This window comes from Oryx dammah, unplaced genomic scaffold (assembly GCF_014754425.2).
Source record: "Oryx dammah isolate SB20612 unplaced genomic scaffold, SCBI_Odam_1.1 HiC_scaffold_8, whole genome shotgun sequence".
Lineage (NCBI taxonomy): Eukaryota > Metazoa > Chordata > Mammalia > Artiodactyla > Bovidae > Oryx > Oryx dammah.
This window is the reverse complement of record NW_024070192.1, coordinates 7100555-7371164: the sequence shown is the minus strand read 5'-3', so window position 1 is coordinate 7371164 and position 270610 is coordinate 7100555. Positions and strand designations below refer to the sequence as shown.

Below are 270610 nucleotides of genomic sequence, written 5' to 3'. Positions count from 1 at the left end.
TTTTTGCCTCGCTCCCCAGATTGAGTCTTCATCCCACCACTTGTCGCCTGAGGAGGTAAGAATCAGGGTGTTTCCGGGGTACAGAGGGGCGCTAGGAAGCGGGCCAGCATCCTCCCAAACAGCCCCCTGCCCCCTGCCAAGGCTGGGTCTCAACCCTCTCCCTTCCTTGTGCGTTCAGACACCTGGTCCCGCTTCGGGCATGTGCCCTGGGTGCCAGGGTGGCTGGTGGCGCTCAGACTTTGTGGTGGTGGGTGGACGGGGCATCTCGCGGTGACCCTGCCATGTCTCAGCGGGCCCTGCTCTACGAGGAAGCTCTCTACACCGTCCTGTACCGGCTGGGGCAGCCGGAGCCCAACCATGTGGGGGAGTCCTCCGAGCTGCTGCGGTACCTGCAGGAGGTGAGCCCAGCCCCCTCCTGCCCACCTCCCTGCAGCCTGGCCATCCCCACCCCGTGCCCCCAGCTTCCCACACTCCTGCCCCACCAGGCCTTCTGCATGGAGCCCGAGGAGCATCAGCAGATGCTAAAGCGTGTCCAGCAGCTGGAGGTAACCCGCCAGGGCCACCCTGGGCCATCAGGGGGGCTGGGAGGGCCAGCTCCCTCGGGGACTCAGCCCCCACCTCCTGTCACTCCAGAAACCAGTCTTTTGCCTGAAAGCAACGGTGAAACAAGCCAAGGGTATCCTGGGCAAGGATGTCAGCGGTTAGTAGGCGATGGGGACCCGGGGCCTTCTTCCTGGCTCCTTCCTCTCCCCGTCACAGCCTGTCCCAGAGTTCCCATCCCCCAAACGTCCCCTGGGGCTCAGCTGGGGGCTGCTGGCCCCTGGCCCTTGGAGTCTGGGATGGGGAGAGGGTGATAAGGACTCTCCCTGGGAGCCTAGCCAACACCCTGACTGCCTCCTCCACCCGCTCCTCCCCAGGGTTCAGTGACCCCTACTGCCTGCTGGGCATCGAGCAGGGGATGACGGTGTCCGGGGGCAGCCCAGGGCTCCGGCGCCGGCAGAAGGCCGTGGTGAGGCACACTATCCCCGAAGAGCAGACGCACCGCACCCAGGTCATCACCCAGACCCTCAACCCCGTGTGGGACGAGACATTCATCCTGTACGTGGCCCTGCCCCAACTCCCACCCGCTCTGGTCGCCAGGAGCTACTCGGCTGTGGGGTGGTGCCCCCCATCAGTGAGATCAGCGGGACTTCCTGGCTTGGGGGAGAGAGCGTGGCTTGACCAGAGGTGGAGGCTGCTCCCAAGGCAGGGAAGACAGACCGGAGGCCAGATAGGGCAGGGCAGTGGCATAAATGCCATGTGCTGGGGGAGGGGGGGTCAGGCACGGGTGGGTTAATGGGGATGCAGAAGGGGGCGATGCATTTGAGAAGGAGGAGTTTGCAGGCAAGGGCTAAGACTTGAGGATGGGTAGCTTTGAGGACATGGGTAAACTCTGGGAGTTGGTGATGGACAGGGAGGCCTGGCGTGCTGTAGCCCATGGGGTCTCAAAGAGTTGGACATGACTGAGCGACTGAACTGAACTGAACTGACTTTGAGGATGGCAGGCTTGGGCCTGGGGTCCAGTGGCCTGGTCAGGAGGCCTAGCTATCCAAGCCCCTCAGCCATGCTCTTTTCTCACTACAGAGAGTTTGAGGACATAAGCAACGCCAGCTTTCATCTGGACATGTGGTGAGGGGCGGGCCCCAACCCCGCCCACTGGGGTGGGGAAGAGAAGGGGCTGGGGGCTCCCAGGACACCCTGTCCACTTCCCGCTGAAGCCTCTGCCCACACCAGGGACATGGACGCCGTGGAGTCGGTCAGACAGAAGCTCGGGGAGCTCACAGACCTGCATGGGCTGCGAAGGTGAGTGCCGTGGGGTCCTCCCTGGGGAAGGAATCGGGGCTCCTTCTGCCCGCACTCCCCCCCCTGCAACGTGTACCCCAGTGGCTGGGCTGCAGGCTCTGGCTGCGCCCAGGTGGCCAGAGGGAGGGAGCAGATCCCAGCCTGACCTGGCCAGGCTCTCGGCCCCTCTCCCTGGGACAGGATATTTAAGGAGGCCCGGAAGGAAAAAGGCCAGGACGACTTCCTGGGGAACGTGGTTCTCAGACTACAGGTGAGTGGAGTGGGGGTGACGAGGGGTCCAAGGGAGGGGTTCCAGGTCTGCACTGGGTGGAGCCTGGGGTCTGCCTCCCATCACCTTCCTGGCCCCCAAGCGTGAGCAGCTCCAGCGGCTCAAGGGCGTGGGCACCTCTTGCCTGCCCGGCCCGCCAGGACCTGCGCTGCCGGGAGGATCACTGGTACCCCCTGGAGCCCTGCACGGACACCTACCCGGACCGCGGCCAGTGTCACCTCCAGTTCCAGTTTATCCACAAGCGGGTAGGCGGCCCGGCTGGGCAGGGAGGAGGGGCTGGCCCGGGCGTGGGGTCCTCTGCTTACAGCCATGCTGGGCCGCTGCCGCCCCCGCCCGCCCACAGAGAGCCACCAAGGCCAGCCGTTCCCAGCCCAGCTACACAGTCCACCTCCACCTCCTGCAGCAGCTGGTGTCCCATGAGGTCACCCAGCACCAGGTACTGCCCTGCTAGGGCCAGGCGGGGCCAGGGCCTGCCTGCCAGGTCCTGACACCCCTCCACCTGCCTCCTCAGGCTGGCAGCACCTCCTGGGACGGGTCATTGAGCTCCCAGGCGGCCACCATTCTCTTCCTTCATGCCACACAGAAGGACCTGTCGGACTTCCACCGGTCCCTGGCGTGAGTGCCCAGCCCAGCCAGAGCACCCAAAGGCTGTCTGCACTGCGCCACCCGCTCCCTCCCTGCTTGCCCTCCTTCAGGCTGGCAGCCCCAAGTCTAACCCTCCAGAGATTTGTTTGGGGCCCATACTGTGTATTTTAAGTTTTGAGTCAGTTGCCAACTGACTCAACTTTCTTTGTTTTTCGCTACGCTGGGTCCTTGTCGCTGTCTGCGGGCTTGTCTCTAGTTGCGGCGAGCAGAGCAGCTACTTTTTAGTTGTCAAGTGTGAGCTTCTCACTGCAGTGGCGCCTCTTGTTGCGGAGCAGGGCTCCAGGGCGTGCAGGCTTCAGTAGCTGTAGCAACATGGGCTTAGTTGCATGGGGCATCTTCCCAGACCAGGGATCAAACCTGTGTCCCCTGCATCGGCAGGTGGGTTCTTAACCATTGGACCACTAGGGAAGTCCAGTCGCCAGCTTTTAAAATCTGGAGATTTCCCGTGCAGATTCACATCTCCGGCTTCCCATGAAAGATCCGTGCTGAAGCTGCAGGGCTGTTGCCTTCCTGGGCGGCAGGGGGTCAGGGCAGGGAAGCCTAGCTTCCCCTGTCCATCGTCCATCGTGGCTGCCTTCTGGACACTTCAGTCCCTGACATCACCCGAGTCCTTCTGGGCAGTTGAGTCTGCCCCAGCAAGACTGCTGGTGGCACCGTGTGCCCGGATGGCGGAGGCCTGTCCAGCGCAGCTGTGCTGCCCCAGCCTCCTTCAGCCTCCCGCTTGTTTCCGCTCGGCCCCCTCTGTGAAGTCTCCCCTCAGCTCTCTAAAGGGATGTTCTGGCTGACTTGGACTTGGACTTGAAGGCTCAAGTCTCCAAATCTGATTTTTTGAAAGCAAGAAGTCCTGAATTTTAAAATCACAAATATTCTAATTTAAGAGACGGGGCAATTCATTTACATGTTTTGAAAAGCCCTTATGGGAACAAGGCTTCCCTGGTGGCTAAGACTGTAGAGAATTTGCCAGCAATTCGGGAGACCCAGGTTCGATCCCTGGGTTGGGAAGATCCCCCGGCAAAGGGAATGGCTGTCCACTCCAGTATTCTGGCCTGGAGAATTCCATGGACCGTATAGTCCGTGGGGTCGCAAAGAGTCGGACATGACTGAGCATTTTCACTATGGGAACAAAAGCAATCCCATGGGTTACTTTCAGTCACTGGTTTTCAGCCTCTATAGGCTGATGAGAAACCCTGGGAGGTTTTGGGGTGGAGCAGAGCTGGAGAGGTTTGGGCACTGTCCACCCCTGACCCCCTCCCCCAGGCCAGGCAAGCCATGGGAAAGGAGGTCCCCAGCTGGCTGAGGGCTTCCTGTCCGCCGCAGGCAGTGGCTGGCCTACAGCCGTCTCTACCAGAGCTTGGAGTTCCCTAGCAGCTGCCTCCTGTTCCCCATCACCAGCATCGAGTACCAGTGGATCCAGGGCCGGCTCAAGGCTGAGCAGGTGGGCTGGGGGGAGCTGCGGGGGGAGGTGTTGGGCGGGCAAGGCTCAGGGAATGGCTTCGGCCCCCTAAAGCAGCCCCTGCCTCACGGAACCTTCCGGGCCTTGCAGCTGGAGGAGCTGGCCACCTCGTTCAGCTCCCTGCTGGCCTATGGCCTCTCCCTCATCCGGAGGTTCCGGTCTGTCTTCCCCCTCTCGGTGCCTGACTCCCCAGCCCGGCTGCAGTCCCTTCTCAGGTCGGTGGTGACTCCCGCCCCCGTTTGGGGGCACCTCTGGGCGGGGTGGCAGTCTCCAGGAGGAATGAGGGGGGCCATAGGGCAGCGGCATCTTGGACATGGCTCTCCATCCCCACAGGGTCCTGGCACAGATGTGCAAGATGAAGGCCTTTGGGGAACTGTGCCCGGACAGCACTCCCCTGCCCAGCCTGGTGACTGAGGCACTGCGGGTACGGGGCCTGTCCTGGGGGTGGGGAGGGCGTGTGCCTGGGTCTGGCACCCCTCCCTGCTCATGGCCTCTCTGCCCCCAGGCTGGCACCGTGGGATGGTTCCACCTGAAGCAGCAGCACCATCAGCCCATGGTCCAGGTGAGGGGCTCATGCCAGGTGGTAGGTGGTGGGACCGGATGCCCACCGCTTGAAGCCCTGCCTGGCTCATTTCTGTTCCTGCCAGGGGCTGCTGGAGATGGGCAAGGCGTTACTGAGCCTGGTACAGGACATCATTGGGGACCTGCACCAGTGCCAGCGCACATGGAACAAGATCTTCCAGAAGTGAGCGGGTGGGGGGGCGGGGGCGGTGCATGCGGGCTCGCACGGGGTCCAGAGGGACCCGGCTGTGTGCCGCCAGGTCACGCCTGCTGCCTTTCCTCCAGCGTGCTCAAGATCGACCTCTTCTCCATGGCTTTCCTGGAGCTGCAGTGGCTGGTGAGGCTCCCCGTGTCCCGCGGCCGCGCCTCCCGCGCCTGTCTCTGGAGCTCCGCCCACCACGCCTTCCCTCCGCAGGTGGCTAAGCGGGTGCAAGACTACATCGCGGTGGTGGGCGGCTCGGTGACCCCGGAGGTAGGCGAGAGCCTGTTCCAGCTCTACGTCAGCCTCAAGGAGCTCTACCAGCTGGGCCCGCACCCCTCGGAGAGGTGGGTAGTCGACTGGCTGCCGGGCGAGGAGGGCTCGCAGCTCCCCAGGCTGACCCCCGCTCTCCCCAGGGATGGCGTCCTGGCCCTGGAAGGCTTCCACCGCTGGTTCCAGCCGGCCATCCCGTCCTGGCTGCAGAAAACCTACAGTGTAGCCCTGGCGCGCGTGCAGCGCGCGGTACAGATGGACCAGGTAGGGGTGGGGCCTGCTAGGGGCGGAGTCCCAGATTTGGGGGTGTGGCTTTCAGCTCTGCCGGGACCTTGCAGCAGGTGCGGAAGCGGCTAACCAGCTTTGAGCGCTGCTTTTGAGGCCTGTTCAGGTGTGAAACGCTGTCTCCTGTAATACTCCGGGGTAAACCATGGCTTCCCATAAAGGCTCATCCTGGCAGCTTGCGGGCTCTGAGCGGAGCCCTGCTTGTGCGCCTTGCAGCCCCCTGCCCAGCTCTGAGCTTGCTGGCTGTATGAACTCTGGATACTTGCAGATGCAAGCAGGGAGGAAGGGGCATGGATTTGGCAAGCCTTGAACTCTCCTTTCTACACACTCCCCCATCTCCTAGCTGGTGCCCCTGGGGGAACTGACCAAGCATAGCACCTCCGCTGTGGATCTGTCTACCTGCTTCGCCCAGATCAGCCACACGGCCCGGCAGCTGGACTGGCCTGACCCGGAGGAGGCCTTCATGATCACTGTCAAGTTTGTGGAGGTGCAGCCTCATTCCCACCCCACCGTTTCTCCCAAGTTCTCACCCAAGTTCTCATCTGGTTCCCTGAGCAGGGATTGGACCTGAGCCCCTGCATTGGGAGAACAGAGTCTTAGCCACTGCTTTCTTTATTTTAGTTGCTAAGTCGTGTCCAACTCTTTGTGACCCCATGGACTTTAGCCTACCAGGCTCCTCCGTCCCTGGGATTTCCCAGGCAAGAATGCTGGAGTGGGATTGAAGTACTAGGAGGAAAAAAAAGTAATGCTAGAATGGATTGCCATTTTCTTCTCCAGGGGAAGGGCTTGCCTGATAGCTCAGCTGGTAAAGAATCTGCCCCCAATGAGGGAGACCTGGGTTGAATCCCTGGGTTGGAAAGATCCCTTGGAGAAGGGATAGGCCCCTCACTCCAGTATTCTGGCCTGGAAAATTCCATGGACTGTATAGTCCGCAGGGTTGCAAAGAATTGGACATGACTGAGTGACTTTCACTTCACTTTTCTCCAAGGGAATCGTCCCACCCCAGGGATCAAACATATGTCTCCTGCATTGGCAGGTGGCTGCTTTACCATTGAGCTACCTGGGAAGTCCCAGTTCTCACCCTAGCCGCATCCAGAACACTCCACCTTAAATTCCCCAGGACACTGAGGTTCCTGTGCCTCTGCTACCTGCCACTCCTGGCACCCTCCCCCACCAAACTGATCATCCCCTCCTCACCCCAGGACACCTGTCGGCTGGCCCTGGTGTACTGCAGCCTTATAAAGGCCCGTGCCCAGGAGCTCTCTGCAGGCCAGAAGGACCAAGGCCAGGCGGCTAACATGGTAAGGGCCGGAGCTGGGGGCTGGCCTGGGCTGGGGGCGGGGCCAGCCAGTGCTGATACTATTCAGTAAAGCCTGTCTCCTTGTGCCCCTGCCCTCCTGCAGCTGTGCGTGGTGGTGAATGACATGGAGCAGCTGCGGCTGGTGATCGGCAAGCTGCCCACCCAGCTGGCATGGGAGGCGCTGGAGCAGCGGGTGGGGGCTGTGCTGGAGCAAGAGCAGCTGCAGAACACGCTGCATGCCCAGCTGCAGGGCGCCCTGGCTGGGCTGGGCCATGAGATCCGAACCGGCGTCCGCACCTTGGCCAAGCAGGTAGTTTGCTAGACCCACAGTGACCCCGCCCCACCCAACAGCAGCCTGAAGTCCTCTCCCAGCAGGACTGGGGTCAGTGCCCCTCCTTCTCCTCTTCCTGAACCTAAACGCAGGCCCCAAGCAACCTCTCCTGACCGCCACCTGCCCCCGCCCCGACTCATGCCCTTGGCCTCCCTCTTTCCATTTTGTGTCTCTAGCTGGAGGCGGGCATTGCCAAGCACATCCAGAAGCTCGTGGGCATCAGGGAGTCCGTCCTGCCTGAAGACGTGAGTGGCCCGCCCTGCTCACTGACCTTTGCCAGCAGCATGGGTCAGGGATTGCCAAGGGGCTTAGGGTGGGCAGGGGGCTGAAGGCTGTGAGGTGTCAGAGTTAAGCTCCCCAGACCTGGGCAAGGAATGTTCCCTCCTGGCTTCAGTTTCCTCCTTGGATGCTAAGAGGGTGGGGCTGGGTCATCCCACAGGCTCTCCTAGCACTGACAGTGTGGGGGGTGCAGTAGGGGAGGGCTTAGACTTTGCAGCCAGATACCCCTGCATCCTTCTCAACTGCCTAGTCACATGACTGTCCTGGTTACTCAGGGCAGCTGACCTGAGGTTCCACATCTGCAATCAGGGATAGTAATGTACACCTGTGACTGTTTGGGAGCATAGTGAAAGTCGCTGAGTCTTGTCTGACTCTTAGTGACCCCATGGATTATACAGTCCATGGAATTCTCCAGGCCAGAATACTAGAGTGGGTAGCCTTTTGCTTCTCCAGGGGATCTTCCCGACCCAGGAACAGAACCAAGGTCTCCTTTGTAGGTCTCCACATTGCAGGCGGATTCTTTACCAACTGAACTATCAGGGTTTGGGAGAATGTTACTTATTAATTCATCAACTATTTAAGCACCCACTTTGTCCCAGGTATTGATTTAGACACTGGGGATATACATCAGTGGACACCATGATAAGAATCCCTGCCTTCCTAGAGTTTGCATTCTAGTAAGCGAGGTTAAAAAAGAGCTAAGTATAAACTGTCACTCTAGCCATTATTGGAACTATACATGCGTGTGTGTATAAATGTATATATGTCTATGCATGCATGCCTGCTAAGTCGCTTCAGTCATGTCTGACTCCATGCGACCCCATGGACTGTAGCCTACCAGGCTCCTCTGTCCATGGGATTCTCCAGGCAAGAATACTGGAGTGGGTTGCAGTGCCCGCATCCAGGGGATCTTCCTGACCCAGGGATCGAACCCTCATCTGTTACGTCTAACCTGCATTGGCAGGCAGGTTCTTTACCACTAGCACCACCTGGGAAGCTCATATGTATTAGATAATGATAAACTCTCTAGAGAAAAAACAAAGGAATGGAAAGGATCAAAGGATTGCTTTTTTTTTTTTTTTTTTGCTGCACCATGTGACTTGTGGGATCTTAGTTCCCTGACCAATATGGAAACCAAACCCCCTGCAGTAGAAGTATGGAGTCTTAACCACTGGACCACCAGGGAAGTCCCTGAGGACTGTAGTTTTAGATAGTGGCCAGAGAAGGCCTTACTCAGAGGGTAACAGCTGAGTCAAGACCTCAAGGAAGCAAGAGAAGGAGCCATGAGGATTTCTGTGGGAGGGAATAGCATGGACAAAAGCAGGACCAGGCCCTTGGCAGGTTCAAGGGCTATAGAGGAGGCCAGCGTGGCTGGAGCCCACTGGGGCCAGGGTCAGCTCTGCAGACATTCCACTGATGGGCAGGAAAGCTCCTGGCCCTGTTTTCTTTCCGGGCCAGGGCAAGGGGACGGAGGTGGGACCCAACTGGGCCAGAGCCAGACATACAGCTACCCTCCCCAGGCCATTCTGCCTCTGATGAAGTTCCTGGAGGTGAAGCTCTGCTACATGAACACCAACTTGGTGCAGGAGAACTTCAGCAGGTCAGTAGCAGCCGCCTGCCCCGCCGTGTCCCACCACTTCCTCCTCTCCTGCCCCTCCTTCCCGGCCTCAGCATCCATCCTCGGGGGAGAATGCAGCCGGTTTCTTAAAATGCTCGCTGCCCGGGTCAGAGTGCTCAGGACTGCACAAGCCCGTCCACTTCACCTCCGGCTGAGCTGAAACCTGCCGGTCGCCCTCCCTTGGCCCTGGGCTGCATCTTCTGGGGGCTGCAGCTCTGGCCTTCCTAATATTCCTGGAAGCTGGTGTTCCTCTCCCATGTTCCAGGAGAGCTTCCCATTATGGTCTCTCGGAGCAGGGCCCTGCACACAGGCAGCAGGGGGTAGAGGTCAAGGGTGTGGGCTCTGGATGACCCGGATTCAGACTCCAGCTTCACTGCTGCTTGGTAGATGGCCTTGAGCAGATCACCAAGTTTTCTGTGCAGTTGATCATAGTTCTGGCCTCTGTAGAGGACTAAATGAGTCACGTGAGGTGTTGAGAGCAGAGCTTGCAACAAAGGAAGTGGTCGGTGACTGAGCCGCCGTGACGACGGTGACAATGATGCCAACTGGTCCCCCACATGGGGCCGCTGGCCCCCGGAGGCCTGCTTCTCTCCCGCTGGGGCAGCACAGCTTTGGGAGCCCATCTGAGGGCTCTTTAGTTGCTGTGTGTGGGCTCTTAGTTCCCTGGGACTAAACCCAGACCCCCTGCATTGGGAGCAGAGAGTCTTAATCACTGGACCACCAGGGAAGCCCCTAGACCTCCCCCATTCTTAAGCACACACTTTTTGTGTGTGTTTCTCTGCCTGACTCTACTTTGACAAGTCAGTTACTTCAGGTCATTATTAGGATGGACTGTGGCTTGGTTTGCTATTTTTTTTCTCCCTGCAAGTAGTACCTGCTGATCCATAAGATCTTATTCATATTGGTTACTCGCATCTTCACTCAAGATTCTGTCATTGGGGGACCACCCCTCCCCCCCTTGTTTATTGGGGTTTGATAATCCCACGAGGATTCTTCACTGGCTTGGAGATAGGACTGGGCCTGACTGCCCCCTTACCCCCTCTTCCCTCAGGAGACCAGCCGTCCCTCCCTACCCTGCCTGTGCCCCAGGTCCCAGTCCCACCAGTAAAGTCCCACCAGGTGGAGGGTGGGGGCGGGGCAGACCTGGGCACAAGCCCGGGGGGCCCCGAGGCCTCCCCTTTCTCAAGAGCATCTCGGCTCCCTTCTCTGTCCTCCTGTCCTGCGTCCCTCTGCACGTCCCCCCAGCCTCCTGAGTCTGCTCTGGACACACACGCTCTCGGTGCTGGCGGAGGTGGCTGCCTCCCAGCGGAGCTGCCCCCTGGCCTGTAGCAGGCTGAAGTTTGCACTACAGGTAACACCAGTGACAACAATGATGACCCTGCTGGGACGAGTGCCTGGAGGGGCTCATCTCTCACCTCTCGCCCCCTCTAGAACCTGGAGATCTGCTTCTACGCAGAGGGCTGTGGCCTGCCGCCGGAGGCCCTGCACACCGCCACCTTTCAGGTAGGGCCTTTGGGTGAGCTGGCGGCACTGGGGAGCCTGCCTTCCTGTGCTCGCCTGTGTCCACGGCCTGCTGCATAATTTACAGGGCTCAGCACAAAATGAAATATGGGCCCTTTCTTAAGAAAAAAAAAAAATTGAAAAATGTAAGACAGCAACAGCAGAACCTTAAACCCAGCGTGAGGTTCTTCTAAAGCCGGTTGGGGCAGGGCGGCTGAGACACACCTGCGGAGCCTGCCGCGTCGGTGCCTCTGGCTGTCGCAGGGCCAACCCTGGCTTGTGGTCCCAGGGCGCCAGGGCAGCCCTGGGCTGCGGTTGGGGGTGACGGTTCAGGGTGTGTCCCCTCCTCAGGCTCTGCAGAGGGACCTGGAGCTGCAGGCGGCCTCCAGTCGGGAGCTCGTCAGCAAGTACTTCTGCAGCCGCCTCGAGCAGCAGGTGAGGCCCCGCGCTCCGCCGCGGTCACCGCGCACCTGGAGCCCCGCCCCGCCCCGCCCGCTCGGCCCCCGCTGACCCCGCCCCTGCGCCCCGCCCCCAGGCAGCAACCACCTCCGAGGAGCTCGGGGCCGTCACCGTCAAGGCCTCCTACCGCCCCTCCGAGCAGAAGCTGCGTGTGGAGCTGCTCAGCGCCTCCAACTTGCTGCCCCTGGACTCCAATGGTGAGTGGAGGCTGCCCCGGCCGCTCTCCGTGTCTGCGCTCGGGTCCCCCAGAGTTCCTGGCGCTAGGTGCGTTTCCCCTGGACCACCACGAGGGGGCAGTGCTAGCGGGCAGGGCACCGTTGCTGGGGTGCGGACGGCACTCAGGGCTTGGGTATCATCCTTGGCAACGTCTCCTCCCGGGCCACTTGTCAGGCTCCAGCGACCCCTTTGTCCAGCTGACCTTGGAACCCAGGCATGAGTTCCCTGAGCTGGCCCCCCGGGAGACCCAAAAGCACAAGAAGGAACTTCACCCACTGTTTGATGAGACCTTTGAATTGTGAGTGGTGCCTACACTGGCTGCATTCCCCAACCCTAGACCACCTCAGGCCTGCTCCTCCCAGTTGGGACCCAGGGGCTCCCCTCAGATGACCCGGTGTGAGTCCCCAGGGAGGGGGCAGTGGGGACAAGTGTTTGCTGGCACATGCCTCAAGCCTGCACCCCTGTAGGTGGAGTTAAGGGGCACTGTTGGGGAGACGCCTCCCACATGTTGGACTGAGAGGCTTGCTTTCAGGGAAGGGTCGTGTCTCTGAGGTCCTCTGTTCCACAAGACAGGGGGTGCCTGGGTACACAGGGGCCCCTGGTTGAAAGCATCAGCCCACAGTCAGAGCGAGCATGACAGCATGTGCCCCAAGCTGAGAGCTGACGTGATCCTAATCCCCACCAGTTTGGGCCGGCCCGTGTGCGGGGGTGGGTGGCCATGGCACTGCGCTGGGCAGGCAGCTGAGCTGACTCTGTCTCCCCACCCAGCCTGGTGCCTGCTGAGCCGTGCCAGAAGGACGGGGCGTGCCTCCTGCTCACGGTGCTGGACCACGACAGGCTGGGGACTGATGACCTGGAGGGGGAGGCCTTCCTGCCGCTGCGCTCCGTGCCCGGCCTGACAGGGATGGAGGAACCTGGCGAAGTGCCTCAGACCCGCCTGCCCCTCACCTACCCTGCACCCAATGGTAGGCCTGAGCCCTTGGGCAGGGCAGAGGCTGCGAGTGCGGGCCCTGGCCCAGCACGGGGATGCAGGGCAGGTGCTGCCAGGCTCTGGAGCCCCCCGAGAGGCGGCGACGTGGGGATCAGCAACACCTCCCTGGAGGCGGAAGCCTGTGGAGCCAGAGTGGTGCTTGTGTTGCTGAGATCTTAGGTCTGATCAAGGACCCGTAGTCTAAACTAGGCTGGGTGTGCATGCCTCTCCCTGGTGGGATAAGGTCACCGGGTTTTGCTTGGGGAGAGGAGCCATCTCTCTGCCCAGGGGGCATGTTTCTACAGAGCAGCCCCAGACCTTGATGAGAGGAGAAAGAATTTTGTCTGAGCACTTGTGATGAGCCCGTTCTAAGCCCTGGCTACATTAACCCTCATACCACTCCCTTACGACCACCCAGCGAGGCAGCTGTTGCTGTTCTCCTGATGAGCAAACCGAGGCACACAATGGTTAACTGGCCCCAGGTTTTCGTATGAAAAGGTCACGGTCATCACCTGAGGCACATCAGTCTCTTGCGCTGCAGCTGGGCTGAGAGTTCAGGCAGGCGCCGCTGCCAGGCTGTCCTGTGAGCGTGGCTGGGTGGGCCAATCCCTAGGCTCGGGAGGACGGGGCGGGACCACAGCCCTGGCCACTAGCCAGGCAGGCGCTGCATCTCCCAAGTCTGACCCCCAAACACCTCTCTTCGCAGGGGATCCGATCCTGCAGCTGCTGGAGAGCCGGAAGGGTGACCGCGAGGCCCAGGCGTTTGTGCGGCTGAGGCGGCAGCGAGCCAAGCAGGCCTCCCACCAGCACAGCCCTCGGCCGGGGTGGTAGCGGTAGTGGTAGTGGCTCAGTCCCTGGGCGGGGGCGGGGGGGCAGTCTGAGTTCTCCCGCCACAGGGCAGCCCTCCCACAGGGCAGCCCTCCCGCCTGGCCTAACACCCCAAAGGGCCCTTCGGGTCTGCGGAGCCCCAGCGTGTGGGGGCTCCTGCTGCCAGAGCCGGGCGCCCACAGTGATGGGAGCCCGGATCACAGTATTTATACTCCCTCCCGCCTCCTCAGCATTCCGTGCAAGCCCCGTCCCAGGGGTGGGGGGACAGCGGTCTGCTTCCCTCACCCCTGCCCCGCTCTTGGGGAGAAGTTACTCTGGCAGAGCAGGGTCTCAGCCCCCGTGTCCTGTTCTAGCCGCTGGGGTGGGGGCCAGGCTCCTGGGGCCTGTTCTTCAGCACCTGTGATGGAGGGAACCTGGGTCCCCTCCTGAGGGGCCTGCCAGCACCCAGGCTGAGAAGCCGGGAGCCAGGGACCTTCTGGGTCAGAAGGGTGAGAACTGGCAGGCCATGGGGATGGTTTGGCATGTCTGCTGAGGACCACTCTGCTGAGGACAGTGCCTACTATCTAGAAACTGATTAGCAAAAATAAAACTAACAATCTGCTGTCCTCTCACGAAACATGAAGTAGTGTTGGCCTGCAGTGGGGCCCAGGTATAGTCAGGCTATGCAAATTCCCTCCTCAGCCCTCAGGAGACCTTGAGCTGCCCCGATTCTGGACCCCGGCCCACCCCTCACTCCCCTGTGTTACAGAGCAGCGAGGCGGGCGTGGAGGTAACTGATGCCGTGGCAGGGACTGGGTATTTTGGTGGAAGGCTTTGAAGAAACCACCCACCAGACATACCAGGCTCTGTGGCCGGTGCCAGCACGGGAACCTGGCACTCTCGTGAGAGCACCTGGAGTAGGGGGCCTACCCCAGCGCAGGCTGAGCCCGAGGCGCCGCTCTAGACAGCAGGGCTCAGAGGAATGGCACCCCAGACCTGCCTAGGGGAGTGGCCCACAGGCTGGGAGTCAGAGCCTGGGGCTCACTGTCATTCACTTGACTGTGGTTGAGTCACTTAACCTCTGAGTCACTTAACCTCTCGGAGTCTGCACAGGGGTGATCAGATAAGGTCATCTCTAAGGCTCCGGGCAGCTCTGTTCCCCTGAGGCAGGGGGAGGGAGGTGGCCCGAAGGCTCCCTCAAGGGGCAGGCCCACCCTTCTTTTGATGCTTTTATGAGCAGGCACTGTCTGTTCCTGAGAAACTACTCGGGGCCTTGTCTATTGGAAGACAGTTAGGTACACCAGTTGCCACTGATGACAGAGCTCTGAAGAGTTCTCAGGCCTGGGCGGTCTCTGGGTCTAGGATTAAAGGCCCCAGCAGGCCTGCGGCAGAGAAGACACCTTCTGGGAGCCTGGAGCAGCCCTTGGGCCTGGGTGGGACAGCCAGCTGGGTGCCAGGCCAGCGCACAGTCGAGAGGCCCTCATTTAGGGCCCCACTCTCCCGCACTCCCATGTAAACAAGCTGCCATCACAAGTTCATATTTTATTTCCAATATGTCTGGAGCTTTGATTTTTGCATTTTTGTAAAAAAGTTTTCACTTGATTCATTGAAAGCCCTTTCGTGCTAAGCCCAAGCTGGGGCCTGGGCCAGGCCAGACCCTCGGCGGCCCTCTCGCTCCCACCCCGGAACCCTGTGTGGGGAGCGGGGTGGCCTCCCTCTGCCCACTCTGCCCTCCCACCCCTGCCGCATCTCTCTGTACAGAACAATGTTTAAAATGGAAGCTAAGACACAACATACATCAGACAGGCACGCACACACATGCACACGGGCGCCTGCTCCCCACCGGGGCAGGACGTCAGCTGCACTCAGAGAGCACCACGGAATGCATACGGAGCCCTGCCTGGCCAGGAGGGCAGAGCCGGGCCCTGCCTTGGTCCTCACGGTCCGCAGCTCCTCCCCGCCCACTGCCCTGCTAGCTGCCAGGGGGAGGGCTGTGCTGGGCTGGGGGGCAGCCGAGGGCCGCGGGGGGGTGGAAAGGGCAGTGGCAGCCTCTCTAGGTGCCCCAGGGCCAGGGAGGCCGCTCCAGGAGCCCAGGGCTGGGGGAAGGGCTGGGGAAGACCCCGGCCTCAGGTACCTGAGGGGTAGAACGCCTGGGCTTTGCCCCTCGAGGAGCGTCAAGGGCCCAGGGTCGGGAGTGGGGCTGGCCCCACAGCTTTGGCCTGCCAGCCCAGACTAAATACACATTTGGTAAACCTAGGAGCTCGGCGGGCATGGACCCCCTCTCAGCCTCACAGCTGGGAACCAGGGTTGCCCCTGGGTCCTCCACAGTCTGGCGGTTGCCCTGGCCTGGGGAGGCGGGATGAACAGGGCCTGCCCTGAAGGCTTGTCCCCTCCCCTTGGCCACCTCGAGCTTCCCACCCTGACCTGCTCAGGCCCCAGGAAAAAGTTAAAAATAGTTAGTTCCTACATAAAAAAGAGACAGAAACAAATTCCCTGCCAGAAGGCTGGTGGGAGAAGAGGGGACTTTGTCTCTGCAGCAGGAAAGGTAGGGAACGGGCAGGGGGAGAACTGCAAAATAGTTTTTTTCTTTTAAAAAGTGCTTGGTAAGTCTGTTTTAAAGTGTGTGTCTATATCTATGTACAGATATACACACACTGTTCACACGCGGGCCACCCACGCATACCTACACACATACAGAAATGTATACATATACATAATCATATACATACATACATACATACATACATATATATATATATATATATACTTTAAAAAGTCCTAGGTGAGAAGATCTGAGCCAGGCCGGGGCCGGACCTGCAGGGTCACGACTGGAGGGAATGGGCCCGGCCCGGCTGGCAGACGGGGCACTCACTGCCCTCGGCACAGAGCTCACACAGCACGGCGTGTTGGCACGGCAGCACTGCTCGGTTCTGCTCCTGACACTTAAGGCATTTCACCGACTGCATGTGGAATACGGCCTGCGGAGGAAAGGACACCAGTCACTGGCCTGGCCCCTCATAGGACAAGGAGCTCCCTCAACTCTCTCAGCCCCTTCGGGTGAGGAAACTGGGGCACAGAGCTCTAGAGCCTGCTCACAGCCCCCAAGAGGGCAGGGTCAGAGGCCAGGCTCATCCCCTTGAGGCACCCTATCTCTGCCTTCAGCTGCCAGTGGGCCCAGCGGGGCCTGGTGGGGTGCGGGAAGACCAGGGCTGCTCTGCAGCTCCCACGGGGTCAGGGCTTTCCTCGCACCAAGGCTTCCTGTCTTGTCTTATTAGATCTTGTAGTGACCCTCGATCCCCCGTGAGAACTCTGGGGTCTGGAGAGGGTACCAATGGGCCTGAGGTGACAGGGCCACACGTGGGGCCTGGCTGCCAAGTCCAGTCAAGGGAAGAAAGCTCTTCCCTGCTAGGTCGTGCTCCTAGGACCCAGCAGGGCACTGAGGAATGCAGACAAAAGCCCCAGGGCCCTAATATTCTGGAACATCTGCTGGCGTGCAGAGAGCTCCCAGGAAGGGAAGTGGTCAGGAGGAAGTCTAGGACGCATGCGCACTACCGCAGCTCCTTTCAGGCCTGCCCTCCAAAGAGCAGGCTGGGCCCTGGCATCCCTACCTCCACTCTCCCCTCCCCAGTGCGGGCGTCCCTGGTTCAGCTCACCTGAGGCAGAAGCTCTCAGGAGGAGGGTAGCCCACCCCGAGAAGCAGGGACCCATCTGAGTCCCAGCACTGGCCGAGGCCACTATGCAGCCTCACCCATGCTCCCCAGGGTGCTGACCTTATCCACTTGCTCCAGGTGAGCCCGCAGCCGCTTCTGGAGAGAGTGGAGGGTGGAGAGTGAGAGGGCCTCCAGGCCGGGGAAGGCGGGCAGGGCCTGCGGGTCGGGGCCCGAGTGCAGCCGCTCCAGCTCCTCCTGTAGCTTCTTCACCTGTACCTCCAGGGCATCCCGCTGCTCCCGGGCCAGCTCGCACTCTGCGCCCGCCGCGCTGGCCCGCTCCCCGGCCTCCTCTGCCTCCTTCTTCCAGGCATCACAAGCCTGTGGGCCCAACACGCAGCACCTTGTCACGATGGCCCGCTACCCTTCTCCCCTGCCCGAGAGTGCGTCTCTGGGGGCCCGTGGGGGCCACCACGGCCGAGGGGCCTGCTGGGAGCTGGGGCAGGTGTCTGGGAAGGGGGGCAGGGAGGAGGGCTGATGCTGCCTGCAGAAAAGAGAAGTTTCAGGACCTGCGAGACCTTCTGTGGGCAGGGCAGGGGGCCAAGCCCAGCGGAGCAGGGGAGCGCCAGGCAGAGCTGGCCAGCACCTCGAGGGGCAAGCAGGCTGTGGCCCATCTCAGAACCTAGAACCCTGGACCCAGAGCTCAGGAGTCAGGACTTCTGGGGAGAAGCACGCGATACTATTGAGACCAGACCAAATGAACAGCTTAGAGAGGGGATTCCAGGCCTGTGATACCAAATACCCCATGGTCCCAACTGACAAGGCAAGTTTTTCCATGGGGGAAGAGAATAAACAGCCGCGTTTCTGCCCTGCTCTCCGGGACCCCTGGCTCCCCCAGCCCCTGGACCCACTCCATGTAAGACAGGCTCCGGCTGAATGCCCTGGGCCCTGGGGAAGGCGGGTGGGCCTGGGAGCTCAGTACCTGCTTGGCCTGCTTCCAGGACTCCTCCCACCGCTTGATGGTGCCGTTGGCTTCATCCAGCTCCTGCCGAAGCCGGGCCAGCTCGGCAGCCCCCGGCCCTGACAGGAAGGCAGGGGAAGTGCCCGGGGAGAAGCTTCCAGAGGCAAAGTGCTCCCAGATGCTGCTGTTCATCCCATTCAGACCTGCCCCGGGAAGGGGAGGGCCATCAGCGCTCTGAAGGGCTTTGGGCCCGGGCCCTGTCAGCCATGCCTGGGGGCTCCCAGGGGCTGTCTGTGCCAGGCTCCAGCAATGCCAGGCTGGGAACTTCACAGGGATGTGTAAGCACCACCTGTTACTTCTGCGTCTCAGCATCCCTGTCTGTAAAGCAGGGTTCCCCTCACTTGCCTCCTAAGGTGATTCAGGGGACTGGGGAGAGCAGCCGGAGAGCGTGGTGATTTGTGATCCCAACTTCCAGGCTAGAGAAAGGGGAGCCTTCTTGTGATGTGAGGGCCCAGGAGGAGATTCAGGAAAGCAAGACATGGGTCAGAGCCTCAGATGATGGCAGAGCTGGAGCAAGAAGAGCTCAGGGAGCCCTGGGCCCAGCCCCCTTGTTTTACAAGGAAAATGGAAATAAAACGTGTGGCCAAGAATCACAGAACAGTAAGCAGGAGGGCCAGTACAGTCAGGACATCTGGCTGCAAAGGGCTGCGCTCTGCGACAGGCTAAGCCATGTGCTTACCCAGCGCCCTCACCTGCTCAGCCCTCACCTGGCCATTTGGCAGGTGTCTGCTTAAACAGACTGGTTCCAAATTGGGAGAGGACTATGTCAGAGCTATATATTGTCACCCTGCTTATTTAACTTCTATGCAGAGTACATCATGAGAAACGCTGGGCTGGATGAAGGACAAGCTGGAATCAAGACTGCCAGGAGAAATATCAATAACCTCAGATATGTAGATACTACCCCCCTTATGGCAGAAAATGAAGAGGAACTAAAGAGCCCCTTGATGAAAGAGGAGAGTGAAAAAGTTGGCTTAAAACTCAACATTCAGAAAACTAAGATCATGGCATCCAGTCCCATCATTTCATAGCAAATAGATGGGGAAACAGTAGAAACAGTGACAGACTTTATTTTGGGGGGCTCCAAAATCACTGCAGATGGTGACTGCAGCCATGAAATTAAAAGATGTGTGTTCCTTGAAAGAAAAGCTATGACCAACCTAGACAGCATATTAAAAAGCAGAGACATTACTTTGCCAACAAAGGTCCATCTAGTCAAAGCTATGGTTTTTCCAGTAGTGATGTGTGGACATGAGAGTTGGACTATAAAGAAAGCTGAGCGCCAAAGAACTGATGCTTTTGAACTGTGTTGTTGTTGAAGACTCTTGAGAGTCCCTTGGACTGCAAGGAGATCCAACTAGTCCATCCTAAAGGAAATCAGTCCTGAATATTCATTGGAAGGACTGATGCTGAAGCTGAAACTCTAATACTCTGACCACCTGATGTGAAGAACTGACTCATGTGAAAAGACCCTGATGCTGGAAAAGATTGAGGGCAGGAGGAGAAGGGGGCGACAGAGGATGAGATGGCTGGATGGCATCACGGACTCAATGGACATGAGTTTGAGTGGATTCCGGGAGTTGGTGATGGATGGGGAGGCCTGGCGTGCTGTGGTCCATGGGGTTGCAGTCGGACATGCCTGAGCTGAGCTGAGCTGAGCTGCGGTCCGTGGGGTTGCAGAGAGTCAGACGCGCCTGAGCTGAGCTGAGCTGAGCTGCAGTCTGTGGGGTCGCAGAGTCGGATGCGCCTGAGCTGAGCTGACGTCCATGGGGTCACAGAGAGTCGGACACACCTGAGCTGAGCTGACCTGAGCTGCGGTCCATGGGGTTGCAAAGAGTCAGACACGCCTCAGCTGAGCTGACCTGAGCTGCGGTCCGTGGGGTAGCAGAGTCGGACGCACCTGAGCTGAGCTGAGCTGCGGTCCGTGGGGTGCAGAGTCGGACGCGCCTGAGCTGAGCTGAGCTGCGGTCCGTGGGGCTGCAGAGAGTCGGACGTGCCTGGGCTGAGCTGAGCTGAGCTGCGGTCCGTGGGGTGCAGTCGGACACGCTTGAGCTGAGCTGAGCTGAGCTGCGGTCCGTGGGGTTGCAGAGTCAGACGCGCCTGAGCTGCTAATACTGTGAGCCCCTGCTCTGTGGTCCCTAAGGTGCCCTGCCTTCCGAGGGAGACCTATACCCACTTCTGGCCGCATTCTGCCCACATGCATCACTTTAATGACTTCTTTCTTGCTCCTTTTCCCACTAATCCAGCCAGGATTTTCCAGAACCAAACGGATTTAAGAAACTCTTGTCTTCCAAGCAACACAAGCACAGCCATGTGACCAGTGTCATCCCGTGTGGAGACTCACGGCCCTCGGCCCCGTCCTGGAGGCAAGGCCATCCACCGTACCTGTCCTCTCACTCGGGTGGTGTTTCCTCCAGGTTAGGTCCCCCCGTTATTTTGAGTCACAGAGCCGGCCCTTTGCCTCCACACGAGTGAGGGTCTCTAAGTACGCTCTCATGGCTTGGCGCCTGTGCCTCCCCCAGCAGACCATGGCACCATGCCAGCAGGGATGCCTGAGCCCACACTGTATCCATATAGTTGCTCCGTTAACTACGCGGGGAAGGAATGAATGAATGCGTGGCCAGTACAGTCAAGATGTCTCCAGAATGTGTGAGGCAAGTCAGAAAGACATAGCTCTAAGCCTCTGAAGCTGACGGCTCAACATCATTCCTAAGTGTCTCCAGAGAGATCAGGGTAGAACCCACACCAGGTCGGAAAGTCAAAGCGCACCTCAGAGGCTCAAGCTCAGTGTGACCAGGACGGCCAGCACCCTCAGGGGCCCCAGGGTGGGGGGTGTTTCTGGTCTCTGGGAACAGCTGCTGGAGGGGGAGTCAGAGCAGTGGTTGCTGGTGACCGAGAAGCGGGCTGGGCGTCGCGGGTTTGCGTCTGTTCCGCAGTGAACGCTCACCAGGCCCTGCTCATACACGCAGGTCCCCTCCTTGCCTTTCTAGCCCCTCTGCTCTGACCTGCCTTCCAGAGCCCCGGTCCTCACAGTTCCAATGGTGGGTTTGGCAAACAGCCTTTGGAGTTAGAGCTGCGTCTCCCTGGCGCTTCTGCCAGCCAGGAAGGCCGCCCTGCGCTGGGGGTGAGCCTGTTCAACCTCTCCCTTGGCCTCCAGGAGCTCTGGGTGATGGGCAGAGCAACCACACTGGCACAAAGAACAGACGGACACCCTGGCAACTCTGAGGCCATGCTTCTCACTGTGTACTGGTCTGGCACCTGGCACTTCACTTGCGTCATTCAAGCCTCAGCACCAGCTTACGAAGTGGGACTGCCATCATGCCCACATGAGAGAGGAAACTAAGGTAGAGAGGTTAAGTCACTTGTCCAGGTTCACACGGCTCAGAGCACTGTGGATCAGGGGCCTGACTCACCTCTGAGCCCAGATCCCCAGCTCTCGCCTCCACTCTGTACTGCCTCCAGCCAGGACAGAATGCCCAAAGGCACTTTCCAAAAGCCCAGATTCCCACCCCAGGCCTTAGGGAGCCATACTGGCTCTTACCCAAAGATCCATGGGATGCTGAGGTCCCCAAAAATGTGTTCTCTGACTGGCTCAGGTGGCCCTGCGGCTGCTGCAGGAAATGAGAGGAGAGGCTGACAGGAGGGGACGGGGACGCAGAGTGGAACGAAGCAGAGCTGCCCAAGGAGCCGGGGATGTTCACGGGCGCGGAGCTCTGCAGTAGACTGCCGCCTGCAACAGAGGCCAGGAGGGGGGCCGAGTGAGGGCTGGGTGGGCCATGTGGGGCCAGGCTGGACCCCGGGAGCTGCCCCAACCCCTGCCCCCCACTGCCCAGTACCCATGGTGATGCTGCCTGGATGGGACACTGTGCTGTTGTCGAAGGTCTTCTCTAGGGCAGCCACCCCAAACTCGTTCAGGTCGAGGTCATCCAGCGCGGACTCTGGAGGTAGAGTGAGAAGCGTATGAGCCGGCTGGCCTCCTGAGGGGCCACACAGTCCCCAGGTTCCAGGCCCCGCCATCTGGACCCACCTGCCCTTAACTGCCTCTTCTCCTGCCCCTGCCTCATCTCAAGGCTCCATAGTGCCTGGGCTGCTCCTCCGCCCAGACCGACCCCTGGCCAAGTCTAGCTCCAATGACTCTCCATTCTGAAGCCGCCTTTGCTGGCCCCAGGGGGAAACGAGTCCCTGCTGGCAGGCCTCCTCCCGAGCTCCCTGAGGGCGGGCAGGTCTCTGGACCCTCAGTGGCTAGTGCCTAGAAGTTGCCCAGCACCCGTCCACTGGGCTCTGCGGAGCAAGATGGGGAGCGCAGGAAGGGCCTGTCTCATCTGTCACCCCAGTGCCTGTGAGGACCGGGCACCAAGCCTCACCCACACGTGCCTGCTAAGGAGAAGGTAGGAGCATCTAATGACCAGGTGCTCTGAGGACAGCTGGCAGGCTGTTCACAAGGACACCTGGTTGGGGCTGACTGACACCTGCGGTGGAATAAGACTGCACACCCCCACGGGGAGAGGCCCCTCTTCCAACCTGTACAGAAGAGCACATGGAAGGGCTCACGTGCTTGAAAGCCATCTCGGCCCCGCACCGTGGACGCACGTTCCATCCAGGTCAAAGGACTCACAGCGCCCACCTTCTGATCTCCCAAGACTGATGTCTGAAGCGACCAGCCTCACTCCAGAGACCCAGTATCCCTGACTACAGACCTGCTCCTAGACTCGCAACAGAAGTGGCCCAATTACCTATGACCGACTCTACCGTGTCGCTGGTGGGGTAGAAGGGCAGAGCATTTGCATTCATGCCAGGGGTGCTGCTGGTGCCAGCGGGGCTAGGAGGAGTGGCTGCTAGGCTGGAGGTGATGCTGGAAGAGATGCTGGAGGTGAGGGGGCTACCCACGGGGAGGATGCCCAGCATGTCCTGCAACGAGAGTGAGGAGAAGATGGAGTTGGACATCCGCGGAGGCCACGGCCAGGAGCTGGCGGCAGGGGCTGGCTGGGCAGATGGGAAGGGTGCCTCCCAGCTCTTGGCTTGTTCCCTCAACACCCTCCTGGGGGGCTGGAGAGAGGGAGACGTGTGGCCTGAAGACTGCAGGCCCCCTCGCCCCTAAAACCCTGAAGTAGGGAAGGGGGAAGCGAGTTCAGTGCCAGTGGCTCAATGAGTTTTTTGACTAATGAATGAGTCCAGTTGGTGAGGGGCTCCAGGGCCTGACCCCCTCCACGCCCTCTGGATTTGGGGCTCCACCTTAATCTTGCCCTCAGTCTGTAGAGAAAGTGGTGCCCGGAGTTCCCTGAAGAAGCCTCCTGGGGTTCTGGGCCTGTCCTGTCTGCAGAAGGTGCCAGAAGGGGAAGGCGGGGGCTGAGGGCTCTATACCTGTTTGGGCTGAAGCAGAGGCTGCTCTTGACTCCTGGGCTCTAGTGAGTGGGGTTTTAACTTGGCCTGAGAGAAAAGTCAGGGAGCAGGAGATGAATGTGGTGCTAGGAAACCTCCTGAGCCCAAGAGTCCTCCCAAGCATCAGCTTGCGGAGGCTGCAGGGACCGGGGCAAGGAGGCGTTAGGCACTGTTGTGTGGTCCCCCTTCACGCACACGCACTCTCCTTCCCTCCCCTGGGGACCAAGGGGCGTTGCTCCTCTCCTCCCTGGTGACTCCAAGTTACAGAGAAGCCCAGTTCCGGACCCCTCTTGTCCTGTTCCGCAAGGCCCTACTGTTCCATCAAGGCAGCACGGGGCAGAGCAGAGATTGGATGCAGGGTCGGAAGACCGCGGTGGGAACCCCTAGCCCTCAGTCGATGGTTCTGATGCTGGGTGAGGTGCCTGCCTCTAACCTGCCTGTCTTCATCTGTAAGATGGGATGGCCTCACCCACTCTCTTAGTCTTCGAGAGGCTGGGATCAGGGACTTTCTAATTCTGGGTCACGCTCCCCGTAGCTGGGCCAGGACAACCCTCCAGGGCTTCTCTGGCCACAGGCAGAATGTGGCTAAACTCACTGGGCTGCCCCCGTATCCCTTACCTGGCATTTCAAATTTTTCAGGTACTCAGCTCCCACCTGGTCTTCCCTCTCGAAGCCAGGAGCCTTCTTATAGCTGCTGGGGGCAAGGCCAGACTCCCCAGGAAAGACAATGCCTTCCAGATTGGAAGGCTTCCGGATGGAGCCCGGTGGGGAGCCACAGAGGTTAGACGGGCTGCCGAGGCTGCTGTTTCTACAGAGGAGCTGCAGCGAAGGAAGAAAGTGGGCCGATAAGCAGGATGCAGGTGGGGGCATGGCTACCCTCCGTCCCCTTGTCAGAGGGAGTCTCCAGCAAGAGGCTCAGTTCCATTTTCATTTGCCAGGGAGAGCAACCAGCACCCAGAACTCAGAACCTCATGAGGTGCTCTGTCTCTTCTACAGCTCTACCCAGGCTGATCGTAGGCTCTGGGGATACCACCCCAGCCACGATCAGCTTGTGACAGAACTCTGGAGCTTAAAGGGCAGAACCCCCTGGGCAGAGGCCATCTCCCCAAGCACAGGGCAAGAGAGGCAGATGCTGGCTCTGGGCAGGAATCGTGCCCCCACCCTCACCCCCAGACAGGCACGTACAGCGCTGAGGTCAGGGGCGTGTGGGCTGGAGGGGCTCACGGGCACTGAGTCTCCAGCAGCAGACGGCATGTACAAGACGGGGCCTGGCTGGGTGGGGCTGGACACAGCTGAGGAAGGCTGCAGGTCGTCACTGAGGGGGGGCTCTGCAAGAGACGAGGCAGGGTGTCAGCCGGCCCCTGAGCCAGCTCCAGCCCTCCAGAACCGCATCCAGGTCCCTTTAAAGGAGACCACACAGCCCCGTGTGTGAAGGGAAGGCGCCTCCTTGTTTCTCTCATCACACACCGCACTGTGCACTTACTACGTGCCAGGCAATCTGCATGATTCGTGAATCTTCACAATGACTGGAAGGTAGGAGTAATATCCTGGTCTCCATTTTACAGGTAAGGAAACAGACTCAGAGTGGTTAGGTAAATCTCTCAAGGTGGCTGAGCTGGAAACAGAAGAACTGGGATTTGAACCCCAATCCACACGACGCCAAAGCTTGGGCCATTCATCAGCTCTCCGTGCTGCCTTAGCCAGGCCCACCTCTGAGCCAAGTGTATGCTTCCCCCTTACTGGGCCTGCAATTTCTTCTTCACTCTAATCCGTGAGACAAGGCCTAAGGCTAGGAAGGGGTTAAGAACAGCCAGCAGTGGTCTGGGGTGGACAAGGGTAGTAACTCAAGCCTGTCTCTGGGATGGGCAAGGAGGTGTGGAGCTGCACTGAGCAATACGGCAGCCTAGAACCACAGGCCGCGGCGGAGACCAGAACGTGGCTGCTCTGGACTGGACTGTGCTGCAGCTATTCAAGTGCACACCGGCTTTCAAAGACTTGGTTTGGGGAAAAAAAAAAACACCTTGATTTTATATTGATTATATTTTAAATTATTTTATGTTGGGTTAAATAAAAATATACTAAAAACTAATTTAAAACTATTTCTTTTTTTAGGTGAGGTTACTTGAAAACCTGTGATGATGCAGTGGGGCTGCATTAGGTTTCCCTTGGACAGCTCTGCTCTCAGCAGGGCGGAGCGCCATGTTCCATCAGTGGTGTCCGCCAACGGGAGAGGCACAGTGGCCAGGGCTCTGCCTGGGACTCTGAGCGCACCATCAGGGGCACAGTCCCTGCGGTCTCACCACCCTGGAAGCTCTGGGTTTCGAGCCAGCTCCAGAGAGGTGGGGTGGGGCGGTGGGGGAATGGAACTCCCAGTGTGGGCAGGGCCCACTGCTGGCTGACAGACTGAGCTTTGGGGAAGGGGAGCGGGGCGAGGAGGTGGGCCCTGCCCCAGGGCAGCGAGAAGAGCGTACGTTCTACATGGGCGAAGGCGCAGAAGGGTCCTCGGGGACAGCTGCCCGACTGCTGCATGTCGTTGCACTTGGTGGATTTATAGATCTGGAGGGCAGAGCAGAAGAGAGGCAGGTCAGGCCTGGGCAGAGAGGGACGGCAGCCGGGGTGGCTTCAGCAGGGCTGGGTTAGCTTAGAAGTCTCTTCTTTCTCCTCCCGACTCGAGGCCACTTCCCTAAGTCTCTCCCTAGCAATTCCTCGCCCAAGACAGAGTGAGCAGACACGGCCACCCCCCACGCCGGGGACCACCTCCCTTCCTGGGTCACACATCCAACCAGCCCCGACCCAGCTCTCACAGAGGGATCTTCCCCACTCATGATCTTGGTCAGGGCTATGACTTTCCCACGTGCCTCTGGGCATTAAGGGAGCCACGTTCACAGGACAACCGCCCCTCAAAGGATTCCCGGCTCCAAGGCCCACCTCGGGGTGGAACTGCTGCTCCGTGCGTGTGTGGCAGTACTGGCAAGAGTCTCCGTTCTCACACTTGCCGGGGTCTCCCCACTCATCCCCGTGCTTTACGTTCGGACATGGAGATGACCTGGTTCAGTAACAGGGTGCGTCAGAAGGATGCAGACTGGACCTGGGGAATGCTAACGAGATCGCAGCTCAGGGCCCGTTAGGTCTCCCGGCTTTGCAAAGCCAGGCTCAGAAACAGGGAAGATCACTGTAGAGTGAGCGCCTTACTCGGGCCAGAAGCCAGGCTTTGCTTTGCTGCCCAGCCTGGCTACATCACCAGAAGGACACTGTTTTCTTCCCTTCAGCCAAGTCCTCCCCTCCCCCCAGCACTGTGCCGCAAAAGGAGAGCCAGGCTACAGCCACATCCTGGCTTGGCCCTGAAGACACCCTTCTGGGTCAGAACTAGAGGGGTTTCTAGTGAAAAGATCCTCATTTCACGCCAAAGGATCATTCAGCTCTCCTAACCATTCCCTTCCCCTGTAGAGGGGTCCTGCGACCCCCGGGGCTGGCCTCCCTGCCCCCACCCCGGGAGCACAGTGGAAGCAGCCTTGGCCCTGATCTGTCACCTGCCACCCTCCTCCCACGGCTGGCCTGCTGGGGCCAAAGGACCTGTATTTGTGTTTCCGGGGGCTCCGCCGCCGGTCCTTGCTGTTGTGGTAGTAGGGGCAGGCGTAACCCTGACGGCACAGCCGCGGGGGCTTCTTACACGGCTCCGTCTTATAGTTCCCCAGCACGTAAGCGGTCTCTGCACGGGGGGCAGAGGCAGGGGTCAGGTGGGCAGGGTGGAGGCAGGGAAAGGAGAAGCTATGGGGAAAGGTCCAGGAGCCAAGATTTTGGTGACAGGAATGAGCAAGGCCCCCTCCTTGTGGGCCAACACCAAGTCTGCGACCCAGGAGAGAGGTAAAGAGGACACCACCATCCCTCACTAAAGAAGCTCACAGGTCAGAGTAAACAGGGAGTCCTCGGCAGGGCTGAGAATACACCTACTCATGTACATGCTCAGCCAACGTGTGTGTGAAAGCCCCTGAAGGTAGTTAGAGAGCACCAGGCTCCTCTGTCCATGGAATTCTCTAGGCAACAATACTGGGGTGGGTTGCCATTCCCTTCTCCAGGGGATCTTGCTGACCCAGGATCTCCCTGAGCCAGGTCTCCTGCATTGTAGGCAGTTTCTTTACCATCTGAACCACCAGGGAAACCCCTAACACTTTGGGATGACAGGACCAGGGTCAGGGGTGGCCCTGCAGGACTGGGCTGCAGGTGGCTGGTGTGAGGTGGGGGGAGGGGGCATAGGCCTCCCAGGAGAGGTGGTGGTTTGGGGAGAAGGCCGTGGGTGGTGCTCAGGGAGGCTATGGGGAGGACAGGGGAGAGGACAGGCAGCTGGTGGCAGGGGCGTGGCCAGCCGTGTGGCCACCCTTACCTTGCCACCGCGGCTCCTCACTGAGGATTTTTTCTATCATGGCGTGGCTTGCGGCCCCAGCCGACTGGCCTTCCATGCTGCCCTCTACTGTGGTCTGGCCGTTCTGCAAGGCCTCCATTGCCTGGAGCTCCCTGCGGGGAGAGCAGCGGAGGAGAGACAGAGCAGGGAGGGAGCATGAGGAGGAAGGCAGTGGAGTGTCAGCTCTGCACTCCAGCTGCGGTCCTGCCCAGGGCCCTCAGCCCGGCATGGCCTTCAGCCCACCTGATGTCGTAGACAGGGGAGCGGAGGTCATGGGGCCCGTGAGCAAAAGCGCAGTGCAGGCCGTTTCTGGCGCAGTTGCCCTTCGCGTCGGTCTCGTGGATGCAGATCCCCGTCTTGTAGTAGCGGAGGTGGTAGCGGCGCTCCGTGTCCCCCGTGGTCCTGTGCAGGAACGGGCACCTGGGACACAGCGGGGCTGCGCGTCACTCCGCTCCCCCCGCCGCAGCGGGCTCCCAGCCCCGCCCTCTCCTTGCCCGTGGAAGGCTCTTCATGACCCGGAGGAGGCACTGATGTGGGTTGAGCAAACAAGCAAGCGACAAGTCCTGCTGTGGAACAGAGCCACCCTCCCACTGCTAGTGGGGGCCGCAGCCCCAAGTGGCGCCTCATGAGGCCTGGCGTTCCACGTCAACTTCTCAAAGGCTACTCAGTTGGGGCCCTGGGCTGTCCTGAAAAGAAGCTTCCCGGGGGCACTCTTGGGAGAACACATGCTGCCCAGGGTCAGCGGTCTTCAGAGAAGCAAACCGCCTTGAGCTCTGGGTGCTGCATTAGGCTGGGGGTGGGATGAGCAAGCCTCTGACCCCTGAGAGAATGGGGAGGGCTGGTGCGAGATGGCCAGTGAGGCGCACCCACAAAACCCCCAGGTTGGCCCCCACTGCCACCTCTCATGGGGGAAGCACTCTTTAGGCCGGATCACAACACGTGCCCTGAGGCCTTCCCAGGTTTGCCACCTCCTTATGCTTGTCGTCTGTTGTCCCGTCTCTTCGCAGAGCTCTGTGGCAGAATATTTTGTTGTTCTTTTAGTCGCTCAGTCATGTCCGACTCTTTGCAATCCCATGGACTGCAGCCAGGCTCCTCTGTCCATGGGATTTCCCAGGCAAGAATACTGGAGTGGGTAGCCACTTCCTTCTCCAGTGGATCTTCCTGACCCAGGGATCGAACCCACATCTCCTGGATTGCAGGCAGATTCTTTACCACTGAGCTACTGGAGGAAGCCCTGGCAAAATATTCAGAGTTAGCAAAAAGGGGAACTGGAGAGGCTCTGTGTAAACGGCTGTGGTGGGAACTGCGCAGGCTGAGGACAGGGTCCTGTGAGCTGCAAGGGAGCAGAACAGGAGGCCCAGGAAGCCACTTGGCTCAGGCATGGCCTTCAGGGTTAGGAGAAGAAAGGCCTACGCAGGGCCTCCCAAAAGTGGGGAAAGGAAAAGGGGCTTCCCCTGGGGGACGGCAGGCTCTGAGCCCAGGTCCAGTTCACAGGAAAGTGGGCCAGGTTGCAGCAGTCCCCCGAAGGCAGCCTTTGGCCCAGGAGACGGGCTCCTCAGAGGGCGGGCGGCCGGCACTCACTCGTCGCCTTCCGGGCAGAGGCCCGTGGCCTCGTCGTACTTGGTGCAGTAGACGTCGGGGCTGTAGTTGAAGGTGCCGTCCCGACGGCGGATGGACCGGCGGCGGCGCTGGTTCACGAAATGCCAGTGGAAGCAGGTGTAGGGCCGGTGCTGAGTGCATTTGTGCTGCACAAAGAGTGGGCACTGCTCAGTGCGAAACTCCTTCAGGTACCTGCAGAGGGAGCCCCCGGTGAGCAGGCCAGGAGCGCGGTTGCGGCCCTTGCTTCCCAGCAAGACATGGGCCACCCAGTCCCCCAAGGGCCCTACTCTGCGGGGCCGGTTCCACTGAGACACCAGAGAAGACCAGGCTGAAGACAGGACCTTAGCGTGAGGATCCTTCCTGACACACAGGTCCCTCGCCAGCCTGCAGGGCAGAACCACAGATGCCCTCCCCGGTCAGCTGCCTCCCATGGTGACCAGGGGAGGGCTTCCTCAGTGGCCGAGTACACCCGAGGTTTCCTAGGCCAAACCACTGACCGCAGGGGAAAGGCTGCAAACAGGAGCTTGAGGGCCCTCTCTGCAATGTCCTGCAGGGTCTCTGCTGTCTAGATCTGCCTGCCAGGCAGGAGGCCTCGCTCATTCCAGGAGCAGGGATGGGCACCGGGCTGAGCACCAGGAAGGCTGCTGCTTTGGGGCTGAAAACCTAGGTCACCAGGTGTCCCTTCAGACCCGTCCCAGGTAGCCACTGTCCTCTCTGCCAAGCTCTTCCCATAGACGTTTCCTAAAGCATCACCCAAACGTCTGTGGAGCTCATGTCGGACGCATCTGAAGCCACTCCCTCTTGGCCATGCCTCAGGAACGACCACCTGCAGGACTGAGGTATTCTATTTCCATCCTGACTCACCCCGGCTTGGGGGCTGTCCTTCTGGCCTCGTTCCACCCCGCGTCTCTCCTTTGCTCTGCATCTAATAACCAAGACAACTCCAAGCCCCACCTGCCATCACCACCAGCGCAGGGCCCGACCCCCTTACAGAACCGTACCACCCGTCTGTGTTTCGTTCACTTTGTGTCCTGGTGAAGTGTTTCTTCGATTCATCCCCCTACCCCCACCCAGCAAACACACTGGGGGACAGGCAGGCAGGCCAGTTCTCATTCAAGTCCTAACAACGCCGGTGACAAATGGCTTGATAGAGGGCGTTTGATGCCACTGAGGATGGTTCTAGAAGGTACAAAAGGTTGTGGGCAGAAGGGAGCAGGGGGGCCAACTGACCTGGAGCCTCTGTCCAGACTACAAGCTCCACCTGGAGCTGGGAGGCCTGGGACACAGGGAAGCAGGCCCAGCCCTTGTCTGGTTCATGCCAGGGTGCTCAGGGCCCTGCCAGCCTGGGCACACTGAAGGTGTGAGGACAGGGCCGAGACCTTCCAGACAGGTTTTCTTGGATGCTAATTAAAGTGCTGAAAAATCCCCCCAGTCAAGGGGAATTCCCTGGCGCTCCAGCAGTTGGGACTGCGCAGGGCCTGGGTTCAATGCCTGGTTGGGGAACTGAGATCCTGGAAGCCATGTAACGTGGCCAAAAAAAAAAAAATCCTCCCAGCCCTGAAGTGTGGAGAAGTGTCCAGGCTTCTGCGCTGGGCAGGGGGAAAGCTAGAGGTGGGTGCGACCTAAAGATCACAGAGAGGTGTTTAAGGGGCAGTAACGCTTTCAAATAGTGTCCTATTCAGTCAGCATCTGTTTGCTGAGCACCTACCAGGTACAGGTGCAGCAGTGAGCGCTGAGGAACTGAGGTAGCAGGTCCTTACCCCCAGGAAACCTGCATCACCATAGAGACACACCAGTGACAGGTGCAGTCAACTGTGGCAAAGGCTGTAAGGACGGCTTGCTGTCGGTTCCTCGAGAACCCAGAAGAAGGATCCTTGACCCAGGTTGGCAGAGAGAAATGGGAAAGGGAAGGAGAGGACCTTGTGGGTGAAGAATGTAGGAAGGGTGTTTTAGGCAAAGGAAACAGTTTGAGCTTAGAAACAGCTGTTGTTCAATTGCTCTGTCGTGTCCGACTCTTCGTGACCCCATGACTGCAGCATGCCCGGCTTCCCTGTCCTTCATCATCTCCCGGAGTTTGCTCAAACTCATGTCCATTGAGTCAGTGAGTAGCATCCAACCATCTCATCCTCTGTTATCCCCTTCTCCTCCTGCCTTCAATCTTTCCCGGCATCTGGGTCTTTTCTAATGAGTTGGCTCTTCACATCAGATGGCTTAAAGTATTGGAGATTCAGCATTAGCATCAATCCTTGCAATGAATATTCAGGGTTCATTTCCTTTAGCACTGACTGGTTTGATCTCCTTGCAGTCCAAGGGACTCTCAAGAGTCTTCTTCAACACCACAGTTCAAAAGCATCAGTTCTTCGGTGCTCAGCCCTCTTAGAAACAGTATGTGGAGGTGAAAAGCTCCAAGTGCCTTTGTGGAATGTGAGTAGGGTAGAACTTCAAAAGGAAAGTGATGAGGAAGTGAGGTGTGAGAGGGGCTAAATTTTAGAGATGGTATCTCCAGGCTGCAGGTATATTCTGAGACACCAGGCTGAACCCTGCAAGGCTCCCTAGGGCCTCTCTCACCCTCTTTGGCACTGGAACTCAAGGTGTTTCTCCCCGTCTGATTATAGACAGAACTCTGCCCTGTACTGTACACAGGGACCAAACCCTGGCACTGAGCTGGGACACTAACCCCTCAAACAGCTGGACTGACCTCTCTCAGGCAGCACATACTCTACCTGACTCCCGGCCCACAGAAGACTCATTCAGGAGATAACAGGTAGGGAATAGGGGTGGAGGAAACTGAACCCAGGGCCAGAGAAGGGTGAGAAGTAGTCAGGATTGGCAGATTAACTACAGAACATCCAGTTACACTGGAATTTGATAAATCAAATACTTCATGGGACATGCTTGTACTAAAAAATGTTCCATTATCTGAAATTTCAATCTATCGGGCATCCTGTATTTTTCTCTGCTAAATCTAGCGACCCTAAGAGTGGCACCTATCTGCTTAGTATCGGTGCCTCAGTAGAAACCCAAGGAGGCTGTCCAGAGAGCTGCCTGTCCTTTTGAAGAAAGAGGTCCTGGCAAGCCTGCTTCCGTGGGGCAGCATGTCCACAGTGCTGCGTGCAGATGCTGGGGCTCCAAAGGGCTCCAGCTGGCAGGGATGCCCCGGAGAACACACGTGGAGGCAGCAGATTACCTCATCTGACGCTTCTTCATCTCCATCACCACTGCCGTGGGGCAGACACTCAAGACCTTTTAATAAAAGGGCCCCTTGCATCTGGCCTCCCGTGTCCAGGGGATGCTGCACTGCACCCATCATTCCTCCCAGAGCCTAAACAGGATTACTTTCTTAAAAGCCTTTAGCTTCCACCAGTAGCCACTGATAAAGACCAACTATTTAGCCTGGCATTTCAAGCCCTACACATCTGGCCCAGTGTACTTTTCCAGCTTCATTTCTCTTGATTCCAGTAACTCTGGAGTCCTTGGTGTCTTGCAAAGAGATCTTTAATGCCTTTGCACCTATCCCCTCCCTCACCTGGAAAAATCTTTTAAGGCTGAATTTAAAGGTAATGAACCTTCTGATGCCATTACCTCCACGAAGTTTTCCTTCACCTCTACCTACCCTCCCCCTCATGCCCTTGTCCCCAATTAAGTTTTCATCTCTAAGTTTTTATGGCACTTTCTCTAGACATTTCTTACAGTCCTTATCCTGCATTGCATATTAATAATGTGTACATTTTCCTCTGTTACTAGATTATAAAGTCCTTGATAGCAAGCATGTAAGAACTCACTACAGTAACAAAGTTTGTTGAATGAATATAACAAGAAATAAAAAGTCGCACAAGGGGCAAAGTCCACAAAGTAATACCAAGAGTTTTATGATGCCTCCAGCAGGCAGATACTGAGAGCTACAAGCCCCTGTGCAAAGGATCACAGTGCAGGAAATTTGTAACTCAGGGGATAGGGCAGACTGTCCTGCATAAAAGCCTCTTGTGAGAAAAGGGGCCAAATGATCAAATCCAGGCAGGCAGAGTACCCACTGTCAACCAACAATAATTAACGAGAAAAATTTCTAACCTTCTGCTAACAGAACTGTACCATCCACCACCTGGGAACCAAACTGTTTAGTGAGAACTTCCCGGCTCCCCTCCAACATTGTGCTAACCGGCAATGCAGTGTCCAGACAGCAGAGAGAAACTCACTCAGAAGTCACTCTTTCATGGATTGAAATGAAACAAATTTTCAGAAGAAATCCACAATTTTCTCTTTTAAGCTCCAACCTATCTTGGCCACAGAGCTCAATTCTTCCCACACCACCTCCTGGGAGCACCCCGCTCAAGGATAAACGTCAATGAACACAGACTAGCTGCAAACTGCTAGGCCTCGGTGACCCACTGTGGCCAGGATGAGTTGAGAAACCACCAAGGAAAAAGAAAAAAAAAGAAACCACCCAGGCCCTGAGTAAATAGGAGCTGATGGAGACAGCCACAGCTTCGCCCAGCAGAAGCATCAAGCAAGGTTAGAGGACACCACAGCCGCCAGGGGCTCGCCTTGACCAAGGAGCAGTGCCACCACGCGTGCTCCGCTAGGGGCTGACTGTCCATCAAAGCCATTGCTCATTCCTGTTTAGGGTATCATATTAGTTATCCTCTAAATGGTTTACTTATAAAAGTAAAAGATCATTGTGAAAGTAACATGTCCACTTACAAATTTTAAATGCAGAAAAGGGCAAAATTATCCTAAGTTCCACCACAAATGCTAGACTTCTGGTAAATTTTCTCCCAGTATTTTTACACAAATATAATCATAGGTATCAAAGTACTAAATTGCTTTATAAAACTAATACCTTTCCCTAAAAACTTTAAAGATCAAATACATGCAAATATCTTGTTTTTAAAAATTCAAATAATACTTTTAATATTTACTGGATTATTTTTATTTTCCAAAGTTCTAAAAAAAAAAAATGACAAAAATCTGCCTACTTGATATCTAAATTCACTCACTTGGCCTATTAACCCAACAGTGATAACACAGAGGGGATTAACAATAAATTCAGTAAATTATATCACTCTTAAGTAGGTGTGAAAAGAAGTGCTAACTGCTACCAGCTCAATTTCCAGCTAAACTTTTTATTAATTTATTATTTTTGGTCACACGGTGCAGCTTGCGGGATCTCAGCTCCAAGGACCAGGGATGAAACCCGCACCCTTGGCAGTGCTTTAAAGCAGAGTCCTACCGCCAGGAATTCCAACTAAATCGAATTTCAAACTCTCTCATCCATTTAGGTTTTTCACTCTTCTGGGGAGGAGTGTGAGAAGAATCTGGATAAACAGAAAAGTACTAGAGATGACTGTTAGAAAAACTATGTAAATTTGGAGGGAACAGGCGAGCAGCAGCTGGTGTCTCAATCCATATCTAGCTCCCCACTGCTCCAAGAAGAGCATTTGCCATGGCCTCACTCTGCCAACCCTGCAGCCAGGGACCCACTCCCCCCACCAGCAGGCTGACCTCCACGGCAGGGTCAGCAAACTCTTCTGCCAAGGACCATACAGTAAGTAGTTTAGACTCTGAGGGCTAAGAGCTGAAACTGAGGATATTATGTAGGTACTTACATAACAAGAGAAAAAACAAATTTCCACAAATTTTTATTGTTGAAAATAAATAACTGGCCACAATTTTTGGTAATACAGGTCTACTAATAAGAACGGGCTTGGGGAACAAGTATAACATTTGCAAAGTTGGGGGTACCCTGCATCCAAACTTGGTTACAAATATTCATCTGTTAATACTGACTCTGTAACAGGATTTGATCAATTTCACTTTTGGAAATGTCTGTTCAAATAGACAGGTCCTGCCAAATGCTGTTATCATTCTACAAGCATGACTTTAACTGAGCATATATTAGCTTTGGAAGACATTTATAGAATTGTATTAGTGTCCTGATAGTTTTAATCACTTTCATCTGAAGGTTTGGTGTAAACTCCTTATTTGCAAATATTTTGAAATATGGAGATTTCCTTTGTATTCCTATCGAGATGCAAAGTCACTGCTCAAACGGTAGTTTGTGTTCAACAATTATATCCATGGTAAATCTGTGTAGGAATAGAGGTCTCACCTTTAACTTTTAGCAGCAGAGAAAGTGTATAAGGCAGCTTGACTTACGATTCAAATGTTAGTTGTCAAAACGACTTTCAGCTCAGTTCAGTTGCTCAGTCGTGTCCGACTCTTAAAGTTTGCATATGTGATGTTTTCCCTTGTAATTTTAGAATGAATTAGGAAAAATCATCAAGTCTGCAGCAAAAGCTAATTTCCAAAGCCATTCAGCGTTTAGTAATAGTGGCTGAAAATGGTTGCTCTTTCAGAAAATCTTCAATCTTGGCCCTTAATTCAAAAAACAAGAGAATTTTACCACTGCTAAGCTATCAAATGGTTGTGTAGTAGGGCATGTCAGAATATTCAGCTTTTATTTCTGATAAAAATTCATGGAACTGAGGATGGTTAAATCCCACAAGAGGGAGTGAAGTTCATCACTGATCCTAGCATTTCAATAGCTCATGACAGATTAAATCATTTTCTGCTCTGCACATATTCCAACCATCATTTGTTGTGACAGATATTAACAGATTATACTTCAGGTTGTACTGAATTAGTATTTTCTTGTCTTTTTTGAAAATATTCTCAGCTGGAGCTGTTTTAAGTAGACTATTCAAAGAGGCTAATTCTTCAGTCACTTCACACATGGCATTGACTCCATGAATAAAACAACTAAACAGCTTCTGTTGACTCATCAAGAGCCAAGAAAAACTACACAAAATCATTTGCCTTGTTTTTAATTGACTATTGATGTAGCTCCATTGACCTCAGCATTCTGAGAAAGTGTTCTTGCTGAACGGCTAACGCTCTTTTAAACAAATGCTCTGGACATATTTCTTCAGTTCCTGCATCAAATGCAATTTAATTAATTCAATATCAGTATGGCTTCCCTTGCCTGGTTAACAAATGAGGCCTCATTTTCAGTTGTAACCTCATTTTCATTTTTGTGAAGAAATTCCGCTGTAACAAAACAGTCTCTTTAAAATTTTAATTTTTCTGACAGTTGCCTTCCTATGAATTGGGCATATTGTGACAACTGTGTAGTCTGGGAATGCTGATGGACTCTTTCAGCACAGCTTTTTAATTACAGATAGCTCGGCCAACTAATTCAGGGACAAGAAAATCCACTCCTCTGTGCCCTAAAAACACGGTATTTCAAGCCCATTTTCCTCCTCCTCGCGTTCTGACATGATAGGCACCGGTGATAAAGAATAAAACACAACACTGTGGCGCTAGAAACACTCTCAAGTTGTAACCGAGTCACCGTGATTTGTAGCGCACCGCACAGCAATTCAGAGCCGTTTCCACCACATGCGTGAATGCAGAGCAACCGCCTGGTCTCCATTAGAACTACTGAACTCTTTGGTTAAACTGCAAACGTGGCCATAAACGATATGTAAGCCAATGAGTGCAGGTTCCAATAAAGCTTTATTTATGGATGCTGAATATTAAATTTCATGTAATTTTCATGTGTCATAAGATATTATTCTTTTTCAACCATTAAAAATGTAAAACCTGCTCTTGGCTCACCCGTCGCACACAAACAGGCAGCCGAGTGGGTCTGGCCCACAGCCGCAGGTCGCTGCCCGCCATCTGGCGGGGGGTGCTCCGCAGCACACCGCAGCCTCCCCTCACCGTTCATCTCCATGCTTTTGGCCTCCATGCTTTTGGCCGTGCTGCTCCTGCCTCCAGATCCCCTCTGTGCTGTGCCTTGCTCTGCAGGAAAGCTTCCTGCCCTGCCCAGGGGTCTTAACGGCCTCCTCCTCTGCGCTTCCACCACACTGTTTGAACGCAGCTGGTATGGCCCCACCGTAGAGAATTTCAACTGCTCTGTACACAGCCTGGTTTGCTCATCTTTGTACCCTTGCACAAAGCCAGCTTGCAGCAGGTGTTCAAGACACGTTTGTCCAAGAAAAAGCAAAAACATTAAAGCATCCCAAGTGGTATAAGCCTGGTCCACAGCAGCTGTGCACTAACCCAGCGAAACACTGAGAGGCAACTTAGATGTTTCTCCCGGTGATTAAGAAACCAGTAACTTCTCTAGCTACCTTCCCCACAATGTCTGCACGGCCTTGCTCCTCACACTCAACGCTAAATTTAAGATCTTCAGCCTTACAAGCAGACTAGAAAAGCAACCAGTGGGATGGCTTGCTCTGAGTTGTTGCTGGGAATGTGCAAAGATAAACAAAGATACATTAAGTGAGAGAAAAAAATATATAAATATAACCAGACAACTAGCTGTAACAACTATATACAGAAAGAAAAACTGGAAAAGAAAAATACATCCAGTATTAATAGTTGATTTTAGTGGTTATCATGACTTTTCTTTACTGTAACTTAACGTTTAAGATAAAGAAAACTTGTTAGGAAAGAAGTCTACAATTTTACTGACAACTTGACAGGGAATCCTATCTGATCCAAAATTAAATAAAAGATATATGTTGCTAATAAGTCTGAAGAGTTAAGTGAAAAGTCAACTGTGGTAAACTTTTTTATAAAACGAATGACTCCTAAAATGTCATCCTGCTTCTGATATGTAGTCTGAGTGGATTCACATGTACAATGGTCAGATCTGAACAAAAAGGCACATGGGCAAGACAATGATGGCCTCTGGAGAAGCAACAGGAAGAGATGGTGCAGCAACACTAGGCGGGCTCAGGACTCCCAACGTGCACAATGAACAGCAACCTATGAGCCCAATAAAAAGGAGACTGAGCCAACAGAAGCAGCCCACCCTGGACGCCTCGCAGCCTGAAGGTCGCAGCCCTGCTCCTGGGAGCCCGGCTGTTCTCCTAGCCAGTCAGAGGTCACTGCTCCTGAGCCTCCCACGGGGCCACAGAGATCTGGCAACATGACAGATGTACCCATGACCCTTATAAGTCACCACTGTTCATCTTTATTACAGCGAATCTTATAAAATCTGACTTTTGTCTGTTTCAGGCAATATACAAGCTTTAAAGAAATCTTAAAATGCAAGAAACAAACCTGTTCTTAAATACTCCCTGTTGAGACCTAGCCATAACGTTGACAGGATTCTGAAACTAGCAAAAGGAAAAACAAACAAGCACCCTCCCCCACAAAAAAAAACTCATTATTGTAGTGTCCAAAGGTTCAAATGACACTTATCTACTAATATAATCTACTGTTTTCCATATTCATATTAACCTTACTGGCTACTTTTTTTTTCTCCCATATATAACTCCTATAAAGAAATTTGATCACAGAGCTCATACTTCATGGCTTACCAAAGATTCTTCCTTTTTAAGTTTGAGAATAAAATCCTTAATTTCAAGATTATAAGAGCAGATAAGCAGTACATTAAGAATCCTAAATTATTTATCTGTGTGTGTGTGTGTGTATGTGTATGTAACAGTAAGTATTTCTTACAATTTGTGAAGAAATCTTTCCTCATTTTTGAAAAATGTGAGGTAAACTATTAGCGTTCTAGATTCAATGTTTATAAAGATCTACAAACACATTCTGTTTCACACCCAACATAATCCAGAAACCATACATTATAACAATAACACCAGGAGGATCTGCCACCCCCTCACCAAAAAAAAAAAGGTTTTTTAAAAAACCGCACCAGGGACTTCCCTGGTAGTCCAATGGTTAAGAAACTACCTTCCAAAGCAGGGGACACAGGTTCGATCCTGGTCAGGAAACTAAGATTCCACATGCCAATGGGACAATTAAGCCTACATGCCACAGCTATTGAGCCTGTGGGCCACAATGAAAACCCAGAGCAGCCAAAATTAAAAAAGAAAAAAAAAAAAAATAGAGCTAAAATTCGTAACTGGTAAATATTTGGATAAAGCGCTGATAAATTCTGGTAAAGTGCTATCTTCTGACGTGATCCTGGTTTAGAACATTCTTTCTGGCAGAAAAAGCAAGTTCAAAGAGTATTCTTCAGGCAAACAAAATAAGCATCTAGTGAATTTCTGTGTATGTCTAAATCTTTAAGACAGGCTTTGATTCTATAACTAGGTTTTAGCCAAAGACCTTAGGGCCAGTAGCAACCTCCGAGATATAGTGAAACTATCCTAACACAGATACACACAGAGAGACCCACAGTACAACAGGCATTTTAGCAAGCAAAAATTTAAGGTGGGGAGTCACGCACTGCAAAAGAATTCAGCCCATTCTTCACTGGGAAAGAGCTGACACCTGTGAACTGTCCCAGCCCCAAGAATGAACATGAACCATGAACAGTACCAGATGGTATACCTGGTTCCCTCTTTCTATTCTATAACTGTCTCCTTGGCCTAAGGATCGTGCAACGGGTAAAACTGAAGCAAGTTCATGTAATCAGTGACTCATATCATTGATTCTGGAGAATGTGTGAGGACTATTGAATACTCTGGTTTATTCTTCTCTAAATTAGATAACACCTTGTTTTGATTCAAAGTCTTCTTGTATACAACCGGGCTGAAAAGCTTCCAATTTGATGAGCATTTTAGTACAAAGTCTGAACTGATGTGTTATTTTGAACACTGTTTTCTGTACAACAAAGTCTGTATCCCCGAAAGAGTAGATCTGTTTCGAACTAATTCATCATGTAAGATATAACAAGGCTGACGAAGGCTGTAAGAACTGCGACTGAAGTGAAATTCCAATGGTACAGAAGAGAGGAGTATGCTCTGAAGATAACACAGGCTCAAGCTGTTGAAGGAGACAGCAATGCTACTGGAAAGCAGTAACCTGGGTATTGTTCAGATACTGAGTAAGAACAGTATTTTCATGTGCCAAATGCCAGGCATGGTTTTCAGCACTTTATATACATTAACTCACTGAATCCTCATAACAACCCCTTGGCAGAGGTACTGTCAGTATCGTCAGGAAACTGGCACACTAGGGAAGTCACTCGCCCAAGATCCCACAGCTGTAAGTGGTAGAGCGATCTTGCAACTCAAGACAGGCTGGTCCTGGCGTCCCTACTCTTCAACACCAGGTGGACTGTTAACTATGCTTTTCTTCACTGAGTTACAGGAAAAACAACAGCAGCAACAAGTAAGTATAAGCGACTCTCCAGAAGCTGTTGAAAACAAGTCAGGGAGTTTTTGACAGGCCATAATTACAATACCATAAAATAAAAACAAAAACAGAAGCGTTAACTTCAACATACTCTACTGGGTATATGATATTCATCTTGCGTATTCATTATAAAGTACTTAGTTCAATAGTAAATATCTGTTTGATTTGGTTTTAACTAAGAAAACCCATAAAAACCCAAGTGTGTGCTTCTAATTTATGTGGGTTTTTTGTTGTTTTGTCTGTTGGCTGTACCATGCGGCACATGGAATCTTAGTTCCCCAACCAGGGACTGAACCCACACCCGCTTCGTTAAAAACATGGAGTCTTAATCACTGGACCACCAGAGAAGTCTAATTTATGTTATGTTTGACTTAACACAAATCCTGAACCACCAGATGCTTGGCACTTCTTAGCAGTAAAAGTAAAACAAAAAGAGTAATGCTCTTACCAAAATGAATACAAGCTTTTAGATATAAAAACCACTGCTTAAAACCTTTCAAGTCATAACACACCATGCCAAAGTTTTATCAACCTCTTCCTTCCGAAAGCATTAACTCTCTCTCTTCAATGGCAGTAGTTTTATGAATAGACCAAAATTTGATAGGTTAAGTGGGACACCCATCGGCTTCTCACAAGAAGTCATTCTGTTAGGACTCATGGTGGCCCTAAGATGTTTCAAATACTAACGGGAAACAAATGAGTCAACTTATGAACACAAAAAGCAAACTGTGATATAAAGAATAAGGAAAGGGAGGGAATATTTCAATAAGTTCAGATATGACATGACAATACTATCACAGGCCTTAATAGCTTTCTTTCCTAAATAAATTGAGCCACCAACAGGAAAAAGGTCACCTCACAGAAAACGCTATGAGATTTTTAAGTTGCTAGACTCCTTTCCATCTTCTCTTCCTCATCAGCTCTTGAAACTGCTGTCAAATTCTACACACTGGCAAAGAAAAAAGGGGTGAAAGTTGAGGGATTTTATAAAGAAATTAAAAGTTGTGATTATTTGAACTAAAAATATTATAGCCACTGATATCATTTTAAATGCCTGAAACACACGACCTGTCCTTACAGAAATGCCCATGTGATCATTAAAACAATTATCACAACACCTGATGAACAGAATTAGTTCATTTTAGCAGAACAGCAACCTCTTCTACCTCCCACCCACCCTACTAAATAAACACAATTCATTTTACGAAGCTATTGGGGAAAGTATGCTTGTTCTATATAATGGTTATCAATTCAGAGACAATTTAAAGTACAACTACTAACAACTAGAATCCCAAACTTGCTGAGTATTCACTTCTTAAAAGAATCTCCATAGACTTACAACATGGGGGCATTCACCTAGAATGGATATATGGAGATGAAGCCATTGAGAAGGCTGGGAGAAGGGTGCCAAGGAGCTTTTTGAGAACTGTGGGCTCTCCCATGCTGAATGATACTACCAAGCCCTGAAAGGCCATGTGTCTAAGGTTTCTTGAGTAGGAGGGACTCATACTGATTTTAACAATCCTTTTTTTTTTTTCCCAAAAAAAAACTGAGAAGTAACTTATACACCATAAAAAGTCACCATTTTAAAGTGTACATTTCAGTGGTTTTTAGAATAACCATCAACATGGTCTGATTCCAGAACACTCCCACCCCCCACCCCAAATAAACCCTATATACCTATGTTCATAAGCACTGACTTTACCCAAACTTTCACCACAGATCTCTCTGTTGCCATGCAGGTATTTAAGGTGGCTGGCTGGGGTAACTCTACAAAGAATCTATATGGTAAGAAAACAAGAAAACTACATTGTCCAGAAGGATACTGATCACAAATCCTTGACATTTTTAGCAGTCAGACTAACTGTAATTTTCATATATTGACTGAGAATAACAAGAAACTTACATTCAACATCCATCTTCACATAACACATTAGTGTGCCCCAAAATTCATCCAAGATGTTAAAAGAAGGGAAGACAATCTACTAGGATTAGCCATAACTGTCCACAGTTGTAAATGCAAAATACAGAAGATGCGTATGTGGGAAAACCTCCTTTAGTATCAAGCACAGCTGGATCAAAAACAAAATAAAACAAAATGAAAAACTTAATCATTAAGCAAATATCATCCCCATTTGGGAAAATAATCTCTAGACCAGTCCTCTAATTAAAGTAAAGCAGCTTTAAATGCAACCTGACTTTTACCAGGCTTCTGACCTAGCATCTTTCCTAAGGAGAAAAACAACCTTTAGACAAAGGTCTGGCAGGAAAGCCTTCAGGTGAGTGGTGCTCAGGCTGTTGCAGGATTCTCATTACCTAAGTGAGCTAATAGCTTCTAAGACACACAGGAAGGAGACCTCACCTTCAGGCATCAATATGTTGAAAGCGGGAGGAAGTAGGTCCACGAGGATGTCTTGCTTTTGGGCACTTATCTGGGGTGCTATTTCCAGAGAAGGAGCTCAAGATGGATTTCTCTAAGTTGCTCTCAGAGTTGTCCAGCTGCCCTCACCAATAAGCCACAGTCTTTGTAGGTTGAGAGAAACCACCAGTCAAAGCAGATGCATATGGATGGTGGGGAAGCCTTCTTTAGTATCTAACATAGTTGGATTAAAACAAAAAAACTTAACCATTAAGCAAATTTTCATTTTAATCATTAATTTAGATGATAGCAAATATCAACTAGATGCTAAATTTAAGGCTACCCTTAGCATGGGCACTTAACACTTAATGGGGATTTTGTAGGCTTGCCTGAAGGCCACAGTGAGCTCTCAATTTTGTCCTGAAAGGAATTAGCTCTCCTTGATCAATGAGCAAACAAGATCCAGAGATGTTTATTGGTAATTTAACTCATTCCTGCTGAGGCTGCTAAGGAATGCTTCCAGTGACTTCCACTGTGCAACAAGTTGTGCTCTAGAGTAATGTATTTACAATGTTACTGCAATTTGCAATAATGACTTAAATACTGTTCATTGCCTGGATTTTCCAAAACACAGTCAGATGCAATCAAGCTAAGCTCATGAGATTTACATAATGCATACACTAACAGATTTCCCTCAAAATCATTTATCTATGGAAGTACTGCTACATTATTGTTTAAAGATACCCAGGAAACAGTCCTCAATTAAAATGACAACTGGCTAGATGAGGCTATAAAGCATTTATCTTCTGTCTTCCTGTAAGAGATCACCCAGTGGTCAGAAAGCTCCAAGAAACCTTTAAGAAACTAGAATTTCACTTTTCTCTAACACAGAGCATTAAGAAGTCTGAGAATCAACTGCCAACTAAAAGAATCCAAAAATGATGTTTTTGAGGTTTATATCCGCTTATGGGATCAAAATAAGGAGGTCAAAAATTGAATTTTTTTTTTTGGCTAAGCTGCAGAATCTTAGTTCCCTGACCAGGGACTGAACCCAGGCCGCAGCAATGAATGTGCCAAGATCTTACCATTGGACTACCAGGGAATTCCCAAAATCAGGGACTTGCCAATCCCAAATGGTAAATTTTTTTGTTGACCTTTCAACTATACTTCCCTGGTGGCTCAGACGGTAAAGCGTCTGTCTACAATGTGAGAGACCTGGGTTCGATCCCTGGGTTGGGAAGATTCCCTGGAGAAGGAAATGGCAACCCACTCCAGTACTCTTGCCATGAAAATCCCATGGACGGAGAAGCTTGGTGCAGGCTACTATCCATGGGGTCGCAAAGAGTCGGGCACGACTGAGCAACTTGACTTTCACTTTGACTTCAACTATACACTTTTAACAATATTAATTATGTAGTAAAAAAGCACAAAGTTAGCTAAATTTGTATTACTCCAAAATTTCCCATTCCTCAATCTCTTCTAAAATGTAAGATGGATTTGTTCTAAATAAAGCTACATTAAATTTAGTCTCTGTGAAAAAAGAAAAATTACCTAGCAAGAGGTCACGTGGTTCTCGTACTGCAGAACTAATACAGGCACATTATCATTTTATTTAGAGCTAATCAGACACATGGAATTGTACAACACAGGAAATTCTGATATAACCACTTTCTAAAAGGGTCGAATTCCTTAGGCCTAGCACAAGCGCCCAATACACCAATTTTCTGAAAGGATTACTTTTTGTTTCTCTTAAAGTAAGATTATTCAAGAGCTTAAAAAAACACCCAACAAAATAATTATCTTTCAAACTGTTATGATAATCCTCTTGGTTTAGAAAAAGGAGGGCTCAAACTCTAGGACTTCGGCTGTGGGATAAGAATAAAGGGCAAGAACCAAGCCAACAGGAAGGCCATTTTTACTTTTGACAGTTCAAAAGCATTTGCCAATACTGCCATTATGATGTGTGTGCTTAGTTGCTCAGTTGTGTTGGGCTCTTTGTGGCCCCATGGACTGTAGATCAGTGGCATTCAATTTTAATGCAAACCTCCTCTGAATTATTGCAAAATTACTGCTTGTCACATAATCTCAAATAACATCAGGTACAAAAGAAATACACAAAATTAACAATTTATGTATAAGTAAGCTTTAAAAGGCAAAAAAAAAATTGACAGGTAAAAATACAAACATTAAAAAAGAAAGGAGTCTGTATCTTTATTCCATGATGGGATCAGTGCAATCGATAAGGTCATCTTTAGATTGGAATAAATTCTAGAAATTCATGCTATGAAGGAGAATAAAAAAATTGTGGGGCAACTCAAAATTTTATAGCAAATACTGAAATCAAAATGGAAATGTTCCTGTCTTCTAACCCCCAAGGACAACAAATGGGTTCAGAGCCACAAGTATACTGGTGCAGCACTCAGCCTCTTTATGCTTCCTGCTCCTCAGACCCCATGACAAGGGAATGAAGCTTTCCAAATCATCCAGGTTTCTGAAGGCCCATAAATCTATCAAGAAAGAGTTCTATCTCTTTCTACCAACTGAATTCTACCTCTGATTTTTGGAGATAAAAACAAACACACAGATACACATGAATAGATAACAGAAAATAAAGAGCCATAACACCTCCAACCTTCAATCAGACCTGGGCTTTACATCTGCTACTGTCCATTTACTAAGCCACTTGAAGAGCCAAGACTGATTACTCTGTACTTATCCCACAAGAAGCAGAAAGGCAGATTTTAAAAAAATCTCACTTTAACAATGAGCATCAGGGACTTCCCTGGTGGTCCAACGGCTAAGAATCCATGCTCTCAATGTAGAGGGCCTGGGTTCCATCCCTGATCAGGGAACTAGGTCCCACATATCCCAACTAAGACCCAGCGCAGTCAAATAAATAATTTTTAAACAATTAGCATCAAGAAAATAAAGATTTATACTAACATTTACACAACTGTTGATTAGTTTCACCTCTGAATTTCAAAATGGTTAGAAAGCCTTTCTAATACAGATTCCATAGTATACTCAATGACAACATAGAAACACGTTGCTGAAACCAAGATTCATATTACTCAAAATGTTATCCATATTTTACTGAAAAAACGTGATCTGAGCAACCAGAGATTATAAATAAATTTCAATAGGATGAAATTTGCAGATGTCCAAATCTAGACCATGCTGTTGGACCATACCCTTCATCTGATCACTCAATTCTCTAAGACCATGTCACCAAAATCAATGGCCGGATTGCAGAAAGAACTCCAGCAAGAAAGGACCAGCAAAGCAATCGCCACATTAGAAAAGTTATAGTTAACGTGAGTCAGACTGAAGTCAAGAAAAAGTTTCAAATGACTTCAACCAATAACAGAGACTTAAACCAACACACTTCTTAAAATCGATATTCCCTAATCTCAGAAGTTTCCCAATGCGTCTTACTTCCGTGACAAACAACAGCTCTTCCTGTCTTTTAGGTATTTCTACTCCAACAAATGCTTTTTGCACTTGGTTCACCAGGCAGCGTTATCGTGTGCCCCTCAAGGGTTGTTCAACCCCCAGGTTCCAAATCTCTAGCAAGACTGAAGTACACCTGGGGATCTTTCTAGGCTTGTATACGACTTGGGAGCCCAGGGGGGATGTCCGGTACTCAAAGAACATCAGGGAAATGGAAACCAACATTTCACTCGACAGGAGGACCTGCCTCCTTTTCTCACGTTCTCCCAAAGCATCTAGCTCTAGGTAGTTGCTTAGAAGTACCCTGGAGGGAAATAAAGAGAAGACAGGGACCTCCACTTAAGACACAAGCAGATTTTCAGGATGAGGTTTTCCATCTCACTAGACTTGCAGAGTCGGCATTTGGGGCTCCCTCTGAGGCCACATTTGGGTTGGGCCTAAGGCCAACACTCGGACCCCATCACCCAGGCTGGGGCAACTGTTTCTAAGTGAATTCAATCAAGAGTGGCCTCCGTGGACAACATATGGGCCTTGCGGTCACAAAAGGCCTCTAGTTCCTAGTACGTGGGTCTCCTGACAGGACTTGACGCTAACTGTCCATTCATAAGCGGGTCTAAGCTTGGCCGCTTAGGAACTCATCCTGGTCGCGTCTTGGACTTCTTATCGCCCCCCAAAGTGCCTGGGACTGTGGTTTTTACGGTCTGAGGAACAGTTAGGCCTCGAAAGGCTCCGGCCTACAAGGTGTGCACTCCGCATCCCAAGCTCCCGCCTTCCCAACTCGGCGCCGGAGACCGGGTTTCCCGCCCCTCAGCCGGACCAAAGGTTGGTGGCAGTTGTAGGCAGTTGGGACCGGCCCCAGCAGGTTGGAACCGGTCTGGGCCGGGCCGGAGGAGGAAGGGGGGGAGGGAGAGGCCGCCTCGCGCTCTCCCTGCGCGCGTGACTCACGCTGGCCGCTGACGTCAGGCGTGCGCGCGCGGCGGGGGGGGGGGGCTCTACGTACGTGTAGTGCTGCGGTTTCTCGGGCTGTGCCTGCAGCACCTGAGCGGTAGCGGCCGGGGGCGCCGAGGAAGCTGCGGAGCCGCCGGGCCCGGGGCCCTTCGACATGGTCCTGTCTTCCTGCCTCTTCGCCGCTCCCCTTTTATTATTCAGTCTGCGCGGTCCGCGCGGAGGCCCTAGTGCGGCTGCGCCGCGCCACGAGAACGTGAAGACCCCCCGCGCGGCAGCAAGGCTTGCTGGGAGTTGTGGTCCCAGGTTCGGCTGGAATTTTACCGCCGGCAGAGGGTTGCTGCCGAAGGAACGGACCACAATACCCACAGAGCCTTGCGGGCGGTGTCCCGGATGCTGAGAGCCCGCGACGGTTTGTGGGGCTTGCAGTCCAGTTGCGTTACTTCTTAACTGCGTTTCCAGGTTCGTAGGGGAGGCTTTGCCTGCAATTGGAGCCCTTGGGGTCGAAAAGGCCCAGAGTTAGGGAGGGCCTAACGACTGCTGTGAAACCGTTCCAAGTGTAATTTCACTCTCAACAGGATAATGATTACCTCGCCTCCGCACTTAATCCCAGCTTGGGCTCGGTTCTGATGCGGGTCCCTAGCAGTAGGCCTTTGAGCTGCAGGCACCTGAAGTCCGCCAACGTCCTCATTCCTGCGGCGGGACCAAGCGTGAAGGAAAGTCGGCCTGCTGGAAGTCAGCTTGAGAAAGTTTTGCCAACGAAGAGCAATACAACACAATACTCTGTTCCCGCGCCTTTACCGAGGCGCTCCATAAACCTTTACCAGCCCTGAAACCTGGAACTCCACACGACTTGAGTCCCCCAACTAGACACCTGGCCCGACCAACGTGTTTCCAGTACATTAAGGGCCAAGAACGAATTTAATCTCCATCTAGCATAGTCTCAGGTACACTGGCAAGTTGCAGGAGTGTCGAAAAGCATCAGAGGATGGGCCTGGGTTTGAGTAGAGATAGAGTACGATTTATAACCCACTCCACTTTCGTGCTCTGGCTCTCAGCCTTTCTACTGGGGAAAATGTCTCCTCCCCTCTTCCCGCCAGTTGGGCGAAGTTCTTCACAGATATTTTAACACTTTGTTAACAAAGTTAACATTTAACTTTGTTTTCCATATTGAATCTATTCAAAACCCTGTTGTACAGGCTAATTACATTTTATTAGATAGCGTTAAATAATGATAGTCTCATTAAAGAAACATTCGATTAACCTTACGGGTGAAGCACTGAATGGAACTTTTTCATGTTTAAGATTGATACATATCTATTTTATGTTGTTCCGAGTAACTTCATATCAGAAGCCAAACCCAAGGTGAGAAACTGGTATTTCTTAAACAGACCAAATCAATTGTTTAAGCACTAGGGGTGTTTGAAGATGAAAAATTCCGAGAGGACAAAAAAGTTGTGTAAATTATGGTGTACTGCTTTAATCCTATTGTTAAATCCAAGTAATCAATTTATAGGTTATCCTCCAAAATACCCAAATGTGATTTGATTGAAGAAATACAGTTCAGCGTGCTATATTTTAAATGAGTGTATACCATGAGCTTCAGAATAAGTGTGTACTAGTAGAATTGAGAGATGATATCATCCAAACTGCTTAATTTAGAGAAGAGGAAACCGAAACTCAGAGAGGTTAAGAAACTTGTGCAAAGTTACTCAGCAAGTAGGTGACAGAACAGGAATTAGGACAGTAACCTACACGCTGCCTCATATTCTGCATTGTTTTGATTGTATTAGAATTTTCGGTTGTTCCCTATTTTTGTGTTGTTTTTCCTCCTTTGCATTCACTTAGGGTTAGGAAAAAGAAAAACCTAGCGATAAGACTACCAAGTAAGAGGGACAGATTCTTTCCACTAATCATTCTTAAATGGATGCATGTAAATCCATACCTAGTTTCAGTTCAGTTCAGTTGCTCAGTTTCTCTCTGGAGGCAGAGATGGGCGAGGGTGTGGGGTAGGGATGGATCACCACTGTATTCGGTAGAAAGCATGAGACAGGGTTCTGGAATTCCTAGAAAAGCCTTGGAACACAAAAGTGGGTGTTAATTTAGGATCCTTTTCCTTCTCTAGGCCATCTGAGCAGTCAAAAAAAGATGGCAGGGTATTTTTCTGGTTAAATTCAAGGACACTTGACAGTCTTTTACCTGAGGTTATAATCAGTGCCCTGTTTTTCAGCTTTACACAATTTCTGAGAACAGGGCAAGAACCTTCATCTTGGTTTCTCTTCTCAGCCTGGCATGAAATAATGTTTCCTCTACCCTAAACTTTGAGCAGAGGAAAGAAACTAAAGTTGACTGAATTATGATATAAAAGTTTATAGATATATGATAATCAAATACATATTGTGCGTGTTATGATTGAGGGGGCCGAAATAACGAATTTGGAACTAGAGGTTGGGCTAAAGGTGTTTTTGCCATAGCTGCTTTAAATCAAACTGTTCATTTTTTTCCTCTCACTTTTGATGATGAGAGGGGTAACTTGTGACATCAGATGTAAATTTTTGAGGTATTTATGTAGTATAATTCTCTGTTGGAATCTATATATACCTGATTTTTCTGCTTTTTTTAATAATTTAAAATATTTGGTGAATCCAGGGTAAAAACTGTGGAGTAGAATGCCCAAGGCTTTGTTTCAATTTTCTGAACTTTGTTTGGCTGGTCTTAACCTTAAGCCTGCTTTGATATTTTATGTAACTGAATCATCTGAAGAACTAAGTATTAAAATCCACTCAAGACATGTAGACAAAGGAAGGGATTACCATTATTTTTTTACATTTGAATAGAAAATTTATTATTTTCATTTTCCAAGTGTTTTCTTTTTCTATCAGGGAGGAAAAAAAAAATCTTAAGGACAGTTATCACTTGCTGCCAAATTGAGGGTAGTCTTTCTCTGGTGGTTTAGTCTCTTAAGTTGTGTCTGACTTTTGTAACACTATGGACTGTAGCCTGCCAGGCTCCTCTGTCCATGGGATTCTCCAGGCAAGAATGCTGGAGTGGGTTGCCATTTCCATCTCCAGGGATTACCATTTTTATGTTTCTTCAGAAGTAATATATTCCAGGGTAGACCGTTAAATACAAGGGACCATATTTAATTTAGTTGTCTTTTGTTCTTGCCTGGAGAATCCCAGGGACAGGTGGGTTGCCATCTATGGGGTCGCACAGAGTCAGACACGACTGAAGTGACTTAGCAGCAGCAGTCTTTTGTTTATACTTTAGGGACTTGCAAATACTGGTTTAGAATTGACTATTCCCATTCTGGCTGTAGTGATTTCGTTCAGTTGAATTACAGAATTTAAAAAAATATGTTGCCTAGTAAGTTACTCCTTGTTTAACTGTAAGCATATTGAAATCAGTGTTTTGTGGTGGTCTAAGGACGTAAAAAACAGTCCTTATAAATAAAATAATTTATTGACATTTGTTTCTTTGATTTTTATTTGTTATTTACCTCTCCCCACCCCACCAAACAAAAGAACTATATTTTGGTTAAAATGTATATGCCTGATAGATAAAATACTTGATAACATGATTTACTGAATTCTAATTTTCATTTACACTACTACCTATCAAAATGTTCATGAAAAGTCAATAATCGCAGGGAATGCATTTTATTTTACATTGGAAAATATTTACAAAATTTTCATGAAAATACCGTCTCCATGGTATTAGCTTGATGCAAATAACGTTAGGCCCCTTGCCCTCCCGTCTGTCCAGATTAAGGACCAGTCCTGATAAGAACCAGTGCAATTCATTTGCATTGACTTTCTATTGTAGAGCTTTGGAACCAAGGGAAGGATCCAAACATAGCTCCATTTTATCCAATCAGAAGAGCGGCTTGGTGCTAAACTCTGATTCGTCCATTCTTCTTTGCATTCATCCAATCGTTAGGCCACTTTAACAGCCAATCAGTGGTCTAGATGTCCGCCAATCAGGGAACGGGGCCTAAGCACGGCCTTTGTGTCGGGGGATGTCAGCGCGTCGGCGAAAGCGTCAGCCAATAGAAAAAGTCATTGGTGTATGCAAATTAGGGTCCTATGACGCAGAGACGCAGCGTGAAGCGTGGGTATAAAAACCGAGGCATAGGGGGGCTTAGCGCGCAGAGCGGTTTGGTCGTTCGTTGGAAGGAGTTCGTCCCGTGTTTCAGCTACTGCGGCTCTTTGGGCAGCAGCGGCGGCGCGGTGGTCGGAGAAGCGGCCTAAAACTTCGGCATTAGGTAAGTGTTCATGGGTTTTATCTGTGACTTCGGGCTTGGCCAGCCGTTGATATCGCAGGTCGAGGCCGTTGAGAGCCAAGTGCCGACTGGTGAGGGCTACTCTGGCTGTTGGCGCCGGCTGTGGGGGCGGGTAGTTTTCCCTTGGGGTTTCGTTCCGGAACCGCGTCTCCGCCTTTTTCCCGCTGGTGATTCAGAGGTCCCGACGCTGGGTTCCGGGCAGCCGGGCCTCCGCCCGTCGAGGAGGGGAAGTGACTCCTCCCCGCGGCCCACCCCCCCCCGAGGAGGCTATTGCTACTCGCAGCCTGAGTCATTAGGGGAGGGGGAGGAGGCGGCGGCCCTCGGCCATCTGCCGTCCGCCTTGGGGCGCGAGGAGGCGGGAGGGCTGGGGCGCCGAGTGTCCGGGCCGCCGCACCCCGAGAGGCGAGCGTGCCTCGGCCCCGGAGTTACGGGTGTCTTCTACAGGTAAAAGAAAATGGCCCGAACCAAGCAGACTGCTCGTAAGTCAACGGGTGGGAAAGCGCCCCGCAAGCAGCTGGCCACCAAAGCGGCCAGGAAAAGCGCCCCCTCTACCGGCGGGGTGAAAAAACCTCATCGCTACAGGTAGGCAGCGCCACTTAGGGAGACGATGACTCGGCGGCGCTGCGGGCGGGAAGCTTCCCGTGGCTCGCCCGGCGCTGTCGTAACCGGTGTCCCTTTGCGCTTTCCTGCTCGCTCCAGGCCCGGGACTGTTGCGCTTCGAGAAATCCGTCGTTACCAGAAATCAACCGAGCTTCTGATCCGGAAACTACCTTTCCAGAGGTTGGTGAGGGAGATCGCCCAGGATTTCAAAACCGACTTGAGGTTCCAGAGTGCCGCCATCGGCGCGCTGCAGGTGAGCTGGCGGGGCCTGTGTGCGGCCGGGCGGAGGGGAGGGCTGGTGCGCGGCCCCCTCCTCGGAGAGAGTCTAATAGTGTGGCTCTTGTCCTCCACAGGAGGCTAGCGAAGCGTACCTGGTGGGTTTGTTTGAAGATACTAATCTGTGTGCCATCCACGCTAAGAGAGTCACCATCATGCCCAAAGACATCCAGTTGGCTCGCCGGATACGGGGAGAGAGAGCTTAAGTGAAGGCAGTTTTTATGGTGTTTTGTAGTAAATTCTGTAAAATACTTCGGTTTAATTTGTGACTTTTTTTGTAAGAAATTGTTTATAATATGTTGCATTTGTACTTAAGTCATTCCATCTTTCACTCAGGATGAATGCGAAAAGTGACTGTTCACAGACCTCAGTGATGTGAGCACTGTTGCTCAGGAGTGACAAGTTGCTAATATGCAGAAGGGATGGGTGATATTTCTTGCTTCTCATGATGCATGTTTCTGTATGTTAATGACTTGTTGGGTAGCTATTAAGGTACTAGAATTGATAAATGTGTACAGGGTCCTTTTGCAATAAAACTGGTTATGACTTGATCCAAGTGTTTAACAATTGGGGCTGTTAAGTCTAACCATACATCACTGTGATAGAATGTGGGCTTTTTCAAGGGTGAAGATACAAGTCTTAACCACAGTGTAACTTACAGTTTCCTTAAAAAAAAAAAGTAAACCTGGCAGCTATAGAATACACTATGTGCATTTATAATAGCTATTTTATATATTGTAGTGTCAACATTTTTAAATTAAATGTTTTACATTGACATGTGGTGGGGAGTGTTGTCTTTAAGGTGTGTAATTTAGAGTTCGATTGGTTTTCTCCTGAGTAGACTGCACTTGTTTACGTAGTAAAATGCTTTTCGCGTTATACCTTGCATAAGTCCTCATTCTACCACATGTTAAAACTAACCTAGCTGATAATGCAAACACTAACGGGGAGGGGGATTTATTTATAAGGGCTCTAGACTATAATACAAGTTACTCACACCAGCATCATCTGTTACTAATATAGTAGTTAGTGCAGCTTTTCTTTGTGTTGTGATTGGTCTCATAACTAGGTTGAACTTTTCTCTACCAAGGAGGAACAATACTGAACTTTTTTTCCTTGTGGGGTTTGTATTATAATAACTTAGGGTAAACTTGCTGTTGGGGAGGGACACAGCTTCAGCTTATTGAGCCTCTGCCAGTTAAAATGGTGTTCATGTGGCATAGGTTCTGGGAAAATCACTTCATAGAGATGGCTTTCCAAGTGGTTTTAAAATTTATCCTTCTATTGAAGTTTTTAGGTCAATTATGTATGTTGACTAAATTTACAAATAAACTTGTTTATTCAACTAAGTGTCAAAAACCTAAATTGAATGCAAAGCTTTTAAGTTTAGCTGATTTCAAGTCTTACTTGATAGACAAAAGCAGTATTTACAGGAATAATTCTACAAAGCATGTAAACAGTCCTCTAGAAGCTTTTAAAAAGTGCTATGACAACATTTTTGCAGTGTGGGCCTATGACTAAAAGGCGGCTTCCCTGCCTCCCTGTATCTGTCAAGGAAAGGAAATTTAATTAATAGGTTTTTTCCTGAACCTATTTGTGAGGAACGTTTATAGATTTTTTATTTTTTAATTGAAGGATAAGTGCTTTACAGGATTTTGTTTTCTAACATCAATATGAATCAGCCATAGCTGTAGGTGTACATATTTCCCCTCCCAGTATAGACTTTATACAGCGAGTTACAATAAGTGCCCACAGGTGTAGAACTCGGTTTAAGTCTAAGCTGCCTTTTCAGTGTGAAACTAGTGTTCCTAACCAGTGATGGCCACCAGTGAAGTGTTAATATGGACACAAGAACCACGGGAGTCAGACAAACGCATTCTGTATAATTTGAAGTCAGTGGCTATAGAAAGATACTTATACTCTGATACAGTTCAGTGGGATTTAAATTTGTACTAGTTTAAGATATTAAGGGTAAAGAGGTTCCCTTGGAAAGCAGGGAGTTAGATTAGGATTGAGAATTTGATAGTTTTTATGAGGTGCCAAAAGTGGAATCTGATAGAGTATAATAAACGTTTCCTAGAAGGTCCGTCATAACCAGTTCTGACAGTGGATTCATTGTGTTCCTGAAGAATGTTGAAATCCTAGCCAGTGGAATGTGTGGTGGTGGGAACCCTGTCCAGTGGTGGTGAGGCTCCTTGAGAACCACTCAAGTGGTTGATGCTTTTGCCCTTGCCTAAAGTGTGCATCCTGAGGTTGAATTTTATTGGGCAGCTTGGAATCTGCTGCTTAAATAGTAGAGCTTGTGCTTCCAGAGTTTATTTTTAACCCAGAAGGCAGAAGTACTTTCTGGTTTTGGGAAACTTTCCATATGTTTTATCCCTGGGTTTAGGTAGTGTGAAAAAAGCAAACAAAAATAAAAGTTTTTAAAGTTTAGACTTTTCTAGCTTTATGGTCTTCATTTGGATGGTATATGTTTTCACAGACTTTCTCTGGGGAAATGTTCAGAAAGCTTTACCTTCAGCTCTCCCCAATAGTGGTCTGGGGCTCCCCTGTCTGGCCCCTTGTAAGCACTGCTTCTTGCCTAGTGTCAAGTGTTGATGCTGGACCTGTGCTTCAATTGGAGAGCTGGCCCCCTTCTGGCTCACCTTCAAGTAGGGCAGCAGAGAGTAGAGATGGCCCTGTCAGCTGTCTGGATCAGCAGGAAACTGGGCCTGCCCTGAAGTTTGTGCAGGCAAAGGCCACCCTGTACATGGGAGCAATCTGCCTCAGGCTTATGGCCAACCTACCCTTCCATGGAGAAGGGTGAGTTTTCTGCACACTTTCTGTGGCCGTCGTGTCACTGGGTGGTGTGGCCCTCAAGGCACAAGAGCCTTGAGCATCTTTCCTGGGCACAAAATCCTCACCCCTCCTTCCCCTCCCCGCTCCTCCATCCCTCGACTTAAGTCACCTCATGGCAATTACAGGAGTTCCCAGGTGGTGCCAGTGGTGAAGAATTTTGCCTGCCAGTGCAGGAGTGGGTTACATCCCTGGGTCAGGACGATCCCCTGGAGAAGGAAATGGCTGCCCATGCCAGTCAGTATTCTTGCCTGGAGAATTTCATGAACAAAGCAGCTTGACGGGCTACAGCCCATGGGGTCACAAAGAGGTGGCCGCTGAGCGCAGACAGCATCATGGTAGTAACAGCCCGTTTCCTTCAGCCCCACCCCAGGCCCTGATAGAAGAACACAGCTGAGCATAGTAGTGCTCTTTGTGCTCCCTGGCCTCTTGCATCACCCTGTTGGTGGTCCTGCCTGTCTCACCATTCCTCAGGGATGTCACTGGCCCAGACCATCCCATTCAGCTGGGCCTGGCTTCAGGCCAGCAACTCCCACAAACAACCTGCCTTCCTCAGGGTGAGGCTGGAGGAAGAACAGACCCTAGCCCGGGCTGCTGACCCAAATCTTGCAGCACTCCCTGAGTGCTCATGTCCTTGGGCCAGGTGGCCAGCCTTTGGACTCTCTCTTGTCCACAGGTCTAGGGACTGAGTGAGGCTGTGGGCCAAGGTGGGTGGGGGCAGCTGAAACAGCTTCAAGCTTATGCACAGCTGTGCTGTGAGGAGGGGCCAGAGGCTGTTGTCTTCTCTCCTGGGGTGGGGGGAGCGGTGCTCCCCCCTGCTCTCCTTGTGGTCTGGCTGACTGCCCAGCTGTCCCTGGCAGTGAGGGGTCCCACCTTGATACTGTTCGAAGCAGAGTTACGGGACTTCGGTGTGAGGTGTCCCCAGCCTCTCCTTGTGTCCCCACCTGGGCACTACGTGCAGCGTCCAGCAAGGGTGAGGACCATCGCGCATGCCCAGGAGCAGCACGTCTCAGCTTCTGCCCTGAGAGAGGACCCTCCACCCCTATCCCACCTACCCCAATCCCCTTCCTGTGGGAGAAGCGGAAAGGTTGTGCAGTCACCTCTACTGTCACCAAGATGGAGTGGAGGGGTCGCTTCAGTGAGGCTGTGACTCCTGGAGGAGCTGTAAGGCCACAAGTGATGTGCAGAGGAGCGAGGTCGGGCAGCCAGGGTCTGGGGTCCTTTCTCCCACAGCTGCCAGCCCCTGTTTAGGAAGTTGCAGTTGTGGGACCATACACAGTGGAAGGGAGAGTGGGCTGAAAGGGAGGAGGCCATCTTCCAGCCGCCAGTCCCAGTGACAAGAGGGGCTGCTGGCCTGCAAGCTTAGGGCCGGCAGCCTTTGCTGAGACGCGTGGGAGGGACTGCACACATCCCCAGGGAGGTGGTGCCCGAGCTCTTAACCTCTACTCACTTCTGCTGCTGCTGCTAAGTCGCTTCAGTCGTGTCCGACTGTGCGACCCCATAGACGGCAGCCCACCAGGCTCCCCCGTCCCTGGGATTCTCCAGGCAAGAACACTGGAGTGGGTTGCCATTTCCTTCTCCAACCTCTACTCCCTACTCCCTCTCTTGGACACACTGGCCCCCAGGACCATTCCCATAAGCTCTTCACTGCCTTAAGCACTGAGCCAAGAGCACCAGGAGAGGGGACAGGATGGGGTTGGGTCCAAGGCCCAGTCTTCATGCAACCTGAGAGTCCGGCTGAACCCGGGGGCCTCTCCCCACTCGGTGCCCTGTCTATGGCCAGTCTCAGTTCTGCCCACCCACAGTGCCTTGGGGACTGGGCCCACTGCAGTGCCTAGGGCGAGGTACAGGGAGAGTCAGCTGCAGCTGCGTCATTCCCTGCCTGGCCATCAGCAGGGTAATCATCAGCCTAGAGGGCAGGAACTTCAGGGACAGTGGGGTTCACCAAATAAAGACGGGGCCTGCAACTGGCCCCCGCTTAGCAGGGGCACCTGGGGCCAGGGATGGACGAGAAGCTCCCGGCGCTCCAGAGGCAGGGCCTCTGGAGTCATGCCTGGCACACAGCAGAGACTCCAGGCATGTTTGCTGGCCAACCCAATGGCCCTGGCAGCCCCACAGCACAGCTGGTTGGATCTGCTCCCGGCCCAGGTGGCAAAGAATCAGTCAGGTTCCCAAGAGCTCTGTTTACTGGTCGACTTCCAAATTGGGAATGGGGGCTCCAGGGGTCCAGGAGAGCTGCTACCCTTCCTGTTCCTTACCAAGAGGCTGAGTTTGGGATCTTCAGTAAGCGGACGTCACAGCAGGTCAGAGTGCTCCCGGGGACAGGGTGGTTGCTGAGAGAACAATCTCAGGGTCAGACAGGCCCAGGTTCAAGGCCCAGCTGTCCCACTTGGATGAGTTCCTTAATCCATTTGGGATTCTTTCCCTCATCCGTAAAATGGAGATAAAACCAGTGCCTACCTCGTAGGCTTGTAAGGATTTTATAAAACAATCTGTGCAAAGTCTGGTGGCTTTTAAAAGATTTGACAAAAGTCTGGAGCACTGACCATTCAGAACAGGCACTGAACAACCAGTGCTGCCCTATATAAACTGCATCTCAGTCCTGACACCAGGGCCCACCACAAACTCGGTATCAGTATTATCAATACTATAGAAGTTGTCATCATTAATGAAACAGAAGGGCAAAGGGGACCCAAATCAACAACAAAAAAGCCTCCCAGAATCGGTGGGAGGGAGAGCCATCTGCTGAGAGCAAGTATTTTCAGAGACTGTCGGGAGATGTGGACCCAAGCCCCACCAGGAAACCAGTCTTGGGACTTCCTGGGGGTCCAGTGGCTAAGACCCTGCACTCCCCGTGCAGGGGGCCCGGGTTCGATCCTTATTTAGGAAGCTAGATCCCACATGCCACAACTAAAGGTAACCAGTCTTGTCTGTAATTGCAACGGAGGTGCCAGAGCTGCATGAAGCACACAGACATTCACTGCGTGAAGAAAGACCAGGCCTAGCAGGGAGGCCCCAAGGACTAAGAACTGAGCACATGGACAAGCAGAGGACAGAGTTTGGGTGGCAGTGTCTCCTTTAAGGTGCCACCTTCCCCCCGGTCTTGTGACATTTGGCCAGGAAATGGGAGGGACGGTCAAAGGTCAGAGACAGACTTCCTTCTGAACAAATTTTATGTAACATGCTAGACAGCATTCAAACACAGATAGTAAACAGTTCGTGTAGATGAAATCAGTATTTCAGAGTCCAGCGTGAGCCAACAAGAGAACTTGCCCTTGGGTTAAATTAAGGTTTTCCAGGAACAACTGAAACTATACAAAAGATGAAGATAGGTGAAAAGGACATCTTTTCAATCAAAACAATGGAAAAAAAAAAATAAGGGTGTGAGCTGCTTAGTGGTCAGAATTCCTCCTCTCTCTTAGAAAGCTCTTTCCTCCTCTGTTGGGACATTTATCTCAGTGAGGGACGAGGGTCAGATTGAGACTATCCCCTATCAGACAGTGAGAGCCAGAGGCTTTTATCTGGCCCATTGCTTGCAGGAGAGTCCAACAATGTATTAATGGATGACTGATAATAATAGCAAATATTTATTCTGTGCTTACCAAGTGCCAAAGGCTGGGCTGGGCACTCTGTGAAGCTGATCTCATTCACTTCCTACTGAAACAGTCTGTCAGGAAGGAAATACCAGCCCCAGGAGAAACTGAGGCTCAGAGAGGGTAAGTCATCTGACTGAGATACCACAATAGTAAGGGCAGAGATTTGGGCTCAGAGTGGTTGGCCATCAGAGCTGAGGTGGGTAAATGATTCAAAGAGCAACGGATCCTTGCTCCTACAAGGGGTCTTTGCTCCCTACAAGGATGCATCTTCCTTGTAGGGAGGCCTGGTTTGAGTTTACTTCCATTTCAACCAGCCCCAAGAACCACTCATTGTTTATCCTGTTTTGTTTTACCTATGCCAAAAAATGCCTGTGCTTTACTGTCAGTGAGTGAGCGGAAGTCGCTCAGTAGTGTCGGATTCTTTGTGACTTCATGGACTTATAGCCTGCCAGGCTCCTCTGTCCTGGGATTCTCCAGGCAAGGATACTGGAGTGGGTAGCCTATCCCTCCTCCAGGGGATCTTCTCAACCCAGGGATCGAACCCAGGTCTCCTGCACTACAGGCGGATTCTTTTACCATCTGAGCCACCAGGGAAGCTGAGGAGTGCTCAAAAGGAGCAGACTATTAGATGAAATTTGGAATTGCTTTTATTCCTCATTTTTTAAAGAAAACAATTTTATTAGAATACGATGCATAAGGACTTCCCTGGTTGTCCAGCTGCTAAGATTCCAAGCTCCTAATGCAGAGGGCTCAGGTTCAATTCCTGTTCAGGGAACTAGATCCCCATGCTGCAACGAAGATTAAAGGTCCTACGTGTCGCAACTAAGACCCAGAATAGCCAAATAAATTAAAAAAAAAAATGCACATACCATACAATTTACCCATTTAAAGCAGTTTTAGTACATTCACGGATATAGCAACCATCACCACTGTAAATTTTAGAATATTTTCATCACTACAAAGAGAAGTTGGTATTCTTACTTATCACCTCTTATTCTCCCATTTCTCACAGCCTCAAGCAACTGGTAATCTACTTTCTGTCACTTTAGATTTGCCTATTCTGGACATTTTTGATCGATAAAATCATACAATTTGTAGTCTTTTGTAACTGGCTCCCTTCATTTACTATGTTTTCAAGGCTCATCCATGCTGTAGCAGGTATCAGAACTTCATTCTCTTCATAGCTGAATAACATTCCATTGGGACTTCCCTGATGGTGCAGTGGATAAGAATCCGCCTGCCAGTGCAGGGGACCTGGGTTTGATCCCTGGTCCAGGAAGATCCTACATCCCACAGAGCAGTTAAGCTCATGTGCTACAACTACTGAGCCTGAGCTCCAAAGCCCTCCAGCTGCAGTTACTGCTCCCACACGCCCTGGAGCAGGAGAAGCCCCCGCAAAGAGAATCCCAGGCACCGCTACTGAAGAGCAGCCCTCACTCTCTGCGGCTGGAGAACGCCTGTTTGCAGCAACGAAGGCCCAGCACAGCCAAAAATAAATAACTTAAAAAATAATATTCCATTGTATAAGCCACATTTGTTTATCCATCTATCCCTTTTGGATCTCTTCCACTTTGGCTAATGTGAATAGTGCTGCTGTGAACATTAGTATACAAGTTTTTGTGGGGACACATGTTTTCAGTTCTTTTCAGTGTTGGTCATACGATAACTCTACAATTAGCATTTTATGGCACTGCTTGTTTTACATTCCCATCAGCAGTGTATAAGGGTTTTGATTTCACCACATCCTCACCAACACTTGTTATTTTCTGTCTTTTTTAAAAAATTTTTAGTCATCGTAATGAATGTGAAGTAGTATCTCATTGTGGCTTTGATTTGCATTCTCTAAATGACTAATGATGTTAAGCATCTTTTCACATCTTCTTTGGAAGAATGTTCAAATCTTCTGCCCATTTTTTTCTAGCTTTTAAAACTTTTATTGATCCCCAGGACTTATTATTAATCTTTTTCCCCCCTCATTTTAAAGTTATCTTTTTTCCTATCGTAAGATTTTTTTTTTAAGACTCAGCACTTTATTTTTTATTTATTTTTATTTATTTGGCTGTATTGAGTCTTAGTTTTGGCCTGTGGGAACTCCATCACCTCCTGTGGGATTTCTTGCTGTGCTGAGGGCACAGCTTTTGAAAGGATGACATAGCCAGAGGACACAACATAAACCAATTAGAATTAAATGGATCCAAGATGGCAGACAAGTCAACTTGATTTGATTCCCAATCAGCAAGCTAAATGACACACCCAGAGGCTCCAGGATGGTTCCAAGGCCGACCATCAAAAGACCAAAACGTGGGTCATGACCCAGTTCCTGGAAATCTCTATCTCTTCCCCCAAATAGTTGAAATAATACCCCATTCAGCCTATGAAATTACCCAGCCCATAAAAACTAACAATGCCACTTTTTCGCCTTCTGTAATGGCCCATACTCTCGGTTAAGTGTCTTTTTCTCTGATCTGAATAAATCCACTTCTTGCCTATCACTGTCTCTCACTGAATAGCTTGTGTGATGAGAGATCAAGAACCTGAGGTTCATTAGGTCCTGAAACCAGGTCTGTGATCTCAGTTGGAAGACCATGGGTTTTGGCTGAGTTCAAGTTGCAGCCACATGGGTTCAAGTCCCAGGCAGGGTTTTGACTGGGTTTGAGTCCCAGCGCTAAGTCAATTCAGTCATGTCGACCCTTTGTGACCCCATGGACTGTAGCCTGCCAGGCTTCCCTGTCCATGGGATTCTCCAGGCAAGAATACTGGAGTGGGTTGCCATCTCCCTCTCCAGGGTTGAGTCCCAGTACACGGATTTAAGTCCCAATATGAGGTAAACTGTTTCAATTGCAGCACAAGAGCTTATTTTTCCCCCCTTCATGTGGGTTCATTGGAGAAGGAAATGACAACCCCCTTCAGTACTCTTGCCTAGAAAATCCCTTGGACGGAGGAGCCTGGTAGGCTACAGTCCGCGGGTTGCAAAAGAGTCAGACACGACTGAGCGACTTCACTTTCACTTTTCATGTGGGTTCAGACAAGGTGGATTCTTAACCACTGGACCACCAGGGAAGTCCCTTTTATATATTCTTGATACAAGTCCTTTAAATATATGATTTGCAGCTATTTTTTTCCCATTCTGTGAGTTGTATTTTCACTTTTTTGATGGGGTCCTTAGATGCACAAAAGTCTTTTACTTTGATGAAGTAGTTTGCCTATTTTCCTTTTGTTGCTTGTGCTTCTGGAATCATATCTAAACAACCATCGACTAAGCCAACGTCCCAGCGGTTTATCCTTATGTTTACTTCTGCTGCTAAGTCGCTTCAGTCGTGTCCAACTGTGCGACCCCATAGACGGCAGCCCACCAGGCTCCCCTGTCCCTGGGATTCTCCAGGCAAGAACACTGGAGTGGGTTGCCATTTCCTTCTCCAATGTTTACTTCTAGGAGTTTTCAAAGCTCACTTCTGAATGCTCTTGGGGCAACTTCTGAGCAGACCCCTAGCTACAGCCCGGGCCACAGCCCTCCACAAAGCTCCCCTCCCTAATTTCAAACAGTCTGCTTATATTTCAGCCTTTCCCTTCCAAGGTTTCCTATGGGGTGGCCAACTGTGGACAGGCTTGAAGGTTTAGGATGCAGGTTGGTGAGAGAGGAGATGTCACATTCAGAACACCAGACTCTGGGACCAAGGTTCCTGACTGAGGAAGCACTTCCCTTGGCAGTTGGGCCCATCACTGCCCACTAGCATCCTCCTTACTGTTCCATTGCTAGGAGCTGGGACAGCGCGTCCACTCTAGGAAAGGAGCCTATAGAAAGGGACTCCACTAAACTCGGGCAGTCCTTATTTCTATGTTGATTGTCTGGCCACCCTCTTAGAGATTCCTGATCAGGGGTTGGTGACCTCTGCAGGACTTTAGGACCTGGAGAGCCCTTTGGGAGACCCAGGTGTACTGGAGGCCAGCTCTGTAGCTCTGGCCGAGGTAGACGGCTGGATGGGTGTGACACAGAGGCCAAGGAAGGGCAGCTCGGATCTCCCGGTCCGGCCAAGCCCCGCCGCGGTGGGCTCCCAGCGATCCTTCCCGAAGCCCGCCGCCAGCCCGCCCCCTCGCCCGCGGCCGGTGGATTGGGCCGGCGCGGCGGGCGGGGCGGGGCCAGTGCGGGCCGGTTTTGGGCGGTGCGAGCAGCTACTGTGAGCCGACGCCGCGCGGCCTCGCCCCAGCATCCCGCGCCTACCCGACTGCACCCGGCGGAGCCGCCGGGAGAGCGTCATGGCCGCCTCAGAGCAGCCCCAAGCCGGGGAGCTGCTGATCAAGGCCCGGAGAGCCTTCCTGGAGGAGTTCGGAGCTGAGCCCGAGCTAGCCGTGTCGGCCCCGGGCCGCGTCAACCTCATCGGGGAACACACGGACTACAACCGGGGCCTGGTGCTGCCCATGGTGAGGGGCTGGGCGGGAGGCGCACGCGTCCCGCGTGGACCGTTGCGCGGGCCGCTCCGAACTTTCACTCCCGCCGCGTGTGGGGCCCGAGCACGTAGAGAGGCCCTCGGACGGGGCATTTCCCACGTCGGGAGGCAGGAAGGCGGGAATCCTCGAGGAAGTAGGCCGTGTTCTGCTGATCCTCGCCATCTCCCTGGGAGCCTCCTCAAGGTGTGGGGGGATGCGGAAGGAGGGGTCGCAGGGGTAGATCCGGGCGAAGTAAAGCCCTAAGCTACCTGGTCCAGCCCGTTCGATTCGCAGAGGAGGCTCAGAGAGGGCTAGTCATCTGCCCAAGGTCACACAGGGGCGATTGGATTGCCTTAGCCTGGGGCCGTGTTCATCCCTCGGTGTAGCCTGGCAGGTTGAGTGAGTACAGTGCCTCTGCGGTTGCCTCCAAATGGGGAAGCGCCGAAAGGAGTTCTTCTGTTGTTTTTTTTCCCTGTTGAATTCTCTCTCCCTTGGTCACCGCCAGGAGCCCACGCTCAGGGCAGAGTTCAGATCTGCACTCCCAAAGCACTGACTCTTCCTGGGACAGGACTCAAGCCCCCCCTCAAGGCCTGATGAGCTGTTAGGCTCTTCCCTGGGACACTCCACATCCCCTTCACCTGGAGCCGGGAGGTCAGCTGCTCGTCTGTCCCAGGCCCCCTGGTGTTGGGAGTTTTGCATACTTTTGTTTCTTCTGCCAGGCACTGGAGCTTGTGACGGTGCTGGTGGGCAGTCCCCGCGCGGATGGGCTTGTCTCCCTCCTCACTACCTCTGAGGATGCTGACGAGCCCCGGCGGCTGCAGTTTCCCCTGCCCACAAGCCAGCGGCCACTGGAGCCTGGGACCCCTCACTGGGCCAATTATGTCAAGGGAGTGATTCAACACTACCCAGGTATGGGGCCTGGGGCTGGGTCAGATTCCTGCCTCAGCCACAAAGCCCATTAGCTCATCTGATCCACTGTGGCTAGGGGTGCAGAGTAGAGATTCCCCAATGGGCAGATGAGGAGACATGCCCCCAGAGGTTCCAGAACTAGCCCTGGGTTGCCCATCCCACGACTGGAGGAGCCAGGATTCAAACCCCAACGTGTTGGTCTCCAGAGCCCTGGATCCTGAGAACTGGGAGACTGTGTCTCAGGACCCTCAGGGTGGGTGGGTGGAGGGCAGCGGACCCCTTGGCCCAGCAGGTTGGTGACCTCTGACAATTGAGACACATCCCGCAGCAGCAGCTGCCGGGCAGTTGCCTCCCTTTGCACCAGAACGCTTTCCCTTCTAGTGTTCATCCTCCCTGGTGGCCCGTCTTGCCGTCATCCATTCTTTCCCCTGCAGCTGCCCCCCTCCCTGGCTTCAGCGCAGTGGTGGTCAGCTCTGTGCCCCTGGGGGGTGGGCTGTCCAGCTCGGCGTCCCTGGAAGTGGCCACATATACCTTCCTACAGCAGCTCTGCCCAGGTACCTCCCAGCCCCCACCCAGCCCTCCTTCCCCGAGGTCCTGTGATCAGAGCTTCCTACCCCAAACGTGGCCTTGGCGGGGTAGGTGGGGAATCTCCCTGGAACGTCCCTGGAGCTACTGCTGCTCCCACCCGTCGACCCCCTAGTGCCCCCTCCTGGGCCCCAGCCTCCCCACCTCGCCCTGTGCCACAGACTCGGGGACAATAGCTGCCAGGGCCCAGGTGTGTCAGCGGGCCGAGCACAGCTTTGCAGGGGTGCCCTGTGGCATCATGGACCAGCTCATCGCACTGCTGGGGCAGAGAGGCCACGCACTGCTCATTGACTGCAGGTTAGGGGCTCCCCTTGGACCTCCCACCTCATAGGAGCTCCTGGATGGAGCCTGCGCGGCAAGGAGACGCCCAGCCTTGTCATCTCCCCGCTCTCCATCTCCGCCCCAGGTCCCTGGAGACAAGCCTGGTGCCACTGTCGGACCCCAAGCTGGCCGTGCTCATCACCAACTCCAACGTTCGCCACTCACTGGGCTCCAGCGAGTATCCCCTGCGGCGGCACCAGTGTGAAGAGGTGGCCCGGGCGCTGGGCAAGGAGAGCCTTCGGGAGGTACAGCTGGAGGAGCTGGAGGGTGAGTGAAGGGTTGGCTGGGTGCGCTCTGTCCTGGAGACTGCTTGGCACCCCTCGGGGGCTGCTGAGTGGGGGCGGGGCGGGGCGGGGCCTCAGCTGGCTTTGGCCCAGATGTGCTTCCTCTCATCTGTTGGAATCTCTGCCATGCTCTGCCCACACCTGATATGGCTAACGTAGGACTGCTTGATATCTCGATATCATTTTTTATAGTCTAGGAATTAAATATGCACTGTGGAAAATATAGAAAAGGACAAAGGAGAAACTAACAAGCTATAAGATCGCTACCCAGAGACAGCCACTACGCTTTTCTTTCGGCTGCCCTGGGTCTTTGCTGATGTGCGCAGGCTCTCTCTTGCTTGGGTGAGCAGGGGCTACTTCCTTGCTGCGACGCACGGGCTCCTCTTGCGGGGCACGGGCTCCGGGCACCCGGACTCCAGTAGTCGCAGCCCATGGGCTCGTGTGGCGCATAGGCTTGGCGGTTCCCTGGGATGTGAAATCTTCCCGAATCAGGGATAGAACCCGTGTCCCCTGCATCGCCAGGCGGATTCTTAACCACTGGACCACCGGGGAAGTCCTACTATTAGCATTTTAATATATTTCCTTTAATGGTCTTCTGTACTTGTATTTTCTTTTTAAAAAATACTTTAAAAAATTTTATTGAATTATGGTTGATTTACACTGTTGTGTTGGTTTTTCATTATCTGTATTTTCAAAGTTGAGTAAACACAGTGTTGCTATCTGCCCTTTTGTTGCCCTTAACTCTCTCAGAACACTTCCTGTACCATGAAAGGCCGGTCATCAACACAGCTTTCCCCTGACCCCCAAAAGTTTACTCTTAAATGTACAATAGGTTCCAAGATAACACTTCATTGTAGCTATAGGTGGCAACAGATGTTAATGGCAGGGAGTCCAGATGTTTAAACAGGAATGGAACGAAGAATCATCATTGCCTCAGGCACAAGGAATGTTTTTTGGCCAGATTTCTTAATTCCTCCTGTGGGCAGGGGGCCTTTTGGCTTTGGCTTTTAGCTCCCCCTCCTGTTTGTGTTTGAATGCCTTATCTTCCTCATCCCATCTCCTTGGCTTGCTTCTTGGGCTGCATCAGGGGCTGCTTCTTGCCACCTTTGAGGTCTGACATGGTGCCTGCCACCCCTTCCCCAGACCCTGCCACTGGAAGCGATTTTTTTTTGGCTGCCTGGGGGCTTAGTTTCGGCATGTGGAATCTTTGGTTGCCGCATGTGAACTCTTAGTTGCAGCATGTGAGGTCTATTAATAGTTCCCTGGCCAGTGAACATTCCTTGGTTCCAGGCCCCCTGCATTGTGAGCACGGAGTCTTGGCCATTAGACCACCAGGGAAGTCCCCATCAACATGGCTTTTTAAAGCTACTGTAGCATTTCAGCATATAGGTGCCCTTTAATTTACTTAACCAGTTTCTGATAATCACATCTAACACCACAAGGGATATTTTTATACATAATTCTTTCTCTGCGTTTTCCTCCTATTTTCTCAGGATTAGATTGTTTGGAGTAGGATCACAGGATCAAAAGATAACATGTATTTTTAAGTTTCCAGATATACATGGCCAGGAAGATAGTCTGTTGAACAGTTTAAAGGTCATGTAAACATTAACTCATTGGATTCTCTCACAACTCTGTAGGACAGATAATACACTCATCTTTAAAAAGTTTTTATTTATTTATTACTTTTGACCGCCCTGGGTCTTTGTTGCTTTGCATGAGCTTTCTCTAGCTGCGGCGATCCAGGGCTGCTCTTGGTTGCAGTGCTCAGGCTTCTCATTGAGGTGGTTCTAGGCACGAGTGCGTCGGTAGTTGCAGCTCCTGGGCTCTGGAGCTTGGACTCAGTAACTGGTGCACGGGCTCAGTTGCTCCACAGCATGTGGGATGGATGCTCCCAGACCAAGAATCAAACCCTGGCCCCAGCACTGGCAGGTGGAGTCTTATCCGCTGCACCACCAGGGCAGTTCCTCTCATTTTTTTGTGATGGGATGTACAGTGAGTGGCAGGGCTAAGACGATCCCAGGCAGATCAGCTTGTCCTCCTACCTTCGGGGCCAGGCTGCTGGCCTTAGGAGCTGCCCTCCCTGGCAGTGTGGGACCCATTTCAGGGACCATCTTGTCCTTGGAGAACCATCAGCTTTAGGCCTGCCCCACCTGCTCTCTGCAGGTGCCAGTGGTTGAGCTTTTTGCCTTTGAGCACTTGTGCTGTTTCTCCCCTCCTCCTCGGCCCTTCCATTCACCCCTGGCGCCCCAGCCCTGGAGGTTTCCGTCTCCCTCAGGAACCGTGCTTCCTCTCTGCCTGCCTTTCTGTCCTCCGCCTGCCCCCCGCTTTCTGCTTTTAAACATGCCCAGTCTTCTAACATCCTCAAATGGAGTCTCCTTCCTATGCCAGTCCTCTGGGAAGGGTCCCCGATGCTCACAACCCCCATTTTCTCCTCTGTGTGCATGCTGAGTCGCTTCAGTCATGTCCGACTTTGGGACCCCATGGACTGTAGCCCGCCAGGCTCCTCTATCCGTGGGTTTCTCCAGGCAAGAATACTGGAGTGGGTTGCCATTTCCTCCTCAAGGGGACCTTCCAGACCCAGGAATCAAACCCACGTCTCCTGCATTGGCAGGCGGTTTCTTTACCACTCATGTCACCTGGAAAGCCCTTTCTCCTCTCTACTCATTTCTGAATCCTCTGAACCCAGCAGCCGGTCTCCCATGCCACCTGGTATGACAGCTCTCCCAGGGGCTCCCCGCAGAAACCTGGGGGCTGCCCTCTCCGCCCCCTCAGTGCTGGATCTGCTTGGTCAGGGCCCTGTTCCTCCTCCCGGACCTGCCCCAGGCTTTGTCCCCAGTTCAACTCCAGCCACCACTGCCCCACTGAGGACTCAGACGGGAGTCCGACCCCCCATTCCCACCTGAGGTCCTGGAGCCTTCACCTGGCCCTGGTGGAACTCATCCTTCTCCTGGGCACCTCTCCCCTGACTTCGCCTTGTCTGTTATTTCCTCATCCTTGTCACTCCCGTTTGAAACTTCAGAGTCGCCCCTGAGTGCTTCCTGGCCCCCCACCCCCTCGGGTCTCTGACCTCTTTCTCCTCCTCCCCTTCCTTCCCACATCGGGCCCCTCCTGGTCTCTGACGTTTAACAGCCACCAGCTGGACTCCTGTCGCCCACCTCTCCCAGCGGGGCCCCTGCCCAAGGTGGTCACTTTTGTCAACTAGAGCTCAGCTCTGTCCCTCCCCAGAATCTCACTGGCACCCAGAATTAAGTTGCGAAGTCTCCTTGGTGTTCAGGGCTGACTCGGCTGGCTGTGCCCGCTTCAGCGTTAGCCAGTTGGACAGCCTGCTGGTTCCCTGGGGTCTCCCAGGCAGGCCTGCACTGGACCCCAGTTCTGGATTCCTGGCCCTTGGAGGTTTCACTGTTAGTCCAGCAAAAACACCAGCAGGACTTGTGCTTTCTGTTCCGTCTTGGCCTCTGGAAGGCAGCAGTGTCCTATTCGCCAGAGAAGCAGAGTATGGGGCTCAAACAGCTGTTTATTGAGTGCCCACCGTGTGCCAGGCACGCTGGGAGCTCTGCATGTGTCTGCCTCACTAAGTTCTCCCCACATCCCAAATGAGCTGGGTCATGCCCCCTTTTTTGGCCACACTGCCCAGCATGTAGGATCTTAGTTCCCCAACCAGGGACTGAACCCATGCTCCCTACAGTAGAAGCTTCAGGGGAGGTCTTAACCACTAGACCCCCAGGGACGTCCTGGGTACCCCCTTTTATAATCGAGGAGGCGAGGTCTGAAACCTTGCTCCCCAACCCAAGGTTCCACCCACAGCTTTGTCAGAACAAGAGTGGAGATGCCCCGGGGCCAGCGGCCTGGAGTCCACAGGGGCCCAGAGGCTGTGGGTGGCGGGTTGCCTGAGCCCCTTTCCTCCCCAGCTGGCCGGGACCTGATGAGCACGGAGGCCTTCCGGCGGGCACGGCACGTGGTGGGCGAGATCCAGCGCACGGCCCAGGCGGCAGCTGCCCTGCGCCGCGGCGACTACAGAGCCTTTGGCCGCCTCATGGTGGAGAGTCACCACTCGCTCAGGTGAGGCCCCTGGGTGCCTGACCCCCCGCGAGCACACATGTTGCAGCTGGGGCCGGCTCCAGGCTCTGTATTCTCTCTGCAGAGACGACTACGAGGTGAGCTGCCCGGAGCTGGATCAGCTGGTGGAGGCTGCGCTCTCCGCGCCTGGGGTTTACGGCAGCCGTATGACTGGCGGTGGCTTCGGGGGCTGCACAGTGACCCTGCTGGAGGCCTCCGCCGCTCCTCGGGTGATGCAGCACATCCAGGTTGGCAGTGCTGGAGTCGGGGGGAGGGGAGGGCGAGGGAGCAGGAGAGACGGGCTCCCAGGGCCCCCCGAGCTCAGACCCCCCATCCCCCGACAGGAGCAGTACCGTGGGACCGCCACCTTCTACCTCTCCCAGGCGGCTGATGGCGCCAGGGTGCTGCGCTTATGAGGCCCTCGCCGGGACAGCACACGGCGGGCCTCCCCTCCTGTCTGGGTGCTCAATAAACTTGTATCTCTGACTCTGATGCCCACCTGCCTCAAGAGGTGGATGTGTGCTGGGGCATCAGAAAAGGGGCGTGTGAGAACCACTGCTTGTTCTGGACAGGGCCTAGAGACAGGGTCAGGGCAGAGCCGAGCAGTAGCGAAATCATTTATTATAGTGCAGAACAAAGCCAGGCCCTTGCCATGCTGGGTCCAGCTCTTTGGTTACAAAGGGGCTGCGGCCTGGGGCAGGGGGCCAGCCAGAAGGACCTTCCGGGACCTCTGCCCCCTCGATGCCATCCAGAGGACACTGAGCCCCTGCACTGTGGCCAGAGGCAGCGGCCTTGTGATCAGCATGCGGCTGGGCCGGGCCGCCAGGGGTCCAAGGATGGAGTAGCTGAGGCAGCACCTGGGGAGGGGGTAGGGCGGGGTGTGTGTGGGGTGGGGGGAGCTCAGGTCTGGAAGAACTGTTGGTCCACGTGGGTGCTGAGGGTCCCACTGGTGGTCAGCGTCCGGCTCACAAACTCCTGTGTCACATGCCGGGTGAGGGAGCCACTTGCTTCCAGGTGCTGGGAGCCCAGGGTCAGTCCATCTGCAGGGGAAGAAGCGTTGAAGGACCTACCCCTGGGTCCTGACTGCCCCCCGACCCCTTCCTCTGTTAGCTCTGTGTTTCCTGGGGAGAGCCAGGAGCCCCCACCGGACAACTCACCCAGTAGGAAGGGCTCAGTGGTGCTGGAGTGGGTGGTGATGCTGCTGTATTCCCCTGATGCTGGGTGCTGGAAGAGCCCCAAGTGGCTGCCCAGCTGTGGGAAGGGTCCTGGAGATGGTGGGTGGGGGCATAGTTAGAGGATGGTGCCAGGAGGTGTGGCCAGAGAAGGGGTGGGGCTGGGGAAGGGGCAAAGAAGCCTGCCTCCATCCTGGGACTCGATGGTGATGATTCCTTCGCGCTCAGGCCCGAAGCCTTGGGTGGTCTTGGCCTGCACCTTGAACTTGTAGGGCACGTTCTCGCTGAGGCCAGGCACGGTCAGCCGGCTCTCGGGGCTGTCGCCATCAACCAGGAACGTGGTGGCTGGCTCTGGGCAGGGAAGATGCCTTTCAGCCTCTGCGGCTCCCTCTCCACACACCCCCTCCCTGCCCCCCAACCCGGGGTGGGCAGCACCTCCTCCATGGGCCATCTCACACGTCACCAGGTAGCCCAGAATGTCGCCATCTGGCCTGCGGGGCCGCTCCCAGCTCAGCTGCAGTGAGTCGGGGCTCAGGGCAGTGAACACCAGCGGGCCTGGGGCGCTGGGTGTGCTCAAAGTGAAGGCAGAGCCTGGGGGCAGCCGAGGAAGCTTGTCAGGGGACAGGTGGGTACCTGAGGGCCAGGCGGGGGCACCGGTGGGGATGGGGGTGGTAACTCACCCGGCAGGGGGCAGAGCGGGCTCTGCGGGTGCACCTGGGACTCAATGGTGATGACACCCTCACGCTCTGGGCCCCAGCCCTCCTGGCTCTGGGCCCGCACGCGGAACACGTAGGAGTGGTTGGGCAGGAGGTCCTCCACCACCACCGAGGTCTGGCTGGGGCTGGGGATGTTGAGGCGATGCAGCTCACCTGGGTGGGCGCCGGGGGCAGACAGCGGAGCAGCCTCATTCCTCATCCCTAGCCCCTGGCCTGATCCCGCCCCTCCCCTAGGCTGCAGCCCAGACCTGGTCCTCGCCCAGCCAGGACCAGCTGTGGTTGGGGTACAGGTGGGGGCGGCCTTGTGTGGTGTGGTTGGCGGTTCAGGTTGTGCACTAGACAAGGAGTGAGTGGACTCTGAAATCCCATCTGTGTATGATGGCTATTATGGGCCCAGGTCATGCCTGCCCAGAGAAGGGCCACTTCTCATAGGCCCAGCAGAGAGGCCCTGGGTCTCTAAGCAACACCTCACAGGGGAAGTGATACAGAGCAAGGCCCAGGGAGGCGGATGAGGATGCAGCGAAAGAGTGGACACAGTGAAGGGGACAGTGGGGGACTCGGAAGGGCAAGGCCCTCAGAGAGGCAGGGGGTGGCAGCAGGGGCATCGGTGGTCAAGCGGCTCGGCTGGGCTCCGGACAGCCCGAGCCCCTGTGTGTCAGCCTGCCAGCAGCCAGGCCTCACCGCCATTCAGCAGCTGGTACTCCACACTGTAGCCCTGTAGCGCACGCTCACACTGCGGCTCCTGCCAGCTCACTTTCAGAGACGTGGGTCCGAGGGCGGAGAACACCAGGCGGGTGGGCGTGTTGGGCACGCCTGCAGCCAGGCGGGAGCCTGCAGATGAGGGGGGCCGCAGTCAGCCCCCCGGGGGGGGGGTGTCGGCAGGAGTCCCTGGTTCTCAGCCGCACCTCCCTGACTGCTGGCCGGGCAGCCCACTCAGCCCTGCAGCACCCTCTCTAAGCTGCCCAGTGCCTCCCCACCGCACTCAGGGTGGGTGCAGGCTCCGCTTCAGTGGCCGGCCCCCCACCCTCCTCAGCTGGCCCCTCTCCTGCCCTAGCCCCAGCCCAGCACCCCAGGAGGACAGGCCACTTTAGGCACCAGCATGGATGTGGATGGAATGGAGGGTGAGGAGGCGCGGGCAGTGCTGATGGTGAGTGGATGGTGACATGGAGCCGGACGGCCATGGAGACGCAGGACGGCCACCCCTGTACTACCTGGGCCCCACGAGGGCGCTGCTGGCTGCCCAGCCAGGATTATAGAGTCTCTGGAGTCCCCGGAGCGGGGGGCCCCCTTCATCTGAGCCCGACTCCGGGACCCCAGGGCCCAGGACAGCGGAAGCCTGCTCCTCCCGTGTTCCCAGATGGGAGGGAGGCCTAGGGCAGGACAAAACACGAGTGAGCTGGGGCGGGGCGGGTGTGCGTGTTGGGCTGGGGGCAGTGGGGGACAGCAGCCCCTGCCCCGCCTCCAGGAGCTGGAAGAGAGGAAGGATTGGCCGGAGGGCCGGGGAGGAGGCGGCACTCACTCTGGGAGGAGAGGGAGGTGAGGGTGGAGTAGTCCCTGGGCAGCGTGGCCGAGCGCGAGTGCTCCGTGCGTGTCAGCGAGTGGTAGTCCCGCGTGAGTGTGGACGAGGTGCTCAGCACGCGGTGGGACAGCTGCGGGCTCAGGTGGGCGCCGTGGGCGGCGGTGCTCACGGTCATCCTGTGCAGGGAGTTGGCGCTGCCAGGGAAGGCAAAGTCCATTCGCCCGTTCACAAGGTGCTCTGCGGGGACAGGACAGGGTCACTCCCACAGGCCCCGCCGCAGACCCCAGAGCCCCGAGGGGCAGGCTGCTGCAGCCCTGGGAGTTCCGGGGATTACCTACCTACCTACCTACCTACTGGGGGCCCCCTGGCATCAAAACATCCAGCCTCCCTCTGCCCACCAGGGACAGAGGCCCCTGGAGGAGTCCACAGCCCCCCCCAACGCCCGCAGGCTTCTGGAACGCAGGTCCCCTGGCCTGGCAGGAGGCCCCCACGGACCCGACCTCCGCCAGGGCCTCGTAGCCCCAGCAGTCGGCCCCGCCCTGGGGAGAGCCTACACGCCTGCCCTGGGGTCCCCTGGCTCTGGGGTCACCGGGCAAGGCAGCCTGGCCGCGGTGGACTCTGGCTGGAGCCGAGGTGGGTGCGGGTGGGGGCGTGCCAGTCACCTCCCTCCCCGCTGGCGCCCCGCACGCCCCCATCGGCGGTGCCGTCTCCTGGGGGCCCGGAGTCGGAGGAGCGCCGGCTGCCGGCGGACAGGCGCGGGATGAGCTCCGGGGGAAGCCGCCACGTTACGCGCCGCAGGTCCAGCTCCTCCCCCAGCAGGGGCTCGAACTTCCAGCCGCAGCCTTAAGAACAACGAAGGGCCGCGTTGGCACCGCCAGGGGGCGCCAGGGGCGCGGAGAAGAAGCCAGTGGTCCCCCGGCACTGGGATCTGGGTGTGCGGCGGCGGGGGGAGCCCGGCGGCAGGCGGGACCCTCAGCCCGGAGGTGTTAGAGGGCGGCCTGGGCCGCAGCTGGCGAGGGAAGACCCTCTGGACCAGAGCCCTGGCTGTGCCGCGAGCCGTGTGGCCTCTGCTCTGAGCCTGCATCCCGTATGGATGAGGGAGGGAATGATGTCTCCCCGGCCTGCCTCCCAGCGAGTTCCAGCCAGCGGAGTAATCTGTGTGGTGCCGACAAGCTGAGGAACCTGCTTCATACCAGCTGCTCTCTACCCCAGACCCTCAAAACCCTCAACACCCGTGAACCCTAGTTTGACTCCATGGAAGCCTGACATAGGTAAGGAAGGAAAAAAATACAAATCCTGGGGCTTCCCTGGTGGCTCAATTGTAAAGAATCTACCTGCCAATGGGGGAAAAACAGGTTTGATCCCGGGTCTGTGACGGAACCGAACTGAACTGAACTGAACAGGGAAGATCCCACATGCCGCGGAGTAACTGTGCTTTAGAGCCCGGGAGTTGCAACTACTAAGCCCCAGAACCCGTCTTGCTCCACAGTAAGAGAAGCCACCGGGATGAGAAGCCTGCATAGCAATGAAGACCCAGCACAGCCGAAAATAAATTATATAAAAAGGAAATACAAATCCTGGTGGATTTTCACTCAGCCTAGTATGATTGGCATCCCATTTCACAGATCAGAAAGCTGAGGCAGAGAATGTACGTGATTCATCTGAATTCCCACAGTGGTGGTTTAGTCACTAAGTCCTGTCCGACTCTTGCCCCATATACCCCATGGACTGTGGCCTGCCAGGCTCCTCTGTCCATGGGATTCTCCAGGCTAGAATACTGGAGTGGGTTACCATTTCCTTCTCCAGGGGATCTTTCCAACCCAGGAATTGAACCCAGGTCTCCTGCATTGCAGGCAGACTCTTTACCAACTGAGCTACAAGGGAAGCTGTCCCGCAGTGAAGCCAGAGCTAAAATAGACCCCAGGAGTCCCAGTTGAGGGCTCTTTGCATCACACTGTACAGGAATCCAAGAGGGAAGCGGAGCAAGGCCAGTGCAAGGAGCACTGCTCTGGGGGCCCCCAAGCCAGTCGCTATTCTGGGGCTCCCGGACCAGGCTTGCCTCCTCGCCTGTAGCCCTGTTCCTGGGAGGTGTCCTGGGTGTCCTGACTCCATGGCACAGCTGGTGAGTCCTCCACTCTCACAACTGTTTCCAGTCTCTCATGCACGAGCCCGTGAGCACGTGCCCCAAGCCCATGTCTGTCTGTCTGTCCTCACACAGAGACGTGCACACCAGGCCTATGAGCCATGTTGGCTTTGTCCTTTGTACCCAGAGCCAGAATGGTGCCTGTCAAATCGCTGATTGTGCAGAGAGGGGACTTTCAGTCTTGATCTTCATGCCCAGTGGTCACTGGCTCCTTTGCTGTCTCTGGACACCAGCGACAGCCCCACCCTCTCTACTCAGGATCCCCACCATCCTCGCCGGGATCCCCGGCCCACTCACCAGTGTCATCAGAGACGCTGGGCCTCTGGCTGCCGGCCGGAGAGCGGAGCACGTCATCGCTGTACATGAGGAAGCTCTCGTAGTCCTCCCCACTCTGGGCGTCCACGATGGGGATGTCAGGGATGATGGGGACTGCGGGGTGGGGGGCAGGTGAGCCAGGGCCCAGACCTCGGGCCCCTGCCCGCCCCTGTCCACCCTGTGCCTCTCTGCCCCCTGCTCACTGGACATGGGTCGCTTGGGCTGGGTGGCCAGGTTGATGATGGCCTCCCGCTCAGGCCCCCAGCCTGCCCCGTTGCGAGCCTTGACTGTGTAGCGGTACGGCTGGGACTCGCGCAGGTTCTCGATAAGCAGCGTCCGCTTCTTGGGGCTGTCCACCAGCACCTTCTTCATGGGCCCGATGGGTCCTGGGGCAGGGAGAGTGCCTCAGAGGGATCGTCTAGCTTCCGGCCTGGTCCTGGTCTCGGATGCCCCAGGACCGTCGCGTGGCCCCTGAACTGCACCCAGGGGTGGGGGGAACAAGGCAGGGAGCGAGCAACTGTTGATGCCCAGCCACGGGCCAAGCCCTGACGGGTGTGACTGGCTTAGAGAAGTGTCACCAGGGCTCCACAAGGTTCATCGCTAAGTTGAGTGGCAGAGACACACCAGACGCAAGTCAGCCACGTGTCACCTTGACCCGTTGGTGAAGGTCCTGCATTCACGTGCATCTGTGCGAGTCTGGCTCCAGAGCCAAGAGTGCCCTCACCACCTGGGCCTCACCGTCCCCAACCAAACCCCGAATGCTCTGTTGGGAAATCCAAAGTGGAGACATTTGGGGACTTCCTGGTGGTCCAGGGGCTAAGACTTTGCTCTCCCAATGCAGGGGACCCGGGTTCAATCCTTGGTCCAAGAACTAGATCCTACATGTTGTTGCTGAGCAGCGAAGTTGTGTCTAAGCCTTTTGCGACCCCATGGACTGTAGCCCTCGAGGCTCTTCTGTCCATGGGATTTCCCAAGCAAGAACATGGGAATGGGTTGCCATTTCCTCCTCCAGGGGATCTTCCCGACCCAGGGACTGAACCCAGATCTCCCGCATTGGCAGGTGGACTCTCTTCTGCTGAGCTACCAGGGAAGCCCCAGATCCCACAGGCCACAGCTGAAAAGATCCTGCATGCCACGGTAAAGACTGATCATCTTGCATGCCCCCACGAAGACCTGGCACAACCAAAACGATAAATAAAAAATATTTTAAAAGTGGAGACATTCGGGCACTTGCCAAGGCTGCCCTGGCCGCCTGGGCAAGGATGGGAGGAGAAAGGCAGGCCTGATCCTGCAGCGGAGGACAGGCCGAGGCCTGCACGAGCTGAGTGCGCCAGGGGTGGGATGGAGGTTGCACAAGAGTCAGTTAGCCAGGAGCAGAGGTGAGGCAGCTCCCCCACACCCAGAAGGGAGGACACGCAGCCCTGGGAGGGGGAAGGAAGAGACTCCAGGCTGCTCTGAGTGAGTTATGGTGCCTAGGGGCCCCAACCTGACAACATGGAGCTCTCTGGATGATCAGAAGACATCTCAGTGTCCGAGGGGTCCAAAGGAGGGCTCTCAGGGAAAACCCCACTTGCAAAGCTTGATGCTGTCTGATAAGAGAATAGCTGTGCTCCAAGAACTGGCTGATGTTGGACTGTCTGCCTGGGGGAGGCCTCTGAGTGCTGAGGTGGGGTCCACCCTGTCACATCTGTCTGCCAGGGGGAGAAGGGAAGGGGACCACCCCCAAAGGGCTGATGCCCTTGGGTCAGGAGGGCTTCCTCACACGTTTGTGAGGCAAGAGCTAAGACTGTGGGCTGAAATCATCAGTCACGCCTGGTTAAGCTTAAAGACCGGGCCGCAAAAGACTTCCTGACAGTGGTCCAGGGGTGGATCAGGGGTCGCCAGCAGAAGGACCCAAGGTGTGACGCAGGGGCTGAAAAGGTTGTGCTTGGTCGGCCAGGTGAACAGAGCAAGGAGCCTGAGGCCCAGAACAATCCTGCTACCCTCTGCCCTGCTGGGCCTCCTGGGAGTGCTAAGTCTGACCCACTTTAGGGTCCACAGGTCGTATCTGGAGTGGGAAGCTCTCCATCCCTGGGATGGACTGAACACGTGAGGATGCAGAGAGGAGGGCCCTGTACCAGGCAAGAGTGGGGGACTGAGTTCCCCTGAAAAGTTTTCCATCCTGACAAGTGCAGGGGTCATCTCTCCCTTCCAGGACGGGAGAAAAGAAAAGAGTTCTGCCTAGTGCTCTGGCCTAGGGCTGCCAGATAACACGTTGCATGAAATGTACTAGAAAAACTGTTTGAAGTTCAGGGCGTCCTCTGCTTTTTATTTGCTAAATCTCTCTACCCTGACCTGAAGACACCCATGTAGAATTGAGCCACTCTCGTTAACCTGCGTAGGCAGGCACTCTGGACCTGTGACCCCACTGCACACACATAACCTCAGGCCTTCCATCCTCACCTGCCCTGGGAGCTTCTGGGCTCTGCTTTGGGATGCAACTAACTCAGCCCAAACCTGACCACAAACCTAATGATGCCCCCAGGCAACCAGACATGGGGGCTCATCCACTGACCTGGATGCCGTGACCTCCTCCCGGTCTCCGCCCCCTCCCCGCCCTGGAGGCAGAAGGCGAGGGCAGGCCCTTACGGTTGTCCTCATTGACCAGGCCGTAGCAGACCTCATAGGCTGTGATCTCGCCGTTGGTCTCGGCTGGCTCGGCCCAGCTCAGCTGGGTCACAGTGGAGGAGACGACGTTGAAGGCCAGACGCCCGGGCTCGCTGGGCACTGGGTGGGGCAGAGGGGGTGCAGGAAGAGTGCTGTCAACAGCGGACAAGAGGGCAGAGTTCTGGGTGGGGCCAGGGCTGGGCAGGCTGGCATCAGGGTGGCTGGGGATGGATGTGGCGAGGCCTCACCTTCCTGGTGGGTGCGACAGGACACCGGGGAGCTGTAGGGGCCCTCGCCCTGCGCCCCGTAGGCGCACACCTTCATCTCGTAGTCGCAGTATGGGTACAGGTTGGTGAGCTCCACTGAGGGCACCTTGCTGTCAAGCAGGTGGGCTTCAGACTCGGAGTCGCCCTGGATCCAGTACTTCACCTGTGCCCAGGGCAGGGCTGGTCAGCGGGGAGCAGCTGGCAGAGCCCACTGTCCCTCTGCTGAGCCCTGCCCTTACAGTCCCGTGGGCACACAGACGTGGAGGGATTGAGTGCCCTGCCAGGCGCACGCAGCAGGGCTGGCCCAGAGCACAGGTGTTTCTGGGTTCTGGGGGCCACATTTCAGGGACTTCTTCCCCCCTCAGGGGCCGATGGGGGTTCCCCACCCACTAAGGCCAAGCATGCCCTCTCCTCTCCCTAGGGCCCTCTCTGGCCTCGGCGGGCCCACCTCCACAGTGTGTGCCCGGCCTCCCATCCACCTCCCTTGTCGCCCCCCACCTTACCCGGTACCCTGTTGGCTTGCCAGGTGGCGGCAGCCAGTTGAAGTGGATCTTCCGGGACCCGGCAGCCTTGGCATTGGGATTCTGTGGGGCACCCAGGTCGCCCCGGGGCGGTGGGGGTGACGACACAGTCTGGTTCATTACCTTCCGGTCCAGCTCATCTGCAGAGGGTCAAGCCGGGGCAAGGCAGTGAGCAGACTCCTCTCTGGCTTTGAGGGGGCAGAAACCCATCTGCACCACCAGGGGGCACCAGACGCCCAGTTAAACACCAAGACTCCTTCCCCCTCACATCACATCACATCACATGTATGGATGTGAGAGTTGGACTATAAAGAAAGCTGAGGGCCGAAGTATTGACGCTTGTGAACTGTGGTGTTGGAGAAGACTCTTGAGAGTCCCTTGGACTGCAAGGAGATCCAACCAGTCCATTCTAAAGGAGATCAGTCCTGAATGTTCATTGGAAGGACTGATGTTGAAGCTGAAACTCCAATATTTTGGCCACCTGATGCAAAGAACTGACTCATTTGAAAAGACCCTGATGCTGGGAAAGATTGAAGGCGGGAGGAGAAGGGGACAACAGAGGATGAGATGGTTAGATGGCATCACCAACTCAATAGACATGAGTCTGAGTAAACTCCGGGAGTTGGTGATGGACAGGGAGGCCTGGCGTGCCGCGGTCCATGGGGTCACAAAGAGTCTGACACGACTGAGCGACTGAACTGAACCTTCCCCCTGCTCCAGGGGGACCCAGGAGGGTCTCCAGAGGGATGAGGGCTTGCTCTTTTGTCCCTTTGGCAGCCAAGGCGTGACCCACAGGGAACATTTTCTCCTCCAACGCCCTTCCTCTCTCCCCTACCCCAAGACTCCTCCTCCGCCCCCATCCTCTTGGCAAACCTCTCCTCCAGGGTGGGCTCACAGGCCCCACTATACTGGAAGCTAAGGGCACATAAGAAGTGTTTCACCCCTTCTGAAACACTTGCATTTTAGCTTGAACTAAGGCTGAAGTCAAAGGGCTAAGGCTTAATGGTGGGTGGCCACATGACCCCGGTCTCTGATTGAGAGCAGGTTGCCAGATAAACACAAGATGCCTAGTTAAACTGGAATTTCACACAAAGATACTTTTTAAGAATAAGTATATCCCAGATAGCATATGGGATATATTTATACTACAAGTTGAGTTGTTATTTATCTGAGATTCAAATTTAACTGAGCATTCTGTATTTTTACGGCTGAGACTTTCTAGAAGCCCCAGCCCTCCCTTCCCACCTGCTTAACCTGACCCCAGGCTCTGGCTACCTCGCTCCCCAATGATGACAGTGGCAGACTGGGGCTGGCCCAGGCGGGCCCCGAACTTGGGGTTGCTGAGTTGGATGTAGAAGCGGCGGGTCTGAGGGCCCCGCAGGAGGGAGTCCACCTCCTGCAGCTCCAACAGCTCCACCTGCAGCTCCTTCCAGGTCTCTCCAGGTTGGAACAGCAGCTCACCCTCCATGGGGATATAGTCCTAGGAATGGGAAGGGGTCAGAGTTGGAGCAGGCCTGGGAGACGAGCCAAGGCCACATGCTCCACCCCCACCCCACAGCCAATGCAGAGACCCTCACGCACAGACTGTCCCACGTGGACACGCAATGGCTCCTGTTTATACAGCACCTCTTGTGCATCAAGTACTTTACAGATATTAGCTCGTTTCTTCCTCAGGGCAGAGTGAGGTAGAGATATTACCGTCCCCATTTTACAGATCAGGTAACTGAGGCACACAGAGGTAAAGAAAGATGCCCAAGTTCACACAGGTAGTTGTGGTGGAGCTGGGATTTGAACCAAGGCACAGAGAGACAAGGATGCAGATACAGGAGGGTCCCACACAGGCAGGCACTCAGCCAGGGGAGCTGAGATTTGCAGGCCTCACCTAGGAGGGAGGAACTATTCCCCACCCTGGGGCTCTGAAGTCTGAATCCCACCAGTCCCCAGGCCCTGCTTCCTGGGTGGGGTGCTTCTATCACCTCCAGTTTTTATTTTTCAATGCCCTAGAGCTTTTTCCTGAACATCTTGGGATTAAGTCAGAAAACAAAGATCATGGCATCCGGTCCCATCACTTCATGGGAAATAGATGGGGAAACAGTGGAAACAGTGTCAGACTTTATTTTTTTGGGCTCCCAAATCACTGCAGATGGTGACTGCAGCCATGAAATTAAAAGACGCTCACTCCTTGAAAGGAAAGTTATGACCAGCCTAGATAGCATATTGAAAAGCAGAGACATTACTTTGCCAACAAAGGTCCATCTAGTCAAAGCTATGGTTTTCCCAGTGGTCATGTATGGATGTGAGAGTTGGACTGTGAAGAAGGCTGAGTGCCAAAGAATTGATGCTTTTGAACTGTGATGTTGGAGGAGACTCTTGAGAGTCCCTTGGACTCCAAGGAGATCCAACCAGTCCATTCTGAAGGAGATCAGCCCTGGGTTTTCTTTGGAAGGAATGACGCTAAAGCTGAAACTCCAGTACTTTGGCCACCTCATGGGAAGAGTTAGTTGACTCTTTGGAAAAGACTCTGATGCTGGGAGGGATTGGGGGCAGGAGGAGAAGAGGACGACAGAGGATGAGATGGCTGGATGGCATCACTGACTCGATGGACGTTGAATCTGAGTGGACTCCGGGAGTTGATGATGGACAGGGAGGCCTGGCGTGCTGTGATTCATGGGGTCGCGAAGAGTCGGACATGACTGAACTGACCTGACCTGACCTGAACTGATATGGGGCAGACAGATTGCAGTGTGTGTAGGGGGAAGCCTTTTCACATGATTCCACTAGGTGGCACTGTAAACTAACATTCAGATTCTTTGCTAGTAGTCCGGGCCACCAGGGAAGCCCAAAAATGTAAGGATGGAGGTACTGGGGATTGAACCCAGGGCCTCATGCATGCTAAGCATGCGCTCTACCACTGAGCTATACCCCCAGGCATATATCTGTATATACATACATATATACATCTTTATAGAAAGAGAGAAAGCAACTATCAACAATGGGTGAATCTATGTCAAGAGTAAATGGGTGCTAATTTTATTAGTCTTTCCATTCTGCTGTAGGTTTGAAGTTTTTCAAAATAAAAAGTTGAGAAATATTTAAAAATGTTAAAAAACATAGTTCACTACCAAAGGATCTTTATAAAGGGCTTCCCTAGTGGCTCAGATGGTAAAGAATCTGCCTGCAATGCAGGAGACTCAGGTTTGATCCCTGGGTGGGGAAGATCCCCTGGAGAAAGAAAAGAAAGCAATCCACTCCAGTATTCTTGCCTGGAAAAATCCCATGGACAGAGGAGCCTGGTGGGCTGCAGTCCATGGGCCACAAAGAGTCAGACATGACTGAGTGACTTAACACTTTCACTTTTTCACTTTCAGTGAAGTTATGGTTGTACAAATTCCTTTTTGGAATTTTTACTGGGAGCATTAGAGCAGTAATGAGAACTATTCCTACCTATAAAAAGAAATAAAGAATAGGGTGTGTGTGCACACTTGCTCTCATGATTGCCAAGTGGGCCTGCAGGCCAGTGCGACTAACCTTTATTACTTTTGAGTGAAGTTTTGTTTCGTTTTTAATTTTGGTCCACACTCTGTGGCATATGAACTTCCCCAAACCAGGATCAAACCCATGCCCCCTGCAGTGAAAGCGCAGCATCTTAACCACTGGTCTAAGAGGAAAGTCCAGTGAAGTTTTGATATGAATATTTCTAGTTTTAAAATGTTGGTAATAGGTATAAAATAGATAACTAATAAGAACCTATGGTATAGCACAGGGAACTCTACTCAGTACTCTGTAATGACCTATATGGGAACAGAATCTAAAAAAGAGTGGATGTATGTCTATGTTTAACTGATTCACTTAGCTGTACAGCAGAAAGACAATATGGTAAATCAACTGTAGACCAATAAAAATATTAATTTAAAAACATTGGTGATGGTAATAGGGAATTCCCTGGCAGTCCAGTGGTTAGGACTCTTCAATTTCATTGCCAGGTCCCTGGGTCCAGGTTTGATCCCTGGTTGGGGGACTAAGATCCAGCAAGCCACGCAACATGGCCAAAAAAATCAAAATACACAAAACGTTGGTAATTAATTTAGAAAAACAGACATATAAGCCAAACTAAGCATGGACATGGCTGTTGTCTGAGAATGATTCAGTTGCGAAAAAGAAATAAAGTTGACACCAGCCCACCACGAGGCCCTCCCTGCCCTGAAGGACAGAGGGCCTGCCTGGGGACAAGAAGGCCAGAGTCTCTGGGCCATGGCAGAGGGGGCAGTCTATTTCTTTGAAGAGTGTCCGGGTGGGTCCTGGAATGTTGCAAGGGGGACACGGATGGTCTGGACATGATGAGGCCTTATTCAGGGCATCACTGGCCTTTTTAGTTAAAGTGAAAGTGAAATCGCTCAGTCCTGTCCGACTCTTTGCCACCCCCATGGACTATAGCCCACTAGGCTCCTCTGTCTATGGGGTTTTCCAGGCAAGAATAGGAGTAGGTCGCCACTTCCTTCTCCAGGAGATCTTCCTGACTCATTTGAAAAAACCCTGATGCTGGGAAAGACTGTAGGTGGGAGGAGAAGGGGACACAGAGGATGAAATGGCTAGATGGCATCACCGACTCAATGGACACGAGTTTGAGTAAGCTCTGGGAGTTGATGATGGACAGGGTGGTCTGGGGTGCTGCAGTCCATGGGGTCGCAAGGAGTTGGACATGACTGAGCGACTGAACTGAACTGATGCCCCTGCTGCAGGGTGGCAGGGGGAATGTGTCCTTGGGAGGCCAGCCCGTGGCACCACCAGCATCCAGAGACCCAGGATGCTGCTGTGTCCAGCCCGCACTGGGCCCTTGGGATGCGCCTGACCTTGTGGCAAGGACTCACCCGGTTGCCCTTGGCGGTGTTGTCCTGTGTGCGGTAGGAGACCTGCGACTTGCCGCTGTCCAGGATGCGCCGGACCACGGGGATGCGGGCAACGTGCTCCCCGCTGCTGACCAAGTACTCAGGCTGCTCAAAGGACACGATCCCACTGGCTGCAAGGAGCCAGGCGCTGGTCAGGGGTCTTGACCACAGTCCCCCTTTCAGCCCCTGCCCTCCCTCTGGCCCAGCCCAGCCCAGACTTCAGGAGTCTGCTTATCACCCCTCACCCCTCTGCTCTCTGGGGAGGGTGGACAGAGGGGCTAGAAAAGTCTTCCAGGAAAAGTTGACAAGGCTGGAACAGCGTCCAGCTGACATCTTGGAAGGGTTGGGGCAGAGAAGGGAGGCAAGGCAGCGGCAAGGCCAGAGGTGAGGGCTGAGACCAAGGGCCGGGGCAGAGCAGGCCTAAGACCTGCGGCAAGTGGGGAGGAGGGGTCAGCGACCAGAACAGACCCTCTGGACACCGGAAGGACGGTTATCAACAAGTCCGGGTTCCCCGAGGAACTAGCAGGGAAGGCAAGGTAGGTGACGGTGGTGTGATGCCTTGCCCGCCCTCTAGGTAGGCCTGGGCAGAAGAAGCCCCAGGTCCCTTCTTGCTCTGATGTCCTGGCATCCTAGGGACCCATTCAGTCTCAAGTTCAAAGGCCACAGGACAAGGAGAGGGTCGTGGGACGGCTCCAGGAGAACTCAGTACCCTCTGGTGATGATAAGAGAAGCCCCCCACTGCGCACTTATGAGAGAGGTACAGCCACACCCCCCTCACAAGAGCCTGATACCCATTCTGCAGATGGAGAAACCAAGGCTCAGAGGTTGAGTTGCTTGCCTAGGCCACAGGGCCAGGTCCCACTTCCACTTGGACGTGAGGAGAGACAAGGGTCCCAGAGTCCCCTTTGGGTCCCTGGTGGCCCCCATCCTGAACAACCTTGCTCCTTGATGATGGTGATATTGACCAGGCGGCGTCCGAGGGTGGCGGTGCCCACGGGCACGTCAATGGCCTCCACCAGCAGCTGCTTCTCGTCGTCGTCCTCGGGCCGGATAAACAGAGGCACCCGCACGTCCACCAGCTCCACGCCCTCCTGGAACTCCACCATGCCCCGGGCATCTGGTGGGGAGCCATCAGACGGGGGTCAGGGGGCCGCACGGGGGTGGGAGGTGAGAGGGAGGGGCACAGGGAGCCTGCTCACCTACCCTGGTCTGCAGTGAGCGTGTAATAGCCGGGGGCCACCTTGAGCTCATGGAAGGCCCCCTGCTCCACGTGCTTCTCTGTTAACTTCAGCAGGGCTTGCTTGGCTGAGCGGGGAGCCATCAGCACCGTGTCGACAATGGTGTGGTCCTGCCTGGGGGCGGGGTGGGTGGGGGGTGTCAGGCCATCTGGGAGGCTGCCACACGTCCCTGTCCACCCCTCCTACCTGTCCTCTCTGCATCGGGGCACAAGATTGCAGGCAGCAAAAAGCGGTTTTTTCAGAGCCAGACAGATGCAGAGACCTGGCCTGGCCCAGCCACCGCCCTCTGCAGCCTCAGGGTCTTTATCTGTGAGAGGAGCCTCCTCTCCCTGCCCACCTCTCCCAGAGGGGCTGATGATGCACACATGGAGGCGGGGAAGCAAAGATGCCAAGAGGACAGGCCAGACTGCCTGGCTGCAATCCTGGCTCTTCATCTTAAATTTTTTTTTTTTTTAATCCAACCATATGGAAATTGAACCTGGTCCCTGGCAGCGAAAGCCTGAGTCTTAACTGCTGCTCCTGTGTTGAGCTCAGTCGTGTCTGACTCTTTGTGACCCCATGGACCATAGCCCACCTGGTTCCTCCGTCCATGGAATTTTCCATACAAGTATACTGGAGTGGGTTGCCATTCCTACTCCAGGAAATCTTTCAGACCCAGGGACTGAACCGGTGTCTTTTGTCTTTTGCACTGGCAGGTAGGTTCTTTACCACTGAACCACCTGGGAAGCCTTAACTGCTGGACCACCAGGGAATTCTCTTGGTTCTGTCTTAATGGCTAGGTAACCTTGGGTAAGTTACTTAACTTCTCTGATCCTCAGTCTCCTCAGCTATACAATGGGCATAGCAATGATACCCACTTGAGTAAGAACCACACACACAAGTCCTTAGAACAAGGCCTGGCTGGTGGTCAGCACTCAAAGTGCCAGTCTCAATGGTTCTTACTGACAGCGATGTGCCCGGTGAGAGCTAGGTTTTGTCTTCTTGGTATTGAACCCCACCCGACTCTTCCCTGGGGGGTCTGGGACTCGGGGTGGGAACTGGGAAAGAAGTGTGTCACCCACTGGACCATCTGGTTAGTAACCAGCAGTGCCTCCAGGATCAAGGCCTTTGGCCTCAGAGGAGGGCTGGCTCTGGGCACCGGCCATCCCTGGTACTGGGTGGGGGCTATTGCCATGTGAGGCCAGGGACTGGGTTGGCTCGTTTCCCTGTGGGTTCCTTGTCCTCATACAGGGGCTGGCTCTCGGTGAGGGCTTCATACGGGTATGTGTTCAGTGAAGGTCCTACCCCAGGACAGACCTGGACATCCCTCCTCTCCTATGGGGCGGAGATGATGGAGATGGAAGTGGGGATAGTGGAGGTGGGGATGGGGGAGGGGGATTGGGGCTGGTACTGCCCACCGATGTGTCTTCGACTCACTTTTTCCCAGCGTTGGGCTGCTGCCTGTGGGGGACAAAGTGAAGACCGTGAGCCAGAAGGTCCCTAGGGAGCAGGGATTATCTGCTTGGGAGAAATCCCCTGGCGTCACCTATGGGAGCAGCGCCCCACCCCCAACCCCACCCCAGGCGCCCAGGACCCACCGGAACTTTGTCTGCTGGAGGCTGTGAGCGCCTGAGATTTGTCGGTACACCTCGTTCAGCTGCCGGGCAAGGGAGGGCTGTGAGGCTGGGGCCCTGGGGGAGCCCCTGCACCCAGAGGACCTCCTGGGCATGGCTGGGGGCATGGCCATGGGCATGAGTAGTGGCTCTACCCTTCTGGAAGCATTCACAGGGGGCAGATCCCAGGGTGACCCCCAGGCCACACACGTGTCCAAGGAAGCCCTTGTTTCCCACCCGGACACATCTAGGTGCCACGGCGGCTTCCCTCTGCCCTCCTGCCACCCATCTCACACCATCTCCTTACATTCTCCTCCACCTCCTGGCGCAGCTGGTCACACTCTCGCGTGCCAGGCTTTAGCAGGTTCTCGGTGCAGAGGCGGGCGAGCCGCAGGGACAGTCCGTAGGGCACTAGGGCAGGTGAGAAGAGGGGGTCATCAGTCCCGCCATGGTGGGCACTGAAGAAGCCCCCTCTAGAAGCTATGCTCGGACTGGGGGGGACCGGGGGGCACTGGGGGCGTGTACTCCTCAGGAAGGGTAGGAGGTACCAGGCATGTGCCTGCACCTGATACACAGAGAAAAGAGGAATGTTGGATCCCGGAGTGGGGAGCAGTGGTGAACGTGCCCCGGGCCCCAAGGGCAGCGCCAGGAGCTGCGGTGCCCAGCCCCAGCCCTCACCCAGCTCCGAGGGGTTGATGCCAGCAGCATGCGAGGCGAAGCCTGGCCGCTGCACGTTGTTGGTGATCTTCCATCGGACCGTGTCGCGCCCCTTGAGGTTCCCGCTGCGCAGCAAGGGCGTGTCCAGGTGGTCCGAGGCCATCAGGTTCTCTCGAAGCATGTAGTGGTCTTCCTTGAAGCCCACCATGTGACCTGTGGGACCTGGGCCTCAGTACGGGGCTGAGGGGCTGCTTTCTAGACCCTCCCCCACCATACCCCACAGGTGGGACTCCCCCACGGTCCCCGGCCTCTGTCCCAGACTTGGCGCCCTGCTTCCCCTCTACCCCCACTGAAGGAGGAGCTGTCAGAGGCCCACCGCCCCCGCCAAGGCCAGGCCCGTACCTTGGTTGCAGCAAGGGAGAAGGGCCAGGCAGGCCTAGGAGGCAAGGAGGGTGGAGATAAGAGCTGAGATGGCCGCACTGGCCCAGGGAAGTCCCTCTGGCTACCGCCTCCCGCCCACGGCAGTGGTCCAGAGGGGTCAGCAGTGCCTTCCCCAGACATCGGGATATCCAAGCAGTTACAGGGGCCTGGGTGTGGGCACAGAGGCGAACGGGGGCAGAGGGTACCCAAAATGCATGCCATGGGACTCTGGTCCTGCTATCTACTCTGGAAAGTAAAAGGTTCTGTGATCAAACCCCTTTGGGAAGCACTGAATTCCTTCCCTATGTAGTTTCATTATGCAAACAACTAGCTCAAAGGCTCCAAGAAGCCCTGCAGAGGAGAAACCGCTTTCTCACAAGTATTTGATCACAGAATCCTTTTTCCCTGTAACACACATGAGTACAACCCTGGGGGCTGCCTTACGGGTGCCTCTGCCCCCTTCAGTATCCCATGCTGGGCCATACTCTGCACTCTCCTGTCTCTGGTCTTTCCTCCCAGGGAGACGGCCAGCTCCTGGTGGGCAGAGCCCTTCCTTCCTGTTGGCTCTCGTGACCCTTTGCATACGGCTGACCCCCAGGCCAGGGACTCCCAGGAATTCGGCCACTGGTGGCTGGCAGAGGCGAGGGGCTGGGGTGGGGATGGCACCAGAGCTGGGTGGAATGTATGGGTTCACTTGGCCTCTGCCCCCTACAGGGACCCCAGTGGGGTGGGGACCGGGGGAGCCCCCACCTTGCAGCAGGCACAGTACTTCCAGCAGAGCAGCAGCAGCAGGACCGGGAACAGAAGGAGGAAGATGAGCAGGGGGATGAGCCACCAGAAGGTGCCTGGGGGGCATTCTAGGGAGGAAAGAGGAGGAGGAGGGAGCCAGTGCCATCCCCCTGAAGCAGGTCTGACAGGCCACCCAGGCCCATCCCTGCCGGCCCGCCGGCTCACCCTTCCTCCTCTGCACCAGGACGGTGCTGTTGGGCCCGGGGGCGCTGTCACCCTCCACGGTGTAACTGTAGGTACAGTCGTCATCCTCATCCCGGAAGGAGCAGTGCTCCACCACCTCCTCCGCTGCAGACACAGACAGTCAGCAGGGCACCCGACCCCAGCCCAGAGCGCCTCAGGGCCTGGCGAGGGGTCCGCTTCTCACCACGGCCTTGCTCTGGGGCCCACCCCGCCCATCACGGGGTTGGCGTGGAGGGGAGGAAGCCTCTCCCTGGGGAGAATGTGAGTTCCTGGCAGACTGTGCACACGGGGGCGGGGGCGGGGGGTAAAGTGGGGGCTGCTCTGCCCAGGACTGTCAAAGCCTGCAAATCTGTGCCTGTCCTGGGCATCACTCAGGAGCTGGGCCTCCAGAACATTTTTCTGACCAGAGGAAAGGAGGCTGTGTGCCCCAGGGCCCATTTTTGCACCTTTGCTATGTTCATGGCCCCCTCCCCAGGACTGGGTGCCCTGGCCAGACTGTGCGTCCCCTCCCTGGGTCTGTGTGCCTGGTCTGGATTCTGTGACCACTCCCTAGGCCTGGAACCCCTCTTTGTGGACTGCCAGTCCTCACTTTGGACTACGAGCCCCCTACCTAACTCTACAGCCCCGCCCCGATGAGCGACACCCCCACCTCTCAGAGGTCTCCCCTTGGCTAGTTCTCTTGCCTGCCCTGTACCTTTCTTAAGCTCATCCACCATCTTGACCTTGAAGCTGCACTCCTCACACGTGCGCCCCTTCTTTTCACCAGTGCCCCAGGCCTGGCACTGCACACAGGAGCGCAGGTCCTCACAGAGGCCCAGGTGGATCTGGGTGGGCAAGGAGGAGGGGCAGACAGGCACTGTGCTGGGTGGCCCCTGCCAGGCCCGCTCCCGCAACCTCACCCCCTTGGGCAGCTCCCATGGCGATGGGTCCCCGCGCCCACACCCAGCGAGTCTGGCCTCACCGCCGAGTAGTTGATCTCGCAGACGGTGTCCGTGTAGAGCGACTGTTGGTTGCAGTGGCAACGGCCGCACTCGCAGTAGCCACGCCCGTTACAGAGGCCCTGAGGTGAGAGGAGGCCCCCGTGAGCCAGCTGCGCCCCCATCCCTGTCTGAGAGGGGGGCCCCGCCCACCATCCCCCACTGCCTGCCTCATGCCCAGGCCTACCCCGTTACTGTCGATGCAGGTGGCGTTGCTGAGAGGACAGTCACAGCTCAGGCCTGTCCAGCCAGGCTCACACACACACTGGCCCATGGAGCAGCGTCCCCGGTCTGCAAAGAAGGGAAGGCGAGAGAGGAAAGCCACATTTGCACCTGCAGTCCAGGCTGCCCACCTGGTGGAGCTCCCTTGGGAGCTAGGATAGCTCCAGCCACAGGCAGAGTCATCTCTTCCTCTCTTTCCTGGAGTTCCCTTCTCTCCATTTTTCCAGCTCTATTCTGCCCTCTACCTTCCACTCTGCAGATAGAGTGATCACCCTAAAACACAAACCCAGACACATGTCTCCCCTGTTTAACAACCTCTGATGAGTCCTGGCCAATGCAATAAGGTAAGAAAAAGAAATAAAACATACGTACTGGAAAGTCAGAAACAAAAAACTGTCATTATTTGCCAGTATCAGAAATGTCCCCAAATAGCAAGAAGAATCTATAGATAAGTTACTAGGTTTCGTTAGTTGAGCAAGGTGGCTGGATACAAAGTTAACATATAAAGAGAAAATGAAATTAAAACCTCCAATGATTCCCTTTGCCCAAAGGATAAAGTCCAATGTCCTTGATACACTAGGGGTTAACTAACAGCCTGCAGGCCAAATACAGCTCACCACCTGCTTTTGCAAAAGTGTTACTGGAACAGAGGCACACCCGTTTGCTTCCATATTGCTTATAGCTGCTTTCTGCTACAACGGCAGAGCTGAGTAGTAGTGATAGAAATGGTTTGGCTTACAAAACTGAAAACATTTAATGTCTGGCCCTTTAAGAAAAAGTGTGGACTAGACTAAAACTGGATACATCCTGGCCTGGAATCCAAACCCCTCACACTCTGGCCCTGCCTCCTTTCCAGCAGCATCTCCCTCCCTTCCTATCTCATGGCTCCACCTGTGCTAAATACCTGTCTTTCTCCAGACATCCTGGGTTCTCCCTTCATTTTTCTGAGTACACTGTGGGGTAGGCAGTTAAAGAGAAGAGAAGGCAGATAAAAGCAAGAATGAAGGAAAGAGTAGACCCCCAGTGGCAAGTATACAGTTGGGATTTAATAAGTATTTGGTGAGTGGATTTTCATTCAATCTTCTCCATTTACCCAGTCAGTCCTTCCCTGTGGCCCCTGTGGGTTCTGTGGCCCTTGCCCAGTTCCAGAAGCTCTGGCCAGCCTATAGGCTCCTGGCCTGGACCCACACTGTGTTGGGCCCTGTGGGATGCATTACCCCAGGCCCTGCCTGTCAGAGATGTAGCACCTTCCAAGAGAGGAAAGATCACCATGCCTTATAGCACCAATCCCTGAGACCAAGCTGGGTAGTACCCACCTTAGTAGGATGGGAGAGTGGAGAAGAAGGTGGGCATGGACTGGAGGACCTCAGGGGAGCCAGAGTCTTAAACATAAGGGTAATGTCATGCTGGTAGGGGCCTTGAGCATCAAGTTTTTGGAGGAGGAGAGAGGTCCAGGTTGGGGCTGGACTTGGGGGCAGCATTCAGGGAATCTGGAGGCGGGCTAGGCCTGGATGTGGGGATTCTGACTCCTGGTGTGGCTCTCCCTACTTGGGCTCTGATGGGAGAGCCAGTGGGGCAGGGTGTGGGCTGGGCACCCAGGCCACCCCCAAAGCCCCGTGCCACCCCACTCAGGTCAGCAGCTTACCATTGCAGAGGAACCCAGAGGTGCGGGGGCACTGGAAGTTGTCATATTCACAGAACTGACCCTCGTAGCGGCCTTCACCGTAGCACACACAGTGGCCACACTGGCATTCGCCCCGCCCAGAGCACACCTTGTCCTCACCCTCCCGCCGGCAGGGCTGCAGGTCACTCTGGGAGCCGGTGGAGCAGTTACAGGTCTTGCCGCTCCTGCAGGAGGAGCCAGTCACTTCCCCACTGCCCAGCAAGAAGGCTGGGCCTTCACCATCCCATTTTACAGATGAGGAAACTGAGGCTCTAAATGGGTCTAAGTTAAGCAGATAGCAGCGGTTGAACTGAACTCAAACCTCAGTTCCCTGAGACCCTCCCTCTGTCCCCTCAAGTCATGACAAATCTGTTCAGTGTCTTGAAGCTTGAAAAGCCCTTACTGTTACTATCACTCATTCGTGACTCACTTCTGCTCAGGGAATAGGGGCCCATGGCTCAAATGTGCTGTGTTCTCAGTCGTGTCCGACTCTTTGCACCCCCATGGACTGTAGCCCACCAGGCTCCTTTGTCCATGGGATTTTTCCAGGCAAGAGTACTGGAGTGGGTAGCCATTTCCTTCTCCAGGATGGCTCAGATACCAAAGGTTCAAAAGGGATGGAGGGCAACGTCAGCCTCCCCCTCTGCCCGACCCACAAGACCCTGATGGCTACCGTCCTGATTCTTAAATGACTTTCCAGAGATAATCCGATATACCCAGGTATTTTTTCAAGAATTATCCAGGTTTTTGGGGGGTGGTGGTGGGGTGTTGCACTGGATGGCTTGCAGGATCTTAAGTTTCCTGATCAGGGAATGAACCCACAGCTCCAGCCATGAGAACACCAAGTCCTAACCACTGGACCATCGGGGAATTCCCAAACCCATGTTTTTCAAAGTGCTTTGAATTTAATCCACCAACTGGATGTGCCCCTTTCTCAGCCTTTTCTATGCCCGGCTGCCACCCCCTCCTCAGCCTGCCTCCATGGTATGCCCAGCGTCAAGCGCTTGTGGGCCCCTTCACTGGGAGCTGCTGGCATCCTGGGTGCCAGCTTCACCCCCTCCACACTTACCAGCCCTCATGGCACACACAATGTCCGCACATGAAGTCCCCGTGGAAGCTGCAGCGAGATGACCGCTCCTCTTTTTGCTGGAATGAAATCGTGGTGGGGTGGGTGAGGGAAGGGCAGGAGATGCTTGCTGGCACCCTGAAAAGGGAGCTCTGCTTTGTTACTCGGGTCCCCGGGCGGTCAGCTTAGCCTTTCCCTGCCCGTGCCCCCTGGGCAGGGCTGTGTCATACCAGCTCACAGGAGCACACGTCACAGATGACGCCCACATCCATCTGGAGGCCGTTGGAGAAGGATGGCTTCAGATGAATGGTGCCCTTCTGGTCTGCCTCCGGCAGCTGGCACACATGAGCCCCATCCAAGTCCTCGATGGCCCGCAGCTGCACTTGGTATGTGCCCTGCAAGGACCCCGCCTTTAGCCGAGGCAGGCCCAGCTGGACCAGCTGGGATGGCAGTTCTACCTGAAAGCTCTCAGCCCTAAAGCTTCAGAAATGTGTCTGGCCCCTGCCACCCAGCTCCCTGCCTGTCCTTCCTCAGGGCTGCCAACTCGCTTCCTCCAGGCAGAGTCAGGATCACAAGAGCCCGACAGTAAGCAGGGCTGCCTTCGGCCCACTCGTTCAGCTGAGCAACCTGGGCTCCATGCTGACTGATCTCTGCTTTACAGGTGAGCACCAACCAAGGGCGGTGCAGAGCTCAGCCAAGGGCAGTGCAGAGCTCAGCCAAGAGGCTGCTCCAGGGGGCTTCAAACCCAGATCTGTCTGACTCGGGAGGCCACGCTCTGGATCTCTGTTTGGGTAGACCCCACCCGACAGGGTGCTGTCCCCACCCTCCCCTATCTTGGGGCCCCCATGGAGGCATACCACTTCCCCTCGCCGGATGAAAAAGGACCCCGTGTCTGTCTTCTGGAACATCCTAGAGGTGACCTCTGTCCGCAGGCCTCGAGGACTGTCCAGGGCCCGAATGTCCAGGTTGGAGCGGATGCGCTAAAAGGGGGCAGGTTATCAATGACCTGGGAGGTGGGGCCCAGACCCGCCCACTGTGGCCTGGCTGCCTGAGCTGCAGTCTTCCCTGCATGGAGGCCTGGGTGCTGGGGGGTCATGGGAGGAGAGCCTGCAGGAGCCTGGGGCCAGGCCCGGGGGGCTCCTCAGGGGCCGCAGGAGACCCTTCTGCCCTCCCATCCTGTTTCCCAATCCTCTGTCACTCAGCCGTCTCTCCCGCCCACCCCCGCCACCCGCGGACCCTGGAGCCCGCACTGGCCCTCACATTGAAGGCTTCCTGCAGCAGGTCCACAATGTTGGACGAGTCCTCCTGCAGCACCCCCAGTGAAGAGACGGGGAAATACGATGACAGCCTCTGCGGGAGAGAAAGTCGGGCCCGGGGCTCAGCCTCTGACGAGGGTCACCGCTCCGGATCCAGACTGGAGCTTTGGGGCTCACCCACTTTGTGGGTGCGGGACGCTCTCAGCTCCTGCCTGCTGGGGAGGGGGTCAGAGGATGGGCACATGACCGCCTCTTCCCACCAGGGCCCATCTGAAGTTTCCGGAAGGAAGGAAAGGAGGGTAGGGGGTGTGTCTGAGACGTTCCATGGGTCCCTCCCCCAGCCCAGGGAGGCCCAGCCCCGCACCTCGTAGTAGCTATAGGAATAGTTGGTGACGGCGAAGATGGGGATGATGTTGTGCTGGCCGAGCAGGCGCACCAGGGTGGGCACCGACGGGTAGTCCTGCATCTTGTACTGGGTGTAGGTGCCCGTGGGGTCCAGGTGGCACTCCTCATCGTTACGCCTCATGATGCCGGCCAGCACGTTGGCCCCGTCGGCCTCGTAGTGGAAGGCCGACTCGGTGGAGAACACTAGCAAGTGGGTACTGTCAGGGCGCCAGCCGATGTCCCTCTGGGGAGAGCAAGAAGGGGGTGCCCGTGGAGCAGGCAGCCTGCTGATGGCAACGTCACAGCGCCGCGCACCATCACGGCGAAGGCGCGTCGCAACGCGGTGCTCAGCAAGGACTCGGGATTCACAGCCTCTGTGAGCAACGCTCATGACAAATAGCACCGGTAGGATGACCGGGGTGGGGAGGGGGCACAGAAACCAGCCATGGGGAGCGGGAAATGGACGCAGGGATGGTGCCCACAGCGGGCACCACGCAAGATGGGAGCCAGTTTCAGCCAGCTGTCCCCTCAAGGTCTCAATCACTCTGCGAGCATCTCTCAACTGCACAGAAAAACGGACACCACGCCAACGTTCAACAAGAGACTTAAAACAGGGACAGCAGCGCGTGGCCATTTGTTTGAGAAATATATAGGGCAGTTTTGGAAACCATGTTTATAAAAGCAATAGGTGGGAGGGAAAAAGGGCAGAATATAATGTGCACTGATTTCGACTACACAAGGCAACAATACATGCTGGCGGGGTATCAGGCAGCTGGCTCTGTGATGGTGGTGGAATTATGGGCAATTTCTGTTCTTTGTTTCCCAAATTGTCTATAACATCAGCGCATTATTTTTTAAATGAAAAAATTGATGTGCACGTAAAAAGTGCCCTCTTCTAGCACAGCTGGAGATGGGTATTAGCAGGGAGCTTGGACTCGGGGCACTGAAGATTCCAGAACGCCAAGGCTCAGGTCCACCTTGGTGACCAATACAAAACCAGGGTAAGACTACTCAGGCCCCAACACCTCTAAACTTGGATTGGAATTGAGGGTCCCCCAGAGGGTCTGAGCTTATCTGAGAGCATGGGGGCCCCAGCCTGGCACCAGAGCAGGCCAGTGGGCAGCTCTTGACCTTGTAGAGAAACACAGCCCTGGTCTAGGCCGGAAGGAGCCTCCTCGCACTCACGGTGCACACGGCTGTCTGCAGGATGGCATCAAAACCTCCTTCGGGGGCATCCAGGTTGCCTGAGATGCGCTCCCCCTTCAGCTTGTTCCGGAACTCCTCCACGTCTTCCGTCAGGCTGATGACATTCTTGAAGGAGAAGGGGGGATCACTGTTGGGCCAGGGTTCCTTCAGCCTGGGAAGGTGGGAAGGGGAGCGTCAGGGAGAGAGAAAGTCAGGGAAGAAGATCCCCATGCCCCATGCCCACCCTCCTTGCGGACCACCCCCTTGGCTCAGTGTAACCCCAAGATTTTCAAAGTGCCTGGGTGGAAAGGAGGTGGGCCACCTGGCCAGGACCCCCATCCACTTGGTCGATCACTCACTTCTCAGGCCTCATGTCCGTCTGAGGGACGCTGACTTTGTCCACGAACTTGCCAAATCCTATTGTGTAGTCGCTGGTGAGCTGCCTCAGGACCTGAGCTGGGCATCAGTAGGAAAGACAGGGGGCAGCTGTGGGTGGGATTGACGGAGAGTAGCACAGAAGCAGACGTGCTGCCATGTGTAAAATAGTACCCGGGGGATTCGCCGTGTGGCTCAGGGACCTCAGCCCCGGCGGCTCTGGGACAGCCTCGAAGGGTGGAATGGGTGGGATGGGTGGGAGGTGGAGGGGGCTTCAAGAAGGAGGGGGTAATATGTACACCTACGGCTGATTCATGCTGGTGTATGGTGGAAACCAATGCAATATTGTAAAGCAATATCCTTCAATTAAAAATAAATAAACTTTTTAAAAACAAAAAGAAGGGGCAGCTGAGCCCCAAGAACTCCACATCCACGTAGGTGTTGAGGGCTGGTTTGGGAAGGAGGAAGAGGAAGAATAACTTAACAACTTAACGTCAATGCTTTGCATGTTTGGCATCAGTTCGTGCACACGGCAGCCCTGTCATTATTTACAGATGAAGGGAATGGGACTCAGGGGACGCGGAGTCACGCATGCAGCAAGTTGGAGGGGGTGGGTGGGGAGCTGGACCAGCCGTCTGTTGAGCTCAGACTTAACCTCAGCCTCATAAGCAGCTGGGACCCTCCTTGTCAGGACCAGAGGAAGGCATTTCCTGGCGGTCCAATGGCTAGGACTCTGGGTTTCCACTGCAGAGGCACGGGTTTGACCCCTGGTCAGGATATTAAGATCCCACAAGCCACGTGACACGGTCCAGCCAAAAAACCCAAAAAGGACCAGAGGGGGACCGGGGCCCACCCAGTGGGGCCCTCCTCTGTACTGCTGAGTGGTTATTGGGGGTCTGGCCAGGACTCTCCTCTGAGAATGGGGAGGAGTTCTTGGGGTGCTCAGAAGTCCTGTCCTTCCTTGAGGAGTGGGTATAGCTAGCCTGAGCCCTGGCCTCCTGAGCAGCTGGGGGCAGGGGGCACCCTCTCCATGCCCCGCAGTCTTCCTCTCCATACCCAGATCCTGCCCCATCTTCTTGAGGTTGTCCAGATCATCAGACATGGAGTTGGAGAAGTCCATGAGGATATACAGGTCCATGGGGCTCTCCAGGGGCTCAAACACCTGCAGCTCGAAGTGCCGCTCCTCGCCCGGCCGCAGCCGCACCCGCAGTGCCTGGGGGGACACCTGGCTGCGGCGCAGCGTGGTGTCGATCTGCCTTTCCTGTGCCCAAGGGAAGGGGACAGCTGGCTGGAGGGCCTCTCCAGATCTAATGGAGAGACCGCTCAGCCAGGGGACCCCATAACGCCCCATAAGCAGCTGGCCTTGAGCTTGCCTCCCCCTACCCCCGACCCCGGGCACCTCCATGATCTCGTAGCTGCTCTCCATGACCACCACGCTCTGCAGCCGGCAGCCGGCAGCCAGCAGCTCGGCCTGGGTGTTGCAGCGCCGTTCCTTGAACACCTGGCCAGAAGGAGACGGGGTCAGGGGGGCCGTGCCCGTCCCTGCTGCTCTCCTAACCCCGGATTTACGCCCCTCGATTTTCCTGAACCCTTGCCCGTTCTCCCACGCCCGGCTGGCCCGAGGCTGGGACGAGGGTGGGGCAAATGTGGACTCGGCCAGAGCCCAGGGGTGGGTGCGCAGGCTGGGGAGGCGGCCCAGCTGGGCAGCAACACACCTCGTCCGTGCAATAGGCGCAGTCCTTGTCCACGCGGATGCACTCGGTGCAGCTCTTCACCTGGGCCTTCTTGCAGCGGTTCGCTGCGGAGCAGAGCGGGGTGGGTCCACTGAGATGGGTCTCCCCCAGGACCAAGCCCTTCCCTTAAGCATCCTCATTTGAAAGAGGTAGGGACTCTCTCCCGAGGTACAGAGGGGGAAACAGAGGCCAATGGCTACGCGGTTAGCAACCTGCAGAGCCAGGTCTCAAACTGGGATTTTCCACCCAAGTCTGGAGGGAAGGAGGGTAGGGGCTGAGATGGAGGCACTGGCCCATTTGCTGGGGGGGACACCCTAACCAGCCCCCCTGCCTGCTCCTCCGGGATTGTGTTTCTTTTATCAGTGTCCCTAGTGCCGAGCCTATGCCCTGCACATGGTAAGTTTTTAATAAATAAATGAGGTGAAACTTCAGTTTCCCCAAAGGTTGGGATACCGTCTGATTTTGTTCAGTTAAAATCACAGTGAGGACCCGCCCTCACTAGTGGGCGGGGCTCCTGGACTTTCAGGAAAAGGAGTGCTGTCAATGTTTAGCAGTGTCTCCGGTGAGTGCAGGGAAGCCCTGACTTGCAGCATTTACCAATTTCCAAAGTATAAATGTTCCCACCACGGACTGCTTTGAACTGCCAGCCATGGCGTCCACTGACAGGCACTATTCCATCAGTAGCAGCCCTTTGCGGACTGCAGACACTCAGAGAGCCAGTGTCGATCACCTCCCTCTCCTTCAAATTCCCATAAAATCTTTCAACTCCGCTGTCCAGGCCTCAGCACACCCTGCAAGGGCCTGCCTTCTCTGAGTGGATGTCTTTTCCCTCCTTCAGACCAAGTCTCCTTGCGCTTCCCTAAGTGTTTGGGCCACGCGGCTCAGGATCACGGCTCCGCAACCCTTGAAGTGGGTGGTGGCTGTTTGCTGAATGGCTGAGTGAGGGTCTGGGCCAGACACTGATTGAGAGCCTCCCCCCACCCCCCTGCTACCTTAAGGGAACGGCCTTGAAAGCTGAGGCCCCGCCAAGAAGGGTGCTGCAGGGGTGTGTCCGACTCACCCATGTCCCCGGGGAAGCTGACGCTCAGCAGGGCTGCCAGCAGCAGCCTGGTCCACGGGCTGGGATGTGGCCCTGCCATCCTCCTCTTCCTGTAAAACACCCACAATTGACAACACGATGCCTGAGAACCCTGGTCCACGTGTCAGCTCACTGGGTCCTCGTCAGAGCTCTACCGTTCCCATTGCACAGATGTACAAACTGAGGCTCTGAGAATTTTAGTGACATTCCGAGGCCACCTGGCCTACAAGTGGCAGGGCCCAGGACCCCTGATCCCTCTTTTCCTCTGCCCCCTTCCTTGGTATCTCTAGAGTGGCCAGATGCTCTCTAGCCCTACTCCCTGCCAGGGAGGCCCCCACCCTCTCACCACCGAGGACTCTGGGCTCTGAGCTTGTCCCACCACGAGGTCTCTTGTACTGGGCTCCCCGGAGGGCAGACCAGGGATTTTTTTCCACCCTCGCCTTTCAGACCCCACTGGGTTGGGTCAGGCTTGGCAGGGACAGGGCCACCCTAGAGGGTCCTGGCCCGCTTACTTGCCCTCCGGTGATGGGATACAGCCTAGGAAGAGGGGGGCCCTCTGCAGTATTGGGGGCCTGGGGAAGGGAGGACATGATTTTCTACTCAGCTAAGTTCTGTAATGGCTGCCTGGCCCATCAGAGGAGGCGGTCCCCGCACCTGTGCCTGCCCGAGTTGAGTTGGGAGATTCTGAGCAGATCACCCTTTCAAAAGTTAGCCTGGAGGGGGATTAAAAGCCCCTGCAGACCACTCATACACACACACACTGCCAGCCACCCCAGGACACCCCATCTGCCTTTGCGCCACTGTTCTTTTTTAAACGATTTATTTATTCATTGATTTTGGCTGTGCTAGGCCTTCCTTGCTGCGCGGGCTTCTCCTTAGTTGCGGTGCGCAGGGTTCTCCCTGCGGTGGGTTCTCTGCTTGCAGCTCCCGGGCTCTAGGGCACAGGCTCAATGGTGTGGCACACGGGCTTAGCTCCTCCTCGGCGTGTGGGATCTTCCCGGATCAGGGATCGAACCCGTGTCTCCTGCATTGGCAGGCGGATTCTTTTACCACTGACCCAGGGAAGGCCCCTTTGGTTCAACTTTTAAACCATCTCGAGTCACTGGTGACCTTCAGGGCAGGCAGTGACATCCCTGAGAATGTTTCAAGATGGACAGCCTGCTCAAGAGAGGGGCTGGCCAGAGGCGCCTGGCCTGGCAGAGCTGAGGGCAAGAGTGACCGCGAGGCCTCCTTCTCCAGAGCCAGTCACCCAGCAGCCCATGACTAGGCCATGCCAACTGGCCCTCAGCCTTGAGTCCTCGCTCAGGCCTTGGCTTGTGGGGCAGGCACACCCAGGCTCTGGGGAGACCCGAGGGGCTGCAGGAGGGCATGCCTCCGTCTCTCCGAGGCAGCGACCAGGAGCTCCAACTCATCCGCAGGCAGTCAGCTGGGGAGGAGCCCGCCTCTAAGACGGGCCTGGGGTAAGGGTGCCCCAAGCCAGCCAAGGAGGGGTGCTTCTTGGGGGGAAATGGTTTTCCTGCAGCCTTGCGGCACAGGCACCACACCCACAGGCTACACAATACTGGCTGCTTCCCCGGGCCTCCCTGGGGCACCACTACACATGCAGGTACAGGCACTGCCCAACCCGGCTCTTACTCACTCTCCAGTGCCCCCAGGCTGGGCACACAATGGGCAAGTGCCCAGCACGTCACGTACATAATCGCCATTTAATCTGCACAGGAACCAGTGGGGGAATGACTGCCTGCTCCCCTTTGTCCAGATGAGACGAGGCGGTGCAGCAGCAGCACCCCCGCCCCATTTAACCTCCACGTTATATTCAGACTCGAACATAGCAGCGATGCACACAGGGGTGTTGTGTTTGACTCAACTTGTGTTTTTAAGGTTTTTTTTTTCTTCTTTTTTAAGGCTGAATCTTGCAGCATGAGAAATTTTAGATCCCCAACCAGGAAATGAACCTGTGCCCCCTGCATTGGGAGCATGGAGTCTTAACCACTGGGTCACCAGGGAACTGCCTAAAAAGCTTTTTTGTTTTTGGCCACACCGAGTGACTTGTGGGACCTTGGTTCCCTGACCAGGGACTGAACCCAAGCCCAGACAGTGAGAGTACCGATTCCTATCCACTGGACCACCACTGAATGCATGCTCAGGGGTGTCCAACTCTTTGCTACCCCACAGACTGGGGGCCGCCAGGCCCACTGTCTATGGGAGTTTTCCAGGCAAGAATACTGGAGTGGGTTGCTATCTTCTCTTGCAGGGGATCTTCCTGACCCAGGGATCGAACCCGTGTCTCCTGCATTGGCAGGCGGACTTCTTACCACTTTGCCACCTGGGAAGCCCTGGACCACCAAGGGGCCTCCCTAAAAAGTTTTCAAAGTAGTCATTGGTGGGTGAAAAGATGTCACATAAGAGGACTGTGGGCTTCCCGGGAGACGTGACTGTGGCGGCATGGGCAGAGCCCTTGGGACACAAACGCTCCAGGCTACTCTGGCTCCCACCAGGCGTGGGGCCTTTTTATGTAGCAGCCGGTCCCGGAAGTGAGTGCTTGCCACCCACTGTTATCATATAGCGGCACACCCAGTCTGGCAGGCTCAGGGACATACATACTCTTGGACACACGCTATGGCCCACATAATGTGGGCTCAGCGTTCTCCTGATACCTACCCCATGGGACCCCTCCTTGGCACATCCGCACCCGCCCTCCACGGCTCTCTTCCCTCCTGCTTCCTTATCCTCTGGCCCCTCTGCTGCTCTAACACCTGCAGATTCAAGGCCAAGGAGACAGACAGACACCCCTTCCCTGCTGTCCCTCCTGCTCTCCTCAGCCCCCCGGGACAGAGACCTGCAGCCTTCATGAACAGCTGTGGTCTGAGGCAGCCACAACCCCGTCCAGCCTTGGGCTCAGGGTGTGGCCAGGCCACTGGGGAGAAGGAGGAGCCCAGGAGGAGCCATTTAGAGGTTCCCATATACAACTGGACAGGGCCACCCAGGGCTGAGAGGGTGGGGACGGGGGGCTGGCCTTGGAGGAGGTCACAGTGGTGGGCCATGAGGTCAGGAGGGCTTCCTGGAGGAAGGGTATCCTGAGCTGACTTTGGGAGCAAGGCAGGCGTGTGCCCAGCCAGGAGGAGAGGAGAGTCAAGGAGTCCCCAGACCCCAGCTGCACGGTGACACCACCCAGCCAAATCGGAGGGTCTCTGCCTCTAGGTGGCTGCTTCTTTTTGAACCCCAGAAGTGCCCAGCCCAGTAGGCCACCCGCTGGGCCCCTGCCCCCCACTTCTTCCAAGCGCCCACCCGACGCCCAGACCTCTCTCCCTGCTGCCTTCCTCCACCCAGAGGTCTGACAACCAAGCGCCTTCTCCAGCTCTGCCTGTTCCCCTTCCGCCGGGGGTCCCCTGGACACACCCGGGCAGGCTGGGCACCTGCCCTGGGCGGCTGGCCTTTAGGAAAGGAAGAGCTGGGGAAACAAAAGCCGCCGGCCCACCAATCAGCTCCCCGTCGGGCTGCCCGGGGCTGGGGTGCGCACTCCCTTTCCGTTTCTCCCCTCGGAGATCTCCTAGAGCGCGCCCAGCCTCGGCGGCTCGGGGCCCTGGAGGGGCGGGCGGAGTGCGGGGGGATGGCTGGACCTACCTTGGGGCGGACTCGCACCCTCCCCGCGCTGGGCTCCGCTCGGCGGCTCCAGATGCGGCTCGCGGGCGAGCCGGGACGGTGCGGAGGGCGGGCTGCAGGGAGGGCGGGCGGCGGCGGGGAGGAGACCGCTTTATGGGGCGGGCGGCAGGTAGGAAGGAGGCGCTGGTGAGTCAGGCCGGCCGCATTCCTGCGCGCGGCGCGCACCTGTCGGGGCAGGAGCCGGGCGCTGCCGCCTCTAGGCCCGCCCCCCGGAAAGGGCTGCGGCTCCCGCGGCGCCCGGCCCCGCGCCCCGACCCAGGGCGGCGGGGCCGGGGAGGAGCCACTGGCCTCTCTCCGGTCCAGCCCCGGGGGCCGAGCCTCCTCGCCCCTCCGGGCTTCAGGCTCGGGGGCCGGGTTGCCCCCAGCTGGAGGCGGCCCCTCCTAGCCCCGCTTCTGGGACCTCCGTCCCTCTCCTCCAGACCCTGGGCCGGGAGCCATCGCCCCTGCCCTGGGGAGCCATCGGGAGCCCCAGACACACAACACGACAATCATACACCGCGCATCCCCTCTCTGTGTGCCAGCGCCGAGGACGAGCCCTGGGCTGCCCCAGGCGGGGTCTGCCTTCCCAGCATCTTAGCGCACTCACCCCGTGTGCCCAGAGGGAGCTCTGGGCAAGGACTGGTTCTCTGAGTGTCTGCAGGCAAGCTAATTAAACCTTCTTAAAGCGAGAGTAATGCCCCTCAAGAGGCAGCACCCACCTGAGGTGGAGAGGCACTCTAATGGTTACAGCTATTCTTGACAAGCTGCTTCACAAATCTGACCCCCACCCCACCCAGCCCGTCCTCTCTCAAGTGCTGCTGGTTAAGTGGATTCACCTCTCTGGTGTTGCTCCATGACCTCAACTTGGTCTTTTTGTCTGGCCCCACCTTGCACAAAATGCCCTCTCTCCCCCAACCAAGCAGCTTCAAGCCAGCATCCTTTTGCATACAGGGACTGCGGCTCTTTTACACCAGGCTGGTCCCTTTACTTGGGGTCTTCCCACTCTCACCCAGCCTGGTTTATCCTCCTTATCCTTGAGGGCCTTATGCTGATGTCACATGCTCCAAGGAGCCTCCTTGACCTCCTTGAACCCTGGACTGGGTTGTGTACTGGTTGTGGGCATGTTTTTTTTTTTTTTCATTTGCCACACTAGTTTGAAATAATCTGTTTAGGGGTCTCTTCCCTATTGCATGGTGAACCCCAAGGATGGGCACTGTGTAGCACATCTTTTGATCCTCAGGACCTAGCTCAGTGCCGGGCACATAGCAGTTGCTCAATAAACGTGTAGTCGACACAGCCTTTCTGAGCCTCAGCATTCTCATCTGTAAACAGATGCAAACACCGCCAACTCTCAGAGTGGCCCTAGGAACAGCTGGGATTGACTGAGGAGCCGCCAAGGACAGCAAGTGCTCACTGCAACTGCGCGAGCCTCAGGTCACCCCTTTGGCACCTTGCCCAGGCATCTGAGATTTGCTCTGCTTGGGCCAGGGGCTCAGAGGCTGGCTCCTGGAGTCGGGAGCTCTGTGGCAGAAGCCCCAGTTTGGTTGGGGCACCCAGGTCATGCCCAATGGATCTGAGCTACTCCAGCCGTCACCCAGTCCACCCCGGGAAATACAGGCTCAGGGAGCAGCCTGCCGGCACCATCCATCAGGGGGTGTACCCCACAGTGGGGGCTGCTGATGCATCCTCCGAGAGAAGGAGAGCCAGGCCCAGAGGCAGTAATGCCACAGACGCCCCTGAGCCCAGCAACCCCTTCCCCTCCTCATTCCAGACCCTTTAAAAAATGACTAATGGAGGGCTTCCCTGGTGGCTCAGTAGGAAAGAATCTGCCTGCCAATTTAGGAGACACAAGTTCCATCCCTGGTCCTGGAAGATCCCACATGCTGTGGAACAATGAAGCTGGTGTGCCGCAACTAATTGAGCCTGCGCTCTAGAGCCCAGGAGCCGCAGCTACTAATGCCTGAACACCCTAGAATCCGTGGTCCGCAACAGAGGCCACTGAAATGAGAAGCCCTCACACTGCAACTAGAGAGTAGTCCTCACTCGCAGCATCTAGAGAAAAGCCCGCACAACGAAGACCTAGCACGGCCAAAAATAAATAAATAAAATCATATATAAAAAATGACTAGGGGGACTTCCCTGGTGATCCAGTGGTTAAGACGCAAGGGTCCAGTGCTTCAAATGCAAGGGGTGCAGGTTCAATCTCTGGTTGGGAAACTAAGATTCTACATGCTGTACAGCAAAATCCACCCCCCCAAAAAAATAGACTAGGAGAGCAGGAGTTTGGCAGCAGTTGAGAGGTGAGATGTGCTCCCTGAGAGGCCCTCAGAAGACAACCCATGAGGTCCCTTGGGTTTCTTCAAGTCTGGAATTTCATTACCCAGAACCTGAGTATGGACCTGGGTGGCGGGGTGGTCCATGAATCATCTGAGATCACCTGTGAAACTCAAGGTGTATCTGGCACGGGAATGTGGGTTTTCCGGGAAAGGATCCTTTGATTACACTGAATTCCCAAATAGGTACTGGTCCCCAAAGGGTTAAGGAGCTTTGTACTACATATTACTTCTATATAAAAAATAAAATAAAACAAAACCCTCTATTGTCTGATTCTGCAGCCAGAGTGAGTCTGGTATGTAGTGGGGTTTCCTTCTGCAGACTTTGCCAAAGAGCTGAGGTCCCTGAAAGAGAGGTCCAGGAACCTCAGATGCCAGCTCCCACCTACCCACGCTCATTCCACGGCCTCAGGGAGGCCAGACTTGCTCCCTCATTAGTTCAATCATTTATTCACTGACAAGCATTTAATGAGCTCTTATGCCAGGTACTGGGGATCGCAGAGGAATGAGCCACACCACCTGCTTGCTTCACGGAGCTCACAGTTTAAACCACGGGCATCCGAGGTGGACGGTGTATTCTCCAGGGATGCACCACAGGAGGCACTACTTTTTGCTTGACCGTGTACATCAGTTATGGTACCCGTTTCTATAAAGAAACAACTTAAATAATAAATGGACAGTGGATGTGTGACCAGAACAGTCTGGTGACCCGTCTAGAGACCTTGTATTAATCCCCACCACAGTTGACTGTTTAATCTTTCTTACTCCTAAAACAGCCTCTCCCCTCTCTCACCCCCAAACATTGACTTAAAAAAATCATTTTATTTATATATTTTTGGCTGTGCTGGGTGTTTGTTGCTGTTCGGGCTTTTCTCTCGTTGCAGGGAACAGGGGTTACTCTCCAGTGGTTGGGCAAGCGCCCCCATTGTGGTGGTTTCTCCTGTGGAGGGTGAGCGGGCTTAGGTAGTCGTGGCTCCCTGGCTCTAGAGCACAGGCTCAGTAGTTGTGGCAAACGGGCTTAGTTGCTCCTTGGCACGTGGGACCTTCCCGGGCCAGGGATCGAACCTGTCCTTTGCATTGGCAGGTGGATTCTTAACCACTGAGCCACCAGGGAAGCCCTCCACTATTTTTTGCTTGACAATGTATGTCACTTATTGGAAGAGTGGTACCCATTTCTATAAACAGCTTAAATGATAAATGGACAGTGAATGTGTGACCGGAACAGTTTGGTGACCCGTCTAGAGACCTTATCTCAACCCCCACTACAGTTAGTGTTTTTATCTTTCTTACCCCGGAACAGTCTCTCCTCTCCCCCACCCGCAAACATTGACCTTTTAAAGAGATTGGCAAAATAAATAAATAAATAAATAAATAAAGAGATTGGCCAGTTGACCAGAAGAATGTCCTACTCTCTGTATTTGTCTGATTACTTCTTCGTGGTGTTATTTGACTTGATTTTTTCCTCCTGTAAACTGGAAGGTATGTCTAAAAGCCTGATTAGATTTAAAGTTTCTCGGCAAGGATGGTCTTCGGAGGTGCTGTGTTTTATTGGCTGGCACAGGATGTTAGCTGCCTCACCATCTCTCTTAATTGTAAAAATGCATTTTCACTTTATGATTAAGAAGTAATTAAGAGGGCGGTGATGGTGTTTTGTCACCCTGCCTTTTTCCTGACAAACTTTCACTGAACAGTTAGTTCTAGCATCCATTGTTGATCCTTGCTTGAATCAATTATTCTTTGGGGGTTGAAGAGTAGTGACTTTCAGCTTCTATATTTAATAAAAGGTATCCTTCAAATTAAAAAAAAAAGGTTTCCTTCATCAACTGGGAATGAATTATATACCTCCAAAATACAGGGTAAAATCTTTTCAAGTTATAGAACTTTAAACAATTACTATTACATTACAAAACAACCACAAATATTTTTTTAAATTGTAGTAAAAACATAAAAATTACATCATAATCAGTTATTTATTTAGGCTGTACTTCGTGGCTTGAAGAATCTTAGTTCTCTAACCAGGGGGTGAACCCAGACTGGGGCAGCGAAAGCACCTAACCACTGGACTGCCAGGGAATTCCCTTAATCAGTTTAAGTGTATAGATCAACCGTGTTAACTATGTACACATTGCTGGGAAACAGATTTCCAGAACTTTTTCGTCTTGCAAACTGAAACTCTATACCCATTAAATGGCTCCTCACTCCCCACCTCCACCCCTGATTAACTATCATTCTATTTTCTGAATCAGTGATTTTGACCACTCTCAGTTCAGTTCAGTTCAGTCGCTCAGTTGTGTCTGACTCTTTGCGACCCCATGGAGGCTTCCCTGTCCATCACCAACTCCTGGAGCTTGCTCAAACTCATGTCCGTCGCGTCGGTGATGCCCTCCAACCATCTCATCCTCTGTTGTCCCCTTCTTCTGCCTTCAATCTTTCCCAGCATCAGGGTCTTTTCCAGTGAGTCAGCTCTTCGCATCAGGTGGCCAAAGTATTGGAGTTTTAGCTTCAGCATCAGTCTTTCCAATGAATATTCAGGACTGATTTCCTTTAGGATGGACTGGTTGGATCTCCTTGCAGTCCAAGGGACTACTATTACTACTCTAGTGCCTCATGTGATTGGGATCACAGTCTGTCTTTTTGTATTTGGCTTATTCCACTTAGTATAACGCCCACAAGCTTCCTCTCTGTTGTAGCATGTGGCCGGGTTTTCTTCCCTTAAGGCTGAATAATATTTCATTGTATGTATAGACCACATTGTTTTTATCCATTCATCTGTTGATGGGCATTGAGTAGCTTCCACCTCTTGGTTATTGTAAATTAAGCTGCTATGAACACGGGTGTGCAGTCATTATCTTCCAGACCCTGCTTTCAGTTTTATTGGATATAAACCCAGAAGTGATGGACCGCGTGGTAGTCCTATTTTTAATTTTTGAGGCCCACCATACTGTTTTCCATAGCAATTGCATCATTTTATAATCCCATCAGCAGTGCACAAAGGTTAATTCTTTTAATTCTAACTTTCAGAGTATAGAGTGGATATATTCAACTCAAATGGTGGCAAATACATTTTTTCTGTTTTTTCAAATCAAATACCATGCATGAATGGATTTTCACTTATCCAATAGTTTACACTGGTGATGTTCTGATATAATAAGCAAGATATGTTTGGTTTTTGTCTATGGTTCTTGGAAAAGCTCCGGAGCGATGTAAGTGAAAGGAGAGTCTTTGTTATTCATAAGAAGCCCTTTTCAATAACAATAGTTTATGTTAATGAGGTGACTTTTGGAAAGCCACTGAGGTTGGGGGCACTGGTTGCCAGGGGAACCAACTACGTGATTAGAGTTGGAACTTTCAGCCTCAATACTCCCCCACCCTCACCCCAACCCCCAACCTCCAGAGAAGGGGGACGGGTTAGAGATTGACTTTCATCTTCCAAACAATGTCCAATGATTTAATGAATCATGTAATGCAGTGTGTGCGTGCTCAGGTGAGCAGTCATGTCCGACTCTTTGCGACCCCGTGGACTGTAACCTGCCAGGCTCCTCTGTCCATGAAATTCTCCAGGCAAGAATACTGGAGAGGGTTGCCATTTCCTACTCCAGGGGATCTTCCTGACCCAGGGATCAAACCCCCATCTTCTGGGTCTCTTGCATAGGCAGACAGATTCTTTACCACTGTGCCTCCTGGGAAGCCTCTGCCTAGTCATCAGTCTGACATAAAACCATAACCAGAGTGGGTTCCGACACCTCCAGATTGCTGGGTATGTGGAGCGCTGGGAGGGAGGGTGGAGAAACCGGAGGGAGCTCTGCTCCCTCACCCTGTACTGGGTCCTGTGCTTCTCTTCCTTCTGGCCCATCCTGAGATCCTGAGTTGTATCCTTTCACAATAAACCGGTAACTTAGTAAGTAAACTGTTTTCCTGAGTTCTACGAGTCCTTCTAGCAAATTATTGAGCCCAAGGAGGGGTCATGGGAACCCCCAATTTACAGCCAGTCAGTGGGAAGTCGGGGAGGCCAGGACTTGCAATTGGCTTCTGGGCAGCAGACAGTCTTATGGGATGGAGCCCTTTTCACCTGTGGGGTTGGTGCTGACTCTGGGCAGCTGGCATCAGAAATGCTTGGTTGTGAAAAGCCCACGCACTTGGTGTGAGAGCATAGCAGTGTACAGGCAGCAAGGGAGTTTTTCCTTTTTCACAATAATTGGTCAGTGGGAGGTCTTTTCAAACCAGTTCCTTTGACCTTTGAAACCTTCCTTGCAGTCCTCCCTGTTTTCTGGGACACACTGGTGCAGTTCCACTTAGATTTCTGGATTAGCCCTTTCTCTGCGAGCAGCCCTGGTTCCTTTTTGGGAGGGAAGGTTAAGATTCAGGTGCTAAATTTGCTCATTGCTACAATGGGCCAGCTATTGCTTCTGGGTCCTTCTGAAGGACATAGCTGGGACTTTTTCTTATTTTTGAATCATGAGCTCATATTGATATTTCCAATTCAAATTTAAAATGCGTTTTCTGTGTCTTTCCTTTCTATACTTTTGGTTTTGTATTTCCTCCCTGTCTTACCCAAAAGCATATTCCCTGCACTGTTCAGCACCTTGCTCTTTCTCCTGAGGACCATTCCAAATCTGGACACAGAGACCTCTCTTATTCTTTATGGTTCAAAGGAACTTGACTTTTTTTTTTTTTTTATTATAAAGATTTTGTAGTTTTGGTCACAAGGCCTGTGGGATCTTAGTTCCCTGACCAAGGATTGAATCTGCGCCCCCTGCAGTGGAAGTGTGGAATCTGAACACTGGACCACCAGGCAAGTCCCTGGAGATTTTCAACATGCATGAAGGCGTTCCTCCGCATTAGGGAGAACACCCACACCCTTTCTCTGCAGGTGTCTATCTCTGCCGAGCTCCTGTCTTAAATAAACAAACAGTTTCTCTGTATGCACCTCTCACACTCTGATTTAAAAAAAAAGAACAACAAAAAACCCCTCATGCATAAAATTAGAGAGTGCAGGGACTTCCCCGGAAGCCTGATCTAGTGGTTAAGACTCAGTGCTCCCAAGGCAGGGGCCATGGGTTTAACCCTCGCCTATCTGGGAACTAAGATCCTGCATGCTGCATGGTGTGGCCAAAAAACGCCCCCTCCCTCCATCCCTCCCATCACCTGGGCTCTTATCTCCCGCCGGGTACTTGGGACAGATTCTGCAGGCAATAGTGTTATCTAAGATGCAAGAAAGAGTAGGGAGCACCGAGAAAGGAGCAACTAACACCTGGGGGAAATCAGGAAAGGATTAAGACAATCTGACCTGCAATTAAGAAAATCTTGCAAGTGTCGGTGCTGAGGTTGGGAGTGAGAAAGTTGGGAGGAGCCAAGCATGGGGGTGTGGGGGGTGGGGAGGAGGAGGGGGAAGGCTGGAGGGGTGATGAGAATGCTGGTGGCCTTGCCTGCCTGGCTCAAGTGGGCTCTCCCGTGGCCAGCGGGAGACCACGTGACTTCGGAAGAGCTGGGGGGCAGGAAGATGCTGCCCAGACGGGAGCTTGGATGGAAGAGTTCAAGTCAGCAGATGAGGCGGGAGCAATTGGGGGCCGGGGCAGCAGCGACAAAGATGGGGGGGGTTCCTGAAGTGACCCACACGATGTGGGGAGAGCACGGGGGACCAGGGTGCAGGGGCAAGCCCGGGGTAATCCCGATGTCATCACCCAAGATGGGGACCTTGGGGAGAGGGTGGGGATGTGTGGGTGGGACACCCAGCCTTCAGAGAAGGCAGAGAACCTGCCCTTGTGGCTCCCTCAGTGAGACTGCGGTGGGCAGGCACTAAACCTCATTCACAGGAGAGCTAACCGAAATTCAGCAGGACTAAAGGCCTTCACCTACTCACCATGCTAGTACGTGGAGCAGCTCTAACTCCGGGCTGTACAACTCCCAGACTTCTCTCCCCAAGGCCCTTGTGACTGGGGCCCCGAGGGGGAATAGCCATTACTGATAGGATGGCTTGGTGGCACGTCTGGGAGTGCCTGGAGGAGTCGAAGGCCATGATCCAGGCTGATTTTATCATCTCTAGAGGGTGCTTCCCTCCTTGGTCTAAAACAAGGAGGAGCTGGACTGACCAACAGCAAGCCTGGGTAGAGTACTCTATAAATGTATCCCTGGTGGCTCAGTGGTAAATTAGCCACTAGTGCCTGCTAATGCAGGAGACACAAGTTCAATTCCTGGGCTGGGAAGATCCCCTGGAGAACAAAATGGCAACCCACTCCAATATTCTTGGCTGGGAAACCCCGTGGACAGAGGAGCCTGGTGGGCTACAGTCTGTGGGGTTGCAGAGTCAGACATGCCTGAGCAACAACAGCGATGCATAAATCACCTCGTAGATTCCTCACAACCAGCTCAAAAAGCTTTATTACCATGATTTGACAGAGAAGACTTACAGAGCAAAGGGCCTGAGACACACACGACTCCAACACAATTTGGTTTAACCTGGGCTCCAGAGCAGAGGTGCTGCCTCCGAGGCCCCAGCTGCCGCCACATGAGCTCCCTGGGGCCCTGGCGGAGGCTGCAGGCAGGAAGCCCTCTCTCTCGAGGGCTGCGAGTTCCTCAAAGGACAGGGAGACTCTGCAGCTGAGGATGTGTTTGGGGGGAGAGGGCAGGGGTGGCTCCATCTCTACTCTGGGGGCCGCAGGGCTGGGTTGTCACACTCCCCCAGCCAGGTACCAGCATCCGGTGCCTCCTGGGGACCACTTTTCTGAACCCCTGCCCGCTCCGGGGAAGCAGGTCAGCTCTTCACAGCCTGGCTTCCTTCTCTGACGCTCGGCCCTTCCGCTGGCGGGGAGAGAGCTGCCCAAGAGCAGGAAAAGCACTCTTTCCCTTCAGTCCTGGACTCCAGGCCTGCCAGCTGCTGGGAAATCTGTTCTGGCCCCAGAGGAGCCCAGCGGCCACTGGAGCTGCCCGAGGGCTGCTGTGGGGCAGAGATAACAGGCACAGGAAGGGTGGGGTGGCGGATCCTCCCAGAGCTGGACTTTACGTAAACAATGAATGGCTGCCCAGCCAGGCCAGGAGGTGATTCATCTCCCCACTGCGACCTGCCCTCTCCCTGCGTGGGCCAGGGGTCAGCTCCCGCCCTTCTGGTGACTGGTGATACTTCAAAGGCCAGGGTGTGTCCAAGAGGTGGTTGGAGGAGGGCTCAATTGCACCCAGGGAGGACAGGCTGGGCTCCTGCCTGACAACTGGTGGGGTTCAGAGCTCCAGGACCAGGGCAGCGGGAGCCCGGGCCTTCCCCCATCTCAGGACCCCTGCCTGCCCGTGCCAAGAGACATTCACTAGGAATGACCGAGGTGACTTCTTGGGCCACCCCCTCTGAGCCGGCTGCAGGCTGCGGTCACCCCGCTGTGCCCGAGGTGAGGATCCCAACTGAAAAGATGAGAGGACACTTGAGTTTTCACATTTGCCTGAAAACAGACCGTAGAAGAGACCAGGGCATCCGAGATGCCAAGATGTGAGGACGCGGCACTTTTAATTGGGCGCAGACCCCGTGGCAGGGGCGCTGTCCACAGAGCCCTGCTCCTCTGCAGCCCCGTTTCTTTCAGGCCAAACGCCACCAGGAGCTCCTCACAGGGAGGAGGGAGGGGAATGGGTCCCAGTCCTGAAATATACAATGTGGAACCTCCCAGGAGGCCGAGGTCTCATCAGGTCCCAGAGTGGCTCCTCCCCTCCATGGAGGGGAGACTGTCCAAGCCACCCTAAGCCGGTCCCTGGGGTCCCTTGCGTCACTGCTTGGCCTTCTTCACGATGGTGCCCACGGCAGAGATAACGGTGGTCTTGGAGCCGCTGGCGCTGGTGGTCACGGTGACAACAGCTGGCAGGGTGGCCGTGGTGGTGAGGATGGTGGGCTGGGCTATCGTCGTCACCGGGATGGCCGAGTCCCACTTGCTCTTTCTCTTCTGGGCGTCTGGGGACGAGGCCAGAGAGAAGTCAGGATCCACCTAGGCCAGTGGTCTGAGACCAGGGAGCAGAAATGGCAGGCCAGAGCCCCAGGAAGCCGAGGGCAGCCGGGACCCACCCCAGGCCCGCAGCGCCACGGCCCTGCTCCTGCAGATACGGCGGGGAGGCCCTGGCTGTGTCTACGGGGGGCGGGGCGGGGGGAGCCGCCCGTACCTGCGACAGCTGTGCTGGCCGTGGTGGTGGTGGTGGCCGGGGCGTTGGTCGTAGTACCCTTCTTGGTGCCTGTCACAAATTCAATCTGGGGGCGAAAGGGACGAGCATGCATTAGGATCTGCGCATAGCGTGCATCCACGTCTTTTTGCCAGCTGTCTGCTCCTGGAGGGACAGGAGGCAACTTGGCACCGCATGAGGGAAGCACTTAGAACCAGCTGTGACTGTCGAGCGGGGGAGGCGTTGGAGAGGCGCCTGGAGAGGACGGTTACTCCTCGGAAGAGAGCTTCCCGCAGACACCGGGCCCCTCCCGCCATGGCCATCTCTGCGCGTGCTGGGGCACCCCTGCCCGCCCAGGCCCCGCCCTCACACCTCGGGGGAGGCGGTGCCCGTGCGCACAGGGGAAGGACAGCTCCGGCCCCCAGGTGCTGCAGACACGTCCCTGCAACAAGCCTGGGGTTTGGAAAGGGGGAAGGAGAGAGAGTTGGGAAATTCAATCAAGGGTTAAGAATGAGGACCCCTGATCGCCCCAGCACCATCTCCCAGAGGGATCAACCCTGTGGCCCCAGGGAGGGGGGCGGGGAACACACGTTCTGGAGGCCACATGTGCTGCGGGAGGAGGACCAGGCTAAACTGCAGGTGGAAGGGCGGGCATCCTGCGGCTGTGTTCTCTCTCTCAAACTCCGGTCAAAAAGGGCACAGCCCAGAGGACTTGGTCTCACGGCCAAGTTTCCATCCCCTGAAGGACCCAGACCTGAGGCAAGCAGCATGCTCAGGGTCCTGACGTGAGGGGTCACCTGGCCACGGAGGCACACGGAAACATTCAGGCGGGCTGCAGAGGCCAGTGTTGGAAGCCAAGAACGGCACAGACCAGAACGCCCTTCCTCTGTTCAGGCCGAGGAGACTGCCGATGGGCCCAAAGGGAGAAAGCCCCCAGGGCTCGGCAGCTGTAAGGGTGTGTATGGCGGGGAGGGGACATAATGCAGGCCAGCATTAAGACCCCGAGAAATCAAGTGGAAGTAGCCCGGAAAGCGTCTTCAGGCTGAGTCCTGGAGGCTTAAAATCCAGCACATCTAAGGCTGCTCAGAGCGTGGCTGGGTGATGAACCGCGGTGGGGGGCTGGGGGTGAGGGAAGCCCCCTGGCTCAGCCTGCAGGACCCATGCGCCCCAGACAGCTGCCCGCTTCATCAGGACGTCCACCCATCACTTACTTTGGTTCGCTCCTTTTTGGCCTTTTCCAACTTGTCCATTTCAATCTTCTGGGCTTTGGCTATGAAGACAGGACAGGCAGTTACAGAGCAGCTGATTAAACAAGATAATTCAGGCCAAAGAACCCCGGACTGCCGCCTGCCGCTCTCCCAGGGCCCGTTTGCAGCATCTCTTTGTGATCAGCAAAGTCACGAGCCAGCACGAAGCTGCGCCTCACAGTCCAAAGGCCCTGAAGCTGGGGCTGCGCACCCCGTCTGGAGGGGTGAACTGCTCCTGGGCTCCAGCAGACTGCAGCCATGGGGCAATGCTGGCCTAGGGAAACCACCTTCTCAGCAACCGGGTCTTAGATTTGCATCGTTTCTTTCCTGGCCTGGCTGCATGGCACGTGGGATCTTACTACCCTGACCAGGGAATCAAACTTGAGCCCCCTAGAGTGGAGGTGTGGAGTCTTAAGCACCTGACCACCAGAGAAGTCTTTGGATTTTTAGATAAAACACTAGTGGTGAATTCAAATTAAAGCAAGACAGAACTTATAGGGGCCCAACCCCACACCTGCGGGCCAGATCTGGTGGTCCACAGGCCACTGGTTTGGGACCTGGCACCCGAGGGAGCGGGCCCCTTGAAACTCCTCCCAGTTCTCGCAGCCGGGCCCCTGCACAGAGCGCTGCACTCCCACCAGCCCCCTGCCTGGGACCCGTCCACACCTGCTCGGCCAGCCTCTGTGCACCTTCAGACCTTGTTCAGATACGGTGTCCTCCACGAGGCTGCCCACCCTCCCCCGGCCCCCAGTTAGGTGGCCCAGCCTGCATCCTCATCACTCCACTTGTTATTCCTGGAATCACTCCTTTGAGCCTGTCTTCTTCGCTGTGTTGTAAGCTTCTTAAGTCAGGGACGGGGGTCTGGATGGTTCAAGGCCGCATACTTAGCTCCTCAGACATGGCCGAACACAGAGGAAACCCTGAAACCTGTGTTGCCTAATGACTGGAGAGACAGACAGATGGATGGGTGAGCGGGCAGAGCGGCTACCCACCTAATGCCTCATAGTAGGAGTCTTCAGACCAGCCATGGGGGTCAAACATATCCTGAAAAAGAAAAGTTCAAAGTTGCTGCTGCTGCTGCTGCTAAGTCGCTTCAGTCGTGTCCGACTCTGGGCGACCCCTGAGACGGCAGCCCACCAGGCTCCCCCGTCCTTGGGATTCTCCAGGCAAGAACACAGGAATGGGTTGCCATTTCCTTCTCCAATGCATGAAAGTGAAAAGTGAAAGTGAAGTCGCTCAGTCGTGTCTGACTCCTAGTGACCCCATGGACTGCAGCCTACTGGGCTCCTCCGCCCATGGGATTTTCCAGGCAAGAGTACTGGAGAGGGTGCCATCGCCTTCTCCATCAAAGGTGCAGAAAGGGCCAATAAATGGAAATGACTCAGAAACCACATGCTTCTCCCCAAGTCTTTCCATGGATCTTCCTGGGCTGGAGTCTCTGGCCTTCAAGGGCAGGGAGGCTCAGATGCTATCCCGTTTCCAGCCAACGCTTCTTAGGACAGTGAGGGCAGAGAAGCACTGTGGACAGGCTGATCTACAGGGCACGGCGAGTCCACGCTAGCCCCTAACCAAGCAGAGGCCCCGGGGCTCAAACAAGAGAGATGGGGACAGCTCTCCTCTGCTGGCAGCGTGCCACACGGACCTTTCAGTGGGTCCAGGTTGAAGCCAGTGGGGAGGGCACAGGGCCCTGGGTCCCCTCCCTCACCCGCTGCCTCTGCAGGTGGCACATACCTTCGGATAGTTGGTGCCGAGTTCATCAATAGCACAGAACTGGATGAGCTTCTCATAGATGCTGAAAGAAGAAGGCCACAGGGTGCTGAGTGGGCCCGAGCCCGAGGCCCTGCGCAGCACCGGATCTCAGGAGGTCAGAGCCACTTAGCACTTGCGTGCAGACCAAGTCTTTAGCCCAGGTGAACTGTTCTAAACAAGTTTCCAAATGGGAAGGCAAATGTCCACTGACTTGACATTAAAAGTCACTTCTGGCCTTCCAACCTTCCACAGAGAGGGACTGGGGCTAGCGGCCAGAGCGAGTATGGTGTCAAGATGAGGTTTCAACTGGACATCAGACCTTCAGTCTGTGGGGCTGGTTGGAGCATCCCCACTTAGGCCCACAGGGGCAAGGGCAGCTCTTGCCCTGGGCTCTTTCCTGGGTGTGTCACTTGCTTGAACGTTGGAGACAGTGAGACCCAGACACAGGTCTGTTTGTCAAACCTGCATAGAGTCAACAGCTTTCTAGAGGTAGGAGGACCTGGGGTGACCATCTAGACAATGCCCTCCTCGTACAGCTGAGGACACTAAGGCCTCAGGTCATGCGTTCCAGGAGGAGAGAGGGAATGAGAGCCCAGGCAGACCCCACCCAGCCCATGTCTCGCGGCTTCCCCTCTGCACCTGCTGCCTGGCTCTTCAACAGCAGACAAAGCCTCAGCGAGGTTAACGCAGTCCAGGTGATGGTCTCTCTGGGCTCAGCTGGGATCTGAGCCGGGCCTCTCCCTGCACCTCTCTGGAGGCATTCTTGTCCCCAGTCCAACATCACTCCTCCCACCGCCCCCCTGCTGGCTCATGGAAAACTCACCTAGGATTCCGAAATTCCTTCTTCCTCTGGATAATGTAGTTCATGTCCATCCCCTCCTTTATCTTCCGCTCATACAGCTTCTGGATCTTGTCCTACGGAAGGGAGACAGAAAGACGATAGTGACGGAACCTCTTGCGATCCCAGCCTGTGGTCACGTGCTGTGGACACGAGGACCTGGAGGAGCCGCGTGAAGCCCTGCTCTGGCCAGACGGTCTTCCTCCACCCAGCGCAGACGAGATAGACGGAGACCAGCCTGCTTTCGCTGTGCTTTCTCCTGATCCCCTCTGGGTGGTCAGCAGCGGGAGGAATAAGAAGGTGGAGCTAGAGAAGCCATGGAGAAGACAGTGAACAAACCCCTACTTGGGGATCAGCTGCTGACTCATCTGAAGAGGAGCGTCAAGAGTTAGTGTTGACAGGTGGGGGCGGAATGCTGGATTTTTAATTTTAACACGGGGTTAAGACCCAGCAGGAGACCTGGGAAGGCAGGAGGAGATGTGTCACAAGCCTCCCCAGTGTCCTCTGAGGGGAGGCTCACAGCTGGCCGGTCCTTGCCACTTTACCAAGAGGCACTGCTGGGGGTCAAGAGCCAAGCCCTGCTCTGGCTCAATGGGAAACCAGAGAACCACCTGGCGGGGTCCAGGCCAGTGTAACAGGTGTCCCCAGGCCCACAGAGATGATGCCGGCAACAGACGGCGTCAGGGCTGCCCAGGGAGTTGAAGAGGCCCCAGGAACCTGAGCCTCAGGGCGGGGCCACCTCTGAGGAGGGGTAGGCTTACCCAGCGAGGCTGGCACTAGCCCAGGGCAGGGTCTCTCGGCAGCCTCCCCCACTAGTGGCAGCTAAACACAAACTGTCCAGGAGGAAACCACTTGGGGTGTTCTTCACCTGAAAGAGGAGGTGGGGGGGGGGGTCCTGAGCGAGGAACATCAGGAAAGGTGACTCACTCCTGTCAGGAGTCAAGACTGCCCAGGGAAAGCACTGAGCTGGGGAGAGAGGTCTGTAACACGCTTGCCAGGAAGAGAGAAGCCGAGCGCATGCCTCCGTGTCCTCACTCTGTGGGTGATGGAGGCAGGCTTTCCTGGGAGGCTCAGCAGGTGGAGGCACCGCTGTATCTTACAGATGACTTCTCTGTGTGCCCTCAGCCGTCAGGCGGGTTCTCCTACCTCAGGGGAACTAAAACCTTTGCTCATGGTTTCTGCCCCTAGCAGGATCTAAAAAGGAGAAACACTTTGATCTTGAAGGCTGGGGCTGGCTATCTCTGCCTGGTGGCTGCTGGACTGTCCTTACAGGCTGCGGGTTGCTGCCTCGAGTGTGAGTGACACGGGGCCGGGGGTGGGGTGGTATGTGGTGGTGGTGGGGAGACGACTCAGCAAAGGGAACGGATTTCCAGGAAGAGAAGGGACTGTGTGCTGCAGCCCAGCCCCGCTCGGCACCCACCCAGGTCGCCGCATTCCCAGCCCCAGGCCCTGTTAGTCGCCCGTCCGTCAGCGTGTGCGAGGGCTTGCGGCGTAGCCAGAGGCCCCACTCAGGGGCAGCCATGGGTGTCTGCCCTACTGTAAGGTCCCCTTCAAAGGGGAACACGCAGAGGGACAAGGAGAAACCACCACTGAGGCTGACAGGGAGGAGTAAGGCCAGCTGTTCCCTGAGGGCCTGTTCCTGAGGTGACCGCACTCCACACTCCATCTCCGCAAGTCAGGGATCATCAGACAAGAAGCCCATGAACCGCCATTTCTGGAAAACGAGGGCTGAAGTGTACGCGTTTACATGCTATGCATTTGCATTCCTACTTGTTTCCTGAACATTCTGATGACCCCTCAGGTTCTTCGCTAAGTTCCTTCGGAGACATTCCCTGGGCTCAGGGATGCCCAGAAAAGGCATGTCGTTTGCTCTGCAGGCAGTGTCCTGGGGCAGGCGGGGGCCCGGCTGAGGCTGCAGAGGCAGCCAGGGGTAGGGTGCTGGCTCCTGGGAGAGGCCTAAGCGAGGTCACCAGGACTGCAGGCTCCTTCCCACTTGGGCTGTTTCTTTTCCAGAAGCCACTTAAAGTCAGACCCAGCCAGACACCCGCCCAGTCTGCACGGGCCTCAGCAGCTGAGCATGTGCGTACCTGTAAGTGGTTTGAGCACCGGCCAGGGGGTTCCGGAGGGATCTTGATCTCATCAGGTGACATGTTCCGGACTCTTTCAGAAAAGGAGGCTGTGGAGAGAACAGAGGAGTTCTGTGGGTGCACGGGAGGGTCAGGGTGGGGGCCCGACATGGACAATAAAAAACCCTTCAAGACAAGAAAGGCACAGAAAGCATTTTCAAGAAGGGATCACACACTATAAAATATTAAAACAGGGCATGCGGAGTGGCTCTCTGAGGGTGCATCTGAGTTGAACTTAAATGACCTGAAGGAAGCGGTAGGTGCAGCGGGGAAAGAAGTTCAGGCAGAGGGCATGAGCGGCCACATCACAGCCGGGCCCAGAGGAAAGACTGTGTCCTGGGGGTGCTGGTGAGTGTTTAACACCAGCTGGGAAGTGGGAGGGGCAGACCCACGACCCGCAGCATCTGCCCCTTTCTCTGGTGTAAATTCTCCAGGCATGGCCAATCAATTTCAAGCTACCAGTGTGAAGTCATGAGCTCAGGGCTGGGAAGACATGCACACACAGCTATGCCTCCCATGGGCTCTGCCCCTGCAATACCCTCCCAGGATCCCGGGGACTCAGAGCTGCTTGGTGCTGTCCTCCCACCTCAGGCTCTGCTACCCAGCGTCCACCAGAAGCTCAGGGTTCCCTGGGCTTCAGGACTCAGTATTCAAAACTGCTTTGTACATAAATGACATCTATTCAATACAAAATGACCCGCTGGTTATTAGCTTCGGGTCCTTCAGCAGTAAACCAATCAACCCTCACTTGGTCTACTTCACTCCTGGGAACAAAAGGCCTGATTCTACAGTGAAGACCCACAGCTCCCAAGGGACAATTCCCTTGGCGATGTGCCCCTGCCCACCCAAGTTTCTCTCTCCCTCCATTCCCCTCCTTGCTGCCTCCGGCCACTCTGGCAACTGCAGAGTCGTGCTCTGGATCACCCAGACAATGTGCTACTTGTTGTAAGATTCTGTCTGTGCTTTTGAAGACATTCGCTCATGAAAAGGACTATACAATGAGCAAACAGCAGGCGGAGCAGGGTGGGGCAGGATGAAGGCAAAGAATGAACAACCCAGCACCACTAACACCCAGCAAGTACTCACTGGGTACTGGACATGTGCCGGCCCTGGTGGGACTCTCTCAGCCCCCAAGCGGCCGCCTGGACTGCCAGTGGATGGCCGAGTGAGCCTTTCCCTTCTCTCCCGGGGCTGGGTTAATATTTTCTTAGCAGATAAGGTGCTTTGATTTCTGCTTTGAGCTTCACTTCTCAGCTGTTGCCAAATGAGCCTGCACACACTGTGGCTGGAGCTCGAACCCAGGGACCATCTCCTAACAAGTCTACAAGTGCCGATTCTCACTGTTGGAGGAGCCTCCCTGAATGCGCCCCAGAACAGGGCATCGGTGTGTCATCCTGCTGTGGACCGAGACACCAGTGCAGTCTGGGAGCACGTTCCACCATGGGACCGTGTGCTTCTCTTTGCTCAGCCCCTTCTGTCTCTTGCCTCCTGAAGCAAGGGTGACACCTTGATCTCATCCCAATTTCCTCCTTCCTCCCAGCCCTGGGAGAGGCAGGAGTTCTAAACCCAAGGCTCAAGCAGGCTGCAGAGGCCGGGTGAGAGTGGGATTACCTGGGCTGTGCTGGTTCTCGCATTTCGTAAACATCAGCACCAAAAGCCAGGAAGGCCAGGGCAGGCTCTGGGTGCACAGCAGTGGGAGATGGCTTCCCTGGGGTGGGGAGTGTGTCTGTGCACGTGACAGAGAGACAAAGAGTGCCCTTTGGCATTTGCCAGGAAAGCCTTTTGGAAAAACAGGGTGTGACGCTGTTGCCATTAGCAACCCAACCACCCAAGTGGTACAGTGTCACGGGGAGGGGAAGAGGTCCTCCCAAGCTTGTGGGCTAGAACTGGGCTGGGAACAGGAGAGTTCCTCTCTGGAGCAACAGCGAATGAAGGGACACATTCAGGAAACGCGGTAAAAGTTTCTCTTGCAGATTTCAGGAGCAATCTTCCTGCAACTCTGTCCTTCCTCTCAGAATGCATCTAAAGCAGAAGACATCAGACCTGCACATAGGGTGGTTGGAGCTGCCACAGAGCCTCAAATCAAGCTCCCTGGAAACACATCGAGACATGTGTCCAGGCCTTCAGGGGCAGCCCAGGTCTGTGGCTGCTCTGGGTCTGCTGGGGCGTTCTGGGCGGGCACCGTACTCAGGCTCTGAGAAGGGTGACGTCAGGGTGATTCACCCCGGGTGCACGCCCACCTCACAAAGCAGCACAGGTATCCACAGCTGCCAGGCATGGATTTGCACAGGAGCAGCTCGTCAGCGGGGCGTGTGTAACGGTGGGAGTGAAGGCACGCCTGGTGGGTGCTGTGGGGCTGGAAGCAGGAGGCAGTGGAGTGTCTCTGCCTCAACAGAGACACAGAAAACTCAAGTGGATGACCGCCCCAGGGCCACTGCTCCAGGACCGCCCGCGGGGAACCTTGAGGGGAGAACTGGGTGTCCGCTCACCTGTCAAGCAGCTACAGTGCTGGGGAGCCGTTAGCCAGCTTCTCTGCTCCCCTTTGCTCCATTAAACCTGGGCCTGTCTACAGAAGTGAAAACGCTGTCCACACCAGCGGAGCAACCTGAGTCCTCTGTCCAGAGGCATGGATGGAAGGTGCTGGGCCCAGAAAAAGGGAGGACAACCAGGGCGCCATGAGCAGAAGCCACTCTGCAGGTCGTCCACCACCTCCTCAATGAGAAATGGGAACAGGAACCCAAACTATGAGGCTTCAAGTTTCACCCGTGTTTTCTATAGGAGAATGGATTCAAGAAACTGGTGTAACCCCACAATGAAATATTACCAATCCAAAAAAAAAAAAAAAAAAAACTATGGATATGCTCAAAAACATGGAAGGGTCTCAAGACCATTATGGGAAATGAAGAAGCCAGACAAAACAAACAATGAGTCCGTCTGTATTAATGGTTCCTGGGCAGGGGCAGTTTTGCCTCCAAGCTGACATTTGGCAAGGTCTAGAATCATTTTTCGTTGCCATACTTGGCAAGGAGAGGAGATGCTATTGGCCTCTAGTGGGCAGAGACCAAGGAAGCTGTTAAGCACTGTGCAGCGCACAGGCCAGGCTGCCACGACAAAGGGCCACCCAGCCCCGAGCGCCTGCAGCGCCGAGGCCAACAAAGAAACCAACGTATGAGAAACTCTAAAGAGACAAAACTATAGTGAAGAAGAGATCACTGCTGCCTGAGGCCAGAGGAGGAAACGTGTGCAAGGGACACTCTACAGTCACAGAGACATCTTCAGGACTGCGGCGGGGGTTCCACGCTATGTAAGCGGCACCTCACAAAGCTGCTTTCAAAGAGTGACAAGGAGAGGAAAAGTCAAAGCTGTTTATGGGCGAGTTTAGGGCCGAGATGGCTGGAGCCCACGCACATTCCTGCCAAGCGAGCGCCGCTAGGAGGAGCAGAGAGCGCTGCCTGGCTGTGTTCTTGGGGGGAGGCTCTGCCCCCACCCCGGCTGCAGTGAACAGTAGGGACAGGCAGCAGGGAGGGCGAGGCTGTAGTCCAGGGCCGCCCCGCAGACCGCCTGCTCGGGGAAGGCCACGGGCTTCCCGGGGGGCTTGCTCTGCTCCCTCTGCCAGTGAAGCCAACTGCGCCACCCCTATGGCGCCATTTTCCCAAGATCAGGCTCTTTGGTTTTAGGAAAAAAAATTTTTTTTTTAATAGGAGAGGAAAGACTCATACCCCATTCATCAGAAAACCCAGGGCTGAAGGGCAGAATCCCGCTGAGCATCTAGGCTGCTCCACATGGTCAAGGTCCTACCCAGTTCTTCCCTCAGGAGACAAACATAACGAATGACGTTCAGTTCTTTCAGTCATGATAACCAGAATGGGTCCCCACCTGCCATCCCTGCTGAAGGCATCTTGTCCAGAAAAAGGACAGGTCGGAGGGGCTGCCGGATACAGCATTTCCAGCCTGGGGCTCCCCCGGGCAGGGCGAGTGAGCCACAAAGGCGCCATCTGAGAGAGGGGAGCAGGTACTCCGCTTTGTGAGGATTAATGGAGCAGGCGGGAAGAGACGGGCAGTCTCGCCACGGAGGGGGAGGGCCAACCCCCCAAAATGTGAGGCTGGGCCAGGCCTCGGGGGAGCCTTGACAAAGTCCATGGCAGAAATGAAAGGAGTTGAGACACCTTCTGAAAGGCTGCAGAGGCTGGGCGAACTGGGGCTGGGATGACACGTGGGCCATGTTCCAGAACCATAACTGCCCTGGCCAGTTACACAAAGGGCCCCAGGCTCCAGGGCTGGGAGGCATGCTCCCTCCCGGGGACAGAGCAGCATGCCAGCAGAGGCCACATGCTTGCGCCCTGAGCCCGTGAATAAGCCAGCGGAGAGGCTCGGGGGGTCCAAGGCCGGAGGCCAGGCGCAGAGCACAAGAACAAGCTCCCAGCTAGAGGGGGCCCGAGTCCCTCTTGACGACACTGGCAACTGACCAAAGCTCCGTGAAATGCACCATAAATACGGTTTTCAAAGAACTGTTCCCTGGGTGTCTCGCCCAGACATCTTAGGAAATGCCAAAGGCCCTGAGAGTCAGAGTCCAGAGACAGGCTCGCAGCTGAGCTGCTGCCTCGGCAGAAGCAGAGAGAAGCCACCTGCGTGGCTGGAAGCCAGCTGGCTCTGGGTGAGGCTCAGAGACCTGCCCCTGGCACCTTCCACCCCAGGGTACTCACCAACTAATTCCTGGGGATCTCGCTTTTCTACTTCTGGGTTATCCTGCAAGAGAAAAAAGAAAAACACAAGGAGTAAGTGTGGGGCTCCCGACCCAGAGTCACTCTCCTTATTGACACCACTCAGAATTTTTTTAGGAAGGAGAAAAGGTGGAAGCATTGCAAGGAACCTGGAGAGCGAGCCGACACTTTGGGGGTCCTGAGACCCCTGAACCTCCAAATATCCCTTCTTCCTTCATCAGAGCAGCTGGGATGCTCCAGCCACCTGCTTCAGTCTCTCCTCCACGGCCTAAAGCAGTGACCAGCACCCCTAATGCCAAGGAGAGCAACCAGCAGCCAGCCAGCCATCACCTGCAAACCTGCACCCTGCCCAGGGCTCCCCCAGGCCTGGCCAGCCACACCGGAACACAGCACCTCCGCCCGGCGCCCAGGAAACAAGAGGTGGCTAGAGAATCTCAAGACCAAAACGCAAGACACTATCACCTCCCAAGAGATTTTTCTCACTTTCAGCTTCAGCAAAAAAGGGAGGCTTTATCACAAGGGGGCAGTTCACAGAACTGGGGGCAGGCAGGCAGCAGACCTTCACACACCGCCCTCAAGACAGCCCAGCTCAAGGCACCTGGCTCTGTCTCCCAGCTCACCTGCTGGTTCTCTTTATACTAGCTCAGTCTCTCCAAAAAAAGCTCTCTCTGACCCTTCATGCAAGCCCCTGCCCCCAGCACCCACTTCCACGCTGTGTCCTCTGTTCTGGAGGTATACAGAGCCCTAGGGGCAAAGGTTTCTCATCAGACCACTCCGGATCTCACTGCTCAAAGTAAAGGCCCCCCTGCTCATCCAGTCGTTCCAATGTAGTGCGCACGGGTTCAATCCCTGGTTGGGGAACTAAGACCCCCATGTGCCATGTGTCGTAGTCAGGAAAATCCAGTTCTGGCCACGGTCACATGGCTAGGCACCTACTTTCCTTGCTTCTGCTGCCCCAAACGCACAATGGTAAAAACATACCTTTTCTCCCCATTTCTGGAGAAACCGAGCCCCTCAACACAGGTTGGGGTCTCAGGTGCCATGACATGGTAATGACCGTAATGGCAGAAGCTGTGCTCACGAGGCTGGATCTTGTGTCCCCTCCCTTTGGTCAGTGAGGGAGGAGATAAGACAGTAATAATCGTGGACCCGGTGGGCACATGGAGGGGGCTGGGCAGTGCCGTGTATGCCACCCACACGATACAACTTGACACCAAGGTGATGTCTCAGAAGACAGGCACAGGAGGCCACCAACCCCCCACCCCCCAGGCTCTAAGACCAGAATAGCAGTTCTTAACCCCCTTCTCCAAAAAGTCCCTGGATAGGCCAAAACCCCCTCATTCTTTGCAACACTGCAGCTATTCATTCGACCTGGACGGGCATAACGTCCAGGCCAGGCTGCTTAGCAACGATCGCCCCCATTCACCCGCCCCCTGCCAATCAGGTGGGCAAAGTGGAGGCAGCCCCAGAGGGCTGCCGCGCCAAATTCAGGTTGGTCATCAGTCAGCTGCTCCACAGAAAGCGGGTCTCGGCGGGCCCCACAACGATCCCTTTGTAGCTGTGACTCTGGGGGAACCCATGCTAAAGAGTGTGGCACATTGGGCTGTAAAAGGTCCTTAATTCTCCCTCCAGGGGACAGCTGTCCGGGTGCTCACTGGGGAAAACATCACTTGGACACATCCTACCTCCCCTCTGGGGCCATCTGGCTGGTCCCACAGGCCTGATGCATTAACCCTTCAAAGGCCTCCCAGGGCTCTTTCCCAAAGCGCTGCCCTGGGCCCTTTGGAGGCCAAAATGCAGAGCAGCAAGGAAGTAGGCAAGCCAGCCACGTGGGAATTCTGCTGCCTGCTCCGGGGGCACAGGAAGTTAGTCACCAAACAAGTGAGGAGTCTCTTCAAAGGAGAAAGGACCGGTTCACACCACAAGCTCCTCGTAAGATTAAAAGGTGTGAGGTTCCTGGGCCTGCCTTTGCCCGGTGATGGGAGGTGGAGTGGGTGGGCAGAGGCGGGTATTCCTGCATTTCACAAGGGCCTGGGCTGGCCTAGCTGAGCTTTATTTAGTCACATCCTGGGGAGAAAAAGAGATGATGGGGCAAAATCACACACAGGAAGTCTTTTTTCTACTACTTTCAGGCTTTCCTTTTTTGACCTGGCTCCTCATTTTCTCCCAGATTTATCTTTCTATACATGCTCCCCTCCCCAAATTAACCTGGTAGTTGGTTTCAATATGACAGCTAGTCTCTGTTTTTCTACTCTCACAGCGTGCACTTCAAGTCCCATGAAACTATGGCCTCTTATTTAATTCCAAACCAGCACCCCCAGAAAGAAGTTCTGCACCCTTGCCCCCTCCCAGCTGGAATCCAGCTCCACATATCTGCAAGCACATGGACCCAACTGAAAGCAAAGATTCTCCTGCCTTGAGACAACCCTAAAAGCCAAACACCTAACTGAGCCTCCGCAGGCTGGGAGCCACAAACTACGGCAAGGCTTTGGAATCTCTGCTTGTTGAGATCCCCAACTTGCGTCACAGGCGCCTGTGTGATTCCTAAAGCCCTGGAAAATCCAACAATGGGACTCTGTGCCTCCTGGTGGCCACACTTTGTTACGCTTCAGCAGGGAATTCCTCTGCCCTCTGACGTGGACAAGAGGGCTGTGGGTTTGCTGAGCTCCTGGGCATTTGGTTTGGTACCAAGGTACCCCTGAAGAAGAAAGCCGACGACCCAAGCGCCTCCAGATCCGAAAGGAGCCTGACCCCCCGCTGCCCCAACGTGAGCCTGAGAGGGGCTGTACTACACCCCACAAGGACCTGGAGCCATGGCAACACATGTTCTCGGAATGGAGTTGGCTGCAGGACATTAGGGGATGCTGAAGAAAGTCCAGCAAGGAAGGAGAATCAGGGCGTCTGGTGAGACCACTGAGAACAGGTGTCAAATACCCCAGAGATGCTTTTTAGAACCACTTATGCTCAACTGTCCATCGAGGCAACTTTCATCCAATGAAAGCTGCTTTAGGGGTGAGAACGGGGCTCCACATTCAACACAAAGACCCATAGGGACAGTCATGCCTCAGATACCAGGAATTCAGCACAAAAATGAACAAAGTGCAGGATAGTTATCTTGGAAGCCAGCCACGGTGTTGGAAAACACAACTGATGAAGTATTTAAAAGGGCCATCTCCTTAGGAGATTGAAGGAAGGTTCACACATTAAACTGCCAGCAGTTCAAGAAACCGGTTTGACAAAACCTGCTAGCGAGAGACTTGGTATATCCTTAAAGAGGCAGGAGGGGAGCAGGAGAGGACACAAGCAAAAAGCAACAAAAACCTACTGTTCCTTTCCTTCCCTCAAAGCAGGGTTTCAGAAGGCTCACAGGCACCTGCCTTGACTTGCACGAATCCACCCTCCCTGGCCTCCAGGTGGATATTCCGTTGGCCACAGAAATGAACTCAGCCTGGAGATCCAGTTATCAGACAGATGACTGTCTGCATCAGCCGGGAGGCATGAGTCTCGGAGACCTGGACAGACCTGGCGTGACAGCACACGTCCCCTCAGACACCCCGGGGGGCGTTTCACCCGGTTCCTCAGGAAGGTGGAGACAGGGCGTCCTGCCCGGGAGAGCACTGCACACAGCCGCTCCCGGGGGGGGGGGGGGCGCGGGCGGCAGGCGAACCTGGTTTCTGCTCTCCAGTTCAAGTCCTGTTAAGACACAGGAAAAACAAAGCAGAACGAAATCCGCATCGTCCCGCGGAGCCAAGTGAGAGAGGAGGAAGGAGAACCCTGACGCCTCTCTTCAGACCATCTGCACCCCTACTCTCCCAGGGCTTAAGTCCCTCCGACCAGGGTGTGAGGTGGCTGCCGTGGGCTGGGGCCTTCCCGGGAGGGCTGTGATCTGAACCTCACAATTTTGGTTTTGCAGTTAATCGTGTCTGAGACTTGGAAGAATCTAACAGCCCTGTGGCAGGGGCTGCATTTTTAGGAATTACGGAATCTGAGATGTGGTTCCCCCTGCAGAGAATGTAAAACTCCAGCCACCAGCAAAACCGTGACCAGAGCAGAGGAAGAAAGTGAAAACAATATGGCTCCATGACGCAGGACAAGTGGCCACGGGAGCTGGAGGGTTTACTCAGCAGAGGAGCGGCAGCTCCTGGTGGCAAGGATGGAGGTTTGTTTACAGCCAACACTTCATGAACCCTTCTGAGAGCCAGCCCCACAAAGTGCACTCGAAGCTCTGGGGTCCAACCTGAGACAAGGCAAGCTGGCAGCTAGATTCCGCCAAATCTAAACTCTGCCTCTTCTCCCCATGTTCGGGAGCACTAGGCACAGAGAAAACCCTCTGAGCAGAGGGCAAAGGACAGCCGTGCCCCACTCCAGGGGAAAGAATGTTCCAGACTAGGTTTTCTGGCCGATGATGAAATGCTGCATCTTAAAAGTAGGGGGCAGCTGGGGAGGCAGATCAGAGAAACAAAGCCTCCCAAATCTTCTGTCCTCTCAGACCTGGGGCTCCTGAGCAGTTACAAAGCCCTGGTGACGTCGCACTCCATGAGCAGAGATCCCACTTAAAAAGAACCCTCACTGTGGCCTGAGGCCCCGGGCACGCTCTGCTGGCCATGTCGGCCTCCTCCCCTGCACCAGGCTCCGGGCAAGGCAGCTCCCTGGATCATCCCGTCCCCCACTCCGGCCTAGGAAGCCCCCTTTAGACTTCAGACCTCCACTCAAGGAAGCAGGCCTCCACCCCACCCCCATCTGGCCAATGAGAGAACACCTGCCCAGTTCCGTGTTCTGTCTTATTTACCATTGTGTTCCCAGCACCTGCAACAGTCAGTGCCCTGCCCACAACAGGTGCTCAAACACTGATCACACACACACACCCCACCACACACCCTCCCCTCCTCCCCGCCGCCACCCAAGCCTAACCAGCCAGTGGTCAGTTTTTCTTCAGTCCAGTTTAGGGTTTCAAAGCAAACATCACTTGCAATGCTTGAACCCCCAGACTCCAAACCTGTTAAAGTCCACAGGTAGTTTCAATGTGTGGACTCAACATCAGAAAGAAAGGCAGCAGAGGAACTAAAGGAGCAGAATTGCAATAAAGGTTGATAACGGGATAGGCGGAAAGGTGTGTGTGTGGCGGGGGCACGCACCAATACTGAATTTAAAACACCTTAAGTCTACCTTGTTGCTTCTGATCTGAAGGCAAAAAAAAAAAAGTATTGTAAAGTTAATTCATCTATTTATTCCACAAATAACTTATCAAGCATTTATTACGTACCAGGCAATGGGCCAAACACTAGGCACGTGATTCGAACAAAACTCAGTCTTGGAGAATAATGTTAGGTATCATGCTAAGCACTTCAGTGAAAGATCTCATTTAGTTCTCATGACAGCCTCGTGAACTTGTGGGCAGACAATCCTGCTGTTTCAAGAGCCAAGGAAACCCCAAGAAGGCTGCCTGAAGACTTCAAGCTGATGGACAAACGAGGTTTTCTGTGACACCTGAGTCACTTCAGGATGCCCAGAAAGCAGCCATTCCAAATGGCTCCAAGCTCCAGAATAAAATCATCGTGGTCTGACAGTGTTGGGGGCACGGACCGAGAGGCAGGAACCCCAAGACTCAGTGGCTGTCACTGAACCCAGCGCCGAGGGGGGGCAGCCCCCTGAGGCGCAGACCCCCGGCAGGGGTTGCTTTACCTACACACCCAGGAGAGCCCAGGAGAAAGCCCATCACCAGCACATTTCCTTCAGTCGTATCCTGATGGTTAGGATTGGGCCACTGCCACGGCAGGCTGCCTGCCTGCGGATGGAAACACTCAACTTATCAGAAAAATAGGCGGAAGCTAGTGGGGCCATTTCAGATTCAATGGACTTGCCTTCACTCCCAGCTCACTGCTGGGAAGGCTCAGCTCCACAAGCAGAGAGGTTTTTACAGGAAAGGGTTAAACAGGCATCTGCCAAGACAAACTAAGCCAGCTCCAGGGCTGGCCTTGGAGATGGAAGCAAAGGCAGGGAGGGGAGAGGAACAGTCTCTCTGAAATCCTGGCTTTGGTAATGTCCCCATGGCTCCGCATGGTGCTGAGGCTCTGCCACGTGGAACCACCCAGACTTCATGTGAAGGCACGCTCTGGCTGGAGCCACCTCCCAAGGGGAGACTATGCTGACTATTTCAAACGTAACCACAGATCTGATTCCAGACACTTGAAGATGCAGAGGGGGGATTCTTTACCACTGAACCACCTAGGAAGCCCAATTTTAATACAAATGAGTAAAATCCTGTCAAACCCAGGAATCCTACAGTAGCATCTCAAGGGACATGGACTGAAGCAAGAAACAGAGGTGAGAAGTGCCGGATCCCTAAAGACAGGCAGCTTCCCTTCTACAACATAAATTTCGAAAAGCTAAGTCCTCACTGGGGAAGGAGGCACCCAGCCACACCTTGGTTAGAAATCTGTGGCATGTGGCCCCAAAGGGAAGGAAGTCTGCTGGGGCCTGCTCAGCTGATGGGCGGGTGGACCGGGCATGCAGCGGCTCCTTCTTGGATGCAGAACTGCGCAGGGGCAGGGTGGGGCTCCTGGGAGTCTCCACTTCAGCTGAGCGGGGCTGCCAGGATGAGGGGGTGAGAGGGACAGTAGTGGTCCTTCTTCCCTTTGCAGGAGATCACAACTCCCAGCAACCGCAACGTTTCTCCCAGCGGTGTTTCAGCTACACATGTAGCCAAGCTGCCTTCTGAAGGCGGCGAGACAAAGGACCTACCTTGAATTTCTTTCAATCTGGACAAGAAAACTATTTGCACAGCTTGCCCTGCCTCTGTCCTTCTGTCTGCTGCTCAGATCAGATCATCACCCAGATGGACTTGCAGACCCTAGCCAGGGGTGGGTGGGTTCTCCCTGGTGTGCGAATTCTGTCACTTACTCTGTGAAGACCACCTCTGCCTTGTTCAAGAGCAGCCCAAAAGAAGGCCAAATGGCCACTCACTGTGGTGAGAGCAAGGCAATGCTCGTGGTAAATAGGCCTGGGTATTTTCAACAGTTCAAAGGCCAAACACAACAGCCAGAAGACAAGACCGGATGGCTCACAAGCCGGGAATGGTCAAGGGCCATTTCCTTCTCTGCGCTTAGGTGAGTCATACTTTTTTTTTCCCTAATCAGTACTTAAAAGGATCATGGGTCTGGAAGCCACAACACCAGGGCAGGCAGGAAATGAAAACCAAGATGGAGGGACCAAGCATACCTCCTCCTCCCATATCCTAGACAGAACTCACCAAACATTAACATACATCCAATCAAGTCTCATAACACCACCGTGAGGCAAACTATTATTTCCATTTCACAGAGGAGCAAACTGAGGCAAGCTACAATGAAGTAGTTTCTTGCCTGTAAATGTAAACGTTGGAATTCAAACCCCAGCCTGACTGCAAAGCCTAGAAATACCATTTTCCCAACTTCTTGCCTCCTCCCTTGAGACTAGGAGGCTGTGAATAGCCACAATTTCTATGAAACCCTTGGTTCAACCATTGGAAAAAGTGAAAGTGTTAGTTGCTCAGTTACGTCCGACTATTTGTGACCCCATGAATTAGAGATAGCCAGGCTGCTCTGTCCATGGAATTCTCCAGGCAAGAATACTGGAGTGGGTAGCCATTCCCTTCTCCAGGGGATCTTCCTGACCCAGGGACTGAACTTGGGTCTCCTCCTGCAGTGCAGGCAAGATTCTTTACTATCTGGGCCACCTAACATTGAAGAGCCAGGAGGTGAAATTCCTCTCCAGGAATGACTCCACAGCAGGTCACAGGCAGGCAGGTGTTACACCCTCCACTTAAGGAGAAGACGGCCAGATCTATTATCTTTTAACTATAGTGATCAGGGGAAACAGCTCAAGAATTCATGGTGCCCCAGTGAGTAATGTCTGAGTTTACGTGAACGGAAGGGCAGGTCCTGAGGACTTAATCACCTATACACTGGGTGCTGCCACCCCGTCCTTAGCCTAGAGATTTCCTGGGGGCTTACAGAAGAAATGCTACTAAATCCTGAATCCTACTGAGCCAGCCTCCCTTACTGGGCGAACAATCCCGCGGACTTCCAACGAGAACTTACATTTTAAAGAATGAATTATTTCTTGTGACTTGTGTGAAGAGCACGGCACATTTCCTGTCCGTCAGGGACTCTCACTGAAAAGATATTGCCTATACAACACTTTAGTCAATAACTACAAAAATACTTTCATATTTTGCTATTCTGATGTGCCATTTCTGGATTTTATCTTAGCTGAATATATGAGAAGGACTAAGGGAATTGGTGTGAAAAAATGTGTTGCTACTGACTGGCATTACTACTAGAACAAACGTTGGTGAATCTCAACCTCGTCATCATTTTCCATTTGTTGAAGGTATTTAGAAAATTAGAAAAACAATCTTTCCTAAAGCAGTTCTATTGAGATATAAAACCCACCTGTAATTCTCAGGTGTAATTTTTCATTTATGTCATGCTATTATAGAATTAGGTTTCCCCGGTGGCTCAGAGGTAAAAAAATCCACCTGCCAATGCAGAAGACACAGGTTCGATCCCTGGTCGGGAAGATTTCCTGGAGAAGGAAATGGCAACCCACTCCAGTATTCTTGCCTGAAAAATCCCATGGAGAGAGGAGCCTGATGGGCGCAAAAGAGTCAGACTAAAACAACATTAAGAGTCAGACTAAAACAACATTAAGAGTCAGACTAAAACAACATTATAGAATTACCCAGACTACTGCAATACTGAAGATGTTTATAACACAAATGAGAACAAAACTGGATACAAAATAGTTACCCTATTACACAGGCAAACCTAAAAAGATGGAAGAATGAAAATGGCTACACTGTTAGGATCATGGTATTAGGTGACTTTTTTTTTCATTAAATATTCAGTCTTGCTATTATGATAGTCTGACAACAAGATATGCACAAAAACAAAACCCTGACAAGATAACCACCAGAAAAAGTGCCATATGACCCTTTCCATGTCAAAGACCTCTAAGAGGCCCACATTTAAACTCTAACAAGATAACCTTTGCTCTCCCATCCTGAAAAAGAATTCTCAGTAGAACAATCCACAAGGGAGGCTTCCCCAGAAGCTCACCAAGCAAAGGCACACAATGGCCCATCTCTGCTGGCTGCAAAGAGCCTCTGGTTCCTCTGCCACCCCCACAGCCTGTCTCTGAAGTATCCTTCAGGATGACTAGAACCCTATGCTGCTTGTTCATGCAAAGTCTGGCATCTCCCTTTCTGATTCCAGAGCCCTGGAGGTACAGCCAACAGACCCAAAGCCCAGGGAGGAAAGCATTTTGCTCCGCACAGATCCTGCGGAAGCTGGCGCCTCTTTCCTTGCGTGGTCACTAAGAGAATGCTGGCAGGCTTCTGAAGTTTTTCCTAGAATGGCTGTCAACAACAAACTCCTGGGAAACAAGCTCTGTGGGCTGCTTTCAGTCTCCAGGCCTTTGATTCTGACATTTTCAAAGATCATTAATAATGCCGGGCTGGGGAGAAGCGGCTGGAGAGGACAGGAAGAGTACAAGTTATTGAGTCAGTTCTGCCCTAGGCAAATCCTTCATCTCAATTCCAGGTCAATTAATAACACCTGGTGACCAGGACGCTGGTTCTTGAGGGAGTTCAGGTGTGCACATGCAGCCACTGAAGGCAGAAGCCCACTCACCCTGCTGAGCCAGGCCTCCACCAAGCCCCACTGCTCTGAAACTCTATGAGTATCCACCAATGCAGCAGTGCCACACTGCCAAACTGTCCATCAAGGCACCCCAGGAAGTGGCCATGAAATTTACAAATTTCAAAGGAAACAGCAATTACTCGACATCTTGTCTGATACCACACTAATTTATGGGTTGTTTTTCGAATGAGGCTACACTAAACTGTGGGGCTTTCCAGGTGGCTCCGTGGTAGAGAACCTGACTGCCAGTGCAGGAGACACAGGTTCAACTCCTGGGTCAGGAAGATTTCCTGGAGACAGAAACAGCAACCCACTCCAGTATCCTTGCCTGGGAAATCCCATGGACAGAGGAGCCTAGAGGTCTACAGTCAAGAGTTAGCAGCCGAACAGTAACACACTAAATCACGAGGACACTGATGCTGTTTGGAGAACATTACTTACTGAACAGAACTGTTATTTCTTTTGGCCTAGGAGTTCTGTGAAAAATTCCCGTGACACCAAGGATGCTGTGAACTGAGAAACTATAGTAACTTCTGACCTCCAGGATGGGGACGTAGAATCAGACTGCTGAGCATTGCTCAAAACTCTATCTTAGGCTGAGAAAGAAGACATCCCTACACATTCTCCCCTATCGCTGCCACCACTGCCTGGTATCACAGCCCTGACTTCAGACGTGCCCAGAGTGGTTGAAGTTTGCCTGTTGGCCCACAACTGGACGGAAGCCACACCAGCGCTCAACCCAGGTCTTCCGACTCCAAACCCACTCGACTGGCTCTGGGTTGTGAATTCCCCACTTTTGTACTACTTTTGGGGTTTAAAGGATTATTGAAATGCTTTCTTTGAACTGGGGTTGTTCACGCCTTTTAAAAAACGCTGGAACAAATTTTTTCCCCACCCAATGTCACCTTCTTGACCCAGAAACACTATTTTGTTTTGACAGATGTTTGCTCCTTGGGCTTGGAGGATTCCTTCCCCGGGTCAAAGCCTGGACCAGCGCGCCTCGCCCTGCAATGGGAGGCTGGGCCTCCCAGTGAGTTGCCCACAGGCTGCTCCAGCTCACCTGTGCCAGCTCATCAGTGCCCATGTTTCGTTTGCAGACGAAGAAAGAGCGTGTCAGGGACAGTGGGTTGAGTGGAAATACCTTTATCTACAGGAACAGTGGGAGTGGGGAAAAAATAAACAAGGGGAAAAGTTCCAGGGCAACCAAGGTAAAACAAGGACAAAGGAGGGTGGCGAAAGGGAAACTCGTGGGCCAAGGGCAAACAGATGGAGGAAGCACTAGAGCTTCGGGGGGCCCACCCCTGCGGTGAGGAGCCAGAGGGCTGCCCCGCCCAGTCTGCCTCTGTCTAGGACAGCAGCGCCACCTTCTGTTCAGTAACCAGAACACCTGAGTCTAGCTGCTTGCTGAGGCGAGGTGAGAACAAGATCTGATGGAACTTAAGTGCCCGGCATCCTGCTTCCTGCGGGACACTCTGCCACCTCCAAGCCCCTCTTCTCTGGTTTAGGGCCAACCCCAGGGCCCGATCCCTGCCACCCTGGGCTGATGGATCAGGAACACATGCTCCCTCTGTTGGGGGAGTAGGGGGGTGGGGGCAGTGGGGCCTGGAGAGTCTCATTTCTTCCTCAAACTCCCAAATATGGGACTCTGAACTCATAGGTCAGAGAAGGCAATGGCACCCCACTCCAGTACTCTTGCCTGGAAAGTCCCATGGAAGGAGGAGCCTGGTGGGCTGCAGTCCATGGGGTCCGTAAGACTGAGCGACTTCACTTTCACTTTTCACTTTCATGCACTGGAGAAGGAAATGGCAACCCACTCCAGTGTTCTTGCCTGGAGAATGCCAGGGATGGGGGAGCCTGGCGGGCTGCCGTCTATGGGGTCGCAGAGTCGGACACGACTGAATCGACTTAGAAGCAGCAGCACTCACAGGTAACCCCAAACATCAGCGGGATAAAAATGAGGGCTGTTTCCAGTCTCCGTATTCTACTTTTGTACTCCCCAAAGTCAACAGATAATAAAGTTAGAAAATACACAACTTTGCTTATCCACGATGCCAAGTCCTTTCCAAAGAAGCACCTTGGGGGTTTACTCCAACTCCAACCCTCACATTTCTTTTAGGACACTGGTGGCTAGTGGTTTTATAAAAGGCCCAGAAATAGAGTTCACTACCTCCTGAAGCAGCTTGACCCACTTTTGGCCTGAGAAGATGGGTGGTTCTTTATTCAGTTCAGTCGCTCAGTCGTGTCTGACTCTTTGCGACCCCATGGACTGCAGCATGCCAGGCTTCCTTGTTCATCTCTAACTCCAGGAGTTTACTCAAATTCATGTCCATTGAGTCAGTGATGCCATCCAACCATCTCATCCTCTGTCATCCCCTTCTCCTCCCGCCTTCAATCTTTCCCAGCATCAGGGTCTTCAAATGAGTGAGTTCTTTGCATCAGCTTCAGCATCAGTCCTTCCAATAAATATTCAGGACTGATTACCTTTAGGATGAAGTGTTGGATCTCTCTCTAGTCCAAGGAACTCTCAAAGAGTCTTCTCCAGGACCACAGTTTAAAAGCATCAATGCTTCGGCGCTCAGCTTTCTTTATGGTCCAACTCTCACATCCATACATGACTACTGGAAAAACCATAGCTTTGACTAGATGAACCTCTGTCGACAAAGTAATGTCTCTGCTTTTTAATATGCTGTCTAGGTTGATCATGACTTTTCTTCCAAGGAGCAAGTGTCTTTTAATTTCATGGCTGCAGTCACCATCTGCAGTGATTTTGGAGCCCCCCAAAATAAAGTCTGTCACTGTTTCCCCATCAAGTAATGGGCCAGATGCCACGATCTTAGTTTTCTGAATGTTGAGTTTTAAGCCAAACTTTTCACTCTCCTCTTCATCAAGAGGCTCTTTAGTTCTTCGCTTTCTGGCATAAGGGTGGAGTCATCTGCATATCTGAGATTATTGCTATTTCTCCCAGCAATCTTAAATCCAGCTTGTGCTTCATTCAGTACAGCGTTTCTCATGATGTACTCTGCATATAAGTTAAATACGCAGGGTGACAATATACAGCCTTGACGTACTCCTTTCCCGATTTGGAACCAGTCTGCTGTTCCATGTCCAGTTTTAAGTGTTGCTTCCTGACCTGCATACAGATTTCTCAAAAGGCAGGTCAGGTGGTCTGGTATTCCCATCTCTTTAAGAATTTTCCACAGTTTATGGTGATCCACACAGTCAAAGGCTTTGGCACAGTCAATAAAGCAGATGTTTTTCTGGAACTCTTGTTTTTTCGATGATCCAATGGATGTTGGCAATTTGATCTCTGTTCCTCTGCCTTTTCTAAATCCAGCTTGAACATCTGAAAGTTCATGGTTCACATATTGTTGAAGCCTGGCTTGGAGAATTTTGATCATTACTAACGTGTGAGATGAGTGCAATTGTGCAGTAGTTTGAGCATTCTTTGGGATTGGAATGAAAACTGACCTTTTCCAGTCCTGTGGCCACCGCTGAGTTTTCCAAATTTGCTGGCACATTGAGTGCAGTACCTTCACAGCATCATCTTTTAGGATTTGAAATAGCCCAACTGGAATTCCATCACCTCCACTAGCTTTGTTCGCAAGTGATGCTTCCTAAGGCCCACTTGACTTCGTTATGTGAAGGCAAACATCTTCCCTGAAATTCTCTGCATTCCTTGAGTTCCGAATGGGGCTGCCACTGCCATGCCCTCATCAGACCTTCAAACAGACAGAACTTCCAGCGATGCCCTGGTCTTCCCTCTCCCAGCTCCTTAACTTTCTCCACCTGACGTCATTTTATATCCCCTCACCTCTGCTCTCCTCAGAGAGAGCACACTCCAGTTTAAAATGCGGCTTCCAAAATCCCAAAACAAGCCCAGTGACACGTGTGGCTGGCCTGGGAAGCGAGCCAAGGGGGCGCTGGTCATCACAACTAACTACTGAAAGCTAAGTGTCTGTTACATTTTGTTAATCTTCATGAAACAAACAAGGCAGATTTGATGATGCAGGTTTATCATCCTTGGGATGCTCTGCTACCCTCAACATGGCTCAAGACCCCCATGAGGCTAGCAGCCAATGGACATGCAGAGGGCAATGAAAGCAGCTATCAGTTAACTAACATTACCCACCGAAGATTTTTGGTTTTGAAGAACAGTGGTTCTCAAAGTTGATCTGTGGACCCCTGCGGGTCCACTTTGTATAACACTGAGTAAGATATTTATTTGCCCTTTTCACTGTTACAGGACTTCCCTGGTGGCTCAGATGGTAAAGTGTCTGCCTACAATGAAAGAGACCCGGGTTCAATCCTTGGGTCAGGAAGATCTCCTGGAGAAGGAAATGGCAACCCACTCCAGTATTCTTGCCTGGAAAATCCCCTGGATGGAGGCGCCTGGTAGGCTACAGTCCATGGCGTGGCAAAGAGTGGGACATGACTGAGCAACTTCACTTTCACTGTTACATTTACAGAAGTAACAATGTAACTTGTTGTCCCTTTAGAATAAACTGAGGCAGCAACACAGAGTTAGCAATAGTTAATTCTCGATTTAAAAAAAAAGTCAATTTCACTTAGGAATATCCCTGGTGAAGCAGTAAAAATGATTAACCTTGATCCTTGACCTCTCTTGAGTTCTTTTTTTTTTTTTTTTTAACATTTTGTGTGACTGGGTTACAAGCTGAACAAGCTGCTTTCTTCATGGAACATCATTTCCGCTTGAAAAAGTAACTGACAAACTAGTTATTCAGACTTATGTAGTTGGCAGGCATTTTCTTAAAGACTAAATCTGTCTCTCTCTCATGGTTATTTACTGGCGATAAGATTCATATTCTCTAGCAAAGACCAGAATCTGAGAAAATACCTACTTCCCACTGTGAGCATGATCGCTGTCTGATATTTACTGACTTGTCTGATGAGATCAGTAATGTTGTTAACAAATAAGCATTTTTTTTTTTTTTGACACCGTAGAACAAACTGTGTCAACATTTAGGGGACCCACATAATGCAGTGAGCTGACACTGTCCAAATCACCAGTGTCTAATGATGTGCTATCAAGCAGGAGAAAAAGAGGCATTTATAGTGGGAGAGACCCAAGGATTTTAACGAAGCAGAGAACGAACAGTTCATTGATAAGGATTCACATTCCTGATGCAACTAACCTTCAGGAAACTACCATCTGCTGAGTTTTGATGAAGCGTCAGAGTACACCCACAAGGACTTGTAGGGCTACGAAAATACTCTTTTCCAATGACCTGCCTGCATCAAGCCAGAGTTTCCTCAAATTCTTCAACCAAAACAACATAATGCAACGGACCGAACACAGAAGCAGCTATAAGAACCTGTTAATAGCTGCCTATTCAACTAGACATTAGACATTAAGGAGACTTGTAAAATGCTAAAATAATAACATTTTTTGTTCTTTTTTTTGGTGATAATTTCTCATAAAAATGTTACTTATGTTATTATGTAATAGGTATGTTATTTTAAAATTTAAAAAAATATATTTAAAACACCAAAAGATAAAACCAAAATGAACAGAAGTTCTTTGGGATTCTTGCTTTTGACTGTGTAAAGAAACCAAATTGGCGGGTGGGTGGGAGGTTCAAGAGGGAGGGAATATATGTATACTTACAGCTGATTCACACTGTTGTACAGCATAAAGTAACACAACACTGTAAAAATTATCCTCCAACTAAAAAAAAAACTTTTGAAAAGTGCTATAGTAAAAAATTAAAAGCAGATCTTAAAAAGCCAACGTAGGAAGGAGAGCCAACGTAGGAAGGAGGGCCATCTAGTGGAAAAGAGAGTTATGACATCAACTCATTTGCTAACAGAATAAATGACATCTCCAGTGACACATCCTAACACTAGAAACTCCACATACTTAAGGCAGAAATATGCAAAATTAATGGTTTGAAAAGCAAAAGTACTGTTAAATACTGACCGAAATAAAACTTAAATGTGACAGAAAAATTCCTGAAGAGGGAGGGATGGAAAGGGTTTGAGGCAGAGACTAAGACCTGGAAGACAGTGTGACGCCAGCTTAGGCAGAAGAGGAAGCTGGGGCAGGACGAAGCACAGGGAACACAGGAAACGCATGCTGGGGACCGTCTCTAGTCCTGGGAGATGCCACGGGGACTCGGTCTTTCTGCCCCACCCCCACCCCGGGGCCTCTGCTGGCCACTGGGGACCAGAGGACGTCTGAGCTGGTGGAGCTCAGTCTGGTTCCGACGCTCACCCTCCACGAGAACTGCGTCGGGTCACCCTGATGGCTGGGTTTTGTGTTGATTTCCAAGGGCTCCCTAACATGGGGGATGGGGGCGGGCTGTGTGTATGTGTCTTAACCTTTATCACAATGGGGTCAAAGAGGTGTGAATTACTCTCAGCTGCTACTGGGATGAAAAATAAGAAATGACCATGCTGTTTCAAAACAAACCATTCTGTATGGTTTACTGGAGGGTGGAAGGGCACTTGCTTGGAAAAACAAGGCTTAGGCTCAACATCCCCAGTAGCTGGGAGAGGTCTCATTTTGTCTGGCCCTCTATGGCCCTTCTTCACGTCTGGACAACTAAAGAGAACCCATAGGGCATGAGGCAGCCCTTGTGGCTTCCTGACTCTAAAAACATTCCCACACCTAACCCACCTGCAGGGGCACAGACCCCACAAAGCCCACCTGGATTTACAGAACAGGTAGGGGGCTGCAAATTAAGCTGCCTCAAGACAATCCAGGGTGGTCTCCAGTTCTCTTAAAGCTGGGTTGATCCCTACCCCCACCCCCCCAAATCACACTGGTTACATGGTATGTTAGTGGGACAGATCTGGAACCAGACATATGAACTAAGCCATGATGTTAAAAATGCCTTGTTCATATCCAGCCACCCCACCACAGCCAACACCAAATACCTTTGGGTCATCAGCCTCAGGTTTTTCAGTCTCTGAATCGTCATCTTCCTACAAGACAAAGAATTTAGAGGATTAAGCTTAAAGGAGTGGGCCTGAGGTTCTCACATGCACAACTAGGGTATGGAACAAATTTACCCAGCCTGGGTCGTCCCACCAAGAATCCCTCCCCTACCATATGACCCAGGCTCCAGAGAAAGAGGAGGGGAAAAAGAGATGTTCTGGGTAGGAAAAAAAGAACATCAGCCGCTCAAAGTCCTTACTCCAGCAGGGCCATAGTCTATATCAATGAAAATGCCTGAGATTAAAGACTACACACACAAAAACGGAAAAAGGTTGCAATACACTTGAGGAAAGAAGATCAGGCCCCACAGGATAAAGCAGGCATGGAGTTGCCAATGATATACCCATGATTTCAAAGTACAGGAATCTTTTTTTCCTTCTTTGCCTTTCATGTACACAAAGACATCAGACTCCGAGCTCCCGTGACAGCATTCACCTCCCTGAGTGCCGTGACCCTTCACCCCAACGCTATACCCGAGCGCGTCAACCCAGCAACATCTGCACATCAGCATGAACAGTAGGAAGGCAGGCATCAAATGACCAGGGCAAGTGATCTGGGAAAGGCAGGACTGTCCTGGGACCCAGCTGAGGGGACCCCGCCTCCATCCAGGCTTTTGGAGAACTAACCCATTCTAGGCAGCCTTGTTCCTTATGCAAATGGCCTGCCTGACATGGAGCACCATGTGGGCACGACATTTTCCAATGCGTGCCCTGGCCTCACACAAGCTAGTCCACCATTCCACTGAAACCCAATGAAGGTCAAAGATCAGCTACCCTGTCAGGCAGCTGTCTCCCATGTCTGTTCCACCATGAGCACACCCCAATGCACGGGAGCTGTAATTTCACATCCAATGGAAAGTTTCATTTGAAAATGCGGTTTTCAATCACTCTAAATGCCCCCCTCCCCATATGAAAGAGCACACCAGACGTGAATATAACCACCACCTGAGAGACTTCAACTAGCCTCATGGTTTTGAGATTGAATTGTTCTGCAAGGTGTCAAGAGAGCCACAGCTTTTAAATACAATCTGCTGCAAATGAAACCCATCAGGCCAAATAATCAGAGATGTAGCTCAGCTAAATACAGGCACATTTTAGAATGTCTATATTGGGACTGGATGCGAGGATTTTACTAAAATGTGAAATAAAGCTTAAATATGGTGAAAATTCTATGCAAAGTAAATGCAGAACACCTCAAAAACACACATCATGCAAATTTGCTGAAGAAAATAGTTACTGGATGTTAAGCCAGTATGTACTCACTTAAGAACAGTCAGGAAAATGGAACAACTTACAAAGCTTTTCTAAACAATTTTAGTCAATTCTGAATTATCAGCAATAATGGGGGAGGGGAAACCTCAAGGGATAAAAATATCTTCCAAAAGAACAGAATATACAAAACGCATTTTTTGTTTAATTTGTAAAGCATTTTAACTCTAACGTTTATGTAGCAATGCATAACATTTTCAAACAAATAATACAGAACATTCAGTTCAGTCGCTCAGTCATGTCCGACTCTTTGCGACCCATGGACAGCAGACGCCAGGCTTCCCTGTCCATCACCAATTCATTAGGTGTTTTAATTAAAGCTGTTGCTAACCAGCCAGATTTTATACTGAGATACAAGTTTGTAAGTCTGTGTTAAGCACCAGTCTGAATCCTTGTTTTTCTCTAGACTTAAGTTCTCCAAACTTTTAAATTTTAGGTGACAGTGTATCTAAAGTCTGGTTAAATTAAGATGCAAGTTCTCTTTTCTTTGCTAGTCAGCACATACTAAACTTTAAGCAAGATCTGATGATCAAGAACACTCTGATAAAAAGTGCCAAGTAGAACATCAAGAAAGGATTTAATAAATATCAAATCACAAATAACGGTCCTTCCCAGTCTTTTTAATAAACTGAAAGAGCTGAATGAGCCCCAACCGAGATTACAAACAGAATTGACTGCAGATATAAATGATACATCAGTTGGGATGAATGCACTGTTTCAAATGGAATAAATTATCTAAGCAGGGAAAACCAACATAAAACACCTATTGATATGTGGGTTAAATAAAATTGTCCACTATTGTTGCCTCCAAGTTTCAATACAAAGGTTAATACAAAATGGTTCAGGTGAAAAAAATTAGATTTTCAAAGAGAACTACAGATATCCAATCCAATTTTCTCAACTGATACTAAACACACCAAAAAAGGAGGGGAGGGGGAAATGGAACACTGTTGGTACAGGTCAGAAAGTTTCCGACAAATGAAATGATGCTTTGAGCAGCTGTGGATTTGGGAATAGATTTACCTACCGACGGTTTGCTGTTCTCATCCTCCTCCTCTTCATAACCATCTTCATCACCCGCGAGGCGAGAGAAGTCATCCTCTCCATAGGCTTCGGATACCAAGCCGCCTTTCTCCTCTTAAACAGAAGAGAAAAATAAGATGAATGACTGGGGAAAAGAATGGAGAAAAACACTTGAGTCATTTGAGTGGCCAGGACTATCTCTGAAGAGACAAGGAAAACCTGAATCTCATTTAAGTGACCACTGGCCCAGATTCCATTTTGGGGAAAACTACAAAATTTAGTGTATGAATTCATTAAAAGAACTGGAAAGAAAACCAAGTAATATTAAATTTCATTTTTAATGCTTCCAATCCACCTATGCCAACTGAAGCATACTTTCCTCTGAACTATTATATCGCGTTGTTTAAGCCTCTCTTTTGATCTGCCTATGTCTACTTGGTATAATAGGCACCAATGAACTAGTCTTCTCATACAAGATGAGGACTCTGTCATCCTCATTTTTGTGACTCCTCCCCTAGGAACTGGACCTTAAAACAGGGGTGCCTTGAGAGGTTCCCAATCATATCTATTTGAGAAACAAAATATTTTTCTATGTTTAAAACAAAAACAACAACCCCCACCAAACAATGCAAATTACCAGCAGAGAACTTCCAGAGAGGCCAAGACCACTTGCACTGAGAAGCTAACAGTCCAAGCCCCTCCATCACTTCCCGATGAGGAAACCAAGGCTCAAATATGTTGGGTAACTTGCTGCCTCTCTTCACTCCCATATAAATCTGTTCCCACTTCTTACTACTGTTATGCTCAACGTGGGTACGGTAACAAAATATTGATGGGCTTTAAACAACTCACAAAGTAACGGAATCGCCAAGAAGCCTTGGAAGGATCACAAATGCTCAGGTCCTTCCCCAGATCTACTGAATTAAGACTCTCTCGCGGCGGAGACCAGAGGTACAAAGCTCCAAGATATGTCTAGGGCATATTATCAATTAAAAGATTCGCTCTTCCCCACAAACAAGCCCGGAGAAAACAGGTAGTGGTTCAGTAGCCTTGGATCCTCTCTCCCCTTTGTCCGTCCTTCTGACCAGCACCATGCCCAGCACGGAGACTTTCAGTAAATTACGGAAGGATAATCGAATCCAGGGAAGGAGACGGTCCATTCGTGCTACAGAGCATATAACGCTCGGTCTAGCCCAGGATCCTGAGCGCCCTTTAGGGCTCCGGGGCCCGATACTTGGGGTACAAAGACCATCTCTTTCCCTCCCGCCGGCTAGGGGAGCAGTAACCTGATTCTCCCTTTCCGGTTCCCTTCTCGGGCCTCACCAGCCGCGCTGCCTGCCGTTTCAACTCCAGCCTCTCCGTCAGACTCAGGCTCTGAATCTTCCGCGTAAACTGCCAGAGACGACAGAACATTCTTCTTCCCCGCCATCTTATCTCCACAGCCCCGGTGTGGCTCACTTCTATGACTCCAAAGAGCCGACTTCCGCGCAGAACGGCGACTTCTTCCGGATCCCAGGAGACCCCGCGCCCCTTCCAGACCGGGAACCAATCAAAACGGCTCTTTCGGCGCATGGCTCCGCCCCTCGTGCCAACGCTTGCATAACGTCATCACTGCGCGACGGACACAAGCTTCTGTGGGATTTACCTGACACTGCTTTCCCAGCAGTTTGGCTTTTCAGTTACCTGAGGCGTATGAGGGTCTTCGAGTAGTTCCCGAGCCAGCGGGCATCAGCGGCCCGACAAGAGCCCTTCGCTTCTCGGAGCCCACGGCAGGCTCTGATATCTTGGGGTTAAGAGAGGGAGGCTTTCGCTGGGGAAGGGAGAAATGAGCAGATCTGAGGCTGAGTAAAGGGGAGAGCTGGCCTCCGGGGGGTGGGTGAGAGGGTGATGGGAAGAAGGGGTCAGGTCCCGGAGGAAGAATGGTTGTCAGTGGCAGTGCTTATGGAGTAGAGGGTGGATCTTAGGAAAAAAATTCCATCTTCTCCAAACTGTTCCTGACATTTGTGTTTCTTCTCGTGATCTGATTTCTAGCTCTGCGCTGTACGGTGGCCTGGAATAGTTCGAAGATTTTATTTTCACTGAGCATAAAAATAGAGATGTTAATTACTCAAGAATGTATTGCTCCAGGCTCTTCACCTGGAGCTATATTACTTGAATATAGTGCATTGTTTGAGTATAATAAAGCAAATTTATACTCATAGAGATTATAAAATAACTAGTCTTTTAAAAGCAGAACAGAGGTTTCTAGTTGCAACCATATGATCATCACCTTTGCCTTAACCTTTGGCCACTGTTGGTAAAGATGAGTACCCACCCTTCCTCTCCTTTTGACCCTGAGCGTCGAGTCCGGAGCATGTTGAAAAAGGTCTTTGGGTTTGACTCTTTTAAGACGCCTTTGCAGGAGGGGGCGATCATGGCTGTAGTGAAAGGTAACATTACCAAACTACCTGTGTTTACATTTGTGCTGCTGCAGAGCACTTTCCTTTTTTTTTTAATATTTATTTTTATTTATTTGGCTGCATAGTCTTAGTTGTGGCACGTGGGTTCCCTGACCAGGGATCGAACCCAGCCCCCCTGTATCAGGAGCACAGAGTCTTAGTCACTGGACCACCAGGGAATTCCCTGCAGAGCACTTTCCTTCTGACCCTTCCTACCTCCCCGCCTTTGGGCCATATTTGGTTTTGGAGATGTAGATGTGTCACCCTAAACTTACTTACAGTTTTACCGGCAGAACCACCCAACTGTTCTGATTCTGATAGTTCACAGTCAGAGCTAAGGTTGTCTTTGAAAACACTATATATTTCCATTCTCTTTTGTTTGGTGTAGACAGCAGTGTGTGTGGGGGTGGGGTAGGGGTGTAGTTGGCAGGAATAGTCTTAAGCAGTCATCTTCCAGGTAATTTTTTTGTTGAAGATAGAGTGGCTTGGGTCCCAAGTAGGGAAGGAGTAACATTATAAACTGGAGCTGTGTTGATAGATGAAGGTTGTCAAGAGGGGAGCAGGAATGTAATGTCAGTGACACTGTAACATTTATAAACAAAGTCCCTCTAAGTGATGTATCCATGTCTACGCAGATACGCTCACCCATCCAGAAGGATTCAGCTTTCATTGAATCCTTATTCAGCTCAACCTGATTCAGTTCAGCCATCCGTGTCCCAGCAGACTCCGACTCCTTACCCTTGTAGTCGTTACCACTTCTGGAAATGATTGGCTGGCATTGCTGAATCTCCCTGGATCACTCCCCTTTTCCTAGAAAGGATGGGAAGGGAATTGCAATTATATTGAGACCCTTCCATGTGCCAGACACTCTACTAGGGGTTTTTCTTACATTATCCTTTAATTGTCAACAGCCTTGATGAGGGGAATATATAAAAGGCAGGAGCATTGAGATGTTGTCCTCTTGTCTTTTGCAGGTGATAAGGATGTCTTTGTGTGCATGCCCACTGGGGCAGGAAAGTCCCTCTGCTATCAGCTCCCTGCTCTGTTGGCTAAAGGCATCACCATCGTGGTCTCTCCTCTCATTGCTTTGATTCAGGTGAGGCTCAGGTGAATGAAGATGGCAGGCCAGAAAGTTTAGGGGACTTTCCTTTTTTTTTTTTTTGTAGCTGGAAGTTTTACTTCTTTCACTGGTCTTTTGCCTCTTGCTTTTCTTTGATTTGTCTTTGTCCCTCTGTTTTGGGTTTCTGAATTGCCTAAGTGTGGGGTTCTCCACTAGTGCATATCACTCTGGTGGGTTATGATTGAGTCCTCTCTGTTTTGATGGCCTGAGGTTCTTAACCTTCCTTTGTAACTTTTTGTCTGGAGGAACATGGAACTGTATGTGTACGTACACTACGTACACATACATTCTCATATGTATACATGTGCACTGTTGATGTTCTAGAAGATGCAGATGGGTAGAGAGGTAAATTGATATGGGGGAATCCCTGGTATGTTCTGCTTGCTTCTGGTGGGCACACAGCTGTGAGACAGAAAAACAGATGAGAAACTTGTTGGGATGTTAACTGTACTTCTGGCTATATTTAAAGCCTGCAGCTGGGCTGGTAGAATCAGAAATGAGGAAGTGTGGCTGTGTGGGTAAGAGCCATCCACCATGAAGAAAAGGAGAAAGAGAGCAGGCAAGGCAGAGAACAACAGTGACCGTGCTTCGTGAGTGTGCCCTAGTCTCAGGCTTTGTGCTAAGTGCCTTCGGGGTGTCAACTTGCCTCTGAGGCATAAAAGTTCATTTAATCCTTGCAGCAATCCTATTAGGTAGTTTTACTCTTTTTATAGTGAAGAGAAAGAAAATGAGAAAGTTGAAAGTTTAAGGACCAGCTGAAGAGCATGTGGTAATTGAGCTGGGATTAAAGCCCTGTCTGTCTAGCTCCACACTTCCACGACTGACTTCCTCTTCTTTACCTCTTTTATGCAAAGAGAAGACACGTTGGAGGGTGGGAGGAGGATAATTTATGCCTGTGAACTACCCTCAGGGAGTCACGGAGACATTTACCTCTGAGTCCTGAGGGCCACTTATTGCCTGCTCTGGGCCTCTCCCCCTTCTGCCTTCAGGACCAGGTGGACCACTTGCTGGCTCTGAAGGTCCGAGTGAGTTCCCTGAACTCGAAGCTGTCAGTGCAGGAGAGGAAGGAGCTGCTCTCCGACCTGGAGCAGGAAAAGCCCCAGACTAAGCTTCTGTACATCACGCCAGAGATGGCGGCTTCCACCTCCTTCCAGCCCACCCTGAACTCCCTGGTGTCTCGCCACCTGCTCTCCTACCTGGTGGTGGATGAAGCTCATTGTGTTTCCCAGTGGGGGCACGACTTCCGCCCTGACTACTTGCGCCTGGGAGCCCTGCGCTCCCGCCTGGCAGACGCCCCGTGCGTGGCTTTGACCGCCACGGCCACCCTGCAGGTCCGAGAGGATGTGTTTGCTGCCCTGCACCTGAAGCAGCCAGTTGCTATCTTCAAGACTCCCTGCTTCCGGGCCAACCTCTTCTATGATGTGCAGTTCAAGGAACTGCTTCCTGATCCTTATGGGAACCTGAGGGACTTCTGCCTTAAGGCTCTTGGACAGAAGGCTGATAAAGGGGTGAGGGCTCCGAAGTCAGGGGTCGAAGGGCCAGCGGGGTGCTAGCTGCAGCATAGAGATAGATTCTCGTTTCTAAAAACTTTGGTTTTTTCCAGCTTTCTTAGCCAGGACTAGCTGTAGCTTTTTTTTTTTGAGGGGCTGCACTGTGTGGCGCAGAAGGCAATGGCACCCCACTCCAGTACTCTTGCTTGGAAAATCCCACGGATGGAGAAGCCCGGAAGGCTGCAGTCCATGGGGTCTCTAAGAGTCGGACACAATGGAGCGACTTTACTATCACGCATTGGAGAAGGAAATGGCAACCCACTCCAGTACTCTTGCCTGGAAAATCCCATGGACGGAGGAGCCTGGTGGGGTACAGTCCATGGGGTCACTAAGAGTCAGACACTGAGCGACTTCACTTTCACTTTTCACTTTCATGCATTGGAGAAGGAAATGGCAACCCACTCCAGTGTTCTTGCCTGGAGAATCCCAGGGATGGGAGAGCCTGGCGGGCTGCCATCTATGGGGTCGCCCAGAGTCGGACACTACTGAAGGGACTTAGCAGCAGCAGCAGCACTGTGTGGCATGGAGCATCTTAGTTCCCTGAGCAGGGTGCAAACCTGTGCTCCTTGCGGTGGAAGCCCCGGCTGTAGCTTCTTAAAACTCTCACACAAGTGTTTTGGTTTCCTGGCATTGTTTCACCTACTGGGGTTCCTGGACTCCTCCTTTGCAGATCTATCCAGGGCTTGAGGGGAGGAGGCAGAAAGGTTGGAAAGGTTGAGTTCTGAGCCAGTGTGGTCCCGCCTTGTTAGAAAGCGGCAGGGCTGTGCTAGGTGGTCTGCCTCAGAGGAGACCGTGAGGCTGAAAGAGCCACTTCTGAAGCGGCCGTAGTGTGACGGGCTGAGTGTTTTGTTTTCCCAATGCTTGTTTTCTCCCTGTGTCTCCACATTCAGTTGTCTGGCTGCGGCATCATCTACTGCAGAACCAGAGAGGCCTGTGAACAGCTGGCCATAGAGCTCAGTTACAGGGGCGTGAACGCCAAGGCATACCACGCAGGTAAGGGGCACCGGGGCTCCGTGGCTCTCCTCACTCGGAGAAGCCTCTTAGCCAGTCTCTTATTCCTTAAGAATCCTGGCTGATCAGATGGTCCATCATCTAGTTCCAGCTACCCAGGCAGAGCTAAAATGATTCACTTAAATCCACAAAAAGGTGCCTAGACATGAATGAGATGTAAAAGGATCTCCTGAATTCTTGTCGTCACCTTATGCCCACCCAGCAGCAGGTGATGAGATTTTTAATCCAGGAATTGGTGTTGTGGCAAGAGCACAGGCTCTGGAGGCCAATAACGACGTGGGTGTTTGGGGGTTGCTTTTTGTAATATTTATTTGGCTGCACTGGGTGTTAGTCGTGGCACTTCTTGTGGCATGCAAACTCTCAGTTGTGGCATGTGGGATCTAGCTCCTGACCAGGATTGAACTCAGGCCCCCTGCATTGGAAGCACAGAATCTTAGCCACTGCACCACCAGGAAGTCCCTGGACTTGGGTTTGAATCCTGGCTCTCACATTTATGAGAGAACCTTTGCCACGCACAGGCCAGGGTCCTTATGTTGACTGGCTCAGGCTCGGTGGCTTAAGTGCCTGACCCAAGGTCATACACCTGGTGGGTGATGGTTTCACAGTGTGTGTGCAGGTAGGCCCCAGGGGAAACCCACAAGAGATGCAAGTTCCCTTCCTCACCCTCTCTGTTCTAGGGCTGAAGGCTCCTGAAAGAACACTGGTGCAGAACGAGTGGATGGAGGAGAAGGTCCCTGTAATTGTGGCGACCATTAGTTTTGGGATGGGAGTGGACAAAGCCAATGTCCGGTGAGTTCTGGTTCTTGTCTGACTCTGCCATTCGGGCCCTGGCTCAGGGTGGGGCGAGCCACCTGGTACTCTGCCTGGAGGACCAGGACTCTGTGTCCTTCTAGGGCCGGGGGCCGGGGGGAGGGAGCAGGGAATGGAGGCCCCAGGACAGCGTCCCTGGTACATAGTCCAGATGCTGACAGTCCTTGTGTGGTCTGCCCCCTGGTGGCAGAGAAGCATGGCCAAGCCTCAGGCTCACCCTTTAACACAGTCCTGCTCACTTTCATCTTAGCAACTGGAGCTTGTGAGAGAGTGGAATGAAGTATCTTAAAGCCACTCCCTATGGGAAGGCAAAGGCAAAGATCCTGTTACTGTCTCCCCTTCTTCCTGCTTACTGGACAGTCTAGCAGAGATGGGTGCGTCCCAGCCTCCTAGCCCCACACTGGCCACTGTTGGGGTATCTTTTACCTCCAGCCACTCTTGACCTTCTGGAGACATTATGAGCTACAGCCCCAAGTCCTTTGCTCAGATTAATACCAACAGTAATGCCTTGTGTGACTTACAGAGCACTTTTGCACATTTGGTCTCATTAAGCCTCACAGTGACCCTGCCTTGGTCAGGGTAGGAGTTAGACCATGAACTACACTTGAGAGAACATGGACTTTGGAATCAGGGCTTGAACCCTGGGTCATCTGTGTCTTGTTAGGGGCCAGCTTTGGAATCAGACACCCCTAGACTCAAATCCTAGCTCTACCATCCCCTAGTACGAATTTACTTTTCTGAATCCCAAGTTTATTGTCTATAAAATGAGGCTAGCTCGTGTGGTGATGACTGTAATGATTAAACAAGACAAACATGTACACTGGCTCATAGTAGGTATTTAGTAAATGTTATCTTTTTTGCTCTTCAAAGATGTTGTCAAGGACTTATCCAGCTCCTAACTGTTCTAATCTTATTTAAATCCACCACTTTTTCTGTGGGCTGCTCCATGGCAGGGAGCCCTGCTGGCAGGCTGCAGGTGTCCAGCCTTGTTACTCTGGGGTCCCGTCTCTCCCTGCCAGCCTCCCGGCTCCTGGTACCTGTGAAGGGCCCTGCTCAGCCATCCCAGAGTCTCTCCTCCCCTCGGCTTCCCCCCCACACCTCATGCTGGTTGTCCCTTGGATCCTAGGTTTGTTGCCCACTGGAATATTGCCAAGTCTATGGCTGGGTACTACCAGGAGTCTGGCCGGGCGGGCAGAGATGGAAAGCCTTCCTGGTGCCGCCTCTACTACTCCAGGAGCGACCGCGACCAAGTCAGCTTCCTGATCAGGAAGGAAGTTGCAAAACTCCAGGTGAGTCCTGGACAGTAAGAGCCCTTCCTGTCCGAAGCCACCGCTCCACCATTTCACACAGCGTATTTCTGAACCCAGATGGAGCTTCTGTAATCTGGAGGGGTGCTCCTGAGGCTCGAAAGTACAAGGGGGTGAATGGGGTTTGTTGGTAGATAGCTTGTAACAAGGTTAGACTTTTTTCTTTATACTTAGTTTATCTTCGTACAGTCTGTTGTGTGTGTGTTATTTTATATAGTCAGGATCAATCCTGCCTTGGTGGTCCAATGGTTAGGACTTGGTGCTTTCACTGCCATGGCCCCAGGTTCAATCCCTGGTCAAGGAATTAAGATCCTAAAAACTGTGTGGCCCAAAGAAAAAGGGTTAAGATTAGTCCTATGTGTCACCTGGGGCTGGAGAGCTGGTGAAGATACTTTTGTAATGTAAATTAAAAATCCACAAAGCTATTTTTTCAAAAAAACAAATATTCGGATACATAAATAATCTTAAGTTTCCATAAATCCTGAACCTATGGAAAAATTCTGTGTGGTGAAGATACCATCAAGAGAGGCAATAGATAAATAATAGACCTGGAAAAATATTTAACATAAAAGGTAAACCAAAGGTTAAAGTGGGCAATAAATAGAGAGCTTTCCCCAACTGACAAGAAAAAATAAAGGATATGAAACAAAAATTCCCAGAAAAACTCATCAAATGATATATCCAAAGATGTTCAAATCTGGTAGTAGTCAAGGAGGTGCAAATTAAACTAAAATCTGACACATGTGTAAAAGAGCTCAAACCCTGTTGCTAGTGGGCACGTGTAGGAAGGAGTGTCTACACTTTGCCAAGAGAAAAATGCAGTGCGGAGGGAAGCAATCTAGCAATCTAGCAATATCTATTTAAATTTTAAAATATAGGTAGGAATTCCCTGGTGGTCAAGACTCTGTGCCTCCACTGCAAGGGGTGAGGTTTGCTCTCTTGTCTAGGAATTAAGATCCCACATGCCAAAAAAAGACAGAGTATATATACATATGTACATACTTAGGTATATATAGGTACCCTTTAAGCGAGATAGCCTATTTTTGGAACTGAGTCACCTGAAATTGCTTTAAAAAGGTGACTGGGACCTGCTCTGACTAGAGCTGGAACTTTGGGGAATTTCTGTTTTCCAAAAGCTGCTCAGGTGATGCGTGGTCAGGTGTGGAGGAGGCTGTTTTGTGAATGTCTTAATTAGTGGCCCTTGCTGTTTTTCTGTCTCATCATTTGTTGGGCTGTGTGGTCATCCAACTGTGGGAGACTTTGGCTGAATAGTTGTTTCTTGTCTCCAGGAAAAGAGAGGGAACAGAGCATCTGATAAAGCTGCAGTCTTGGCCTTTGATGCCCTGGTGGCCTTCTGCGAAGAGTCAGGGTGAGTGACTTATCTCGTGTGTGGAGCCAAGTGTTGAGACCTTTCCCTCCCCCATCACCATGCATTAACCAGCTCATGCAGGGCAGCTCCTGGGCCAGCAAGGGACCCCTGCCTGCTGAGGGCCGTCGTGTGGGGTGTTTCCTGTCAGGGAGCATGGAAGGTGGTACCGCCCACTTTTCCGTGGAGGGCCTTAGAAACTCTGGCCCTGTGAGGATTCGTTGCGTAATTTGGGCGGTCACCCACCCATCCCACTCTACCCACTTCCAGAGTGGCTGGCCCCGTGAATGGCTCAGTTCCAAGAGATGCGACCAGTTCTGCACCACTGGCGTTGTGGTCGTCATGTGCCACGGAGCTGGACCACTGCCTTCACTTGCAGGGTAGTCAGTCTCGTCCCAGACCCAAACAGAAACATGTGGCTCAGCTTATCTCTTAGGGGGCGGAGGGGGCGGTATTGTGCTTGGAGAGACACCATATTTCTAATGCAACAGCAGCCTGCCCACTTTGGAAACCATGTATCTGTTTGATCCGCATCTGCTGCCAGAGGGGCTATGAAAGAGCCTGATAGCTGCTGAGGGTGGGCGCCGGGCATGAGCAGCTGGGGCACACTGTGTGAGGGACATCCAGGAGCATTTGAGACAGGCTGGGAGCCCTGGCATTTGTATAGCGCTTGGCTCAAGAAAGCTCTTTGATTCCTCTGCTCTCATTGGTTAAATCTCATTGGACAACCTGTAAGGTAGATGCAGAGCTGATGGCTTCAGACTTCGAGTGGACCAGAGAGGTCATGGTCACGAAGCTCACAGTAGGACAGATGCTAATCCCCATCTTCTGATTGTCAGGGACGTGCATGTTTTCATACACACATGCCATCTTGGTTTTTGCCGGACTAGATTCTGGAAGCACAGAGCTGATTAAGTGCACGATACTGGTGTCCAGCAGAGGTTTGAGGGTTTCCTCTGGAGACCAGAGAGGCTCTTACTTGGGCCATATGTTCTGACTCTCACCCCCTCCTCTTCACTGATGAGTTGGTGGCCCCTGGGTTGAAGCTGTTCCCTTCTCCAAGCGGCCATTTCTCATTTGGCATTGCAAGACCATGCCCAGCAGAGGAGGTCAGGACCCTTGCCCACAGCCCCTGTGACCAGAGCCCTTTGTAGGTACTCATACTATGAACTGCTAAATTAGGCCTCCTTCGGCTTCTTGAGTAAAGCGCTTGTCCTGAAAGGGCTCTGTGTCCTTGCTGGGTATCAGAGTACCCTGTGCTGGAAAGCGCCTTGGCTGGGTTCTTGTTGGGGATGAGTCTGAGGCTCTGCAAGGCTGTCCGGAGGCTTAGCTCTGCCACCTCTAGGCTGCAGCATCTCACCACACAAGAGGCCAGGTCCTCCCAGGGGCCTCTGCCTTCTATCTCAGCCCAGGGAACTGGGGCCTCTTAATGTGTCAGGGGCCGGGCATTGGGGGGCTTCCTGTTGCCCTGTAAGCCGCCTTATCTCCTGTCTCTCTTATTGCACGTGAGGGTGTCTGATGCCAGGACTTCCAGGCCCTGGGATGGAGTCAGCATGGCTGGTGTGGCTAGATTTGAAATTGCTCTTTGAATGAAAGATAATGTTTCTTTATTGCACAAATGGTACATAGCACAAAGGCAAAGCCCCTTCTCCACCAGACATTTGCCCCTTTTCTAAGAATAGCCTGGTTTGAGGTTGACATTGAAGCAGCTGTTTGCGAAGAGAGGGCACCTGGCAGCAAGGGACAGGCCAGCCTGATGGCGTCGGCAGAGGCGGGGACATGTCTACAAAGGCTGCATTGTAGGGGGTGCATGGGGCCTGGGGGGCTCTGAGGGATACCTGGGCGCCTCTGGGACCAAGAGAAAAGACATGCAGGTCATATGAAGGCCAGTGTGGGGCATCCAGCCGGCTTCCTCTCTTCTTTGTGCAGCTACTTTCTCTGAGCATGACCATGAAATGCATTTGATTACTGATGACATGGCCAAATTTACCTTTGAGTGTAAAAAGGAATAGTAATTAGGTTGAAAGTAACCTCTGACCTAGAGGCCTCTGCACCCTGAGATAGGAAGAACTGCTTTGGTTTAGGCCTAGATTATACTGGGCTCTGCTGTCTCTCAGGGTCTCCAGACTCAGAGAGCCAACAGTTCAGGCATCCCTCTGTTTATCCATTCCTTTGCTCATTTGTTCAAGCAGCAAACATTGATTGGTACTGACTCTGGGCAAGGCACACCAGAAAAGGGGGTACAATGGGGAACAGAAAGAGACCCAGCCCCTGCTTTCTGGTACTTGAACCAGTGAGGAAGACAGGCATTTATCAGATAATCATATGAAAAATGTTTAATTCCAGACTGTTAAAGGGCTTTGAAGAAAGAGTACATAGTGTTTTGAGAGTGGCCCCCTTGGCCTGCAGAAAGTCAGGTCACGACTCTTCATTCTGGTTGGTCCTTTTGGTCATGGGGAGGAAACCAAAGATAATAGCAAACAAGACGAGAGACAGGACCGTGGTGAAGAACAGGATGATCACTGCCAGGCCCCCCAGGTCCCAGGGGTTCTGCCAGAACTCCATCTTCCAGGAGTATTTCGATAGCATTCTGTCCATTTGAACCTGGAAAGGCGGGGACAGAGGCCCTGAATGCCAGGGCTTCTCCACAGCCCTCCCCATGTGCTACTCCCTACTCCCCTAACTTCATTCTCTGGTGCCATCTCAGAATAGCAGCCACCTCTGCAGTTAATGGGCATTGAAGGGACGCTGGGTCATGGGGCTCGGTGCCTCTGGCAGGCAACAGATGGGCTTTCCTCCTCCACAAAAGCAAAAGCAGGGACTGGCACCAAGAGCAGGGGTGGGGGTGGTCCGGTGCACTCTGCCTTCCCCAGGCCTTTCCTGAACAGCCCTGCTGTGATCAGGGACTTTCTCTCCCATTCCTGAGACCTGCTCAGCCAGAACCTGAAATGCACTGCTGTAGGGCCTTCCCTGGTGGCCCAGTGGTTAAGACTCTAATCCTGACCCCAGTGCAGGGGACACAGGTTCGATCCCTGGTCAGGGAGTTAAGAGTCTGCACACCATATGACACGGCCAAAAAATAAGTGAAAAGCACTGATATAGACCCTTCCTGGTTTTCCTGCCTCAGTTGTGAACTGAGAGGTCCACACTGGAGCCAGGGAGTGGACAGACTCAAGCTGGGAGCTCAGCCGGCTTCCTGAGAGGCAGGACCAACTCGTCGTCTTGAAACACGGCTGAGCCGGGCGGGCTATGAGCCGGTAGCCAGTTGAAGGGAGTGAAGGCGGAGAAGGGAGGCGCCATTACCCGGCTCTGCTGCTCCTGCTCTGTGTCCTAAGAGAGGGTGGGTCAGGGAACCCTTTAGAGCTACGCTTTGCGGGGCCGAGCTGAAGACACTGCCAGGAGACTAGAGCTCTGCCCCGACTCAGAGAAGCAACTTTTGGGAGGAAAAGGGGTCACCCTGATGGCTGGCCCTGACCAGACCTGCCTGCTGTCACCAGAGCAGACAAAGGTGGCCTAGGGCCTGTTGCCGAGCAACCACATTCCCTTTCAGCCTTTCCCACTTACCCCCTCTGCTGTGTTCTGCCCTCTTGCGATGCTGTTTTGGAGGGCTGCTCAGGGCGTGTGGGTTGAAGTGTCCTGGCTGAGACAAATCAGAATTGGAGTCGGGGGGAAGAGAATGGCTCCAGGGCCCTTGCCCCAGGCCACCTGTCCCCCTCACCTGTGTCCACTGAAAGGACCTGCTCAGGAGGCCCCGGGGCTGGGGCGCCACCCATGGCTGCTTGCTTTCCATGGCACCGGGTAGATGATTAACCACAGCTCCTGCTGGCACCTCCTGGAACCAGCATGGGGGTGTTTATCACCAGCGAGGCCCTGGCTTCCTGCAGAGGCCTGACTTCTCCCTTGGTATCTTTGCCTCTCAGGCCTGGCCTCAACTGTTTCTTGTGGGTTCCCACCCATGGTATGATGGAGTGGCCAGGAAGCGGGAGTGGGGCCTGTGCCCTGGTGCGTGGAACCTGGTGGCCGCCATCCCTCCTTAAAAGACGGGAGTCAAGTGTCCACAGTGGCCAGGAACTGCGTTGGGCACCTTGTGTCCAGTTGTGAGCAAGAGAAGCAGGCTCTGCCCTCCCAGGGGTTCCATTCTATGGCCTGTTCGAGTTAGGTGGGAGTATTTCTGAAGGCCTGTGCCCAGGCCCCTCCTCTGGGTGTGTTAGAACCCTGTGCTTGGTAAAGCTTGCCAGGCTGGAGGAGGTGGTGGGCGAGTTCCGTGAAGTCCTTCTTAACTCTCCTGGCCTCATTGACCCAGGCTCACCTGCTGCCTCGCATTTCCTTCTGTAAAACACACTGACTAATGCCCTTGGCCTGCCGGGGTCTAAGCACACCCTCGGGCTTCCACTCCATCAGCTTAGTTGGATGCTTATCAAGAGTCAGCTATTTGTTCGCCAACCTGTTTTGTGGCAGCTGTAGTCATTATTATAATTACATAATTGCACTTAACATTACATGAAAAGGAAGCAATGGTAATAGCCAAAACCCCAGTTTTACAACCGGGGAACAGGCACGGAGCGGTTAAGTAGCTTACCCAGGGTCACACAACTAAGAAGTTACTGCTTTGAGGTTTGGACCCAGCTGTTCCACTCAGCTGCACAATCTGAGCTCTGAAGCACTATGTTGGACCTCAGAACAAGCAGAGAGGGAACGTATTTCTTTCTGTAAATACTACTTGACCACTTTAGAATCATTCAGATGGCATTTCTGTCAAAAATAGATGTGGACAAGACAGCTGTAAACAGTTCCTAAAAATGCAGAAGGATTTCACAATCAGGTTTCTTTGCAGATGCCTTTTTTTAGAAAGCTGACTTTTATTTTTCTAATTTAAAACACTATTTATTAGTTTGACCATGTCGGGTCTTAGTTGAGGCATGCAGGGCCTTTTGCTGCAGTGCATGGACTCTCTTGTTGCGGTGCACGGGCTCAGAAGTTGTGGCACGTGGGCTTAGTTGCTTCGAGGCAATGTGGGGTCTTAGTTCCTTGACCAGGGATTGACCCTGAGTCCCCAGCATTGCAGGGTGGATTCTTAACCACTCGACCACCAGGGAAGTCCCCTTATTCTGCCTCAAAGAAATAAAAATTAGCAAATAGACAAGTCAGGAAATCTGATCAGCAAACCTACACTCAGAGAAAAGATGTGTGTGTCTGTGTTTCCATCTCAGATGAGGAGTGTAGAGTATGTATGTCTCATGTACGCAAACATTGCTTTAATTGACTTTTTCTATTAATTGCTAGCCCAGGTCAGAAAATTCTTCTGAAATTATCACCAGGAAGGGAGTGATATGATGGAAAGAAGTAGAGAATGCCTTTGGTGCCCTTGGCAAGGCCTGGGGCCCAGGGGACTCCCCTGGGAGGAGCAATGATTAAGTTGAGATGTGAAGATGATGTAAGAGTTAGAATTAGGGGACAGCAGCCAGCTGCTTCCCGAGGAGAGTGAAGAAACATTTTCTAAGTACAGAATTATTTTGTTTTCAGTAATTTTTTAAATGATCATTTTGTTGTTGTTTGTATCGTGTGGCTTGCAGAATCTCAGGAACCTAACCCAGGGGATTAATCAGGAACTGGATCTGGACCATGGCAGTGAAAGTCCAGAATCCTAACCACTAGGCCACCAGGGAACTCCCTGTCCTCTGTTTTTTAGGCTGTGGAATTTGTTGTTACCCATAAGCAAATATATTGTCCTGAAGGTTGTTATTTCTAGATTGCTTTCAAACATTAATGTTCAGGAAAACAGATTTCAGAGAAAACAGTGTTGTGTGGCCTCTGCTAATGAGATTCTTGCACCGGTGGCTTGACTGTAGTTTCTGAGGTGTGAAGTCTGGACAGTGAACTGTGCAGATCCGAAGCGGGGAGTGAAAAACCCTTGTGAGACACCGAGACCACAATCGTGGGCATTGTTGGAGCAGAGGCCACAGGCAGGGGCTGCAGCGTGAAGAGGCGCAGAGATCAGCGCCGAGACAGCGGGGACGCTGCGGCAGTGACCGCAGGCAGACGCGCCGGCGGTCTGGTCCAGGGTGGCACGGCGGTGGGAGCGGAGAGGTCTGGTCGCCAGCGTCAGCCGGGTGTTCTCTGGGCTCGGACGGCCTGACGGCGCCTCTTCCATGGCCCCCAGCTGCCTTGTTGTACCTCCTTGTATATTCCTTCCTACAATAGAGGGGGACTGTTGTTTCCTCTCCATGCCTATCTTCCCCACAGGGCCGATCAGAGTGTGTGAGGCTGCTGTTGTGCGCAAGGAGGTCTGGTTGGTTGAGCCGCAGGGGCTTGGAGCCTGCTTGGGACCTTACCGGACAGCGGTGGGGGAGCCACTGGTGGTGGGGCTGTGCTCCTGGATGCCCGCGGGGGCGGGGACAGCCTCTTATTTGGACTCGGCAGTTAGGTGCTGCCTGGCCTGGAGGAGGAAAACACGAGTGAACTTCCCTTCCACCTGCAGGTGGCCAGGGCTGCCCGTGGTCCCCACTTCTTGGCAGCTGCACCCAGGAGCCTGAATCTTTTCTAGAAAAGAGGCTCAGTGTCAGTTACCCTAACGAAGGATGTTCTTGATGCTGATGAACCTGCTGAAGGAAGATCACACGGGGATGAGGCTGCTGTGTCTTCTGAACCGAAGGCTTCCTGGGGAGCTTCCAGCTTCAGGTGCTAGGCCCAGAAAAGGCAGGGCTTCACATGTTCCCGCCTTCCCTGTGTTTTTCTTCTGGGAGGGAGCTGCAGATGGGCCCCACCCCAGCTCTTAACTCCTAGGCCACACCCGCCCACAGGGAAGGGTGTGGGGTGGCTCTTTGGGGCCGGAGATTGTTAGATGGTGGGCAATGGAGTGGAGCCTTATCAGCACTGCAGCTGGAGGCCTGGGTGTGGTGAGCCAAGGCCCTGAAGCCAGACAGGCGGGTCCTGCCACTGTTCAGCTGGTTCAGTTTAGGCAAGTTACCTACTTCCTCACCTTTGAAAAGGGGATCAGAATGGTCCCTTGGGCATTAGGTTGTTGTGACGATTAAATGGATTTATCTGTGTCAAAAGGCTTCAGACACGCCTGCGAGTGGGATGAGCCCTGGGTGCATTTTAGCTGCCTCTGTCCTCACCTTTATTATCATTACTATCATCACTATTATTCTGACCCCATTCTTTCATGATGGTGGTAGAAGGGTAGAGCGTACAGACAGATTCTTGCATTTCTTTTATTTTCTGTGGAAGCATTTCCTCTCTGGGACTTCCACCCAAACCAAACCCGGTTAGACAAGTCCCTGGACACCGGGGAGGAAAACCAACCAGGGAGAGGGCTTCTCCTGCCGGCCTGCCATCTGGAGATGGTGGAGTGGCGGGGGCTGGCATCCCCTCTCCCCTCCCTGTTTCCCGAGTGGCTGGGGCTCTGCCTCCAGGCAACCAGGGCAGGCTGCACAGGCTGAGACGACGGAGGTGTGTAAAGAACACGGGGCTCTTCATGGCTCTGATGGACCGGTATTGGGGGAGGGCAGCAGGTACCGTGAGAGCCTCTGCCTCGCCTATGCTCATTCCTGGGTTTGTAGCTCTACCTGGAAAGTTCTGTGGAGAGAAAGTAAACTGGAGGGCAGGAGGCGGGCAGTGCTGCGTGTCAGCAGGAGCAGTCCTTAAAACGGGTCCACTTTGCTCTGGCTCAGCCCCCCAAATGGAGGGGCAAATAAGGATGCTTCGTTTCGGTGGAGCTCTTAGGATATGCCCAGTGTTGGGCCAGGTCATCGTGCCAAGGCCATCTTGGTTTATCCTCACAGGCTTACCCCAGGAGGAGGGTACCAGGATTGTCCCCGTTTCACAGGGGAAAGAAACATGGCCTTGGAAGGTCGAGTCACATCTGTTCATGTAGCTGGTCGCGGGTGGGGGATGGTGGTGAGGATTGGAACCCAGACCGTCTGGCCCACTGGGGAGAGAATGTTGCTGTCGGGAGGCAGGTTATGGACGACAGTAGGGACCTCACCTCTCTTATTCTGGAAGTTTGGGGCCTGCTAGGACAGGGCATGCCGCCTACAATTAATGGCCGTGGTGACTGTGGCGTGGCATTCTTGAGCCTGGCACCTGCCTGGGGCAGGTGCAGCCTCCGTCGCGGCTGACCGGGCATCTGGGAGGTGGCGCTCAGCAGGACGGCAGCCCTCCCCTGGTTCCGGAGTCTTGCCCCCTTGCCCCCTTCCCCCCAACGTGGCATTCTTGCCTGCGTGTTTCTCCAGCTTCCGTGGGCACAGGGAGAGCAGAGGCTGCAAGGAGAAGTCACTGGCCACACCCCGGGGATCCTGGCATGCCGCCCTCCTGATGCACAGGGCCCAGCCCGGGGAGTGGGGCACCGCAGAAACACATAACCAGAAAGCCTTTACTGGAAAGAAGCAGGCAAACCCTGGAATAGAACACTGACATGTTCCCCACTCTGGGGGGCGCTTGGGACCCATAGCTCCTGCACAGAGCCCCTCTGATTGGCCTGCTCCTCTCTGGCATGGGACCCCCGAGGGCCAGCTCCCCACAGATGCGGGCTGTTCTCCAAGTACGGGGACCACGCTCTGTGCTTTGTTAAAAAACTCAGGTCGGCAAAGAATCCCTGGTGGTTTTCTATCTTCGAAACCATCGATCCCTCCTGGGCGCCTTGCAGGTGAGAGTTCTGTGGCCGAACAGCCCGCTTCCTTGCTGAGGCTCCAGGTCTCTCAGAGCGTCCGGGTCCCTGGGCTTGGCCAGGGCTGAGCCGTGGGTCTTTGTCTTGAGGGGCGAGGGCTGCGGGGCCAGGCTGACACCTGGGTCGTGGCGTCGGCGGTCTCCTCTCTGGCTTCTCGGCCATCTCCCTGGCCCTCAGGGTAGGGTCATGGGTCCCACCTGGGTCCTCCTGCCTCTCCGCCTGGGCCAGCAGTACTGACAGCAGCAGAAGCCACAGGCAATCAGTAGCAGCAGCACTACGGTGGCTGGAGAGGGTGGGGAGACAGCAGAGAGCACGGGAAACTCAGACCAGGGGGCGGGGGGGTGGGGAAGAGCGCGCACTTCACTTCTGAAGAAGCCCCCTTGGGGGCCTGGAGGACCTTCCCCAAAGGTCTGCTTACAGGTCAGAAGCACCGAGAATCTGGGGAGAGGAGTGACTGTCCCCACGCCGGCCCCCAGAGCTTTTGCTCCCTTCATCCCTGGGTTGAGGTCCCGGGAGCACCCCTGGGCCCTGGTTTTTGGCACACCCCGTCCCCAGGAGCAGCATGTCAGAGAATAGGGGGAGATCCCCTGCCCCCACCCCACCCTCTGGAGACATCTCCTGCTCCTCCTCTGTCTGGGGAACCACCTGGCCCTTCGACTGGCACCATGGTTTCCTCTCCCAGACGCGAGGAAGAGCCCTGGGTGCCGAGGAGACTCCGGGAACCCCGGCTTACCTGTGAAAACCACTAGGACCGAGAAGGCCAGGATCTCCACAGGCTCAGCCTGCGGCAGCCTCTGCAGCTTGAGCAGCAGCCTGTCCCCGATGGAGTGTATCTCCTGCGCGAGCTTGCTGGCTGCCATGCTGCCCCGGGTTCCTGCTGGGTGCCTCCTGGGCTGCAGAGCAGAGAGAGGGCCTGGCGTCCCCGTGGAGCTGGCTCCCGAGAGTCCGCCCTCTCACCCACCCCGGCCCGCAGAACGAGTTTGTCAGGTCTCACCCATCAGAGTCCGGTGGCTCACCAGGGAGGAAGCGAACTGTGGGGCCCCTCGCTCAGCGCTGGCCCTCACCCTGCCTCGCTGGCACTGCCCTGGCCAGGGACACGGGAGCCTGAGGCCCCACCGCGGGGCTGCTCGGCACAGCCAGCCCCGGGAGGGCTCTGCCAGCAGTCAGGGTCAGCCACGCTTGCTGGCTGTGAAGGTGACTGCCCTGTTCCGCTCCTTTGTTTTGAGACACAACTCCTAGGTGTTGTCTGGGTTTCTGGTATGGACACAGCTCCCCGGTTGGTTTCCTGGTGGGGACACAGGGCTCTGGGATCCCAGCCTGGCACCCTTCCTTTTTGTCACTTTTGGGGACAGAGGGTCAGCTTCTCCTGGGAGCAGGCTGATGGGGGCTGCTGGCCAGGGTTGGCCAGAGGTGAGCGCTGACTGGGGGGGCGCAGTCTGAGGCCCCCTGGGGTCCCCACCCCTCTCATCAGCCCCGTTTCTTTCCTCATTCAGTGTCTTCCTGTAAGAAGGTGGGGTGACACCGTACTCCTCCAGTTTTCCCCAAGGAGTCTTCTCTTAGGATGGGACCAGACATCCCAGGGAGGGTGTAAGCGCTCCACTCTTGCTGGCTGGGACCTGCTCTTCTGGCTCTCAAGAGGGTCCCCCTTCCCTCGACACCCCCTGCCCCCCGAGTGGCCAGTCAGCCTCCAGGCCCCCTGACCCAGGGTTTCCTCCGGCCTGTCCTGCCTGAGGGGCCAAAGGTGAAGGCCCAGGCCAAGTCAGTGAGTCAGGGCATGTTATACCCCAGACTTTCTTCCCCTGGCGCCTCACCGGTGGGCACGAGGGAGCCAGTGCCTCTTGAGAGAGGGCTCAGAGACAACCTGGGCCAACCCAGCCTCAACCTGTTCACCAGGGCGGGGCTGCCGGCGGCCTGGGGCCTGTGCCAGGCCTTAAGCTCTTGTTGCCGCCGCCCCATCCCTGATCTCTGCCTGGCAGGTTCGCCCGGTGCGGGCTGCGGTCACCCCCGGCCCTGCCACTACAGCGTAGCGTCCTTAGAGCCGCCTGGAAGGTCATCCGCTGGGCCGCCCTTGGCTCCCTGCCCTCTCTGGCATGCGGCCTTTGCTCAAGGAGGGGAACCCCCCTCCTGCCCAGCCCTTCCTTCTTGGGCAGCTCTGGTCGTTAGAGGGTGGGACCTCCTGGAGGCCTCATAAGCCCCACCTGTGGTCACTTAGGCCACTTCTGCCCCCCCGTCCGCCTCGTGGTCCTTCAGGGCCTGGACGGTGGCTGGCACAGGTGCCTCCTCCACAGAGTTCCTGCTCCCGTCTGGCCAGCCGGCCCCGTAGCACAGCATTTGAATCACCCTGGGTTTGATGCTGCCGGCTTCCTCCCTGCTTTTGTGACTCGGAGTCACTTTGACTTTCTGAGTCTATTCCTCCCCTCGTTTTACATGAAGATGGGGTGCCCACCTTGTGGCTGTCAGGAGGGAGGGTTGAGCCCAGTGCCGGGCTCCGGGAGTGCCAGGGGCACGTGGTTCCGCTCTGGGTGGGGGAGAGGCCAGACGGCCTTTGGGGGCAGTCACGGCCCCCTCCCTGCGCACGCCTTCCTCCAGCACCTTTGGGGAGTGTCGTCTGCATCCTTCATGCCAGGATGTCTGTGGTGTGTGAGGTGAAGGAAGGTGGTGGGGGGCCGGCTGGAGGCGGGGAGCTGTGTTGTAAGTGATGATGCTACCGCAGGCAGGTGGAGATGGCTCCGTGGAGGACTGGATGGTGTTCTGTCAGAGGGCGAAGCTCCTGGAGTCAGAACCCCCCAGCTTCTCCCATGCCGCAGCCCAGGGTCTGCATCTTTCTACAGAGGAGATTAGGAGCCCAGTCTTCCAATGTCCTGGGAGGCATAGGATTCTAGAATGCCATGCGTCATCCCCTTCTGCCTCCTTTCTTTTGCACCTGGGGACCGTGAGACTGGAGAGAGGAAGGGACTTCTCCACGGTTACACTGTGCCTCCCTGGGCGCCTGTCCTGGGAAGCCTGATCTTTGCAGACTAGATCAGGAGCCGTGCACCGAGAGCCTGGCCCGTATGACAGGCTCAGCACAGGACCAGGGCTGCGGAGACCAGCCCCACCCATGCGTCTGGGTACACAGCCTCTTCACTCACCGGGCCGCGCCTGCTCTTGGAGAACCTCCTGTGACTTGTCACCAAAGGGACGATCTCGCCAGTCTTTCTGTGTCAAGTTCACGAGGACCCCTTTCCTCAGGTCACGCCGAGCAGACCTCCTCCTGCTGACCCGTGGAGCAGGTGTGCACAGGAGCGTGGTCCTGGGCCCCTAGGCGTCCCACACCCCGGGTCTCCTGGGGGATGGGAGCCTGCCCGCCTGGCCCATTCCAGTGGGCCGACCGAAGCCCTCAGGGAGCGTGCTCCAGGCTCCAGAGCTGGGCTGCTCTCGCCTCCCTTCTTTAGCTGCACTTGGCCTGGCTTTCTCAGCTTGATTGGCCCAGGGCCTGCATTGCCTAATGGAGCCATCAGAGACACTCCTTCAGAGGAAGCAGGGAGCACAGGCTGGCAGGGGGGCTTTTCCACTTGTGCCCCCATGCCTAAAGGCTCAGGAGGGATTGCAGAGGGGGTGGCTCCGCTTCTGAGCGAGAGGTTGCTTGGAGACCCTGGTCAGTCAGGGTGCGGAGGGGGTGCAGGTGTGATCCCCAAAGCAGGGAGGAGGAAGGTGGAGCGGAGGCTGAACTGCTGTGCAGGAAAGGCGGGGCCTGTTGGCCCTTCAGGGCTTAGGAAGTGAGAAAGCTGCAGACTCATGCCCGGGGAGCCCGGGCCCCACACTGGGAAGAGCGTCAGTCCACGCCAGCTGCGGGCCACAGACTCGCATGGCCGGGGCCTGTGGGGACCGCAGTCAGCCAGCTGCGCCTGGGTCAGCCCCAGGGGTGCCCGTGGGATCCCGTCTGCACCAGGGACAGGAGTGGTTCTGCCCCAAAGACTGAAGCCCCCTTTGCTCTCCAGTTGCTATTTCATCCTTTCCAGCTTGGCCTTGAGTGAAAGGAGCCTTAGTGGGGCCCGTGGGGGAGTTGGAGGGGCCCTGTACTCCTAGAGGGTGGAGGCACATTCCAGCAGGTCCCGGGCGGGCTTCCCAGCATGCTATTTAAAGCAAGGCCAAGGGTGCCTGACGCCGGGTGCCTGATATAACCAGCCGTCGTCAGGTGACCATGTGGCCGTGGCTCAGCCGTTGCTCAGCAGGGAGCCCTCAGCGTTCCCAGGTGTGGCCCAGGAAGAGGGGGCGCTCCAGGGAGGGTTGCGTCTTGTCCCCTTAACCTTCCTCCCATGTTTGGAGGGAGATGGGAAGGGAAGCCCTGTGGGCCTCTCTATATGTTTTGCCAGTCTTCCTAGCTCAGTTCCGCCACACTCCTTCCCAGACTGTACTTCCTGCCTGTGAACCAAGGAAGCTAAAGTATCTCCCAGCCCCATGCCCGGTAGCACCTCAGTTAGGAGCAGCCAGAACAAGTGGTGGCTTTCCCTGGCTCTTGGCCCGTATGGCCCTGCATGGCCCTGCCCCAGCCAGAGGGGCAGCCTGTAGAGCGAGGAGATGAGCCAGGCTGTGGGAAGGCTGGCAGAGCTGGAGGGACTAGGACACGTGCCTTTGGGTGGCATCTCCTGGCACAGAGGGCCTTGCAACTGAGCAGCAGGCGTCCTGCAGGCCAGACAGCTGCCACCTGGTACTGAAGCGGCCCTGTTTCCTTCTTGCCAAACTGACGTTCCAAGTCCAGGCACAGCTGTTTGGTGACTGATAAGGGCGTGTTGGTGCCTCAAGGGTCCAAGGGCTTCTTGCCCTCCCTTGTTATTTTATCAAGGTGGGTTCATCCACCCTTACTTGTTGGAGAAACAACCAGAATGAGGCATAACTGAAGGCCGTGGGTATCTTAGCAGATTCCCGCTGCGCTTCCGGCCTCAGCCCCACCTTGCGGTGGAAGGGAGACACTTGAGCCCTCAGCAGTCCAGGGTCTCCAGCCCCATAGCTCTGCTTGCTGCTGTGACTCTTCCTGCAGTCCCAGGAGCTGGGCATCACCCTTGTGTCCCTGCTCAGGGACTTGTGTCTGGGGGGCCCCGTCCACTTGCGTCCTCTGGGCCTGGAGACTCTAATCCCCGCCTGCCTGCCTGGGCCGTCTTGCGGTGGCTCACCACTGCATCCCTCCCTCGCTAGGCGTCTGTCCCCTCTCTCTGTCATCACTGCCCGTCGCTGCAGGGCTTTTAAGCCTCCCCAGCCCACAACCCAGGCCAGTTCCTACAGCCTCAGTGGAGCCAGGAACACACATAGGCTGATGTTTGGTTTCCACTGTAACCTGGGTGGTTGTTTTCCTTCCTAGGTAGATGTGGGCTTGTTTGCCTTGGGGAAGACATCTGGGGGGTGGGGGTGGGGGTGGCTGGGGAGGGAGCCTTTAATGCTGCTTGTGTGAGGACAGGGAGGCTGGAGCAGTGTGTGTGTGGGGTCTGCACTGTGGGCCCAGTACTGGGGTGGGGCAGTCCCTCCCCAGCTTCACTTCCACCCCACCCTGGGGTTAGGGCCCTCAAGCACTGGCCTCGTGCTCAGGGAGATTTGGGGGCTCCTGAAGATCTCCGTGGGCACTGGGAGGAGGACCTGGGCCTACCCCCCACCCCAGCCAAGAACACCAGGCATCCCCCCCACAAGAGGTGGGAGCTGCCGTTCTTGATCAGGACATCCACATCCTGGGTGGTTTGAACTGGCTGGGCCTCCTCAACTGGGAGAAAGCAGGTACTTGATCCCGGGGGAAAAGGGAGGCTCAATGGGCAGGCGAGAGCTCCCTCCCTGGCCAGGCCAGCCAAATCCCTTGTTTAAGCCCCCTGAATAGAAAGAGCTTAAACTAACTTTTGTTGAGTAAGCAGGCTCCCCGGGCCCCTCTGCCTGCTCAGCAAACAGAGAAAACTACCCTGCGCCGAGCGCGGTAGCCTCAGCCCCGGGGCCCGTGCTGGGTCCCAGCGGGAGAGGGGAGAGCCCAGGCTCGAAGGGGACGCTGTCTGGAGACTGTGCCCAAGTGTGTCCCCCAGGACCCTCTTCTCCGTGTTTGTGGTGGATCCACCCTCGAGGCAGGGGACCCTGGCGGCGCCCTTCCCTCCTCCCCGCTCTGTGACCGGCCACTCACCTGCGAGTCAGGTGCGGCGGGGGGCGGCCGCAGGTGCAGGGCAGCCCAGCGGCCTCGAGTGTCTCTCCTCCCTGCCTCCCCCGGCGAGCCCCAGCCTGGCTCACACCTCTTCCTTCCTTTGAGGATGCGTCTTTCCTGACCCGCGGCTGCGCCCCGGGTGCCTCTGCTCAGCGCAGCGGAGCTCCTGGCTGTTGACAGCCAGCTGCTGCCTCCGCTTTTTTGTTGCTGGTCGTCCCGGAGATTCAGGTGTCACATTACTCGGCCGCCGCTCAAGTGGGGAGCCAGTGCCCCTGCTGTGCCCAGAGGGAATCCCTGCGGGGAGGGCGTCCTGCAGGCTTCCTGTGCCTGCTCCCTGCCCCGAGGTCTGCCCTCCTGTTCCTCCTCCTCTTCCTCTCCTCCCTCCTGGCTGGTGTGGGCTGGGCCTGGGCTGTGAGCTGATGAAAGAGGAGGGCGACTCGCACGTTCCCTGGCAAGGATGACCTCTGGGAGGCTCCACCTGAGTGGCGAAGTCGGGAGGGAGGGGGCTTGCAGCTCTCCAGCCCTTGGCACCCCACAGCCCCCCTGGGGGACCCATGTCCCTCAGCCCCCAGTCTGTCCTTCAGGCAACTCCCCAGGAGGCCCCCGTCCTCTCTTCTCCTGGGAAAGAAAGAAGGGGAGCTGCCGGACCACCCAGGCTGTCAACCCTCTGGCGCGACATCTCGGGGAAGGACTCAGGAGTCCCTAGTGACCGGGGAGTAGCCCAGGCTTAGCCCATCCCTCGGGAGGTGGCCCCGGAGGAGAGAGGACACTGCTTCTCTTCTCGACAGTGTCCGCTGGGGCTGTCTCCACACTCCTGGCCCGGCCGGCAGGGACGGGCTCCACAGGAGCCCAGTGGCCAGCGGGGCCATTTGACATTTGGCTGGTCATGCCACCCCAGCAGACCAGGCGGTGCCCGGAGCAGGACAGGGGCCGACCCCAGCCCGCATCTGCGAGCTGTCAATGGAGCCCTTTGAGTGTGAGCACAAAACGCCAGTGAGTCAGGGCTTGGGGGAGGGTGCGGGGAAGGAAGCCAGGCTTGTGGCCTCACCACTCGGATGCCAGAGTGTCCCAGAGGCCGGGCAGGCGGCACCGACTTGGGCGGCAGGGTGAGCAGCGTGGGTTTGGGTGCGGCTGGAATGGCGCCCTCTGGTGGCCGCACAGCCAGCCCACCTTTCCTCCGGGCCGTGTTCTCCCAGCTGGCCTGGGGTCTCCGCTCCTCAGCCTGTTCCTTGCAGCCCCAGGCAGTGCTTGTGTTTAAGTCGTGTCCCAGCTAGAGCAGTGGTGCTAGCTCTTCTTGTCTTTGGGATGTGGTACCTGGATGGCCTTGCCTCTGCTCTGGCCTCTCCAGAGGCTTCGCCCACCCTGTGCTGCATGCCTGCTGCAGGGACCATTGTTTGTAATGGCTGGGACGGAGCTGTGCCCTCCCCCCACACCCCCGGTCTCTACATCTGCCCCAGTGATCCACTGGGCCCCCACAGGAGAGACTACTGGAGGCTGGCACCACAAGGGGGCTGTGGTGGGTCAGAGCAGAGGAAGACGTGAGGAGGAAGACCACGGCCAGGGCTGTGCTCACCAGTGCCCAGCATGGGGTGCTAGCCCAGAGCTGCCTGGTTCCTGTTCTCAAGCAGTCTCTCGGTTCCGGGCCGTGTACACTGGGTCAGGCAGAGACTTGTCAGGGACAACAGGGAGGAGTCGCCAGGAGACAGAAGCAGAGCAGAGCGCTGAGGTGGGGTAGGGCTACTTCCTGCTGTTCCCTCTCCCACTCAGCAGAGAGTGAGGAGCGGTAAGAAGAGCCCTAAGTGCTGAGTGCTGTGGCGCACTCCACAGCGCTGGCTCGGCTCTTACGCTGCCCGAGCGGCCAGGGCTCTCCTTGTACCATGTATGCTCGAGATGCCTAAGCTTCATTTCAGGAGGTCAGACGCTTTCCCCAAGGACACAGCCTCAGCTGCAGAGTCAGAGTCTGCACCCAGAGGTGATGCTTCTCCCAGGGTGCCCCACTACTGGAGGATGGAGAGGGTGCCGGGGCCTGGAGCCCAGAGGAGTGCCCCACGGAGAAGCAGAGTGGGGTTTGTGCCCTGGCTCCTCTGGGCACGTGTTACGTGGCTTTGAGGAATCTCCTTTAGCTCGTTGTCCTCATCTATAAAATGGGCACCCAACCCAGCCGTGATGCCTTGTGAGGCTTGCATGAGATGCTGGCCACAGTGCCAGACAGCCATGCTCAGGCAGAGTTTGGGGACTGGGTGAACAAACGCTGGCCCGAGCAGGTCCCTCACCACCCCTGCTCCAGGTGCCGCCATGCTGCTATTGCCAAGTACTTCGGGGACTTGCCCCCCGCCTGCACCAAAGGCTGTGACTGCTGCCAGAACCCCACAGCTGTGCGGAAGCAGCTGGACGCTTTGGAGCAGAGAAGCAGCTGGAACAAGACCTGCATTGGGCCCTCCCAGGGGAATGGCTATGACCCCGAGCTGTACGAAGGAGGCCGCAGGGGTTACGGGGGCTTTAGCAGGTAAGGGGCTGTGAGGCCAGGGCCCCCCAACCCACTAGAAAGAGTCTGGCATTCTCTCCTTGGGGCCAAGGCCAGATCAGAAGGGACACATGCCCCCGCCCCGAGGGCCACACTGGGGCCAGGACATCACCGTTGCCCCCAAGCGTCCAGGGCATCAGAGACATCACTGCCCTACCAGACATGTGATGGGAGGGCGAAGCCCTGACCCAGGACGGCTCATGCCCAGCCTGTCGCCTAGGTATGACGAAGGGTCTGGAGGCAGCGGGGACGAGGGCAGAGACGAGGCCCAGAAGCGGGAATGGAATCTCTTCTACCAGAAGCAGATGCGCCTGCGCAAGGTGAAGGGGGCAGGGTTCAGGTGGCTCTGGGTGGCCCCTGTTCACACCCTCTCAGCCCCTCGCTTATGCTAGACTCGGAGCTGTGTTGCTATGGGATAGGATGACTCACAGGACTTCATGTCATCTTCCAGGGCAAAGACCCCAAGACAGAAGAATTCGTACCCCCAGGTCAGTACAGAAACGTCCCCTGGGCTGGTCCCAGGGTGTGGGTGGAGGATGCCTCGTTGGGGGGTCAGGAACGCGAGAGAGCAGGCAGTAGGGTGGAAGGACTCGCCTCTCCTCCCCGCAGATGAGGACTGTCCCCTGAGAGAGGCTGCCAGTAGGAAGATCCCCAGGCTCACTGTGAAGGTAGGAGGTGGGCAGCTCCTCACACCTGCCCTCAGGCTCCTCCCCCCAACCTGGGACCTGTGTGACCACCTTCCTGCCCTGATGCAGGCCCGTGAGCACTGCCTGGGGCTCCTGGAGGAGGCGCTGAGCAGTAACCACCAGGCCGCGGGTTCTGCTGACAGGTGAGTGTCGTCAGCCCCCCCCCCACCCCCCGCTTGTTTGGGCGTGCGTGCGTGCTCTGTCCCTCAGTCGTGTCCGACTTTCTGCGGCCCCATGGACTGTATGTAGCCCACCAGGCTCCTCTATCCATGGGATTCTCCAGGCAAGAATACTGGAGTGGGTTGCTGTTTCGTCCTCCAGGGGATCTTCCCGACCCAGGGATCCAACCCTGCTTTCCTGTGTCTCCTGCATTGGCAGGCAGGTTCTTTACCACTGAGCCACCTAGGAAGCCCAGTTTATTTGGGCACCTCTCCCCAAATTGTGACTCATCTTCCCAAGGGGGTGTGGGTCTTCACACAGCCCCACCGAGGGCAGGCTTGGCCATGACAGGCTGCCAGGAACTTCCGAAGAACAGTAACCCACAGGGGCCCAGACAGTCCAGGCTGGAATCCCTGTGCCCAAGGCCATTCCCACCAGGCCCTGAAGCCATCTCCAGGGTCCCCTGCGGGAATCACAGGGCTGGCCTCAGGCCTGACACCTTAATCTCATTGCTGCCCTCAGACTTGACCTCCAGGCCAGGGCAGTGGAGCTGGAACATGAGACATTCCGCAGTGCCAAGGTGGCCAACCTGTACAAGGCCAGCGTGCTGAAGAAGGTGGGCGTCGGGCAGGGGCGGGAAGGGTGGCGGCTCCCCACCCAGGGGGCCACTTAGGTGGGGGGAAGCCTGGCTCCCCCGCTTCCCTGGCTGCAGGGATTGCTAGCCAGCCCCGTGGGGCTAGAACTTGTCCAGTGTCCAGTTGCCTGCAAGCGTGAGCCACAGAAGCCACTCAGGGGAAGCCTGGAGCTAGTGGGTGCCAGCCAGGGCGTTCCCCCCCGCAGGTGGCTGAGATCCACAGAGCCTCGAAGGATAGGCAGCTGTACCGTGTGGGAAGCAGCACCAGCAGCTGCAGCGCCCAGGCCGAGCCCCCGGAGCCCACCGAGCACGACATCCTGCCTGCCTCCCAGGTGTACTCGGTGAGTCCACCACGCCACCGGCGCCCCGGCCCCTCGCCCTTCGTATTAGCACCGTCCTTGCTCCTCCTGGCATCACAGCCCTGACCCTTGCTCTCCCCTGCCCTGGAGCCCCCCCAGCACCTCTCACCAGCCCAACACCCAAGCCTTGGCCTGCCCAGCCTTGCCTTCCCCGGCCCCTGCGGCCACACCTGGACCTACCAGCGAGTGCTGGAGGGGCCTGTGGTCAGCAGCCTCTTTCCTCCTCGCAGCTCAAGCCCAAGCGGGTAGGAGCTGGTTTCCCCAAAGCCTCCTGCCTGTTCCAGACGGCCACAGAGCTGATGGAGAAGACTTGGGTCCCGGAGCAAGAGCCCCGGCCTGAGCAGGGTGGTGGGCAGGGGGCCCCCAGCCGGCCCTGTGACCACCAGGGTACGGAGCGCACCGAGCCCCTCCCCGGGCCCCGAGGAGAGGCCCCCGGGAGCAGTGCTGTTTGTTGGGGGCCCTCCCCCGAGGAGGAGAGAGGCCCTGCCCGGGGCAGCCCCACTGCCAAGGTCCGGGTCAATAAGAAGCAGCAGCTCCTGGCCGCCGCGGCACTCAAGGACTCTCAGAACATCGCCCGCTTCTTCTGCCGAAGGACCAAGAGCCCACCCCCACTCACTGCAGCCCTAGGGGCAGATAGTACCAGCCCCTCCCGTGATGGGGTGAGGGGACCCCTGACACTCCTGGAGAAGGGCTCAGGGCAGGAGGATGGAGCCGTGGGGCATTTGGCTGCCCACCCCGAGACCAAGGAGTGCGCTGAGGAGGGGCTGAGGTGAGCACGTGGGCAGTCTTGGCATCCCCTTGGCTCCCTGGGCCTCTGCAGCGGGGCTGGTTCCTGCCACGGGCTTCGCGGGGCTGCCCAGGCTGAGGGGGTGGAGGCGACTGGACCCTGATGCCTGCTCCCCCTCCGGCCAGTGCCTGCCCGCTCAGAGACCAGAGGCTCCCCGAAGGCCAGCCCAGCCCCACAGAGGAGGCACAGAGAGGCAAGCGGCCCAGACCCCAGCAGGTACCGAGAGGCACGAGGCTGCCATGCTGGAGCCTGCTTGGGGGGCCCCGAGACAGTTGTCTCCACTGTCCACACCGCAGGGCAGATGGGCCGGGCCAGAGGGAGCCAGCGGACGCAGAGGCCCAGTCTTCCAGAAGGAAGGGAGGGGCCCAGAACAGGGGACCCCAGAGTGACCCTCTGCTGTGGCCCTGCCCAGGAGAACCCAGGGAGCCAGGCTCAGAAGAGGCCACGTCCCTCAGCCAAGGCCTCCATCCTAGCTGAGGCAAAGGGCAGCGTCTCAGCCAGCGACCAGAGCCCCTCGAGCCCCCAAGGCTCCTGCCAGCTCTCGGAACCCAGCATTTCCCTGAAGGAAGCTGCGAATGTGGTGGTCAAGTGTCTGACCCCCTTCTACAAGGAGGGCAAGTTTGCATCCAAGGTATGGTAGGTGGTTGGGCCCTGTTCTCCCCTGAGCCTGGAGCCCTGGGGTGTAGACGGAGTGGGGGAAGCATGAGTCCAGGACAAGAAAGGCGGAAGCCCGCAGCCCCCTCCAGGGTCTGCCTTGCCCTGGGTCCTGGCATGGGTGCTCCTGGCTCCTCCCCACCCTCTCTCTCCAGGAACTGTTTAAAGCCTTCGCCCGCCACCTCTCACACTCACTGACCCAGAACCCCTGTCCGGGAAGAAGCGGTGAGTGCGAGCGGCACCGGCCGGGAGGGACTTGTGGGCTCTGCCGGGAGGGGACTGGCCCTCATGCCCCCTCCCCCCCCAATCTAGTGAAGGAAGAGGCACAGGACGTCATCAAGCAGTTGTTCCGTGGCCGAGCCCGGTGCGAGAGTGAAGCCGACTGGCACGGCCTGTGTGGCCCGCAGAGATGACTGATGGGGCCCGATGGGGCCCACGTTCCTGCCTGCCCCCCAGACTCCAGTGTGGCCCACCCCGGCCTCGCTCAGGACCAGGGAGGGTGGGCGGCCTGCTCCCAGGCTCTCCCCGCTTCCAGCCACACCTCACTTTGGAAATGGGCCCGGACACCTCCCAAATCGAGGTCAGCCCACGTTTCTTTTTGCTCGCAAAGCCTTAGGCCCTCTTTCTCCTCGCCTGCCTGCCTTCCTGGCCCTCGCAGTTGGGTTTCCTGGGCCAGATCCCCAGGTGAGAAAGGGGCATATGGTGTGATGGCTGCCAGAGGAGCAGAAGGAAAACGGTCCCTCCACCTCTTAAAACACTTTAAACTCAGGGCGAGGGCCAGCAGGCCAAGGCTGTGGAGTCAATTCAGGAGGAGCCCCAGCTGCCCTTGGTCCACCCCCACCGCCCTCTCCCTTCACGATGCCGCCTGCAGCCCAGCCCAGGGGCAGAGCTCATGCCAAGAGGAGCAGCAGCCCGGCCTGCCCCTGCTCAGCTCCTGGTCAGGAAGACTGGGCAGGACGTCAGCATTTACAGGAGAATAAAGTGTCCGGTTGGTTCTGACATGCACGTGCACAGCCCCGTTCTCTCAGGAGTTTTATTTTCTCAGCAGCCGCTCCTCCCAGGTCTGGGCACGTGCTGATGTAGGGCCAGGGCCCAGGTGGACATCTCTCCCAGGCTGGGTGACCCCCCAGACACCCAAGCCGAGTTCCTGCAGTCCCCACCGCAGGCCCACCCCAGAGCGAGGCTCGCAGAACGAAGTCCCTGTAGCAGCCCCACTGTGGGCCATGCTACAGTGGATTCCAGGACAGCCAAGTGCTGAAGTCCAAACCAGACTGGCCTCACCACACCCAGAGGAGATTGTCGAGGTGAGACGTGGGCCGGGGAGGGGTCCCGTCTCCATCTCTGCCCCCGCCTTGGGTGTAGCACGGCCCCTAACTAGAAGGAGGGTTGCCGTCCAGCAGGAAGGTGATGGTGTGCTTCAGCTCCTGGGCCTGTGCAGGTGTGGCACATGAGGGCAGGGCTCCCCTGCCAGCCCCCCGCCTTTGTCCCCCAGCCCCGCCACGCCAGAGCCCTGGGCAGCAGCCTGGGCCCAGGCGGCCAGGCACACCAGGCCTGGGTGAGGCACTTACTACCTTCTCAGGGCACGCGGAGGCCACCCACCTGTGGAAGCTCAAACCAGATGGTCTGGGGGTTGTCAGCTGAGCCGTAGTTGAGTTCCAGGCCAGGGGAGCCCTCTGCCTCCAGTGGGCTCAGCAGGTGGAGCCGCTGCAGGTCCCTCAGGGCTATGGAGCAGCACAGTTCCTGGGGGGCGGGGTCAGTGTCGGGGCGGGGGGAGGAGGAGACCAGTGCCCCGAGGGTGCCCAGACTAGCACAGGGGCAGGAGCCCAGCCCACCTGGGAGCCGGGGTCCATGAGGACGAGGTGCTGGCGGTTCAGCCCCAGGAGGCCGGGGCTGGGCAGGGCCGGATTGCTCACTCGCAGCACCAGGTAGACCGTGTACCCAAAGAGGGGCAGCTCGCTCACGGCCTCTGCAGACGGAGAGCAGGGCTGGTAGAGAAGTTGCTTAGCTCCTCTACCCTTGCCCCTCCTTCCTGGGTGCCCCCTGCCCCCTCCCTGGCCGCCCCCTGCCCCAGACCCACTGATGAAGCTGATCTGCGCTTCCTGGGAGCTGCACCCTTGTAGCTGCCTCAGTTCCCGGCCCATCAGGCTCTTCACGGTGGCCACGTTCATCTGCCATTGCTGCTGCCACTGCTGCTTCCTCGGCAAGTAAGCCAGGAGGTCTTGCCTAGGACACAGCCTGGTCAGGCGAGGCTGGGCAAACAGCTGGTGCTAAATCAATGAACCAGTGGCTACCATGGGTGAGACCAGGGATCCAGAAACATGGATGAGGTGTGGGCCCTGCCCTGGAGGAACGTGGGGTAGGATGGGGGACAGGTGTACACAGCCCGCTGGATTAGGGTCATGAAGGGCACCAGTGGCCTTGACTTTGGAGGAGGGGTAAGGGGGTGACAGGAGGCATGGGGGCTGTATTCATGCTCACTCTGAGGGGGGCTCCTCCTTGTTCCTGCTGAGCTGCTGCAAGGCAGCCAATCTGGCAAGTCGGGTGTCTTCCTGGGGGCTGAGCCCCAGCTTCCCCTGCAGGTAGTCCCGCAGCACCTGAGCAGAGTGGGGGCAGCAAGGGGGTTACTCCTGAGCCTCAAGCCCACTGCTGGCACCCTCCCTTCTCCTTTGAGGGCAGGGATTCTTGGAGGGCCCCTGCCCAGGCAGCTGAGGCTGGCACTACTGTGCAAGGCAGACCTGGCTGTAGTGGGTGCTGATGTAGGTGGGATTGTCAAAGTGCAGCCGGGTCTCCCAGCCGAGCCGCCGGCTGTGCAGGCTCACGTCCGGACCCCCCAGCACGCTGTTGAGGTACTCCTGGGGCCACAGGGGCCGCACCAGCTCACCTGCACCGAGAGTCCAGGTTCCCAACCTGAACAGGCTTACCAGGGCCAGCCCCGCCCAAGCCCCGCCCATGGCCCGGCCAGCCCCAAGGGTGGGAACTGCCTCCCCCAAGGCCACAGCAGTGGAATCCACCCGGACCGTGCTTCCTCCCCAGGCCGGGTGGCTCACCGTCCCCTTTGATGAGGAAGAGAGCAAACTCCTGCACTTCCTGGGGGTCCGTGATGCCCATCTGCCTGCACAACTCCTCCAGCACCTCTGCTGCCACCTAGACGTGTACAGAGCCGTGATGGGGGTACTGGGGACGGAACAGGACTTCGGGGGTGGGGGGGGTTCCCAGAACCGAGACACACGGCTTCCTGTGTCTCCCCACCCCCCGCTGTGGCCCTGCACTCACCGTGAAAGTGCGGATATTGGTCTTGTAATCCACACCCCCAGGCAAGTGAATTAGGACCAGGTGGACTACTTGTCCTTTCTGCCAGGACAAGAGCAGGGTCAGTCCACCCGTGAAAGAGGCCCCAGCTCCTGCCACCCACAGGGAGTCCTGGAACACTGCCCGGCCCGCACCCCCAGTACCAGGAAGGCCTGCATCTCGCCTGGGGAGGGCAGCCGCCGGCGACCCCCATACTTGACGGTGCGCTGGAGGTGCTCTTGGCTGCTCTGGGCCAGCTCTGCAGAGAGGAGCCAGGCCGGGCTGTGAGCATCTCCCTGCCCCTCCCTGAGCAGCCAAGACCCCAGCCCAGAAGCCCCTCCCTGCCAGCACCTTGGTGAGGACCCCCATCCTGCAGAAACTTGGTCACGTAGGGCATCAGCGTGTTCGACGGGGGGACGCAGCCCGTGAGGAGGCTGAGGAAGCGCCAGCCTCTTGCACAGAGTTTCCTGCAGGGCAGAGAGCCTGGGCCTCAGGCTGGCCAGGTCGCAGTGCTGTGCTTTCCCTGAGAGGCACCCCCCTGCCCCCCCCACTCCCATCCCCCACTCACGGCCGGGGGTGTCCTGTGACCTGCTTGATGGCCTGGCAGTAAACCTCGTCCCTGAGATCCTCCTTCTCCTGGCAGAGCTGTGGGGACAGGAGGGGCAAGGCAGTGAGGCTGGGATGGCGTGGAATCTGAGGTCAGAGAGATCCTGCTAATGGCCACGGGCGGGCGCCAGGTTGGGGTGACAGCCACAGTCCTCTCTCGGGCTTGGTCTCACTCGGCTCAACAGCATCTGTACCGCTGGCCATTTGCCAAGTCACCAACTTCACCCGCTTCCAGGCCGAGCTGGGTCCTGTCCTCTTTCTCTGGTCCCTCTGTCCCAGTCATCTCAGCTGACTCCCCTCACCACCGGGACCTCTAGAGGCTGCAGTGCCCTTGGGCCTCTGTCTGCACTCATGACACCCCGGGCCTGCCTCCAGCCCAGACATCTCCCCTGAAGCCCACACCCTCCACTTGAAGACTGGGACTTCAGACTTCAACAGATTCCACCACAGGCCAGCCCTGCTCCCTCACTCAGGCATCCTTGTAGGAGACCAGCCAGTGCCCTGACCAAAGCCTTGGTGTCATCCTTGGCCTCTCCCTCACACCCCACGTGCATTTTATAGCAAACCCTTCCTGCTGCCTCTGGGCCTGAGCCAGCACCATGTCTAACCTAGGATCATGGCAGTAACCCTTCCGTTGCCCTTAAACTCCCAGAATCACAGACAATAGCCAGAGCAAACCCATGAATTGTAAGCCACGTTTGTCTTTCAAACTCTCCAGTGCTTTCCCCAATCTTGAAAATTCAGACGTCCTGACAGTGGAGGGCAAGGCCTCCACGCTCTGGACCCACCGCCCTTCCCGGTCCTCACTTTCCACTCCCCCTCAATCGCTGGCGCCAGTCTCCTTCCCCCCTCCCTGCCAACACCCCTGCCACCTCCCCGCCACTCCCCCTGCCACCCCCCCTGCCACCCGCTCACTCGTTGCCCTGAGGCACACAGGCCTCACTCCCTGGCATCCTTCAGGCCTCTGCTCCAGGATCACCTTATCACCAAGCCTGCTGCAGAGCAGCCCCGCCCCTGCTTTCTCTCTCTCCAAGGCACTCTTGGACCCAGGCATGTTGCATTATGGTTTACTGACCATCTCCTCTTTAGGTTGTAAGCTCTGTGGGGGCTTGACCAACTTGGCCCAGTTGTCCTGGGCCCAGCATGTAACAGCTGCTCAATGAACATTACTGGATGATTTGAACATGTAAAGGGGATGATGATGAACAAGGAGAGGGGATGCCCTGGAGGCCCAGCAGGAAGATCGAGAGGGGCCCCCAGGGCTCACTGTCTCCCCTGCAGCTTCCAGCACATTCAGCCTGTGCTCACCTTCAGCAGCCCATAGAGGAGATCCAGCTCGTTCTTGCCCCGCGGCTTGGACTGGTCCCCCATAAACTGCATCAGAGCTGTGGGCAGGACAAGATGCATGGTGAGCTGTGGCTGGTGCCATCGCTACGTGGGGCCATCTCGTGCCTTGCTGTCAAGATGCATGGGAGCCAAGCGAAGCGGCAGTCCCAGCCTTACCAATGAGACAAGGTTCAGGGATGCTGTGGGCCCCAGGGCTACGCAGAGCGCATAGGGAGCTGGACCCACCACTGCCTTCCAGCGCAGACCCCATGCAAACCACAACCCCTTGAGCATGAGTAGAAGTGGGGAGGGCCACGTGGCACAGGAACCACCAGTGCGCCTCCCTGAGACGGCAAACTCAAGAAGGCGACTGGACTCCTAGGTCGCAGGCACAGGGACACAAGAGGTTGTGGCCACTCACCCTGGAAGCTCTCCACAGCTTGCCTGTTCGTGTCCTCGTCACTGAAGCTGATGAGCGATTCCTGGATGGGAGCCTGCAGCCAAAGAGGCTGGGCTGTAGGTCTGGGGCCGGCGGGGCAGGGCCAGCGGGCAGGTCCGTGGGCTTGGCTCCCCCCCACCGTCCCCTTTACCTTGCTGTACTGCACCAGGCTGGCCATGGCCTTCTCAGCATCTCCACTGGTCTGGGCCGGCCTGAGGGTGGACGGGGGAGGACACCCATGCTTGCTCAGCCCTCCCACCCCCCATCCCAGGCCAGGTCTAGAGGGTACAGAGAGCCCTGGCCCGGGGGCTTCAAGCAGGGAGGCCCACTTCAGGGGGACTGAGGATGGGCTGGCGCGGGGTGGGGACAGGAAGGGCGCTCACAGGGTCTGGGGTTTCCGGAAGTAGCGCAGGGCAAACTCCTGCATGGTGTAGTCCGAGTCCGTGGGCAGGGCCACGTAGGCCACGGAGGGGGACATGCTGGTGGTGGCCGAGTTGTCACTGTGCGCCTGGCTCCAGGGGTGGGTGGGGAACTTGGAAACACAGGAGACCTGGTGCCACCTGAGGGTCCACTGGCCTGTCCCGAGGCCCTGCCCCAGCCCCCAGCCCCGCCCACCCCAAGAGGAGCAGGCAGAGCGGCTGCAGTGAGCACACCACCGGAAGCCAGGAAGGTCAAGAGCCATTTATTCAGCATTTTTCAGGCGCCACCGTACTAGGTACCACAAGAGCCGCATGAGGGGCGGACAGCCCCGCCCCGGCCCACGGGGAGCTCAGTCTTGCTGCGGAGTGGCAGGGCAAGAAACCAGGAGTGGGCAGAGGGGCGGCACCAGGCCAAGCGCTGCCTGCCAGGCAGGGGGTTGGTCCTTGGCTGCCCGGGGCCATGGAGCCCTTTCCTCGGCTCCTACTGAGGCCTTGCCTCGGCCTCTCCTGTCTTCCTCACCTCCGATGCCCTATCCCACTCTCTGCGCTGCAGCTGACCCTTGTGCCCCTGGGAACTCCTCTGCTCCGTCGAGAAGAACAAGTCCGGAGCAGCTGCCGGCTGCACGACGTCAGCAGGGAAGAGTCCGGAGCGGCCGCCCGTGGAGCCAAACTGCCAGCCTAGAGACGCCCAAGGACAGAGCCTCACCCACGTGCCACCCCCCACCGTGCCCACTGGAGGTGCCGCCTCATCTGCCTGCCACCCTGCTTGCCCCGCAGATACCTGGCTCCAGGGTGGCCACCGGCAGCAGCTTGATGAGGTCCCCGCGTTGGAAGCTGAGGAGGCTGTGGTCGTCGGTGATGTAGCTTCTCAGGGCGATGACATAGCCAGAGTCCTGCAGGTGGGCAGGCGGGTGAGGGGCCAGCCTGCCGTGACCCCTTCCTACCTGTCCCCCCTGCTCCCCTGCTGGCCTCACTCTCCACCCAGCATCCCCGACTCCAGGCAGCTCGAAGGAGCGTGGCTGACAGCCCCGAGACCAGCCAGGGCGGACTGGGCGGCAGGCAGCAGTGGTGGAGGCCCCCAGCCAGCCCACACTTGCCTTCTTGAGCTCGCTCAGGAAGAGCTCGACCATGGCCTTGATGGCTCCGGCCCGAGCCGTGTGCAGCACCAGCTGTTCATTCTTCAGCGACAGCTCCAGGGTGGAGCCAGCCGGGCACTCCACGCCCAGCACCTCAGCAAAGCTGCGCGCAGGGTGAGGGCATGAGCCGGGGGACCGTCTCACCAGCCCACCCCCGCCCCCAGCCCCAGCCCTGGCCTCCGCTCACCTGTATGAGCAGAGAGTCTTCAGCTGGTCGGGGTGCAGGCTGGGGCCCTGGGTCATCTTGAGCAGTCTCAGCCCCCGGTGGGACACAGCCAGCAGCTGCACGTCGCTGCCGCTCTCGCCCTGCTCGGAAGGCAGGTGGGTCACAGCCCGGCTCCCGGCTCCAGGCCACCGTCCACCCAGCCCGCCCCAGCTCTCATCCTGCTGCCAAAGGATCCAGCTGGCACCCAGCCCGCTGCCATCCCCAGCCTCACTGACCGAGACAGGGAAGATGCGGGAGAAGTAATTGGCCCAGTTGTCCCTGGCGGCCACCACGATGCGCTTCTTGACACCATCCTCAGCCGTGTCCAGTGAGTCCAGGCCCACCTCCAGGTCTCCTGCAGCAGGAGGAGCCCCAGCCTGTCCCCAGGATCCTTCACAGCGGGGACCCCAGAGTTTACTCCCTCCCTCTGGACAGGCCCAACCCCCGTCACCCAGCTCCCCGAGCCTGCTGCGGTCCCTGGACCTACCCAGCAGGTCTTTCATCTTGCGCCTCTCGTCCTGGGAGATGCGGATGCAGCACTCGGCAAAGGTGTCCCTCAGGATCTGGGGGGCAAGCCAGGCAGTCACCACCCGGTCCCGTGGCCTCAGCGCACCCCAGATGCAGCCACGCACGGAGGAAAAGCTGCAGAGCCCCGTGGGTGCGACGCTGAGGGACGCAGGGGCTTCCAAGCTCAGGGCCGCATCCACCCAGAGCTCCCACCTGCCCCCCCAGCTGCCTGCTCTCGTCAAGCTGCTGCTCCTCCTTCAGCTAAGCATCCCTGAAAGAACAGACCTGGGGGAGGAGGGGTGCTATAGAACTGGGGGGAGCAAACCCGAGCCTCTGGAAGCATCCACAGGCAGCAGGCAGGTGCTGGCAAGCACCTGCTTGTGCCTGGCCTGTGCTGGGTACTGCATACGCTTCATTTTGAATCCTTGTTATGAGTCAAAAAGGGGCTTCCCTGGTGGCTCAGACAGTAAAGAATCTGCCTGCAATGCGGGAGACCCGGGTTTGATTTCTGGATCGGGAAGATCCCCCGGAGGAGGGCATGGCAACCCACTCCAGTGTTCTTGCCTTGGAGAATCCCATGGACAGCGGAGCCTGGCGGGCCATGGAGTTACAAAGAATTGGACAGGACTTAGAGACTAACACACAGAAGTCAAAAACAGTCCTCATTCTGAAGGATGTTGTGAGGAATAAATAAAGGAAGGCAGGGCTTGAAGCACGCCAGCGCCCGACGGTGGTAACCTGGCCAGGGGTGGGGAGCGCCGTCTGTCTGCACATACCCCTGCGGGGCGGGGTGCTCACCTGCTCGCAGAGGAGCCTGAGGCAGTAAGGGTGGCCGAAGTTCTCTCGGGGGTAGAACACCTGGATGGGGGCACAGGAGACCAAGAGTGGCTGGGGTGGTCCCCCGCCAGCCCAGCTCCCGCCCCACCTCTCTCCTGGGCTCAGACGAAACCAGGCCAGGAGGTGGGCAGTGGGGAGCCGACGCTGGGGTCCCAGGCTGGCTCCTCCACAGCCTGTGCCCCGCCCCCCACCCAGAGCGGCTGGGTTGAAGCCCACCCTGGTGCCCACCTCCTTGCGCAGGAACAGCCTCCAGGGGGCGCTGGCGTAGGAGAAGCACACGCTGCCAGAGGGCACGAGCAGCTGGGTGGAGACCCCCTCGTCCCCCATGGGCTCCACCAAGCCTGGCAGACGGAGGGGCCGAAGAGCATCGGGTGTGGACCTGCCTGGGGCCACGGGGTGATGGGGGCACAGGCAGAGAAGATCCTCCTCCCCAGAGCCCCGCACACCCGGCCAGCTTCACCTCTGCCGCCTCCTTCCCACCCACTGTCCCAACTCCCACCTCCAGCTGTCCCAGACGTGCATGGGGCCTCCCTGACCACATCAGCACGGCCACTAAATTCCTGCCGGGGCCAACGCCCTGTGTGTGACAGTCCGTCTGTGCCAGACAGGCCCCGGGGGTGCCCCGGCCCTGCCCACCACGGGAACGCGGAAGCTGGGGCTCCTCGCCCACGGCTCCAAAGTCCAGAAGCCCAAGCCGCTGACCTCGGCGCTGTGAGCTTGGAGAGGTCTTTGGAAATCCCCCCCACCGTGCCCCCCCAAAGCCCACCGCGCAGAAATGTGGGGTTCCTTACTGCGGGGCTCAGCTGGAGGGCTAGCTGGCTCCCAGGGCGGAGGCAGTGGAGGCGCTGGCGGAGGGGGCAGTTTCTGGGCAGTGGGTGGGTTCTGGCCAAACAGCTCTTGAAGGGGCCCCTGCTTCTCCTTGATGGAGCTGGAGGGCATCAGCCGTGGTCGGGCCCTGGGTCGAGGGGCCACGGCCGGTGGGGGGGCCTTCCCTGGGCTGGGGGACAGCGTCTGGGGAGGCAGGGAACACACAGAGGCTGTGACCCGGGGCCAAGTTCACCCTGGGGAGCCTCAGGGGTATTCCAGAATGGAGCAGCCATGCTCTGGACCAGAGGGCACCTCACCTGAGGGGGTGAGGAGGCACCATTGATCCCCAGCTTAGCCAGAGCCTCATCCTTGGGGTTGTTTTTCTTTAGGAAACTTTGGGGGGGCTTCCTGAAAGAAGGAAGAGGTCATGAGTTCACAGGGTGACTCTCTGGGGAGCGGTTAGCCCCTCCTCCCTCCCCTCCCCCCTTCCCCTGGCACCTCGCCGGCTGCACGGGCACAGGCACGGGGCCGGGGCGGCTCTGGTACATCCGGATGATGTTGCGGATCTCCCTGCTCGGCTCTGCCCGCCAGGGCTCAGGGTCCGAGTTACGCACCACGGCTTTGCCCCCGGCCGGCCTGTGCCCCCTGCCAGGCCCCAGCTCCGTGGCTGGCTCAGCCTCAGCCTCCTGTGCAGCTCTGGCTGCACCTTGCGACGGTGGCAGCTTCTTCACCACCAGGGGAGGCGGAGGTGAGGGCCCTGCCCAGGAAGAGAGGAAAGACATGAGACCCTGGGCAGAACCCCAGAGGCCCAGCCTGCCCCCCGCCTCCTCACCACCTGCTCTCTGTCCCTCCTCTTCTGGCTCCTCGTCCTGCACCTCTGCCTGGGGGATCTTCACCTTGGCTGGAGGCTTCATGGTTTTCACCTTGCTCGGCTGCTGCCCTGTAAATGCCCCCCAGTTGGTCCTGTCTATTACTTTCCACTTGGCCCGCCCCTCTGAGCTTCCTTGGTGGCTCAGACGGTAGAGAATCCCGCCTGCAATGCAGGAGACCTGGGTTCAATCTTTGGGTCGGGAAGATCCCCTGGAGGAGGGCATGGCAACCCACTCCAGTATCCTTGCCTGGAGAATCCCCATGGACCGAGGAGCCTGGCAGGCTACGGTCTGTGGGGTTGCAAAGAGTTGCACACGACTGAGCGACTAAGCACATTGGGCTCCTGGACGGGCCACCCAGACCAGAGGGCAACCCCCCATCCCCTGGCCAGGCTGGGGCGGTGTCTGAGTCTCTGTGTCTGATTGCCTCCCCAAGGGCGCTCACCCAACTTCTGGAAATAGTCTCGTTTCTGTTGGAAGCTCCTGGGCCGTGGGTGCCTGTCTTCAGCCTCCTGCGGGGCCTCCTGCTGGCAGGAAGGGGAACAGAAGGAGCAGCCTTGCTGGCCAAGTTGCTGCTCGCACAGCGCACCCACTCGGACCTGCGGGGCTGAGACTGGGCAGCATCTTTTCTGCATCGCCCTGCAGCCCCATCCCCAACCCCCTATGTCTCCCACGTCTGCAGCCTTGAAGCCAGCTGCCCATCCCAGGCCCTGCCATCTCCCCAGCCTTGGCTCCTCACCCTCAGGCGGGCACCTACCAACTCCAGGCCACTCTCTTGCTCTTTCTGGGGGGTGGGTGTCTTCTTGGGCTTGTGGGTGATGGCCGGAGGAGGTGAGGTCGGGGAAGCTGCTCTAGGGGCTGGGGCCGGGGCCGTGGCTGGGGCTGGGGCCGCGGCTGGGGCTGGAGCTGCGGCTGGAGCTGGGGCTGGGGCTGCCAGGGCCTGACTCTGCTTCTGGAGTTGCTTTGCCTGCTGCTCCAGGGACAAGGTCATGGCCTGGGTGGTCATCTGCTGGGCCTGATGGACAGGGCGTGATGCGCCAGATGAGAGCCAGCCTCGCCTCTTCCTGCAGGCTGGTACCCACGAGGCAATCCGTGGGCCCTGCCCGTCCTTACCAGGATCCGCGCCTGCTGGTTGATGAAGTCCTGCTGCTGGGCCGCCAGCTGCCTTGCATCCACGCTGGGAAGCACGGGCTGCGGCTGTGGTGGTACCACCATGGCTGGGGTGTGGCGGGCAGGCAGGCAGTCAGGGCGGGTTAGCGCCATGGCCGAGCTCCCAGCCCCTGCCCACTGTGCCCTCCAGGCGGGACCTTCCCTACTCCAGGCCCGGTCCACCACAACCCCACCCCCTGAAGAAGGGACTGGGCTGCCACAGTCCAGTCTTACCTGGGACTGGCCCCATGGCTGGCATCATGGGCATGGGTGCTGGCATCATGGCTGGCTGGTAGCTGGGCATCTGCACCATCCCTGGGTACACTGCGGGGACAGGGTCCTCCCACGTCAGTGCCCACCTGGACAGCCTCCCTCCAGCCCCAGGTGAGGAGATGAGCACGGGCCACCGGGGTGCGGGCTGGAGCTCTGACGGCAGCTGTGTGGGAAGCCCGGGCCACGCCTCCCCCCCGTCCGTGGGCAGGGAGACCCCAGATGGGCTCAGCCCCTCACTCACCCATGGGGTAGCTGCCTTGCTGCATGGGCCCCATGGCACCCCCTCCCTTCATGCGGCCAGTCAGAGCCCTGCCTTGCTCCAGATCCTGTGAAGGCAAAGGTCACAGGTCAAAAGGTCAGAGCTAGAGTCCTAGGAGGGCTGGGAGGGGCAGCAGAGGCCCCAGAACGGGAGGGACCGGGCTGGGCTGGGGCGCAGGACACTCACACTGAGGCCGGGGGAGAGGACAGGCTCGAAGAGGTGGTCCAGGAAGCCATCCAGGCTCCCTGAGGTCCGGGACTCACCTACGGAGGGCTGGCGTCACCTGCTGGGGGCAGGGGCTTCCTGCAAACCCATTCTCATCGCCCTGCCCACCTGAGTGTGCCCACCCCCACCTTACCTGTGCGCCCCCTGCTGGGCAGTGTTGGGGCTGGACCCGGAGGTGGGCCTGGGGGCAGTGAGGGGGCCTGGATGCTGGGGGCCAGGGGGATGTTCTCGGCTCTGCAGGAGACAGTGGGCCCAGCTAAGGGGTTCGCAGGGCCTCCTCCAGCCATGGAGGCCCAGCTAAGGAGGTGGGGTGCCCAGGCTGAGGCAAGGTGTAGAAGCTGCTGTGGAGAGGGGCGGGGGTGTGTCGGGGTCATCCCCACGGGATGGGAGGAGGCTTGGGGGCTGGACCTGCGGTAGCACCAGGGAACCCCAGGGTATGACGGGGTGGCAGTGGGGTCGCCTATGACAGGATAGGGACAGGAGCAGGCCAGGGGTGCTGGGGTGGCACCTACAGGCCACGGGGGGCGATGGGGTAGCTATGGGGCCTGGCTGGGTCCCCCGGGTCCTCGGTCTGGCCGATCAAGTCCAGCACGAAGTCGCAGCCGGCCAGGTCCCTCCAGGAGTCGCTGCAGTGCAGTGACACAGACCAGCCACGCGGGGGCAGGTCCAGGCCTCTGGGCGAGACAGGGGCAGGGAGAACAGGGTGGTCACCCAGGCAGGTGAGCATCCAGAAGCGGCAAGGACCTGGGGGTGCGGCGGGGGGAGGCAATCTTTTTCTGCAAAAAAGGCCCTCTACCTCTGCGTTGGCTCTGATGTATTTGTTTTTGTTTGTTTTTATGTATTTTTCTGCTGTATTTATTTTACCAATTTGATCAGAATCTGGGCCAAATCTAGCAGGAATACTCCCTACTCGCTCTCCATCTGGAATCTGCTGTCCAGACCCTGCCTGCCGACCCCCACCCCTTGCCCTCACCCCTTGGGCAGCAGGCCTTGGCCTGCAGGAGCAGCCGCAGAAGGTGCTCGGCGCGACAGCAGGCTGGGAGGGTGAGGAGGACTCAGAAGGAGGACGGGACAACGGTCAGTGTTGGCCAGACTCCCCCATCCCTGATCCCCAGACCTGCTCTGTAGAATCCACCCGGCAAACTGCTCCCCCGTGGTCCAGGACTCCACCTCGGCCGAGTAGCACTCCTCTGCAAGGAGGAGGGGCAGCGGTGAGAGTGAGGGACAGCAGGGTCCACCTTGATGGGGAAAGGGGTGCTGTCCCATTGGGGTCCCACCAGCAGGATGACAGGGAGGTCAAGGTCACATCGGGAGGTCAGGATCACATCGGGAGGGCTGAGGTGGGAAGGGGGTCTGGGAAGGGCGAGGGTGCCGGGCAGACTCTGCCGTTGGAGCCCTGAGAAGGACGCGCGCCTCACCGCTGAAGGTGGACACGTCCAGCGCCATGCGGCCCCGCCTCCATCCTGCTGTCCACTCGAGCTGGGTAGGCGGGTGGGCCCGGGCAGACCCAGGGTCCAGCTGTGTCTGCTCCAGGGCCCCCAGCAGCTTGTGTTGGCACAGCGCTGCCATGCCCCTGGGGGCCTGGTCAGAGACAAACCTGCGGGTACAGCACAGGGCCGCTGTGAGCCTGGGGTGGCCTGCTGACCCCGTCCGCGGGCCCCCCCACCCACTGAGCCCCCTACTTGAGCAGTGGCTTCTGCAGGGTGTGCATTGGCGGGAAGGCGCTGAGCAGGACGGCCATGAGGGCCCAGCCGCGCTGGCTCTGCTGCTCGTCGGGGTTGCGCCAGAGCTGGGCCACCAGCTGGCTGAAGAGCTCGTCGCGCAGCCCCGGCCAGCGCTGCCCCTGCCGCACCAGGTACTGGCCCATGGTCTGCTCCTGCCAGGGCGCCAGCGACCCGTCCCCCAGCAGCCACAGCATCTGCGGACACCAAGCCAGGGGAGGCAGGTCGTGCAGGGCTCCCTGTGCCCGCCAACACCCTGGCACGGGCCCACCCTGTCCCCTCCCTGCTGGGTCACTCACCACCTTGTTGATATCCAGGGCATGCTGAGGGTTCGCACCGTCCAGCTGGGTGAGGGGCTTGGTCAGCAGCTGCCCAGGGTGGGGCAAGGAGGGCTCCTGCAAGGAAGGGGGGGGTGCCACATGTCTGAGCAGAGGCTGATGCGTGGTGACCTGCCAGACACAGGGCCGGGGGTGCCCTGAAGGAACGTACGAGAGGAAGATGGGCTGGAGAGGAAAAGTGCCTTAAAAATACACCTTGATTGGGTTTCCCTAGTGGTCCAGTGGTTAAGAAGCCACTTGCCAATGTAGGGGGCACTGGTTTGTTCCCTGGTCCAGGAAGATCCCACATGCCACGGGGCCACTAACCCCATGCGTCACAACTCCTGAGCCTGAGCACCGCAACTACTGAAGCCTGCACCCTAGAGCCTCTGTTTCGTAATGAGAAAAGCCACCGCAATGAGAAGCCTGCTCGCCGCAACCAGGGAAAGCTCTCTCAGCGCCAAAGATGCGGCACAGCCAAAACAAAAATAAATATTAAAAACCATACACCTAAATTACTCTTTCTGATTAGAAAACTAAAGCCTGTGCATATGGAAAACTCAGAAAACAGGGAAAAGGATGAAGAATAAAAACCACCATCAATATGCCACTGCGAGGTATAACCAGAGTTAACATTTTCACCTCTTTCTTCCTAGTCTTACTTCCTGTGTGAAGGTACACACGTCATCTCCCCACCCGCCCGGCTGTTGCCTGGCACATCGGGACCATGCTCGATGGGCACTTTTGAATCTTGCTTTTGTTTCCAACACTGTTGCCTGGACACTCTGCTTTGTCATTAAACACGCTTTAAAGGCACGACTTCAGCGTTCAATGGCAGGGCAATGCCGCAGGTGTAACAAAGGTGTGGCATCACTGATAAGTAACAATAGACTGAGATGTGGGTTCAATGGATTTTCTGAGCAACGCAGTTGCATCCACAATCCACAACAGGAGATGGAGGAGAGGGTTGGAGAAAGAAGGACAAACACAGCTTTTGCCTGTGTTTGGGGGCTCGTGTCTGGGGAAATTTGGGCAGCAGCCAGCAGAGCTGAGGCCTGGAAGCCCACCTGAAAGCCGATGGAGATGAAGCTGGAGAAGGGGAACTGGTTGATGTCAGGTGGGAGGGTCAGGCTGGGCCGGGCGGGAACTTCCGGGGGCATGGCCTCGGTGATGCTCTGGACCCGGGCGTGCTGACGGCCTGGGGTGACATGGGAGGCAGCCCAGAAACACCCAGGTAAGGCGACTGGCTCTGGTGTCACCTCCACCTCCCAGCATCAGCCCCCAGCTCCAGTGCAGAGGGAGCCGGGCAGTGAGCTGGGGGCACCCAGAGCGAGCATCAGAGGGAGTGGCCACTGGGAGAGGAGGGGTCATGGAAGAACGAGGCCCATCACAACTCACCTTCCGCTGTCTTCAGCATGGCGGCGAGCTCAGCCGGGATCTCCAAGCGCCCCAGCTCCTGGTGGAGAGGAGCCATTGACCAGAAACTCAGGGAGAGGCACAGGGACCCAGGGGCCCTCCTCACCCATGGGGCTATAAGCTTCCCCTCCAGAGACCAAGAATTCTAGCCCTGGGCACTCCAATGGGGCCCCTCGAGCCCTCAGAGGGAAACCAAGGGCACCCAGGCCTCTTCTTGGGGGGCACAATGGATGGGCCTGAGGACCCCTGGAACCCCACGCTCCCCCTCAAGCCAGGCCAGGTTCAGCAGGCTCACAACCCAGCAGACACTCTCCAGCTTCCAGGCCACCTACCATGCTTGGCACCGTCTCGAAGGCCCCGATGCTGTGCCAGCTGCGCCGACGCCCAAGCTGTTGGGGGAGATGCGGGAGGAGATGGTGTCCCCTTGAAACGTCACCCCGAGCTCCCTCGAGGTTCCCTGCTTGCTGGGCAGTTCAGCTGACCCCTCCTCCTCCCAGGAGACCCCAGGGGGCTGGTGTCTGCCCCTCGCCCTCCAGAGCCCTCACCAGCCGAAGCGCTGTGGGTGTTGCTGCCCGTCTGCCAGGACTGGGAAGAGGGCAGCAGGAAGGGAAGAAATGGTCCCTGGGGGACAAAGTCCAGGCAGGGAGGGGCAGGAGAGGGAGGCGGCGTGTAGGCATTGACCTTCGAGCTGCTTTATGGCCCTCCTTTCGGAGTCATCGGGCAAGACAGGGAGCAGCCCAAGGGGCCCCCGGAGGGGATGGAGGCACCCCAGCCAGCAGAAAGAGTCAGGCCCTGGCATGAAGGAAGGCAATGAGCTCCCAGAGGCCCCAGGCTGCCCCGGCCAGGCAGCGGGGATGGGACGCTCCGCCAGCAGTGGTCCCTGAGGCCTCGCCCCTTGTGTGGCTGGGTGTGGACGGTGGTCACTGTCTTCATTCGGCCAGCTTGACCCACAAAGGCTTGCTTGGCTTCTCCCCTGAGCAAACCCCAGGCAGCACCGCACCCGTGGGCTTCACCTGTGGTCTCCGCCATCTCCAGAGCAGGGGCCGGGCCGCCAGCACGATGGTGTTCAGCTGCCCCAGAGCTGCCCGCCACTGGACGTAACGCTTCCTGGAGGCCGGGAAGGGGGCTGGTGAGGAGTCCGCATTCACACCCAATACCCAGATCCTCCAAGTCAAGACATGAGTGTAAAACCAGACCCCAGTGAAGCGCCCAGCTGCCTAACAAGCAACAGGGAAAGGAGAGGACAGAAGAGCAAGTGAACCCAGAGGCTGCTGTGCACAGGGGGTTGAGGCCTGAGGCTCTGGAGCCGGCCACCCGGGCGCGTTCCTCTACTGTTTCGTCACAGCAGTCTTGGATAAGGTCTTTACCTCTCTGGGTTTTGGGGTTTTTTTTGAATATGCTCGTGGCTTGTAGGATCTTAGGTCCCCAACCAGGTATTGAACCCACACCCTCGACAGTGAAGTGCTGAGAACTGCAGGAGAATTCCCTACTTGACCTCTTTGTGTTTTATTTTCATCACCTCTAAAAGGAGAATTATTGGATTGTCTGCTCCACAAGAAGATGAAATGAATTAAGAGGTGTGTTTGGAATAGAGTCTGGCACATTACTATTTAAGAAACAGAACTTTTTTTCCCTCCCCCCAAGAAGAACTCCTAAAAATGAAAAAAATTACATCTTGGGAAGTCTAATAGATCCCTGAAGAGACAATATCTTTGAGAATTTTCCAGATATAAGAAAGACCAGACTTCTCAAGGAAGCAGCCCTGAGCATGATAAATATTTAAAAATTGATCTATATACACTGCTGCTGCTGCTGCTAAGTCGCTTCAGTTGTGTCCGACCCTGTGCGACCCCAGAGATGGCAGCCCACCAGGCTCCGCCATCCCTAGGATTCTCCAGGCAAGAACATTAGAGTGGGTTGCCATTTCCTTCTCCACTACTAGATATGAAATAGATAAACAACAAGGATCTTATTTTTTATTGAAATATATTGGTTTACAACGTTGCTTGTATATAGCAAAGTAATTCAGTTACAAATGTATACATACATATATATCTATATAGGATATAGAATAGAATAATATTCACTATCTTATAATTACCTATTGTGGAAAAGAATCTGTAAAAGAATATATAGAGAGATATATGCACGTATATATTTGTAACGGAATTACTTTGCTATATACCTGCAACATTGTAAACCAATATACTTCAATAAAAAATAAATCTACAGCTTTTTTTTTACATCAAAGTACACTATCAAGAGAGGAGACTAAAAAATATAAATAAATAAAAAAGAGAGAGGAGACTGCTTGTAAATCAAATATTTGATAAGCGTTCAGTATCCATAATATATAAAGAACGCCTACAACTCAATAAGAAACAAACCACCCAATTAAAAATCAAGCAGAGGACTTGAGTAGTTGTATCTCCAAAGAGACACACAGATGGCTCAGGAGAACATGAAAAGACGCTCAGCACCACTAGTCGTTAGAGAAATGCAAATCAAAACCACAAGGAAATGCCACTTCACATCTACTGCTGCTGCTGCTGCTAAGTGGCTTCAGTCATGTCCAACTCTGTGCAACCCCATAGACAGCAGCCCAACAGGCTCCCCCGTTCCTGGGGTTCTCCAGGCAAGAACACTGGAGTGGCTTGCCATTTCCTTCTCCAATGCATGAAAGTGAAAAGAGAAAGTGAAGTCGCTCAGTCGTCTCCAACTCACATCCACTAGATTGGCGATAATTTAAACAGCAGAAAATATCCAGTCTTGGCAAGGATGTAGTGAAACTGGAAGCTGCACACACTGCTGGTAAGAAGGCAAAATGGTGCAGCCACTATGGAGAACAATCTGGCAATTCCTCAAAAAGGTAAAGACAGAATTACCAGATAACTTGGAATTCCACTCCAAAGTAAAGACCCAAAAGAACTGAAAGCAGAGATTTGAACTGTACCTTGCATGCTCATGTTTATAGCAGCCTTATTTGCAATAAGCCCAAAGGCAGAAACAACCCACATGCACACTCAACAGATACGTGGATAAACGGCTGTGGTCCACTTACACAACGGAACGATTTCCAGGTGTAAAAAAATATATGATGTTCTGACACATGTTATAAAAGGGACAAACCCTGAAAATATGTTTAGTGCAATAACCCAGATGTAAAGGGAGATACTGTATGAGTCAACTTAGATGACATGTCTAGAATAAGCAAATTCACAGAAACAGAAGGTATACTGGGAGTTACCAGGGGCTGGAGGGAAGGGGCCGTGGGGTATGATTGTTGAACAGGTACAGAGTTCTTGCTGGTGATGAAACGATTTGGAGGGACTTCCCTGGCAGCTCAGACAGTAAAGAATCTGCCTGCGATGCAGGAGACCTGGGTGTGACCCCTGGTCAGGGAGCTATTAATAGATTCCACATGCCACAACCAATGATTCTGCATGCTTCAATTAAGACCCATTGCAGCCAAAAAAAAAAAAAGAGAGAGAGAGAGAGTATTCTTGCTGCAGAGTGGAGAATGGACTAGAAAAAAGGACAGTTGGACTTTCCTGGTGGTCCAGTGGTTAAGAATCTGCCTACCAATGTGAGGGATATGGGATCAATCCCTGGTCCAGGAAGATCCCACATACCATTGAGCAGCTGAGCCCATGAGCCACAACTACTGAAGCCTACATTTGTACTCTAGCCCGCGCTCCGCAACAAGAGAAGCCGCGGCCACGAGAAGCCGTTGCAGCACAACGAAGAGCAGCGCCTGCTTATTGCAACTAAAGAAAACCCACATGCAGCAATGAAGACCCAATGCAGATCAAAAAAATGCAAAACACTAGTCAAGGAGTCAAGACAGCAGGTTTGAGTGGCCTCAACAGGTAATGAGCTCCTCGTGGCTGGGAGCATTCAAGAAGAGACAGCAGAGGTATGGGCAGGGGTGTCGGCAAGAAAAGTCCAGTGCCGATGGGATGCAGGCAGACAGACTTGCCTCGAGGCCCTATGTCTCCCAGGGCCTGCCCCGCCACGTTGAGGAGGCCTACAGTCTCAGTGCCCCCCGCACACCTGGCCTGGAGCCCACGCACAGGAGCCTGCTTCCGTGGCAGGAGGCGGAGGCGCTGGTGGGAGATGCAGACACGGAGGCCTCGGTGCAGGGTCAGCAGGGCCTGGGCGCGCTGCTGGGCCCGGCACTGCTCCAGCTGCTGCCAGCCCGGCTCCCGCAGCAGTACCTGGGGGCAGAGGTGTGGGCTGGAGGCAGGCCAGGTGTGCAGGCGGGGACCACCCTGCCCTTTTCCCGAGGCCTCAGCCTCCTTCCAGGCAACCTGTTCTCCTGGGGTGCCCGGGACACCCAGCCCACTCTGTCTCCCCACCACCTGGAAGGACCACCAGATTCTGAGAGGATCCCAGAAGGCTCCTCCTACTTGCCAGCCCTCCCTGCCTCTCTGCACACACACACCACCCACCTGGGTGGCTCCCAGGTGACAGAGGGGTGACTCAGCCGCTAGCACCTGGTTCAGGATGATGCCACACCTCTCCCGGTCAGAGAGCTTGCCCTGCTCCTCGGTCCCCAGAGCCCGGAACCTACCCAGGGATGGATAACTCAAGTCAGAACAAGCACACGAGCACCTCTCCCCACACTCATTTGATCCCCGAGCCCTTTGGGTCCATTCAATCTGTAAGTCATTCAACAATGATTATGGAAAGCTCCTACTATGTGCCAGACACCCAGGAGAGTTTTGCTAAGAGGAGGAAAGGTGCATGAATGCACAGAGGCATGCAGAGGCGTGGGGGTGACTGATGAATAGTGGAAGGAGACACGGAGGGAGAGAAGGAGAGAGAGAATGGAAGAAGCGTCCCTGGGAAAGTGGCTCCGTCTTCCCCAGAAGGAGTCCCAGGTCCGCCAGCCACTCCGGGGGGCCTGCATAGTCAGTCCTGGCCCTGAGGTGCCTGCTTCCCCCATCCCAGGCCCTACCTGTCCAGGAAGGCCTGGAAGGGCAGGCGAATGGGGAAGTTGGCGCTGCGGGTACACACTGCCTCCAGGATGCCTGCCTGGCACAGTTGTTCTGCCACATGATCCACGTCGAAGAGGCCTGGAAGCTGTGGCCAGGCAGCATGGCAGAGCCAAGGACATGGAGTCGAGCGGCTCACAGCCATGAGGAGCACAGGGCAGGGCACAGGAGGGGCGGGGGTACTGAGAGGGCAGGGCAGGGACTGGAGGGCTCTGCAGCCAGGTGCTGGGAGGGCTCACCTTTCCTGGATTGGGGTTGAGGCACTGGATGAAGCAGACATGGCTCCTCGTGGGTGGAAAGGGGAGTCACGTGAGCACAGACTGGCCCCCTATTCAAACTCCCGGGGGTCAAGTATGGGGGCACTATTCTCACCTGCCCAGCTGGGCTAGGAGGTCCCCCAGGGACTTCTGGAAGCGAGCGGCCAGCGTGGGTTTGCCCGGTCCTCCTCCGAACTCATCAGGCTCTGCTTCCTGGAATAGGCGGCTCACCAGCTGCGGGGTGAGACAGGGACTGCGCCGGCTCGCCGGGCCTGTCGATAGCCCAGCCTGCCCCCCATCCCCACTCCCTGGGGCACTGGGGTGGGCCAGCCAAAGGTTCAAGGTGCCAGGATCTTGAAGGCCAGCCCCTTGGGCAAGACTGTCTGGGCGAGGAGGACAGAACAGGGTCGGGGGGTATAGGACGGCCAGCAGGGGCACCTGGAGCTGGCTCTGGGCAAGCATCTCCACCACGGCAGGGTCAAGATGATCCCGGTTTCTGTTTAGAAACTTGTGAACCTGCGAGAGACAATGTGAGGCGGGGAGGGGAAGTCAAGGAGAGAAGGCGGGTGTGGAAGCCAGTCCCTTTGGCAAGTGACCCAGCCTCTTCCCTCTGTTAACAGTCCAACTTCAAAGGTGGCCTTTCATCTCACACCATGTACCAAAATCAACTCAAAATAGAAGGATCAAAGACCTAAATGTAAGACATGAAACCATAAGACTGTTAGAAGAAAACAAAGGGAGAAAGCTTCATGACACTGGATTTGGCAATGATTTCCTGAATAGACACAAAAAGCACAGGCAACAAAAGAAAAATAAACTGGATTTCATTAAAATGAAAACCTCTTGTGCACCAGAATATAGTGCTGAGAGTGAAAAGACAGCCCACAAAATGGAAGGAAATATCACATATCAGATAAGGGATTAATATTTAGATTAATATCCAGAACTCCTACAGTTCAGTTTAAAAAAACAACAAATTCAAAAATGGACAAAGGAACTGAATAGATATTTCTCTAGGAAAGATACACAAATGACCAAGGAGCACATGAAGAGATGCTCAACATCATTAATTACTAGAGAAACGCAAATCAAAACCACAATGAGATACCACTTCCCACCCACAAGGATGACTTGCTCCACCCCAAACCAGTCACAGCTCTCCTCCTGGGTAGGCGTGCAGTCATCATGAAACTCAGAAGGGGGAGAGGAGGTCCCTTTACTGAGTACCCGGATGTGCCAGGCACCTGTCCCACCACTTCCATGTAATTACATTAATCCTCAGGACAATGCTATAGGACAGGTTCCCCTTCCCATTTTACAGATGAGGACAATGGAGGCACAGAAGGAGAAGCAGACTCCCTGAGGTCATCAGAGCCAGGTCCCATGCATATGCTCTGCTCCTCTGGGTCTGGAAGGTCCCAAGGCCTTGACTCCCCCATCCCACAATGCTTGCCCAGAGCTCAGTGAGTCATGCACTAGGTGAGGCAGAGGGGCCCAGGCAGAGAGAGATGGTTAAAGCCTTGGAAGAGGTCTCCCTACACTTACCCCACTCACCCATCAGGTCACTCCCCAGGGTCACTCTGCCCTCACCCAATACCTGGTAGGTGACGGTCCCCGCATAATGTCGCATGGTGAAGATGGGAAGGGGCAGCTGGGGCTTGGTGTAGCACGGGTGGTCACCATGGTGATAGTGGCACTTCTGCAGGAAGGTGTGGTCCGTGGCCTGATGAGAGGGAGAGACGCTCAGGCCTCTGCAGGTGTGGCTCCCCTGGCGGGGCTGCGCCTCTCTCCCCTGCCCCCCAAAACCACAGACACTGAACACACGGCGAGCTTTGGTTTGGTTCCCAAGCTTTTTTAGGAAGTCGCTCCATATCTGAGTCTTTATAAAGGGCACAATCTCTTTCCCAGGGACTATTCTGAACAATCAAGAAAAAACATGGAAGACTTGCACACCTCAGTCAGTAAGATTTGGCGGCTTAGAGACGTTTGATATAATTATTTAAAAGCAACGGGGCTGGGGGACTTGAAGGCAGTTTTGGCAATGACTCCTGGGAGTCTGGTCTCACAGTTACAGGTGTTTCTGACCAAGTTTTTCAGATACTTTTAAGAACCCATCCAGGAACTTCCCTGGCGGGCCAGTGGTTAAGAGTCTGTGCTTCCAATGCCAGGAGTGTGGGTTTGATCCCTGATCAGAGAAGTAGGATCCCACATGCCTTGTAGTGTGGCCAAGAAAATAAAAAAGGCGGAAGGATACAGTACATTTAAATGAAATATTAAACAGATGGGATGTGTGTTTTTTTTTTAAAGATTCACATACAAAAAAGTCATCCAGTAAGAGGCTATTTTATGGAGTTTAAGAACTTATAACAAAGACTCTTGATGAAACCCCAAGCCCCTCGTGCAGCCTGCACAGTCCGCACCACCCAGCCCCTCAGGCATGATGGTCCCCCTCCTGCAGTGAGGACTCTCAGAGAGGTCAGCATTTCACTCAGGATTATCCAGAGACTAGAGATCTGAACCCAGTGTAACCACTGCCTTCCCAAGCTGTGCTGAGGGCCTGTGGGCAAGGTCCCAGGACCTCAGACTTTATTTCTCCCCTGAGAGGCCCTGCTGGCCCTGGCCTGGTCACCAGGCACCCCCCACTCCTTGGCCCCCAACACGAGGAGCTCACCTGGGACAGCCATGTCTGGGCATCCAGGATACTCAGGAGGCTGTGCGGCTGGTCTACCAGGAAGTCCAGGCAGGACTCCTGCGGGGCCTGGGGGATGGGCACCCAGGGCAGCAACTCCCTCCGACACTCCTCCTGGGAACAGCCAGCACTTGGTTTGTGGAGACCACCCGTGTCCATGCGGAGCCTCATCCGAGCCAGAGAAGGGCTGACCCTCCCATTGTACAGCTGAGTAAACTGAGGCTCGGAAGGACTGAGACGGTCTACAGCAAGGGGGCTCTGGGGCAGGGCTCTCAGTGCAGTGCTCTCTCTCCCCCAGGGATGGCCTCTGTTCTAGGAAACAGCTGGGCACCCCCGGCCTCCTCCAAGTCCAGTCCTGTACCTCCTCCTGGGCCAGCAGCAGCTGGTTGTACCACAGCTGCAGGCGCTCGCTGCCCAGGTTGTTGTACAGCTGCTCCAGACCGTTAACTTGCAGGGCCTGGGGGCACGTGAGCAGTGAGGTGGGCACCCACATGAGGTGGGGGGGCCGGGGCAGCTAGGGGGGCCAGCACACAGGCCTGGTGCCGTTCTCCCCCCTCCCACTGCTGCCCACATTCTCCCAGCACCAGGCAGGATGCTGCCCCAGGGCTGATGCTGCCGCCTCCAGGGTCAAGTCCAAAGACCCTGGCCCAGCATGTGGCCGCCTCAGTGCTGCCCCAGCCCCAGCCAGGCCTCCCCTCCAGCAAGCTGTCCCCCTGCCTTCTGCCTCAGCACCGCTGTGAGCCTTCGGGCCTCTGATCACAGCCATCCTGTGGTCTGGAAGGCACCTTTTCCTACAGCCTAGCTCAGGGACTATCTGAATGCCACATTCTCATAAGCAGAGTTCCAGGCTGCCGCTTCCAAGAAGCCTTCCAGGAGTCCTCCTGTTAGAATTCCAGGCTCCTTCCTCTGTGCCCCCAACACCTGGCCAGCAAGCCTAGCAGAGCCCCTGCTTCATGCAGCTTTGTACAGAGTTTTGTACATGCTCTAAAATACACACAAATGTGCATATGAATATACATACACACACACAGGGGCCGTGGAGAGGAGGCAAGAGCAGAGGACGGTGACCAGCACCCATCTCATCCCTCCTCCCTGGCCTGAGGGGACCAGATATTCTGGGAAGGGGTGACGAGCTTATGGAAACTCAGGGTGATTTGGGGGAGTCCCCTTTCCCCCCTGCCTCTTGGACATAGGAAGTGAGGCTGACCCATCATGGGTTCTTTCACTGCCTCAAGGCTCCATGAGACTCTGCAACAAAGCCAAGCAGGAAGGGCTCTCCAGAGGTGACATCACGACTGGGCAGGGCAGATGGCTGTGGACCATCGTGTGGTCAGAGAGGTAAGCAGCGCATGAGTGTGCCCCACAGAGCTGCTGGGGTCCCCAGGAATATCCAGGATGAGGTGGACACCCCTTTCTGGACCCCACCCCAGGGGTGACCTCAAAGCCGTAGACATCGACGACAGAGATGGTAACCGTGCTGCCTGCCTCCGCAGGGGACGCCAGCCGCGCATTGGCCGTCCTCAGAAGCCAGGTGAAGAGCCGTGCGTATAGGGCCTTGGCCAGGGTGTCCCTGGGGGCGTGGTGAGTGAGCCCCGTGCAGCAGGAGCCAGGCCCACTCCCGGCTCTCTCCTGTCCCCAGGGCTACCTGGCATCGATGGCACTTTCCACGGGTAGGGATCTCGAGACCTGGCCATAGGGCGTCTCCTGAGGGCAGAGAATGTGCAGCTGGTGCGCCAGGCCCAAGGCCCACCCCGGGGCTCCCCAAGCCTTTGGGTGGTCTGCTCAGGCCCCCCTTGCCCAGGACTCCCAAGCTCACCGTGACCCTCCGGGTGACCGCTCCCTCCAGGCGCTCGGGCGGCACTTGCAGCAGCCGGGCTGCGGCGTGGATCTCAGCCCAGCTGGACACGGCGGACACCTCCTGGGACTCCCTCTGGACAGAGGCGGGAGGGAGCAGGGAGCGCTCTGCTTGTGGACTGGCTGCTTCCCATGGGCGGGGGCAGCGCCACACTCAGACCCAGAGGTAGACCTGGGCCGGGGGAAGGGCTGGCTCTGGAGTCTGAGGGCCTGAGTGTGAATCCGACTTTACCTCTGTGCTAGCTGGTGGCCCCGACAAGTCTCTTCCCCTCTCTGAGCCTTCACTGTCTCATCGTTAGAGGGGAAATAAGCTTTATGTGATGGTGTTCTCCGGAGCACTAAATGGACTTCCCAGTGGCTTAGACTCCATGCTCCCAATGCCTAGGTTTGATCCCTGGTCAGGGAACTAGATCCCTCATGCCATAACTAAGACCTGGTGCAACCAAATAAATATTAAAAAAAAAAAAAAAAGAAACTCTATGTAGGGAATTCCCTGATGGTCCATCATTAGGACTCTGCTCTATCACTGCTGAGGGTGTAAGTTTGATCCCTGGTTAGGCAACTAAGATCATGCAAACTACTTGGTGTAGACCCCCCACCCAAATACACACACACACACACACACACACACACACACACATGTGAAGCCCCAGGTACATCATAGCTGCTCAGTTAACACCAAGCACCCGTCTTAGGGTGGTGCCTTAGTGGGATGGGATTAGTATAGAGGCAGAAGACCCTAGTCTCAGTTTTCTCATTTATAAGATGGAAATCCAAAACCACTACAATATTGTAAAGTAATTAGCCTCCAATTAAAATGAATATATATATATTAAAAAGATGGAAATCCATCCACTTTCTGGGACAGTGGTGAGGCCCTGCGGGTGGCCTCCCACACTCTGAGGTTACCACTGATGATGCAGACGAGCTAAACCACCAATCCAGTGCCTCCACGGAAGCTCACCTCTGACGAGGAGAAGCAGATGTTGCCCAGCTGCAGGATGGAGGCCAGCACAGCCCAGATGGCGGTCAGCTCCTCGGTGCACAAGCCCAACGCCTGCAGGGCCCTCACCAGTCCTGTGAAGTCCTGGGCATCGTCCTTGTCCTGGAGCCTGCAGGCACGGCCCTGCCGAGCACAGCAGAGCTCAAGGGTGAGGGGCTAGGGCCGGGGACGGGCCTCCCACGGCCTCCCTCGCCTAGACCCCGAGCAGGGACCCCTCCCTGGGCAGGCCCTGACGCCCGGCACCGGGAGTGCCTCCCCTTACCTGGTTGAGGTAGTAGTAGGTCTCTGGCCCCTGCAGGGAGAGCTGTTCCCGTTCCACAGGGTCCAGCCCCACCAGCAGCTCATAAAAAACATGGAAGCTCCGCTCAGCCTGGGCCTCGGGGGAGAAGGACTGGCTTAGCGGGAGCGGCAGCCGGGTCTTGTGCCCCAGGAAGCAAGTACAAGCCCCCGGGGGAAGGCAGGCCGGGGGAATGAGGGGTCACAGCGCCTCCCTCTCCCCTGCGCTGGGAGCAGCGGGCCGGGGTCGTACCTGAAACACCACCCTCGAGGTCTCGAGCAGATGATGTGACACAGAAGCGCCTACGACGACCCCACTGTGGGCACAGGACACGGTGAGGGTGCCCAGGGTACACGTGGCCCAGGGCCCCTGCTCGGATGGGACCCACCGAGGGCTGGACCCAAGGGCGGCAGTCTCAGGTTCCCAATCTGGGGAACTGGCCGTGGGTGCCCCTGCCCACCTGGACCCCCGTCACTCACTGCTGCAGGCAGAGGCACAGGACCTGGCCGAAGCGGCTGGCATTGGCGTTGAGGACTGTCTTGGCATGGCCAAAGCTGCTGAGCAGGGGCAGCACGGTGTCCAGCTGGGTGGGCGGGGGTGGGGACATTCAATTCAAGTATCTCTGGGCGCAGCAGCCCCTGATGAGGCATCCCAGACGAGGATACTACGTAGGGGCTCTGTTGGGCCATGGAGGGGTTGGTCTCCCCAGCCCATCCTCCCTGCAGTAGGTCATGCCTGGGGCTGCCCCTGAGGAGAAGCCAGAGGCCTGAAGACCACTCTCCTGGCCCAGAGGAGTGGGAAGGTCCCTCTTGGACCCCTGGGCAATGGCGAGCTGCCCCTCACCCGACACCCTCTCTCCCTCGTCTGCTCCCACTCCAGGCTGTGTAGGAATTGCACCATCTTTTTGGCTGCCTCCGTCTTCCCAGAGCCGCTGTGCCCACTGCAGGAGAGAAGGGCTGGCAGGGCCTCTAGGAAGGGGCACATAGGGTGACCCCAAATGAACCCCAAAGTGTGGATGTGCCCACCTGGAAGTGACACCCACCCTAAGAGAGGCTCCCAGAAATGCAGAAACACAGATCCAGGGCAAGGAGGCCAAACAGAAAAAAAAAGTTCCCAAGATGCCTCCTCGCTCAAGGGGCACGGTCTTAGCAAGTCCAGAGCTGCTGCCCAGCAGCCGACTGGGTGGGCAGTTTCAAATACGGACCTCACAGCGCCCTCCTCCTGGCCCTCAGTGTGGCCTGAGGGCTCAGCCACCACTCACCCCAGAAGGACGCAGGTGGCCTGCCCCGTGCTCTCAGACAGGCTATATGCCGATGCCACAACAGCAAAAATGTGTCTGGGAGAGGAGAGTGGAAGCAGATGAGAGAGAAGGTTACCAGTGATGGGCACCCTGCGGTCTCCTGGATGCAGGCAGGTCCTGCCCACAGTCCCCTGGACCTCAGTCAGTGTGACATGCTGGGGTAGCCACCCAGTGGGAGCAGAGGCCTGGTGGGGCAAGTTCACATACGGGGTGGTGTTGGGGGTCTTCCCAGGGCGGTAGCTGGCCAGGACCTCAGGTGCATAGAGAGGCAGGGCCCGGTGGGGGTTCAGAGCTAGCAGGAGGGGCCCCCCGAAGGTCTGGGAAGAAAGTGAAAGCTCTCATCAGAATGTGGAGGGAGCAGGGTTCAGCACCCAGCCCAGGGAGGATGGAGGGGGACACTCTGGGTGGGGTGTGCCCAAAGGGCCCTCTGACCCCAGGGGAAAGGGAATGCCAGCCCACCACTCCCTCCTGGGTCCCCCATACGTAGATTCGGCCCAGGTGAAACCTCTTCTTCAGACACAGCAGCACGGAGCTGTCGCACACTGGCCTACAGGCCGTGGGGTGGAGGAGAGGGGAGTGGGGAGCAGAAAGAGGTCCTGGGTTAGCGCTCCCGCTGGCTGCAGAGACACCTCCACCAAGTCCCGCACCCTCTCCAAGCCCGTCCATAACACAGAGAAGAGATCCCACCCGTGGGCACAAGAGGCAGGACTAGGCTGCTGACCCAGAAGGAAGCTTTGTGCCAATTAGAGAAAAAAAGGGCATCTGGATTCTCACCCCTCTCCTGCCCCTTCCAGCCTGACGACCCTTCGAAGGAGACCCTCCATAAAAATCGGAGGTAGGGTGGGATAGGAGAAGGTGTGGCCCAGGCAGGGCAAGTTTGGGACCGCGCCTACTCACCGCAGCCGGGCCAGGTCCTCGGTGTCTTCCAGGCCTTCCCCCACACTCCAGCCATCGGCGCTGCCGGGAAAAGGAGGCTCCTCCGGGCCGGGCACGAGGTTCAGCTCCAGGTCCCTCTCCAGCGCCTCCTCCACCTCGTCCTCTGGCTCCCACCGACCCCTCAAGGACCCGCGGGGGCCGGGGCTCCCCTCCGGCCGCCGGCGGGTCTCCAAGGTGAGTCGGGGCAGCAGTGTTTCGGTGCCAAGCCCAGGGTCCTTGTGAGGGTCAGAGCCCTGCGCCCAATGCACCAGAGCCGCGGCTCCCAAGCTCTCGGGCTCCGCTTCGCTGCTGGAGCCCGTCTCGTCGAGGGAGGGCTCTTCGTGGGGATTCGGGCCGAGAGAGCCGCGGGGAGACTCCGCCACCCCTTCTACACTGGCCCTGCGCCCTGCACTGTCCGCAGACGCCCCCGCACAGGACCAACCGCGCCCCTCCCCGGCGGGGGCGTCCGCGGACCCTTCCTCTGAGCTCCGGCGGCTCGAGGTCCTCCCTGCCCCGTGGATCCTGGGGAACACGACGGCGAACTTGGGATCTGGAGTCGCGTCCTCGTCCTCCGATGGGTCGTGAGCTGGGCTTTCTGCAACCTGCGGGGAACTCGGGTTGCCGCCAGGGGGAGGCCTTGGTTGCCCCCACAGCCCCGCGACGCCCGCCAGGCTCAGCGCTAGACCGCGGCGGCGCGGCGCCGGCCCGCGGCTCGTCCCCTCGCTGGTCCCGGGACCCTGCGCGCCGCCCGCGCGCCGCTGGAGCCGCAGTCGCAGCCACCGCAGTAGCCCCAGGGCCCGCGCTACGCGCACGAGCCGGTCCTTGAGGCTGCTGCTGCGGGGCCCGGCGGCCTGGGGAGCGGGGCCCGGCGGGGGCCTCACGCAGAGCCTGCGGAGCGCCACTAGGGCGGCCAGCGGCCCGTCTCCCCGAGACCCCTCGTCGCTCACGCCCACCGCCTCGTGCGCCTTCCCCACCACCTTTCCAATCTGGTGGCGCTGACCCCGGGCGGTCGAGGCCTCGGCTCTTTCAGGCGGGGCGCCCCTCGGCTCAGCTTCGGGCTGCACCCCATCGTCTCTTGCATCCCCGCCCTGCCTGGGGTCCTGAGAACCCCACGAGCTCCGGGGGATGCAGGCGGGGTTGCCCTCGAGGGGGCTGGAGGCTGCAGCTTTTCTACCCTGGTCAGCCTCGCCGGCCTCAAGGGCCCCGCGGGTCGTTCCTGGGGCTGCTCCTGGGCTCCGGCACGGCCCGGACCCCTCCTGACTCGAGTCTGGGTCTGTCCCGGAATCCTCGGTCTCTCCCTGGGGCCTTGCCCCCGACGATCCTTCTGGGCTCTGGGGCTGCGAGGGGGGCTTGTCACTGCCTCTGTCGTCGCTGCTGCTCGGGCTGTCGATGTTCCGGGGAGCTCCTGGCGCCTCCAGCGCTGACTCTGCACTGGTTTGAGTGCCCCCCGAGGCCATGTCCGTTTGCTCCAAGTTGGGCCTCTGCTCTGGGGTCCCACCACCTTGGCTGCGGCTCTCCTGGGCCTCGTGGGCTTCGCTGTCCAGGCAGGAGCTGGCCGCGTCTCCGCCCGACGTGTCCCTGTCGAGGCTCCGTGTCTCCCGGCGGCCCCGCTGAGCCGAGCGGCCCCGTCGTTTTCCTCTCCTTCTGCCGCCGTCGTGCTCGCGTGTCCTTCCTCCTCTTCGGAGACCCTTCTCCTCCAGGCGCCCCCCGTGGCCGCCCCCCGGCTTGTTGCTCTCCTTAGCCTGGCATCCCCCACGAGCATGCCCACTGCCTCGTCTGCCCTCGGCCTCCGGTGGCGGCCCCGCCTCTGCTTGTCTGCAGTCCCTGTTCTCCCCTACAGTGGGCTTCCTGTGGGCTCCGGGAGGCTCCTGGCCTTGCCTGGCGCTGGGCTCCCTGTGGGCCTTACGGTGCCCCTTTCGGTGGGCCTTACGGTGCCCCTTTCGGTGTTCCCGGCTGGGCACGCTGTCTGAGCTGGCAGACCCGGATTCCTGCTCCTCCGAGGGGGCCCTCCTGGGTCCCTCCAGGCGCTGGGGCGCTTTGCCCTTGCTCCTGCCCATGGCTTCCCAGTGGCTGTCTCCTCTTCTTGCCCCAGGAGCCGGCTGCCCACAGGCGTGCCCTCAGCAGCACACCACACGGGCTCTGCGCTAATGGGGGCTACAGGCTCCATCTACCCGCCCCCCACGTCTCCCGCCTTACCCGAGGACATCAATAATGCAGGTGGCTGCTGGTCCTGACCTCCTCGGCCAACAATAGAGAGGAGGCCAATCAGGAAAGAAGAGCTGCAGGTGCAGACAAAGGCCGTGGACAGGGCAACCGTGCGGCCCTGAGTTGCTGCCAGCCTGGCACCGGGCCCGACCGAGGGGGCCCACCCTCTGCTCCTGCCTCACTACTTTGGCATCAGGGGGTGGGGGCGGGTGCCAAAAGAACCTGTTTGGGTCATCCTCCTTGTCCTGGGGGCTCTAGGGGACCCACCCTCCTCCCTTAGCCCCTTGGAGGCTGGAACCAGGCTGACTTTGGTACAAGGCCAGAACCCAGTGAGGGTTGTTAGTTTTGTTGTTGTTCTAGATTGTGAAATATAATTTAAAGAAAACTGCATAAAACTTAAATGTACACCTTGAACTGGTGTAAAGTAAGTAAATGCTTCTTAGTCATGGAACATAATCAGACCCCAATAAATTCCTGAGCACCCAGATGTGTGTGTTGCTCTAATATTTAATTTTTTTTGAACAGGTAGTCCAGAAGATGAAAGTTTCCCATTTCTGACCCACAGCTATTCATTGTCCCCTGAGGTTACCCATTTCTTGTATTTCCTTCCAGAGCTATCCAGGCAGAGCAAAGCAAGTATTATTTTTCCCTTTGAGAACAGGTGGAAGCTTTTCTAGCTTATGGTGCTTCATTCTAACAGATTAACTTGGAGATTTCATAATAGTAAAAATCTTTTTTTTTTTTTACAACTTTGTAATATTCCAGCAAATGAATGTGCCAGAGTTTAACCAATTCTTTATTGATAGTGTGAAAATTAATAAAGGAAACACTCACTAAATGGAGGCCAGAGGCCAGAAGGGGGAGTCCTTATACACTTAACCAGTTTACCTCGATATAGATCCCAAGAGAAAAAAATGTACTTTGGATCTCAGGCAGGAAGTGACACGACTTTACTGCTGACAGCTGGAGGAAGAAAGTTTTTCCCCTTGCCTGGCAATAGCTCAGCCAATGAGAAACTGTCAAAATAAGCCAATGAAAAGCTGCTATACTTCAAACTCCCAGTTTCCTCCTATGGACTTTTTGTTTATAACAGCCTCTCCCAGCTTCCCCTTTTCCTCTATAAAAGAGCTTCCTTTATAAAAAGTTTTCCTTCCTGCAGAGGTGTGTGTAGTTGGCATTAATTGCTGTCCCATGTTGTAATTCGTTGCTGGTAAAATAATTGGCTCTTAAAATTATTTTAGGTTAACAGACTTTTACGACTGAAATGGAGGCTGCCTTCATCTAACCTTTTGCTTCAATTACAGACAAAATTGATTCCCTCTGTGTCCAGGCTGAATCAATTCCTAGAAGTGGAAATGCGGGGCCATAGGGTGTGTGCTTTTGTATAACTTGGAGCGCTCCAAATTTTCCTCTGTGGAGGCTGTACCAGTTTACATTCCCACCAACAAGAGAGGAGACCACCCATCTTCACATGGCACCAAGGCAGGATAGCATCCAACATTTTTTCCCCTCTGAAACATGACAAATCTAAGTGCCCCCACAGGACTCCTGTGCCCCTGCTGACCTCTGACCTCTCCTCAACCGGGAGCCCCACCCAGAATCAAAGTGGGGGAAGTTGGCATTCCAGGTTGTGGCGCTTTTCTTGGAGGGCTCTCCAGTTAACTCCTACCTGCTTCACACCACTAGACCACGCAGGTGTGACCTAAATCAAGTCCCTTGCGATTATACAGTGGAAGTGAGAAATAGACTTAAAGGACTAGATCTGATAGACAGAGTGCCTGATGAACTACGGACGGAGCTTCCTGACATTGTACAGGAGACAGGCATCAGGACCGTTCCCAAGAAAAAGAAATGCAAAAAAGCAAAATGGCTGTCCGAGGAGGCCTTACAAATAGCTGTGAAAAGAAGAGAAGCGGAAAGAAAAGCAAAGGAGAAAAGGAACGATATACCCATTGAATGCAGAGTTCCAAAGAATAGCAAGGAGAGATAAGAAAGCCTTCTTCAGCGATCAATGCAAAGAAATAGAGGAAAACAACAGAATGGGAAAGACTAGAGATCTCTTCAAGAAAATTAGAGATACCAAGGGAACATTTCATACAAAGATGGGCTCAATAAAGGACAGAAATGGTACGGACCTAACAGAAGCAGAAGATATTAAGAAGAACTGGCAAGAATACACAGAACTACACAAAAAAGACCTCACAACCCAGATAATCACAATGGTGTGATCGCTCACCTAGAGCCAGACATCCTGGAATGTGAAGTCAAGTGGGCCTTAGGAAGCATCACTACAAAGCTAGTGGAGGTGGTGGAATTCCAGTTGAGCTATTTCAAATCCTAAAAGATGATGCTGTGAAAGTGCTGCACTCAATATGCCAGCAAATTTGGAAAACTCAACAGTGGCCACAGGACTGGAAAAGGTCAGTTTTCATTCCAATCCCAAAGAATGCTCAAAGTACCGCACAATTGCACTCATCTCACATGCTAGTAAAGTAATGCTCAAAATTCTCCAAGCCAGGCTTCAGCAATACGTGAACCGTGAACTTCCAGATGTTCAAGCTGGTTTTAGAAAAGGCAGAGGAACCAGAGATCAAATTGCCAACATCCGCTGGATCATGGAAAAAGTAAGAGAGTTCCAGAAGAAACATCTACTTCTGCTTTATTGACTATGCCAAGGCCTTTGACTGTGTGGATCATCACAAACTGTGGAAAATTCTGAAAGGGATGGGAATACCAGACCACCTGACCTGCCTCTTGAGAAGTCTGTATGCAGGTCAGGAAACAGCAGTTAGAACTGGACATGGAACAACAGACTGGTTCCAAATAGGAAAAGGAGTACGTCAAGGCTGTATATTGTCACCCTGCTTATTTAACTTCTATGCAGAGTACATCATGAGAAACGCTGGGCTGGATGAAGCACAAGCTGGAATCAAGATTGCTGGGAGAAATATCAATTACCTCAGATATGCAGATGAAACCACCCTTATGGCAAAAAGCAAAGAAGAACTAAAGAGCCTCTTGATGCAAGTGAAAAAATTGGCTTAAAGCTCAACATTCAGAAAATGAAGATCATGGCATCTGGTCCCATCACTTCATGGGAAATAGATGGGGAAACAGTGGAAACAGTGGCTGACTTTATTTTGGGGGGCTCCAAAATCACTGCAGATGGTGACTGCAGCCATGAAATTAAAAGACGCTTACTCCTTGGAAGGAAAGTTATGACCAACCTAGACAGCATATTAAAAAGCAGAGACATTACTTTGCCAACAAATGTCCATCTCATCAAGGCTATGGTTTTTCCAGTAGTCACGTATGGATGTGAGAGTTAAAGAAAGCTGAGTGCCGAAGAATTGATGCTTTTGAACTGTGGTGTTGGAGAAGACTCTTGAGGGTCCCCTTGGACTGCAAGGAGATCCAACTAGTTCATCCTGAAGGAAATCAGTCCTGAGTGTTCATTGGAAGATCTGATGTTGAAGCTGAAGCTCCAATACTTTGGCCACCTGATGCAAAAAGCTGACTCCTTTGAAAACACCCTGATGCTGGGAAAGATTGAATGCAGGAGGAGAAGGGAACGACAGAGGATGAGATGGTTGGATGGCATCACTGCCTCAGTAGAGATGAGTTTGAGTAAACTCCAGGATTTGGTGATGGACAGGGAGGCCTGGCGTGCTGTGGTCCATGGGGTCACGAAGAGTTGGACACGACTGAGCAACTGAACTGAACTGCCTCACACCCACCTCTCTGCACATCTAGAGCCAACCTGGGTGGAGCTGCCACAAGCACTCACGTTACCTAGGAGGGCCACTCACTCAAGCCCAGATGCCTGGTTTGAGCAAGGAGTTGAAAGTGCCTTGGCCTTTGCCAAGGAAGCAGCTGTCCTGAAGGAACACAAACAAACGGGTAACGTTGGTTACATTTGACTCATAAAACTGGAGTCTTTAAAAGTCTGTACACTCTGCTTCCCCACCACCAGTACTGAGCAAGGCAAAAGGCAATCAGGTTCAGAGGGCTCCTTTCACCTGCAAAAAGCAGATAACGATCGATCGGTTGTCGCATTGATAATGGCATACCATTGCCAGCGACATACCTGGGTTATTTCACAAAACACGATGGTGAGTGAAGAAACCAGTCGTGAAAGAGTTATAGAATCACTGTCTGATTCTATTTATATAAAGGACAAAAAGAGGAAACTGAGATGAGTTAGTTACAGGGCGGTGCCTGGGTTGGGGGTGGGAGGTTGGTAGTGACTAGGAGGGTCACAAGGAAGCCTCCGTGGGTGATACTGTTCAGTTTGTGAAGGTTTACTGGGTTGTACTCCTTTAACTTGTGTTATTCTGTATGTGTTTTATAATAAATAGCATAGAGAAAGAGCTCTGTTTTGTCCTGGACTAATAATGATGATAATAATAAAAATAATAAAAAATAGCTAACACTTCAGGGCTTACTTAATGACAAGCATTGTTCTACATACTTTACTACAAGTTCACTTAACTCTTTGGTGCTGTTTAGTTGCTAAATCGTGTCTAACTGTTTTGCTGATTGTAGCCCACCAGGCTCCTCTTTCCATGGGATTTCCCAGGCAAGAATCCTGGAGTGGGTTGCCATTTCCTTCTGCAGGGGATCTTCTCTACCCAGTGATTGAACCCAAGTCTCCTGCATTGGCAGGTGGGTTCCTAACCACTGAACCCACAGGGAAGCCTTCGTTTAACTCTTAGGAGCACTCTAAGGGATGGGTGGTATAAGGATTCCCATTTCATGGATGATAAGACTGAGGCACACAGCTGAGTGTCAGAACTGCGATGCCCACTCAGTCTGACTCCCAAGGCCTGGCAGGAGAGCTACCAGCTATACATGGACCTTCAATTTGTCCAACCCATTACAATGTGTCCTGTGAGCACTGGAGCAGACGGAGAGCTCCATACTCCCATCTCCAGTCTCCAGCCTTCTCCTGGGCCGTCTTCTCTCTCCTGTTGATCCAAGTCAGCACTTGTTTCTCATTCAGCTGGGACTTCCCTGGTGGCTCAGAGGTTAAAGCATCTGCCCGCAATGTGGGAGACCTGGGTTCGATCCCTGGGTTGGGAAGATCCCCTGGAGAAGGAAATGGCAACCCACTCCAGTATTCTTGCCTGGAGAATTCCATGGATGGGGAGCCTGGCGGGCCACAGTCCCTGGGGTCACAAAACATGACTGAGTGACCAGCACACAGCTGGGAAGGCAAGGCTGCCTCTGATCCCTTGAGCCTCAGCTCCCTTCCCAAGCTTCATTTCATCCAAACCTCCCCAAACCTTAGGAAGGGGATATGGTCTCATTTCATAGATGGGGAAATGGCTCAGAGAGGGTAAGTGGCTTAAGGACATGTAGGCAGTAAGTGAGGAACTGGGGACCCAATTCGAGGGTCCCGCCATGCTGCTCCACGGCACTTCTGCTGGGATTGGCTTTGGAACTAGACAGGCTTGGTTCCCCATGCCCCCCACCTCCTGGCTGTGTGGTTTCCAACAGCCTCCAGGGAAGCCCTCAGACAAACCAGGGGAGAGGGGCGCCACCCCCGCCTCCTCCTTCCCACCTGTCCTTCTTCCGCTTTGCTCACAAGGGCTGTGACCACCTCCTCCACCTGCGTGAGTCCTCTTCTGGCTCCGCACACACTCCCTTCCTCCCTCCTGAGCGATCTCCTCCTCTCCTGGCCTCATCCACCTCACAATAACCGTCACCTCCTTTGTTTGGGTCTTAACTGGGAGCCCGGTCCTGTGGGATGTTCCAGATTCTCATTGAATTCTTACCGTCCTCTGAGGTCCACCCTATTATTACAGCCCATTTTAAAGATAAGTAAACAAAGGTGCAGGAGTGAGGTCAGATGACCTGCAAGGTCACACAGCCAGTCACAGACAAAGCCAGTGATAAAGGGTAGGATTGGCTTGACTTTCAAACATAGGATGCCGAAGGCCCTCAGAAGTAAGTCTCCAGACCAACTGTGCCCAAGGCCCTTGGAATTGGCAGTGACCCTCCCGCTCACGCATCCTGTCCATCTGGCAGCCTTCCTGGTCAACTCACCCTCTCAGTGCCTGCTTTGCTCTTCCGGGACACCCCACTCCTCCACCGGGATTAATCCCCTATCCAGAGCACACCAAGAGCTTCCACGTGTGCATGCCTAGCCCCACAAATTGCCGCTCATGTTCCCAATATGACAGTGTTTTCTTCGGAACTGAAACAGTCGAACCACCACCGTAAGCTCACTCTTAGAAGCACAATGTAATTAAGGCCAAGCTCATCCTTAATGGCCATGGGGTTAATCCATTTTCAAAATTTCCAGAGACCTCTAGGTATTTTCAGGTGTGTGTACTTGCTGTTGACTTCCTGTTCGAGCTGAGTAACTGGATCATTGCTGCAGCCACAAAGCTTCTCTGAGCCATGGAAGTGTTGGCTCTGCCATTTTCTTCTGGTTTATTGGTGTTTGCATTATTAGTAGTATCTCCAATCCTTAGTTACTTGGCAGGAAACTTCATGTCACTTGTCCATTTGTGTGAGTTAACTTAGCTAAATGGATAAAACATACGGAAGCCCCCCTAAACAGGCAGTCACAAAAGCATGCCTTCTCCCTAGGCAGGGGAAGGGCCGCCCAGCTCCCGCATTGTGACGTTCCCACTCCTTCCTTGGCACCCACTTTTGGTGCAGGATCCTGACCCACAGACTGAAGATCCCGGTTCCAACCCAAGTTTGAAACAGCAAAGCTTAATTTGTGGTAAAAGATAAAGACGTCTTGGACTTCCCTGTAGTCCAGTGGCTAAGACTCTGCACTCTCAATGCAGGGGGTTCGGGTTTGATCCTTGTTTGGGGAACTAGAGCCCACAGGCCACAACTAACAGTTCGCATGACACACGTGAAGATCCCACATGCTGCAACTAAGACCCATCGCAGCCAAAGAAAAAAGGATAAAGACATCCTGTGCATCAAACTCTTAGGATGTTTTCCCTGATCCTAACAGAATGTGGTCCACTGGAGAAGGGAATGGCAAGCCACTTCAGTAGTCTTGCCTTGAGAACCCCATGAACAGTATGAAAAGGCAAAATGATAGGATACTGAAAGAGGAACTCCCCAGGTCACTAGGTGCCCAATATGCTACTGGAGATCAGTGGAGAAATAACTCCAGAAAGAATGAAGGGATGGAGCCAAAGCAAAAACAATACCCAGTTGTGGATGTGACTGGTGATAGAAGCAAGATCCGATGCTGTAAAGAGCAATATTGCATAGGAACCTGGAATGTCAGGTCCATGAATCAAGGCAAATTGGAAGTGGTCAAACAAGAGATGGCAAGGGTGAACGTCGACATTCTAGGAAGCAGCGAACTAAATGGACTGGAATGGGTGAATTTAACTCAGATGACCATTATATCTACTACTGTGGGCAGGAATCCCTCAGAAGAAATGGAGTAGCCATCATGGTCAACAAAAGAGTCCGAAATGCAGTACTTGGATGCAATCTCAAAAACGACAGAATGATCTCTGTTCGTCTCCAAGGCAAACCATTCAATATCAGCTATCCAAGTCTATGCCCCAACCAGTAACATTGAAGAAACTGAAGTTGAACGGTTTTATGAAGACCTACAAGAACTTTTAGAACTAACACCCCCAAAAGATGTCCTTTCCATTATAGGGGACTGGAATGCAAAAGTAGGAAGTCAAGAAACACCTGGAGTAACAGGCAAATTTGGCCTTGGAATGTGGAATGATGCAGGGCAAAGACAAATAGAGTTTTGCCAAGAAAATGCACTGGTCATAGCAAACACCCTCTTCCAACAACACAAGAGAAGACTCTACACATGGACATCACCAGATGGTCAACACCGAAATCAGATTGATTATATTCTTTGCAGCCAAAGATGGAGAAGCTCTATACAGTCAACAAAAACAAGACCAGGAGCTGACTGTGGCTCAGATCATGATCTCCTTATTACCAAATTCAGACTCAAATTGAAGAAAGTAGGAAAAACCACTAGACCATTCAGGTATGACCTAAATCAAATCCCTTATGATTATACAGTGGAAGTGAGAAATAGATTTAAGGGCCTAGATCTGATAGAGTGCCTGATGAACTATGGAATGAGGTTCGTGACATTGTACAGGAGACAGGGATCAAGACCATCCCCATAGAAAAGAAATGCAAAAAAGCAAAATGGCTGTCTGGGGAGGCCTTACAAATAGCTGTGAAAAGAAGAGAGGTGAAAAGCAAAGGAGAAAAGGAAAGATATAAGCATTTGAATGCAGAGTTCCAAAGAATAGCAAGAAGAGATAAAGCCTTCTTCAGCGATCAATGCAAAGAAATAGAGGAAAAGAACAGAATGGGAAAGACTAGAGATCTCTTCAAGAAAATTAGAGATACCAAGGGAACATTTCATGCAAAGATGGGCTCGATAAAGGACAGAAATGGTACGGACCTAACAGAAGCAGAAGATATTAAGAAGAGGTGGCAAATACACGGAAGAACTGTACAAAAAAGATCTTCATGACCCAGATAATCATGATGATGTGATCACAAATCTAGAGCCAGACATCTTGGAATGTGAAGTCAAGTGGGCCTTAGAAAGCATCACTACGAACAAAGCTAGTGAAGGTGATGGAATTCCAGTTGAGCTGTTTCAAATCCTGAAAGATGATGCTGTGAAAGTGCTGCACTCAATATGCCAGCAAATTTGGAAAACTCAGCAGTGGCCACAGGACTGGAAAACGTCAGTTTTCATTCCAATCCCAAAGAAAGGCAATGCCAAAGAATGCTCAAACAACCAAACAATTGCACTCATCTCACACACTAGTAAAGTAATGCTCAAAATTCTCCAAGCCAGACTTCAGCAACATGTGAACCGTGAACTCCCTGATGTTCAAGCTGGTTTTCGAAAAGGCAGAGGAACCAGAGATCAAATTGCCAACATCCGCTGGATCATGGAAAAAGCAAGAGAGTTACAGAAAAACATCTATTTCTGCTTTATTGACTATGCCAAAGCCTTTGACTGTGTGGATCACAATAAACTGTGGAAAATTCTGAAAGAGATGGAAATACCAGACCACCTGACCTGCCTCTTGAGAAATCTGTATGCAGGTCAGGAAGCAACAGTTAGAACTAGACATGGAACAACAGACTGGTTCCAAATAGGAAAAGGAGTACGTCAAGGCTGTATATTGTCACCCTGCTTATTTAACTTCTATGCAGAGTACATCAAGAGAAACGCTGGACTGGAAGAAACACAAGCTGGAATCAAGATTGCCGGGAGAAATATCAATAACCTCAGATATGCAGATGACACCACCCTTATGGCAGAAAGTGAAGAGGAACTAAAAAGCCTCCTGATGAAAGTGAAAGAGGAGAGTGAAAAAGTTGGCTTAAAGCTCAACATTCAGAAAACGAAGATCATGGCATCCAGTCCCATCACTTCATGGGAAATAGATGGGGAAACAGTAGAAACAGTGTCAGACTTTTTTTGGGAGGGGCTCCAAAATCACTGCAGATGGTGATTGCAGCCATGAAATTAAAAGACACTTACTCCTTGGAAGAAAAGTTATGACCAACCTAGATAGTATATTCAAAAGCAGAGACATTATTTTGCCGACTAAGGTCTGTCTAGTCAAGGCTATGGTTTTTCCTGTGGTCATGTATGGATGTGAGAGTTGGACTGTGAAGAAGGCTGAGCGCCAAAGAATTGATGCTTTTGAATTGTGGTGTTGGAGAAGACTCTTTTTTTTTTTTTTGGAGAAGACTCTTGAGGGTCCCTTGGACTGCAAGGAGATCCAACCAGTCCATTCTGAAGGAGATCAACCCTGGGATTTCTATGGAAGGAATGATGCTAAAGCTGAAACTCCAGTACTTTGGCCACCTCATGGAAGAGTTGACTCATTGGAAAAGACTCTGATGCTTGGAGGGATTGGGGGCAGGAGGAGAAGGGGACGACAGAGGATGAGATGGCTGGATGGCATCACGGACTCGATGGACGTGAGTCTGAGTGAACTCTGGGAGATGGTAATGGACAGGGAGGCCTGGCGTGCTGCGATTCATGGGGTCGCAGAGTCGGACACAACTGAACAACTGAACTGAACAGGGTCAGCACCATCATTAACCCATTAACTACACGGACTCATAGAAACCTCACAACAGATAAAGAAGGAATACTATTATCACCCTATTTGCCAGGAGAAACTGATGCAGAGCAGGTAAATAATTTGTCCAAGTGCGACTTGCTGGGGTTGAAGCTACAGCGGTCTCTAGAAGAATAACTCTAGAACTCATGTCCATTGGGTCGGTGATGCCATCCAACCATCTCATCCTCTGTCTTCCACTTCTCCTGCCCTTAATCTTTCCCAGCATCAGGGTCTTTTCTAATCAATCAGTTCTTCACTTCAGGTGGCCAAAGTACTGGAGCTTCAGCTTCAGCCTCAGCCTTTCCAATGAATATTCAGGGTTGATTTCCTTTAGGATTGACTGGTTGGATCTCCTTGCAGTCCAAGGGACTCTCAAGAGTCTTCTCCAGCACCACAGTTCAAAAGCATCAACTCTTCCATCTGGGTAAGCCCCTACTATTCCTCCAAGGAGAAACAAGGGAGCTTGAGTGGTGCATGTTCCCAAATTCAGAGCGTGTCTTTAGCGGGACATGCTGGAGGGCAGGTACAGAAGATGCTCCCCTGGGGTGTCTGTCCTGGGACCTGGAACTCAGCTCCTCCTCTGCTCCCCGTGCTAATCGGTGTCCTTCCAACAGGCCCTCTTCCAGCTCAGGCCAGGGGGTCTCCTGTGACCCAGGGCAGTGCCCTTGCCCCCACGAGGCTCCCAGGGCTCCCTGACTGGCCCCGGCATTTTCACTCACTTCCTGCCAACCACCCTTGTTCACTTGTTCCACTGCGAGGAGACCATGTCCTTGCATGCTGCTGTGCCTCCCTGCCCCCCAGCCAACTCCGGGTCACCTCTCCTGTCCCAGCGTATGCCTTTTTTTTTGGCTACTCCACAAAATGTGGGATCTTAGTTCCTCAACCAGGGATCAAATCTGTGTCCCTTGCATTGGAAGCTCAAAGTCTTAACCAGGGAGGTCCTCTAGTCACAGCTTAATGTCACCTCCCCAGGCACATTTCTCCCAGGCCCCCGGATTTCCCTCATCTTAACACTTCCTGCACTTGTAGGGACCGTGAGCCCCACAAGGGCAGGGGCCACCTTGTCTTGGCCACATCTGAACCTCAAGCACCAAGCATAGAGTAGGCGCTCAATGAAGACGGGTGGGGAACTTCATGGCGGTCCAGTGGTTAAGAATCTGCCTGCCAGTGCAGGAAGACACGGGTTCGATCCCTGGTCCGGCAACTAAGCCTGTGCGACACAGCCACCAAGCCACGCTCTAGAGCCTGTGCTCGGCAACAAGAGGCCACCACAATAAGCCTTCGCTCTGCAACTAGAGAAAGCCCGTGCACGGCAACAAAGAGTCTGTGCACCTCAACCAACACCCAGCACAGCCAAAAATAATTAAAGAAACAAGATACCGGGTGGGTAAAGATGTAGGCCAAGAAGAATCAAGTCCCTGGCTTGTTGAGACCTTAACCTCCAGGCACTGACTGCCACCTCAGTGGCACCCCAGAGTCCTTCCCCGAAGTCCAGGAGAAGCCATCAGGTCAACATCCTGTGAGCATCTTCCCCTCCTGACAGCAGGGAAAGGCCAGCCAGGGGTGGCCAGGGCCCTCCTACGACCCCCCACCCAGGGATGCAGACAGACAGACTCAATTCGGTTAACTTGTCATCATTTATTCCCAAAGAGAGAAGGCATGTGGTGTTCAGACACAACCACGTAGAGTTCATGTATCTGATTCCAAATAGCTTAAAAGAACCGACAGGTTCTCCTGAGCACCAGCCTGGTCCAAGGGAAGGACCCCAGGGGGCAAAGGCAAGGAACCAGCTAACCATCGTTTCTATTTACATGGAAAAATCTCTGTACAAGCTGAAAAAAAAATTAAAATCTTTGGACCAATCCAGTGAAGAGGTAATAAGGTGTTTATTAAAAACTTTTTCATCCGGAGGCAATTAACATTTATAATTTAAAACCCAACCCACTACAAAAGGCGGGGGGGGGGGGGTTTCAAAACTGTGCAACTTTGACAAAGGGACCAGGAGAGTCAGGGCCCAGGGAGGGACAGCCCTGGGCCGTGGGGGTCCCCACTCTCCTGAGACCAGGAGCAGCAGCAGGCTGGACCCTGGGGTGCCCCTAGCCCCTGCATGGCCCCGTGCCGGGCTTCTCCAGGTAGGCGGGGTCCCGCGGAGGAGCCCTCAGTAGTGTGATCACTGTGCAGGCTGCACACGCGTCCCGTTCACTCCGCTGCAGGAGACAGGAACACCAGAGCGTGAGCCCAGACACAGAGGCTTTCTGGCCAGCAGGGCACGTGTCACGGCTGGGATGAGCCTAAGGGTCCAGGAGAGCGGGGACAGGGCCTCCTCCTCCTCCCACCCGCCTCCAAGCCCGCAGCAGCGCCCAGAGCCCCTACCTCCCCCGTTGCTGAGGCTGTACCCCACAGCCACTCTCTGAGAACGCCAATCGCCACAGCTCCTGCGTGGGCAAAGTCGGGGCTGTCACCGTCCACGGGACTCCGGACGAGGACCCTCATGCCCACAGCTCTCCTGGCACCTGGGGCCCGCCCCGGTGAGCCGGACAGTCACTCACCCTCGGTCTCCCTCCAGCGTGCTCTGGATCTCCTTCAGAACCCCTGCAGAGCAGAGGTGGAGAGCAGAGGCCTGGTGAGGCCGGTGCAGGTGGGGCCAGACGCCCGCCTCGCTCCCCCTTCTGCTGACCCGGTGAACCGGCCTGCCTTCTTTAGGAAACCAGCCCGCATTTCCACCCTGGCCTTCCACGTACCCCCCCCATCCCCGCCCCCACCCCGAACATCCCTCCTGCCAGCCCCACAACTCCTGCCCCGACTCACTCTCGTCATTGAGCAGAGCATGCTCCATCACAGGGCCTGACCTCCGCTCTGAAAGGCAGGGGCCGGGCCACGTGAGCCGTCAGCCCTCTGCTGCCCGGCTCCCTCTCTATAGGGGCGGGGGTGCTGGAGCCGGAGCCCAGGAATGCAAGGGAAGCTGTGTGACCCCCGGCCCACATGCCGCCTGACCACCTGGGCTCCCCGACCCTCCCCAGCTGCCCTCGCCACACCTCTGCCCCCACATGCCCCCGGCCCCAGAGAGACCTGTCTTACCTTCTCCATCACTCTGGCTCCCTGAGTTCCTATGGGGAAGAGACTGTAAAGATTGGGGGCCACAAGGCTCCCCATTCTGGCTGGGAAAGGGTGGCTGGGGTGGCTGGCTGAGTTTCGGGGGAAAGGGACTCTGAGCAGCCCCAGAGCGGGCACCCCAGGGAAGGTGGGGCAAGGAGCGGCTGGAGCAAAGGCCATCTGCCCTTCCACCCACCTGGCTCGGCCCAAAGACTTCTCGGGGCCCGATCCATTGCGCGGGTAGCTGCGGTTCTTTGATTCTGCTGAATCCACCAGACATCGGGGCTCAACTAGCCACTTGGTGGAAAGAGAGAAGCGCTCAAACTCGGAGGGTGAGATCAGGTAGAAACCTGGGGTTGGGGTGGAGAAGGCTGGCAGGTGAGGACAGCCTGAGTTGGCCCTGCACTACCCACCCCCGATCCCCACCTTGGGGGTCACTAGGGACCAGAGCCTCCGACAGTTCTCTGCCTAAGGAGCCTGGCTTTAGCTGAAATACCCCAGGCTGTCCTTCCCAGCAGCCCCCACGACGCAGCGGGAGCCCCAAGCCTGGCCCGGGGGCAGAGGCCCCGCCGGGCCCGCCCCCCCGCACACCTTGGCCGTATTTGGTGAAGACGCATGATGCGATGCCGCTGACATCCTCCCGGCGGATGCAGCTGTACCGCACCTGGGGCTTGAGCAGGGGCAGTGAGACCACCTGGACGTCACCCAGGTTGGTAAGGACGGCCAAGTGATGCTCCCCGTAGTCCTCGGCCCGACAGCTGCCGAAGCGGGCCGCGCTGACCCGCCGCACCCGCGAGCCCTCCAGGGCAGTCAGCTTCAGCTTCAGCCGGGCACTGACCTTGGGCAGCGTGAACACCTAGGGCGCAGGGCAGCCAGTCACACTGGTGGCCGGACCAGTTATCAGTGCTTCCTCTGGCCAAGCAAGGACTTCTCGCGTCCCCGCCCGGTGCCGCTGCTGGGCCTGGCCCTTTGCCGCCTGCCCAGCTTCCTGGCGAGGCCTGCTCAGCCTCAGTGCTCCCGCCCTTGGCACTCAGACGTGTGGTTACCGCGCTTGGACTGCGAGGATGCCAGGGTCTCTTAGTTCCCTGTCTGCATCTTCTCTCCCTTCCACAGACGCAAGTCCTGCTTCAGTGTACCTACCACGGACCCTGAGGGCGCCACCAAGACCCCGCTACTCTCTGGTGCCTCTGCAGCCCTCACACAACTACATATACAACTTTAAAGGAGTCCCAGCGGCTGTCCGTTGTGGAGGGATCCCTGGGGGCCCCGCCTCCTCCCGTAAGGCACCTTGAACTGCTCCTCCGACACGACGAGCAGCTGGTGGCTCCCCTGCATGTCCGGGCTCTTTGACAGATCGTGGGCCACTTCCAGGGGCTCGGGAAGGGGCACGCTGTGTCCGTCCAGCACCAGGATGCCCACCACGGGCGCTCGGTGCATTAGCTGGATCTCCTTGGCTGCGGGATGGAGATAGGCGGCGGGGATGGAGGTGAGGTTGGAGATGCCATCCTGCCCCCAGCCTAGGCAGACAAGTGCCTTTGCCCTGCCCAGCACTCACCGGGCTCCGCCCGCACTGGCTCATCCATTCTCCGCTCGGCAGGGGGCACGCGCAGGGCAAAGGCGTAGACAGTACCGCCATTGGTGCCAGCCCACAGTGAGGGGCAGTGGCGGGAACCTGCCAGGAGGCTGAGGTTTACATTTAATCCCTGACTCTGGAGCTCAAGGGGAGCCGGGAGACCTGGCTCACTACCCGTGTGACTCCAAGTTCAAGCCAGCGAACTTCACAAGCCTTTCTTCCTCTGTGAAATGGAGCTGCTGTGGGCCCTACCTATGTCCTGGTATAGACAGGAAGGGCCTGCAAGGCTCCCTGACAACCAAGGGCCCCGTGAAGATGATCCCAAGCCCAGGACGGCTCAGCCCTCGAGATACAGCAGCAAAGAGCCCTCTGCCCACCCTTACCCTGGCAGGAAAAGAGACACAGTCAGCTTCCAGAGGGCCTCCTGGGTACCAGCAGGTTATGTGGCATGTCCCAACACATGCAACCACTCTAGGAGGAAGCTACACCCCATTTTATAGGGGGAGAAGCAAGACCCAGAAAGGCTAAGTGACACATCTAAGGTCACGCTTCTAGAGCACAGTGGGGCCTGCGTATGGAGCTAGGGCGACCATACTCAGAGACCCAGTCCGCACAGAGAAAGAGGCAGGCACAGGGACTCTGGCTCTGCCCGAGCTCACGAAGGGGCAACCCTCTTAAGGGCAAATCAGCCAGCAGCTTCCAACATACCCTCAAGCCAGAGGACGCTTGCCCGGGCCCCCCCATCTCAGACCGGCCACTCACTGTCCCTCAGGTAGGTGTCAGCGAAGTAGAGGGTCCGGACGAAGCCTGTGAAGGAGTCCTCTGCTGACCGTGCCTCGATCTTGCGCTGCACAGGCGCCAGCTCCATGTTCTGCAGGCCGGTCCGCTCTGCCCTGCTGCTCCCCTCCTGCACCTGCAGCGGGTGGGCGTGGCCTGAGGGTGGGCACAGGCCTTCCTTCCCCGGGGGGCATCGGATTGCTCCATGCTTCCCTTCCAGGGAGGACTGGCCACCGCGCCGCCTGCCCCCCCACCATTCTCCTGGTCTCACGGACCGAGGACGTGACCCCGAGGTGTTACAGAGACTTCTGTTCACACCTGGGGACAGAGAGGCACAGAGAGGCAGAGCGATAGATCCGAGGTCACGGGGTCGGGCGGGGGTAGACGAGCCGGAGCTTGCGGCCAAAGGAGGCACAGCCGGCCCTGGCCTTACCTCTCCCGGAGGGCCGGCGGGCCGCCGCTTCCTGCTGGACGCCCGGCTGCGGCGGATCCGACGGAAGGACTGACGCAGGGACTTCTTCAGGGACTTCACGCGGGACAGCGGGCCCTCCAGGGCGAGCTGGTCACTGGGGTGCAGCGTGCACCTGGGGGCCGGGGAGGGGGGACGCGGGGCCGTCACGCTCTGAGGGGTACCCTGCCGATTCAGGCGCCGATCCCAGACCCGGGCCCCCGCCGCCCTGGGTGGGTGGGCTGCTCACTTAACAAAGATCTGCCGCCGCTGCTGGTGGTCAAAGAGGCCAAAGCCGTGGCTAGTGCCGAAGGCCACGAGCCGCCACTCAGAGTGCAGGGCCAAGGAAGTGACCACAGCCGGGGGCTGGCACTGCACCAGCACGAAGGGCTGGAAGCCGGGCTCAAAGCGCACGGGCCCTGGGCGAGCACACAGGCGCTCGTGGCCCTTCCAGCGGTAGCCCTCCTGGTCCCGCAGCAGGTCGGCCTCCACCTGCTCCACCGCGTGCTCTGCCTCCTCGTCGTTCAGCTCCAGCACGAGCACCTGGGCGGACAGCAGATGGGCTGAGCCACCCCGGCTCCAAGGGACAGCTGGGCCTGGGGACCCCGATGGCAGGGGACCCAAGACACACGCCAAGGCCCAGGGTCACAAGTGCCCAACTTCTGGCCCTTAATTCTGGCTTCTGGAGGAGAAGTCGCCATCCCAAAGGCATCCTTATAATGGGATCTGGGAACTCCTCTTCACTGGGAGGAGTCAAGGGCAGGTGACGCTCCTGGCGACACCATCAGTGGGCACTCAGGACACTAGCTCCTGGCCCAGCGTGTGCATGCTAAGTCGCTTCAGTCGTGTCTGACTCTTTAGACCCCATGGACTGTAGCCCGCCAGGCTCCTTTGTCCATGGGGATTCTCCAGGCAAGAATACTGGCGTGGGTTGCCATGCCCTCCTCCAGGGGATCTTCCCAACCCAGGGATCAAACCTGGTCTCATGCCTCCTGCATGGGCAGGCAGTTTTGTTTTTTTTTTTTTTACCACCGAGTCACCTGGGAAGCCCAGGCTCCTGGCCCTGCTGCCCCCAACCTCCTCACACAATGCTGAGAAGGAAGCTCCTGGCCCTGGACGCTGCCCTGGGTCCTCTGACCACTCCTCCCCACTGCTCCCCACGCCCAGCCCGGGATGCTACCTGCCCTGCTGTGCCGGCCACAGCCAGGTAGCCGCTGTATTTGCAGAGGAAAATCTTCTGGATGCCCAGCCGAGGATCGTCACTATAGGGGTCAAAGGAGCCCACCTGCCAAGGGAGAAGAGGCCCGTGAGTGGCCTTCAGCTCTGGGCCTGACCCGCCCCCACCCTCCCTGGTGCCCAAGCTCTGGGCCTCACCTTGCGGAGGGGCGGCCACTCTTCCTCGCCCTGGGCACTGAGGCTCTCGTTGGGGTCTGTGTCGGTGAGGAACACCCGCACGGTGCTGAGTTTGTAGAGCAGCCGCAGGCAGACGCCCGAGGCGTCCCAGAACCGCACCGTGCCATCCTCATGCCTGTGGGCGGAACCGGCCTGCCGCCAGTCAGAGGGCTGCCAAGCCGGCATGCAGCCCTCTGGGCTCTGCTCCCACCCCGCAGGAGAGTGCCATCGGCGTCACCTACCCTGTGAGCAGCAGGTCCCTCTGCGGCGGGGCCGGGGCCAGGCTGGTGCCACCGTCAATGGGCCACTCCTAGAGATGATGGAGAAGTTCACAGGCGGGGCGGAGCCTGCGGTGGGGCGGGGCTGGCGCTGGGGGCGGGGCCTTCCCTGGGCGGGGCCGGGCCGGGCCGCACCTACCATGGTGGAGAAGTGTGTGCTCTGCCGGCTGCCAGCGGCTATGATGCGTTCCCACAGCTTCAGTGGGATGTTGGAGACGTGGTGGGAGCAGGTGATGGCAGAGCAGTGTAGGGAGGCCAGGTAGGGAGGCTGGACTGGCGGCCAACCAGCCGTTTGCAGGTCAATCACCACCAGCTCCTCCTCGGCCAGCACCACCAGGGCGTAGGGGTCATCGAAGGCTGTGGGGACAGGCCAAGGGTCAGGGGCTGCAGGAGCCACAAGGAAGCAGTGTGCCCGGCCTGGCCCGGTCCTGCGGAATCTGAGGCTCAGGGGCTGTAGCCAGGGAATCTGCATTTTACAAACAGGCTCAGGGACTTCCTTGGTGGTCCAGTGGCTAAGACTCCATGCTCCCAAGACAGGGAGCCTGGGTTCAATCCCTGGCCAGGGATTGAACTAAATCCTGAATGTCACATCTAAGGATCCTGCATGCCACAACTAAGACTGGGCACAGAAAAATACATACATTTAAATAAATATTTAAAAATAATAAATTATTTAAAACAGGCTCCAAATCCAACAATGCATAAAGAACTAGATGCCATGACTAAGTGGGATTCATTCCAGGCATGTAAGGTATCCCAGGTATATCAATATTTGAAAATCAATTTATGTAATGTATTGTGTCAACAGGCTAAAAAAGGAAAATCACATGAGTATAACATTGGGTGCAGAGAAAGTGTTTGACAAAACCCAATACCCATTTATGATAAAAAAAAGAAAAAAACCTCTCAGTAAAGAGAATAGAGGGGACTTCCTCAACTTGAGGAAGAATATCTAAGAAAAAACCTACAGCTGATGTAATGATTGATGGTGAGAAACTTGAAGCTTTCCCACTGACATCAGGAACAAGGCAAGGAAGCCTCCTCTCACCACTCCTATTCAAGCACTAGCTAACGCAGTAGGACAAGAAAAGGAAATAAAAGCTATGCAGATTGGGAAGGAAGAAGGAAAACTGGTTTTGTTCACAGATCATCAGTATAGGAAATCTAAAAGAACTGACCCAAAACTGGCCCTGGCTGCCAGCACGCTGTCAGATGTGAGGATGGAAGGGGCTGAGAAAAAGAGGAAAAGCAGGTTCACAGTCTCCCTCCAAGGGCTGCCAGCGAGGCCTGGAGAGCACAGCCCAGGGCGACCAGAGCCGTCCCACAGCCCCCCTCACCCAGAGGCCTCGGGCCTGTCGGGTCACAGCCGTCCGGGGAGGAGTCATCAGGAGATCTCCCGCCAGGCCTCCTCTCCAGATTTCGACACCAGCCCTTCCTGGTCTTGCTTGTCACCCAATTTAGGAAGCTGACTCAGCGCTCTGTTGGCCTGGCTGAGCTCCAGGAGGCCAGCTTGAATGGCCCCACCCCACAAGGAGGGCTTCACTATGTCCAAGTGAGTGTTAAACCCAATAGTGCAGATCTGGCCTGCTTTGGGCTAAGTCCCAGGTGAGCCACTGAAGGGCAAGGAGAGCTTTAGGGTGGGTGGGAGGTGTGGCCAGCAAGGACAACCCCCAGGCCAGCAGGGAAGGAAAGGGAGCAGCCCCCGGAGGGGCTGAGGGATGCAAGGGCGGCAGCGCTGGGATCACCTGCAGGACACCCCCTCTTTGTTTACGGGGGGCGGGGGGCCACCCTCCACACCCACTCCCACCCTCCACAACCACTCCCGCCTGCCTACCGGCCGCAGGGTCCACCTCAATGAGGACAGTGAAGTCTATGACGCGGGAGGTGAAGTCGAAGGCTGTCTGCTGGCCGTTGTGGACCACCGAGATGCAGTGGCGGTCCCCGTAGCTGGCCCGTGGCATGCCGCCCTGGAAGATGGTGAAGGGCAACCTGGTAGGCACAGAAGAGCAGGGGTGGGCTGGGGCTCACCTCGAAGCTGAGCCGGCCCAGGGACAGTCCTGTGATTGGCCTCCAGGGCAGGGCCTGGGAGGGCGGCCAGTCTCAGGGCGAGTGTGCACTCAAGGTTCCCAGGAGGGGCTGGAGTGGACCCCTTCTTGTCCCAACTCAATAGCCCGGGAGAACATGGGGGTGAGCAACAGGGCACGCAGGCTATGGGCTGAGTCTCTGCCACCACTCCCACTTCAATCAGACCCCATCACCCTTTTCTGCTTCTGTACCAAGTTTCCCTGTATGATTCTGTTTGGTAAGACAGAGTTTGGAACCTGCTGATCTGAATTCTCTCTCCAGGAGGGTGAAAGGGAAAGAAAGGGAATATTTTTTGCAGGAATTTGCCAGAGAGAGATATGAATGTCCCCCTCTCTGTTGCCTGGAGACCCAGATGTGGGACCCAAAGGCATCCTTTAGGCACCATCTTCCCCAGGAAGAGGCCTGACCAGCCTTTTTAGCTCTCTAGGAAGACTCTAGAAAGGGAATAGGGCAGGGCACTGATACCTACCCCTGCCTGGTGGTCAGCCAGAAGATTTTGGTAATAGCTTTGCAAGGAAAAGGACCTAAAAGAGAAGGAACGAGCTTGAACGCTCCTCCCACTTTCAGAGGCCCGTGGGCCGCAGCGCACCCACGGAGCGCATCTAGGCTTAGGAGTCTTGCCCAGAGCAGTGCCCAGAGAAAGCCACACAGTGGGCGTCAGAAAACCCGCCGTGCGGCTGTCATCACTGCCTTCACCCTCTCCACCCTCTCCGGGCCCCAGCTTTGCTCCTCTGAGTTGGGCACCTACACCTGGAAACCAGGAGACCGGCTGGGGACTGGAGAGGACACTGCCCCGCTCACTGGCGGGTGGCCCCCGGTGGCGGGCAGAGCACTGACCGTAAGGCACACAGCTGCGCAGGGGCTCCGGCTGCGGGCTGTCGCTGACCACGCGCCACTGGCAGTAGCTGCCGTCAGAATGGCAGCTGACGATCAGACGGCTGTCCCGCTGCCAGAAGACGTTTTCCAGTTGCTTCAGGGCGGGAAAGAAGAGACGGCATGCGTGGGCGGTCCCATCGCCTGAGCCCCCCTGCCTCAGACAGGGGCTGGATGTGTCAGGTAGGTGCCGGGGAGCAGCGGGTGACACCCCTACCTGGCTGCTGAGGAAATGACAGAGCACGCGGCTGCCCTGCAGGTCCCAGATGACGACGAGGCCCCGGCTGTAGCCGATAAGGATCTGGTTGGGGTCCCGGGGATGCTCCTGCAGAGCCTCCACCATCTCAAACACCCGCCGGTGGCGCGCCTCCTCTGGCAACCTGGGCAAAGGGACACTGTGAGCCAGGTCACCAGCCACCAACGCAGCATGGCTGAGAGTGTTGGCCACCCATCAACTACATACACAGCACCCGCAAAACAGTGGGTGCTGAATGTGTCAAGCGTGGAAAGGCTGCTAGGACGCATCGTCAAGGGGAGAGAGAAGGAATGCATAGAGATGGAGAAAACCCCCAAGGATGCAGACACAGGGGGTACAACCACCAGGAAAGGCAAGGACGTGGTTTCTAGGAAAGTCCATGTGATGGTTACCTCTGGGGGAGGGAGGGAGTTGTGACTGAGAGGGGCAGGAGGGGGATGCTGGGTTGGTAGGGGCGGGGCTGGCAAAGTTCTGCCTTTGCCCAGAGTTGGCTGCATGGACACTCGCTTAACAAGAATCTGTTAAAATGCACATTCAAATTTAGTGCATTTCTGTAAGGCAGTGGCAGTCCATAAAAATAGTTTTTAAGCCCCACAAAACAAAACTCTGTAATCAGTTCTCGTGGCCTTGAGCCCCTCCTCCTTTTCTGGGCCTGGAATGCTGATGTGAAGTCTGGAGGTGCTGCAGCCAACGGAAGCCTATGAGGCAGCAGGCACGGTACCAAGAGCCAACACCAAGGATGAAATGGAAACAGCCTCAATCCTGAGGGCGCTTCTATGTTCAAACCCAAACCTAACTTGCTACATTTAAAACAAGGATTTAAACTCATAGGAGGGATTCCCAGGGCACTCAGGCTAGGAAAGCCCAGCAAGGGCTCCTCCCTGACCAACTAAACGCCCATCGGTGTGCGTGAGGTGGGTGCTGGCTCGGCCACAATGAAGAGCAGGTCCTTCCGCCGTCCTGTCTGCAGGCCAGGCGGCCCTGTGGAGCACCAGCCGTGCCCGGCCCCCTGCAAACAGTCCTGCTCCAACCGTGGTCACACTGCCCAGTGTGACTCTACCCTGCCCAGTGCTCAGAGGGACCCACCCCCAAACAGGAAGCTTCCCAGCCCAGCAACACCCAGCTCGGCTTGATGGTCACCTGGGGCCTGATGACTGCAAGTACGACAAGCCTGGGCCGGAGCCCTGAGGAAGCTCAAGCCTGAAGGGGCTGCACATCCCGGCCCTGCGGTCTCCACAGGCTCCTGCTGGACTCTTCCACTACCTCCCTTTGGGGACCTGGCACGCCCTCCCCACCCCCAGACCTGATCTGAACTCCTCTCTACTTCAGACACCACCGTCCAGGAGCAAAGATTCTGAAACGATCCCAAGAGCCCTACAGGTCGTGGCTGTCGGGTGTCTGGGGCCGTGGAGCCTGCCTGCGAGCAAACAAGTAGCCAAGACTCCAAAATGTGAGCATCAGCAGAAGCTGCCCATTCGACCAGGGAGGTCTGGGCCTTGTCTGCCCTGTGGCGGAGCCCCCGGGCTTTGAAAGGGGTGGTACCGGTGCCAGGAACACCGGGCTGAGAGCGGCACTGTTGCATGGCCTTCATGTGCCTCCTTTTCCTCCCCTTTAAATGGGATGACAAGTACTCCCAAGACTCCTTTTGGTGCTGGGGTGCTAATATTTTGGAGGGTGAGATTCTCAGTTTGGGGGACAGGTTGGGGGGTGCTCAGAGTCTGCCCTCCTGTCTCCACAGACTTTCCAGGAGAGAAATGATAAGCTCCTGAGGCATCACTGGGGTGGAAGGGAGTGGGCTGTGTCCACCTCGAGGGCATGAGGGGCCTGGGGCTCACCGCTGCAGCACGGCGTCTGAGCTGATGGCCTGGTCCTCCAGCACGCAGAAGGCCGGCAGTTGCACTGCGAATACGTTGCCGCTCTCGGTGCCCAGGTAGAGCAGCTGGCGGGAGGAGTGTGGCAGGACCACAGTGATCTGCGTGGCGCTGGGGGCAGCCCTGCAGATGGGAAGGACGGCCTGTGAGCCAGCTGCTGCCCAGGCAAAGGGGGACCCACGGCGGGGGTGGGGGGGTGGAATCCCATGACTCCCTCAGTGGCGCCAGGGACACCCAGGCCTGGGGTGCCCTCTAATGGCGTCCACAGCGATTCAGACCACATAAACATATTTACTGTTTTCTGCCAAGGCTGCAGGCCGATGGCAGAGAGCTGGGGCTCAGGATTGGGGGAGGCAGCCTGCAGCCCAGCCTGCTTCCTGGCTGGGGGCAACAAGACTGAGTTCTCACCCTGGGGGCCCACGTAGCGTGAACGTCTCATCTTCCTGCAGCTCCGACACCCCACCTTTGACTTTCAGGCTCCACAGGTGCAGGCTGTTGTCATCCAGTAGGGTGACCAGCTGGCACTGGGGAGGGAACGGGGTGGGAGTGGCCGGTCTCGTTAACCAGGGCGGGGCAGCGTTCCCCTGGCCTCGACACACCGGGGCTGCCCAGGGTGTCATTGCAGAGATGCAGGTCATGAACTGCAGCTGGGGAAAGGCAAGTTTGTCCCGGGTCCTCTCATTAGCACCAAACCCAGTAAGAAGGGCATGGGGTGGGCTCACCTGGCCAGGCAGGAAGTGGATCTGCACCACAGCGTTGTTCTCGCGGTGCAGGCCCATGAACTCCACCCCTGGGGCACCATAGCTAGGAGGAGAGGGCTCAGGAAACAGCTCCAGAAGGCAGGACCCCCCCGCCGACCCCCGGCCTGCCCTCGGAGTGCAAGTACAGAGAAGGGCTCCCTCCCCCAGGCAGCGGGACCCCTCTGTGTGGGGGGGTGAGGTGGGGAGGAGGCAGAACTAGGCCGGCGAGGACAAGGTCCAGCAACCTGACCCCCGAGGGGGAAGTCAGCCAATTAGGGAGGGCTGCCGCAGGCAGGCCGGTGGGGCTGACTTCTTAGAAGGGTGAAGCCTCACCTTGGCAACTGTCAGCCTGCCCTCTGCAGCCCCAGCCTCCCTGAACCCCAAAACCTGAGCTGTAGGAGACCATCAGCCACCACATGGTGGCACTGGTGAGGAGACACACAGCGGGCACCTGTGGGCCCACCCACAGCAACTGGGGAGTCTTAGCACTGAGAGCTGTAACCAGGATATGGCCGTGGGCCGGCAATGATTAACCAGCTGAGGGAGGGCTGAGCCCTGTGGGACCTGGCCTCTGCACCCCTGTGCGTACCTCACCCCCTGCCTAGCTCCCTGCCCCCATCCGGCAGCAGAGGAGCAGGAGGGAGTCACTGCTTTGCCGAAGGAAGTGCCAGCTGGGCTCTCCCCATGTGACCCCTACCCCCACCTCCCAGTCCCAGGGAAAGACTGTAAGGACAACCAACCTGTGTGCGTGCATGTGTGTGTCTGTGTAGACTGTGCCTGCCAACATGTGTGTGTGTCTGTATGTGTATGAAGGAGTGCACATGATCAGGGGTAGAAACTAGAAGAGCAGCTGCCTTAGGACAGCTCCTCTGACTCAAGGCCACCCTGTCTCTAGTTTGGACAGAGCCCTGGGGCCAGTCGACTAATTCTTCCGGGGTGGGGGTGGGGAAAGAGAAACAACCGCAGCACCACTGCTCAGCCCATCCCTGGCCTGCACTCGCTGCATTCAGGGCTGACTCCTAAGAGGGTACCTGGAACGTCCCTGGAACGAGAGGGGTCATCCGCAACTTGTTTTTATATGGACAGCGGAGGAGTCTTTTCTCGAATCTCAGCAATGCCAAGGCCCCCAGCCCTTCCAGGGCCTCCCTGGGTGGGAGCCAGGAGGACAGAAAGGATACAGCTTGACAGCTCCGGAGCGGGTGCCGATGGCCAGGATGCGCAGGGAGGGGCTGTAGCCGAGGGCGCTGGGCTGGTGGGGGAAGCCATGCTCCACTGTCTGCAACGAGAAGCAGGCGTGCACGGGCCTGCAGACACGTCCCCTCTGCCCCTCCACAGCTGGGGACAGGGGTCAGCACCAGAGGGTGGAGCTGCAGGACAGAGCCACCGGTAGCTGGAAGGAGGGATTCAATTGCACCCCAGTCCCTAGCTGGACCCACCTGGGCCACACCCTCTACCCATTCCTGACCTGGTCCTTGGCCACGTGGACCTCCCTGGGAGCTCATTCTCCCCAGATGCCTCGGGGCCCCCCTGCTCTCCAGGAACTCTGACACGGTTGGTTACTCCACTGCCTACGCTGTGGGGAGCCTACCCAGCCCTCCTGCCGGGGTGCAGGGCAAGTCTGCGGGGCTGGCACAGGGGAGGCACCAGGCGGTTTGGAAGCCCGGCTGCATCACAGCTCCAGGTGGGCGTGTGGGGTCCGACAGAACCCACAGCCGCCCTTCCTGACTCTGGGCGACCCAAGGCTCCTCCAGGGCTGAACCCCTGCCACTGTAAGCTCTCTTCCACCATCTTCCCACGGAGGAAGCTTCTGGAGTGCTTCTTTGCTCATTTCTCTTTCTAGAAATAATACATGTGGTAGAAAACCTGGAACATACAAAGGAACTTGAGAAAGAGAACAAAAGTCACCCACACTCTTACGACCAGAGTAACTCTTGCTAGCAAGGCCGTGTGTCCCATTGTAGGTGTGTGTGGCTCTATACTTGCAGATAGTGACTTCAGAGGAAGACACACACTCTATGTTTTTACTTATATGTGGAATCTAAAAAAACACAACCACTAGCGAATATAACCAAAAGAAGCAGACTCACAGATGTAGAGAACAAACTAGAGGTTACCAGTGGGAAGGGGTCAGGAAGGGCATAGAGAGCTGGGGAGTGCGAGGTACAAATGACTAAGTCTAAGACAGGCTCAAGGATGTACCATACAATGTAGGGAATAGAGCCAACCCTTTGTAATAACTGTGGCTTCCCCGATAGCTCAGTTGGTAAAGAATCTGCCTATAATGCAGGAGACCCTGGTTTGATTCCTGGGTCAGGAAGATCTGCTGGAGAAGGAATAGGCTACCCTTACTCCAGTATTCTTGGGCTTCCCTCAGGGCTCAGCTGGTAAAGAATCGGTCCACAATGCGGGAGACCTAGGTTTGATCCCTGAGTTGGGAAGAGCCCCTCAAGAAGGGAAGGTATTCCGGCCTGGAAAATTCCATGGACTGTATAGTCCAAAGAGCAGGACACAACTGAGCAACTTGAATACTTTGTAATAACTGTAAATGGAAGTAACCGTTCTAAACAATTTTTTTTAAATTTTGGGATTTCCCTGGAGGTCCAGTGGTTAAGAGGCTGTACTTCCACTGCAGCGGGTACAAGTTTGGTCCCTGGTTAGAGAATACATATATATACATATAAGTTTTAAAATTTTTTAATAAAAATATAAATAAAATATAAAAAAACAAACAAAAAAAGCAGACTTAGGTTGGACCACACCACATGGATATATACACATACAGCTCTGTATTCGGTCTTCCTACCTAAAGCTAGCCCAGGCTGTTCAAAGCACCCAAATGACTTTTTAACAAATTATTATTTTATTTAAATTTTTGCTGCACTTCACAGCTTGTGGATCTTAGTTTCTCAACCAGGGATTGAACCCAGCCATGACAGTGCCAAGTCTCAACCATTAGACCACCAGGGAACTCCTAAAATGACTTTTAAATGGCTGAAGAAGAGTCTTCAGGGGGAGGCACCCTAACTCGCTAGGCCTCTATTATTGAGTATTTACTTTGTTACCCGAGGTTTTGCAACTGACGGTTACACTGATGACTATTCTTGCTCTCTTATCTCTGCCTGTAACTAAGTATTTCCTTAGGCAGATGTCCCGGGGTGGAATTACAGGTTAAAAATGTATGGATGTAAGCACTAGAGACTGAGATTGACAAACCATCTTCAGGAGGGTTTTCACCTGTTTCTTAGTCGGCAAGCCTCAACCCCTAGTCCCCACCCCAGGCGATACTGAATCTGTAGAGCTAGATTAGAGTGGGACACAGGATGTCAGCCAGCTACTTTGAAGATATTTTTTCTTTTAAACCATGGAGACTGTGCTGCAGAAAAAGGCTTCCCCAGTGAGGCAGCTCTCTGTAGGCCCAAGGCTCTGCTCTGGGCTTCACTTGGCCTCCAAGGAGCATAGAGAGAGAAGTCCTGGTGACAGCTGGGGCGATAGCTTAGCAAACCCAACTGCTGCCTGCCTGCCCGCCCTGGCCAGTGGATCCAGGAAGGAGGCCCTGTGCTGGGGTCGACCAGGGGACGAGAGCTCCAAAGAGTGGCTATTCTGGGATGCATAGGTGTGGGCCCCCGCAGGCCCGGTTCTCTGCCAGGGACACAGTCTGCCCTCTAAGTGCCTATACCTAGAAGGGGGAAGCAGTAGGCCAGCAGGAACCCCCACCCGCTCCAGTCCAGGTTCTTGTTCAGCTATGCAAAAAATGCAGAGCCTGGAAAAGCCTTGGGGAGATAGCAGCGTATCTGGAATGTAAACATTTCCCAGGAAAAGGAGGGTGATGTGGTGTGTGGGACAAGCTGCCCCAGGAGCCCCCCTCGGCCGGCCCCAGGTTGCTGGGGCCTCCCTGGGCTGACAGCATTTTCCCATCACCACCAGCAGCAGCAGCTCAAGGCCAAAGCCTCTGGAATTTGGAGGACTCTGGAGGAAGCACCCAGCAGGAGCCTGGTGGGGGGCCCAAGCCCTGATGCCCTGTAAAATACCCATAAGCCACGAATAGATCCTGCACCCTCGCGATGTGGCTACCGCCACTAAGAAACTGAACTTCTAATTGTATTTAACTTAAATTCAAGGATGGGTCCTCACAATTCAGTAATTAGAAAACTTTCCAGGTTATGTTCTTGGGTTCCAGAGCAACAGGGGCTGGAGTCAGGCAGACCAGAGCCTTGAATTTCCTTTTTCAACTGTAAATCTTCCAAATGCTAAATATAGATCACATATTCCAAAAGAAAACGTAATGGCCAAATTGAGATGTGCAGTAAGTATAGAATAATCCTTTTTATTTAAAAAAAATTTAAGAAAATCTAATATCTGTTGACTACATGTTGAAACAATAACATTTTGGGTATATTGGGTTGAACAGAATACCTCATTAAAATTAAACTCACTTGTTTAAGAAACTGTAATGTGGCTCCGACAACATTTTAAATTGCATACGTCTCATATTCCCATCGGACTAGGGTGCTGCCTTTGACATGTCTGCCTTGGGACATTGGCAGGAAAGTCAAGCCAAAGAGAAAACAGCTTTCCGTCAGGGGCTCAGGCCACGCGTTATCCTACCAATGCATCAGCAGGAAGTTCTCCTAATATCTCACCCGGGTCACTCCTGGTGCAGGTCACTCTTTCCTCCAACAGCAGTGGGAGATAAAGGTCAGGTCTATGGTTCAATCACTTGTACTCATAGCTCATTTCCTTTCGGGTCCTGAGGACACTATGCCACCCTTCCCTCCCAAACCACATTCTTTCTCATAGGCTCGTTTAGAAAGAACAGGAACTGAGTCAGGCCCACGAAACTTAGAATCCTCAGCTACCACTTAAAAGGTGTTTGGTGCTGGGCGAGCTACATTGCCTCATTTCACGTGTGGTCCCCAGGACGATCCTAAAGACTGCATTGAGCAGGGCTGCCTTTGGCTTGGACAAGATGAGCCTCAGGGCTCAGCTGGCCTCACAGGGCAAAGGCCTGCTCCTTAAGGCCCCTGCCTCCTTCAAAGATTCTCTCTCATTCCCTCATATCCCTCCAGGCGTCTTCTCCAAGTTGACAACTTGGGAGGGACCAAAGCTCCCTCAAAAACAAATCAATGGAGGAATTCCCTGGTGGTCCAGTGGTTAATACCCCATGCTTCCAATGCAGAAGGTGTGGGTTTGATCCCTGGTCTGGGAAACAAGACCCCACGTGCCTCACAATGTGGCTGAAACAAAACAAAATGGGAGAGAATTTAATGGTGACCCTAACTGGCTCAGTCCATCCTAAAGGAAATCAATCCTGAATAGTCACTGGAAGGACCGATGCTGAAGCTCCAACACTTTGGCCACCTGATGTGAAGAGCCAACTCATTGGAAAAGACCCTGATGCTGGGAAAGACTGAAGGCAGGAGGAGAAGGGGAGAACAGAGGATGAGATGGTTGGATGGCTTCACTGACGCGATGGACATTGAGTTTGAGCGAACTCTGGGAGATGGTGAAGGACAGGGAAGCCTGGTGTGCTGCAATTCATGGGGTCATAGAGTCACACTGAACAACAACTAACTGTCTGGGGCCAAAAGAGCGGATTCGAGTGTAACTAGTGTGGAGACGGGGGCTTCCCCTGGTCCGGGAGTGGGCACAGTGGCCCTGCTTCCACAGGCAAATAAGACCCACAAACCCCTGACTGAGGCAAAGAGACATGAGGAATATGCGCTCGGGGACCCCAGGCCAGTTATGAGGGGCCTCGGTGGTCTTGCTGGGGTTTGGATATGGGGAGAGAAGAGAGGTCAGTGAAAGCCTGGAGGGGAACAGGCAGGAGGTGGATCCCCAGGGCCGGAGACGCTGGGAGAAGCAGAGGCTTCCACAAGGCACCGTGGCCTGCGCTCTGGGTGCCCCCCATGCTCAGTTGCCCCTCTCTCCAACTCCTCTCGGCCTTTGAAGACTCGGTTCCCCTGCCTGGAGCACCAGGCCCAGGCGGGCAGCGTTCCCCCAGGCTGGCGGAGGGTTTAGGCACAGTTCCAGGACCCCGGAGCACGGCAGATATCAGACCTCCCTTAAAGGAAGCAGCCCCCGGGTACGGGAGGGGCTCAGCCCCAGGGTTGGGGGGGGGGCCCTGTGTGGACTTCTAAGGCTCAGAGCAACCCCCATCAGCCCTCTGCCCAGGACGCAGGCCCGGCCCTCCCAGCCGCCTCCAGCTCCGGTTCAAAGCAGAGGCTGACCAGACCCTGCCAGCTGTGGGCTGTCCTCCCCTACCTCCCAGGCCCAGCATCAAGCCTGCCTGGCACTGTCCCCGCCCTGCTACCTGGCTCAGGTGACCTCTGCCAAGAGAAGGGAGAACAATGAACCCTTTTGACAGGGAGCTGGGAAAGGAGAGATTTGTAGGAGCCGCCAGACTGCAACATTAGCCCGGTGCAGACAGAAAGCCCGTCTGTCTCACTCAGGTTCCCCGAAAGGAGGAGAGCAGAGGGAGGGAGAGAGCAGAGGTCCCCCCTGCGCCCAGAAAGGGGGGATCCCATCCAAGATCGAGGGCTGAGGAGCCCCTATCACTTGCCGGAGGCAGGGAGGAAGGCTGCCCAGGTGTGCCTGGGGGTGTGCTGGGGGACGGAGTGGGGGACAGGGAGGCACTGGCCCAGACTGGGTGTGGTCAGCCCAGATTCCTGGCGCTGGCAGCAACCTGGCCCTCCCTGGGAGCCTGTCACCTGACACCAGGGGCCCAGCCATGCAAAAGCCAGGACCAGACCGCCCTGGACAGGGGCAGCTGGTCAGGAACACACTGTTTGTTCAGGGCCTGGGGTGGGGGAGGGTGGTCCCAGGCAGGAAGGGCCCGGGCGCCCTTATCAGCCAGCTGGCAGGTCTCACCAGGGAGGCCGGGCCTCGAGGGATTTTTCAAGGAAGAGATTTTACTTAACCTGACCGACGTGCCCTCGGGGTCCCTTCCTCCCTCCTGTGGGTCCCACAGTCCCTACATGTGGTCCCCGGCGGCCCTGCTGGCATGGCCAGCCGACTCCTCTGTCCTCCCGACCAGACCAAGGACCCAGCATGCGGCACGGTAAGAGTCAGGGCCAGCACCCTAAGGCCTCTGCTGTGGACAGATGGAACTGGGTGCTGTGTTCCGAGTCGGTGCCCCTCCAGGTGCTGAGGCCGTGCAAGCATGGAGCCCTCAGAAGTGGGCTGCATGAAGTGGGAACACTACCACCTGAGTCGTCAGGAGGCGGTGAAGACAAGGCTGACCCTGTAGGGCACCAGCCATTTGTGAGCGCCGTTCAAAGCAACTTAACTCACTCAGCATACCACCGGGGGGGGAGGGGTTACTGTAATACCCACTTTACAGATGAGGAAACTGAGGAGCAGAGAGGGTGACGTTTCTGCAGTCACTCGGTGAGCTGGCATCTAGACCCAGACCACCTGGCTCCAGATCCCTTCACTGCCTGGCCCAGAGCCCCCGGTGAACTGGAGCTGCCCTTCAGACAATCAGCCCCCAGCAGGAGCTTCCGAGCATCTGTCCACAGACAGAGCTCCTTCCCAAAGACACAGGACATGCTGCTCTCTCTGAGGCACCTCCCTTGCCGCGAGTGTCAAAGAGTTTCGCCAGAAGGTGGTGGAGGGAGACCCAGAGCTGGTTTAGAAGTGGGCACCTGCAAGCCGCTGGGACTGGCCAATGACGGTTCCAAGTCCCACTTCCCAGCTTGGTGCCCTGCAGACCAGCCCTTCCAGGGCGGACACTGCCTGCTTCCCCAGACGTGAGGCTCTGAGCTCCAGCTCTGTGCATCCCACTGTCTGCTGGGACCTGGTCATACACCTCTGCTGGAGGGTGTCAAGACCATCCAAATTCAACCTCGAGCCAGATAACATTCATAGCTGTGCTAACACTGGAACCACTGGCCACTTAGGCCCCTTGACTTACACACTAATTCATTTAATCCGCACACCAACACTGGGGGCTAGTTTCTACCAGCCTCTCCATTTACGGATGAGGAACTTGTCCAAGGGGGCAACAGAGGATGAGATGGCTGGATGGCATCACCAACTCGATGGACAGGGGTTTGAGCAAACTCCAGGAGATGGTGAAGGAGAGGGAAGCCTGGCATGCTGCAGTCCACAAAGTTGCAAAGAATCAGACACGACTGAGCAACTGAACAACAAGAACTTGTCCAAGGTCACCTGGCTGGTGAATGAACCCAGGCAGTAAGGCACCACGTCTGGAGACGTTTCTGGTTGTCATGTCTTGGGGAGGCAGGGCCGGGCATGCTGCTGCTCCTGAAGGCCCCAAATGTCAACAGTGCCAAGCCCAGCGCCCCACTGCCACTGCTGGGCCCCACCCAGTCAATGCAACATCTCCTAAGGGCTTTGAGCTTACCTGCTTCAGACTGAAAGGTTGAAAAAAGTCCCAGAAGCACTTTAGCTGTCATAAATGAGATCGCTCACACCCCTGCTCAAAACCCACCAGGCTCTGGTATAGCAGACCCAGACTCCGAGGTTCCAGCCTCCCTGGACCTCACGGCTGGGGGCGGGGCTTGGGCTCCCCAGTCACCGAGGATCTGACCTCACCCTCCAATCCCGACCCGCCAGGCTCCACTGCTCACCCAGAGCCTAGATGAGTCTAAGGCCCTCACCTTCCCCAAAGATCTCCCAAGACTTCCCCCACTTCAGACCATCAGCCTTCTTCCTTACACCAGATTATAAACATCCTGGAGGGCAAAGGTCTTATCTGAGATTCTCAAAGCTCCAGCCTTAGGCTGTGTATACAGTAGGTACTCAAAGCGTGTTTCTCAGAAGTGAATGGAAGGAAGAAGGAATTCCAGGAGTCTCCCCTCTCTCTTCCCAGCCAGGCCTGGGGGTGGGGCAGCTGAATTTGGGGGCACGGTGGGGGGCCAATTCCTCTACCTTGGCCCCACCCCAGCTCCACCCTATTGCTCCACAGTTGGAACTTGAGGCGGGGGTTCATCCCTCTTCGCTGAGCCTGTCTATCCGGTTTGCACTGGAATCAGCCACCTTTTTGGGGTGTAAGATCCTAGCGTCATCAGGGGCAATGGAAGGCAACAGCAGTCACACCCAGGCCCCGTGGTGGGTGCTGAGGTTCTGAGACCCGCACTCAACACCCATGAGCTGCTCCCTTGGAATGAGAATGGCAGCTCTCCCGTTCATAACACCTATGTGTGCACACATAAACACACACCCATTCCAAGGCCTAAAAGCCCCACCCATGGCTTCCTTACCCCAGTGGGAGGAGGTGTTTCTTCGGGGAAGCCCTGATCCCAGAGGCAGGTACCCTCAGAGCCACAGGTCAAGAATATTAGAGGAAAACGGCAGAGTGCGTTGGGACCCTGACCAGCCTTAAACACACCCCTGGGAGCTCCCTCTCCCTGGAAGGCACGCAGCCCCAGGAAACAGCAGCTGGCACTCCCGGGCCACTGTGCCCAGCCCTTAAATGATCTAATTCCACGTGGTCCACATGATGGGCCTACGCAGTGTGTGATCAGCACTGGCTCTCCCCACTTCTAAGGGGCTAAGCTGGATTGGAAGCCCACCCGTCAGCGTGGCCTGGAGGGACCCTAGGTGCCCCTCTGAGGGGAGGAGCACTTTGCTGCTCCCCTTCCCGCCGTCCACCTTCTGGAGGGGAGGCCGGGGCCTAGATCAAAGCAGAAGTGAGAGGGGCTAATTATCCCGGATTGGCTTCAGATTGCTAGGTGGCCTTGGAGCTAATAAACCACGCTGTGCTCCTTCCCCTTTACAGCCCGACTCCAGCCTTCCCAGGCCCAGCCTTCGCAGAAGCCCTGTGATCTTGGGAAAAGGACACTCACTTTGGGGGGTGGGGGGCTTAGGAGCAAGTGTGGGGTGGGGGCAGTCAAATGCCAATCCGCACCTTCTCACAGGTGCCTCTTCCCACCCGCCCAGGCCTAGAACCTGCCAGAAGGAACCATGCGTCCCCCCTGTAGGGAATGCCGTGTTTTTTTTGGGGGATGATTTGAGGAGGGAGGGGACAGCTGTAGCCTGTGGCACCAGGGCTCCAAGGAAGCTGGCATCATGGGAACAGGACTACACTCTGCAGGACTCACTGACATCTCATCCTTCCTAGCCCTAAGCCTCCCCTATAAGCCCGGGGGAGGTAGGCGGAGTGCATGGTTTTATCCCCAAGTTACAGGTGGGGAAACTGAGGCTGGGAGAGATGGAAGGACTTACCGAGGTCAGAGAGAGATGAGGGGCAAGGAGAGCCCACTGCTGGGCATCCTGCTCTCCTTGCCCAGGAAAGCTGCCACCCAGACCCCACTTCCAAAACCTAGGTCCCAGGGGGCACAGTGGGTGGCGCCAAGTAAGCACTGTAGTCCAGGTAAAGGCAACCCCAGTGCCAGCCCCTGCCTAGGGGGAGGGCGATACCTTCTGTTTGTTTGTTTGGCTGCATGGCACTTAGTTCCCCAACCAGGGATCAAACCCACACCCTTGGCAGTGAGAGCACGGAGTCCTAACCACTTGGCCACCGGGTAGGTTCCTGCGGGAGGGGTACCTCCATGCCCACCATCCACACCCGGCCAGCCCACCGCTCCCCTTACCTTGTTAAACTGGAAGAGGTCCTTCTTGAGCCTCTCCCTTGCAGGGTCGTGTCCCGGCCTCAGGAACCTCCTCATCTTGTGTGTGGCCCCCTGGGGAAAGAGGGGAACAGCTGAGCGCCTGGCGAGGGAGGCCCCAGAGCAGGGCCCAGTGCCCAGTGCGGGCAGCCTCTCTCCCCGAGCCTGCAGGTGGCTGAAGGCCGGGCCGGGCCGGCTTCACTTCACCCTGGGCTTCCCCACGGCCCATCCCTGGAGTGCGCCTCCCTAACAGGAGACCGGAGAGAGGGAGCCCTGTACCCGGAGGCCCACAGCCAGTTAACGCTCTGACGCTTGCTCCCAGCCACCTGCAGCCCTTGTAGCCAATGGGAGAAGCTGGGGGAGGAAGCCATTTAGCCCAGCTTTATAGCAACAAGAAGGGCCAGAGGCCCTGAGGTTAATTAAGCTTAATAGTTAACCTGTTTTCTGGAGAACCATAAAACTCTGGCTACCCAGAAAGGGAAATTTCACAAGCCTCTGTCCAGAACGGTGGGGGGGGAGTGGGAATGCAAAGGCGGTCCACCTGGGCTCACAGATCAGGACCCAGATGGGAGAGGGGAAAGGCCCAGGGGAACTCTCGAGGCAGGTCAGCACTCCTGCACAGACCCATCCTTCCGACTTTAGGGAAGGCTGTCCGGGGTCTCTGGGCTGAGGCTGCTCCCACCATCCCACCCTACATCTTGGACCCACGAGGGAGCTGGGTCCACCCCCACAGCTGCCGGGGCCTGCGCAGCCCCAGGCTTCCGCCCCACCTCCCTGTCTCATCTCTGGCTCTCCCAGGTCCAGCGCCCTTGGGCTCTGATGGGGTGCGCTGGTTTTCCCACGGGCCCAAGAGGAGGCTAATCAGGAGAAAAAACCTGCTCCCAATAAAGAAATCAGCTCAAAGCCCCCAAACTGCCCGCCCACCACAGAACGCATTCCCCAGTCCAAGGGGAACTATTTCTGGCTCATCCTTGGGGAAGAGGGTGGGATCACATGGGCTCCAGCTTCCTGCTTCCAAGAGCACAACCTCCCACTGACCACAGGACGCCAGGGCCTGTCCTTGGAAACACAGGGGCTCAGGCCCACCCTGGAAATGGCTTCCCATTTGGGGGGAGCCAGAGAAGGCCCCACTCCTCCAAGGACCAGCAGCCAGTCGGGAAACTGCTAGGTGCCTGCTTGACCCGAGGCCCTGCAGCCGGTTTGGGGAACAAACATGGGAAAGTCCCGCAGGCTTCTGGGAGTGAGAACGGTCGCTGGGCTGCAGCGACCTCCTGGACAAACAGCTGAGCTGGTGGCCAGGCATTCCAGCCGTGGGGGAGGGTGCACCAGCTCATCAGCCAGCTGCCCCGGGCTCCTGGTAGTGCCACTCCCCCTCCCCCAGCCTTGGCCACTGGGTCAGAAGTCAGAGAAAGCCAGGAGGGTCGCCCTGGAGGAGGAGAGGGGCCCGCAGACTCCAGGGCGAGGCTGCCCTGGACTCTGCCCCGGAGACCCTTGTAGGGCCTGGGGTCAAGCGGGCACAGGGCCATCTGTACCGAGGACCCACACAGGCGCAAGGATAACACTGCACAGCCCCGGGGAAGATGTGCAGGTCCGGGGGGGCGGGGGCAGCCCCACCTGGGAAGGGAGGACGGACGCTCCATCCACCCAGCTGCCCCTCGGGGGCCCTGCTGCCTAGCAGCACTGAAACACACTTGTGAGTTAGAACAAGCTGTACCCGAACCTCATTCTTGGTGTTCACCTTCCAGAAGCCTCCTTGGAAGGTGAGTGGAATATCCCCACTTGGCAGACAAGGAAAGGAAGACCACAGAGGCTGGGCAACTCGTCACATCACTGAGAAGGATGGACAGAATGCAGATTGCCCCCAAGAGTGATGGATTCCCAACTCTTGGGGCCCTGGCAGGCAGCCAAGGAGGCATACGACAAGACAGCGGATGCCTGGTTATAGCCCCGGGTTCAAAGGCATAGATGCACGTAGACACACTCCCACATGCCTTCAGCTCGGGGCCAACCAGGCAGCGGCGTGGCCACCGGCATGCTGTGGCTGGGCAGGGCTGGGTGGCCTTGCCTGCCCCTGCCACTCACTCCACCACGGGCTGGGACACTCGTGGCCTGCAGGGACGGAGTCAGGACCTCAGTGGGTACACACTGCATGTGCTCCTCACTCCAACCCACCCTACAGAGGAGCTCCCAATACAGAAGCACCGCCCAAGATGAGGCCTAAAAAGAGCTTTCCCGTCTCGAAGGAGGACAGCTCTGGGACGGGCTGGACTCAGCTCCAGGCAAAGCCTCGGCTCCACTCACCCCAGACAAGCAGGTTCTCTGCGGAGAAGCTTCAGGAACCTGGGCCTGCCTGGAGCTTCCGGGGGTGGAACAGATGCTATCGACTCAACCCAGTCCTGAGCGGGAGAAAAAGACGTCAGGGAAAAAGCCCAGGGCTCGGGACCCAGAACTAGCTCACAGCTGGGTGGCCCTCAGGCAGTTCCTGGAGGCCGAGAACGCTGGTCTGCAGTGAGAGTTATCAAACTCCAGGGCCTTGCACGGAGCAAACCCCGTCCTAGGACTGCACGCACAAGATCCTCTGACCGCCAGACGAGATCCTCTAGCTCACCAAGCTTACACCCTGGCAGGGGGGTGTGGTGACTCACAGGTACACGAAATCAGTCGGCGGCCTGGTTTCAGGTAGAGATCAGAGCCTCCAGGAAAATAGGGGAAGACGCTTAGATGGAGGGACCAGGGTGGTCAGCAGGACCTTCCCGGGGCTGGGTCTCTGCATCTGCCGTTCCTCCTGCCTGGGATGCTTTTCCTCCAGACCTCCAGACGCTCTAGTGCCTCCCACCCTCGCCTCCTCCCCCATGGAGCTCGCTGAATGAATGAATGGAGGTGACAATACCTCCACCCTGTCCTGGATGGCAGGAAGCAGTATGCCATGGGAGGATTCGGGGCAGGGCATGTCAGGTGGCCAGAACAAGCTTGCGTGTGCCTGGGGGGGCCAGGCACAGGCAACAGGAGGGACGCCATGGGTTGGAAGGGGGTCCTGGTGGGCCACAGTGAAGAGCTTCAGTTTGTCCCCACTGGGAACCCCCTGACAGTCCTGGGCAGGGGCCTGACGGGGTCCGCCCTCCCCTCCCCAACTGTGTCCCCCTCTGCTTGGCCCTCTGACCATCTGCTAGGCCCCACACACGAGTCCCATTTATTCTGGTTTCCATGCTTTTGTCTTCACGATTCTCTCTGAAATAACCTTCTTGCCCCTCAGGCAGCATATTAAAAAAATCACCTTCCGTACAGCACAGGGAACTCTCCTCAATGTTATGGGGCAGCCTGGATGGGAGGGGAGTTTGGGGGAAAATGGATACATATATCTGTACAACTGAGTCCCTTGCTGTTCACCTGAAACTATCACAACGTTGTTAATCAGCTATACCCCAATATAAAATAAAAACTTTTTTTTTTTTAATCACCTTCCAAAAGCATCTGTATTTGAACCCATCTTGACCATGCTCACTCACTGTGCTCCCTCAGCGCTGGACTGCACCTCAGGCTAAAATGATGTCTAAAACCACCGTGGACTCAGGCATCCATGGATGCCCTCCCCAACCTTGTCATGCTGGTCATTAAACTACTAGGAAAAATCAGAGGCCACCTAAGTGGCCAAAAACAGGGGATGGGTGAGGGGTGCTCAGCCCCACGACGGGAGGCAGACAGTCACGAAAAGGGCAGGAGATGATGGCTGTGGAAATGTGTGTCCAGTGTATCCGGGAGTCGGGAAGAATCTATTAAAAATATTTACATAAGTTGACAACACACTGGAGGGGTTATGGGATTAGCAGCGATGTTTTTCCTCCTTTCTGATTACCTGCCTCCCAGGAAGGGTGATAAGAAGATCACACGGAGGGGGGCCCAGGCAACGGTCAGGTGTGAGGACAACCCTGTGCTCACAGCAGGCACTCAGCCCTGTTGGGGGACGATCGCTCCTGCCGCCCCCCACCCCCCTGCCACTGTGGACCTCGAATTGAGAGCAGAGGCAGGGAGTAGACAGGTGGGTGGAACCAGCTGTGTGACCTCAGGCTTCAGGGGCCCAGGCCGTGAGCTTCAACAGGAAGGCCTGGGAGGGGACTGGCGAGCTCTCGGGTGCTGCAGACATCAATGCCGCTTCTACCACGAGGGAGGTGGGAGAGGAAGTCGGGGCTCCTCCAAGCTAAGGAGCCCCTTGCCACGTCTGATGCCAAGAAGAAAGTCACTCAGTCGTGTCCGACTCTTTGCAACCCGTGGACTGTAGCCTGTCAGGCACCCCTGTCCATGGAACTCTCCAAGGAAGAATACTGGAGTAGGTTGCCATGCCCTTCTCCAGGGGATCTTCCCGACCCAGGGATTGAACCCAGGTCTCCTGCATTGCAGGCAGACTCTTTACCAGCTCACTGGGGATGGAAGAGCTCTGAGGGTCCTGGTTTCCTGCACTGGGGAGCTACCTGGCTAGAGCAAGACTTCTGGCGGGGTTGGGGGGGCCGCTCCCTGAGAAGAAACACCTTCTCCATCCCCTGAACTTTCTGAAGACTGCCCAATAGAACTTTCTGAAGGCTCCCAAGAGGAGCTTGGTGGGCTACAGTCCATGGGCTGCAGAGAGTCGGACACGACTGAGTGACTAACACCTTCTTCTTGGCATCAGATGTGGGGGGCACCTTAGCATTTAGGGGCCTCGACTTCTTCTCCCACATCCCTCGTGGTAGAAGCAGCTCTGATGCGTATGGCACTCGGTCTCCAATCCTGCCCACCACCACCTCTGTCTGTCACCAGATCTACCTGTGGGCCACCCTCCCTGCTCTGCCCAGCTCTCTGGTCCCTCAGGGGTGGCCGCTCAGGGCTTAGGGTCTGCCAGGCCATGAGGCTTGCCGACCTGCGGCTCATTTGTACTTGCTCTGCCCCGCGGGTCTGTGCTTCGTGCCTGGAGCTGGCCTGAGAGGCCCCCACGGGCCACTGGCCTGGCCATCCCCTCCCTTTCACTGCTCCAATCGTCCAACACTACTTCTGGCTTAAAATTGGTCTCCCCTCACCCTGATGCCCACCCTGGGGAAAAAAAAAATAGGAGAGCTGCCTACTTGACCAGATGTTTGTTGATTAGCCGCTAAGTGGCGTCTCTTTTGTGACCCTAGGGACCATGGCCCGCCAGTCTCCTCTGTCCGTGGAATATCCAGGCAAGAGTACTGGAGTAAGTTACATTTCCTTCTCCAGGGGATCATCCCGATCCAGGGATCGAATCTGCCTCTCCTGCATTGGCAGGTGTGTGTGTGTGTGTGTTTTTTTTTTAACCACTAGCCACCTGGGAAGCCCACCTCCTTGGCCACAGGCTAGTAAAATCCCACCTGGTCTTCCCTTCCCATCCTCTGCTCAGACCCTGCATGGGTGGGGGACCCACACACACCTGCTGAAGGCAGAGAAGAAACACATACATGGGAGTGGGCTTGTCTCGGCTCCCTGCCCTGAGCAGCACTTCTGATTGTGTCACAGGGAGGAAGAAGGGGGTTGCTTCTCATAACAGATGGCTCATCCCACGCTGGCATGGTTTGGGGCACCTGGGCTCATTTATCCCCAGGAAATAAAGGCTTGACCAAGCTGTGCCAGCCTGTCCTGGAGGTGTGTGATGGGCCAGCCCCACCTAGAAGGTCCCTCCATGGCCTGGGCTGCTGGGAGAGGCTACGTCTGGAAGCAGCGCTCTGGACACCTGGGGCCCACGGGAAAGAAGGCTCCTGGAGCCACGGGAGCACGTGTCCCCTGTTCACAATCACTGGGAGCACGTCTGGCGTGGGGTGCAGCCCCGGCTCAAGCCAGCTCCCCACAGCCTGCTGCTGTTGAAACCGCCTTCCCTTCCCCGACATCCTGTGTGAGGCCCGCGCACAGTTTTGGCCTCCGTCTGCAGGGTGTGAGCACGCCCCTGCACCTCCCACCCCGGGGAAATGGTAAGGCAGGGCTCTAAGTGCCCGGGGCAGCTGCTGACCCCTCCGGCATCTGCCGTGCCAATTCAGATGCCCACGGCTGCTCTGCTGGCGCCTGAGTTGTCCTGGGAAACCCAATCCCCCAGAGGCACCAGGCAGCCCCTGGCCAGCAGCTTAGCAACCAAACCTTGGCTCCCAGGGCACCTCTGTGGAGGCGGGACTAAACACAGGAGGCGGCAGCCACTGCCGTCACTGCTGCTGTTGGGCAATAAAAGCGACGGAGAGAGGGAACTGTGGCCAGATGCCGCTTGAAGCATTCGACGAGCATCCTCTCATGTGATTCTCCCCACGACTGATGAAACAGCTAATTCTGAGCGCTAGCAAGCCTGAGAGGAGTCCAAGTCCCAACCTGAACTCCAACCAGACTGCACAGCGTTCGCTCAGTTCAAGCCTCGCTCCCAGGACAAAGGGACTCCCCAAGAGCCCTCGCCCTAACTGGCTGGCTCCAGGTCAGTCACCACCCCTCTTGCCTCACTGTCCATCCCACGGAGCCACAGGCCAGTCCTCCAGCCCTGGTGGGCCCTCCTGCAGGGTGCGGGGGTGGGAAGTCAGAATGCCTGCGTCTCTCCACATCCCCATTCAGTCCTCACCTGCAATCTAACCCCAGGCTCCCTCCAAGTGACAGACTGGGACTGGCCAACTACGGGGAAAAGCAAAGCCATTCTGGGGAGAAGACAGACGACGACTTGCCTGGGGTGGGTAAGCTGCCTGGTTCATCGCATCAAGCTCCAGAACATGACCTCCGACTCGCCTAAAACTTGAAAGGCCAACCCATGGAGCTTTCAGGATATGTCAGCCCCAGAACGGACATGCCTCACCTTCCATGGTCATATCTCCAGTGCTTAGAGCCCTGACACATGAAAGTGAAAGTGAAGTTGCTCAGTCGTGTCCGACTCTTTGCGACCCCATGAACTGTAGCCCACCAGGCTCCTCCGTCCGTGGGATTCTCCAGGCAAGAATACTGGAGTGGGTTGCCATTTCCTTCTCCAGGGGATCTTCCTGACCCAGGGATCGAACCCAGGTCTCCCACGTTGTAGGCAGACGCTTTAACCTCTGAGCCACCAGGGAAGCCTCCCTGACACATGAAAGGCACCGAATTTTATTTAAAGCTCTCACTTCCTGTAGGGCTTCCCGGGGAGCTCACTGGTAAAGAATCTACCTGCAACACAGGGAATGCGGGTTCCATCCCTGGGTCAGCAAGATTCCCCTGGAGGAGGGCATGGCAACCCACTCCAGTATTCTTGCCTGGAGAATCCCCTTGGACAGAGGAGCCTGGCGTACAGTCCATAGGGTCCCAAAGAGTCAGACACGACTGAGCAAGGCAAGGCACCTTCTGTAAGCCTGTGCTCATGTGTGACCTTTTCGATGAAGCCCACCCTGACCCCTTTCTAAAGTTGCAACCTGACTCCCTCCCAAGGGGTCTCAATCCCCCACCTCAGTTTTTACTCTATAGTTCATATTGCCTTTTAGCAGATTATTTATTACCTACACTTATTCCTGGCCACTCAAGATTCCCATCTTTTAGAACAAGAGTCCTGTGACAGCCGAGATCTTTGCTTGGTGCAAGGATTATGCCTGGTGTCTAAACCACACCGCACATACAGAGACACTAACAAATACCCGTTGAATTAATGAACAGCTGGGACTGAATGGGGATCAAGTAGGCAAACATGTTCTCCAGGTAGGAGCCACTGATCCCAAAGAGCACTGGGCTGGGGCCCCAGGGGAACTTCCTGTTCTCAAGTCCCTGGCCAAGGCCAGGGCCATGCACACACTACAGCTGACATGGGGCCGGGGATACCCTCATGGCCCGCGTCTTAGCCCGAAGTTTCAGGAGACCCGGCTCCTTGGCAAGGAGAGCCACCAATAACATTATTTACTAGAATCAAACAGTCTTGCGCCCAGGTGTCCCTCTCATCAAACGCTGGGAACACTGAGTCAGGTGTCTTGAGAAAAGTCTCCAGTCTCTGCTGGATTCCTGAAGGGTGGAGTCAGGCGCCTAGCTGCTTCCCTGTCCCCACGCCCAGAGGAGCCGCTCCTAGCTCAAGAATTCACTGTGGCTCCTGCGGAGGGGAAGGAATGGGGTGACTCCTCTGAGAGGCGGGGGGCGGGCGGGAGAGAAGGCCACCCTCAAGGGAGGTGGACAAAGGCCCATGGGGACAGCCCACAGGAAGGGGAGGCTCTCCCAGGGAACCCTGGGGAGCCAGGGCTGGAGGAGGGCAAACAGTACCGGTGGTCCCATGGGGACCCCATCTTCTGTCCCACACCCCACTTCTTCCTGCAAAGGACTCCAGAGCCAGGGAACAACGTTGCCAGAGACCTGCCGAGCCTCGAGCCAGGAGGAGCCCTGATAGTGCTATCGCCTGAGTGAGATAAGAAGGCCTCTCCGGGCTGAGTACTCAGGATAAGTGGGTCCAGGCGGCCAGTGCCGCTCAAAGCAGCCAACCCAGGGGCAGAGGCCATGGGCCTCCTGGGCCTTCACTGGGCCCCTGATTCGGGTGTCTCAAAGCTGTGGCTGACATGTCTGGGAGGACCCTTCTACAGACGCTACATTGCCCCTGACTCCCGCCAGGGATGCTCAATGTCTCCAGTGGGGTAGACGGCAGGGCGCAGGCTGATGGCAGAGGATCCCACCCTTCCCAGCTCCATGCACCACCTTCTCTATGGGAGGGAGGGTTCCGGGGCCAGTAAGTCCTGGCAGGAGATATCTCTTCCCTGAATGAGGTTGATGGAACGCACGACGGAGTTTGGAGAAAAATCTCCTTAATGGCAACAGAGCAGCCCAGGAACGCACTTCCCCTACCCACTGACCCCGCCTCCCACCTCCCCACCCACCCACCAGGGTGCAGAATGTGTAACAGTCAAGCCTTCCCCCATGCACAAAGCAGAGGAGATTAGATTGTACACACACTCCCCCCAGGAAAGGCTGCCCCAGCTGGGGTCTGGCCACCAGGCCTCACTCCCAGCTTTTCTAAGCAGCAGCAGAAATACCGAGGGCCACTGGAACAGAAGTGAAAGTTAGGAGAGACCTCAGCCCTCCAAGAAGCAACAGCCTCATTCTCAAAGTTCTCATTCTCCAGAGGTTTTCAAAAATCGGGATTTCTGGACAGAGAAGCCAACTACCCTCATGACCCGTCAGGGCTCAAAAGGCCCCGGCATTTGCCCTAAGGCTTGCTGCAAGTGACCGCATGGCTTTTATGCTTCGTGGGGAGGCTAAGCAGCCCATCCTCACCTGGCGCCGGCCAGGACCAGGTGTTTATGATATTTTTCATCCTCTTGTCAACATCTGTAAAAACAAGGCTCACTGAGGTTTGGCATGGTTAAGTAACAGAGTCAAGGTCATGTAGTGAAAAATCAGCATGGCACAATTCAAAACTATTCCTGACTCTGGAAAGACACTAAAAGCCTTACTGAGGGCTTCCTGGTTGTTCAGTGGTAAAGAATCCACCTGATGGAGACACAGGTTCAATCCCTGATCTGGGAAGATCCCACATGATGCACGGCAACTAAGCCCATTTGCCACAACTATTGAGCGTGTGCTCTTGACCTCAGAAGCCGCAATTACTGAGCCCACGTACTGCAACTATTGAAGCCTGTGCACCGTAGAGCCCGTGCTCCACAACAAAAAGTCACTGCAACAAGAAGTCTGCACACCATAGCTAGAGAGTAGCCTCCACTCGCCATGACTAGAGAAGAGCCCGTGCAGCAGAGAAGACCTAGCACAACCAAAAAAGAAAAAAAAAAAAAAGCAAGCACTACACCTGAGGCAAGACTACGAAGCAAGAGGGAAGTTTTTTCCCTCTTGGGAGCTCCTATTACCTTTTAAATTTTTGAACCTGTTAAGGGTTATCTGGGATTAAGACACTTTTTAAACGCTACTAAGAAGTTGGGTTTCCCTTGTGGCTCAGCGATAAAGAATCCACCAGCCAATGCAGAACACATGGGTTTGATCCCAGGGTCTGGAAGATCTCCTGGAGAAGGATACGGCAATGCACTGCTGTATTTTTGCCTGGGAAATCCCAAGGACAGAGGAGTCTGGCGGGTTACTGTCCATGGGGTGGGGAAAGAATCCGACAGGACTTAGCGACTAAACAATAACAAAGGACTAAGTTACTAAATTAATAAAATTATATTAATCTGCTGCTAAAGGGGATGCTTCTTTGACTCAGAGAAGATTAGGGATGCAGGATGACCCAGACCTTGGAAACAACCGCCCAGGGGCTCCCACCGAGACTGGCCCCATCTAACTTTAGAGAAGAGCAGCAGGCACTCGAAGCACCCAGAGTTTGGTTTGAGTCCTCACTGACGAAAGTGAGCACTGTGGGCAGATGGTTGAAGAAAACCAAATCCGAATGCCCTGTGCATAACATAAAGAAGCTGGCCCATCTCTTCCAGGACCATTCCCATGCTTCAGCTCACAAAACCCAGACAGTCTTCCTCAGAAGCCACTTCTGCCCTTGGCTCTCCGCTGAGCTGGGCCAGGGCTCTTAAGTACTGCTGCTCTGAGCCTCCCACCTGGGGTTTCCTGTCTCCATGACACACAACCCCTCCTTCTTTCCCTCTCTGCTCAGAATCCCCTCCCCAGATTGAAAAGACTCAGTTGGAAACTCCGGGAAGGGTGCCTAGAGCCTAGGTTAAGATGCCCTGCATCTGGTACAAGGATCCCCAAGGGAAGGGCGCTGAGTCTACGCCCCGCCCACCTCACCCAAAGCTCACCTGTCTCAGGTGAGAGCCTCAGGGGGCCACTACCATAGCTCTCCTGGTAATCGTCAGTTCTCCCCGCAGCCCAAGATCAGGGTGCCTGGGAACCGTCCAGCCCCGAGAAAACCAAAAGCAAACTGCACTTTCTTTGACACACAGAATTTCTCACTTCTCGCCAAGTCCCAGCGTCCCGCAGCGCAACCCCACCCCCGTGGCCGTGGAAAAGAGGCTGGGTCTCCATCACGTCCCCCAAAGGGATCCAAAGCTGCCTGGGGCGGAGAAAGGCCCCAAGACCCAAGTCCCTCCCGCGGGCTTCCTGCGTCCGGGGATTAGGAGGCACAAAGGGCCGGCAGGCAGAGGGCCCAGATGGCAGGGGCAGGGGCTAAGCCGCCGACGTAACGCGCTCCGGCCCCCTCGGGCGGAGAGAGGGCCGCCGGGGGCGCGCGTCGCCAGCCTCTCCGGCCAGGCGCCTTACACGTGGGGCCCGGAGCCCGGGGGCTCCGTCTCCGCCCGCGGTGACCCTCGCACTCTGCCGGGCCGAGCACCTGTTCCCCGGCTCTACCAAGCCAACACGATTGTGCAAGCCCGAAACCCAAGTTCTGTCTGTGATCGCGGGCGGATCGGGCACGGAAAAGTTCCCAGCCGCACTTTCTACAGGTGTCTGTCTCCCAGACGAGCGGAGCGACGGGATCCGGGGCGAGGCGAGCGGACCCGCGCGCAGCCCTCCCCGCCCGGGGAAGCCAGGGGTCCCGGCCCTCCCCTGCCTTCCCGCTCCGGCCGGCGGGCGCCCCGAGGGGTCGGCCTCGGCCAGGTGGGCCCCGGCCCGCACCTCACCTGGAACCCCAGACCGGCCCCCGCCCGAGGCCTCCGAGTCCTCCTTCAGCCCCGGCCACCGGCTCCGCTCGCTCCGCCGCGGGCCCGCAGGCTGCTGGGCAGCCGTCTCCTTCCTGCTCACCTCCGGCGCGGCGAGCAGGGGGCGGGGCCGCCGCTATTTACATAAAGGGAGAGCCGGCCCTGAGCGCTGGGCCCCAGCGGTCCCGCCCCCGGGTCTGGTCCCGCCCCCCGGGCCTGGCCCCGCCCCTGGCAGTCGGCGGCCGTCGAGGCGGGGGCTCCGAGCCGGCGCCCTCGGGAGGGCGGGACTGCGCTCGGGCCAATCCACGGCTCCGTCCCGCCCGGGGGCGGGGCCCCGGCCCGCGTGAATATGCACGAGGCACCGCCAGCCCGCCCCCAGCCTCACCTGCGCTCACCTTGGACGCAGGACTCCCGCGCCGCGCCCAGTGTCCCGCCGCCTCCCGGAGGAGGAAATAGTTCCCGGAACGCGCGCCTGCCCCGGGCTACCTCCCAGGCCCGGCTCCAGAGGGGAGCGGTCCCTCCCACGACCCGGCCCCGGGCTGCCCCGGAGGGAGGGGCAAAGCCCTGCCTGTTCTTCCTGAAAGCGCCCAACCCTATCAGGGACGGGGACCGGCGGACGCAGGGCCAAGTTTCGAGACCCGAGAGCTAGGTGCTTTGGGAACAGGGGCGTCGCCGAAACACCTCCTCTCCCGGCGGCCCCAAGCCTGAGCCCTCCTCCGAGCTCTGCCTCCGACAGGGGCAGCAGCAGAGTTTTTAGCACAACGAGGGAGGGCAATTGGAACGACGAGAGGGGAGAAGAACGGGGGCGGAGGCCAGGCCCGAGGCCTGTTCCGTGGATGGCACGCTCCACCGCAGTTTGAAACGACTAGCGTTCGAGCCACGCCGACGTGGCGCCTCTCCACCACCCCTCTACCCGGAGCCGCCTGCGTTCTGGGAAGGACAGGTGGAGTGCCAACCTCCCACCTCGGACTACCTTTCTGAAAGCCAAACTAACTAGAGGTCAGTGACTTCCCGGAGAAAGGCTTGGGGTCGCATTTCTGCCCTCCCACGGGCTGCTCCTAGCTCTTGCACCAGAGAAAGCAGCGCTGTGGGTGGGGAGGGCCTGGGGGCCAATTCCCAAGGATGGTGGGGTAGGGAGGACTCTTCCAGTAAATCCAGCCACAGCAGTAAAAGGATATATATATATATATATATATTTTTTTTTTTTTTTTAATGGCTTTGGCTTTATCGCATGAAGCAGGCACCCTCTCATTTAAAGGCACAGAGTCTTCTCTTCTGCCCCACCTCACTGGCCTCTTGGAATCTAGTCCTGAATTCCAAGGGGATTACTGCAAGGCAGCAGTCTCAGACCTGGGGCTTGGAAGCGCTGCAGCGGCCAGGTAGTGGGGCAAGGCTTTGCTCTCCTGTGAGCATCAGACACCCAAGGCCAAGGCCCAGACTAGCCTCTGAAGCTACATGTCAGAGTCTGGGTGTAGGAGGCAACTGCGATGGTCCCTGAGAGTGGACAGTCCAGGTCCCCCAGGCAGACCCCAGCTGGGTGGTCAGTGTTCCAGATCCCTGGGCAGTGTGAAGTCCCTGAAGCTGTAGAAGGAGATGTCTCCATGATCCACCAGGGCAAAAATCAGAGGGACATCCCCACTCTGGTAGGACAACCGCTTGAGGGTGCAGAGGTCTGGGACCAGCTCATCAGATCTGCAAGAATCAAGGTTAGACTGAGACCTGGCAGAGCCCACCCATGAGTTTGGGAAGCCAACCCTCCTAAGCTCCCAGGGAAGGCCGATGTATGACAGGAGTTGGGGGGGACGAGACCCTGGGAATAGTGAGGGTCTTGCCTCTCTTTTAGCCTGGAAACCCCTCGTTCACATCCTTCTGCTGGCTGAGCCTGGAACTGAAGTGGCCCAGAAGAGAAGCTACTCGAAAAGGACAGGAGTGAGAGCTGAGGATGAGGAAGCTTGGGTTCCCATAGCACTAACTGGCTGTGTGACCTCTCTGGACCACTGGTTCTTCTCAGGGACTGACAGATTAGCGGGGGGCATGGAGGGGACGTCCACGTGGTTTACAAGAGGACTCGCAGCTGCGCTCACTGGTCTCATACCCGCTAATGCACAGCCGGACATAGGGCTTGCCAGGGTTATTCTTTCGGAAGGTGGCCACGGCATCAGCCTGGTAGACATCAAAGCTGATCTCCAAGCCCCCGGGCTTCTCCAGCAGCCTGAGGACAGAATGAGAAGCCTTAGGAGACAGGGGCACTCCTCTTCCACCTTTTCTTTCCATACCACCTTTTTCCTCCCCCAGTTTCAGGGAGCAGCCTCCTCCAGGGAGACTAAGGAGGGGCAGTGACCCTATCTCAGAACCAGTGGGATAAATCATCAGTCTACTTGGCTCTTAGTCCTGCAGACACACATGAGTATTATTACCAGGGTAGGGGCCCCTGAAATGATCCCCCAGCTCATGCCCAACCTCAGGAGTCAAATCCCAGCTGCCAACTCCTGCTGGTGCCCCAAGTACTACAGAGGTGGGCACTACTGGAGACTCACCGGGCACCTCCATCAGCAAGGTGTGTTGTCTGCAGCACAGAGATCTGCTGAAGGACCGTGGCTACAAGGACGGTGAAAGCAAGGCACTCATGAGGAGAGTCGACCATCCAGACCCCCTGACATCTCTGAATCTGCCATCTTGTTCGGGGTTGCCAGATTTAGCAGACTGTTTTTTTAAAGTACAGGTATGTCTCATGCATGGAAAAGGAAATAGCAACCCACTCCAGTATTCTTGCCTGGAGAATTCCATGGACAGAGGAGTCTGGCAAGCTCCAGTCATGGGGTCGCACAGAGTTGGACACAACCGGGCGACCAACACACACGTCTCATGCAATATCTGAAACATACTTATACTAAAAAAGTTATCTGAAATTCAAATTTAACTGCTCTGGCAACCCCACTCTAGTTCCTTACAACGCACCACATTCCCATAGGATTGTAGTCCTGAATTCATTAGCACTGTTCTTGCCTTATTCTCTACTCTTAACATGTAGGGTATATAGGAGATCCTTTCATTTGGCCAACATATTGCCCCCTTGTTCCCCTCTAACAGAGATGGAAGAGCAGGGGACCACAGCCATCCACATGCGTCTCGTTTATGATTTTAAGGATGCGGTTGTAGTTTACATTCCTCTTCGCCTCTCCTCGGGCACTGACCAGGCTGTTTCTAAACCTTCCCATGAGCCTCTTCACTGCTTCCCGCAGTGGATGATCCCTGTGGGTTCCACTCCGCCCACCGCTCTCTCCTCCATCTTCCTTAAGCCTCCATCAGCTGCAGTCAATGCACGCCACTTTTAAAGGCGTGTGATTCCTCAGCTGCCCGTGGCCTATGGCAGGGTGATGTACCTGGGGAGTCGGCCCGACCGGGACTCAGCAAGGGGGTGACAGGCTGGTCCCACAGGTGTGGGGGGCGGCTCTGGGTCTTCTGCAGGTGCCGCCTCTGCAGCAGCTGCTTGTACTCCCGCCAGCTGGAGCAGCGCTGCACCTGGGGGTCGGCATTCACATCCTCGCGGAAGTGCTGGGCCTCTGCCTGCCGCTCCCGTTCCCGCCGAGAGAGCTTCTCCTTCCGCTGGTTGAGCCTCTGGCACCAGGACTCGGCGTCTGTCTCCCGTCCAGCCACGTTGGCCGGGAGCAGCTCAGGGGCGGGGGCAAGCAGGAGGGTATGGCGGCTGTCTGCAGCCATATTGGGGAAGGAGATCTGCTCAAAGTTCCAGCGGGGCTTACAAGCCCCCATGACCCTGTCATCTATTTTGCCATTCTCTGAGCTGCATTGCCCCCCCTCCCTGCCCAGACCAGGGCAGGGTTCCAGGGACCCCAGCAGCTGAAGGGGGCCCACGGGGCTCTTTATGGGGCTTGACTCCTGGGGTTTCTCCTCTGGGCAGCAGCTGTTCTGGTTCTGGGGAGGTGGGCTGCAAGCTGCTGGGCTCTCAGGTTTTCCATCCATCCCCTGCAGGGGTTTCTGCAGGGCCTTGGGCTTCTTATTAATGGACCTGAGGGACGTGGGGAGGAAACGCAGTCCATCTGCTCCTGACTGCTGAGGTGCACGTGACCCCCACAAGCCCTACTGCCTCCCTGAGCCCCTGCAGGAGCCACCCCAGCCCAACTCTTAAGCCCAGGCATTCTCCAACGTCCCGAACACCAGCACTTCCACAGAACTCTCCCTGTGGGGTGGCCACGTGGGGAGCATTACTGAGAGCTGGAGCTCCTCCTCTTCCTCTTGCCCTCCAGGCACTGGGCACCGCTGTCCAAGTTCAGCTGCCGCTCGTACGGGGACAGGACGGAGCTGTGGGTGAGAATGGGGTAAGGGGGTGGGCAACTGATCCACCTCCTCAGTCTGGTGCTCCCCTTGGAATGTGTGAGGGACTGGCCCAGACTAAGTCAGCAGGCCAGGGCTAGAACCGTAACCAAGGGCAGGAGCCCCCAGGCAGACCCCCCACAGAGTAACGGGGGCAGACACAGGGGCCTCCCTGCATATCTTTGTCCAGGCCTCTGGGTCTCATCAGTGGTACCTTTGAACAGAGGTTCCCTGACATCAGGGCTCCTGCAGAGCCAGCAATAAATAACACTGGTGAGAAAAGTCAGGAGAACTGGAAAACTTGGAAAATAAAGAAAAAGGAAAATAAAACCCAATGGATACCAAGGTAACACTTTGTTTCCTACAAACACACATATTAACTGTCTTTCTCCATATCTTTCTCTGTCAAAAATGACACTGTACTAACATACTGCTGTTTGGTCCTTTTTATACTCAACAATATATTATGGTCCTTTATTATAGCATTCTTCCCCGCCATGATTTTTTCTTATGGCTGTGAGGCTGTACTGTCCATTATAGTAGCTCTAGATTCAAGGGGCTATTTAAGTTAAATTTTAATCTATTAAAATTAAAAATTCCACACAAGCCACATATACCGGACAACACAGACACTGAATATTTTTGTCACTACAGAAAGTCCTATCAGATAGTGCTGATCTAAGGGATAAACTCTAATCTGTGTGACCATGTTTTCCCTGTATGGCTTATAGGAGGTTTCCAAGATCACTGATTTTGCAGAGTGATGGTGTTTTGTGTAAGCTCCCCTAAACACAAGTTCTGTGGGGTAGTGCTTTTGTTCTCTGCTATTCCTCAGCGGCCAGCATAGGGCCAGCACCCAGTAAGCAGTCAGTGTTGTGCTTAGTCGCTGGGGACTAGGATAAATTTGAGGGAAATAAGACGGGGATTTACCTTGGTTGGAATCGTCGAACCACATAGCCGAGTCTCTTCAGGTGGCTGAAGACCTCAAAAAGACAAACCAGAAGTCAGACATCCACTTACGAAAACAAACTGTTCTCCAGACAGAAGCCATTCACCACACCCCCAGATTCCAAACCCTGGTACCGGCAGGACCATGCTCTCTAATAAACAGCCCCCCCACACTGAGGTCTCAAGTCTCTGAGTTCCTGACTCTCACTGGCCTTACTCTGGGCACAAATGACAGCAGTTTCTTGATTTAAATGCAAGTCCCAAAAAGCTGATAGCTAATGGACCAGGGAAAAAAACTATATCCTGACTACAATACAGACAAGACAACAGAAGGAGATGGACATCCTGCTGCCCCACAGCACTTCCAAAGATGGGTGGGTTTTGGATGAACCGCATGTTCCTCCGTGTGGCCCTGCATCCGTATATGAGCAATGTACGCAGGTATGCCCCAGCTTGCTTGATCTCTCAGTAGCATTCAACGCAGCCAAGCACTTCCTCCTGAAAAGACCTTCTTATGGTCTCTCTGATGACACTTCTCCTGGTCGTCTCTGCTGCTGGACACTCCTCATATCCGTTATCTTCCCCCTGACCTCCTCATGTTAGAGTGCCCCAGATTTCAGACACAGGCCTCTACTCTGGCCACACCTCCCTACAGCCCGGTGGAGCCTGAAACATCCATGCCATCAAGATCTCCACATTTATGTCTCTAGCCTTGTGCCCCTCCTCCTCTGTGTTTTTCCTGGCACTCAACTCTGAAGTCAACCATCCATTTGCTTTCTTACCTATATATTACCCAAGTGCCACCACTAGGACATAAGCCCTTGTCAGTCTTGGAGCCTCAGCACGTGGCTGTGTCCAGCACCTTGTTGTTTAGTCACTAAGTTGTGTCTGATTCTTTTGTGACCCCATGGACGGTAGCCCGCCAGGCTCCTGCTGTCCATGGGATTTCCCAGGCAAGAATACTGGAGTGGGTTGCCGTTTCCTTCTCCAGGGGACCTACCCGGTTGAATCAGAGTCTCCTGCGTTGGCAGATGGGTTCTTTACCACTGAGCCGTCAGGGAAGCTCTTGTAGGTTCTTATAAAGGGTGGCTGATACCTGGTACTGCAGGAAAGTCACTGTGTCCTCGGTCAGCAGCAGCTGGTAGGCCTCTTGGATAGACAGCGGAAGGTCTTGGTGGAAGAGCTGGATGGAGCCCTGAAAGTGCAGCCCACAGCTCGGCTTGTGAACCCTCCCTGTGGTGGCACGGCCAAGGGAGCAACTTCCCCACTCTGCTATCTGCGTGCTACACCCCACACCCATCACGGCAAGAATCAGGCCGGCCAGGAAGGGTAGCGGGGAGAGGGAGGCAGCGTCACTAACAGACTGGAAAGCCTGCTCCCTGCGTGACATTCTTGTCTCCTGCTCCAGAAAGCAGATTACAAGCCCCCGTCCGAATACTCGGTTGTAGACACCTTTTCCCCCAGTAGAAACGCCCTTCCGGTTCCCTGGTCACAATCCCCTCTCCACTCTCCCAGGGCCCCCACTCACACACTCCAAGAGATACAAGGCCTCTTCTGGATGAAGCCGCTGCCGGCCCTGCTCTGAGAAGCCCATGGTCTGCCAGAATTTACCCTGCGGGGGACCCAGAGCAGATGTCACGAAGGAGCCCGGGAAGGCAGAGGAGGCGGGTCCCCGGTCTCTGAGCCCCGCTGCTCACCGCAGGAGACTTCAACTCCACGAAGCCTTCTTCTGGTCTCCACTCGGCGGCCACCAAACTGCCCCTGGCGAGGAGCGGGGAGAGGGGTCCGTCTCAAGCCCACCGGATCAGACTCACGGGGTCCAGCAGCCCAGCCCGCCCCGGCTCCGCCCCCGCCCCGGCCCGCCCCTCTCACAGGCGCTCCACGCGCTCCTCGGCCAGCAGCTGCCAGAGCTCCTGGCGGCACAAGCGCAGCCGCTCGGCCTGGGCCTCCGAGCCGTCAGGGAGGAAGTCCTTGGGGCCATGCGAGCGCTGGGGTAGCTTCTGGGACCGGGAACGTGCGGCGAAGAGCTCCGGGGCACTGGGGGCGAAAGGGCCGCGGCGTTAGCGCCGCGCAATCGGGGCCGCTCAGCCCAGTCTAGGGATCCCCGGCTCGGGTGCCCCGGGCTCTCTCCCGCGCCTACCCCACGGCCACGGCTCCTGCCCCCCACCCCCCACCCCCAGGCCCGGCCACGCCGCACCTGAGCACGCGCCCGGCCGGAACCTCCACGGAGGCCGACTCGGGCTCGGGATCCATTGGGTGGGGCTGGCCGACGCTGCGCGCGCACCGCCCTGCCCCAGCCCCCCCCCCCCGCCCCGCCCACCTCCGGGAGTCCGCGCGGCCCTAGCGCGCGCGGGTTCCACCGCCGCTCCCCAGGTCTCCGGTCCACCCACCTGCTTCCCACCTTCCTGGGTGTCCTGGGTCCTAGCGCCCGACGACAAATATGCGCCGCGATTACTAGGGGGCGGAGAGCTTGCTAGTTTCTGGATTTGTAGGAGCTCCCCTTCTCCTATCCCCCGCCTGCCTCTGGGGCTCCTCTCTAGTAGTTCTCGAGGAGGCTTGCGTTTGAAAGCGTCGTATGAAGAGTTATAAGCGTGACCCTCCCCTCCGCAATCCCGGACTGCCTAGTCCGCACCACCCAGGCTGGACCAGGAGGAATGGGGGGATAGAGAAGGGAGAACGCTGGGTTCCCCAATTCGGCTTCGCACACTGAGGGCCACCACGGGCCGCCAGGTGGAGGCTAGGGGGGCCCGCAGTTCCTTCAGGTCCTTCTGTTGGGTCCCTGCCTGAGGGCTCGGAAGCCGGGCTTCCAGGACTTGGGGGGCGGCGGGAGGCGCTGTCCGACCCATGGCGGTGCTGAAGCGCCACCCCAGCCGGTCGTTAGCGCCTCCCGGAGCCTGGGGTCCCCGCCGCCGCCGCCTCGGGCCGTCCCCACACGGCCCGCTAGGTGGCACCATCGCTCCGACCAGGGGCCGTCGGCCTGTGACTTCGGGTCGCGGACGGAGGTCGCTGCGGGAGTCCCGGGAAGGACGAGGGGCGAGGAAGAAGAAAGGGGGGGGGCTCCCCAAGTGGGATTCCTGGGTCTGGATTCCCAGCTCCCATCACATTGCGTCCTGTCTCGCACCCCGTCATAGACAGGGTGTCTCTCCCGTCCGTCTGAACTCCAGAGCCTCAGGTCGCGCCCGGGCTCCAGTCTGGAGGCCGAGGCTCGCTCTCTGGTCCCCGCCCCCCGTCCCCACCCCCGTCCCGCCCCCACGGCTTCACCTGGACGCATGCGCGGACGCTCGGGCCCGGGGAGGTGGGGCGGGGCCTCGCGTGGATCGGGGCGGGGCCCCGCGCGGATCGGGGCGGGGCCGCAGGCTCTGACTGACAGCCCGGCTGCGCGGCCGGGACAGTCCCTCCGCTCCCGATCCGGTGGGAGGGAGGGGGGAGGGGCGGGATTTCCTGCGGGAGGCGCCGAGCCGGCCTTGGAAAAGGAGGAGAAAAGGGGTGGGGGGGGCAGTGGGAGCCACCGTCCAGGGGGCCAGGGACCGAGCAGGACCGGCCGGACCCCCGGCGGGGCGGCTGGGAAAGGTGAGACTGCGGGGCCTGATCCGGGGGTCAGCACCCTTGAGGGCGGGCACAAAGTAACTTTTCTTGCGAGATCCGCGGGCGTCTTCATCCGTCGGGTCCTTCTGTCCTCCTCGCGCCAGTACACCGTCTCCCCGCATCAATCCCTCCGGGCGGTTGGCCCTCCGGTCCTTCTCGCCGCTTTGTTCCCCGGTCGGCCTGGGCTGGGCTGGGTTGGGGGGTTGCGCGGCGCTGGACTGGCATTCCGGGGGGCGGGGGAGCCAGCCCGACCCCATGCACTGCCAGGGGCTCCCTCCCCCAATGTCGGGCCGCGGGCTTTGAGCTGGAGTGCCATCTGGTTTGGGCTTGGGACTTCTGGGGGGTAAGAGGACCCCAGCTAGGGCCCCAGGCCTGCCGCGAGTCTCATGCCACGGGACTCGGGCAACAAATTCTCGGCCACTGAGAAACTGACGTAAGCTTTTCTAAAGTGAAGTCGGGGCTCTGGGACTCAGATTCAGGCTTGGGAGGGCGGACAGCCCCATTTAGCAGCAGTACCCCAGCTCTCATCTCTGTTCTCTGCCCGGGTGATTCTGCATCCCGCACTAGGGTGAGGATGGGTCAGCAACAGGTGCTGCAAAGCCTCACTGTCCTGCAGGCAGACCCTTCGCCGGAGATGGGGGGCCATAGCTCCCCACTCCACCTTCTGAATTCATAAAGAGCCCCGGGGCTAGGGCTTCCGGTGATCAGGGCAGAGCCTAGATGGGGAGGGGTGTCCCCTGCCAGTCCTCCTGTGCCTGACCCTCCCAGGCCCCACCTTCTGGCCCACCACTTGTCTGTGGGTGTCAGAGCCTCAGGCTGTGGAGAACAGGCTGCTGGCCCGACCTGCCCCCGTGTGTCGTGCTGCCAGGGCCCCTCCTGCCCAGAGTTGAGGTACTGCCAGGTGCCCTGGGGCCTTGGTGACTCAGCCTCCCCCTCCCAGAGCACCCCCTCCCCCCCTCCCAATACTCCTCTCATGCATGGCAGCTCCCTCCCACTTAGAGTGGCTCAGCCCCTCCCTTGACTTAGAAGGGCAGCCAGGGTATCTTGGGGGCTCCCTGGAAGCCCTGTCCTGTTCTTTCTCTGATCCCTGCTTCTGGGACCCTTACAGACTCCGACCCAGCCTTCAGCAGACCCTCAGTGGATCACACCTTTTCCAGACCCCCGAGACCTGGCCGCCCCTGCTGCCCAAGGCACGAGGGAATGCTGGCTTCTCTCTGGGTGAGCACCGGTGCTCCTGAGCCGTGTTGGGAAGATTGGCGCCCCCAGTCCCGGCCCATCCCTGGGCTGTCGGAAGCTGCAAGCTGATATCCGTCCAGATTTCCACACAGCCTCCACCCCCTCAGAGATCAGCTTTCCTGCTTGTGGTGGTAGCTCACGAAGTACCTTGAAGGAGTACCCGTCAACGCCTACCAAGAAGCCCACTGCCTGGGACACCAGACACACTCTCCCCCCACCGGACGCCTGGCCCTCCAAAGGGCCAAGGGATGGCACCCTGACATCTCGGCTTAGACCAGTTTCCCTGCCTCTGCCCCGGACCCCTGAGCCCAGAGTCCAGCCCAGGGACCAGGAAGGATGGGTCGAGAACAGGACCTGATCCTCGCTGTCAAGAATGGAGATGTGACTGGTGTGCAGAAACTGGTGGCTAAGGTCAAGGCCACAAAGACAAGTGAGTACTTGGTGGGGTGACTGTCTCCCTGAGACCCTCCTCTGAGTGCCAGTCTATAGAGAAAGGCCTGGGGGGAGTGGTCACTCTGGTCTGGGGACTTGAGGTGGGAGTGCCTCAATGTGGGAACGTCAGAGAGGAAATTGGGTCCCCCTTCCTGTGTATCCTTAGGCAAATCTCTTAACCTCTCTGGGCCTCAGTTTCCTCACCTGTAAAGTAAAAGAATTGAAGTACATTCATTCTAGTTTGGGGGGAATGCCTACTGTGTGCCAGGCTCTGTTCTATGCTCTAAGCTCCAGCAGTGAACAAAACCAACCCAAATTCTTGCCTTTGTGGAGTTGCCTTCAGCAGATGGTTTTTCCAGAGTGTTCTTTGGAGCCAAAGGGTTTCTGGCAGTGGGTTGGGAAAGACTGAATAGGTAGCGCTCCACCCCTGACCCTTCAGTCCAACCAGAGCATCTCTGTGTTTTTATCAATTTGATGACAACATTTGTAAGATAGCTTTTTTATTATTATTTAATCACAGCAGTGGGACACATTTATCGTGGGCTCCTCTGAGTGTAAGATAGCTTTTTTTACAGGGAATTCTGCCCCAAAGAGGGGTTTTCTTCGTAGCTCAGCTAGTAAAGAATCTGCCTGTGATGCAGGAGACCCCGGTTCGATTCCTGGGTCGGAAAGATCTGCTGGAGAAGGGATAAGCTACCCATTCCAGTATTCTTGGGCTTCCCTGGTGGCTCAGCTGGTAAAGAATCCACCTGCAATGCGGGAGACCTGGGTTCGGATCCCTGGGTTGGGAAGATCCCCTGGAGAAGGGGAAGGCTTCCCACTCCAGTATTCTGGCCTGGAAAATTCCGTGGACCGTATAGTCCATAGGGTTGCAAAGAGTCGGATACGACTGAGCAACTTTCACTTTCTGCTTAAAACAAAGTTCACATTATCTAACCAGTTACTGAAACCTACAGGAGGGTGTGTGTCCAAAGTTAATTTCCTGAGAGAGAGAGGTCTCTCTGCAGCCTGGGGTCTCTAGTCGATAGGGCTGTGAGAGCTCTGTGTACAGGTGGCCACACCTGACTTCCAGCTCCTGAGTACCTCTGCAATCAGACCCCCCCCCCCACCAAGAAGAGTAGACCTCTGAGCTTCAGGGCAAGCTCCCTGGACTGTCCCAGGAGGACACTGGACTTGCCCCCTGAGTTCCTCGATCAGCAGGGACAAGAGAGGAGAGAGGATCCTTCTCAAGTGCTGGGGCTCTAGCCCCAAGACACAGCTTGGCCCTTGCACAGGAAGGAGTCCCCCAGGCTACCCGAAGATGTCTAATTATCCCCACCCACACCTGGGAGTATGGGTGCCCAAAGAAAGGATTTTAAGGGCCTGGGAGTTGTGCACATGTGTGAGTGCCCCCGCTTCCACACCAGGGCAGGACACCTGGGTTGTCAGGAGATGGAGTTGGAGAGGGTGCTCTCTGTGCCCTGGGGAAGTGGGTGCCGGGTGAGCCCAATAAGGGGAAGGTGCCAAGGAGGGCCCTAGAGACCCAAGAGTGGGAGCCACTCCCCTCCTCCCACACCTCGGTGTTGTTTTTGGCGATCTGCCCAGTGGGGCCTTGGCCTCGTAGCCCTGGGGCCTCAAAATGAGGCCCTCAGGGAGGCAAGTGGCTGGAAGCTGGTGGTGGGAACTTTGCAGCTGGGGTCCTAGGCTCTGGGAAGGCCCCCAGTGCTCAGGGGGGAATGTCTGTGGGGGAAGATGACCATTCCCCCACAGACATAGAGTCATAGGGATACAGTCTATGCACAGGCATAGAGTCAAGGGTCCTGGGACTCCCTGTCTCTCTGGGACTCCCTGTCTCCTCCTCTCAGAGGACTTGGAAAACTGGTGACAAAAATGAGATCCCAAAGTGACCTTTGCAGACCCTAGGGCTCTTCCCTTGTGGCTCAGTTGGTAAAGTTTCTGCCTGTAAGACTGGAGACGTGGGTTTGATCACTGGGTCCGGAAGATCCCTTGGAGAAGCAAACGGCAACCCACTCCAGTATTCTTGCCTGGAGAATCCCACAGACAGAGGAGCCTGGGAGGCTACTGTCCATGGGGTCATACTGTAGTTGCCTCTATTCCCTGTGAGACAGGTACTTCTATATCCACTTATAGATAAGGAAACTGACACTCAGAGAGGGTTAGTGATTTGCCCAAGGTCACACAGCAGTGGCGTGGCAAATCACACCACAAGCCCGAGCCCTCCTCCCTGTGCTACCACACTCGGCTGTCCGTCAGAATCACCCAGGGATTGTTCTGAAAGTGCCGACTCCCTGGTCTCCCCCAGAATTACAGAATCATCACAGACAGCCCGGGACTTTGCAGAATCAGAAAGTTCTTCAGGTGATTCTGAAGCAGCTCTCAGAAGGGAAGGGCTGAGGGCTCCTGCTCCACACCCAGAAGGGTGAAGGGAACTGCCGGAAGGGAGGCGTCAGGGGCTCCCTCTTTCCCCTCTGGGCGGTGGCTCGAGCTTCCTGGCTGTCCAAAGAGGGGTGTGCCCTGAGCCTCCTCCGTTGGGTACCAGGTCACTGGGGGGCCGGCACTCCCTGCCCACCTGGGTCCTCAGGCAGCAGGTGCCTGGGAGGAGAGGGCGACCGATGCCCGGGCCTGGCCTCCACCCTTCCTCCCTCCTCCCTGCTCTGAGCTGTCCCCTTCTCTGACCAGAGGAAATGGAGCGGGCTGGGGGTGGCCCGCTGAGCTCACATCCTCTGCCCAAGCCTAAATCAGGAGCGCGACCCTTCCACTCCCAGAGCCCAGGCCTGGGAAGAAGGTGGTGGCGCAGGGGAAGTGCCTGGAGCTGCTGCCAGGAACCTAGGACCCTCCGCCCTCCCTGCCAAGGTCCCCAGCCCAGTCACTCGGAGCCTCTCCCCCACCGCCTTTCCGGCCATTGTTCTGGAAAAAAAAAAAAAAACAGAGTCACCCAGGCTGGCCCTGCCCTTGTTCCCGTCACGTTGTCCTGCCACTCCCCGGAGGGGCTGCCTCTCGGCCACTGCGGACTGTCCAGGCAGGCAGCAGGTGGAGGGACTTCCCTGTATTGACCTCCTTGCCCTCAGCGAGGCTCAGAGAGGTCCCAGGGCTGGCCAAGGTCACACAGCTGGGCAGAGGGAGAAGAATCTGAACCGTATGCTTCCTGCTCCTCGGGCCTCTGTTCTGTCCACTGCGCTGAGCGGTTCTGTGTGACGAGGACTTTCCAAGGAGGCTGCAGGATGGCTGGGAGCAGCCTCCCCCACCTTGCGGCTTCGTCACGCTTCGGCTCTTACCTTTTCGGAGCAGCGCCATTCAGCTCAGCCCTGTCCTGTGCTGTCCCCCCTCCCTGTCCTGTGTGCCTCCTCACTGCACGCTTGGTCCCTCCCTATTGGAATGAGGCCCTGTCTTGCTGGGGTATTCAGGGGCCCACCGGGGCCTGGGGGGCAGGCCTGGACCAGCGTGCTTGGCACCGTGCCTGGCTGGGTTGAGCCAGGCCTCCTCCTCCTCCTTCCCGGCAGGGGTGGGTTCCAGTGGGAGGCAGGGACCGCCTGTGACAGCACTCTCCTCTCCCTGAGGACCAATGCCCCCCGCCTCCCGCGCCCTGGCTCACACATGGAGCACGCCTGCATGAATCCTGTCCCCGAGAGGGGACTGATCCCGTGTCCTACCCCTGCCCTGGGGCATGGAGCTGTCTGCCAGGAGCTCGTGGGGTGCAGAGTCTGCAGTTCCTCCCCTGACAGGGGCCAGTGGGGGGAATGGTACCAGCTTTCACTGGAGACACCGCATCTTGGGAGTACGGGCTAACGTGTAAGGAGCGCTAAATGCTGATAGCTCCCGTCTTTCACGAGGGTTAGGCGTTGTACTCACAACCTTCGTGCGTGGCTTCTATGATCAGCTCGTTTTACAGATGAGAACCCTGAACTGAAGAGGTTAAGTGACTTTCTGCAGATCACACAGCGAGTGCCTGGCAGAGCCAGGGCATGGTGTGGGTCTGCATGATGCCACCTTTCCCTCTAGCTCCACTCAAGGATGCCCCCCGGGCTGGGCACGTGGCCCTTGGGTCCAGCCCTGGCATCCGCCCTCTCACCCTCAAGCTTCTGGCTCCTCTCTTCTCTCTCAGCCCCCTCGGCCCTGTGGAACAATGAGATTGGCTCCTCGGCCCATTCAGGCAGGAATGCTAACCATGCACTCGTGGGCCTGTCCTTTGAGGGCACAGCAGGCTGGGGGGGCCCCCATCTCCACCCCCTTCGACTATAAACAAGTGGGGCTGGGGACCCGGGGAAGCCAGGCCGCTGCTGCAGCAGCTCCCTGCAGCCAGTCCTCCAGCTGATGGGCCAGGGTGAAGGGCCACAGGCACCAGACAGTTTGGCGGGCCATGGGTCAGGTGCTTTTCTGCACTCCGAGAGGTCAGCGGGAGCCGAGCAGTGGGCAGGAGGGACCCTGGGTCAGGGGTGGGTACGGGTGCCCTGACACCTCTGCTCTAACCCCCAGAGCTCCTCGGCTCCACAAAGAGGCTCAATGTCAACTACCAGGATGCTGATGGGTGAGTGAGAGCCCCCTCTATCCCTCTTGAAAACCCGCGTGGTGGGGGAGGGGCAGGGAAGGATCAGGGCCCTGGAAGCGTGTTCGCTGAGCGTGTTCGCTGAGCGCTCTGGCCCATCTGCCTGCATGCCTGCCCATGGGGCTGTCCCTGAGTGCGGGGAGGGGGCCTCTCTGAGGGGCCTCCTTGGGTCCGATTCCTGCTGGGCCCCATTTTCTCCCTGGAGGGTAGGAGCCCTGGGGCTCCTGCTCCCACGGCCCCCTCCCCTGGGCCCGCTGAGGGGGAGGCCAGACAAACAGGCCTCTCAGCCCAGACACTAAGCCCTTTCATGCCGCAGCCCAGCAGCTCTGCGCTCCCACGGCACGGCTGGCAGGGTGTGTGTGTGTTGAGGTGGGGGCGGTGCAGGGGGGCAGCCACAGTGGGCAAGTAACTCAGCCACGCCAGCCCCCAGGATGAGTCTGCCCTGGAAGACCAGGATTTCGGGGGTGGAGACTGCTGCCTGACACCCCTGACCTGTGTCCCACCACGCCAGCTTTTCGGCTCTCCACCATGCCGCCCTGGGGGGCAGCCTGGAGCTCATCGCCCTGCTGCTGGAGGCTCAGGCCACCGTGGATATCAAGGACAGCAATGGTGAGAGCCCAGGGCATCCCCCACCCCAGACCCTGAGGTCAGTGTGCCCCTGCCACATCACGGCAGTGCCAAGGGATGTGGGCGTGGCTTCTTGGAGATTGCAGATGCTGGACCTCGTCAGTCTTCAAGCCTGCTGGGGTCGTGGGTGGTACTGACAGCCCATTATCCAGCTGGGGAAGTTGAGGTTACAAGGCCACCAGATCCTCTGTGGTGGGCACAGTGGCCTTCTGGCTTCAGCCCAGCCTCTTCCTGGCCACACCCAGCTTCCTCTGGGTCTTCTCCCCTCCAGCCTGGCTCAGTTCTTTCCCCCGACCCCAGGCCGTCCCAGGACCTCCCTCAGAAACCTGTCCCCTCCTGCAGGCATGCGCCCACTGCACTACGCGGCCTGGCAGGGCCGCCTGGAGCCCGTGAGGCTGCTGCTGCGTGCCTCTGCAGCCGTGAACGCCGCCTCGCTGGACGGGCAGATCCCACTGCACCTGGCTGCACAGTACGGACACTACGAAGTGGTGCGTGAGCCTGCCAGCCTACGGGGCGCTGGGGCTGGGGGCAGGGGCCGGCACAGGGGGCCCGGCCAGACCAGACCCTCACACGGCTCCCCCCGACCCCAGTCAGAAATGCTCCTCCAGCATCAGTCCAACCCATGCCTGGTCAACAAGGCCAAGAAGACGCCCTTGGACCTGGCCTGTGAGTTTGGACGGCTCAAGGTGAGGCCTGCTGCCCTTGGGGTACTGGGTTCTGGGCGTGCGTGGGGTCTCTGGGGGGAGACCCTGCTCAAGTGCTGGTTGCCACAGGTGGCCCAGCTGTTGTTGAACAGCCACTTATGTGTGGCCCTGCTGGAGGGGGAGGCCAAGGACCCGTGTGACCCCAACTACACCACGCCCCTGCACTTGGCTGCCAAGAATGGCCACAGAGAGGTCATCAGGTACCCACCGGGGCTCCCCCAGCTTCCTCCTCCTCTTCCTATGGGACTGTTAACGTCCCCTCAATGCCCTGCCCCACTACCCCCTTCACCCTTGCTCTGGATCGCTCTCCCAACCCCCAGCGATCAGCTTCTTCTCCTTCCGTACCCGCTGCCCCCCACGCCAGTCACTCGCCCTCCCGTCTGCAGGCAGCTCCTGAGAGCCGGGATTGAGATCAACCGCCAGACCAAAACAGGCACGGCGCTCCACGAGGCCGCGCTGTACGGCAAGACCGAGGTGGTGCGGCTGCTCCTGGAGGTGGGTGTGGACCCCTGGTCACCCTGCATGTGTATACAGATCCCCGCCGGGTGCTGGATCCAAGACTGGGTGGGGAGGCAAGAGAAGGAGTATCCTGCATGGGTTGGGGCCCAAGTGGCTGGAAAGCAGATAGACGTGATTCGAGCCCCAGTTCTGCCTTTCACTGGCTGAGTGTTGAGCTCATCCCAGAACAAATTTGAGCTTCCATTTCCTCGTGTAAAATATGAAAACAGTAGCTACTTCCTGGGTAGCTGTGGGAATTGGGAGAAACGGCCAACCCGGTGCTCAGCACAGGCTGGCCCCGCTCTGTGTGCCTAGGGAGGGGTGGACGTGAACATTCGGAACACATATAACCAGACGGCGCTGGACATCGTGAACCAGTTCACCACCTCCCAGGCCAGCCGGGAGATTAAGCAGCTCCTGCGGGGTGCGTGTGGTGGGGAGAAGACCCAGCCCAGGGGCTTCAGAGCCACTCCAGAGGGTCCCCGGGAGTGGAAAAGGAGCGGATGTCACACTCCTGGGGCTGGCCGGGGGGATGCTGTGGGGATGAGGGGGCAGGGACCTGAGGGAGGGTCATAAAGGGGACTGGAGAGGTGGGAAAATGCCCTGGGAACCCTCAGATGACACCTGTCCTCTTCCTTGTCTCAGAGGCCTCAGGGATCCTGAAGGTCCGGGCGCTCAAGGATTTCTGGAACCTCCACGACCCCACTGCCCTCAACATCCGGGCAGGGGACGTCATCACGGTGAGGACTCGAAGCAGGCACTCCTCTGAGAATACAATTGGTTGCTGTCACTTACTTGGGCACCTGCTGTGGATCAGGCTCTGTGTTAAGGTCTTTATTTGCGCGATCTCATTGAATTTTTTCCCATCTAAGTAAAGTAGGCGTTTTTATCACTTCCTTTTTTTAGAGCTGACAGAATTGAGGCTTAAAAGAATTAAAGTGATTTGTCCAGAGTCACAAGCTAGCCTGCAGTGGAGCTGGGGTCTGAACTCAGGCTGACTCCAGACTCTTTGTTTGCCCTGGAGGCAACCTGAGGGTTGGGCTGGATGCTGGCAGGGGCAGGACTCTAGGCCCACTTGAGCATCAGGGGGTGCTCCCTGTGGGGAGGGGAGGAGCTGGACCACGGCTGCAGGCTGGCCACTTGGCGCAGGAAGTGACCATGCCCCCCTGCCCATCTGCCGCAGGTGCTTGAGCAGCACCCGGACGGCCGCTGGAAGGGTCACATCCACGAGAGCCAGAGGGGCACCGACCGTGTGGGCTACTTTCCCCCGGGCATCGTCGAGGTGGTCAGCAAGCGGGTGGGTGTCTTGGCACCCCGCCTCCCCTCTGTGCCCACCCCCCTGCGCCCAGGCTTCTCCAGGACACCGCAGCCCCCTGCCGAGGAGCCCCTGCACCCCCTCACCTATGGCCAGCTGCCCCGGGTGGGCCTCAGCCCAGACAGCCCAGGTATGTCCTCTCCAGGAGCGGGTATGGCGATGCTGGGCACCGGCATGAGCGTCTGGCTCTGGCCAGCTGCCAGCCAGCTGTGGGTGGGGCCCACCAGGGTTCTGACCGCTTGGCTCCTGCCCCCGCAGCAGGTGACAGGAACAGCGTGGGCAGTGAGGGCAGCGTGGGCAGCATCCGCAGTGCCGGCAGCGGGCAGAGCTCCGAGGGCACCAACGGCCACAGCACCGGCCTCCTTATCGAGAACGCCCAGGTGGGTGGGGGGTGGGGGTCTCTTGGGACCAGAGCTGAACCCCTTCTCCTCCCCTTCCCCTGCCTCCCACTGCCAGTTCCCCAAACAAGAGACATCACCTTCCTATCTCCAGCCGCTGCCGTCTGCCGGAGAGGACCAGGTACCTCCAGGACTACAGCCCGCGTCCCTAGCAGGTAGGAAGGGAGGCGGGGGCCTGGGTGGGCCAGGAGAAATGCAGGTGGGGGGCCCGAAGACCTGGCACCTGAATGCATTTCTCTCGGTCCTCAAAGACAACCCGAACCACCGCCCTCTGGCCAACTATCGCTCGGGGGAACAGCACTTCACCCAGGACGTGAGGCCTGAGCAGCTGCTGGAAGGGAAGGTGTGACCTCCACCGGGGAGGTGGCTATGGGCCTAGAGGAGGGGGCAGGATGGGCCTCAGGGTGGACTTGAGTTCCTGTTCGGACCAGGCCCCTGGGCGGGGGCTGGGGTCAATGGCGGGACTGTGGCCTTGGCACTCAGCCCCCTCCCCCAGCAGGCTCAGCGCCATTAATGGCAGCCCCTGCCCCCAACTTGCAGGATGCTCAGGCCATTCATAACTGGCTGAGCGAGTTCCAGCTGGAGGGCTACACTGCTCACTTTCTGCAGGCCGGCTACGACGTGCCAACAATCAGCCGCATGACGCCCGAGGTTGGTGCCACAGCGGGAGGGCAGGGCAGGAACCCATGGCCAGGAGAGGGGGCCTGACGGCACGACTCTGTGCGGCAGGACCTGACAGCCATTGGGGTAACCAAGCCTGGGCACAGGAAGAAGATCGCCTCGGAGATCGCCCAGCTGAGCATCGCTGAGTGGTTGCCCAGCTACATCCCGGTGAGTGGGCAGCAGGCACGGGCTCCCACCGCCAGCTGAGCCCCCCTGGCTTGGGGGCCAACGGTGTGGCTCTTGCAGGCGGACCTGCTAGAGTGGCTGTGCGCCCTGGGGCTGCCTCAGTACCACAAGCAGCTGGTGAGCAGTGGCTACGACTCCATGGGGCTGGTGGCTGACCTCACCTGGGAGGAGCTGCAGGAGATTGGCGTCAACAAGCTCGGTGAGGACTGCCCTGGGCCTTCCGGCTGGGCCTCCTCGGGCCTCCGAGGGCCCCCAAGATGTTTCGGGCTCAGGAGGGATGAGGGGCACCCTCTCCAGCCCCAGCTCACCCTGCCGCCTCTATCCTCCTGCTCTCAGGTCATCAGAAGAAGCTCATGCTGGGGGTGAAGCGGCTGGCTGAGCTCCGGCGGGGCCTACTGCAGGGGGAGTCCCCGGGGGAAGGTGGCCGCCGGCTGGCCAGGGGCCCGGAACTGATGGCCATCGAGGGGCTGGAGAACGGGGACGGGCCCCCTGCGGCCAGCCCACGCCTCCTCACCTTCCAGGGCAGTGAGCTAAGCCCGGAGCTCCAGGCGGCCATGGCAGGGGGTGGCCCCGAGCCACTCCCCCTGCCGCCTGCCCGCTCCCCCAGCCAGGAGAGCATTGGGGCCCGCTCACGGGGGTCTGGCCACTCGCAGGAACAGCCTGCTCCCCAGCTCAGTGGCGGGGACCCCAACACCCCACAGGAGAGGAATCTTCCAGAGGGCACAGAGCGGCCCCCGAAACTCTGTTCCCCACTTCCCAGCCAAGGGCCCCCGCCTTACGTCTTCATGTACCCTCAGGCCTCACCCTCCAGCCCAGCCCCTGGGCCGCCTCCGGGTGCTCCCCGGGCCTTCTCCTACTTGGCTGGCCCCCCAGCCACTCCTCCGGACCCCCCGCGGCCCAAGCGCCGGTCCCACAGCCTGAGCCGCCCCGGCCCGGCCGAGGGGGAGGCCGACGGGGAGGCCGAAGGGCCAGTGGATAGTGCTCTGGGCAGTTACGCCACCCTCACTCGGCGACCAGGACGCAGCACCCTCGCCCGGACCAGCCCCAGCCCGACCCCAATGCGGGGGGCTCCCCGCAGCCAGTCCTTTGCCCTCCGGGCTCGCCGCAAAGGCCCCCCGCCCCCACCCCCCAAGCGCCTCAGCTCCGTCTCTGGCTCCACCCCGGAGCCCCCACCACCGGATGGAAGCCCGGGGCCCAAGGAGGGGGCCGCAGGGCCCCGGAGGCGAACACTGAGTGAACCCACAGGCCCCTCGGAGCTCCCCGGCCCGCCCACCCCGGCCGGTGCCGCATCGGACACGGAGGAGGAAGACCCGGGGCCCGAGGGGACACCCCCGTCTCGGGGCAGCTCAGGGGAAGGGCTCCCCTTTGCGGAGGAGGGGAACCTGACTATCAAACAGCGGCCCAAGCCAGCGGGACCCCCACCCCGGGAGACGCCGGTGCCCGTCAGCCTCGACTTCAACCTCACAGAGTCAGACACTGTTAAACGGAGGCCCAAGTGCCGGGAGAGGGAGCCACTGCAGACGGCACTCCTGGCCTTCGGAGTGGCGGGTGCCACGCCCAACGCCCCTGCCCCCCAGCCCTCGCAGACCCCCAGCGAGTCCCCCGCAGCCTCTCCTAGCCCTCCCCGGCCTGACCCAAGCAGCCTTCCCACCCCCGGAGCTCCAGCCCCTCTCTCCCCCAGCCTCCCGGCCCAGCCCCTCGGGCCCACCCTGGAAAATAGTCGGCGGCCCGGGGAGACAGAGCCCCCGGCTGCCCCCGCTGCCCTCATCAAGGTGCCTGGAGCAGGTATGAAGCCGGGGCCTGCAGGGAGAGGGTGGTGTGGGCAGGGCCTGTGTCCGGCTCAGCTGAGTCACAAGCCAATCTCTTTGTCTCTGCAGGAACAGCCCCCAAGCCTGTGTCAGTGGCCTGCACCCAGCTGGCATTTTCCGGCCCTAAGCTGGCTCCCCGGCTCGGCCCCCGCCCGGTGCCCCCTCCAAGGCCGGAGAGCATGGGGGCCGTGGGCCCGGGCCGGGCCCAGCAGAGACTGGAGCAGACCAGCTCGTCCCTGGCAGCTGCACTGCGGGCCGCGGAGAAGAGCATTGGTGCTGAGGAGCGAGAGGGGTGAGGGTGCTGGGAGAAGGGGAAACTTAAGAGCAGCTCCTCCCACCCCCCCGAGTCCTTCCCCCAGGGTCTGGGCATGATGGGGAGGAGATATCG

The 270610-nt window shown here is 55.7% G+C and overlaps 15 protein-coding genes, 1 long non-coding RNA gene and 2 other non-coding genes across 34 annotated transcripts in view; 8 read left to right on the top strand and 10 right to left on the bottom strand.

The window, feature by feature from the left end:
* UNC13D (unc-13 homolog D) overlaps positions 1-13628 on the top strand; it is a 14935-nt gene extending 1307 nt beyond the window's left edge. For 2 of the 5 annotated variants that reach the window (XM_040244530.1, XM_040244531.1), the window contains 31 exons: positions 20-55; positions 291-398; positions 486-545; positions 634-700; positions 918-1098; positions 1624-1668; positions 1774-1842; positions 2023-2092; positions 2251-2355; positions 2454-2546; positions 2622-2725; positions 4073-4190; positions 4299-4423; positions 4542-4632; positions 4714-4770; positions 4856-4953; positions 5055-5106; positions 5185-5315; positions 5385-5505; positions 5870-6013; positions 6729-6827; positions 6930-7136; positions 7334-7402; positions 8957-9036; positions 10300-10405; positions 10486-10557; positions 10906-10989; positions 11090-11210; positions 11404-11527; positions 11998-12194; positions 12906-13628. In XM_040244530.1, coding sequence (XP_040100464.1) covers positions 20-55; positions 291-398; positions 486-545; positions 634-700; positions 918-1098; positions 1624-1668; positions 1774-1842; positions 2023-2092; positions 2251-2355; positions 2454-2546; positions 2622-2725; positions 4073-4190; positions 4299-4423; positions 4542-4632; positions 4714-4770; positions 4856-4953; positions 5055-5106; positions 5185-5315; positions 5385-5505; positions 5870-6013; positions 6729-6827; positions 6930-7136; positions 7334-7402; positions 8957-9036; positions 10300-10405; positions 10486-10557; positions 10906-10989; positions 11090-11210; positions 11404-11527; positions 11998-12194; positions 12906-13030 — 3159 coding nt within the window. In that variant the 3' untranslated portion in view covers positions 13031-13628. Of the gene's footprint in view, positions 1-19; positions 56-290; positions 399-485; positions 546-633; positions 701-917; positions 1099-1623; positions 1669-1773; positions 1843-2022; positions 2093-2250; positions 2356-2453; positions 2547-2621; positions 2726-4072; positions 4191-4298; positions 4424-4541; positions 4633-4713; positions 4771-4855; positions 4954-5054; positions 5107-5184; positions 5316-5384; positions 5506-5869; positions 6014-6728; positions 6828-6929; positions 7137-7333; positions 7403-8956; positions 9037-10299; positions 10406-10485; positions 10558-10905; positions 10990-11089; positions 11211-11403; positions 11528-11997; positions 12195-12905 lie in introns of those variants that run through there. The other 3 variants (XR_005721723.1, XR_005721722.1, XM_040244533.1) reach the window with 3 other exon arrangements.
* A 905-nt stretch (positions 13629-14533) lies between these two features.
* On the bottom strand, positions 14534-50385 carry UNK (unk zinc finger). Its single transcript, XM_040244550.1, has 16 exons — positions 46979-50385; positions 29034-29243; positions 27696-27872; positions 27435-27565; positions 26627-26762; positions 25982-26099; positions 25525-25609; positions 24239-24381; positions 23672-23872; positions 23036-23101; positions 22408-22582; positions 21511-21612; positions 21216-21404; positions 17636-17817; positions 16777-17034; positions 14534-15984 (listed from the first exon to the last, which is right to left on the bottom strand). Exons 1-16 carry the CDS (start codon positions 47080-47082, stop codon positions 15829-15831), a joined length of 2433 nt encoding a protein of 810 aa, XP_040100484.1. The 5' UTR covers positions 47083-50385; the 3' UTR covers positions 14534-15828.
* Positions 50386-50865: 480 nt separating this feature from the next.
* LOC120866776 (histone H3.3A) lies at positions 50866-54512 on the top strand. The gene is made up of 4 exons (XM_040244649.1): positions 50866-51187; positions 51650-51787; positions 51905-52058; positions 52159-54512. The coding sequence occupies exons 2-4, from the start codon at positions 51660-51662 to the stop codon at positions 52285-52287; spliced, it is 411 nt and encodes a 136-aa protein (XP_040100583.1). The 5' UTR covers positions 50866-51187; positions 51650-51659; the 3' UTR covers positions 52288-54512.
* Positions 54513-62616: 8104 nt separating this feature from the next.
* Positions 62617-69587, top strand: GALK1 (galactokinase 1). The gene is made up of 8 exons (XM_040244601.1): positions 62617-62931; positions 63657-63846; positions 64281-64400; positions 64593-64728; positions 64838-65019; positions 68948-69098; positions 69181-69343; positions 69440-69587. Exons 1-8 carry the CDS (start codon positions 62767-62769, stop codon positions 69509-69511), a joined length of 1179 nt encoding a protein of 392 aa, XP_040100535.1. The 5' UTR covers positions 62617-62766; the 3' UTR covers positions 69512-69587.
* Positions 69588-69687: 100 nt separating this feature from the next.
* On the bottom strand, positions 69688-101804 carry ITGB4 (integrin subunit beta 4). 2 transcript variants are annotated; one of them, XM_040244512.1, is made up of 40 exons: positions 101722-101804; positions 98080-98168; positions 97002-97084; positions 96686-96787; positions 96343-96547; positions 95271-95367; positions 94912-95083; positions 93707-93970; positions 93347-93436; positions 92944-93066; positions 92317-92481; positions 92090-92166; positions 91003-91205; positions 89323-89426; positions 89120-89218; positions 88853-88982; positions 88141-88263; positions 87937-88043; positions 87169-87202; positions 86788-86979; positions 86417-86520; positions 86095-86153; positions 85934-85957; positions 84483-84631; positions 84217-84396; positions 83262-83410; positions 79669-79873; positions 78376-78533; positions 77855-78035; positions 77589-77726; positions 75164-75346; positions 74943-75074; positions 72503-72739; positions 72195-72353; positions 71665-71814; positions 70948-71136; positions 70703-70858; positions 70454-70618; positions 70253-70360; positions 69688-70135 (listed from the first exon to the last, which is right to left on the bottom strand). In XM_040244512.1, the coding sequence occupies exons 2-40, from the start codon at positions 98156-98158 to the stop codon at positions 69996-69998; spliced, it is 5415 nt and encodes a 1804-aa protein (XP_040100446.1). In that variant the 5' UTR covers positions 98159-98168; positions 101722-101804; the 3' UTR covers positions 69688-69995. The 2 variants fall into 2 exon arrangements, with proteins under 2 accessions (XP_040100446.1, XP_040100448.1); XM_040244514.1 differs by lacking the exon at positions 72195-72353.
* On the bottom strand, positions 81248-81319 carry TRNAA-AGC. The gene has a single exon. It is a non-coding gene; the product is annotated as a tRNA-Ala (tRNA).
* Positions 101805-110419: 8615 nt separating the features above from the next.
* LOC120866754 (SAP30 binding protein) lies at positions 110420-143340 on the bottom strand. Of its 4 annotated transcripts, XM_040244609.1 has the most exons (12): positions 143133-143340; positions 141814-141923; positions 139458-139505; positions 122863-122905; positions 118121-118209; positions 116019-116110; positions 115178-115238; positions 114439-114490; positions 113411-113469; positions 112572-112652; positions 112203-112287; positions 110420-111996 (listed from the first exon to the last, which is right to left on the bottom strand). In XM_040244609.1, the coding sequence occupies exons 1-12, from the start codon at positions 143236-143238 to the stop codon at positions 111815-111817; spliced, it is 1008 nt and encodes a 335-aa protein (XP_040100543.1). In that variant the 5' UTR covers positions 143239-143340; the 3' UTR covers positions 110420-111814. The 4 variants fall into 4 exon arrangements, with proteins under 4 accessions (XP_040100543.1, XP_040100545.1, XP_040100544.1 ...); XM_040244611.1 differs by lacking the exon at positions 112572-112652; XM_040244610.1 differs by lacking the exon at positions 112572-112652 and having other exon boundaries at positions 143096-143289.
* On the top strand, positions 132858-134602 carry LOC120866792. Its single transcript, XR_005721741.1, has 2 exons — positions 132858-133303; positions 133501-134602. It is a non-coding gene; the product is annotated as an uncharacterized LOC120866792 (long non-coding RNA).
* An 88-nt stretch (positions 143341-143428) lies between the features above and the next one.
* On the top strand, positions 143429-173043 carry RECQL5 (RecQ like helicase 5). Of its 3 annotated transcripts, XM_040244538.1 has the most exons (20): positions 143429-143588; positions 144101-144238; positions 145222-145343; positions 146357-146875; positions 147808-147910; positions 148606-148717; positions 149865-150027; positions 151335-151414; positions 168518-168736; positions 168975-169074; positions 169206-169242; positions 169364-169422; positions 169510-169583; positions 170122-170215; positions 170440-170574; positions 170823-171361; positions 171505-171595; positions 171792-172010; positions 172189-172258; positions 172346-173043. In XM_040244538.1, exons 2-20 carry the CDS (start codon positions 144112-144114, stop codon positions 172444-172446), a joined length of 2964 nt encoding a protein of 987 aa, XP_040100472.1. In that variant the 5' UTR covers positions 143429-143588; positions 144101-144111; the 3' UTR covers positions 172447-173043. The 3 variants fall into 3 exon arrangements, with proteins under 3 accessions (XP_040100472.1, XP_040100473.1, XP_040100474.1); XM_040244539.1 differs by having other exon boundaries at positions 143429-144238; XM_040244540.1 differs by lacking the exons at positions 168518-168736; positions 168975-169074; positions 169206-169242; ... (7 more) ...; positions 172189-172258; positions 172346-173043 and having other exon boundaries at positions 151335-151418.
* Positions 150277-150349, top strand: TRNAE-UUC. The gene has a single exon. It is a non-coding gene; the product is annotated as a tRNA-Glu (tRNA).
* On the bottom strand, positions 153721-155636 carry SMIM6 (small integral membrane protein 6). 2 transcript variants are annotated; one of them, XM_040244660.1, is made up of 3 exons: positions 155130-155636; positions 154976-155051; positions 153721-154015 (listed from the first exon to the last, which is right to left on the bottom strand). In XM_040244660.1, the coding sequence occupies exon 3, from the start codon at positions 154007-154009 to the stop codon at positions 153830-153832; it is 180 nt and encodes a 59-aa protein (XP_040100594.1). In that variant the 5' UTR covers positions 154010-154015; positions 154976-155051; positions 155130-155636; the 3' UTR covers positions 153721-153829. The 2 variants fall into 2 exon arrangements, with proteins under 2 accessions (XP_040100594.1, XP_040100595.1); XM_040244661.1 differs by lacking the exon at positions 155130-155636 and having other exon boundaries at positions 154976-155119.
* SMIM5 (small integral membrane protein 5) lies at positions 158612-166852 on the bottom strand. 2 transcript variants are annotated; one of them, XR_005721729.1, is made up of 3 exons: positions 166213-166852; positions 160813-162830; positions 158612-160362 (listed from the first exon to the last, which is right to left on the bottom strand). XR_005721729.1 is itself a non-coding variant. In XM_040244658.1 (3 exons), the coding sequence occupies exons 2-3, from the start codon at positions 160937-160939 to the stop codon at positions 160253-160255; spliced, it is 237 nt and encodes a 78-aa protein (XP_040100592.1). In that variant the 5' UTR covers positions 160940-160972; positions 166213-166790; the 3' UTR covers positions 158612-160252. The 2 variants fall into 2 exon arrangements, 1 of the variants encoding a protein (XP_040100592.1); XM_040244658.1 differs by having other exon boundaries at positions 160813-160972; positions 166213-166790.
* Positions 173044-173048: 5 nt separating the features above from the next.
* On the bottom strand, positions 173049-203181 carry MYO15B (myosin XVB). The gene is made up of 62 exons (XM_040244318.1): positions 201107-203181; positions 200693-200756; positions 200417-200544; positions 200171-200245; positions 199753-199849; positions 199389-199492; positions 199162-199225; positions 198594-198755; positions 197592-197705; positions 197421-197479; positions 197213-197345; positions 196137-196232; positions 195758-195889; positions 194684-194809; positions 193525-193602; positions 193202-193320; positions 193069-193114; positions 192793-192917; positions 192284-192401; positions 191886-192049; positions 188846-188939; positions 188165-188221; positions 187815-187872; positions 187484-187614; positions 186399-186494; positions 186061-186296; positions 185797-185975; positions 185496-185568; positions 184891-185052; positions 184512-184612; positions 184340-184416; positions 184136-184220; positions 183856-183945; positions 183586-183689; positions 183230-183487; positions 182918-182999; positions 182102-182543; positions 181921-182011; positions 181588-181807; positions 181025-181179; positions 180758-180817; positions 179940-180015; positions 179689-179807; positions 179435-179553; positions 179209-179350; positions 178893-179004; positions 178632-178789; positions 178076-178224; positions 177844-177904; positions 177675-177747; positions 177236-177312; positions 175890-175966; positions 175673-175788; positions 175486-175580; positions 175307-175384; positions 175081-175177; positions 174769-174914; positions 174512-174627; positions 174111-174256; positions 173866-173999; positions 173633-173773; positions 173049-173463 (listed from the first exon to the last, which is right to left on the bottom strand). Exons 1-62 carry the CDS (start codon positions 203179-203181, stop codon positions 173404-173406), a joined length of 9222 nt encoding a protein of 3073 aa, XP_040100252.1. The 3' UTR covers positions 173049-173403.
* Positions 203182-215068: 11887 nt separating this feature from the next.
* LLGL2 (LLGL scribble cell polarity complex component 2) lies at positions 215069-249048 on the bottom strand. Of its 3 annotated transcripts, XM_040244535.1 has the most exons (27): positions 248930-249048; positions 239709-239803; positions 237393-237482; positions 228015-228112; positions 226819-226900; positions 226505-226620; positions 226061-226219; positions 224187-224349; positions 223934-224066; positions 223566-223620; positions 222846-223000; positions 221151-221368; positions 220976-221043; positions 220716-220869; positions 220522-220626; positions 219592-219884; positions 219327-219477; positions 218879-219029; positions 218099-218215; positions 217831-217997; positions 217135-217399; positions 216740-216893; positions 216529-216557; positions 216259-216306; positions 216000-216042; positions 215824-215885; positions 215069-215657 (listed from the first exon to the last, which is right to left on the bottom strand). In XM_040244535.1, exons 3-27 carry the CDS (start codon positions 237465-237467, stop codon positions 215650-215652), a joined length of 3069 nt encoding a protein of 1022 aa, XP_040100469.1. In that variant the 5' UTR covers positions 237468-237482; positions 239709-239803; positions 248930-249048; the 3' UTR covers positions 215069-215649. The 3 variants fall into 3 exon arrangements, with proteins under 3 accessions (XP_040100469.1, XP_040100468.1, XP_040100470.1); XM_040244534.1 differs by lacking the exon at positions 239709-239803 and having other exon boundaries at positions 248930-249026; XM_040244536.1 differs by lacking the exons at positions 216259-216306; positions 239709-239803 and having other exon boundaries at positions 248930-249026.
* Positions 248034-249596, top strand: LOC120866539 (basic salivary proline-rich protein 1-like). Its single transcript, XM_040244317.1, has 3 exons — positions 248034-248119; positions 248276-249071; positions 249183-249596. Exons 1-3 carry the CDS (start codon positions 248034-248036, stop codon positions 249594-249596), a joined length of 1296 nt encoding a protein of 431 aa, XP_040100251.1.
* A 518-nt stretch (positions 249597-250114) lies between these two features.
* On the bottom strand, positions 250115-257001 carry TSEN54 (tRNA splicing endonuclease subunit 54). 2 transcript variants are annotated; one of them, XM_040244581.1, is made up of 11 exons: positions 256425-256538; positions 256100-256264; positions 255925-255988; positions 255756-255839; positions 255324-255422; positions 254210-254262; positions 253175-253267; positions 252331-252974; positions 251485-251545; positions 251043-251159; positions 250115-250639 (listed from the first exon to the last, which is right to left on the bottom strand). In XM_040244581.1, exons 1-11 carry the CDS (start codon positions 256478-256480, stop codon positions 250489-250491), a joined length of 1587 nt encoding a protein of 528 aa, XP_040100515.1. In that variant the 5' UTR covers positions 256481-256538; the 3' UTR covers positions 250115-250488. The 2 variants fall into 2 exon arrangements, with proteins under 2 accessions (XP_040100515.1, XP_040100516.1); XM_040244582.1 differs by lacking the exon at positions 256425-256538 and adding an exon at positions 256618-257001 and having other exon boundaries at positions 255756-256264.
* A 394-nt stretch (positions 257002-257395) lies between these two features.
* Positions 257396-258458, bottom strand: LOC120866538 (proline-rich protein HaeIII subfamily 1-like). The gene is made up of 4 exons (XM_040244316.1): positions 258419-258458; positions 258246-258375; positions 257813-258148; positions 257396-257690 (listed from the first exon to the last, which is right to left on the bottom strand). Exons 1-4 carry the CDS (start codon positions 258456-258458, stop codon positions 257396-257398), a joined length of 801 nt encoding a protein of 266 aa, XP_040100250.1.
* Positions 257712-270610, top strand: part of CASKIN2 (CASK interacting protein 2) — a 14094-nt gene continuing 1195 nt past the window's right edge. Inside the window, exons 1-19 of one of the 2 annotated variants that reach the window (XM_040244524.1) lie at positions 257712-257797; positions 258921-259478; positions 263954-264005; positions 264535-264632; positions 264993-265138; positions 265241-265336; positions 265424-265554; positions 265741-265849; positions 266168-266276; positions 266498-266592; positions 267036-267297; positions 267426-267547; positions 267660-267720; positions 267817-267908; positions 268106-268216; positions 268295-268396; positions 268475-268613; positions 268751-270199; positions 270292-270514. In XM_040244524.1, coding sequence (XP_040100458.1) covers positions 259385-259478; positions 263954-264005; positions 264535-264632; positions 264993-265138; positions 265241-265336; positions 265424-265554; positions 265741-265849; positions 266168-266276; positions 266498-266592; positions 267036-267297; positions 267426-267547; positions 267660-267720; positions 267817-267908; positions 268106-268216; positions 268295-268396; positions 268475-268613; positions 268751-270199; positions 270292-270514 — 3491 coding nt within the window. In that variant the 5' untranslated portion in view covers positions 257712-257797; positions 258921-259384. The remainder of the gene's footprint in view (positions 257798-258920; positions 259479-263953; positions 264006-264534; positions 264633-264992; positions 265139-265240; positions 265337-265423; positions 265555-265740; positions 265850-266167; positions 266277-266497; positions 266593-267035; positions 267298-267425; positions 267548-267659; positions 267721-267816; positions 267909-268105; positions 268217-268294; positions 268397-268474; positions 268614-268750; positions 270200-270291; positions 270515-270610) is intronic. The other variant, XM_040244525.1, reaches the window with a different exon arrangement.

Coding starts and splice junctions, on each gene's coding strand:
- LOC120866754 (XM_040244609.1), bottom strand. CDS start 143,238: ATGGCGGGGAAGAAGAATGTTCTGTCGTCTCTGGCAGTTTACGCGGAA. Junction 116,111..118,120: donor GGTGCTCAAACCACTTACAG/GTACGCACATGC, acceptor TCCCTTCCGTAG/GACAAGATCCAGAAGCTGTA. Junction 112,653..113,410: donor CCAAAAAGGAGCGAACCAAA/GTAAGTGATGGG, acceptor TCCAAACCCCAG/GCTTGTTGCAGGGACGTGTC.
- LOC120866538 (XM_040244316.1), bottom strand. CDS start 258,458: ATGGCCCCCCATCTCCGGCGAAGGGTCTGCCTGCAGGACA. Junction 258,149..258,245: donor TTCACTTTAGAAAAGCTTAC/GTCAGTTTCTCA, acceptor CTTACCCCCCAG/AAGTCCCAAGCCCAAACCAG. Junction 257,691..257,812: donor GGTGCTGACCCCCGGATCAG/GCCCCGCAGTCT, acceptor TCCTTTTCCAAG/GCCGGCTCGGCGCCTCCCGC.
- UNK (XM_040244550.1), bottom strand. CDS start 47,082: ATGTCGAAGGGCCCCGGGCCCGGCGGCTCCGCAGCTTCCTCGGCGCCC. Junction 26,763..27,434: donor TGAGGAGCCGCGGTGGCAAG/GTAAGGGTGGCC, acceptor CCCCCCGTGCAG/AGACCGCTTACGTGCTGGGG. Junction 17,818..21,215: donor AGCATCCCATGGATCTTTGG/GTAAGAGCCAGT, acceptor TTCCCGGGGCAG/GTCTGAATGGGATGAACAGC.
- LOC120866539 (XM_040244317.1), top strand. CDS start 248,034: ATGCCCTGCATCTGGTACAAGGATCCCCAAGGGAAGGGCGCTGAGTCT. Junction 248,120..248,275: donor CCAAAGCTCACCTGTCTCAG/GTGAGAGCCTCA, acceptor CTTCTCGCCAAG/TCCCAGCGTCCCGCAGCGCA. Junction 249,072..249,182: donor TCCGGCGCGGCGAGCAGGGG/GCGGGGCCGCCG, acceptor CGCCCCTGGCAG/TCGGCGGCCGTCGAGGCGGG.
- GALK1 (XM_040244601.1), top strand. CDS start 62,767: ATGGCCGCCTCAGAGCAGCCCCAAGCCGGGGAGCTGCTGATCAAGGCC. Junction 64,401..64,592: donor CCTACAGCAGCTCTGCCCAG/GTACCTCCCAGC, acceptor CCTGTGCCACAG/ACTCGGGGACAATAGCTGCC. Junction 65,020..68,947: donor ACAGCTGGAGGAGCTGGAGG/GTGAGTGAAGGG, acceptor TTTCCTCCCCAG/CTGGCCGGGACCTGATGAGC.
- TSEN54 (XM_040244581.1), bottom strand. CDS start 256,480: ATGGATCCCGAGCCCGAGTCGGCCTCCGTGGAGGTTCCGGCCGGGCGC. Junction 253,268..254,209: donor GTTCGACGATTCCAACCAAG/GTAAATCCCCGT, acceptor TCTCACCCACAG/CTCCGTCCTGTCCCCGTACG. Junction 250,640..251,042: donor GTCCGGCTGTGCATTAGCGG/GTATGAGACCAG, acceptor TGATTCTTGCAG/ATCTGATGAGCTGGTCCCAG.
- LLGL2 (XM_040244535.1), bottom strand. CDS start 237,467: ATGAGGAGGTTCCTGAGGCCGGGACACGACCCTGCAAGGGAGAGGCTC. Junction 220,870..220,975: donor AGGGACCTGCTGCTCACAGG/GTAGGTGACGCC, acceptor TTCCGCCCACAG/GCATGAGGATGGCACGGTGC. Junction 219,478..219,591: donor CGGCGGCAGATCTTTGTTAA/GTGAGCAGCCCA, acceptor CCCGGCCCCCAG/GTGCACGCTGCACCCCAGTG.
- RECQL5 (XM_040244538.1), top strand. CDS start 144,112: ATGAGTACCCACCCTTCCTCTCCTTTTGACCCTGAGCGTCGAGTCCGG. Junction 150,028..151,334: donor AGGAAGTTGCAAAACTCCAG/GTGAGTCCTGGA, acceptor TCTTGTCTCCAG/GAAAAGAGAGGGAACAGAGC. Junction 172,011..172,188: donor AGGGCAAGTTTGCATCCAAG/GTATGGTAGGTG, acceptor CTCTCTCTCCAG/GAACTGTTTAAAGCCTTCGC.
- MYO15B (XM_040244318.1), bottom strand. CDS start 203,181: ATGGGCAGGAGCAAGGGCAAAGCGCCCCAGCGCCTGGAGGGACCCAGG. Junction 192,402..192,792: donor TTCCAGGCCTTCCTGGACAG/GTAGGGCCTGGG, acceptor ATCCCTGGGTAG/GTTCCGGGCTCTGGGGACCG. Junction 174,000..174,110: donor AGCGCAGATCAGCTTCATCA/GTGGGTCTGGGG, acceptor CTCCGTCTGCAG/AGGCCGTGAGCGAGCTGCCC.
- SMIM6 (XM_040244660.1), bottom strand. CDS start 154,009: ATGGACAGAATGCTATCGAAATACTCCTGGAAGATGGAGTTCTGGCAG.
- ITGB4 (XM_040244512.1), bottom strand. CDS start 98,158: ATGGCAGGGCCACATCCCAGCCCGTGGACCAGGCTGCTGCTGGCAGCC. Junction 97,085..98,079: donor CAGCTTCCCCGGGGACATGG/GTGAGTCGGACA, acceptor TCTGCTCCGCAG/CGAACCGCTGCAAGAAGGCC. Junction 79,874..83,261: donor ACACCGCCAAGGGCAACCGG/GTGAGTCCTTGC, acceptor TCCCATTCCTAG/GACTATATCCCCATGGAGGG.
- SMIM5 (XM_040244658.1), bottom strand. CDS start 160,939: ATGGCAGCCAGCAAGCTCGCGCAGGAGATACACTCCATCGGGGACAGG. Junction 160,363..160,812: donor GGTCCTAGTGGTTTTCACAG/GTAAGCCGGGGT, acceptor CACCCTCTCCAG/CCACCGTAGTGCTGCTGCTA.
- LOC120866776 (XM_040244649.1), top strand. CDS start 51,660: ATGGCCCGAACCAAGCAGACTGCTCGTAAGTCAACGGGTGGGAAAGCG. Junction 51,788..51,904: donor AAAAAACCTCATCGCTACAG/GTAGGCAGCGCC, acceptor TGCTCGCTCCAG/GCCCGGGACTGTTGCGCTTC. Junction 52,059..52,158: donor CCGCCATCGGCGCGCTGCAG/GTGAGCTGGCGG, acceptor TGTCCTCCACAG/GAGGCTAGCGAAGCGTACCT.